This window comes from Anolis carolinensis, chromosome 3 (genome assembly GCF_035594765.1).
Source record: "Anolis carolinensis isolate JA03-04 chromosome 3, rAnoCar3.1.pri, whole genome shotgun sequence".
Lineage (NCBI taxonomy): Eukaryota > Metazoa > Chordata > Lepidosauria > Squamata > Dactyloidae > Anolis > Anolis carolinensis.
The window spans coordinates 54,733,907-55,022,264 of record NC_085843.1 but is presented as its reverse complement, the minus strand read 5'-3'; the positions used below and the strand labels follow the sequence as shown (position 1 = coordinate 55,022,264).

At 40.9% G+C, this 288,358-nt stretch overlaps 2 protein-coding genes and 1 pseudogene across 3 annotated transcripts; all 3 read right to left on the bottom strand.

Moving 5' to 3' along the window:
* Positions 1-26,926: 26,926 nt before the first annotated feature.
* LOC100566359 (large ribosomal subunit protein uL10-like) lies at positions 26,927-28,456 on the bottom strand (annotated as a pseudogene).
* On the bottom strand, positions 28,256-57,599 carry cd101 (CD101 molecule). The gene is made up of 8 exons (XM_003219111.4): positions 56,838-57,599; positions 55,545-55,922; positions 54,015-54,431; positions 47,576-47,983; positions 45,567-45,986; positions 35,758-36,171; positions 30,903-31,256; positions 28,256-30,005 (listed from the first exon to the last, which is right to left on the bottom strand). The coding sequence occupies exons 1-8, from the start codon at positions 56,881-56,883 to the stop codon at positions 29,773-29,775; spliced, it is 2,670 nt and encodes an 889-aa protein (XP_003219159.3). The 5' UTR covers positions 56,884-57,599; the 3' UTR covers positions 28,256-29,772.
* Positions 57,600-79,766: 22,167 nt separating this feature from the next.
* Positions 79,767-200,519, bottom strand: ptgfrn (prostaglandin F2 receptor inhibitor). Of its 2 annotated transcripts, XM_062974947.1 has the most exons (9): positions 200,105-200,517; positions 160,845-161,222; positions 159,165-159,584; positions 157,471-157,854; positions 148,754-149,179; positions 107,307-107,726; positions 94,197-94,304; positions 83,954-84,259; positions 79,767-83,181 (listed from the first exon to the last, which is right to left on the bottom strand). In XM_062974947.1, exons 1-9 carry the CDS (start codon positions 200,157-200,159, stop codon positions 83,015-83,017), a joined length of 2,664 nt encoding a protein of 887 aa, XP_062831017.1. In that variant the 5' UTR covers positions 200,160-200,517; the 3' UTR covers positions 79,767-83,014. The 2 variants fall into 2 exon arrangements, with proteins under 2 accessions (XP_062831017.1, XP_062831018.1); XM_062974948.1 differs by lacking the exon at positions 107,307-107,726 and having other exon boundaries at positions 200,105-200,519.
* Positions 200,520-288,358: the final 87,839 nt, after the last annotated feature.

The following is a 288,358-nucleotide window of genomic DNA, read 5'->3' as shown; positions in this document are numbered from 1 at the left end:
AAATTGTCCTGTTTTGCCCCAGAAACAACCTTACAACAAGGGTTAAAACAACCAAAGAAAGCTTTACTTCAGCAAAATGATATTAATGTAACAAACAGCATCAAGGGAACAGAAGGTTAATCCCAAAAACAAGGGAAAATGTCTTATATCAGACGTGAAACAAGAGTCTTTAGCAAAATGTCTTTGCGAAGCACTTCGCAGACGCTGAAGCTGCAAGCAAGGAAACCAGAGCACAGAAGCATGAAGTAGAATGGTTGCTGCCAGCATTGACCACTTGCTTTACTGCTGAACTTTTACAGCATCCTTGCAACCGTTCTAGCTGAACTTTTCCTTTCTTCTTTTGCCCTTCGGCATTCCTGAAACGTAAGAACTGACAGTATGTTTTCCTTGGCCTCTTCTTCCTCCTCAACACTTGGCCCCAAATTCCCAACTTCTACATCTTCAGCTTCCTATTCTACATCCTCCTCCGCAGAAGAGGAGTACACAACAGAAATGGTTTAACTCCTTCAACTCCCCCCTCCCCCACAAAATGGACTATCCTTCTCTGTCTAGGCCCCTTTTTGGCCTCCATCCAGATAATGGAACAGGAGCCAACCATTTTACACTACAGCATAAGATGAACAATTGACTAGTCCCTATCCCCACCCATATCCTAGCCTCTGCACTTTATTACTGGCTGTGATGACCCATGGGCCTTGTAGTCCTGCTCAGGACATTGTAATTCCTGATGACGATGAAAACTTGGGTTTTTTACCTTCCCAGTCTGAACTGGATTCCTCTCAGCCAGATCTTTCCCAGGCAGATCTGGGAACCTTGCACCTGCAAGAAAGTTGTCTCCCAGAAGTATGTCAAACAAGCCCAGAGCCTACTTCTCCCGTGTTCTTGCGCCGGGAGTTTTGTAAACAACAGAGAAGTTTGGAATCAGCTTCGCGCAGGAGTGCGAGGATTGCAGCTAAGAATGTAGCCAATTAAGACTGCTTCTCGTGAGAATCTTTAAGGAGTTTAACATCTGGTCTCAGAGTTTAGCTTTCGTTTCTGATTCCCAGAGAACTGCTTCGGTGGGAAAGTTAGACTCTATATAGGTGTTTTACCCGCGTAGTAACTTCGCGGAGTCAATTCGTCAGCCTACGGAGCGAGTTGTGTCTGGACAGCGCGCTCCGATTCAAGCCTCGCTCCTGCTCAAGCCTTGCCTTGCTATCCAGCCTTCGCCTTGCTTCCCAGCCTTTGTTTATCTACGGACTTTGCCTTGTTTCCCAGGACCAATCCTTGCCTTGTTCCACGGATTTTACCAAGTTATTCCACGGACCTTGTTCTTGTTCCTAGTTACCTTGTTCCACGTTTTAAGCCTTGTTTCAAGTATCAAGTTATTTCCTAGCCTTGCTCAAGTTTATGGACTAAAGGACCTTGTCATCTCCCCTCACTTTGCCTGGCAAAGTGAGTGTTTCGGTTATTGGATTACAACTTTGGACCTTAATATTTCATATTGGACATTGTTTCTTTGGACTAATTTTGACCTTTCCTGAAAGGTCTGCTTCTGGACTAACTTTTACATTTGCTTTTACTAACTTTATATATTTCCTTAATAAAGATATTAGATAGAATCTGGCCTCTGCGTATGGTTATTGGTGCTCTGTAGCCTGGGTCGTGACAGTTTGACTCCGCCACCCTAAGCACCAATTAACCTCGGCCAGAATGTCTACCGGAACCGTGCCCGGTGGGCAGCCACTGAGCTACACCATCAGCAAGGACGAAGTGGATCGCATCCGCGACAGACTCAACGCCCAGGATGGAGAAATAAAGGGCTTGCGGGAGCGCGGAATCCGCCTCCCGGCCATGGCGTTGCCTACCAAGTTTACTGGAGAAGCTTCTAAGGTTCATGTCTTCCGTCGCCAATGTCAAGCTTATCTAGAGGCCCGTGATGCCGAGTTTCCCCAAGAAGACATCAAAGTGGCGTGGGTTTACAGTCTTCTAGACGGGCCAGCGGCCAATTGGGCGACGGCACTGTTCGACCAAGCCTCTCCACACCTAAGATCAGCGCAACACTTCTTGGACCACCTCAAGGAGACTTGGGGAATCGAGGACAATTTGGAGGCAGCCGGTCACAAACTCCGTCGCCTTTTCCAAGGAGACAGACCTATGTCTCAGTATATAGCCGAGTTCCGAGTGCTGGCCCACAACACCGGCTGGAACGATGTAGCCCTCAGAGGACAATTCCGGGAGGGTCTCAACATTGAAATGCTGGAAGAAATCTCCAAGGTGGATCCTCCCCAGACCCTCGAGGCACTCATTGATCAATGTTTACGGGCTGAAGTCATGATTGCCAACAGGAAACAGTGGGTTCGAGGCCAGGGCAGTAGAGCCGGGGCAAAACCCCCCGCTCCCGCCAGCGTTCAGCCACGTCCAGTGTGGAGACCCCCACCGCCAACCCCATACCCCAGAGGAGGCGAGGAGGTGCCGATGCAGTTGGGCAATGTGCGTCCCAGACTAGATGCCGCCGAGAAGGCCCGTCGTCAACGCTTAAACCTCTGTTGGTACTGCGGGAACGGGGGCCACTTCGCCAGAGAGTGCCCAGCCAAAGGGAAGCCTGCCGCCCGTCTTGCGGCGGCGTCCTCCACGGAGACGAAGGCGTCTGAGCCGACTGGCACACAGCCGGCGGGGGAAGCCAACGACCGGGTGTAGAGAGGCTCGCCAACCCGGTCAAAAAATCCATTCAAGAGCCGCCAACCGGGGTCCTGTTCCTTCTCGTGGTCACATTATGGTCAGCAAAAAGGGGACCCGTCATGATCCACGCCATGATAGACTCTGGAGCTACCAACAATTTCATTGATAGAGAGTATGCCGACTCTCTGGGATTACAATATCATGATTTCAAGAATGCCCGTGTGGTGCAAGCCATAGACGGCCGCCCCCTCAAGACGGGCCCCGTAAGTCAGTGGTCGGAACCCACCAGGATGTGGATAAGGGAACATATGGAAGAGATTTCCTTCTTTGTTACCGAGGTTCCCCATTTCCCTGTGATTTTGGGAATTCCATGGCTGACTCTCCACGACCCTAACATCTCCTGGTCCAACAGAGAACTGCAGTTTGCTTCACCGTACTGCCAAAACCATTGCCTCGTAGCCAAGGTCTGCCATGCCACAGACACCGAGCCCATCATCACCTTGCCAAAGAAGTACTCCGAGTATTGGGATGTATTCAATGAGAAAGAAGCCGAAAAATTACCCCCACATAGACCTTATGACTGTGCCATTGACTTGGTGGAGGGGGCCCCGATCCCGCGAGGGCATCTCTACTCCCTGACTGAACCAGAGCAAGAAGCTCTCAGGGAATTCATAGAGACAAACCTTCGCAAGGGATTCATCAGACCCTCTCAATCCCCAGCCGCCTCCCCAGTGATGTTTGTGAAGAAGAAGTCAGGGGAACTACGCTTGGTGGTGGACTACAGAGCATTGAACAATATCACCAAGCGGAACAGCTATCCCCTGCCCTTAATCTCGGATCTACTGGATCGGCTTCGAGGAGCCAAGGTTTACACCAAGCTGGATCTTCGGGGGGCTTACAACTTAGTTCGCATCAGGGAAGGGGACGAGTGGAAGACCGCCTTCCAGACCAAATTCGGATTATTCGAGTCCCGAGTTATGAATTTCGGTTTATGCGGAGCTCCCGCAACGTTCCAGCATTTTGTCAATGACATTTTTCAGGACTATCTAGACAGGTTCTTGATAATCTACCTGGACGATTTTTTGGTGTTTTCTAGATCACAATCAGAACATGAGAACCACGTCAAAATGGTGTTACAACGACTGCGGGATCATGGACTTTATGCCAAGCTGGAAAAATGCGCCTTTGATCTACAAGAGGTAGATTTCCTTGGTTACCGCATCTCGCCTCTAGGGCTTTCCATGGATCCAGCCAAGGTTTCAGCAGTATTGGAATGGCGGGCGCCAACTAACAAGAAAGAGGTGCAGCGTTTCTTGGGGTTCGCGAACTATTACCGCAAGTTCATTCCAGATTTTGCCCGCTGGTCCGACCCCATCACTAGCTGCATCCGTGGAAAGCAGCCTTTCCGCTGGACTGATCAAGCAGAGAAAGGGTTCCAGCAACTAAAGAAACTATTCACCTCCCAGCCAATTCTACAGCACCCAAATCCTGGAACCCCTTTTGTTGTGCAAGCGGACGCCTCTGATGTGGCAATTGGGGCTGTACTCTTACAACCGGTGGGAGATCACCTCCATCCCTGTGCCTTTTACTCTCGTCAACTAACCACACCAGAGAGGAATTACACCATTTGGGAAAAAGAACTACTGGCCATAAAGGCAGCCTTTGAAACTTGGAGACATTGGCTAGAAGGGGCCAAATTTCCCATTGAAGTCCACACTGATCATCGTAATCTAGAACATCTAAGAACTGCCCGCAAACTAAATCAGAGGCAGCAACGTTGGGCTTTATTCTTCGAACGTTTCGACTTCCAGATTCATTATGTGACCCCAGCCCAGACCAAGCAAGCAGACGCCCTGTCACGTAAACCGGAATACGCTGCAGGACGCAAGGAGACCTTTGAATCCCAACTATTACAACCCGGGAACTTTGCCACGCTCACAGTGGGGAACACCAAATCCATTCCCATTGGTTCAACTTCCTCTACTCCAGGACCCCTCTGTGCTCAAGAAATCAGGGCTAGTCAGCAAGCAGATGCCTGGGCGCAGGACCAACTTCGCCAAGGTCTGCATTTTCCCTTTTCGCTTAAGGATGGGCTGCTTTGCTATAGAAATCATGTTTATATCCCACCCGGACCGGGCAGGGAAAAAGCGCTTCGTCTGTGTCATGATTGCAAACCAGCAGGACACTTCGGACTATTTAAAACCATGCATCTGATCCTAAGGGATTTTTGGTGGCCCAAGATCCGCAAGGATGTGGAAAAATATGTCAACACCTGCCCAGTATGCCAGCGCTCCAAGATAAGAAGGGAGAAGCCCTCAGGGCTTTTACACCCCCTTCCTACCCCATCTCGCCCATGGGAAATAATTTCTGCGGATTTCATCACTGACCTACCACCTTCCTGTGGATTCACCACGATCTTAGTGGTGGTGGACCTTTTCACCAAGTTAGCCCATTTCATTCCCTGCGAAGGCCTCCCCACGGCCAAAGAGACTGCGGATCTATTCCTTCAACATGTTTTCAGACTACATGGATTGCCCAAGAGTTTAGTCACAGACCGTGGATCTCAATTCACCTCTCGTTTTTGGAAGGCGCTACAAAAACTATTGGGCATAGACTCTCGCTTATCTTCAGCTCATCATCCCCAAACAGATGGGCAAACGGAGCGCACCAATGCCACTTTGGAGCAGTATCTTCGCTGTTATGTAAACTACCAACAGGACAATTGGGCTTCTCTGTTACCACTGTCTGAGTTTGCCTACAACAATGGAGTTCAAGCTTCTACAAAAGAAACGCCGTTCTTTGCAAACTACGGCTTCCATCCACGTTTCTTTCCCCCTGTCATTGAAACTTCAGAAGTTCCCGCAGCAGAGGATTGGCTGCAGGAACTCACAGCGGTGCAACAACTTTTGCTCCAGCAACTGGACCAAGCCAAGGAGGACTATAAACACCACGCTGACAAACACCGCCAGCCGGGCCCCGAAATCAAGGTAGGAGATCGGGTTTTTCTGTCCACTCGCTTCCTGCCCTCCCACCGCCCTTGCCGGAAGTTAGATGCCCGTTTCATTGGCCCCTATCCAGTGGTGGCGCAATTAAACCCCGTGACTTTCAAACTCCAACTTCCGCGTTCAATGCGCATTCACCCAGTGTTTCACCGTTCCCTGCTCCTTCCGGCGGATGGTGTGCGTCCTGATACAGACCAACCGGCCCCCCCTCCTGTTTTGATGAATGGGGAGGAGGAGTTCGAGGTTGAGGACATTTTGGATTCTCGCTTTCACCGCCGCCGCCTACAATATCTCATTGACTGGGTGGGTTTTGGCCCTGAGGAACGCTCTTGGGAAGACGCCTCCACAGTCCATGCTCCTGAGCTAACCCGTCGCTTTCATCAGACCTATCCCGCCAAGCCACGACCTCGCGCCTCGGGGAGAGGGCCCCAGTTTGGGAGGGGCCTTGAGGAGGGGGATAGTGTGATGACCCATGGGCCTTGTAGTCCTGCTCAGGACATTGTAATTCCTGATGACGATGAAAACTTGGGTTTTTTACCTTCCCAGTCTGAACTGGATTCCTCTCAGCCAGATCTTTCCCAGGCAGATCTGGGAACCTTGCACCTGCAAGAAAGTTGTCTCCCAGAAGTATGTCAAACAAGCCCAGAGCCTACTTCTCCCGTGTTCTTGCGCCGGGAGTTTTGTAAACAACAGAGAAGTTTGGAATCAGCTTCGCGCAGGAGTGCGAGGATTGCAGCTAAGAATGTAGCCAATTAAGACTGCTTCTCGTGAGAATCTTTAAGGAGTTTAACATCTGGTCTCAGAGTTTAGCTTTCGTTTCTGATTCCCAGAGAACTGCTTCGGTGGGAAAGTTAGACTCTATATAGGTGTTTTACCCGCGTAGTAACTTCGCGGAGTCAATTCGTCAGCCTACGGAGCGAGTTGTGTCTGGACAGCGCGCTCCGATTCAAGCCTCGCTCCTGCTCAAGCCTTGCCTTGCTATCCAGCCTTCGCCTTGCTTCCCAGCCTTTGTTTATCTACGGACTTTGCCTTGTTTCCCAGGACCAATCCTTGCCTTGTTCCACGGATTTTACCAAGTTATTCCACGGACCTTGTTCTTGTTCCTAGTTACCTTGTTCCACGTTTTAAGCCTTGTTTCAAGTATCAAGTTATTTCCTAGCCTTGCTCAAGTTTATGGACTAAAGGACCTTGTCATCTCCCCTCACTTTGCCTGGCAAAGTGAGTGTTTCGGTTATTGGATTACAACTTTGGACCTTAATATTTCATATTGGACATTGTTTCTTTGGACTAATTTTGACCTTTCCTGAAAGGTCTGCTTCTGGACTAACTTTTACATTTGCTTTTACTAACTTTATATATTTCCTTAATAAAGATATTAGATAGAATCTGGCCTCTGCGTATGGTTATTGGTGCTCTGTAGCCTGGGTCGTGACACTGGCCCATGTTATTAGTACTCCTAATATATTGCACAACCATAATTTTATTCCCCTTGCCCCAAGATTGAATCGCCATTGTGTCGCCCTTGGTTACTGGCTAGGCTTTTACTGTGTGATGTTGTGATTTTTTAGTTCTGATGTATTAATTTGTTCTAATTAGAATGTATTCTATTTTATTGTATATTGCTGGGCTTGGTCCCCATGTAAGCCGCCCTGAGTCCCCTCAGGGAGATGGGGCAGATACAAGAATAAAGTTGTTATTATTATGATTATGATTATGATTATTATTATTAACCCAACAGTTCATGCCTCACAGCACTGCAATAAATATAATGTTTAAAAAGGGGCAAATAGGATTTTTCTAAACAGTTAAGCCCATTCTTTTACACACCACCTGCATCAGAAAGTGAGAAAAATTGTATGTGCCAGTAATAATTGGTCAAGAGGGGGGGGAGAGAAAAAAGCCCCAACCACCATGGTAAGGAATTATGGGTGTTGTGGTCAAAAGTATTTGGAGGAGCAATGGTTCCCTATCCCTGCTATACACGAAAAAGGGTTTTTGCTTAACCAAGCCCTGAATCAGCTTTCTGTCAGAGGTATAGTTATCCAGGGAGGGAAATGGTGCAATTGCCCCCCAAATAAGAATTTTGACCTCCCCAGTGAAATGTTCCTTCAGTCTCCAAATTTCTAGAATTGCAGTAAAGTTCAGTCAAGCACTTAGAAATGCAGATTAGGCAGAGAGGAGGCAGGCATAGTTATCAAGGAAATGGGAAAACTGCATATATAAACACTATAGCTGTGGACAGTTTTCAATTTCTTTCTCTGTTTAATGTAAGAAATTTTAGGACTAAAGGACATGTTCATGTACAGGAGTGGAATGCTTATTGCAGGAGGCAATATCGTCATTTTACACTCACTCTTATAGCTTCCAAGTTATAGGTCTACATTTCCCTCTCATTTTTCCTGTAGTTGTCTACATTTCACAACTCGTTTTAGCTTTATTTGACAGCATTTATATTTGAAGAAACTCATTTGTACAGAAATAGATGTCACAGTTTAAGGTTGAAGACAATGTCTAAAAATATGATATCATTGACTATTTTCTTCTAAAGGGGTAAATGCCAGGTCTTTTGCATTCAAGGATGTCCTTTTTCCTAGGGAGGAAAAAAATCTCAGTTACTGGCAAAGGATTTCATGGCCAGAATCACTGGGTTTCTGTGAGGGTTTTTTTTTCAGGCTGTATGGCCATGTTCCAGTATCATTCTCTTCTGACATTTCGCCTGCATTTGTAACTGGCATCTTCAGAGGTTCTATTGACAGTGAGGCAAGTGGAGTGTATATATACCTGTGAGACTAGGTTGCTGTGAGAACCTCTGACAATGGCCTTACAGCCCGAAAAACTCACAGAAACCCAATCTCAGTAACATTCCATTAAGTAGTAATATGATCTATAGACTGAACATTGGAGAGGACTTCTGTTGTATGGTTGTATAGTATAGAGAATTTCAGGACGTGTTCCTTCTTAAACAACCTGATAAAATTGAGACCTGCTTACATTCCCACTTCTATGTTTGTTCATTTATTTACAATATTTATACCCCGCCCTTATCACCCTGAAGGGGACTCAGAGTGGCTTACAGAACACACACATGACAAACGTTCAATTCACAAGGCCAGACAACACAAACAGAGGTAAAGGCAGTTTTTCCCATCTTATTTCCGGCATCTTGGAGGCTGTGCTCGACTCTGGCCACCGAGGCGGGGGGGGGGGGGGGGAGAGGTGCTGTCACTACATCATCCATTCTGAGGCCGCCTTTATTATTTCTGCACTAAAAGCAGTACCTATTTATCTACTCACATTTCTGCTTTCGATCTGCTAGGTAAGCAGGTGAGCTGGGGCTAATGGCAGGTGCTCCCCCTGACCTGAACTCGAACTTTGAATTGGAAGGATTTTTCTGCAGCACAGAATTTTAGCCTAAAATCCTAAATTAGTTTTTTTCATAGTACATCTAGAAGTCACCTTATAATGTCAGCAAATCAAAGAGCTGTTAAATTTCACAAGCCGAGGAGCAATAAAAGAAGTAAAATTGGCATCCTGAATCTCAAGACATCCATCCCAATGCTCTCTGACAACTAAAAGTTCCAACATGTGCTCTCTTTTTTAACAACAGAGGAGCTAACATGTTAAGTCTTCATAATGACAGATGGAATGAATAAGGATTTCCATAAACAGGGGCTGTCCAAATCATTCTGCTGATATGATTATAAAAAAAATAACCTGTATTGAATGAAATATCATAGAATTGATGCTTCACTTCAAATGGGTAATAAGACAAGAGAAATTTTGATTTATTTCAAATAAGGGGTTCTTGAGGTAAGGGTTTAGTGATGCTTTATTATAATTGATTTATAAATGTTAATAGAAGGATTAAAATTATATGATTATGTTATTAAGATGGTTTGGTTTGTAAAGAGAGAAAAATTCAACAGCATTTAATGGATGGTGTAATGATCTAAAGCAGTGGTTCTCAATCTGTGGATCCCCAAATGTTTTGATCTTCAATTCCCAGAAATCCTAACAGCTGGTATACTGGTTGGGATTTCTGGGAATTGTAGGACAAAACACCTGGGGATCCACAGGTTGAGAACCACTGCTTTAGTAGAAGGTACGTGTGTCTTACAAGGCAAGGACCAAGATATTTTGGTTCCCACCTCCAGCAGATAATATTTTTGGTTGTAAACATTCCACAACAATAATAAAAAATAAATAACCATTTAATGCTTCAGCTGCCGTATGCTGGCTAATGATAGCCAGTTTTCTCATTTATGTGCTCTCTTATCCATTACTTTTTTCATACAAACTGCTTTCATAGTTACTGACTGAAACATGTAGTTGCTTGAAAAACTAGGCTTTGTGCCTTAAATATATGAAGAATTAATCTCATTAAAAACAATTTCTTCAAACAATGGGGAGCAGAGATGTGAAGGAAGAGTATCTTTTCCCTGCCCTCCTTCATTTCTCAGTTCAGTTCCTGCCTACCCATAGCTAGTTTTTCCTCAAACTTCTTTTCATTCAAGAACCTTTTGGAAAGAAGCAAGATTGGATCCTGTTACACTGCCTAGCCTGACCTTACACTCATGGTCAGCCAAGAAATTTTTCCATGCCCTTCCTAACAGAGTATGGAAAAGAAATAAGAAATTTTAAGATAAGGAACCAAAGAAAGCAATCCTTTGGGACAGAACTGATAACTTGACTAAAGAAACCATGCAAAATGTTTCTCTCCTTATTAATTTGTTCAGCTTTCGGAAGTTGTCAATCATTTGTTGAATTCTATCCTTTTGGGGATTAGAAAATAAAAGTAGTTTGACAAACCTCTTTTTTCCTTCTCTACAAATGGTGGAGAGGTGTAGGTTTCCTTGTTTGAGCATCATTTGCTGCATTTAAAAGGGTGGAGGAAAATGGAGAGAAAGAAAAAGGAAAAGCCAGAAGGGCAAAGACTTTATAGATTATCCACTCTTAGGAGCAGTAGCTCATTCAAGGTTTGTTAGAGGAAAATGGCAGCACTTAAATTACATTTGAAGGTGTAACTGACCTAGGTCTATAAACACAGTATGATTCCTCATATCTGTGGGGAACACTTTCCAAGACTCCTCATGAATCCCTGAAACTGCACGATCCCAGATGTTTTCAAGCTAAAGGTAAAGGTAAAAGTCTAGTCGTGTCTGACTCGGGGGGGGGGGGGGGGCTCATCTCTATTTTTAAGCCGAAGAGCTGGCATTGTCAATAGACACCTTCAAGGTCATGAGGCCGGCATGACTATCCTTAATGGTGAAGTAAAACTGGAGAAATACTTGTTTCGAGAAATGTATTACTGCTTGTTTATATTCATGTATGAAAAAATAGAGAACAACAGAACATCTAGTATAATGCAAAGTGTAAAATACAGTAGTTTCTTTCATCACATTACTCCATACAAAATCCAACAGATTAATGGATCTGGAAATCTGATAAGTCAGAAAGGCAAGAAAGTCAGTTAAGATGAAAAGTGTGACCGTATTTTTCTCTGTGGCCTGGAACACAAGTAGAACAATCACATAACAAAGCATCCAGTATTCGACAGATAAGACATCAGATGTATATGTTACACCAAGCAAATTATTTTAGTGCAGCCGTGAGTAAATTTGTTCTTTCAGGGGTGTCTAGCAGCGTGAACAGAAATATTTATTTTGAAGCATGACATTTTTGCGAAAGCACAAACTATTTTTTCATTTTTCGATACTTGGAAACTTCTTACTTGGAATTTGGAAAAAAGGAAGTAATCAGATAAGCCTTAGAAGAGATTGTACCCATTATTCTAATTTAGAGGTGCTTACCTAAACTAGAGGACTAAAACTAATGGTTAGTCACAGCTGAAGTTAACATGCTGAATCCCTGAGATTAGTTTTAAATCAAATATTGATTCAGTGGGCTTCTAAAGAGTTCGTGTGGCTTATGATTTCCATATCAGTGGAATTAATCCGAATTTCCATCAGAACTTTAAAGAATCTAAGCTGCTATGCGCTGTGGCCAATATAGGTTCAGCACCTCTGACAGCTCCACATTTTGCTGGGTTATGTGATTGATTGATTTATAGTATTTGTGTCCTGCTTTCTCTCAAGGAGACTCGAAGTGGCATTTAACTGATAGGATTTAACTGGATCTAAAGAAGAAGGAAGACAAAACTTATGATTTTTAGTAAATACTTAAATACAGGTTTTTCTTGAGAACAGTGTGTTCAGTTGCCCTTTTCACCTTTTATTAATATTGTAAAGCAATGTGTTTCTATTTTGGATTCAGCTTGCTATTAAGTAGTCTGCTAGGAATACAAAGCTTGTTTTATTTAAGGAAGGTGAAAGCCAAAATATCTGAGTTTTTTTTAAAAAAATTATCTGACTGAGATCTTGTATCATCATGTACAGGTGATGACGAAGCTTCATAGTTAAGTCTTCATAGTTAAGTGTGTCACTGACCCCTCTGCAAACCCGTATTTACAGCTTGGTAGAGTCCCGATCAGGTATAGTGGGGTGCAGAGGATCAGGATGCCAAAAAAATAACATCTTCAGTTCTCTCCCACTTGGAATCAAGTTATATCACAACTGATTCTCCCAAAGCACACTTCAACCAGGAATGCAAAGCATTCTGGCCAATACTAGAAAATGCTGCTATGGGTTTCGGTAAGGCCTTTGACAATGTCCAGCTATATGCACAGATGTCTATTATATACAGCAAAAAGGGAAAAAAGGAAAAGTATGGTATATATTGTACTTTAAAGTAAGTTATAGTTCTATATTTCCTCAAGTGATATAATCACATATATTATGACTGTAATATCAATTTATATATTCCAACTGTACAGATAAGTACATATTTCAATGTCCAATTTTAACAAATATAATCTTGATAGTGTTCTCAAGGTTTGTAGTACTCTTCTTCAAATTCGATTATTCAAAATAAATCAAAGTTCCATGTCAATAGTAACTCATTTAAAGTAAGTCAAAGTTCCATGTCAATAGCAACAAAGTTCCATGTCAGTAGTAACGACTGGTCTCCCGGGTATGCATCCAGTTTCGGTGACCTTCTTCAGGTAGACCTTCTTCAGGTAATCCTGGAGTTCCCTCTGTTTGCTGCTCTGCTGTCTTATTTCTTTTCATAGAATTAAATGTAAATTGAGTCAAAATAATACAAACCATACTAGAAATAATACAAACCATACTAAAAATAGACATGAATAATACACCCCAATAATATCTAATATAGTATATAAATATCAGGATTCACAACAAAAAGAAGGTCACCGAAACTGGATGCATACCCGGTTTTTAAAACCCCTCCAGAATTTTTTTTTTTCTGGCTACAGCCCTGACCAACACAGACATTCTTTCCTCCACAGGGCCACATGGAGGATTGAGAGCATATGAAATGAATGAGCACCACAAAAGAATTAGGTCAATGCCAGCTTTGACTGCATTAAAAACAAGCTCTATATCCAATATTTATGAAGCCACGTTTGTGCTTGGTACATTGATAACACCTTGTCTAGTGTTATGTATTTGGTCCTGGATACAAAGAAGGATGTTGACAAGCAAAAAGAGAGTGGGGACTGGTATGCTATGAAGATGATAAAGGGTCTTAATGACAACACACCAGGAAAAGAACAGGAAGATTTAGCTTTAAGGCGGGGATGATGGAAGTGAGGAATATGTGGACAAATATCAAAAATGTCAAAAACCACAGAAGGAAACAGATGGTAGCAATATCTACTGGGGAGGAGGAACAACAGGTTTAAAAGCTAAGGAACATATATATATTTGAGTTAAATTTGAACTGAGCACCAAAACATGCCCCCACCTTTTTAAGTATGAGAGGTCTCTCAGAACAGAAAAAAAACATAGATGATGATTTTGTGGAGGCTGTTAGGCATTGTGGGAGTTGAAATCCAAAACACCTGGAGGAGCAAAGTTTGCCCATGCCTGATTTGGATTCAGATCATTATTAATAATTTAAAAGGAATGAAAGAAACCTCCACAATCTTTCCTAGCTAGTAGGTAAAAAGAGACAATTATTTGCCAATTGTAGTTTACTACAGGTAGCACCAAACCACATTTTTCTCACCAAAAAAGGGAGGGAATGGATTGCTTCTTCTTGAAAACCTCAGGAGGAGCAGTTCATCTTTCAAACAGATCGAAGGACCATCCTGCACTCTTTAAGACAACATTCTTTTTTCATAATCAAGAAGTGTAGTTCCCATGCAGCCCTAGGAGTCATAAAATCACCACTGAACCAACTGCAGTTGCTCATTGCTGCTCTAGAATCTGTCTCTACTACACAATTGGATCCCATTTTAAATATTATGACCCCATCCTGTGGAAATCTGGGATTTGTGGTTTGGTAAAGTACTAAGAATTCTGGGTTGCTGTGAGTTTTTTGGGCTGTATGGCCATGTTCCAGTAGCATTCTCTCCTGATGTTTTGCCTGCATCTATGGCAGGCATCCTCAGAGGTTTATTCAAAGGTCTGTGGGAATGAGGCAAGTAGAGTGTATAAATATCTGTGGAATGTCCAGGGTGGGAGAAAGAACTCTTGTCTGTCATGTTTCCCCTCTATTCTGCCTTGGTCAGACCACACCTGGAATACTGTGTCCAATTCTGGGCACCGCAGTTGAAGGGAGATGTTGACAAGCTGGAAAGCGTCCAGAGGAGGGCAACTAAAATGATCAAAGGTCTGGAGAACAAGCCCTATGAGGAGAGGCTTAAAGAACTGGGCATGTTTAGCCTGCAGAAGAGAAGGCTGAGAGGAGACATGATAGCCATATACAAATACGTGAAGAGAAGTCATAGGGAGGAGGGAGCAAGTTTGTTTTCTGCTGCCCTGCAGACTAGGACACGGAACAATGGCTTCAAACTACAGGAAAGGAGATTCCACCTGAACATTAGGAAGAACTTCCTCACAGTGAGAGCTGTTCCACAGTGGAACTCTCTCCCCGGGGCCGTGGTGGAGGCTCCTCCTTGGAGGCTTTTAAGCAGAGGCTGGATGGCCATCTGTCGGGAGTGCTTTGAATGCGATTTCCTGCTTCTTAGCAGGGGGTTGGACTGGATGGCCCATGAGGTCTCTTCCAACTCTACTATTCTATGATTCTATGATTCTATGATTCTATGTTTAGCCTGCAGAAGAGAAGGCTGAGAGGAGATATGATGTGGGGGGAAGTCATGGGGAGGAGGCTTGTTTTCTGCTACCCTGGACACAGGACATGGAACACTGGCTTCAAACTTCAGGAAAGTAGATTCCTTTCAGTTCTTAGCCCTCCAGTTCTTAGGAAGAACTGCCTAACTGTGAGAGCTGTTCAGCAGTGGAATTCTCTGCCCTAGACTGTGGTGGAGGCTGCTTCTTTGGAAGCTATCAAACAGAGGCTGGATGGCCATCTGTTGGGGGTGCTTTGAATGTAATTGTCCTGCTTCTTGGCAGGGGGTTGGACTGGATGGCCCATGGGGTCTCTTCCAACTCTATGATTCTATGATGCAAGTGTGAATGTTGCAATTAGCCAGCTTGATTAGCACTGAGTAGCCTTGCAGCTGCAAATCCTAGTGGTTGCAGCCTGGACAAGTCCTTTGTTTGAGAGGTGTTAACTCGTACTTGATTGTTTGCTGTCTGGAATTCCCCTGGAATCCCCCTGTTTCTGAGACATATTTTTTATTTATTGTCTTGATTCCGGTGTTTTTTAATACTGGTAACCAGTAATACTGGTAACCAGATTTTGTTCATTTTCATGGTTTCCTCCTTTCTGTAGAAATTGTCCACGTGCTTGTGGATTTCAATGGCTTCTCTGTAGTCTGACATGATGGTTATCAGAGTGGTCCAGCATTTCTGTGCTCTCAAATTGTATTCTATGTCCAGGTTGGTTTATCAAGCACTCTGCTATAGCTGACTTCTCTGGTTGAGTTAGTCTGCAGTGCCTTTCATGCTGTTTGATTCGTGTTTGGGCAATGCTGTATTTGGTGGTTGCTAGGTAGACTTGTCCACAGCTGTATGGTATATGGTGACTCCTGCAGAGGTGAGAGGATCCTTCTTGTCCTTCCCCGAACATAGCATTTGTTGAATATTCTTGGTGGGTCTGTAGATTGTTTGGAGGTTGTATTTCTTCATCAGTTTTCCTATTCAGTCAGTGATTCCCTTGATGTCTGGTAAGAATACTTTTCCTCTGGGTGGATCTTTGCCTTTACTCTAGTGGCTTGTTCTTGGTCTTGTGACTCTTCCAATGTCTATAGTGGAGTATTCATTGGCCTTCAGTTCACCTTGAAGGAGATGAGGTTTGCAGGGTTCTGTTTGCACAATCTGTTCAGGCTTTAATTGTGCTTCTTCTTTGACCTGGGTGCTAGTTGGAGTTTTTATGTAGGTATCTGTCAGTGTGCATAGGTTTTCTATTGACTGTGTGACCCAATTGTTAATTTGGTTTGTGGATGACTAGCACCTCTAGAAATTGTAGTTTTCCCATTTTCTTTTTCCATGGTAAATTAGATGTTTGAATGGATGTTATTGATGTGGTCCAGGAATCTGTTTAGTTCTTCTCCATGGCTCCAAATAGTGAAGGTGTCATCCACATATCTGAACCATGTGGTGGGCTTTTTTGGTACTGTTTCCAGGGCTTGTTTCTCAAAGTGTCCCATGTAGAAATTTGCTGTGATTGGGCTGAGAGGGCTCCCCATGACTACTCCATCTTTCTGTTCATATAATTCATAGTTCCACTGGAAGTAGCTTGTAGTGAGGCAATGTTGAAACAGGGATGTAACGTCTTCTGGGAAATCCGGTTGATGAATGCAGTGGTGTCTGCTATAGGGTATTTGGTGAATAGCAATACCACATTGAAGCTGATCAGTTTGTCATTGGTATTGAGTTAGATCTTGCTGATTATTTTTTCTATGAAGTGGACTGAATACTTAATGCAGTACGTAGTGAGTCCAATATGGGTTTGTAGTTGTGTGGCCATAAACGTCAGGAGAGAATGCTACTGGAAAATGGCCATATAGTCTGAAAAACTCACAGCAACCCAATGTTTCAGGCCATGAAAAACAGAACTGGTGCAGTGTTTAATATGTTTATGTTTTATGCTATGATGTTTAGACATACAATGTTTTAATTATTTTAAATTCATATTTATATGTTTTGTATTTTAGTTAATGTTTTGTGTTGCTTTGTATGTGTATAGTGACATTGAATTTTGCCAAATTGCAAGCTCCTTTGAGTCCCCTTCAGGGTGAGAGAGGGCAGGATAGAAATGTAGTAAATAAATGCGTAAATAAATGAAAGCCTTCAACAACATACTGATAATTTCCTAGATTCAGCCTTAAACTATAGCATTGGAGCTCTCTAGCAGACAATTCTTGGAATTACAAAAAACCAAAAAAACCCAGATTCTATGGATGTGTCTCCCTCCATTCCCTTTCCATCTCCATTTGTGGAGATGAAATTAAGCTTTTTCTATCATTCTCATTTATTTACTTACTTACTTACTTACTTACATGCAGTTGTTTTCAAGTAGCAAGGTGACCTGTCCCATTCCTTTTGGTAATCATACGTCATAGTGTAAAAAGAATAGGGTTCTGTTTGAAGGGTTATGTGAAGAATGTTCTATGTTTGAAACTTCAAATCCAGTTTACAATTTTTAAAAACCTAAGAAGTTAAAGAAAGGTTTTTGATAATCTCTACCAAAAGTCAGAAACTAGGCAGCAGATTGATAATCACAATTTAAATTAAAGATGGGGCTCCTATAACTTTAATCCTCAAGAGATCCTGGAAGTGAATGATGTAGTGTAAAGTTCCATTAAGAGGGACAAAGGTGTCTGAACTCTCTCGCCTACCAAACCCAGATTTCAGTCACAGCTTTCTCTGCCCATCACACCTATGGATTCACCCATCACCCAGTGGCAAAAACCAAACTGAGTGGCAATAGCTATGTTGGGAGGGATGGCTGTACCTGAATGCTGGGGTTTGGAAGGTGAGGACAGGTACAATCATCCCTCCTGACGGACCTTTTTATAGTAACTCTTCTTGCTCCAAGATGCATTAAAGATCTACAGCAGTAGTTCTCAACCTGTGGGTCCCCAGGTGTTTTGGCCTACAACTCCCAGACATCCCAGCCAGTTTACCAGCTGTTAGGGTTTCTGGGAGTTGACGGCCAAAACATCTGGGGACTCACAGGTTGAGAACCACTGATCTAGAGGAATCCCAGTCTGGATCCAATCTGGCAACTCTACCAAACACCCATAGTTGAGGTTCATATATTTTTCGACTGTTGTCACGTATTTCTACTGAAATTGTAACGTGTCCCCAAACCATCTCTAGAGTATAGCACAATGGTTATAGCATTTTATTGGCAAGACTTAGGCCCCATCTGCACTTAATGCTGTTCAAAGCTAGCTTCAAACTGCGGTGGCTAGACAAAAAAAATCCCACAAAAGTGCATGAAAGAAAGCCCTTAATGTGTATCAGTGATCTGTGGTTTGTGTCATTGTTGCTGAATGACAATACCCACTCACCCTTGGAATATTTCTAATCCACCAAGGGCGTCGCAATAAATATATGATTTTTCCTTTTTAAAAAATGTTTTAAATTTTTGAATGTTCACAAGTTCAAACATTGGAGATTGGGAGTGGACCAGCGGCAGCTTCACCCCCTCCCCCCAAAGAATTTATTGTTTCTAACACTTTACAAATTGTATCTATTTTCTCTGACTTTCTGTGTAACTTGTATCTTTCTGTGTACTGTATCATTTCTTATATATAAAATGTATAAACTCCTTTATAAAATGTAACAAGATGCAGCCCAGAGACAGTCGCCACTCCATAAACCTGCTGAGATAATCCATTGAGAACAGGAAGGTTGAGCAAATCCCTCTGGCTGTTTCTCAGGCCAGATAATTACCAAAATCCATTGTTGATGTATATGCAGAGATAAATGATTTCCTGTGTCAGCCCAGATAAACCCAGAATTGTTTGTCTAGTTAAACGGTTCACTTGAGGCTGAGAGATGTTGAGCTTGTAAACAGAAGTTCAACTTATATACATTTGTTAAACCTTTATATTGACAGCCCCAGACCTTGATTGTCCATGATCATTTTTTTTTCCAGGAGCCTCACACCTTTGTCTTCAGAAGCTCCTATCTTTGCCAATACAGAACTAAACGGTTGAGCTAATCAAAATCTCATTACCATTTCTTTGACATTGTCTTTGCGGATGATACCTCCTCCCAGGGGGCCATCCCATCAGCTGATTGGTCTCTCAGCCCCCCAATCCTTAACTGTCATTTCCCCACCAAAGGGAATCCCTGCCTGAAGGTAGTGACATCAGCAGAACTCCCAGCCAATCAGGATGCAGATCCAGACCAGCCCCCTCTTTGGACCAATCAGGGGAGAGAGCAGGAATGTTGAATAGCTGTGAAACTGTGTAAGACATCGTGCTTTCTCTGTATGTTTATGTTTGTACATTTTCAAGCAAACTGCTGTACTCACATCCTTTTTGGCCAAATCATAATATACCTCTATGGCTTCTCTTCATATGGTGAGTTGGTTTTCTGTCCTGGCCTATCTGGTTTAGCATACACTTGCCAGGCATGGATTCTTTAACCGTGGTCCTAGCTTAATCGCTACATCTTAACCATCTGAACCTCAAACTGGTTCCAGGATCCGCACAGTAAAACCACTTTCTTCAATGCCAATTTGAAACTGCATTAAATGGTCAGTGTAGATGGGGCCTTAGTTCAATTCATTCATTCAACACTGTAGAATTAATGGAGTTTGACACCACTATAACAGCCATGACTCAGTGCTACGGAATCCTGGGAGTTGTAATTTGGTGAGGCATCAGCCCACTTTGGCTTACAAGACTAAGATCTTGTAAAACTGCAACTGCCATGATTCCAAAGTATTGTGTGATGGCAGTTAAAATGGTGTCAGACTCCATTAATTCGGCAGTGTAGATGCTTTCTGATTTGGAGAAGGTTTGCCATCATCCTGCTTTTAGGCTGAAAGAGAATGATTTGCTCAAGGCCTCCCGGGGCCAAGTGGGGATTCAGACCCTGGCATTCTAGTGTCTTAGTCTAATCTTCACAACATGCCATCATCCTGGCTTTAAAATTATAACCCTATTTTTCAAAATGTCCATCTCTACATATCAATTAATCTATGTGAATGTATGCTCTCTCTCCTCTTTTTTATGCAGCATTTTTTTCTTTTCAACAATGTGTAATTGGCTACCCTACTTAGCTCTGATGCAAAATTCAGCAGCTGAAGAAGGTTGAAATAAACCCCTGCTTCAAACTTAATAATCTGTCCAAATATTTCAGCTGAATATAAACAATCCAAAAGTGACTAATAAAAAAGAGCAACATAAAACAGCCATAAGCTGCTCCAGTGAAAGCAATTACTTGGAAGCACAGAGATATAGAAAAACAAATAAGAATCATGATATTTTTAAAAACGGACTTGATCCTTAAGTGTTGGTGGGCCGTAAAAAGCTGAAATCACAAGGAGGCCTTTAGGAACCAACCTTACATCCTCTTACTCTATCAGTTTTCTAGTTAATTATCTGATAATCACTACTGCATTCATCTGCGAAATAAAATACCCCATGTAAATTTAAATCTGCATGTAAATAGAGTAAGAGTTAATTAACACAACAATAAAGTACCCAGCCATCTGAGTATTCTAGTGAATATACTTACCAGACTATGCTCACTATTAATGAGAAGAGGCTATTAGTGTCTGATGTTCTCGGATCGAAATATCCAAGGCTAATGCATTTGTAGAGCAGCAAAGGAGAAATTATCACTGTTATGATCCAAGAAGCAAATTGGTCAGCAATCAGAGAATTCAAGCAAATGTAGGCCTTTCTTTTAACAAAGTGTCTGGCAAGCACCTACCACTTGGTAAATTTAAACCTGAAGCTAAAACTGCATTTATTTCACAGCAGATAAAGGCTATTCTTAAATACTTTGATATAATTCTCTCTCTCTTAAGCAAGAAGGTAGATGGGATTTTTCTTTTCTGTTGCTTTTTTAGATGGTTACCATAGAAATGTAGGGTAAAGGTTTCCCCCTGAAATTAAGTCTAGTTGTGTCCAACTCTGGGGGGGGGGGGGGGGGGTGCTCATCTTCATTTCTAAGCTGAAGAGCCAGCGTCGTCCGTAGACACCTCCAAAGTCATGTGGCCAACATGACTGCATGGAGTTCTGTTATCATAGAATCAGAAGTTCTAAATAAAAGATTATTGGAGGTCTTCTAACCAAATATGGGGTGCTCTACCTGGCTCCTGGCTGTCTATCCAAGTAATCAATCCAAAGCATGTGTGTATAAGAAAGAGTTGGCAACTCTGGAAAGAGAATTGAGAGCCAATTTCATCCCTGGAATTAGTAAGCTGCTCTATTACCCTCCATCTTATTTACAAAATGGTAGTCCCATATAATGCATTGCTGGACAGCAGTTTAAAATTTCTGTTGAACAGTCTAGAAAGATGTGAGGACACAAGGAATCCCTCTTTTTTCTTTTAGCAGAAAAAATATTTTAATAGCATTCATAAATCACCATAGTTTATTTCCTCCCTTAAGAAATTATTTCCTTAATACCACCCTCTTCCCAGTTAAGACCATGAGTTAAGTACCTTCCACACAAACCCAACATCTTAGTTATAGCAGATAATTTTGCATCACTCCGCTCATTTCAGGAGTTTTTTTCCAAAGGACATTCTTCCAGGAAAACACATCTTGTTGTTGAGCCCCAGAAATCTAGGCACTTACCTTGCTTAAAACTGACAACAGAGGATATTTTTGGACACCTTTCTAAAGAAATGAGGATACAAAGTGGAAACCGGTCTTTTTATGTTCTTTTTTTGCTGCAAACCACAAACCATGATGTGACTTGGCGGGTTTTCTTGTTTACCATGAATGCTGTCAAATACAAGAAAGAGTGTGGAGAATCCATTTGGCAAATTGTTACAGAGACCTGAAATTCTGAGAACTATTCTTAACATAAATCTTAAAGTTGTTGTCTCTTCCTATTGATCACATTGTGTGATACATATTTTTTTCTCATGTTAGCAATACTTTGTGTCTCATAAGTAGCATGTGCATATGTCACTCACTATCTAATCTAATGAATTTTAATAAAATAATCTATTATCTTTATGCAAATCCTGTGGTTTGATTTAAACTTGTTATGATATGCCAAGAAAAGGCCAATAAATTATTAGACCCACTACTAGTTTGCTAACGTCCATGAGAAATAGCCTGCAAGGCTTCCCCTGTGTCTAGAACACCTCCCTTACCCCTTTAGACCTTCAGTAATTCTGCCTCTGAATTCCAGCCTCTCGACACATTATCTGACTCAAGCGTATGCCCCACTTCATTAAGCCCATAAGCCAGTGGCTAGATGCTATCTTACTTGTATCCGTTTGCAATTTAAAATAGGCCCTTGCTCTAGATCAAAGCTGTGGCAGCAACAGCGCAAAGAGAAATTAGAATCTCATGGCATTTCCCTTCTATTTCGTTGCCACTCTGCGTCTCACTCATTACCAAGAGAATGAAATCTGCTACAGTTCAGGCGGGCGCTCTCTTTTATCCTGTGGCCTCCGCCTGACACATTATTGCCACATTTAACACCGATTGGTCATGGCCCTTCTCCTCCAAATTGGACAATGCTCCATACACTGGTTTAAAAACCTCCCTCCATCAGAGGGACACAAAAGCAGCAACACCACCTCCCCCCAAAACCCCTTTGGGGCTCTTTCCATCCTGCTCTTGTTATTATCTGTGCATTCCCCTGTGCTTTTAAACAAAATAACGGAAATGCTCTCCCCCGAATGTGAATTTTCATGCTGGATTGACAGCCCCAGAGACTGCGGCTCGTCTTGTTTTTCCCTTTCTTCTTCTTTATCTGCTCCAATACAGTGCCAGTCTTGTCAGCCTGGTTGGCAGCTTTTGCTACTGACCTGCTGGAATCCCCTTTGACTGGAGGCATTTTGAATTTCTGTTCCAGTGATCCTTTCAGCTCTTGTCTTCCACATAACCCAGAGCTGTCAGGCAAAATTGTCCCAATTTTTACAGAGGCCAACTCCATTGATAGGCGGAATGAGATGTCTTGATAAGGCAGCTTGCCTTTTTGGACCACAACTCCAAGAAGCTCTCAGCCAGCCGTGTAGTTTAAAAAGAAAAAGAAAAAACGTTTCCAACCTCTGCTGGTGCATGTTGTTAAAGGGAAGCAATTGTGAGCCATTGAATATCTTGCAGAGGCAGCTGTATTGGCCATAAACCAACAACAAACACAGTGTGATCTAAAACCTATCCTGTGGGAATACCTCTGCCATGCTTACCAAAAGATATAAAATACATCACACTATCTTCAGGGGAAACGAAGTGAGAATATTGTAGTGCTAGCACCTACATTCTGGGTTGAATGTTATAGGAAGTGTCAGTGGATTCTGCCTCTCCCATCATTGTAAGTGTGGGAACAAAGACAATTAAACAAAGGCAATAGAGTTTGGTTTCTCCATTTGAAGTTTCAAAGGACAGCTATCTCAAAAGGTATGCCAGTTATGTTTTTGTAAGTGCACTTATGTATGCAGGAATTAGAATTGGACAGTTTCATAACATCCATATCTCATAGAGGACTTCCAATACATTATTATATTGCAGAGCTGGCAAAGTAATAATGGCTCAAAGGGACTGATGCTTAATGGAAAGCAAGGCAAATTCTTATCAACCATGGAAAGGCAGAAACAAAAAGAGCTGTAGAAAAAGGTCAAATGGCACAGAGGCTTTATAGTAAGAGAGAACATAAATATTTTTATCTTTTTGTGTGTTTTGTTTTGTTTTGTTTTGTTTTTAGTTAGGCCACACAAACTATTTGTTTCAATATTTTTGATTTTTCAATTGAGGTTTTAAAGCTCTTTTAGCACCCCACATAATTATTTTAGAACCCCAAATACTTTTTCTCAATTCTTCAACATTTTGTCTAATATTGGATTTCTAGGTCAGAGAAAATGGAGACATGCTATTTCCTGTAGAAGCAGTGGCGATAGAGAGGAAGCTGTCTAGTACAGTGGTTCTCAACCTATGTGGTCCCCAGACATTTTGGCCTTCAACTCACAGAAATTCTAACAACTGCTAAACTGGCTGGGATTTCTGGGAGTTGCAGGCAAAACACCTGGGGACCCATAGGTTGAGAAACACTGGTCTAGCAAAACATGAGTGCAACTGTATCCTCCATCTTATGTTCTCCAGTAACAGATACATATGTTCGTTGATATCAGAAGTTGCTTGGGTCCCATCTCTAAGATATATTGTTAAATATATCCAAAAGATTTCTGGCCCCATCACTTTCAGAGAAGGGCTACTCAAGCTGTCTAGTCATGCTCTCTAATAGTGGACACTGATAGATCTATCATCTTTTAATTTATCTAGTCCCCTTTCAAAGTCCTTCAAAATGATTTTGTTGTTGTTGTTGTTTATTTGTTCAGTCACTTCCAACTCTTCATGCCCTTCTGGACCGTCCTACACCAGAGCTCCCATTGACATATCTTTGGTTGTACTGATCCATTTGGTTTTCATTGTAAGAATACTGGAGTGGGTTGCCATTACCTTCCCCAGGGATAGTATTTAGTCTGACCTCTCTGCCATGACCTTCCCATCTTGGGTGTCCCTCCACGGTTTTGCTCATGGCATCAGTGAGGTGCCTAAGCTCCAGCACTGTGGCAAGGTAACGATCCTTTGCAGGAGTCCAAATTGGTACCCAACGCTATATACGGTAGCAGTGACTCTCATGCCTTAATTCTTCTCTATTTAATTCTCCTCTATACATATATCTGTCCTGAATACCTTACCATTTAGTTCCAGTAGCCTTGAATTTTTGGATTATGACAGATACATAATTTTACACATCTCTAATGAGTCCCTTTGCATGCCTTTTCACTAAATTAAACAGCATTAAGCATTGCTATCTGTCCCCATTGTGTTGTTCCAGTTCTTTGGTCATTTTGATTGTCGTTTTCTGCACATTTTCCATGTCCACAAAATTATTTTAATTGCAGTAACCAGAACTCTACATAGTACTCCAATTCTGGTTGCACCACAGACTTGCACCAGGGCAGTGTGATGTTGGCAGTGTTATTTCTGATTCCTTTTGACATCAGCTTTAACACTTTAACCAAAAATCACATATGGAGTATTTTGGAGAAGTCTGAAAGCTCAACTATTAGTTTGATGTTACAGCATGTTATATTTGACTTCATGACGTTTCAGGCAGATTCAGGTATTTGATGATTTATGCCTGGTGACTGAATTATGCAGTCTTTCATCTTGTTTTCAATGCCTGGTCCCAAACAATGATTGAATCAAGGGTGGGGATGAATTTTGCAAGTGACAACACCCTTTTCCAGGGATGACAGTCATAATACTTTTTAATTGCAAGTTCCAAAAGGCATAGCCAAGATAAACAGTCATGCTGATTAATTTTGTGAGTTGTAGTCCAACATCATCTGGAAGGCCACACAATATATACTCCTAATCTATTCAAATGCTTTATCCATGCGCTGTGAGAGGACAAGGGCCCCTTCCACCCAGCAGTTCTTCTAAACTGTATCAAGCACCATTAAGGCAATTTTACAGAGGTTTTTATAGACATAAACTCTTGCACACCATATTATTCATATAATATTTATTGCAAATACAGTAGAGTCTCACTTATCCAACACTCGCTTATCCAACGCATTTTTGTAGTCAATGTTTTCAATATAACGTGATATTTTGGTGCTAATTTTGTAAATACAGTAATTACAACATAACATTACTGTGTATTGAACTACTTTTTCTGTCAAATTTGTTGTATAACATGATGTTTTGGTGCTTAATTTGTAAAATCATAACCTATTTTGATGTTTAATAGGCTTTTTCTTAATCTCTTCTTATTATCCAACATATTTGCTTATCCAACGTTCTGCTGGCCCGTTTATGTTGGATAAGTGAGACTCTACTGTATATGAGGAATGGGGAAGGGTACAAGAGTGGATATAGAACAAGGGCCTTTTAACATCTTAGATCTTCACCTTCTTCCATTGTTATCTAATACAAAAAGATTTGTATGATGTTAAAAAAGAAAAGAGAAAAATATATTTCTTTTCTAATCTAAAACAGAAGGATAGAAAGGTGGGTGTACTGTGTTATGAAACAAAGGAGATAGAAAAGTTGAAAAGCCCTAACTAATGCTTCCTAGTCTATCTCTGCGGTCTTTTTCATAATAACAAAAAGTGGTCATAAAACATCTTATCTCTGGTAGATTAACTTTCCAGAATCCCTTGGATATCATTGGGGATCCTGTTATTCTTGTCACTAACTTAACTATTTTTTCTTTTCTTGTTATTCCTACATACCTGTACTACTAATTTTCCTTTGATGCTTTATTGTGTAAAGCCCAATGATTTTTCTTCTCTTCTTTTAAAAAGTCAATAAAATACTGTCACTCTTCTTCAATTAGTAGTGACACAATGCCGTTATTTGTAACCAAAACCAGATTATTAAAGTATTAGATTTCTTCTTCAAATTTAGGATGGCCTGGCAATAGTATAAACCTGTTCAATTTGTCCATTTCTGCCAGATCTTGAGTGGGAATTTCTTCTTGTTTCCAGTAATCACAAATAATGAAAAGCTCTTCTCCTCTTGTTTGGCCGATTTAGTCAATTTATATTTAAATAAAGTATATTTAGCATTCTCACTATATTGTGATAGTAGATGATCATTACATTCTTCTTCATCATGTGGAGTGGCCTGCTGCTGTTGTTGAACATCTTCCTTATCCAGGGTCTATTGAGGGTGCAATCTCTTCTTGCCTTTTTGAATGTTCTCTTTCTCTTTGGTCTTCTAATCTTTCTTTTGAATCTAGGTCTTTTTTAAATTTTTCATAAAAATCCTGGGCCTTCATGATTGATGTTAATCAATACCTTTGTAAGATACCATAACTCCTTCTGAGTTTTCCCATCTGAATCTGTAGTCTTTCTTCTTAGATTTATCTGTGAGGAAAAATAATATATTCTTTTCCTATTTCATTCAGTCTTTGGCGAGAGCCTGCAAAACTTGGTGTTGTACTTTCTTTCTTGTAAACAACACAATCACATCTCTTAGAAGTTTGTTCCTTGTTGCATGTTGGGATTGAATCCTGTCAATTTGAGTCTTGACCACTTGTTCTGGTTTACCAAGGGTTCTAGCCACAACTTCTTCTCTTTTTGTTGGGTAAAAGTAGTACTTTATATTGTTCCTTTCCTTTTTTAGTCCAACTGGAAGATGACAAATAAACAACAGTAACCAGCTGTTAGTCAAAGAGACCACATCCCATATCTTTGTCTGATTCTTCCTTGGCTTCCACCTTGGCTGGGGCTACTGCAGCTGGGGCAGCCAACTCCACAGTTGCCAGGGCAGCAGCCACAAAAACTGAAGGGCCAGCCAGGAACACCTTATCAGCCAATTGGAAAGAATAGTCAGTTTCCACAGCCACAATCAACACATTGTGTCCATTGATAATGGAGTAGGGCACAGAGGGAATGGCTGGGTAGCTAATTTGCAGGCAGACACTGGCAACATTGTGGACACCCTCCAGGAAATATCCTTGCAGGGTCTCCTCAATGATGTCCAGAACCTCAAGATTATAAATGCTGTCTTTATTGAAAACCTGCTGGATGGTGAGCTCAAAGGATAAGGGGGAAATATTTAGCATATTCAGCAAGTTGGCTTTGCTGGCACCCATTTTGATGCCAGTCTTGATCAACTGCACACCACTCAGGATTTCAAAAGTCCTCCGCAGATCTTGGTGATAATGCCCAAAGCCTGGGAAAGGGAGGTTTTCTCATGGCTCAGGCCAGTGTTTTAGGCTGGCACCTTCATGTCACAAGAGGGCAATGACAAGTGGCAGCTGGCACTTTGTTAGCCAACAGCATGTCTCTAATTTTGGTCAGATTTTCCTTGGTGAGCACAAAGCCCATGTTCACATGGATATGAGGCAAAAAGCTTATCCAGAGCAGGGTTGTTCTCCAGATGCCCCTGGATGGCCTTGGGCATCATGGTGTTTTTCCCTATGAGGACCACAACTTTCCCATGCAAGGACATGTGTATCTGCTGCATCTGCTTGGATCCCACATTGTCTGATCCCACAATGAAGCATTTTGGATAATCATCCAAAATGCTATTATCTATAAGGGAAGATTATAGGTTTTCTAATACAGTGTTCCCTCACTACTTTGCTGTTCACTTTTCGTGGATTTCCTGTTTCACGGTTTTTCAATAAACTCTAAAAGAATATTATAAATCATAAAAAATTACAATTTACAGCCTAAGGAAGGGAGGAAGGAGAAGCCGAAGGGAGAGAAAGGGAGCCCAAGCAGCAACAGGAGGAAAAGGAAGCGATTTATCAACACACGATTGATTAAGACTTAAAATATTGTAGAACTACTAAAATAATGTATAAGTATTGAAATAAATATAGTGTCCCTACTTCGCGGATTTCCACTTATTGCGGGTGGTCCTGGAACATAACCATCGCAATAAGTGAGAGAACACTGTACCTGAAGGGTGAAAAAGAAAGACATGTGGCTTGTAAAGTCACTTCTGTTCTTAGTTTTATTTCTAGACCAGCACATCTTTATTTGCTATTGAGTTCCCTGAGTGCTAGTTTTGCTTCATATTTGTATTGTTTTTAATGTTCTAGGCAAATTCCAAGACACTAGGATGGATGACCTTGGATGATCTTGAGAAAATAGTTGGATTTCCACATGGCTCAGTCTTCTCTGGGCATCACGGTGACCAAGGATTGCACAATGGTAGCAATTTAAATACTTACAAGGCCTCCATGGAACAAAAAAAGAGCCCAGCCACAACTTCTGTTGCCAAGTTCCTGTATAGATTCCGGTATTCTTCTCAACTTCTTGCACGCCATATTGATAATGCCTGCTGTCTGATGAAAATGTGCTTCTTATGAATGGCGCCTAAACAAACAAATAATGCCTATTCTGATAACAGATCATTTTTTTCCTTATGATTGGGGGTGGGTTTTAATGGGAGCTTGGTACAAGTTCTTCCCTATAACATTAGACCGTATCACATATGTGGTGATGGTACACATAGTCAAGTGTCAAAGTTTTATAAGTTTAACGGCAGTGAAAGACAAAACCATCAGTTGCAGAGACTTAGAGAAATAAGCTAAGAAAGCTAGCATAACAGACTATGAAGGTTGCATAATAGACAATTAGAATGGGAAAACCTAATCCTCTTTGTTCAAACTTCTTCCATTCCCCCACTTCTCAGTGCACCAACTATTACCACTTTCTGGTATTTGCCTTCAAGGTGGATGTCTTCAGGGACATTCATTCTCATGAATGCATATACTTGTGAACATACGAAAGGAATATCCCAGAATACATTAAGAGTTTTGAGGTAACACGTTACTTGTAATTAAGCCCCTTTGCCACATACACACACACACACAGGGCATTTGGATATAACCATAAATAACACTGGACTGTAATATAAGTTACCAACTAATATAAAAATTAGGAAAAATAAATTTTAAGGCTTTTAAAAAGCATGCTTCTGACTTAAGATTTAGGCTATAAAGTCATGCATGTACTCATGTGAGAATTGGCGTCTTACTACTCAATTGCATTGAGCTCTGAGTAAATGTGCATAGGATTGCTATGTTAAACACCAGTCTTTAAAAGGAAATAGTAGCATTCAAATTGTTGGTAATTTGTTGAATTTAGGGGGGTGGAACAGAACAGAGGTGGCAACCTCAAAGGCCTGAAATGGCTTCCACAGATTTAGAGACAAAAAAAAACTATTGTTAACTGGAGCTACTTTTCACTCTTGTTGGAGGCAGACCAAGAGAATTAAATAGCTCTATGCACTCTGTACAGCAGAAGTGGGAACTGTGTGACCCTCAAATGTTTAGACTATAAGTCCCTGCAGTACTAGTTGTTACGAGTCAATGGAGTCTGGAGTCCAATCAAGAGGACTGCAAAACTACTGCCATACAGCTCCAGGTGGCATTATCTCTTCAAGAGTCAGTCCATTTCATTGTTCTTCAGTTGACTAGTTTCATTCTCTGCTATGCTGTTATTTATCATTCTTGCCACTGGGTTCAAAGTGGCTTTGTGCCAGCCAGACAGTAAGCTCTTCTCCAGAAATCATGTTTTGCTCCAAAGCCACTTTTTCCTTTGGAACATGTTTTCTTCTGAAGTACAACATGAGGAAGACACCCACCAAGATAAGAAACAGGACTGGAGGGTAGAATAAAAGGAAGCGGTACAGAGAGTGAGGAGAACAAATCTGGGAAGAATTGGTTGGTACTGCAAAAAAACAAAGAAAAGACATTTATGGCAACTGAATCTTCTCATACAGTTTACAAAAGTAAGTGAGTAAGTCCAGTTTGCAAGACACAGATGTGACACAAAGCTATCTGTAAGTGTTTACCATTTAGATATGCATTCCCTTTGGCTATATGTTAAAGGGACTGCATAGTCTTTATTAATATATTTTCTGCATGTAAATAGAGTAAAAGTTAATTAACATCAGAAACTCATGATTGCATTCTGATGACCACTTTCAGTGCAATGCACACTAAATGCAAAATGTGCAGTTGAGAAAAGGCATCACTTTGAGAATCACACTTTCTAAATGTTTATTATTATTATTATTATTATTATTATTATTATTATTATTATTATTATTATTATTATTATTTACCCTGCTTTATCTCTTCCAAAGGGGACTCAAAGTGGATATACTAAGTATAATCCCCTAGGGGAGAGAGGGCAGTCTATAAAAATCATCATCATCATCATCATCATCATCATCATTATATGATTGATCCTCAATTGGACTTCTTAAAATGTAAGCTTGGCTCTAACAGATATTTCACCAAAATATTCTTCTACAATGTTTACCAGGTGGTTGGTTTATATTCCACCAGGTCCACTTTCACCCCCAAGGAGTAGCATGCACAGGAGGAGGAGTCTTTCATGGAGAAGCCAAGAATCAATAGCTGCATATCAAGGAGCCCCAATTTAAACTTGGCCTACTGTGCAGAACTCATTGTGGGCAAAAGTTTTTAGATGTGCATTGTCAGGGTCAATTTTAAATCAGGTGTAAATTTGGATAGTTCCCCACCAAAGGCAATAAACCTTAAAGAATGGGGTGAATACTACCTGAAAGAAGCACAACAGGGTTGCTGTATCATAACTGACCTGATTCATGCTGGATGGGAGCAGTACTGTTGGGTGCCTGCCATTCTTCCACCTGGCAAAAGAACAGCCCAGCACTGGCCATCTCCACATCCTGCAGTTTCAGGCAAAAGTTGCCAACTGAAGGGCTGTGAGGTTGCGATCTCCTTGCCGTATTCACATTACTATACCAAACACTACCATTACTCATAATTTCCCCCAGAGTTGCAGCAGCAAAGTGTTCTGACTTTTTAAACCAGCTGACCAAGAAGCGGTAGGTGGGCTGTATTGGGCTCTTTAGAATACATTTCAGGGTCCCATCCTCATTTTCCGTGGTGGTAATGCTGTGGTTTGTTCTTTCAATGTGTGGTTTATTTTCTGGTGGCAGACAAGAAAAGAGGTTATAGGGAATAATATGTCACAACTGAAAGACTGCTCACTCCAGTAAAGTTATTTGTCAAGTGTCTTCAACTTCAAGATATGATCTATAGCACCCCATACTATTGACAGGGTCACTGATATGGTAATTGTTCCTGTTTGCATGTTATTTTAAGGAAGTCATTGCCTAAAAAACTATGGTAACTTCCTTACAGTGTCTAGACAAACACAGTGAGAAAACTTTAAGTTCCTGTTTGCAATAGCCTGGGACTTACTCATGACAAACTGCTACTTTGAAAAAGAAGTTAGGCCACGGGTCCGTTTTGATGGGCCCTCAGGAAACCTGGTTTAAAATGAGAAACCGGTTTGTCATTGTCTCAGGTTATCCGGAATTTTTAAAGTAGACCTACTTGCAAAAGGGACCCCAAGTTACTGCCTCCCTCTTATCTGAATATAAGGCATCTAAATTTTTATAGGAAATAGATATGAGAGCCAGGATGGTGTAGTCGTTTGAGTATTGGACTATGACTCTCGAGGCCAATACTCAAACCACTATACTACTCAGCCATGGAAACCTACTGGGTTTCCCATATTCTCAGCTCCAGAAAGTCTTGTGATAAGTTTTTCATAGAGTAGCAACAACAACAAATTGATAGATTACACACACTCACACGGACACCTTTCGTTTTAGGCAAAAACTCCAGGACAGTTGTGAAAACATATCACATTTGTTTCATTTAGAACAGGAAACACAGTTTTGATTAAATGTATTCTTCTCCAAAGTAATTAATAATACTGCTTCAAGAAAGGTAATACATTTGGCTGATTTATTAGAATATCCTTGGCATTGTTTTAAAAAAATACTTTTTAAAAAGCCCTCCTAGTTTAGAACTATTTATTGCTATCCAGCTAAGTTGGCTGTGAATGCCATCCTGAAAAGACCTCCACTATGAAATATGCCCTACCAATTAAATAATTCATTTTTAAATTGGCATGGCTGGAACCACACCCTTCTTTAGCCTTTGACTATGAGCTTGTTCTCAAAATTCATCTTAATTGATAATAGTTAATAAATCAATGATAAAACTGCAACAAAAGACTGAGGAAGAGCTACGTCCCTGATTGAAGAAGAGCCACATCCCTAACTGGAGTACAACTGTCCAGAGACAACAATATCCTCCTCCAAAATACTATAAAAAGTTGTAATGGGGGCAGCCAATTCTTTCTCCCCTACCGTTCCAGCATTTTTTCAAGCAAATACTCAGCATCCTTTGACTTCTGCCACTGAACAAGTTCAGTCCATACTGGAACTAGAATAAGTAGTTTTGTTTTATTTTTATTTTCTCCAAATATGCAGGGGAATTATCTGAAAATCTGGGTTTTCTGTGTGCATACTCATGTTTCTGAATGGACCCATTTTGTGTAAATTTCTCCAAGCATGGGGACACTGAGTTTATTACAAGAGATAGATGGCCAATAATACTGCACAGTAAACAAGTTGGCATTTCTTTTATCTCTTGAGCTGCATATGAACAAACTGACACCTAAGGAATCAACTATACATTATGCAAGTCTTCTATGAATAGAGTCTGTAAAGTTATTTTTAAGAAAAATGAATGTAATGACATGCTGAAGATATCTGCCATTGAGGCAGGATGATGTCATTGAGACAGGGACTCCCAAGTGGCATAAAAACTCAAATACAATTGATGGGGAGAATTCATTTGAAGATAATAATGGTATTGTGGTGCTTGTGTTATATAATGCATTTGTCCTACTTATCTGACATTTAGGTTCAAAGCATGAAACTTCAGCTCCATCTACACTGACATATAAAATCCAGATTATCTGCTTGGATAATCTGGATTATATGGCAGTGTAGATCTAGCCTTATACCTCTGAAACACCCAAACGAATGGATCATAGCAGCCCACAATTTAACTGTCTCTTTTCAAAAGCCTGCAATACCTTAGTCATTACATAGCAGTTTCCCTAACCAGTACATAATTGTGCAGTATGTGTATATATAATGTAATGTCTATCTATATATAAGTGAAAGTATGTATGTATGTTTGTATGCATATATGTTCCAGGAAGGTTCCTATATGGCTTGATAAATCTGAAAAAGGTTTGCATTTTAAAAAAAAACAAAAAAACACTCCATTTGGTGCCAGGGCCCCAAAATATGTAGGTATGTATGTAGCACCATATTTCAAATGTACCAATTGCAGGAGTTAATGCAGCTCAGCAGCCGGTTCTCTCTCCCTGCCTACATGGCCCAGCTGAAGGCCTTGGTAGTCCATCTCTAAAAGCATCAATTCAGCCTGGAAGAAGGTGAGGCCATTCAACCCAACCTTCTGCCATACAAGAATATACAATCAATTCACTCCTGACAGGTGGCCATCCAGCCTCTGTTTTTTTTAAAAAAAACCAAAGAAGAAAACTTCACCATATAGCATATTCCTCTCTCTCTCTCTCGAAAGCTCTTACCATCAGGAAAGGATGTATGACTAGCATCTGTGTTATCTTTGATTAGCTGATGTTTATTATAGGCTTTGGCCTATAAAGCCCTAAATGGTTCTGGTCCAGTTTACTTGTTCGAATGTATCTTCCCCTATGAGTCAGCTTGAAGATTAAGATAATCTGGGGAGGCTGACGGGAATGAAAGACAGGGCCTTGTCAGTGGTGGCCCCTCTGCTGTGGAGCTCGCTCCCCAGCGACATCAGATCTGCCCCCTCCCTGCTAGCCTTCAGAAGGAAAGTAGAAACATGGCTCTGGGATCAGGCTTTCAGTAATTAGTACAGTGCAATAATAGACCTGGAATTATGTACAATTCGAAGACAGAATGGCCTTGGACTATGATTTTCGGATGCTGCGATTTTAATAATGAATGTAACTGGTTTTAAATGTTTAATATGTATTAATTTTAAATTTTAATTGATTTTAAGTCATTGTATGTTTTTCAAAGCATCTAATGGTTGCCATATGTAAGCCACCTTGAGACCCCTTAGGGGTAGAGAAAGGTGGGGTAGAAATAAGGTAAATAAATAAATAAATAAATATTTAGAGAGATGCTGTTTTTGAAAGAGGTATTTTGAGACAGAAAACAGTGCAAGAGGAAATGTGTCTTCACAGATTTCTCTAATTAATTTCCTTCTTATTCTCAGTCAGTCTGTCTCTTCTTTCACCTTCACAAAGTTTAGTAAAGAGAGTAGGCCTGGTGAAGTGACAACTGAGGGGTGACATGATTGCTCTCTTTAAAGATCAAAAGGGCTGTCACAGGGAGGAGGGTGCAGGTTTGTTCTCTGCTGCCCCAGAGGGAAGGATCGGTTCTCATGGTTTTAAGTTACAGGAAAGTAGCTTTCAATTGAACATGAGAAAGAACTTGACAGTAAGAGCGGTTTGACAATAGAACCAATTACCTAGAGACATGAAGGAGTCTCTTTCTCTGAATATCTTCCAATAAAAGGCTACGGAGCTACATGCACTAGCTGGATTCCCTTCATTTAATGGGGAGTTGGCCTCATGGCCCATGAGCCCACTTCCAACTCTATAATTCTAATCTTATTTGATTTGGGAGTCATCCAGATTGGCCTAATGTGCCCCATGTGTCTCCCAAAATAGCACTCAGAGTGGCTGGCTTTCTGTTGGCTAGAGTAAATCTATTGAACTGTTGAATGGTGAGCAACACATAGATAAATCCTATTGATAGATTAGCTCTACACAGTCAGGAGTAACAACAATGATTGCCAAATGTAACTGTTAAATTTTAAAAGGTAATTGTATAATTACTGATGTGTGTGTGTCCTCGCTAAATATTATACAGTCCAAGCACATGTTCATGTTTGTCCTCATGCTTTGAAGTGGATGCAACACCTATTAAAATATTCTTTTAAATACATTAATTTAAAATAATACACACATATAAAACATACATTAAAAACATCATATCCATTGCAAATGAAAAAAGGTTTTTTCTTTGTCCAGATTTTCATTTTTAATTTGACTGTAGGCAAGGGCATTTTTTATAGTTGAAGTAACTCCATGTTCTCCATTGTCAGTAAATCCTTTGCACTTAGACATGACTTAGGCATTATGTATGTTAAAAGTGGACTATGGAATGACTTAATGACATATACAGTAGAGTCTCTCTTATCTAACATAAATGGGCCGGCAGAACATTAGATAAGCAAAAATGTTGGATAATAAGGAGGGATTAAGGAAAAGGCTATTAAACATCAAATTATGTTATTGATTTTACAAATTAAGCACCAAAACATGTTTTACAACAAGTCTGCCACTTGCTTGGGAGTATGGCTGCACTTGTGTTGTTGTTGGCCATGTTGGCCCACTGTGCATTGCTGCCTAGAGAAACAACTGTGGATCTGGGTGGGAGGCAGATTGCGTTGGATAATACAGGATGTTGGATAATACAGGACGTTGGATAAGCAAAGGTTGGATAAGCGAGACTCAACTGTATATAATAAAATAATTTGCTTACCTGAAAGCTTGAAATACACTGTGGTTTGACCAGATCCCATTTTCCCGAGGCTATGCCAGCCAGCATCTATTACCCAGATCCATTCATTTACTTCACAATAATATTTACCCGGGACATCATTATCTGCTGACAGAATGAGCAGTTGATACAAATGGTTGGAAATCTTTTTGCTATGAAATTTGGATTTCTGTCGAGGAGAATTGAACGCTTCACCATATTCTGATATGTGATTGTAACTGGTCCTCAAAATCATCAGTGGAGCTGCATTCTTGGGATACAATGGCAGAAAATACCATGTAATTTCTAATGTAGAATTCTTCTTCGTCAATGATATGATTTTGCAATCAATTGTTATATCTTCATTGCTAAAGACGTCCAGAGATTTTTCACTGGTGTAGGTGATTAACTTGCTTTCTAGATTAAGAAGCAAAGAGAGAAATGAATAGCTAATATTCTTGGTGTCGTTATTAAAACAGGAAGGGGGAAATGTAGAGATGGGAACCAAAAGTAGAACATCATTTTTGAAGTGCATATATTCACGAAATAAAAAGAGCAGCACATTTTGGAAATGTCTGTTATTCCTTCCTTGGGGAAAATACTGATAAAGTGATTGTGCACTCTGGAAAAACACTATTATGTCCTTGATAATGAAAATATTAGACTGTTATGGTGTTGAGAGATTATTATTTGAGAGAAAGACCTGTGTTTTGTCCAGTGACAAGTGAAGGTGCTCATCTTGGGATGATGAGTTTGAAATACCTAAATTGTATGCAGAAAAATAATTTTAGAATTCTCAACAGAAGGAACATTTGTTGAAGAAATACATTATTGAACCTAAAAGAGAAAAGGATGGAAGAGATTCACATCGCAGGAGGTCCTTCCTCTTCAAGAGCAGATGGGAAGACAGTGGACAGTTCAGTCCTGGCCAGTTCCTTTCTCTGTTAGAAAATACAGAAGTTACTTAAACAACCAACAGTATCTGCACATAATGCTTTTGTTTTGGTGGCTGACAAAGGAACAAGTAGGAAAGGAAGACAAAAGATTATAATCCAGCACTTTTCAATCTGGGGGTCGGGACCCCGGGGGGGGGGGGGTTGTGAGGGGGGTGCTAGAGGGGTTCCCAAAGACCATCAGAAAACACATAGGTATTTGTGCCAAATTTGGTCCAGATCCATTGTTGTTTGGGTTCACAGTGCTCTCCAGAGGTAGGTGAATTACATCTCCACTAAATCACTGTCAATTCCTCCCAAGTTCCTCCAGTATTTTCTGTTGGTCATAGGGGTTGTGTGTGAGAAGCTTGGCCCAATCCTATCATTGGTGGGGTTCAAGGGGCTCTTTGATTGTAGGTGAACCATAATTCCAAGCAACTACAATTCCCAAATGTCAAGGTCTATTTCCCCCAAACTCCACCAGTGTTCACATTTGGGCATATTGAGTATTAGTGCCAAGTTTGGTCCAGATCCATAATTGTTTGAGTCGACAGTGCTCTCTGAATGTAAGTTAACTACAACTCCAAAACTCTAGATCTATAAGTCTGTCCACCAAAATGGAGATCATAAGAAAAGTTGAGGCTATAACCTCTGGGTGCATTTTGGAAGATACTTTAAAGGTTCAAAATATGCAGAGGCTTTTTGTCCAGTTTATTTTGATTATGCAAAGCTGACCCAAACCTACATTCCCTAAAGGTATCGGATCCTATCTGATGTTGAAAGCTAAGCAGGGTCAGCCCTGGTTAATACTTGGATGGAAGACCACCAGCAAATACCAGATGCTGTATGTTATATTACAGAGGCAGAAACTGGCAAACCATCTCTGAGTATCCCTTGCCTAAGAAAATCCTATGAAATTAATGTGGTTACCTTTAGTTGACAGGCAATTTGGAGATTTGTGTGCACACAGAGAGAGCTAATCTTATTTCACATGTGTTTGTTGTTAGCTCCGAATAAAAAGTCTACTGAAATACATTGAATGACTCTTCTTTTTTTGAGTTGCGCTCGTCTAGCCCAATTATTTCTATGTCATTCTGCTTTCCTAGACTGAATTTTCTGTTAAAGAGGTAATCCCAAGAACATATCTATTTCGTTAACTGAATTATACTTGTATAGCCTACAGCACCTGGAATTTGACAGTTCCCTTTTCAAATACTAATCATACCTTACTCTGCTTAGCTTTAGCAGTAACAATATAACAACCTCAAATCACAAAATTACATGTACATAAAATGTTACTCCTGCCAAACATACTCAAAGCAAAGCTAGTAATTTGCCATGTTAAGATACAAAACCATCAGATGTCTACATATACAAAGGCTTATGCAAAATAAAATTATTATTTAAGGTGTCCCAAAACTTTATGCCCCTGCAGTGAAGCAGATAAGCTTAGTGACTGGATGAAAAGGAAGAAGTCCCAAGATCTGAAATTAGGACCTTATTCCATGAGGGAGGGAGGGCATCACAATACTGTGGTGTTATGTCCCATTGGCTTAGAAAGCAAATCGTATCATTTCTCAGTTCTCATCACACATTGCGGGGGACACGGAAAGAGCCTCCCCGAAGATTGAGTGAATTCAGTCGGGCGTCCCCTGGGCAACGTTTCTTGTAAGCGGCCGATCTTTCCACCCCAAAAGCATTGGATGAATGGATGAATACCAAAGGTCTTTATCAAGACCATTGCTAACGATTATGTCTATTAATATAGAAGGTTTGTCACTTGCTAAGGAAGAACTATTAGCCAAAATGTCTGAGGACATCTCGTGTGACATCCTATGTATACAGGAAACACACAGACATTACAATGAAAAGACCAAAAATTCTTGGAATGCAGCTGGCAGTGGAACGACCTCACAGACAATATGGCAGTGCCATTTTTGTACGATCTGGTGTAGCAATCTCTGCAACTTCCCTCACAGAAGTGAACAACATTGAAATCTTATCTGTGGAACTTGATAGTTGCACCGTATCATCACTCTATAAACCACCTGGGGCTGATTTCTATTTTACGCCCCCAACCAATTGCCACAATCATGAAGCCCATTTTGTTGTGGGAGATTTCAATAGCCACAGCTGTGTCTGGGGCTATGACGAAGATGATAGAAATGGCGAAGCAGTTCTAACGTGGGCCGACAATAGTAGAATGAGCCTCCTTCATGACAGTAAATTACCACCATCATTTAATAGCGGCCGATGGAAGCGTGGTTATAACCCTGATCTGATTTTTGTAAAGGAAAGCATAAGCCACCAATGCACCAAAAGGATATTAAACCCAATACCTAACACACAACACAGACCAATATGCTGCGTAGCATATGCATCTGTAAGACCGAAAAGTGTCCCATTCCGCAGAAGATATAACTTCAATAAAGCTAACTGGACAAAGTTTACAGAGACCTTGGAAGCTGCTATTTCTGACATAGAACCTTCTATAGAAAATTATGACCTGTTCGTAGAAGCTGTGAAAAGATCCTCGAGGCTCTCAATCCCTAGAGGCTGTCGCACAAGCTACCTACCAGGCCTAAACGAAGAATCACTAAATCAGCTACAAGAATATCTCAGATTATTTCAAGAGAACCCATACAGTGATGGGACTGTAAAAGCAGGCCAAAAACTATCTACAGCCTTAGCTAATGCTAAGAAAGACCGTTGGATAGAGCTGCTTGAGAACCTGGACTTGTCCAAGAGTAGCCGAAAAGCCTGGCAATTGCTGAGACGCCTGGATAGTGACCCTCTGGTCAACCCTGGACACGCGAACGTGACACCAGATCAGATAGCTCACCAGCTAATTCAGAATGGGAAAACCAACTGCAGCAGAATAAAGATGAAAATCAACAGGGTGCCAGAACTTGAAACCCACCAGTTGTCTTCTCCTCTAAACCTGAAAGAACTCAGAGAAGCCATCAAGCGATGTAAGACTGGTAAAGCACCTGGCCTAGATGACCTGATGATGGAGCAAATCAAACACTTGGGGCCCAAAGCTGAAAACTGGCTTTTGAAATTCTACAATCAATGCCTGGCACACAAACAGATTCCCAGAGCATGGAGGAAAACTAAGATAATTGCCATCTTAAAACCTGGTAAAGATGCCTCCAATGCCAGGAACTATCGACCAATCTCCCTCTTATGTCATCTATATAAAGTCTATGAGAGGATGCTATTAAATCGACTAGGACCTGTTATCGAACCCAAGCTTATTGCACAATAAGCAGGTTTCAGACCAGGGAAAAACTGTACAGGTCAAATTCTTCATCTGACTGAACATATCGAGGAAGGCTATGAGAAAGGCTGCATTACGAGAACAGTCTTTGTGGACCTTACGGCAGTGCAACTTTGAAAGGTCAGAATCAAGAGAAAGCAAAGGACCGATCTCCTGAAGTAGGGGGATGGATTATGGAAGACCGCTAGGGTGAATCTGCTTCACCGACTGTGGGTGAATCTGACAGATCCCATCTCATGTGTTTTTCATCTTTCTTAGCTCAGAAGATTATTATTCCTTTTCTCTCCCCCCCCCCTCTCCCTTGTTTCATTAGGGGGGAGACTGTGTGGGATAATGTCCTTAGTGTTATCTGCAGTTTTTTCTCCCTCTGTGTATCCTCATGCATGTTTCCCCTTCCTCACAAGTCCTGATTCTAGGCCCTCATCCTTCCCTTTACATTTCTACTGGAGGGTTTAGGAGACATTGCCAAAAACATAAACAAGGAAAGTGATATTTGGCTGTTGGTCTTTTCAATAGATGACAACGGAAAATTTCTGGTTTTCATGGATTGCTCCTTTCCCAATATGCCCCAGGTCCAGGCAGTTGGAAGGACTGTATCACCTGGGCTCTAAGATCGTCAGATCTTTGAGCCCAGATTTCCTCATATAGATAGTGCAGATTTTTCTTTAGCAAATACCAAAATACCATCTGAATGGCTTCTTTCTATTCCTATCTGATGCTCTGCGAGTTTTCCGAAGGGATTCAGAGAAACAACTGCAATGATATATCTTCTTGGAGAACTTTCATGTTCTCTGCCATGACTCTTATTAGACTCCAAACCAGACATCCCTCCATATTTGCGGTTTTGACTTTTATGGATTATATTACTCACAAATTTTATTTAAAATGCTCTTTCTAGTCATCTCCACTATAAATCTCGGGTCAACTTCCTCCAGTCATACTGAGAGGCCTGAAGATTTTTAGAGAGAGCACCTCTCTAGGAATCTCTAGTCTTCCAATGTGATTTTCTGGTCAGCTTCCAGTGAAAGTTGTCCATAGGGTCATTCTGGAAGACATAGAAATTCCTAAAGAGATCATCTCTTGGGTTAAAAAAATAGCAGTTCCTTTATTTACAGTTTTTCACTTTCATGAGGGTACTGAGCCTCTATCCGCAGTGAATGTGGAGGGCTGGCGGTACTTGATTTCCATTGGGAAATGTCCATTATAAAAGCAGTGACAGTCTTCCCAAAGCTAATCTCACTAAATAAACCAATGTTATTGCTTTTAAGTTTTCTGTCACCCACAGTGGCCTTGCTAAAGAGAGATGACATGAAAGGAGAAATCAAACCCCACTTCAATTTAATTAACTGAGCACAATCTCCAAGTTGCCTCTCTTGCTTTGAACCAGGCTGCTGACAGTGCAGTCTCTTCTCTCGGTGGCAGCAATTGAAGTATGCAAAAGAACCCAGCAGCTGCTTCAAATTATATCCGCAGACTGCCAATGTGCATCTCTGCAAAAACCATTGTCTAACCACCATGGGTGAAAACCTTCCAGTATTAGTCATTTCAAAAATACCCAGAACACGTCTTCCTTTGCAGAGCATTGGTCAGATACTTTGCAAACTGCTTTCAGTTTCCCCCATTGGGTTTGGTTATTGCATATTCTTGGCAAGCAAGTTTTCTAAAGAAAGTTGAGGTGGGAATAATGCATCTGTTTTATCTCTGTCCCTTTTGTCATGCATTGCTGCAGGTTTTCATTGGGATCAAATAACCATACATACAGTCAGATTAATCTAATGGTCCTAATGCACTTGCAAGTGCTTTCTGTATTTGGGGCAGGAGGGATGTGAATTGTAGCTTAAATGAAAATGCATGCAAATGTCTGAGACAGAGAATGTAGTATGACTAATTTTAAAACTAGGCTGTTGATGCAGCTTGCATAGCTTTCCTTCTTTTGGACTTTTGGACCCTAACCCCAATAATCTTGAGTATATATGGTAATAATAATAATAATAGTAATAATAATAATAATAAGAAGAAGAAGAAGTCCATTTTCAATATGCTATTCTTTCAAATATTTAAATATGGCTACCATGTCCCCTCTTAACTATCTCTTCTCCAAACTAAATACAGGCAGTCCCCAAGTTACAAACACTCAACTTACAAATGACTCGTAGTTAAGAATGGGGGTGAGACAACAGGAAGTGAGTAAAATCTATCCCTAGGAAGAATTCCTGAAAGAGTTCTGACCTCATCAGAAGGGGCTTTTTCCAGCAGCATATACTGGTTGAGCCCCAGATTATCCACGGAGCCTGCCGGCTCCCATGAAACAACACACAGTAACTTCTGTCAGGGGTCTGTGGGTCATCTAGAGCTGAGTCGGGAGGCTTCCTGTGTTGCACAAGAGGCAATGGCGGGGGGGGAACCTAACTATCAATGCTCCCCCATGAGATCAGCTTCCTCTTGAGCCAAGTTATGTGGGGCGGGAGGCGATGGGTTCCCCATGCTCCCCGATCAAGGTTTCTGGATTTGCCATGATGCATGCCAATTCTGGCAGCCCATGTGATGAGGTCCTTAATATGGAGAAAAGATGTCTTGACTGAAGCTTTATCACCAATCCTTGTTTCCACAACAAGCCAAATTTTTCAAAATCCAGTTATCACAGGGACAGAAAGTGAGGCGAAATCTTCTGAACAGGGACACAGACAGCAAAAAACAAACAAACAAACAAACCACCACATCCAAAGCTAAAGTATATTTGGCTGTAGTTACACTTGAAAAATGCATCCGTTTCAACTTACATACAAATTCAATTTAAGAAAAACCTACAGAACCAAACTTGTGTATAGCTTGGAGACTGCCTGTATGCTTATCTTTCCTAAGCCATTTCCTATAGACCATGGATTCAATCATTTCATTATATTAGTCACTCTTCCCTGGATATATTTCTGCATGTCAATATCCTTATTAAATTATGATGTCCAGAACTGGATACAGTATTCCAGGTGAGGTCTGACAGAGCAGAATAGTGTGGTACTATTTCTTACTCAATCTTGATACTATATTCTACTGTGAGGGAGAAAAGAGACAAGGAAAAACAGGGCAAGGCTTGGGATATATCTCTACCACAGAAGATGGGCAGCAAAGGATCCATGGTGAGGATATGTAATGTATGTGTGAAAACATTACGATCTTTCTAGATACTGTGCTGGAGTTTGCAGATAGCCTATAAGGCCCTCCTCTAATGTAATTATTCTACTCTGCCTCTCTATGCAAAGTACTAGGGGATCAGTGGGGTTCTGTGAGCCCTGTAGAATATGTGGCCTGCTAAACAAATTGGAGGAAAAAAAACAGTAAAAGTCATATCTCAGTTATGCTTCTGAACAACAGGTCTTTTGATCTAAAGTTTGGTAGCTGATTTTCTACGTTAGTGCTGTACGTTTAGTTTTCATCCCCTCATTCCCAGATGCATTATTTATACCTATCTATCTCTTAAAATTCTTCAGATGTCTACAGGATTATATATGAAATTATACATGAAATGCTCATCCCAGGACTGCATCTCACCATGCTGTCTTTCGGATTTTAGCAACAAATAGTCTACAAGCATCTATCTGGAGCATTTTGAATGGCATTCAAAGCAGGGATTTGGATTTATAGTCTCTAATGGCAAGGAGTAGGGCTCAGGTACTGTCTGATCTTGAACACAAAGCAGGGCCAGCTCTGGTTAGTATTTGGATGGGAAAGTGCTGGTGCTGTGGGTTGTATTATAGCAGGAACTGGCAAAGCCACTTCTGAGTATTCCTTGCCAAAGAAAACCTTATGAAAAATTAATGGGGTCATTGTAAATAGACAAATAATTTGAAAGCGCATTCACACAAGAAAGAACCATCTGAATATGATTTTTAAAATGAACAGCACAATGGGTTAAACCCTTGTGCTGATGAACTGCTGACCTAAAGGTTGGCAGTTTGAATCCATGAGATGGGGTGAGCTCCTGTCTGTCAGCTCCAGCTCCTGCCAATCTAGCAGTTCAAAAACACACAAATGTGAGTAGATAAATAGGTACCACTTCGGCAGGAAAAGGCAATGAGATGCGGCAAGCAATCTTGCCGGCCACACAACCAGGAGGTGACAACTCAAGCTTCTCAGCTTAAAAATGGAGAAAAGCACCTCCCCAGAGCCAGAGGTGAGCATGATAAGCCAGAAATAAAAGGAGAAGCCATTGCCTCTGTTTGTGTGTCCTCATTGCATATGACTGTAAAGGCATTGAATGTTTGCCTATGTATGTAAATGCTGTAATCCGCTTTGAGTCCCCTAAGAGAGAAGGGTGGTATATAAATAAAGTATTAAAAATCATCTTCTGTGAGAATTCTGATTTACAGATCCATTGCTTAAACTTCTGTGGGAGATCTTCATTGATTATATCTCAGCAAATGCACATATAGATCACAATTACACAGTTTCATAGGCACTATAGTAATACGGCTACATAAATTACCTTCTCTGGGTGCTTCTAGATAAAGCTTTTATTGTGGGAATTCTCTGCTTCATTCATATTTTTTAAAAAGGAATTTTTGAAAGGGAAAATAGATGACACCTTTCTTTTATAACCTTCTCAAGTTGTCTCAAAGTGGCTTACTTTTTTCATACTCAGGCAATCATCTGAGAAGATAAAAATTGAAAGCTTGGACATATTACTTTTTTGGACTAACTCCCAGTGGCCATGTTGTATAAATATAAATAAATAAATAAATAAATAAATAAATAAAATAGGGGTCAGCCAAAAAGGCATGTTTCCAAGCTATGGAAAGGTAAAACAGTCACTCCGTGCTTTAAAGATTTAGGAACCATTTACCTGTGACACATAGTGAATCATATGCAGTATGGATACCATTGATGTGGATCTCCTCTTTCTGAAGATTTGCCCAGTCATTTATAAGGTTCTGCAGATGTTGTTTGGTGCAACTTTTTAAATTGGAGGGCTGGTCATAATTATTTCATTTAAATTGGCTTTCTACCAATAAATTAATCCACATTCTCAGCAACTTTACACCTGAGATCCTAGTACACATACTTCCATCAGAGTCAGTGGTCTTGAGCCTAGGGGTGCTTATTTCTTAGAAAATTGTCTTAGGACACAAACTCAGTAAGAAATGGTAAATTTCCCTAAAATAGAAGAGGGAAACAAATCTGAGTATTCCATGACCCAACCTGTTCTTTCATCCAGTGCAGTTTGGAATGAGATTGGTTAGACATTTAAACAGACAATTGAAAAAGAAATGTCATGTAGCAGATGAAAGATTCAAAAGTCTTTCAAAAAATACACAACACTTTTAGTCCTGAGGGCTACCTGTTTGTGTCAGTGGCGGTGTTTGGGGCTTTAACACATGTCTCTCTATGAATGCCTGCACATAGCAGTAGGGAGAGAAAGGCTTTGCTTTCATAATTATCTGAACAATTCTATGCCTGCCCAACCAAGCAATCCTGCACACATTTGCCAGAGTGAAGGAAAAGCTGCTTGGGATCACTGGGAGAGGAAAGAAATAAAGTTTCCATTTGCCACGACATCTCTCAAGTTGTGAACCTGTAGACTAAGGAAGTGGTTTGTAAACACCTACCTGGAGGAATAACTTTTATCTCAATAGGATTCGAGGGTATCACAGCATGCGGTGCCATAGCTGAACTTCTGGCTGGTCCTGAGTTTTCCCAGATTTCTATTTCACACCTATACATCCCTGCGTCCTGCCATGTTGCACTGTGGATTAAGAGCTGGGATACAGAGGAGGATTTGGTAATCTTTGCTTTCTTCTGGAGGCTCAAATGAGGGGCAAATGAACCCCACTCAACGTTGCCTCCTGCAGTGACTTTGACCACTTGCTGATAGCCAGTCATACCAGAGCTGTCTTTGAATTGCCACGTGATGGACACCGGCACTTGGCTGGTGATGCTGTTTCCAGACACTATGCAGAACAGTTCAAAATCTTCATAAAGCTTTACATTTGGTTTTCTGCTGCTCAGCTCAGCATTTAAATTCAACCCTGTTAAGGTGAATAAAATGATGAGCACTGTGCATTAACATGAGAAAATCTCTGAAGGCATCACCACATTTTTCCACCCATGAAAAATCTTGATTACCTTACTGAAACATTTAAAAACCATATTTATTTAAATTGATACATGCAATGAACTAAATGTAATGTGTATTTCAAATAAATATTATTTACCTAAAACAGGGATATAGAACTTTCCCCACAACCACCTCAAACAAGACCCTTCTTCCCTGATGGCCCACACCCTTCAAAGATCAGGAGAGGTTGGAAGAACCATTATGCTATGAGCATGAGCAATAGCCTCAAGGAGTCCTGTCAGCTTTGCTTCTTTCACTACTTGAGCCCTTCACCTGCCTATCGTCATCCCAGTTGAGATGGCAGATGTTGTGCAAATTCAGCATGCAACTCAATGCTTCTCCCGTTACTCACTGTGTGTCTTTATATAGAAAGAGATTGCTCCATGTGTCTCTCAGTTCACAGAAAGGGCAAATGATAAATGAAGTCTGGACATGGATCTGGGTTAGTTCTGGTAGATGTTCTAACCACTAATCAATTCAGTTCCTAACCACTGATTTATTATTCCTCAAATAAAAAGCCTACCATTAACAGTATAGTAATTTGCTTTACACCCATGTGTTTGAGCATTGGACTACAACTCTGGAGACAGGGTTCAGTTTTTCATGGGGCCATGAAAACCCACTGGGTGAGTAACACACTCTCTGTCCAGAAACCCCTGTGTTTAGTTTGCCATAATTCTGAAATGACTTGAAGCCAGACAGTAATCTGCTGTAACCCTGAAGTAATTTACCAGAGTGTAGTTGCTATCAGAATCTATATTAATGAAAAATGCTCTGTATCCTTTGAAGCTATTGTTGATTTTTCTTTGCCTGAAAACTCAATCCCCACAGCACAGACAGGGACAGATATCATAAAGACCACATATTATCCTGTCACATTATTCTCATTCTGTTGAATAGATGCTTGCTGACCTGAATTGTTTCTGAGTCAGCTGAGTCAGACATCACAAAAGCGTTGCCTTTGGCCCATCCAAAAATATCTCATCTTAGGCAGAGCTCATTCAAGAAGGCAAGGATGATGTACAAAGAGTCGTTTATATAAATCTGCAACACACTATCTGTCTTGTGACTGTGGTTGTCTGCTCCTACATAACACCTGGAATGAGCATGCAAGAACCTTGAAGGTAACTTTACAGTCAAAGCTTGGAAAAGGGTTTTTTTGTTGTTGTAAATTTGTGATTCTGGGAGTTACCAGATAAAAAAGTAAAAATTCCAAGTCTGTTACCCAATGCTGTGACAGACCATTCGTTCATCTAGCCTAACACTGCCTACCTTGAATGGTAATAGTCCCTCACAGGTTGTGAAGCAGAAGTTTTTCATATCATTTAACCTTTTTAATGACACAAACTGAGCTGAAAAGCAAGTGCTCTACTAATGAACCATATCCCTTTCCCAAAATGTTGTACCTTAGGGGAAGAACTAAAAGGTGCAATGCTGGGAAAAATAAATTAGCCAGAACCACTAGGCATGATAATATGGAAAAGAAATAGGTTCATTTACCTAGTGGCTCAACTTTTGTTGCGATCTCTTGACTCCAGCTCTTTCCCTTAGACAACTCTGCCACTTCACAACGATAAAGCCCTGTGTCCTGGGTAGCTGAAGACTTATAGATGGTCAAGGTAAATATGGAAGGCCCCAGCTTCTCTAATCTGAGTTCACCATTAACACTGCGTTCAAAGTAGGAATGGCCTATCTTTAGCGTGCCATCCTGATCCAAGCTGGCTATGAACAATGGAGGATCTCCATTTTTCTCAATACGCCACCAGGTCACAGACAGTGATTTCTCAGTTGTGGTCCCATTACAGTGGAAGACTAATGCTGAACCTTCTGTGGTTTGTTCATGATTGGTTGACAGAAACAATTGCATATGGCTTTCTGTAAACAAGGGTGGTATGTAGGTAGGTTGATCTAAATTAAAAGAAAAGAAGAGAAAACATAGATAATATATTAGCATTTAAACACAATCTATTATCTAGGTCTTGGAGTTTTCACTGACATGCAGTGGTTGTACAGTTCCTAATGAAAAATTAAGAAGATATGATGTACATGCAATACCATAATGGTTTGATATGCTGGACAGCGAGGACCAGTATGGAGTCGTCATTTAAGTATTCAATTACTATAAGAAAAAGCAGAGTTCAGATTCTCATTCAGAGGTAAAGCTCACTGGGTTACCTTGGGTTAATTGCTCTCTCTCAGTTCTTTCCAGGATTTCTTTGATAAGGATCATTAGAGGAAAATGAAATGATAAATAAATAAGAACAATAAGCTGAATTGAAATAGGTAATTCATCCAAAATTCTTCTATTTGATAAACAGAAATGTTACTTACCAAACTCAAAACATCACAGCATAAAAATCTGTCCTACTGCCACAGCATCATGATGACATGAACATTTACAAGTGTATATCAGGTGCTCTTCCACGGCAAAGTACATAGTTTACAGTTAGATATACCTTAGTCACAATCAGACTGGACTGCCACAACACATTCTGTGGGGAGTGGCCTTGAAAAAAAAATTGGGAGCTATACTTTGAAATATTGCAAGAAGAATAATTTCTAGTATTTATATTTTCTATTAGGCCAAGAAAGTGAGACTTGCCAAAAGTCACCTTGTGGAATTTCATAACTGGATTTGGTCTTCTAGAGTCCTAATCCATGACCCAAGCAACTATACCACAATTTCCAGAATACAAGACACACACACAAAACCTTACAGATGAGAAGATGTTTAGAAAGACACACAAATATAGAATCATAGAATAGTAGAGTTGGAAGAGACCTCATGGGCCATCCAGTCCAACCCCCTGCCAAGAAGCAGGAAATCGCATTCAAAGCACCCCCGACAGATGGCCATCCAGCCTCTGTTTAAAGGCCTCCAAAGAAGGAGCCTCCACCACAGTCCAGGGGAGAGAGTTCCACTGCCGAACAGCCCTCACAATGAGGAAGTTCTTCCTGATGTTTGGGCACATCCTGCCGGCACATTTCTATTGGGCTAGAAATTATAGAACAAAGATGTATAGATGGAAAATAATTTAAGAAGTCATTGGAATGAAATCCTTAACTAAGAGCCAATAAAGATGAAGAATGAAGCCTCTCCCAGTGACTATATGGAGTAGTGGTGACCTCAGCCTATTCCCACTGTGTAACTAACACTGGAGAAGGGGACAGATGGTAATTTTTCAGATCTGAAACAGGGAGTGCATATATTTTCCTAGCAACCACTGATAAACAGGAACTTGGATTACTTAAAAAATTGTGACACCAACAACAGGAAATATGTTCTTACTATCGGAAGTGAGGCTTCCCTCAAACAATTTCTTCGTTTTTCCAGAGACAGCACAGAAGAAGGAAGTACAGAAAGAGGTAAAGAACTTGACATTTGGGAGTGAGTTCACAGATCTCACAGCCTGACATCTCATGATTTGACCCATCTTTTCTAGTTCTCAATTTTTTTTCGTGTCAGGAGAGACTTAAGAAACTGCAAGTTGCTTCTGGTGTGAGAGAATTGGCCATCTGCAAGGACATTGCCCAGGGGATGCCCGGATGTTGAAAGCTTTACCATCCAGTGGGAGGCTTCTCTCATGTCCCTGCATGGGGAGCTAGAGCTAACAGACAGGAGCTCACCCTGCTCCCCAGATTTGAACTGCCAACCTTTCGGTCAGCAGTCCTGCCAGCACAAGGGTTTAATCCATTGTGCCAACAGGGGCTTCAGTTCTCAAACTAAACAGGAAAAAAATCTTAGGACAAGGGTGCTACCATATATACATACGATGGTCCGTTTCCTATAACGTCAAAAGAGGCCTTCTCCAGGTCTTCGGGGGGTGGGGGGTTGGCTTCATTATTTCAGGAGTCTTGGACACTATTGCCTGAATTAATATTTCTAATATTTTTTTCTTTTTGTTCCAGTAATTTTGGTGTCTGCAATACACCATAAAATGAAGATCTTCTTAACTGGAGTTCCTTCCCAACATTGCACTACATATCTCATGCAAAATAGATTGGGCGGGCAGGGAAGTGAGTATATATGGCTATCTTGCAGAATAGAAACAGCTTGGCAGTTTTACTTCCTTTCTTATCAGAGCCCCTGGCTATGCTGGCTGGAGATTCTGAAAAGTGTAGTCCTAAAAGTAACTTTTACAGGCTCTGCACCCTAACTGCCAAGCCCACAATCTTTCTTGCATAGATTCAGCATAGATTCTCCCCCATGTCTTAAAACTGTCTTTTTTTTTTGTTCTTTTCTACCATATTAATCTAAAATGTGTTTCATTTGCACGTCTTTCTCACATAGTCTTTTTGGGGGGTGAGGGTATGTGGGTGGAGATGATAGTTATAAAGATGTTTAGGTTAAAAAACTGAATTTCTGTCAGTTTAAATCTAACACTTTTGCTTTTTTATTAACACACACTAAAAAAAGCTTCAGTCCACCTGTTTGAGCTACTGTTGAGTTTGGGTTTTCCATTTAGAATCATAGAATTATAAAGTTGGAAGAGACCACATGGGCCATCTAGTCCAACCCCCTGCCATGCAGGAAAAGCACCAAGTACCCCTGACAGATGACAAAGGTAACAGATCTCTAGCTTAAGTATCCCGTTTCCCCATGTTATGTCATGACTGACCTCTTGGTTTCACATTTATACTGATGCTGGTGTTCTGTAACTCCCTGTGGGAGTCTTCCCTGTTTCAGAAACCCCATCAGCTCACTTTGCCAGTATGTGGGCTCTAGAATGCATGTTGGAATGCTCTCTCAAAAAAATCTGCTTCAACACTTGTTCACCAAGCCTTATTACCCACTGGTTGCCTTCCTAGGAAAATCAACTCCTAGCCAACCAAATTTGTCTACTGGAACTTTGAGGGCATTAATATATTCTGAATGAGAAAGGACTACATTTTATTCTCTAGAAAAGAACTGTCTGGGGCCCTTTCACATTGCACTGTTATTCCGCTTTAACAGGGCAGCATCCTTTGCAATCCTGGGGAATGTAAGAGGATGCATTGATTCCCAATCATTGATCCTCCAGGTGTTTTCGGAATTCAGTCCCCAAAATTCCTGACAGTCAAGCTGTCCCAAAGATCCCAAAGATCTGGAGGACCAAGATTGGGAACCACTGCTCTATAACTTTCTGGCTGATGATTCCAGATGTCCCTCCTAAACTGCCAATCTCAGGACTCCATAGGATACCATCACAGCAATTAAAGTGCAATTATAGATCTGTGATTGTATAGTTTGAAAGTTTTGCTGGTTAAGCACATTGATTAAACACGTGACTTACATTGTGTGCAGCTTGTAAATATAACATTAATATCAACTTATTGTAAATGTGGTAAATAAATTTCTACCATGTAGTCATATCCTGGTGATTGGTGGTTCAAATCCGAGGAGCGGGGTGAGCTCCCGCTGTTAGCCCCAGCTTCTGCCTACCTAGCATGCAAATGTGAGTAGATCAATTGGCAGAGCTCTGGCGGGAAGGTAACAGTGCTCCATGCAGTCATGCTGGCCACATGATCTTGGAGGTGTCTACGGACAATGCCAGCTCTTTGCCTTAGAGATGGAGATGAGCACCAACCCCTAGAGTCGGACACAACTAGACGTAATGTCAAGGGAAAACCTTTACCTTAACCTAAGTGAATGGGGTAGGTAAGTGAAAATAAAGAATGAACATATTCTGTTAACTGGCTAAAAACAAATAAGTACAGGAATGATGAATGAATTGATCCTATCTACAGTTTCTACACTGGCTCTTATGAGTTTGAGAGCTTAAACAGTATTTCTTTAAAGAGTTTTCTGCATCAACAATATCAAATAATATCTCTTTCCACAGTCAAAAGGGGAAGAGAAGGAGGAAGAATGGTCAACATGTAGACTGCTGAAACAGTTCCCCATTGAAAACGTGACTCTCCAACATCTTGAAAGGGAAAGTAGATTTCTTTCCCCAATATCTATGAAATTCAGAGGTTTCTCTTTGTGCATCAAAAGTCCTAGATGATGCAGCTAATCATCACTAGAGCCAACCTAATTGCTTACTGCACATAAATTATCCAGGGCCCTGGATGTTGGTTCATCAATAATTCAGAGCAGAAATCCTGAACAAACGTTTACCATTCACAAATATTTGCTGAATCTCTTATATCTGAACAATATGGAACTGTGCCATTCGGATCCAAAAGTGAGGTTAAAAAGCATTGCTCTTGTACAGATCATGTGCATTGCATTTATAAAATACACTGTTTAATTTAGAATGGAACTCTCTTGTGGAAAGCCACCACATTATTGAGCTGCTGAGTGAGCTGAGCGAGCAGGAGCAAGCCAGGCAGCTAGCCAGCACCAGCAAAGGACGCGCCCACAATGGGCGCCGTGGGGGCGGTGGCTCCATTAAATACCCTGGCAACATCATAGTTTCCTTGGCTTCTGATTGGTCAAAAGCCCCAAATATCCTCTCCTCCTTCTCTGACGTGTGGAAGAACTCACTGGGCCGTGTGAAGAAACCATGCAGCCCAAAAACCAAACAAAAAAACAGAAACCGTGCAACTTTCTCTTTCGTTTCACCTTTTGTTTCACCTTTTGTTTCATCTGAAAATAGGCTCTTTCATTTCGTGCCATCCGAATGGATGGTACGAAACAAATACCCAAATGAAACAAATGGAACAAATATCACACACACCTCTATCTCCGGGGTAATACAGATCAGTGAGCTGGAGAATCATGGTTGTAGCACTCTCCCACTCAAGGGGCACACTGAGATAGATAGGCAGTTGGAGATATCCCTCACACAACAGCTTCTCTCAATATTCCCCCTTACAATGATTGATCTGCGCTCATCATTTTCCAGCTCCTTCATCTAGTATTTCAGCAATCCTTTGAATGGGGTGACTCCTTTTCAAGGGTATAAGTTTTGGGGTCACATTCAGCTGTTAACAATCATAAATACAAATTCCCAAAGTTACAAGAGTGTAAGTCCAGCTAATGATCATATAAATATTGAATATGATACCAGCCATTTTAAAAACATGTATTAAATCCATTCAAAATCTTTAATTTGTGTAAACAGTAGTGCGGGATATTTGGCTTTAAAAAGGAGCAAACCCTCAAGGTTAAGCCAGAATATGCAGAATAAGCAGAATAAGGGAGCACTTCAGGTAGCATATCTGGAGTACCAAGAAAATACAGCAAATGTATGAATTATTCTCTTTGTTACTATTGCATTTTTAGGTTCCTGGAACTGAGGCAATTTTTGACATCATGGTCTTAAATAATTTGGTTGGCTTTAGTGCTATAAATCTTGAATTGGGGTGGAGAGGAATTTCCTGCTCTGCTTTAGGCACCAAAATAATGTGAGCCAGCTTTTTTGCACACATACACACACCTCAATCCCAGGGCTCAGGGTCAAATATTTTGCCTCAAATTACTCTCAAATGCCCTCTGTGGGACATGGATCATACTTTTGCATAATTTTGATCTCCTTAGGACCATAGTAGGCCCAGGAGATACTTTAAAAAAACAAAAAAAGTGGGCAGAAAATTACTGTTGCTAAAAAGGTCTCTCTTGGCCCCAGAACATGGCAAAAATGCCCCATACATTACCTAGGTGGTATTTAGGGAATTATGGATTTCTGAAAAATGGAGAGGGGTGTACCCTTTCAAGGACTCCTGGGGACACTATTGAAGCTCCCTAGTCTCTTAGGTTGCTCAGCCTTGATGTAAAGGCTACTACTTCTTACCACTACATCTAGGGACAAAATGGTCTTTAGCTGTGAATTAACTTAACTTAACTTGCATTTTAAATCCTCTTGAGCTTTTCAGAGCTGTTTAGAAGGCTTGGAGAATCCAGTTAATTTATATTTGTGAGAAGCGTGTGCAGTGGCTTTCCCAGATCCCCAAGCAACACTAGCTTCTTTTAAAACGGATGGCACCTTTAACTATTGAAACCTAGAGATCTTACCTAGGCTTCTGACAGTCAGGGATATTCGGTCTGTCTGTTTCCGGGCAATATCTTTCCATGTTTCATCAGGATCTTGAACCCACTCTACCCCTTCACAGTACACCTCTCCCTGGTCTGAGGGTTGTATGTTTGCAATCGATAGTTTATATTCCTTGCTCCCAGTTTTGTCTAGCCTGACATCTCCAGAAGAAAACCTCTGCTGATAGGATGGTCCTGGAAGCAAGACAAAATCCCTGGACAGAGAAATGATCTTCTGGGCTGTTCCATCTCCTTCTTTTTTAAAGATGTACCAGGCAACAGAGAGGTGGGTGTGTATAGTTGTTGCTGTGGATACTTCACAAGTGAGCTCTAATGAATCTCCTTGATCTCTGCTGAGAGACCGCATCTTCATGGTGGCAGAAAGTGTGTCTGGAATGACTGAAAGAAAAGAACAGACAAAGGCTAGCATCCTGTTAGTGACTTGTTGTTTATTCATTCGGTCGCTTCTGACTCTTCATAACCTCATGGATTAGCCCATGCCAGAGCTCCCTGTCGGCCATCACCACCCCCAGCTCCTTCAAGGTTGTTGTTTTATTGTTGTTTTATTGTTGTTTTTGTTTTTATTGTTATTTTCAAGCTAATTGTATTGTTTTAATCTATTTCTGTAAACTGCTCTGAGCCAAACTGGGAGTGGCGGTATACCAGTCTAATAAATAAATAAATAAATAAATAAATAAATAAATAAATAAATAAGGTCAAGCCAATCACTTCAAGGATAACATCCATCCATCTTGCCCTTGGTCAGCCCCTCTTCTTTTTCCTTCCATTTTCCACAGTTAGTGACTTATGCATACCTAAATTGTTTTTTTTTTTTGGTGGTATTAGGGGCAGAGGGCTAGTCACTACCAGGAAGCGGTCAGGTCTCTGGCATTGTTGATGACCAGTGTGAGAGGAGAGAGTGAGGAGGCAACTCAGACCATGAAGATCTGGTTGCACTGAACTCCTATAGGAAGAAAAAGGCAGGTTCATTCCATTAGGAAGTACATTCCTTCCCAACTAAGCTGAGACCATAGTCTGAATCATCTTCTCTCCTCTTCCTCTTCAAACTAGCAAGCAACAGCAGAAGGGAATCCTCCTGACACAGTTATTGGGAGGACAGGGAACCACATGCACACAGCTATACATTGGCTATTGGCCAATTTGGAGAGGAAATGGTTACTTGGGCTCAACTGCAGTGGATGGGAATGGATGAAGGAAAATACTAGAGCCTGAAAATATTGGATGTGGTGCCTCCAGTGTCCAGGTTTCCTGAAAGGAGGTTGGGAAAATTTGGTCCTCACTTGAATGGGAATGGGAATACTAAGACGTTTAGAGAAACACATCTAGAGAGCACTGAATTGGAAAAGACTCACTAGGAAATTGATGGGAAAGGTAACATGTATATCAGTGTAACTGCATCAATTGCCACTTGTAAGCCGCCCTGAGTCTCCTCAGGTGAGAAGGGCGGGGTATAAATGATTGAAATAAATAAATAAATAAATTCTATCATACCTGAGAGGTTCATTTTAGCACTGTAAGTCCCCCAGTATTTACTGTCTGTGTTAGGTGTGTAGCATTGGTATTCGCCAGCATCCTGATCCTTGAGGTCTGTGAGGTGTAACAGAATGGAGTCTCCTTGGAGCCTTTCAATGTAAATTTCCCTACTTATGACACGCTGATCATAGACAGCATATGGGGAAAACTGGTCATGAGTGCCGATAATCTTCAGTTCCAGCTCTGGAGCAGATGGCTTATAAATGGACCATTGGAAATCCTGCTGAAGTTGTCCTTGATACCCACTAACATTACACCAGATGGTGATATGGTAGCCCTTTGCTCGATAGAGACGGCCCTTCTGAATGGACACCATCCTTTGTCCTGTGCAGAAATCTATGAACAAACCATAAAATATCAGCAGTTAGTCAACCTAACTATAATAAAGCAGAAATTTGTCCTATGGTGTGAACAAATTCCAAAAATACAATGGTAATAGATGACTATTTAACATTCAGAAATCACAGAACAGAATTTACACATCAGTTCAGTTTAATGGTTGTTTAAAAATTTACACTTTTTCATTATATTATTATTTGTTGACTTTGTGTGTAGTTTATAACCAAAGCAATACAGATAACAAAATTCTGCAGAACTTGAAACCTGCAAATCCCAATGCAATTTATTTTGTACCAGTTTGCATTTATATCCTTCTAAAGTTAACGTGGACAGGGGGAATCTGAATATTAAAAAGCAATTTTAAGGGGGGAGTCATCCATTCATTTGAATTATTGAAGCTTTTTAAAGAATACAGACAAAATTTGAAGCAATTTCAGAGGAAAAGAAGAAAAGATTCAAAGACAACCTTCATCACAGAACAGAATACTTTAAATATGAAAAGAATTACATCTTGATGTTCACTGTGGGAACAAATGGCCAGCCAACAAACAAATGGTCAGCCAACAAACATGACAATACCCGATTTTCTGATGCATGACTGAACATAAATGGAAAGAATATCAATCAGATATTATCAGAGCTTTTATGGGTTACTCTTTTGGATTACAAATTTCAGAATCCCCCAGTGACTCTTGTCACTGGCCATGTTGTCTGCAGGATTCAAGGATATGTAATGAAAAGACAAAACTTTCCAAAGCTGTTCGTCTATCATATTTACTAAATGGAACCTCAGTGGAGAGAAGTACTATACATTAATTCCTGGGGAAAACCCTCATATTCATGCAGGCTACATTTTGTCTCATTCAGCATGTCACATTCCTCTAAAGGCTAAATGAATTCTATGAAACTTACCAAGAAGCAGGAAGAATCCAACAGCCAGCCACTGAATGGGTCTCATTATGAAGACGAATAGACTTCCTTTCGTTGCAAGGAGCAAGTGTCTCTACTGAGCTCCTGCAACTGGCCTTCAAATAGCAGTGAGGAAGTTTTGTGGTTTCTTAGTTTCAGAGCTGACAGATTGGAGAAATACTGTTTCTCAGAAATACACACAAGAAGCCACAGGTGTAAGAGTCTGTGAAATCCTACATAGACAGATTGAGACACTGAGTTCTTAATCCAGTGATTTCAGTGGACCTCACCACTAAATCACATCCTAGGTATTCAAGCTTGATAATAAGCAAGCTGTCCTTGGGGTTGTTTCATTTCCCCACAAGTCTCCATCTCACCTCTGCTAAATACTATGCACTATAAAGAAGTGAGTTTTAATTTCTTGTTTTCCTCTTAATCAGATGCCTCCTCGTATAACTTCTATCCTTTTCTTTGTATTGAAAGCTAAACAAGGTCAGCTTGGTTAGTTCTTGGATGAGAGACTGCTCAAAATACCAGGTGCAATACATTGGCCTTTAAACTGTATTAAAAAGAACTGGCTTTACTATGCATCATGGCTGAAGACCTACACGAATTTCAGGTTTGTATGTGTGGCCATCCCAATAGGTGCCTTTGCATTGGAACATCTCTCCACTCTACCTGCTCCTGCAGTCAACATCATCATTATCATTGTTATCATCATCATCAACAACAACAACAACAAATTTTTTTGCCCTCAGGGGGCAAAGGGTGTATGAGGCCATTTTCTCTATGTTTTCGGGCCAGAACAATCGTTTTATAATAACAGGAAGTGACTAGAAATCATTTCCTGTTTCAATAAAGGCTCTTCCTGGACCTAAATTGGACTGAGGGGATACAAAATGTGATGGAAATGCACCCCTCACTCTAGTAGAATCATAGAATCATAGGCTCATAGAATAATAGAGTTGGAAGAGACCTCACAGGCCATCCAGTCCAACCCCCTGCCAAGAAGCAGGAAATCACATTCAAAGCACCCCCGACAGATGACCATCCAGCCTCTGCTTGAAGGCCATGGGGGGGGGGGCGTTTGGAGAAATTTAAAAAAATTGTTTTTGACTCCTGGGTGACCCAAAGAGCTTCCACATGTGGTGGAAATGCACTCCAAACTCTCATCTCCATTTAGCTGCATTTGAGGAAATTCTGGAGCAAATTTGAAAGGAAGAATTCATTTCCTGCTCACTTCCATTTCCTGTCCAATTTGACCCCTTGGGGCCCTAATGATCACAAAAAAAGCCATGGCCCTCAGTTTGCATACTCTTGTTGTAGAGAAAACAATTGCAAATTACTTTAACAATGCATGGATTCTTAATGGAAAATAGAAGAGCTCACCCTGCAGAATCTATTACCTCATTAGAGTCCATGCTGCCGAAATAGGATTTTGATTCAATTAACTTTTATAGCCATGCCTGATAAGTTCCTCAACTGCCGCTCCACTTGATAAAGCTTTGGAGACTCCTTTGCTGAAGGAACATGGTATTGTCAAACAAGAAAGCTCCATTAGTATTTTGTACCAACCCCCAAAATGTGATTTTTTTTGATGAAACAATAACTATTTATTTATTTGACTCTTTTGGGGCACATAAGCTTGATGGTTTCCAGGAACATAAATATGGTACCCGATGCTTGATGGATTACCGATGGTTTTTGAATACTTTCTTAAGATGCTTTTACTTCAAAACGTCTCTGTGAGGCTTTACTTTATGAAATTCCTTGGCCTTTCTTTCCCAAAAGGCTTTAATACAATTACTTCCAAAAACGGACTTTTAAAACTTATACTGGACTCTGAAATCCTGGCTAAATTGCCCTTTAAAACCTAAACTAGGACATTCTGTCCTTCCTGTTCATTCTTTATGTTCATTGGAAATTTGCAAGAAAGAAAGCTAGGCTGTTATGGGTATAGCAACACCTGGGTTTTTGAATTGTGGTGGCAGGATTGGAACCGCAATTATGGAAAGTCATGTTATGGTTCCCTAGGATGGATGCTGCTTTCTCATTAGTTTAATGGGCAGATACACAATGCTACAAACTGCACCCCTTTCTCTGTAGCAATTTCCTGTCACCCTTAATTGCATTTGGTTCCTAGTTGCACTTACTGGCTCTGAAATGAATATACTAAAAGGCATGGAAAGGGATGAGTGGATTTAAGAGCTATTATACCTCCTTCTCCCGTTATCCCACCCTCAGATAAATTGCACAAGAGGGTTTGGATTGTCTTAGAGGAAGGTGAATATCATTATGACAGACTGGTGCTGGATAATTCCACACTGCATTTTGTTATTTAAATGACATTAAACTAGAGCACAGCTTGTAAACCAAGCCCAATTTCTGGACTGTGTTAAAATTAAAAAGAAAATATTTCATCCAATGAACAAAAGCAAATACTAGTGATTTTATAAATTGAGCTAGTTAGATGTTTAAAGCTCCTTGAAAACTAAAATTCAGGTTCAATTGGATACCTTGTTTTTTAATCATGACATTTTATCACTCTTCTTTGAAGAAGTTTGATAACCTCCTGAATCGTCTTCCATCTTAACTTTTACTGCTGTCAGGTAAAATAGATTAAGGTTCAAGATCACCAAATGAGTTTCAAAGCTAGATAAAGTTCAAATTCTGGTGCCCCATGTCTTACTGTTAGCATCCAAACATGGGGATGGTAGTCAAGTGATTCTTCCAGTTGCTCCTGAACTGCAACTCTCATCAGACGTTGCCAGCATTACGAATGTTGTGAGTTACATCCAACAATACCTGCATGATTGCCATCTTGCTCTAGCACAACACCATACCAGCTGCCTTTACAAGCAAGATGAAATATTTCAGAAAGAAACCTCCATGATGGTCTTGTCATGCCCCATGAAGACCCTCATTGTTCACCCCTAGTTAAGCCCTTTTAAGTTAGAGGACTTAGTTATTTTATGTACAGTTTCTGGGAGGTCAGTCTAAACAGCCTCTTTGCATTTGAAGCCTCCATTCGCTGCCCATTTAGAAATCCCTTCAGGGACGGAGCCTCAGGCAAGGCACTTCTGGTTCTTGGAAGAGTCAGCTTTTTTGTTACAGGAAGGAGGTTTTTTGTGTCAGGAGTGATTTGAGAAACTGTAAGTCACTTCTGGCATGAGAGAATTGGCTGTCTGCAAGGACGTTACTCAGGGGACGCCCAGATGTTTGATGCTTTACCATCCTGTGGGAGGCTTCTCCCAGGTTCCTGCAAGGGGAGCTAGAGCTGACAGATGGGAACTCACCCCGCTCCTCAGATTCCAACCACCAACCTTTTGGTCAAAAGTCCTGCCGGCACAATAATTTAATCCATCGCGCCACTGGGGAATGGAAGATGAAGAGAGAGGAAAGCCAGAAAGACCACAGAATAGCATGTCCAGTCAGACCTGTATTAAAGTCCAGTCAGAGTTAAATATTGAGATCATCTTAGAGACAGTTGAACGCCATACAAGAAAGAGACAATAAGAAGAAATAAAGATTCAAAAGCCTCAGTTTGGCCAGAACTATGTCTGTCTCTCAAAGACTTTACCTCTCCTCATGAAGACTTTGTAGTGAGACTCAAGAGGAGAGAAAGTCTAAAATTCTTGTCAGCTAATAAATTATTGTTTGATTCAACTATATAGTCTCCAATCTGTTCGCTGCACAGCCAGTTAAGCTAGCATGGGGGCAGAAAAGTCATAAGCACAGCCCCTCCAATTGAAACTACATGTTCTATATGGAACCTTTTGCTGAGCTCATTAGTTTTCAGATTAGCTGGAATCCTTCAATGAAACATCAGAGAAGACTTGGTGACCAAAGAGGCCATGCAGGTCATTTGCATTGTTTATAAATGACCATAATTAGTATGATGTGAGATTACTGTGGATGCTTGTGAAGTGCAGGATTTTCTCTTCTCTCCTGGCTTTGGTTCTTAAATATGTGGCACATTCATTGTATTATATCAGCACTACTGAATGATCTTCAAATAAATAAAGTTGCTGGAGAACTTGTGTATACATGTGAAGGAGATGCCCACAATTTCACATGCTTTATCTGAGAATGTAATGTTATCAGAGATAGGATCTCATTAGCCAATGCACCATGTTAAAAATGTTTTTGGAAAGCCATGCCAATAACCAACGAGCCTTTGAAAATTAATCTACGGTCTCATTGGTATAGATGACTTTTAATCATTCCATCCACAATAAATGTATATCTCCTAAGTTTGATAACTTTCATATGTATGCAGTTTACATCTGCAGTATGCATGACAACAAGGAGATTTCTTATCAGATACTCCTTAGCTTTTTCATTAAGAGATGTGATCCTGAGTAGGATGTACCTATTTATTCCATGTTTGGCCTCAAAGCCAAAAATATTTGCAACGACCAAAGCTTCTATGCCCCAGTTATGGGTTCTGACCTAGTCGCCTTTCATCAGTCTTAATAGTTGGCTGAGCTTTGAATCCAACTCTTCAAACATATAATGAAATTCTGTACTTTCAGTGGAAAAACTATAACAAATAATCTTGCATGACAGAATCAAGTGTTTGTACAGTGCCTCGGGTACAAAAACAAATGACATTTTTCTTTGCACATGACTGTACAAAACCAAAATCGCATTTATATCATCCATATTCTTGAGATACCATAATACTAGTTATGTTCATGTATAAAGCCTCCTTTTCAAAATCTCTATTATTGTTTTTTTCTCATATGTCTTTGTAGGACTGCTACAAATTTTGTTATTATGGGAGGTACAGGAAGAGGAAGGTAGCTTTACCTATTTTTAAAAACTTTCTGGCCTCAAGTATCTCTCTGGAGAAGCTGAGTGCTGCTGTGGAGGGTTAGAAGCCATTAAAAATGGTGGCAAATGGAGGCTGATCTTACTTAATCAGCTGAGATATAACGTATGTGTATTTTTAAACCCACATTGGAAATTGATAATCTTTAAATGGTTTGGCAATAGGGTACTGCCCTATACTAAAGTCAGAAAAAACTGGAAACCTACCTGACATTATAGAATACTAAAAGAAGAGTAAGTACAGCAGACAGCTCCCACCAGCAGACTGAGAGAAAAAGGGAGACTGAGTGGAAAATGGGTTGCTTGGGGTTTTTTTGTTTTTGATGAGTTTTGTGTGTCTTCTGGTGAAAACAGAATGTTTGTGTGCCCATGTGAATGGGATTCTGCCTGGGGTGAATAGATTCCCCTCAGCTATTTGGCATTCCTCACTTGATTCAAATTCCTTCACTATGCAATGTTGCATGTTGATGGAACAAAAGGGGAACCTCAAAGCAATATTTATGTGAGACTTTGTGGGCCCTTGTCATGATCAATATATGCAATGTAAAGGTGTAAATTGTGGATGCTGTCTGAACAGCCCATGCTTTATCATTAAAATCTAGTACTTATTGTTGAATAAATATACATAATTTGAAGTTTTTGAGCCCCCAGTGGAACAGTGGGTTAAACCGCTGAGCTGCTGAACTTGCTGATCGAAAGGTCAGCAGTTTGAATCCAGGGAGTGGGGCAAGCTCCTGCTGTTAGCCCCAGCTTCTGCCAACCTAGCAGTTTGAAAACATGCAAATGTGATTAGCTAAATAGGTACCGTTCCAGTGAGAAGATAACAGCGCTCCATGCAGTCATGGTGGCCATTTGACAACGCCGGCTCACGGCTTAGAAGAGTTTGACACAACTAGACTTAATGTCAAGGGAAAACCTTTACCTTTACCTTACTATATTGTTTCTCACTTTTCTGAGTAGATGTGCAGGTGGGTGTTTTGGGGGAGTCTACAATTACTAAACTTGCGGCTATATTGTAAAAATTGCTTTTTGTTGTGGCTGTGAGGATACTGATATCATCATTAACACTAATGGAGCCCCTGGTGGTACAGTGGGTAAAACTTTTGTGCTGGCAGGTCTGATGATTTGAAGGTTGAGTTGCTGACCTGAAGGTTGCCAGTTCGAATCCAGCTTGGGGAGAGCATGGATGAGCTCCCTCTATCAACTCCAACTCCATGCAGGGTCATGAGAGAAGCCTCCCACAAGAATGGTAAAAACATCAAAACATCTGGGCATCTCCTGAGCAACGTCCTTGCAGATGGCCAATTCTCTCACACCAAAAGCGACTTGCAGTTTCTCAAGTCACTCCTGATACGGAAAAAAAAGATAACACTAATACTATCAACCCCTTCTTCCTCCCACACACTTTTCAGGTCCTCTGTACTGTTTTTCTTGCAATTAGTTGCAATTAATTGTTGAATTTGTTATGAGTTTTGGATCTGCCTTCACACAAATAGTATGATGTATGATATTGGTATGGAGAAACTCTCCATAATGCTGTAGTTGCAGGTTCATCAAAGTTTAGATTCATTGGAACTTGGATGGTTCATCTCAGAAAGCTAATGAATCCAGGTGGTTTTCTGGGGGTTCTTCGGAAATGTCCTTTGCCTCTACAAGAATGCTTTTGAAGCTCTTATTGATCTCTGGGGTGAGAAAATGACCAGTATAGCAACACAGCTGCTTTAAGACCTCTCTTCACATGGAATAGAGCTAAACTTTGCCCTGGTTTAACTAGAGAGCTGCGAGTGATCTCATTTTTGGAACGACTCGAAGGTCCCAACCACCTTAACACAACATGAGTATGGGTTTGTGTGTGGTCCTTTAGATATTGGACTGCAATTCCGATTAGCCCAAGGCAACATAGCCAATGGTGAGGGATAATGGGAATTGTTATTTAGCTTCATTTGGATTGCCAGAATTCCCCCTGCTCTTTGTTCTGTATATCAAATTATATTATGTTACTAAATTAATGCAATGGGAAGAAATTGGGAGACTGGACAAGAAAGAAAGGACACCCATGTATTTAAATCACTTCTTAGAAGAGATGCTGGCAGATGTTATTTGTCCTGGAGGGGTATGAAAAGCTACAGTGGCAATATTTCATCTATACAACTATTAAGGGATAGGAGCCCTGCTCTTTTTCTTTTTCCTGCTCATCTGGAATCACAGGAGGAAATAGGAGAACAAATGAGAAATGCAGAACAGAAATTAAACAGCCATACAAAGAGCATAGCATTAAATCAAAACAGCCTCCCAGGGGTCATTTTTATGTGCCCCAGTATTGCTTATTTGAGCTTTGGTTTCTTATGTTTCTCCCCATAGTACAACTAACTAGTGATAAATTACAAGTACTACTCTAGCGCCCTCTAGGGGTAAAAGAGCTTAGTCTATATTTCCTGGAGGGCAGCCTTCATCAGTGTCACAGCCATGAACAATGAGCACTTAACATTTAAGCTCTGGGAAGTTTGTAATAGAGCAGATTGACTGTTGAAAGGTTTCTTAGACCTTTCAGTAAAAACAACCAGCTTGTCATTCTGAATTGCAAGCTGTATGAGAATATCGCTCAACTGGGACTGGTAGATTCCCTATCAGTTTCTTCCACCTGAGAAGCCAGATTACGAATTCAAGGGAGATGAATCCAAGAACCTACGGGAGGTCAGCGCAGCTCTGCCCTCACTTAAAACTATCTCTGATCATTTCCAGTTAATGCAGAGCCTTTTTGGATGGTCTCTTTACACTTTGCCCTTTTTAAAAGTGTGACATTTATTTATAGTGAGGTTTTAAAAAATAATCGGTGTATTTAAAACCTGCTTTATGATTGAAGTATACTTAAAACAGCAAGGATCCACATCTAATTACCTGAAAAGGGTTTATGGGGCTTCGTTTTTCCTGACTCTCCCTCTCCGGAAATTCAGAAATTTTACTAGTAGTACTTCATAGAGCCATTTCCACTTTTACACCCCTTTTAAATCTTGGGGATCTAACAGCAGTTCCTTAGCTGTCCATTCTTTTCCTGTTTCAGGAATGTTAGCACCGTGTCCTGGAAAACCCTCCCTGGATTGCTAGGCCTTTAAGCGTGTGTATGTGTATCCCAATAGATATTGACAGTTTCCATTTTTGTTTCTAAAAAGTGACCCCTAACACATTTTTCCTATTTTGATTCTTTCATAATGATGTTCTGATGAGTTATGACAACCTTCCATTTTGCTTCCAAACTTCCTGTTTGGAAGTGATTTAAAAACAACAACACTTGGAACTGAGCATTGCAACTTGGATGACAACCAAAAACACTTTTTGTCACACTTTGAGGCATATAGCATGATAAGTTATGGCAGCCACAGACATTTCCTTTTATTATAACAGATATAGGCAAAAATCCAATGCTCCATATCCATGGATTCTTCATCCACAGATTTTATCATCCAAGGCATATGTGTGTGTGTGTGTGTGTGTGTGTGTGTATACATACAGTATACACACACGCGCGCGTACACACACATACACACACTATTATGAACATGGCCAATTTGCTCTAATGACTGGCCTTCCTCCATATTACCCAAAGTTGAGGGATGCTCTGAAGCACCCCAGAAGTTTCAGAGCTCACCCACACTTTGGAGCCCCCAATGGCGCAGCAGGTTACACTGCTGAGCTGCTGAACTTGCTGACCGAAAGGTCAGCAGTTCGAATCTGGGGAGTGGGTTGAGCTCCCGCTGTTAGCCCCAGCTTCTGCCAACCTAGAAGTTCAAAAAATGCAAATGTGAGAAGATCAGTAGGTACTGCTCCAGCGGGAAGGTAACAGCGTTCCATGCAGTCATGACCTTGGAGGCATCTATGGACAACACTGGCTTTTCAGCTTAGAAATGGAGATGAGCACCAACCCCCAGAGTCAGACATAGTTGCACTTAATATCAGGGGAATACTTTTACCTGAAACAATAGGGTTAGTTCTGATTTAGAACCAGTGCTGCTTTTTACACAACCATCCCACTTTCCTCGGGTTCAGGAGAATGTCACTTATTGACACTGATTTCAGGGGAATGGCACTTATTGATGCTGTCATATCCTCACCTTAGTGATGACAACCGAGTGTGAAATTGCTGGTGGTGGTCATCTCACATCACAAGTATTGATGCTGGCCAGACTGCCAGAGTGATTGGAGAAGGGAAGGGGGAAAGAGGAATCATTTTCTCCTTTCCTTCCTCCTTTCTCTCAAGTCACTTCGGTTCATTGGCCAGGGTCAGTACATGTGATGAGCAATGATCACCAGAAATTTTGCACCTAGCAGTCAATGCTAAATCAAGGACACGAGAGTGATGGTAAGGTGGGTGTCCTGCAGCACCATACTAGGTTTAGTGCCACTGAGCAATGTTGGACTCCTTTACCACTACCAGACTAGTTTGGTGCCATATAATGCAGTCACCCTCTTGGGTATATTCCAACATATTCTGGGCTTAGTATTATTTTACTCACCTTCGAAACCTACAACAACTCAGAGAATCCTAGGCAGTATTTCTGTCTGCCCAAGCAGATCTATGTGAACATGAGAATTAGGTTTTGCCCCAATAATTTTAACAATGACACTTTATGTAAGTCAGACATTCATGACAGCAAATTGCTTTTTGGTTAAAATAGCTTTGCTTGTCTGTGAGAAGCGCACAAAATTCTTTCACATTACTCAGTTGAAGGAATGTCTCTGGAGTGTACAGTGTACTGGATTCGGGATCACTTCCCAGCCCAGACCAGTATTCTCGTCATTACTTTTAAAATCCTAAAATCCTTGAGATCAAGTTGACTTCCACCTGTTCCTTCTCACCTCCTTAGGTTATTGGCTTTCTCTCTATCTCCTACTCCTCCCAGAGTGACTACAGAAAGAAACTCCTCCAGGGTCTGTGCAAGGTACACATGCTCTGTAGCATGAACCTACTTTTCACTATCACTGGTTGCAGATACATACCAGGATGAGTATCTTCGATACTGCACCTCTCTTCAATTTGCCATTGCATTGATTTGCCATGTTGTAGTCCTGCAATCATACTTCTGCATATCTTCATAACTCCGTCTTCCAGTCCAGTCCGCTTTTCCTCAATTTTTTTAATTTCAAAATTCCAGTTTTTAGAAACAAACAAACAAAGACAAATGTCACTATAAAATATAAAGCCAAAGGAGCAGCTTGAGAATAGCAAAGGGGAGGGGAAGACAGGAAAATCCCACAGCCTGACATCAATTTACTGCCCGTTGGCTGGCTCTAGAAGGCTGCATGCTGTTGGTTTCCATGTTGCAATATTGTCACAACAGGAAAGGGCTGGTGTGGATCTCCAAGGTCTTTCATGACCCACTCTTTGGAGCTCATTTGGCCTGCTCTTGCTATGGTTTTTTTAAAGTTGGAGATGAGTTGGTAAGATTCTCAGATTAGTTGTGGTGGAAGCATGGCTCCCCAGTCCACCCAGTTATTTCCCTATTGAGATTTAAGGATGGGCTTAGAGTTAACCTAAAGAAATGTGGAATAAACTCTGAGAATTGGGAATCCCTGGCACTCAAGTATTGTAACTGGAAATTAGCTGTCACCAACAGTGCTATGGATTTTGAGGAGGCCTGATTAGAGGGCAAAAGCCAAGAGGAAGGCAAGTCAAACAAAGCCTTGTTGTGACTGCCTTCCATCTGGAAATCTATGTCCTCATTGTGAAAGACCATGTGGACCCAGAATAGGTCTCCACAGTCACTTGCAGACCCACCGCCAAGACTCTCATCTTGGAAGACAATTATATTTGGCCATGAGTCTACAGTAGTGACATGATATGCAGCTGGAGAGCAGCCACTGAATCTTTGCAGAACAGGATTTACCACTCCTTGCTCTCTACCATATAAAGTGAGTGCTTCATTCTGCTTCACAGGACTGGCCACATTATCCACTGGGGTTTCTAAGTTATGAAAATCTAATAGTCCTGCAACCCCTGGTTCAAACATATGCATTTTATGTATTAAATGTGTTACTTAGTTGGCTCTTAAATGATGTTTGCTGCTGAATTTGGTCATCTCTGTTAAAATGATTTTGTTTGGTTGTATTGTGGTTATGGTAAAGCTATGTTTATTGACTTTGCTTTTCACTACCTCACATTTTATTTATATTGAATAAAATTCATTTAGGTTGTTGATTTGTTCTTATAAATTTGGAAAATAGTACAGGTATGAATCACCAATTTTTCATCTTTGTAAAATGTTCTTTCTCCTTTCCCTCTTCCCATGTTAAGTTACTTACTTACTTAGGCAATCCCTCATTGTCTTGGCGGTGGGTACCTAGGTGATTGTGGAGTCCTATTCTTGACCCGCATGTTCTTCTATAGTGAGGGGATCTGTTTCTAGGTGGAAAGAGGTCCCGGTCAGGGTTGACTTGATATGCCTTCCTCTTGGCATGCTTCTCGCTTTCACCCTCCCTTCGTGCCTCTTCGAATTCCACTGCTCTGATGGTCACAGCTGACCTCCAGTTTGAGTGCTCAAGGGCCAGGGCTTCCCAGTTCTCTGTGTCTATGCCACAGTTTTTGAGGTTAGCTTTAAGCCCATCTTTAAATCTCTTTTCCTGTCCATCAACATTCCATTTTCCGTTCTTGAGTTGGGAGTATAGCAACTGCTTTGGGAGATGGTGACTAGGCATTCGGACAATGTGGTGAGTCCAGTGGAGTTGATGGCGTAGGATCATCGCTTCAATGCTGGTAGTCTTTGCTTCTTCCAGCACGCCTGTCTTCCCAAGAGATTTGCAGGATTTTTCGGAGGCAACACTGATGGAATTGTTCCAGGAGTTGTGTGTGACGTAGACAATCCATGTTTCGCAGGTGTATAACAGGGTTGGGAAGACAACAGCTTTATAAACAAGCACCTTGGTATTCCTACGGATGTTCCAATCTTCAAACATTCTCTGCTTCATTCGTTAAGTGTTCAGGATAATTTAAAAAAAGGAACTTGTAAACAAAATGTTCACCAAAACCCATGCCATCATTAGGGAAAGTGATGCAGCATATTTAGTAAGGCTGATGCGTTTCATCTTGGAACAGCTGCAATTTTATTTTTATTTTTAACCAGTTATTTCATGCCTATTAAGGTAGAAGATCAGCTTAAAGAGAGTAATGGTTGAGACATCTGCAGCTACAAGAAACATCTCTGATCTCATGTGGATTTAGATTCCCTACACCCCAAAACTGACAACTAAATCATGGCCCATTTCATTTTGGATTTAAGAGCTTCTCTTGCTCTTTTATTTTCAACCTGAACATCTGCCAGTTTTCTTACTTCTTTAATATCAGACTGTCTCCCATCCTTCTGGTGTCTAACATGTGTGATAATCAAGAAGTGTTTATGACAGGGACTTTTAAGGTCATATTTGATTCTAGAGTCAATAGAACACATGTTCATTAATGTATAAATATGAAAGAAAAATGGTGGATAAAGCTTATTTTAAAAAGGAAATTATCTCATTTACAATTTCTTACAAATAATTAGCATCAGATTTATGTTCAATATCTAGGTTTTTTTAAAAACAAAATTCTCCAGAAGTGCTGTTCCTTCTTATGGTAGTATGTTGCATTTTCTTCTCTCTCTCTCTCTTTCTCTCTCTCTTAAATGACTGCTTTACTTTTATCCATTGCTGGACTCGCTTCACTAAGCATTAGCATGGTATTAGAAAATGTTGCATAACACAGTTAATTCTTTTCAGTGTTGGGATTTGGAAGTGCATTAGCATCTTATTAAGACTCATCTTTAATATGCTTGACTGCCAGATGGTCAAAGCTGAAGGGGAGTCACAGGTAACTGCTCACCTTTCCTTCTGACCTCCTGACTTAGCATTATAGCTATTTTGCTCTGTCAGTTGTCATTAAGGGAGGGGGAATTAAAACTCTTGGTTGAATACTGTTTAACAATAATTCCAGTTTTGCTATAAAAAGTATTAAAGGCTGGGAAAAGAAGCTGGCTTTTAATATTAAGCTGCTTATTTCGGTCTCTACGTTCTGGAGATACAGCATTTCAAAACTAATTAGATTGACAGAAGCTTAGATCCTGTAAAGGATTTCTAGAAGAAGATTTTAGGTGGGAGGGGAAGTTCAATAGTTATTTAACAGGCAATGTTTAAGAGCCTGGTGCAGCCATCAGTTTTTACACATCTAGGGAAGAGCATGAAAATACCCCAAGTTGACCAGACACAGCTATGGCAATCCCCAAAATGAGCACCAACACAGATTAGGATTATAGATAACAAAGGATGTTTCCATATTTATTGAGGTGTTTATTTACTCCGATCAGCCAAGATATCAATGCTCCATTAACCCTGGAAATCTATTTTTCTAATTCATAAGTTTACAACAGAAATGCTAGATAAATGCTTGAAGCTTCAAGGGCATGTAAAGCAAATTCACATACAACAAACTTGTGTCACCAGTTGTTCCTTGAGTTTAGATTGCAAACTCATTATATTGAATTTTTTCAGGAACACTACTTACTTTTTCAACATCCAGCTGATACACTTGAAGGGATTGCACACAAGAAGTCTTGTTTCCCCTTCTGTTGCAGAATTGTGTTCTAAAGTCTGGCAATAATTTCTTAAAATCTCCACAGAACTGAGTCTCTTTTCAATTTAAGTACAGTGTAAGTGGTGCTGTAGATGTGAAAATAACTGTTCAAGTAAGCCCAGACAGAACATGACATGTTCTAATGGATACAAACCACCCTACAAGAGCCTATAGGGATATTACCAGTTAGGATAAGTGCTGGTATGTGCTGAAGCATTAACCGCTGAAAATCCTATAGAGTTATGTGGTGACTTAAAGACTAAGGGAATTTATTTGACATAAATGTTTGATAATTGTATCTCATTTCATCAGATGTGCTTGAATCCATAGAAGCTTATCTGTATAAATTAAATTAAATTTCTGTCCATTTCACATTATGCAAAAATGAACCTGCCCTCCGGAGTTTTACAATCTGTTGAAATAGCATACTTTCCAAGCTGAAATGTGTCCAAGGAAGGGCAACCAAGATGTTCAAAGATCTCAAAACCAAGCCTTATGAGGAATGACTGAGGGAGGTGGGTATGTTCAGCTTAGAGAAAAGAAGTATGAGGGGCAATGTGATACTGATAGCTATCTTTAAACATCTGAAGGGATGTTAAATTGAAGATGAAGCAAGCTTGTTTTCTGCTGCTCTAGAGTCTGGAACATAAATGGATTCAAATTACATGAAATGAGATTCCACCGAAACATTAAGAACTTATTTACTGTAACATAGCCTGAAGTACTTTGGTTAATATGACTGGTTAGAATGATGCCCCACATCACAGAGCAGAATGAAAGCAAGGGGGAGTGGGGTAGACCTCCAAGCCCTGGAAATGTAAGTATCAGAAGGTTTCGATAGTCACCTGTTATAATCATATGTATCTCAAGATCCAGAAGACACAAGGTCTTAAGGATTCAGAGGTTCTTTGGGAGCAAATAATTCCTTTACATAAAAAAAACCCTGAAGCCTGGCCTGACCGGTTTAAGCTTGGCCTGGGTAGGATATGAGATAATAGGCTACAGAAGTTCCCAATTGCAATGTTAGTTGTGGGAAAAATACAAGTCAAAAGCCACCAAGCTTCCTATTCATGATTCCACTCTGACTGACGCACTTGCTTTGGTCCCTTGGCCCTAACTAACATCCTGCCCCAGCAATTCCCTGTTCTTTTACTGTATTTGGCCTCAGCTTTGCCTTACTCCCATGCTATTGGGGTTGTCTATTTTCAGATGACTTTGTACCATGGCTTATCTCACATTGGTTCCTCACTAACAAGATATTCAACTGAGACTGTATCAAAACTTACATTGCATTTTCTATTCAAGGACCAAGTTATATCTAGAAAGAAGCATTGCTGTTATTATTGCTGCTGCTGTGTGCCTTCAAGTAATTTCCAAACTATGGCAGCCCTAAGGCAATCCTATCCTAGGGTTTTAACAAGATTTGTTCAGATTTGTCATTGTCCTACAACTCCCAGAAATCGCAGCCAGTTTACCAACTATTAGGATTTCTGGGAGTTGAAGGCCAAAACATCTGGGGACGCGCAGGTTGAGAACCACTGCATTAAACAGAGCCCCCACATTCTACCAAAAATCTGACTTCTCTCTTCTTCCCCCTGCTGTAAGTGCTGCTTCAAAATTCAATGTGTATTTTTCTTGGAAAAGTCTATTCACAAAATATTTCCATTTTGCAAGGTCCATTAGATTTAGAGCAGCTTTGTCTGGAAACCTGGCAAAATGTTACCTCCTATGATGAGGACACTGCTTTTTCATATCCATTCATGGGGACTGGGTGGATAGGCAAATAGCAAAAAAGAAAAAGAAAAAAGGAAGAAAGCTTTCAGCTGCATACGCTGACCTGTAAAAGTACAGAGGCTTAAAGCGTCCTCTGAAATAAAGCAAGGTTCACAGTTATGGCGTAATCAGATAATGCACCACAGCTGACTGGAAATGATTTGCTTCTCTATTTAGCTAAACTTCATTCAAAAAGAATCATCCAGCCCCTTCTGACAAGCTGTGAATGATTTTGAAAGGATGGATTCTATTGGAACAAAATCTCCATTGTTCTTTGCCTGATCCTTATCCCCACCAAGATTTGGCATAAATTACACTTCACAAATTATCAATCAACATTAGAATCATAGAATCATATGATACATATATATTCAATAGGAAATCATAGCACCTGGGAGGCTCTCAAGGACCCCCAGGATAAAACTGTCTTGGAGCTTTTAATCAGGATAGTTCAGGGACCACAGAAGGTCCCCACGCCACCAATTTGAACAGCACTGATTGAGAAAATGAACAAATTTGTTTTTTTGCTGCTACAAAAATTATAACACCAAACAATGGTTCCAAATTGCAAGAAGAAAGATTCCATCTAAACATTAGGAAGAATATCCTGGTGGTAAGAGATGTCTAACAGTGGAAGTGAGTGAGTAGTTTCCTTAAACAGATGCCCTGTGTGGTCCCTTACAAGTTATTCCCAAATCTAGGATTTATATGGCCCAGCCTTCCCAAATAATGTGGTGTAGAGGTTTGAACATTTGACAGTGTCTATGGAGACCAGGCATCAATTTCCAACTCAGCCATCAAACACCAGCAGATGACCTTGGGAAATGGCTCACCACCATTGTGAGAAATCTTAGTATAAGGTCATTCCCCAAATGCCCCAAATTAGCCCATTTGCCCCAAACAGATTGCCACTGCCTTCATAGGTAATATAACTAAAAATTGAAGTTCAACAGGGACAAATGCAAGATATTCCATTTAGGCAGAAAAATGAAATGCAGAGATACAGAATGGGGGACGTCTGGCTCGACAGCAGTATGTGTGAAAAGGATCTTGGAGTCCTCATGGACAACAAGTTAAACATGAGCCAACAATGTGATCCAGCAGTTTAAAAAGCCAATGGGATTTTGGCCTGCATAAATAGGAGTAATAATAATAATAGTAATAAAACTTTATTTATATACCACCCTATCTCCCGGATGGGACTCAGGGTGGTTTACAGTCATAAAAACAACACAAACATTACATAACAACATAAAAACACATTATTAAACAAAGTAAAATAATACAATTATAACAATAAATAACACTTACATGACCAGATCAAGGGGACGGGAACCATAATCCCAATATATTAAAATGTATCATTTTAGGCTAGGGAAATCTTGTGCAATATATTCAGGCTCAGAAATCGGCAGTATTCCAATGTAATTACTCAAAAACCTGCCGACACCACCAGGTCTTCAGTTCCTTGCAGAAATTGGATAATGTAGGGGATTGCCTGATCTCTTTTGGCAGTGCATTCCAGAGCCTGGGGGCCACTGCCGAGAAGGCTCATTCCCTCGTCCCCTCGTCCCCACCAGCCGCACTTGAGACGGTGGTGGGAGCGCGAGAAGAGCCTCCCTGGATGATCTCAAGGTCCACACTGGCTCATAGGAGGAGATGTTGTGTCTAGATCCAGAGAAGTCATGCTACCTCTCTATTCTGCCTTGGTCAGGCCACACCTGGAATACTGTGTCCGATTCTGGGCACCGCAATTGAAAGGAGATGTTGACAAACTGGAAGCTGTCCAGAGGAGCGTGACTAAAATGGTCAAGCCCTATGAGGAGCAGCTGAAAGAGCTGGGTATGTTTAGCCTGCAGAAGAGAAGGCTGAGAGGAGACATGATAGCCAGGTATAAATATGTGAGGTGAAGTCATAGGGAGGAGGGGCGAGCTTGTTTTCTGCTGCCCTTCAGACTAGGACACAGAGCACTGGCTTCAAACTACAGGAAAGGAGATTCCACCTGAACTTTAGGAAGAACTTCCTAACTGTGAGAGCTGTTCGGCACTGGAACTCTCTGCCACGGAGTGTGGTGGAGGCTCCTTCTTTGGAGGCTTTTAAGCAGAGGCTGTATAGCCATCTGTCAAGGGTGTTTTGAATGTGATTTCCTGCTTCTTAGCAGGGAGTTGGACTTGATGGCCCATGAGGTCTATGATTTGTGATATATTCTGGCTGTTAGGTACACAAAAAGCAGGATAAATCAGCAATTTGTTGGATTATAATGCAGTCAGCCAACTGTGTCCATAGATTCAACTATCTATGGCTTGAAAATACCACCACCTTCTCAAAAAAAAATCCCAAAAGGAAACCTTGATTTTGCCATTTTCTATAAGACACTATTTTAATACACCATTGTATAGAATGGGACTTAAGCGTTCGCAAATTTTGTGGCATCCTGTAACCAACCAACCAGATACCAGATTTTACAAGTGGAAATATGAGTGACAATTAAAAACTATATTGTAAGTGATTGTAATGCCATACAATAAAACTTTAATGTAAAATATACAGAAAAAAATTCTTACCAATTGTCTTTTAGATCACTTGGACACTTCACTGACATGAAGAACATACCTCTGACAGCATCTGCAGAAAATCGCTTTCTGGTCTGAATACGAATACTCAAAAGGATATTCTTCTGAATACTTATAATGATACGAAGTCCTGGCTTCAAAGCAGAATGCAATTAGCAGCTTGCTGTATAAAATCCCCTATGGTCAACTGCATGATGGTCGTTCTGTTTTTAAAAAAAATAGTGATTAATATGAAAGCAAAATTGAACAATCAGTTAGAATTCACCAGATGCTTATGTGAGGTGTGTGTTTGTGGAGTATGTGTGCAAGAATGCCCTACAGAACAGTATTCCTGATTTGGTTCTCTCTGGCAGCAGCATGGAAGCTACTTGGCAGCTGGCCCTAGAAATCTTCAAAAGCTGGCTTCACACCGTGAGGGATGTGGTTGCATTGTCCTGTTGTATTGGCATATTGTTACTGTTTGTTCCATATGATACTGTATTTAAAGCGTAAAGGCATGCCTCAATTAATAAAGTAGATGAAAAGCAAATTAACATAAAATTTGGTTCCAGAGGCAGAACTAACATGGAAAGAATGGAATAGGTTTCCACATCACAATATATTTCAGCACTACTTCCAATATGCACATGTGATATAAGACTGGGAAAGGTAAATGAAACATTTTGAACATTCTAGAAACTATTTTAAATTTCTGTTAAAATACATTCAAGGATCATTTCCTTTTCTTTCACTGGCCTTGACTTCTCTTATGATTTCCGTTTTGGTGTCCAAACTGAGAGAGGTACAAATGTAATATGCTGGGATAGCCAGTGAGATAGGCTTACCTGCTTCCTCATTTTTCTCTTTTTTTTCCTGCTTGTTCTAAGGAATTCAGGAAGCAGGTTCTATTAATCTTACTTAATATAGACAGGTACACATAGCTACAGCAGGATGGTTATTGTAGAATCCCATTCTTTCCCAGCTCAAACTTTGCTTATTGCAGTGTTCACTGCATCCACACTTCTGCAGTCTGACACCTAAAACCTCATATTCTCCAGCCCCTCATCAGAAAAAATTTAGATGCTGCTAAAAGCCTTCCACCTAACAGAGGACAAAGAGGAAAATCGGGTTGTGTGAAATGAAAAAAAGCTTATTTCTCAGAGGTCTCAGAGATATGTCTGGATAAATCAGGTGAGGGTGGGGAGGAATGATCTTTTTTGGTGTGATAGTGAGCAGAGAAAGGTGGGTGGGAATTGAGGGATTAAAATTCATATGGCCATTTATTATTTGTGGACATTTTCCAATCATTTTCTTAGAATAGTTGCTGTAAAAGAGAGTTGGGACCATATGGTAGGTAAAGTCTGGGAAGGAAAGACACTTAATTTTTCCCATGTTCAGTCCTCCCATAAAATCTAAGTTCTTCTTTTAGATCACCCTTCAGTATAAAACCCATGACCTGATTGTTGATGTCGGGGCTAATCTAGTACAAATTAATGAGACTCGGAAGGATGAGCTGGGCAGAGTGGACCTGCCAATTTGTCCACCTGAGTGCCACATACCAACCTAAGTTGGAGTATTGGAGGGAGAAGTTGCTGTCATCCATAAAGATTCCATCTCCTTCATGAGAAAAGATATCCATCCACATTTGTGAGGATTTGTATCTTGTGCTAAGCCTAAAAGATATATTATGGAAGCTGCTAGTATACTGCCCACCTGCTACGCAGATATCCATCTGCCTGGGTTGACCAAGTTGATCTCAGAGGTTGTGTTGTGGAAGCCAGGAACAGTTGTTTTGGACATTCAGCTAAGTGTGTCTTGACATGATTGACTCAAGATTCTGTATGTTCCATGGGGATACCTCAATACATTGTTGGTCTAATACAGAGCTGTCAAAACTGTGATTCATGATATTAGTGTGTTGGCTGCAATATGTAGATGTGTCGCATGAACATAACAGAAACTTCTATCTGAAATAATAACACTGAAATGTAGAAGCTTTAAAATGCTTGATGATGAAATATGAGTGTTTTATTTAATATTCCACTAAATATTAAAAACCTGCATTCATCCCATCAACATCATGCATCTCAATCAAATAAGTAGTTATAGTATTATAAAAGTAATAATTCCTGAACATATTTACATATTATTACTCATAAATGACAAAAAACTTGGAAATGTATATTATTATCTTGCAAATCATATATTTTAAAATATACAAATGAAAGGTTTTAATGATATATATTGTGTCCCCATACATTTCTTCATTAGAAATTACAGTATGTATATGTCCGTATCTCTTAAAAGAGGTTGGTTTAACCTCCAGTTTGCTAATAAAACTGTCACAAAATGATGCATGTCGAAAAAGTGTGCCACCAACATGAAATGTTTGGAAAGTTCTGGTGTAATACATCTGGTAGGCAGTACACTAAACATGTTTCTGTGGTGAGGCAGTTTGGAGGGAGGGCATGAAATTTCAATAGCCACATATGTACATGACAAACGCTCTCTTCAGTGGGGTCAATTAAAATAGTCTATTCTAGAAACCTAATTTTGCTAGATGCAGTTTGTCACACAGAGATAAGAGAAAGATGTATTGGTTTAGGTTCCCTTTTCTACACAACAATTAATTCAGGAACACTGTCCTCCTCTTCATCAAGCTCTTTACTTAATTCATTCTATCAGAAAAAGGAAAATGAAAAGGCAAAAAAGGATATGAGCAAAAATAAATGAGTAGTCTCCAAGGCTCCTAAGAGATCTGGATACGCAAGTTCAACTAATAGGACCGTTGGGCATATCTTCAGTTGTCCCACTTTGCAGATATGTTATGGTTAGGAAAGGGAACATGTTGTGATTGGAGTTACAGGAACGCATTCCCACTTAACTGTTGTATGGTGAGTATACTGTCAAAAGGCACATGGCACCTGTTATCAGCTTATCCTACATGCCAAGATTTCTAAACTATAGTTTAGACATAATAGTAAATCCTGTTAAATCCTGTTGTGACAGACACCTCTCAGAAATGACTCCCTCCAAAATATGGATGTAATGAATTCAGATTTGGAATAGAAAGATTGTGAGTTTGTATAAAGGCAAAGCAGAGGTATATTAGCAATATTTCAGGGCAATTCTTTATCTTGGGTAAATTATATACATAGTGTGATTGTGGAACAAAATATCATACTAAAATGAAAGACTGCAAAAATAGCTCATAGTCTACAGTTCTAAGCAGAAAGGATGGCTGAATATATTCTATCTAGCATATAATCATCTTGCGCATTTGAAGACACCTGCCCAATGACACTGCGAGCTAGCAGCTGCAAGTGAAGGGAAGGGGTTTCCAATTCTATGAGGCATTTTAAGATATTATTGGATGGCAACTCCCACCAATTCCCTAATCAACACTGTCAGTAAGTGAAGAACGGTAGAGGTTACAGCTCAGTCTTGAACTACTATTTATTTTTTTGTTTTGTATCCATTGGACCAGCCAAATAAATCCAAGCTTGCAGGATTGCTCCTGTATAAGGCCCAGTCCAGGAGCTCGGGTCTCAAACCTCCCTTGAAATACTCCAACTTGGTGGTCTCTGATGGATCTGTAATCTTTCTTGCAATCATTTAAATTTCAGGGCATATTCTGACACTTTATAGACCCCTGGCCCAGCCTACGTGAATTGCGTTTTCACTCTCAATTTTGCCAGTAGGTCTTGAAACCTTACTTTCAGTGCTTCTAACAAATTAGGCTGTTAAGCTCAGGTGCCTCCACCTCAATGCTGAACTAGCTGCTGCCCCTACAGTGTGGGCTTTCACAGCTTCTGAGGGGAAATTATCTCGATAGTCTTGCACGTAATTTTGCATGTTGGTAGGAAAGTATGACAACTGCTGTGGGTGCCCCTTGAACTTCATTCAGTTATTCTCACTATCTCCCCTGGTCCAGCACACTGGCCATATTTTCTTCTAGTAGTGTCCAGGATACTGACTGCCTGGTTCCTCTTCTTAACCTCCCAGTTGGGGAAATGGTCCTGCTGCGTTGCCTCAGTTCTGGGGATGCACCTTTGGGGGATGCCTCTTACGGTTCTTCCCACCCTGGGGACTTAAGCCCCAATGCTAGGGAAATATTTTGGGGCATTGTTTCAATCAACTCTACCTTAACTTCCATGGTACAGAGTCGTTGAAGGGTTTCTTCGGGTCTCCACAGAACCTCCCCTCCTTCTTGTTCTTCCTCTCCCCCCCCCCCCCCCCAATACTTCAGGGATCAAAAGAAGCCTCGTCTTCCACAACCTGTTGCTGCGCTTTTGGCTCTTTGGGCTCAGTCCATTCGCCTTCTACAACAGACTCCCAGGCTGCTCTCAACTGTGTATAATCCCATTTTATTAATTCTGTTACTTCCTCCCCATTATCTGGTTGCTGCTCTGGGGATTCTGTCTGTTCTTCAATCTCCATCTGACCTACCGCCTCTCAAAGGATAAGTGGCTCACACTCGCCTTCACTGTGATCTCTCCTCTGACATTTCTGCCAAATAGTTGACTCTCACCGACTGAGGTCAGAAAAAGGAGGCAAGGATTCATAACTTTATGGTTTGGCAGAACCTCATTAACAAGTACATTCAACTAACAAGGAAATCTTGGAAACTTCTTTTTATGCTTGGTTACTACTACATAGCGAAGTTATGAATAAAAGAAAATGTGGGCAATGCCTCAGTTTCAGTCCCAAAACTCCCAGAAGTTTCTCTGTCCAGCCTCCAGTCCGAGCCGGTTTGTGTTATCAGGCTCCCTCCGTTAATGGGCCCTCCTGGTGTTTTCACTGCTTGACCTTGGAACTCATAGCATGGAGGTGCTCTGGTGTCTTGAACACACCAGACCTGGATCCATGACATATTTCCCCTCCTAACAACTTCTTGGGAAATTTCAGGTTTTAAAAAAAGGTTTCTATTGGCAGTGTTTCCACCTTTGCAAGTGTCCTGCACCCCTAATCCCTGTGAAGGTGGCAGACCTATTCTGTAACATCAGTCAAGAGCCAAAATTAGAATTTGTAGGTGTGACTTTGCAAAATCACTACAGATATCAGCAGCAGCATCCCCACACACCCCATATAAAACAGAGACATCAAAAATCATCTGGTGCACTGAATATCACATTGAATGAAATATCTACAGTTCAACATAATGACCACACAATATGATTTTATTAAAAAAGACAATTTATTTTCAATGTAAAAAACACATTACACAGCTTCATTGTAACTGTCCAACTCCCATCTTCCAAAGCTGTGCTTAACACAATTTTAAAAGCTTCCAGAGCTGTGCCTAAAACCTTTCTTCAGAAGCAAACAAATAGATTTCTTGTCTTTTACACAGCACACTGTTGAAACAATGTCAGATTCATGTTCCAAGTGTCCTGAATTCTCAACAGTGAGCTGGAAGCATGGACAGAGACCAATCAGGATTGACACAAGCCCTTAGAATACTTGACTGTTGATTCCATGACTGCAACTCTGACAAACACTGCTGAACATCTAACTGAATTCCATGCAACTCGTTCTCTAACAAAAACACCAGAGAGAGTTAACACAAAACAGAGTAACCAATGTTTTCTGAAGACAGAAATCCTATTTTAAAAGAGGAATAATATAAAATTGGCACAATTGGAAGGAGAGCACTGGAGTGGTACTACTTCAACATTTAATTAAGTACAGGGCATGAAGCATCACCATAATCAAAAGAGAGCAGTTATAACATACGGTCCAAATTTTGTTTAAAGGAAAATAACTTCAGAATCTAGGAAGAGTGGGCAATGACTTGTGGAACAGGAAACTTGCTAGGAAAAGCAAGGAACCCCTGAACCAAAATGACCCTGAGTTTCTTTCCACAGAGAGACAATGCCAGTGTGCAACAAGTGCTAAAGGAAAACTTTCCTGCTCTCCACATTCCATAATTATTGCATTTAAATATTTATGTTTTGCTTAATCTTCCCAATGTGAAAACAGAATGACACCAAATGTAAGCATGAATGAAAGAAAAAAAATTGTGCTTTAGTTAGTTGTTTATTTTCCCTATATTTTGTTTTTTATAAAACATGGCTTCCAATGTGGAAAAACAACTGGAAGCTTACATAATTTATAATGTGAAATGATAATACATATGACTAGATAGGTTGTATGTCAGAGAAAGTGAAGTAAACCAACTATGAGAATGGTCTAAAGGACAAGTGCAAGACATCTCCCCAGAGGGCAGATTGTTGTGGTCAACCACACAAAATGCTCATATTTACTAAGCCTTCTGGAAGATTTCAACCACATTTAATTCTACACACTTTACAACTGGGGTGGGCAACTGTGTCCTTCCAGATGTTTGGGGACTACAATTTCTTTGCAATCACTCAGTATTGCTAATTAGGCCTGACTAAAGTTGTAACCGTAAGACATCTTTAGGGGCATTACTGTCAACCCCTACTTTACAAGTCTGTAGTTTTAAAGGGTATTCCTACCTCTGTCAAAATCAAAATTCATCTAGAGTCCTCAGATATTCCCCAAATTAAAGCTATATTCACAGTCTTATGTCCATTTGATAATGATGGCATGGGGTAGCACCAGAGCACACCAGGACCACAATAAATGAAATTTAACAGAAAATACATAGCTAAAGAAAAGACAATTCTTTAGCGTGGTTACTGTTTGAAGTTACCCAAAAGTTATATAAACTACTAGAATTAATGTAAAACTCTAGTCCATGTACTTATGTCAGGATATATTAAAAAAAAAACTCATAAATATACACTGGAGTCAATGTAAGCTCAATGGAAAACCATTTACCAATTTGTGCACATTCTGCACATCTTCCAGTGAATATGCAAAATGGACAGCATAAAAAAGAATTTTCATATACTTGCACAGTTGATATGAGTACCATTCTACATGCCTCTATGTATATTTGCAGTTATCTCTTCAGCTGACATCAACAAATATACCTGGCAGCTCAACTGACATTTGCTCTTCAACATTAAGCATAGTACAGAAGAAAGGTTACTTGCTCTTTACTTCAATTTTCACTTTTAGTTTGCTTCAAGTCATGCATGTTTAATGCATAATGTTTTCCATAAAAAGCCTGTGTTCTGACTTCTTATTGCTTAGAAATACCAACTATGTTGGAGCTGCCTGACATCATGGGAGCAGATCTTTGGATCCAGGACAAGGGTATGTGGAAGACAAGATCTAGAACTCTCTACTACAGCACCAAAGAGACCCATGATGAGAATTTATCACCACCCCACTGAATGGGCAAAGGATTAACTGCAGTATGTAGCCTTTGGCGTTGTAGCATTTGCAAAGAAACATCCAGAAAGGGGTACTCTTTTCTAAAGAAATCCATCCGATTTTACCCCTCCTCACCCTGAGAGTTACAGTTGCATAAACTGACTCATGACTGCTATGTCAAAATCCAACTGTTAGCCCAGAACCCCAATATAAGTTCCCCAATAGCAAGCATGTTTGCTGGTTAATGCAGGTAACCTTATGGCTCACAACACAATGGCGGCTACAAATAAATCACTTTAGGGATGAAGAGGATTTCTGCCTATATTCTAGTCATTGAGTTAGATGACCCAGTGATTTGCACAAGAATATCTAGCAGCCTCTGTCCAGTTGCTAGAGATGACATGCTGATTAAACAGAATCCACCAGCACAGTGGGCAGAAGTGGCAAATCTAGCAGCATTTTGATGAGATAGCTCAGAAAACCCACAACCCTTTGATGAGACTGTTGATAACAGCCATGCTAGAGAGATCCACCTCTTACCAGAATGATGATGATGATGATGATACAAAATGGAAAGGGTGGGACACTGTAAATGATGGCTTGTATTGCTGTCCATTTTCTAAGAAACTGGTTTTCAAGAATGCTAAACCAGCAGTTTCTAAAGTTAGGGGTCCTGAGACTACAATCCAAGTTTCAGTTTAGAATGAATACTCATAAGATTTCCGACTAGATACATCTAGAATAGACCATGGGAATGTTTCTTTTCTTCTCTAGAAATATCAACAAGAGGCCAACTAGTTATAAGGGATGGTGTTTTTTTTCCCAGCAGTCTTCCAATTCTATATTTCTATTAAATGACAAGGGGGAAATATTTTAATACACACACCTTGATAGTGAGCCTTGTCTAAAGGTCTGCTGGAAGGACACTGTGGAACACTTTGCCTGTGAAAGAATTATCCCCATAAAATGTGCAATTGGAAGAAGAGCTAAAGGTTAAAAAATATAACAAGTGCCCTCAGTGTGAAACATAGGTAGAAAAAGATGCAGCTCTAGATCCAGGATAAGATCAAAGGGTTTTGATGTCAGGGCATTTTGGTTCAATACACTCAAAACTGAGTAGCCTCAGGCCTTCCAAAATCCCTTCCCTCTTGAAAAGTGTGTATCCACCTCCCACTTGTTTAGTCCATCTCCATAGACATAAGTCGGCGTCTCTCTCGCCTGGTTTCTTGAACCTCCTTCTTGCAACACCAACGGGAAGTGCAGTAGCCAATCAGACAGGATAGAAGTCCAATTACTGTAGACAGGCCAACACCAATCAACAGTGGAAATTTGAAGGCATTCAGCACTGGGTGAGAGAGAAAAGAAAAAGAAAGCTGTTACATGCAGTCACCAGAGGCAGAGTAAACCCTTCTTTGATGTACGAATGAAAGGGGAATATTTTCCTTAGTATCTGTTGAAAACATTGCCTCTTCATTCCTCAATTTCTTGTGATTTGAAATTGATTAGGAAAGACTGAGACAGAAAGAAAGCAAGAGTTCACAAAAGTATTAATGTATTTCCTCAGTTCAGAAAGACCTGAAATTTTGAATCTGCCAGCTATTGCTATCAATTGCTATTGCTATTAAAGTAGGAAGCATGCAAGAAAGCTTCTGAGCGAAGAGTTGTCTGGACTGCCATCAAATTCCCATTTCAATCTCTTTTGAAAAGACAAATAAAGAAGCCACTGAATTGCCCAAAAGACCAAGACTCAAACTGCCATCCATAAAAGTTTGGAGAACACAGTAGCCTGGAACAATGAGGTCTCTGGAGAATGAAAAGTACACCGCTCTATATGATGAAACAGGCTAGTTGTGAAACTGAAATGTTATTTCTTGCCAGCTAAAAAAATTCAACAAACACGTTCTTATAATGCCTCACACCAAGTTGCATTATAAGAATGCATGCTATATATCATCATGCACGTGCATTCTAGCAAATGCAGCTGCTTTCCTGTGGAACCTGATTTTTGTAATACAAGATAAATCAGCAGAAAATTAGTACACTAAAAATGAAATGTGTAAATTAGTTCTCAATGACAATTGAGGATACCATGAGAAAGACTGTGGAGGCATTCTTACCATCCATTTTCACAGTTACAAGGATTGGTTTGGACTTGATCTCCATCTCTTGTTGCCAGACACCTGCAGCTGACTGCACCCAAGGTGTCACCAAACAGTAGTGGTTGCCAAAGTCTTGGTCTTCGCAGCCATGAAGTCTAAGCCGAAACTCCAGGGGAGCAATTCTTTCCAAGCTGACATCACTACTTCCATTTCTTCTGGCCTGGGTCACTATTCCTTTCCTATCCAACGAAGCTAGAAAGACAGGATCTCTATCCATTGTGATGGAACGCATGGCAAACCAGGAGACATCAAAGGACATGTCATCTGAAATTGAGAATATTAAACAAATAAAATAAAATAAAGGTATGAATATCATTAAAGTCAACATTTAAAATGTGTTCTATAGAGTCAGAGAAACAGAGATTGCTCTTGATGTTTATGATGCAATGTTACTAAACAACACAGGCTCAATCATATTGAACAATGCAAAACTTCCAATTTGCTGGAACATTTTTCAATAACTTTAGTTCTAGAGTGTCAAAGTACAGAGAAAATGAATGATTAAAGTAAACAGCTCTATTTTCTGTAGCAGTAATTTTGTAACTCTAGTTACAACATGCTTAAATCCAAAAAACTCACTGTGATCAAAATATGCCCTAAACAATGTTTTGATATTATCATACCAACTTCTCCTTACCTGCTCTGATCTTTTTAACTTGAGCTATATGTTTCTCATTCCAAACTACTCTACCTATACTGCATCTCTTATAGGAAAACCCTCATTCTCTGTCTCTTAAACACACACTCCTTGGAGAAACACATAATTCTGCTCTTCCTACCTAAACCTGTCATATATTTCTATTAGCATTCCCAAACCCATGCCATCACTTCTTATTTTCTTGCCCCATAAAGAACAGCTCAAATGCATCATACCCACTACCCAGTAACTAAGACGAGAGGGTTTCGGAAGCAAAACCAGAAATCTGAGACAGAAGAGCAGTCCGCACTAAGAAAATAGTTACCCCATCTCTGTTGATCAGAACTTAATTGCACTGAACTGAAGATTGCAATCTTACAGCAACTTAAAGTTTGTATAGTCAAGTGCTCCAAGTGCCCAAAACACATAATCTAGCTGTAATCCATACAGTGATCCCAAAAGCCAAGTATTATTATCCCATATATTACAGGCGGAAAGGATGGAAGGCTAAGATTAGGCTGTATGTGTCTTTTACCTGAGACTAGCTGTTGAGTTTATGACTACTGAGCCTTTGAGTCATATACATATTCTTTGAGATTTCTACTCTATTCTCTTCCTCTGGGCACAGAGGAAAGAGGAAGGTGAATATAATGCAGCCCTGTGTGTGCTACAATCCACCCAAAAAACAAATGATTATAGGACCATTTCAGGTTTTGAAGTAGGGTGTGAGAGACATCATTTTTAAATTGATTTTAAAATATACACCGTCAGTGTATTCAGGATCTGTTGCTGTGGGCCTTCAAGTAGTTTCTGGCTTATGTCAATCTACTATTTGAATTGCCCAAGCTCATCCAGTGGGTTTCAATGGCTGAGCGGAGATTCAAATCCTGTTCTCCTGAGTTGTAGTCCAACACTTAACCCACCATACCATGGTAACTCTTTTATATTCAAGATAAAGTGCACATTTTTTTCTACTTTTTTAAAAAAAACACTTTAAACTGTCATGTGTTAAATTATCTTTTGAAGCCCCATTGCAGGCAACCCCATAGAATGAAATTATATATGTGGGAAGGGAGTTTTTCATCAGTACTGGCACCATAGGTAGGAAATAACATCCCCAGACTTTTGGCCAGAAATTATAATTGGTTGCCAGGCAAGTTCATTTATGCTCCACCAGGCTTTTAAAATAACTCATGCAGCATGGTTGGTTTTTTTTTTTTTTTTTTTTTGCTTTGTATTTCTCAGGTTCCTATGAGTTTTGTTCCTTATTTGCTTTCATGTGGCTTTTGATGTTTGGCTTATTTTGCATTTAAATTACTTTTATGTTTGTTTATTGTAAGCCATCTACAGAAATTTATGTTATGAGGAGCACACAAATGCCATGCAAGAAAGAACTGCATTTGTTGTGTTGCTGGGATATCACATGTGTGACCTGCGAGATGGTATGTACACACAATGCCCTCCATTCATCCTTAAATGGCACTCCTGAAAGTTATGGAACATTGGCTTCTGCTGGTTTATAAAAAGCAAACAGTAGCACTCCCCTAATATAAAGGCAATTTAAAAATTAGCACATCCCCTTGAAGGCACTGAGGCAGTCATCTTCCTTTGTCATTGCAAGACTCGCTCCCCTGCCTAATGCAGACCACCTTTTACCTATATATGTTCTTTAGATGTGTGTTATCAGCAACAAATGCCTTACACCAATTTCACTAAGGCGTTAATCTTTTGAGTGCCTTTGCACTGACTTCCACCTCTAACACTAGATGACAGACAGTCAGAGTCCATCAGTATATTCTGTGCCATTCCGTGCAATGTGCAAGATTATAATAAATCCATTAGCAGGTCTGCACTTTTAACCTCATTAGGCTTGTAGCTGAGGATGCAATTTAATTATTCTAGTCATCTTCTAGTGAAGGTCTGTGTGCACCCTACTGCAAACTAAAAAACAAACATGAAACTTAGCCCCCAAAATTTCTATCACATTAATACATAAGACATCTACTGGACTCCAAACATTGCAACAACCATATGCAAATGTGGACAGGATGGGATCTGATAAAGGGCTGTAAAAGCAATTGCTCCATCTCTGAAGATCAGAAGCTTGCTATTAACACACTGAAATAACATGAGATTATTTTTCAAATTACCTAGACTTGCAAAAAGCGCTCATACATAAGACATAAACATGGAAAAAGAATCCCAAGCAGATGTATTTCTGTTTTTGTGACTTTTCCTGCTATTATAAGTCAGTATGGCAGCTAACAATAACATACAAAGCAAATGCTTAAAAATAAAACATAGTATCAAGGAACTATAGAATAGTTAAATTTATATTTTTAAAAAAGTAGAGGAAGATCAATTTTATCAGCCACATAATTTGTCCTCTATGGTAGAAGAGAATTTAACATAAAGCTGCTAAACCCACATCTATACAGTATGCGTACCTTAGTTAACAAAGTGCTGTAGATGTGTTCTTGGGCATCACCATAAAATTTAGTGACTGAGGCAGAAGTAACATAGAAAGAATAGAGATAGGTTCCTCTACCACAGTGGTTCTCAACCTGGGGTCCCCAGATGTTTTTGGCCTACAACTCCCAGAAATCCCAACCAGTTTACCAGCTGTTAGGATTTCTGTAAGTTGAAGGCCAAAAACATCTGGTGACCCGAGGTTGAGAACCACTGCTCTACCACAAAAAGGAAAGCAGTTCAACATATTTCAGCAAATATTTTAACAATAGGCACAAGTGAAATGAAACAAACAGGTAAGATAAACAAAGGTAAACAAAAACATTTTGAACCTTCTAGATATTTATTTATTTTATTTACGGTACTTCTATCCCACATTTCTCAACCTTGGAGGGGACTCACGGCTTTGAAGGTTTTTCCAACATACATAGAACTTTTTGCTTTCACCAATATCCAGCTTTCTTAGGATTTCTATCTTCATCCTAAAGCTGTGGATGGTATGTTTTAATGATATGGCATAGCAAAGCTTATCTGCTTTCTCCGCTTCCCTCCATTTAGTTGTTCATACACATTCAGTAAGTGATTCTGTAGGTGGCTGTTCTTTGTCTTGCCTGTTATAGGTAGGCATACATGATTTTAGCTGAAGTGACTATAGCAAAATCCCATTGTTCCCAGTGCAAGCTAAGCTTTACTGCATTGTTTATTGCAAACATGCAGTAAAGAGATTCCGGCTAAACGTTATGGAAAACTTCCTGATAGTAAAGAACTGTTCAATATGAAATATGCTGTCTTGAAGTGTGAAGGAGTCTCCTTCTCTGGAAGTTTTTAAGGAGAGGCTGGATGGCCATCTATTCAGAGTGCTTTGACTGTGTGCTCCTGCATAACAAAGGGTTAGTCTGGCTGATCCTTATAGGTTCTTCCAACTCTAGGATTCTAATCTGCTACAACCCAGCACTGAATGTGTTTGTGTTTCTCCAGACTTACTATGCCATCCTCTGAATGCTGATACTCCTTAAAAATCTGCAGCTAAAGAGTACACTATGTGGGAATAAAAAGGCTTTATATATATATAAAGAGTTCTTTGTCAAAGGGCTTGCTAATGGATGCTTAAAAGAGTCTCTAAACAGATTTAGAAGGGACTGCAATAGGGCAAGATGCTAAGATTACCACATTTTTCAGGGTATGTGCAGTATGCAATTCATTAACTTGCCAAGGGCACAAAGACTATAGAAGTAGTGTGCCAAAAGAGAGAATCAGGGGAAGAGACATAGATTTCTGTTACAATGCAGAGAACTATATAGAGTCTTGTATTGGTTTTCTTATTTAGCCCAAATTGTTAGGCTTGAATGTTATTTCAAGGCACGAGTTACGGTAATTTGTCTTAAGCCATTTATTGATTGCCCTTCTACACTTGCGTTATCTTGCTTTTGGTTGCACATCAAAAAAGTACCATAAGCAAGCATTCTTCCAAAGCCTTAGGCCCTAATAGGATTATTTTTATTGGATAGCCTGCATCATCTGTACAATCCCTGAATCCACTGTAGCTGAAGGGAAGCCAATTAAAGTAAGTATGCAAGTTTTTTAAGTCATGTGAACAGCCAATCAGAGGAACCGCCCAAGTCCCATTAATAGGATATCCAACAGATGGGAGCCATCCATCTTCACCCAGATGAGTTATCATTGTCGGTAACCAGAGGGAGGGAAGCATCCCAGATATTTTACTCTCAATCCCTGAAGGCATTCATTACCCACATTTCTATCTACCTCATTTCTAGGCTCTGTATTTCTGACTTGATCCAATTACAACAGAACACTCCAAGAGACTTAGCTCATATGGAAGATGAGCATGTCTTAACCTACAATATCATCTGTCTACAATATAGGTTTCCCCATTCCACACACTACTCCCACTTGCTTACAAAAATGGGATTTACATTTTGGAAAACAAAGCCTTTCTCATCATTTTTATGCGAAAGTTTAACATTTCCCAACATAGCCTACATTTATGAATATAACCTAAATTTATGAAACCTTGCTTTCATTTTGCATGAAAGGATATTGCAGTAAGTTAATAAATCAGTACAGCTGTGATTATGCGAGTACCCCAAAGCCCTCATTTTCCAATGTTTAGTGAGCTACATCCAGTTGTACTTTTCACTCAAGTCTGAGATCCAGCCTCTCAATTAATAGTCTCTTCTTAAACTGTTTTTTTGGGGGTCAAAATATGTTAATAAAGTTCAGAATTTGTGTTATTCATGTGTATTGTTCCAGGAAACCCTTCAATTTATAATATAAGCAACCTAATGTATGCAACCATTTTATGTTACTTTAATCCCACATTGTGCTGATCTTAACCTTCATACAATTCTTGTAGATATGGATAACCTTTATGGCGTCGTTTCCATATATTTGGTAGATATATCTTGCTAGCTTGGAAACTGGAAAAGTGGCACAAAAATAGAAGCAACAATAAAAAAAAACAGACACAAGTAAGATGCAGTGAAATCTAATAGAAGCACTGGTTGGATTTGATATAATTCTTATACTAATGGACTCTAAAGAGAGATGGCTGGAGGCATTTGCTATTCTAAGACATGCTACAGTATCTGTCACACTTTGGAGCAGCTCTTACTAATGTGCTATTGTAGGGCAGGAGAAGTGCCATGTGGAACCATGATAAATTAAGCCTTAAAATCATATACATTGGGCAAACTGTGGTAGTAGGACACCTCCCTCCTTGAGGGAAACTGGAAGTAATCAACATTTAAAGCACATATTTATGCACGTTTTGATTTGACATGCCAGCCTAAGCTGCTGAGCTACTTCCCCTGGTCAATCAGCCTTCACAATTCTTAGTCCCATTCCCAGCCCATCTGTTTCACACCATGTACTTCTACTTGACAGAAAAAAGCTCCTTTAGCATGGCTGATTCACAGTGTTGAGGCCATTTGTCTTTAACATAATTTAAGCAAGGATATGCAGAACTTTCACAGACTGTAAATCAAGTAAAAACAAAACAAAACAACCATCTGATTTGTTAAGTCCCAGAATGCTGGTGCAAAGGTGTAATGAGCTCTTAGCTCTTGAGTATACAGTCCTACACAAAAGGTCACTTGAAGGTGTATCTTCTCTGTCAAATTTATAGGGATTTTACCAAATGAATACTGAGTCAAAGTCACCACTTAAGCCAAAAATGCAAGTAAGAACAGTGCCAATTCAATCCCCAATTAGCAATATCTATTTATTACAAAGTAAGCTCATATGATTTTTGTGCCTTTACTGGAAAATAAAGACATGCATTACAAAACCTTCTGGAAATTTTCTTATGGCCAATATAATGCTTCCTATTTATATGAAAAAATCTATAATGCAATCAATCCTTTTTAATTGTTATTGTTAATTTTATTCATATCCTGCCTTTTCCCCAAGATAGGACTCAAGGTATCTCATAAATAAATATAATTACAATATAGTTAAAATATATAACATTACCGTAGAATTAAACCAGTAATAATATTAAAACAGTGATAAAAAGATAAAAAGCAGTTAAACTTGCACAATTTAAAACAAGAAACCATCCTCCTGCAAGTCCTTTCCTTTAAACCTCCACTTCTAAAAGCCTGCCTGAATAAAAAACATCTTCCTGCTGTCAAAATATGGTGTTCCAAAGGTTTAGGGGGAACTAGCAGAACAGTCCTTCCCTATATTTCCACCAACCAAATCAGAGAAGGTGGTGGGATGGAGAGAAGGACCTTTCCTGTAGATTGCAGGACCCCAATAAATATGGCTTGTCAGGTAATCTCAACCTAAATTGTAAGTTGGTTTATAGTTCATAAGCAGCAGAGCAGAACTTGATCCCTGCACCCAGCCCTAGTAAACACTGTGACTTGAGCTCATTGTACCAATTAAGGAAATTATTTAGAGTCCAGCTGACACTATGATGAAAGAGCAAGAAAATTTGTATTTCAAGACTGCAGGAACTAGAGTCTAAGCATGATAAAATAGCCCATCTGAAAGAAGTTTATTGTAATCACATTGACTAGGGACAAAGCAAGACCTGAAAGCAAGGGGCAGGTAAAAAGAAGACAGGGCAGTGCAGGGGCCACTTTTCTAGTAAAAACAGATGGCAGTTGTTTTTTCTTGTTCTCTTCTGGGTTTCCTAAGCCAGAGACCTGAGCAGAAATTTGTAGCCACTGAACTTATGTGATCAACGATAAACATGTTTCAATACTCATTACTACATTGGGGGGGGGGGGGGCAGGAGGCGGGGGTGAATTGCTTCTAAAGTGTTTCTAAAATATCATTAGGGGTCTGTATTATACCTATAATGAAGGAACAAATTTTTGTTACTTTTTTTGTTATGTAATTGCACAAGAAGGGGCTTCTGGGATTCATTTCTTTCTCATTTTTATAGCTATTGGGATGAAATTTGCTAAATGGTAGAACACATTTACCACAGTTACTCCCCAAGTTTCAGAACTTTTCACTCATTCACTGATATTTGGGAATGTTACAAAAGTATTTATGAACAACATTTTTTAAAAAAATTACAAGAGCTATCTCCTTGAATACTGCAAGTCGTGTTCAAGGATATAGCTCTAGTAGTTTTTTTTAAATGTTGTTCACAACATAAAAAGTGAGTCCACAATATGCGAATATGGAGAAGAGCAAACCACAGACCACTTACTACAATGCAGTCTGAGCCCGACCACATGCACAATGGAAGACCTCTTACAGCAACACCAGAGGCAAGTTTTTAACTTTGTGGTTTTTATACATTATAGCCATAGTCTCAATTTGCTTCTGACATGATAAATAAACTTCTATGTGCAAAACCTTCACTCTTAAGGATACAGTTAATAGTATTCTCAATTTGCTTCTGACATGATAAATAAGTAAATCTCCTCGAATTTCTATTTTCAATGATACAATATAATCAGGGCATCATTTCTCCCCAAGTTTCATAAAGATTTGCCTTCTTCCAGGCTAGAAAAGCACAGCCAACTCCCAACAATCCCTTATTATTTTGAAATCCCTCTAGAGTAGTGGTTCTCAACCTGTGGGTCCACAGATGTTTTGGCCTTCAACTCTCAGAAATCCTAACAGCTGATAAACTGGCTAAGATTTCTGGGAGTTGTAGGTCAAAACACCTGGGACCCACAGGTTGAGAACCACTGCTTTAGAGAATGAACATGGGTTTTCCCCCACTAAAACTTATAGGAGGAGGAAGCAGCACAAGGCAGTAAGCAGAAATGTAGTTTGGGAAGGCGAGGATGCCTGTGGCAGAGAAACTACATTTCTCAGAATTCTGCTCACTTCCAATGTTAAAGCCTCAATGTGAGCGTGACCACTTCCTCTCTCTCTGGGCTAGCCATGTGTGGAGGGGCTTCTTCCTTGCCCGGAAATCCAGCCAGGCATCTCCCCTCCCCCTCACCACCCACTTCCTCTACTCCGGCCTTGCCATCCTCCTTGGGGCCCTTTCAGGGAACCAAACCCAACCTTCGTGGGGAAGAAGCAGCACCCGCGATGGAGACCTGGGGCCATTTACGAGATTTATGTCAGTGTTTTGAATCTTAAGTTTCTTTGCGTGGCCGCCCTGACCATTTCTTAATATCGCTTCATATGTATGAATCAAATGACCCTGAAAATTAATTATAATGTTTGAAAATTAAATACTGATCTTTGATTAACACTAACAACAGTGAGCAAACCAATTTTATGTTTTAAGGGGACAATATGCTAACGAGCATAGGAGCCCCAGTGGCGAAGTGTGTTAAAGCACTGAGCTGCTGAACTTGCAGACCGAAAGGTCCCAAGTTCAAACCCCAGGAGCGGTGTGAGCGACCGCTATTAGCTCCAGCTTCTGCCAACCTAGCAGTTCGAAAACATGCCAATGTGAGTAGATCAATAGGTATCACTCTGGCGGGAAGGTAACGGCGCTCCATGTAGTCATGCCGGCCACATGACCTTGGAGGTGTCTACGGACAATGCCGGCTCTTTGGCTTAGAAATGGAGATGAGCACCAACCCCCAGAGTCGGGCATGACTGGACTTAACGTCAGGGGAAAGCTTTACCTTTACCTATGCTAACAGGCAAAGAGCCCCTTGGCTTCTCTTAGAACAGCCAGTTTTAAAAAATATTTTCTGCAATCATTTCAAATGCAAATACTAGGGATTAAGGAAGAACTCAAGTGTATCCTCAACAGATTGCATATACAACACTTTTCAAAATTAATTTATATAAGTGACCTACAAAGCTCATTGAAAATGGCCAAATCCTAATTTATATGCTGAACATTCACAACAATCAAGCAGCTTCCTCATCTAAGAATTCTCTGAAAAGTATTGATTAATCATAAAACTCTTCCATCAGATACTAATAGCATATTTTGGAAGTCCAAAACAGAAATATTTTATATTGGCACATGGAAAATCCATATTACTTATTACATGGGCAGGTGTATGGTTTTGCCTAGACTAGATTTTAAAGGCCTAAAATTCACCATAGTTCCATTCCATCTTCAATCTCTGCTAATCTACCTAAAGTCCTGTGTCTTCTTTGAACCATCTTGAATTCGGAAGCATAAAACTTCTGTCTGCAGCTTTCACTCTGTTTTGACAACTGATTGAGATGAGTTTAACTTATAGGGATGACATGCATAACTGGGGATTACTAAGTGTTGAATTGTAATCAAGTGCTGAAGTGTGTGTGTGTTTAATTATTTTCATATAGGTCTACTTTGGGTTCACAAGCTGACTTCAGAACAACAAGGGTTCCAGATATTCAAGGCATCCTTTTGCAGAAAAGTCAGATCCTGAGCTCCTTGGTTTGTCAATCACTGTTGAGGCTTGTACAAGCAGCTGCTAAGGATTATCCAGTTCAATGTATAAGAAATTTGATTGGGGTGAAGCTAGCAAGTCACACACAATGAGAGATTAAAAAGACTGGTCTTCACAGTTTTCCACTGAAGTGTAGAATGCCTTTATTCTAAGAAATGTATGAAGACATATGGCTTTCTGAACTGCTAGCAAGATAAAACAGGGGGAAAGAGAGAAAAGGAAAGCAATTATCCTCCAATACATAGTCAATCCATACCTAGATCAAGTACTGGCCCTTCAACAGTGATGATGCAAAACAAATTCACCAGCTCGCCTCGATAAATGGTTGTCCTATCTGAATGCACCGACACGTTAAAAACAGGACCTAGGAAACAAAAAAAGAAACAGTTTTATCCTATTTCCTCTGAGATTTTAGAAAGCTGCTATTAAATATAGACTTGCCAGTAGACTATGCAAAGCTCTTTGGATTTTAGCACATATTCATAATTTATATCAGACCAAATACTTATAGAAATAGATCCTCATGCTTATCAACAAAATGCATTTCATGCTGGCTGTATGCAACAGACTGCTCAGAAGATTTCTGAGGATTCAAAGTGATGCACCAGGATGGCTGCAGTATTATAGGTTTTTTCAGGCATGTCTACAATGCGCTCCAGAATTGTATTGCATCTTATACCCATAGGTTATTCAACCAATTACCATTAACTGATGCACTGTATAAACCAGATATTACTATCTGCCCTAAATTAGTCACAAAATGTGTTGGCAATCTGTAAACTGCCTTTGCTAATCAGGAGTTCTCTATTGCTGTTTAATTATAACACCCACCCCTTCCCCAATCAGGCTGAGGAATGATTTCTTGCATATATCATTTTAGGCTTTATAATAAATACTCATGCCCTGTTGTGAGTTTTTGTTTCATTTTAACTTTTTTTGTCTGTTGGTTATGCAGAGTAAATGGAATTCCACAGCAATTTTTGGTCAGACTTTCAGAAGGCCGATAAGAGATAGGAGGACAGGGGGGGAAATTGGAGAAAGCAAATGGTTAAACTTATCAAGAAAAACTCCCCCATATGTCATTCTTCTGTTAGAAATTCATAGCCTCCTAGATGGGTGTTGATTTTTCTAAAAATATAGAAAAAATACAAGAACCTAGAAAAATACATTTCTATTTAGCCTTTGTCCATCTCACTATACTGCTCTTCTCCAACTGGATGTCATCCAGCAACCTCTTTTGTCATCGGCCACCATTATAAGTCTATGAATGTTGGGAGTTGTAGCGCAACAGCTTGAGCGCACTCATAGGGAACAATTGTCATTTGCCATCTCATGTTGCATTTGTACTTTCATAAATGCATTTCCTCTTGTGGTTGGGTCAAGTTGATATTCTCGAGATACTTTTGAAAGCAAATCAAGATTTCTGTTGAATGTTAGTGGTTTGGAAACTCCATTTTTTCATGATCAATATTGAGTCAGCCACAGAAACTGAAACTCTGTATTGCCAAGGAAAGTGCATTCAACATTTACTGTTAGGAATTAAAAGAGCAAGAAAATCTCATTTTTTTTTCACCCTCAATCATATTATTGAATATCTGGTGTGAAGTATAACAAGGACGCATAACAAAAATAGCCCATGTTCATATATATATATATATATATATATATATATATATATACACACACACACACACACACACACACACACATTAACAAGTCATACAAGTCATTTAATTTTAATCACAGACATAAATGTAGATGTACTTTTTTTCCGTCTGATGCTGTTCATTTCCTCAACTAACACATTCCTGCAGAGCCAGTGTCATAGGAAAGATCAGTTCCACATGTTTTCCAGTTCAGACAAAAATAGCTGCATTAAATTAATCCTGTATAAAGTTAAGAGGGAATTATTGCATTTTCTAGAGCCTTATCAGCCTATAAATGAGGAGAGAAAAATCATATTCATATGCCTGATGACAGCACTCCCCTAGAGGTTACTGCCTATAGTTAAAGCCAGGGGTCCCCAAACTTTTTAAACAGGGGGCCAGTTCACGATCCTTCGGACTGTTGGAGGGCCGGACTATAGTTGGCCACCGAGCAATAATAATAATTAACAACAACAACAATAATAAAAAAGAGGGTTGGAAGAGATCCTTTGGGCCATTGACTCCAATGCCCTTCTGCCTTTGTGCACCAAAAGCACAAGCAAAGCACCCCTGACAGATGGCCACCCAGACTCAATCTTAATAATAATAATAATAATAAAGAGGGTTGGAAGAGACCCCTTGGGCCATTTAGTCCAACCCCCTTCTGCCTCTGTGCACCAAAAGCACAAGCAAAGCATCCCTGACAGATGGCCACCCAGCCTCAATGTTAATAATAATAATAATAATAATAATAATAATAATAATAATAATAATAATAATAATAATAATACATGGTTTTGGAACACAATACTCCTGACCTCACAATCATGTTAAAAAACAAAGTATGGATTGCTGATGTTGCAATACCAGGTGACAGCAAGATTGAGGAGAAACAACTGAAAAAGCTGATATGAGGATTTAAAGATCGAATTACAAAGACTCTGGCACAAGGCAGTCAAGATGGTCCCAGTGGTGATCGGCACACTGGGTGCAGTGCCTCAAGACCTTGGCCTGCACTTAAACACAATCAGCGCTGACAAAATCCCCACCTGCCAGCTGCAGAAGGCCACCTTACTGGGACCTGCACGTATTATTCGCCGATACATCACTCAGTCCTAGACACTTGGGAAGTGTCCAGAATATGATCCAGTACAACAGCCAGCAGAGTGTCTGCTGTGGACTCATCTTGTTGTGTTTCAAATAATAATAATAATAATAATAATAATAATAATAATAATAATAATAATAATAATAATGGTTGTAAGAGAAGAAGAGACCCCTTGGGTCATTTAGCCCAACCCCCTTCTGCCCTTGTGCCATGGGGGCCGGATAAATGGCTTCAATGGGCCGCATCCGGCCCCCGGGCCTTAGTTTGGGGACCCCTGGTTAAAGCAATGGAAGAAATGATCCCTTCATTTGATGTCACTAGGGTGTTTTATGCACCATGTGAATTTGAAGGAGGAAGAGATGGAAGGTACCCCAGATGCTAAATATAGTAACCCAGACTTTGTGAAAAGGGGAGAGGAAGAGCAATTCTATCCCAATCAACTTAACTGGCATTAGCCAATGACCTCTGCCCCTCCCCAAAGCAATCTGTTGTTATCTAGGCCAACAGGGTAATGAACTGAAATCTTTTGGAATGCCTTTTACAGATACTGCACAGGTCTGCTTTAGAGAAAATGCCAAGAAATTTTGTTGACAAATATCAATTAACTAAGTATGAGCACCTGGAGACCTTTTTACTTAGGACCTTGTTCTGCCCCCATGATATCTTAACTACTTGGAAGGTGGACTGGCTGCACAGGGAACACATTGGAGACTATATAGTTGAATCAAACAAGAAATTATTAACTGACAAGAATTTTAGATTTTCTCTCCTCCTGAGTCTCACTACAAAGTCTTTATGAGGAGAGGTAAAGTCTTTGAGAGATAGACACAGTTCTGACTGAACTGAAGCTCTTGAATCTTTATTTCTTCTTACTGTCTCTTTTTTGCATGGTGTTCAACTGTCTCTAAGATGGTGTCAATATTTATCTCTAACGGGACGTACTATTTTGTAGACCTTCTGATCTTTCTCTCTCTTCACCTTCCAGTCATGAAAAGACTGGCTCTTCCAAGAACCAGAAGTGCCTTGCCTTAGGCTCCGCCCCTGAGGGCTTTCTTAAAGAGGCAGGGCAACTGAGGCTTTAAATGCAGAGGCCATCTAGACTCACCCTCCAGAAACTGTACATAAAATATTAATCCCTCTAACTAAAAAGGGCTTAACAAGGTATAAACAGTGAGGGTCTTCATGGGGCATGACAGACCTTTTCTGAAAAATTGATATATTCTACTTGGATGGCAAACAACAAAAAATTGTAATACTAATTCCACAGGATTTAAAAGATTTCTTACTAGTGATATTTTAGTCACTCTGAAGGCAAGTATGACATTACTATGAATTTGTATGTGCTGAGTGTTTTTTTGTGCTACTCACTATCAAATAAAAAATCATAATCAGGAATAATATACGTTAGCAGACACAGGTAGATTATCCACCTCACGGTATGTTTGGGACCAAAAGTGTTGTGGATTTCAGATTTATTTATTTATTCTGGATTTTGGAATATTTGTGTGTGTGTGTGTGTGTGTGTGTATCCATAATGAGATATCTTGGAGATAGGACTGAAGTCTACACACAAAGTTCGTTGATGTTTCACATATACTTTATATGTGTCCAGCATTACCCAGTGTCTAGCCTGGCTCAACAGCAGTACGTGTGAAAATGATCTTGGAGTCCTCATGGACAACAAGTTAAACATGAGCCAACAATGTGATGCAGCAGCCAAAAAAGACAACGGGATTTTGGTCTGAATAGTGTCCAGATCCAGGCAAGTCATGCTCCCCCTCTATTCTGCTTTGGTCAGACCACACCTGGAATACTGTGTCCAATTCTGGGCACCGCAATTGAAAGAAGATGTTGACAAGCTGGAATGTGTCCAGAGGAGGGCGACTAAAATGATCAAGTGTCTGGAGAACAAGTCCTATGAGGAACAGCTTAAAGAGTTGGTCATGTTTAGCCTGCAGAAGAGAAGGCTGAGAGAAGATATGATGGCCATGTATAAATATGTGAAGGGAAGTCATAGGGAGGCGGGAGCAAGCTTGTTTTCTGCTGCCTTGGAGACTAGGATGCAGAACAATGGATTCAAATTAGAGGAAAGGAGATTCCACCTGAACATTAGGAGGAACTTTCTGTGAGAGCTGTTCAAGCAGTGGAACTCTTTGCCCTGGAGTGTGGTGGAGGCTCCTTCTTTGGAGGCCTTTAAACAGAGGCTGGATGGCCATCTGTCAGGGGTGCTTTGAATGCTATTTTTCTGCTTCTTGGAAGAGGGTTGGACTGGATGGCCCACAAGGTCTCTTCCAACTCTATGATTCTATGATTCTGTAACCATGGCCTGAAGAAAATTTTATATTACACTGTAAATAAATTTGTGCATGAAAAAAGTTTGTGTGCACTGAACCATCGGAAAGAAAAGTTGCTACCATCTCAGCCACCCATGTTGACAATTTGGCAAGATTTTGGAATCTGGATGAGGGATGCTCAACTTCCATAACCCATGTTTTAAAAGTATAATTGAACTCTTGTAGGTTGTTTATTTTTGCTTTTTTTTTTACATACATAATAACCTAATGAAGTTTCAGAAATAACTGATTTTGTCTTTATAAACTAGGAGTCTTTAAATGAAATATTTACTTGTATGAAAATAGAAGCAATTTTTTTCTAATACAGGATGAAGCAAGTTGTTTATTATTATCATTACAATAAAAACTGAAGTCTACTTCACTCCTGGATTGTATCTGTTTTAAAAACGAAATAAAGAAATCAGGCAGCTTCAGTTGGCATTCTGATAGTATTAAAGATTGCAAAAATCTTACTCAATAATAAAGAAAATATAAATCTGTCCTAGCAAACAGTGCGCTCTTTTGGTTGTGAGTGCATTTTTGCCAGAAATTAAGCTAGTTCTCCATCTGAGATTAGGAACAATGCAAACCTTCACAATATGCTTTTTCATAAGAAGCTCTTCATTCTAATGACTTATAACATAACGTTAAATTGAAGACAGAGACAATCTCTCACTTTTCTTTTTATTTCCAAATGTGAAAATAAAAGTTTTTGGCAGGGTTTTTTTTTAAAAAAAATTTATTCAAATAGATATACATTTATAAGTGTTTGTTGCATACAGTGCAATACTTCTCAGCTATTAGTGTTCCATAATAATTTCTCAGATAATATATTTTAAGGGGTCACAATCTTCAATTGTTTTTTGACAGCTTTGAATGTATTGCCTTACAGTAAGGCACTTTGGGAATAAGAAAAGATTGCAGTAGAAAGGATCTCTCTGCACAAACGGCAAATCTAATAGCCAACACAAAGTAACTCCAACCTCTCCCCCTTTCCAGACACAGAATCGATCCTACTATCTTCACCTGGAAAATAGAACACAAAAACAGAGCAGATAACAGAAGACTAGGTTCATATTATAGAATATATGACTCCATAATGATGAAAGGTAAAGACTGTGTGTTTGTGGCAAACATACTTCATAAAGACCTCGTGCTGTCATCACTCGATAGAAAATGTTTAGCTGTTGTCTTAGTTGCAGTGCAATTTCATGCCAAAATTCCGAAGGGGAGAAAGGGGGAGGAAGACGTAATTCATTAGGTAATTGTGGCAAACACCTTAAAATAAGGTGTTTTTGTTGTCATTCAAATTTTAGCCTCCACTTTCAAGTTGAAAAGTTAAACGTCCAAATGGGAAGTTTTAGATAAACAAAAGGGGGGCATTCCATAATACATTTGGAAACTATAGTACGAACACACATTCAATTTGAAAGGCAATTTTCCCAAAGTGGTTTTGTGACTATCAGCTCATGAGACACATTTATCTGAACACAAAAAGATGGCAATTTTTCTCTCTTTACATGAAAAAAAATCCAGCTTTTCCATACAAGATGTGGGCTTCCAGCCACTTCCATTTTTGTTTATTGTTATTTATTTTGGGTAGTCCATGAAACCCATGGAGGTTCTCAGGGGAATAGAATTGTCTCTGCTCTCCTACAGTTTCCCCAGTAAGTTATTTATGCAGGTGATGGGATTCAGGTGATTCTTATATTCCAATTTCTCTTTATGTCAGCTGAAGCAGGCGGTAAGATTTATACCGAGTTCTCTGCATCACGTTTCAATCACAAATCAGGCAAGAAAAAGGAGGGAAAAATCGAACTACATTCTCAGTCACATCTTCAAAACACTGGCTGACAGGTTTAGTAGTCAAATTTGTACCACTGTTAAGGAACCATATAGAATCATTAATGGAAAATCGTTGATTGAAATCAGGAATAGTACAACTCTCTGGATGGTGCTAGACTACAATCCCAATCAGCTCCAGTTAGAGCAGTTAATGGTGAGCAATGCTGAAATTTGCAATTCAATTCCATCTGAAGGCCCACACAATTCCAATCCTGATTTAAATCAATGAATCAAATCAAGTCTTTTTGTTCTGCAATTTTAAAGTTATTTAAATCCATCCACCCTGCTTAAAGAAATAAATCAAAAGTCAGTTTTTGTACTTATCGTACCTAATAGCAAAGATGACTAATGTGTAGCTTACTGAGATGATATTGGACTATATTTTCCATCGGCCTTCACCACTGGATGTCTAGACAAAAACTGATGGGAGTTGCAGTTCAGCACCATTTGGAGGCCCATACAATTCCCATCTGGTTTAAGACGACTACACATAACTAGACTGAAACAACTTGGCTTTTGTTTGAGATTAATTCATGTTGTCTTGAATTGTAGTACCCAAATATATTACAATTTTAAAACATTAAAAAATTGAGATATAGCGTTCATTGAAGATTATAGAAAAGACCCACATGTTCTCACTATATGTTGCAGATAAAGTTGTGCATATGTGTTGTTGTGTGTCTCCAAGTCATTTGGCTTATGGCAACTCCAAGCTAAACCTATAATAGGATTTTCTTGGCATTATTTATGCAAATAGGGTTTGCCTTTGCCTTACCTTCCCTCTGAGATTGAGAGTGAGCTATGTATTCCAAGTCAACCAATGGGTTTCAGTGACTGAAGATTCAGATCCTAGTCTCAAGAATCTCAGTCCATTGCTCAAACCATTAGACCACGGGTTCTCAAGCTTGTAAGCCAATTAATAGTACTTCAGACTTTTGGGAGCTGGACTATAACTTGGAAAAAATGAACAAATTCCTATACACACTGCATATATCTTATTTGTAGTGCAAAAAACATGAAATAACAATACAATATTTAAAATGAAGAACAATTCTAACCAACATAAACTTACCAGTATTTCATAGGGAAATGTGGACCTACTTTTTGGATAGTCAAGTTAATTAGGATTGCTGTTGTTGCCTTCAAGTCATTTCAGACTTAGAGCGACCCTAAGGCAACTCCCTCACAGAGTTTTCTGGTCAAGATTGAGGATCCCTACACTACACCATGCTAGTTCTTGCCTAGAAATAGCAGGTTTATAAATATGTGACTTAGAACGCTACGCTGAGAGGAGTATAATGTATTATGAGCTACAAGGGACAACTAATGTAATCTACAATCCTCTCCTAATCCAAAATATTACTCATATCCAGCCTAGCATCAGATTTGGCAACATTAAAGTGAAATTACTATCACCTTGTCATGCTCATTTTCCCCACATATTACCAGTCATAGCCGGTAGCTGTTTTCTCTGTTTATAACTAATATTAACAAAACAGAAAATATAAAAAGTGTTTTGTGTTTTAGCTGTGAGATATGCTTGTACCACCAACAGAAAAGAAGGCATACAGGCAATTATTAACATAGTTTTTATCTAAAGGGAAGGAATCAGGGATAAGCAGAGGGGGATGGGTGTTTTCTGTTTTGTGCCTCAGAGAACTCAGAAAAAGAATAAACTTGAGGAACACAAAAAGATCTGGCATTGCATTTCCACAGAAGCCTATAGACAGGAGCAGTGGCACCCCCTCACTCATTGTTCCTTCAACAAACAATAAAGATATATACTTCTTATGAACCCAAGGAAAATGCATGTAAGTAGGAACCACTACTAAAAAGTTTCCTTTTGAAATTTGTCTAATCTCCTTGCGAAACCAACTTAAGCATGGGTGAAAAGACATCATGCTATTTCATTTAATGGGCACTCCTGCAGCTAAAGCCAAATAATATAAACTCAAAACATGGTGTTTCTGTACAGATGCTAAGCAAAGAAATTTTCAATACTAGAAATGACTAAACCTACCATCATTCCACATCAATCCTTCCTAACCAGTCCACACTTTCTTTATTCAAACAATCTAAACAAGGGTGGGTGGGTTGCCATTTTGCTTGTTGCTATCTTTAGAAAGGTTTAGAATCCTTGTTAACTGCTGCAAAATTCTCTTTGTCACAAGATATAGAAGAACCTACTGACCAAAGCTGGTGGCCAAGTACAAAACTTGCAGAACCAACTCTATATGTTATGTATAGAGTTCTGTATACAGAAATGTCCTTTGTCCTAAATTTCCTGCCAATTATGGCACATCTACACTGTAGAACTGATGCAATTCAACACTATATTAACTGCCATAACTCAATGCTATGGGATTATGGGATCTGTGGTTTTACAAGGACTTTATCCTTCTTTGGCAAAGAGTGCTGGAATCTCACCAAACTCCCAGGATTCCACAACGTTGAACCATGGTAGTTAGTTCTACAGGGTAGAGGCATCCTTTGTTTGCTGGCTGACAGACAGGTTGCAAAAAGGGCACCTGTTGGGGACAGTTCAATTGAGAAGACTTCTCACATAATGAATGGGATAGAGATCTTAAAACAATCTGCCCATAAATGGCTAGTAAATGTTGCAGAATTAAAAAATATTGCTTTCACTGAATGCCAATCCTAATCAAAAGCAAAAGGATTGGCATAAAAAAGCTACCACATGCAAAATTTCCCAAATTCTGCTCTACACTGAAGCCCCTCTCACCCAGCCATGGAGTTTCTTAAGAGTCCCTCAATGCCCAAAAGAATCTTTTGGAGGGAAGCTCAGGGGACTATAGTGGGGACTATGATGCATTCAATACAATCTTTGCTTTTCTGACTACTTTCGTTTTATGGATGATTTCACTTAGCCTGAGCTGTCATGGGAATTCTGCAGCAAAACTGAAAGACAAGATATAAATGTTTTAATAAATACTTTGCTATTCTGATTTGTTATGCTGTATGAATCTCATGTCTGTTCCTAAACATAAGGCCTGGCAGGGCTGGGATGAAAAATGGGATGGAGCACTACAACAGATCATAAAGAGAATTATTTAAAAGTTGTTTTTTTTTGTTTTTTTTTAAAAAAAAGCTTTTATTGTTGCCACATTGAATCCAGGTCCTGTACATTTCAGGATATGACCTATGTGTGCCATTCTAGCAATATGGTATTGAACATGTTATTCTTTTCTGTTAAAAACTGTAATAAAATGTTATAGATCATGTTCACCCATTATTTCTAAGCAGATACCAATCTGTGATGGCATTTTTAGAGCACTATTTCAAATCATGAAATGGCACACATTGCTTGGTTAGTGGAAAGCTAAAACCTTTTATTAAAAGTTATAAAGAACACTAGACAGTAAGTGTTTGGAGCTTTGACCTCACATTTGTTTTCTAAACTCATCTATTTGCCTCTGGTTGATTTGCAAAAGGTTGTTTTGCTTAATGCTTGACCTTCAAGGGATTCAGAATTCAATATGCTACATTGTATAGCCTTCCCCACATATATGCTCTTTTGATCTTAAGGCCATCTCTCACAACAGCATTGCTTCAGCAAATATGCCCTCCAAGGAGAGGCACATTATCATCCTTCATCGCAACTTTGAAGATACAGAAGAGGGCAGGTTCATCTGAGCTCACCCAGATCCAAACTGAGAGAAAAACCTATGGCTTGTATGACAGGTGTAGTGAATAGGTCCAAAGACCCTTACCCACCAGGAATCTTTCCTCCCAACTCCTACTGGAAAAAGTGATGTAGGCGTTGGATGCAGTTGCCTGAAAAGATCCATTCTGACAGCAATCTGGTATAAACCAGCTGTTTTGAGCATACAGATCTTTGAAATTTCTGAGCCTTTTCAAGAAACACACTACTCCAAAGTTGTCTTAACGACCAACACAAAGTTCCAGATACAGCTGTGGTCCTACAATCACTCCAAGGCCATAGATTTAAATTTGGAGAGAATTTTGGTATGCTGTCCTTCTCCCAGATTGCTCACAAATGTCAAAAAGCCCTTATTTTATTAAAAGATTTCATAGACCAGTGGTTCTCAACCTGAGGTCCAGATGTTTTTGGGGACCCCAGGCTGACAACCACTGTCATAGACTAAATGAAGCTACCTGTACCATATGTGACTTGAATGGAATTTTGTTACCTTGGGTCATTTTTAAACTAATTTATTCTGTATCAATTTATTTATTTTATTTCATATCAAAAGCATTGCATAAATAATTATAAAAATGATAAATTCGAGGGAACACAAGTGACTAAATAATTTTTGACAAAAACGGGCAACAGAGACCGCATTGTCTGTAGCTTTCAACAATTCGTCCTCTGTACATGAGGCAGGGCATTGTGGGCAAGTATACAGATGCTGAGTTGTTTGTTCTGCTCTACAGTCGCAATATAATTATGCCATAGTAAATTTGCTAATCTTTTAAAATTCCACAAGACTTTCTCTTTGGGGGGGGGGGGGGGCAAGGGAGTTGGTACCACCTAAAAGATTAATAAACTTGGAGTTATCTATATATAGAATTAATGCAGTTTGACATCATTTTAACTGCCATAACTCAATGCTATGGAAGCATAAGAGTTGTCGTTTTATAAGGTTTTTAATCATCTTTGATAAAGAGTGCTAGTGTCAGATGAACTACAACTCCTATGATTCCATAGCATCAAGCCATGTCAGAGGGTGGTATTAATTCTACCTCTAGTAAAAGAAATGCATTGAGAATTTGATGTCCACAAGATTCTTCCCTGGTTCCTGTCTTTCTGTAAATATTCTGAAAAAATCTTTCCAAAAAAGTTAAGAGAAATGCTTTAAGTCATGGTTCCTCTGGAAGAATATTTTAAAAACAAAATCTATTCTGCAATAAAAGTATAGCCACCAATTTAAAGAGAAGACAGAGAGAAAGACTAAGAGTGTCTGGCAGTTCCTCAAGATAGTACATTCTAAGAGCTTTTCTTGAAACATGAAACCATTCAGATAAAGTGATGCTCCGAAACAGCTCTGGCAGAATGCCATGCTTGTGGTAAGAAAGCCTTCCAGTCCAAATACGGTCTTCTAGCTTCGAACAAAAAAAGATCAATAAGACTGAAGAAGTCTATTGCAACAACCATTAAGGGCTTTTATTATGTGGAAATTGTTGCGACTTCCTTTAACAGCTTGTCCATTTCTTATTAGCTTCTACAGTTTACAGTACATGGCTTATTGGGCTGGGCACAATTCAGAATGAAAGAGGGTAATAAGATTTAGTAGAGTATTTTAGATTTTATTTGGTATAAAACCACAGCTGGTTGCAAAAAGCTTAACCTAATTCCATGAAATAATGTTTCATTGGTAACATGTTAGAACTGATGCACACTACAATCAGTATTAATTAGGTGAATAAGAAAAACAGTAAGGGATAACCACCATTTCCAGACATGGAGAGCTTCAGTGGTTCATATCTTAAGCCCATCACAAGTAAGTTATAGTTGTCATTTTGCTACTGCCTGGGAAAGACTGAGTCTTTTGTCTCTTCTTTCTAACAAAACACGATCCACCAAGCAGAAACAGTTTGTGGAAGGTATGATCAAACACATCTCTTCCCATATACAGCACAGATACGCTCAGCTGGGTCTCGCTACTGTGTGGGTAATGGTGCTTTCAAAAGACAGCATTATCAGCTCTTCAGACAATAGTGGCTCTCTCAGTCAAACATGGGCAGTGCTACAGGGAAAAAGCAGAATAATTCAAGAGCAGCAATGTTCAGTCTTTCAAAGATGGATGAGATGAATGGCTATATGCGCACATTGACAGGGAAGAGCTCTGAGATCAAAGCTACGCTTAACCGAATGGTCACTTCCATAGTTTAGAGCAGGGGTTCTCAAACTTCTTCAGCTGCAGAGTCCTTTTTGAAGCAAATGTTTTTTGTGGAGCCCCAAGAAATGTTAATATATTAAATTATATCATGCTGGAAAAGCACAATCTAAGTACCTCCAACAGATGGCCATCCAGCCTTTGTAATAATAATAGTAATAATGATAATGATAGCAGAAAATCCAGGGGCCATCCAATTCAACTCCCTTTTGCCATGCAGGAAAAGCATGTAGAATGTAGAATAATATTTTGCAACAGCATTTGCTTCAAAGTTTCTAAAGCACTACGGTTCTCCTAGTACATGAAGATAGGTATAATAAATATTAATTTGCAATGTAACACCATAGAGTAACCGAGAGACCAACTCTAAGGTTCCAGAATATCTTTTTGAAAACTTACATTTGAGACTAATATGGCTGCTTTTGAGTAAAATAAATTGTTGGAGAAATTCTGGCCAATTCTACAAATGCTTTACAACTGATTTAATCACCATCAGATGCACCACGAACATCATATTATCCCCCAGCTGCTGATCATACAGAGATTTGTACTGACCTGACACCTGGAAGTCTATCTGGATGGGATTGGATAAGCCATTGACTGCCTCTCGCCACATGCCTCCACCCCCTGGCGACCATGCAGTCACCACACAGCGATACAGCCCAGCGTCTGAAATCTGTGTCTGGTACATCCTGTAGCGGAACTCATTTTCCTGGACCTTCTCCAAAACCACACCATCCACTCGGTCCTGGTCTGTCCAGTCTTCCCGTCTGACCACTGAATCTTGATTGAGGGAAATTATGCGAGTGGTCCCGTTAGGATGAGTCTGATCATTCAGCGTTTTCTCAGCTGTAATGAGGACTGAATATCGAGGAGACCTGATGTTCTGAGAAGACACCTTGCATGTCATTTCAAAAGTGTGCCCTGCCATGAAGAATGGCTTCAGCTTCACAGCCTCTACGGTGAGCGCATAATCTGAGAAGAGCAAAGGAAGGACAGGCATAAGCAACAAGCCAAGAATGGACAAACATATGCAGTAAGCACAGTTTTGGGGGAAATTGCTTTTTTGGCCCCTGATCATGATGGCTGGAGGATTCTGGGAGTTGCAGCCCAAAAAAGGAATTTCCCCAAGCTCCGAGTAAGCAAGCTATTATGCTATGAACATTCTGCAGTGCATTGCAAGAATAAGATTGGGGAATGCATCGAAGTCTATGGATGCAAAAACACAAAATCACAGTACAGTATGTGTCTCTAACAGCACAATTCCCACTGAGTTCAATGGAGCTTACTCCCACATAAATGTGCATAGGACTGCAGCTCAAGTGAGATAGCTTCCAGCAACTATTTAGCAGCATGTTTTGACAATGCATGAAAAACAGAAACAGCAGGGAAAGGTAGGCATGCAGAATAATTACATACTGAGAATTTCATCTCCATGCTTGAGTGAAATCCTAACTGAGCTTTGATAAGAAGTCAGGGGTTCATTTTGGATTATGGAAAAACTGTATGAATGAACACAGACACAATGAATCAGAAAGAATTAACTTTCCAAGACTAACAGTAGCAGCTTTTGATATGGATTATTTAAGGGACATTTGGTTAAACTGTTGAGAAATTTAAAAGCAGACATCCATTCAGCTGCCACATTTGCAAACAAGTTCCTCATTTTTTTCTATTCTTATTTATTTAAATGTTGGTTTATGAAATGTATATCCCTCCTTTCTCCCAAGATGGAATTCAAGAAGGCTTATTCCTTTAAAAAATAAACCAAGTAACTTCTACATTGCCATAAGATATATAGTTTCATCTGTTGTAAAGCATGAGCCATTTTAGTCTTTTTATCATTTGTCTCAGAAGTTACCAGCTTGCACTCAATTAACTGTTCAGCATAACATCACCTTGGAGCATGGTCACCCTTCTATCTGAAAGGCTATTGTGCCTGTAATGCACAATGGAGGATCCTGAATGTGGTAGTACAATGCCCCTTCTCTGAATACAAAGGGTTTGGGGTCTAAAGAAAAAGACTTTGAAGATTTGAGTCTTGTGCATTTTCTACCTTTCTACCTCCTCAACCCTGTCCTCTATGAAGACTTAACATTATATAGAGGACAGGGCTGAGGAGGTAGGAAGGTAAAAAACACACACTTAATAAAGCTTCCATTTGAACTAATGTCAGGACCACTGCTAGAATGGCAAGTGCCACCAGAAACAGCCAAGAAGGCAATTGTTGCATCTGTAGCAAAAAGGAAGTAATAATAAAGATATAATAACTTTATTCTTATAATCCGCCTCCATCTCTCCAAAAGGACTCAGGCAGCTTACATGGGGACCAAGCCCACATAAACAAGAAATTCAACGTTACATAATTAAAACGTATAACAAATAAGCAATAGAATTAAAACAATTAAAACCAGAAAAGTAAAAACATAAAAAAGACATCCATCAACATCACAATGCAGAACAATAGAGCCGGGGCTGGGAATAAAGTGCAGGAAGACCAAAACAATAAATTAGGGCTGGGCAGCCATGCTCAGGAGCTAAACCATTATTCATAGGCACATTGGAACATCCAAGTTTTCAAGTCTTTATGGAAAGTGGACAGAGGGCTAATTTAATCTCCCTGGGAAGAGAGTTCCAGAACCGTGGGCCCTCTCCCTCGTCCCCATCAACCGTGCTTGTGACAGAGGCGGGACTGAGAGGAGGAGCTCCCTGGAAGAGCTCGTGCCAGTTCACAGAGAGAGATACGGTCACAAAGATAAGCAGGGCACGAACTGTTTAGGGCTTTATAGGTAATAACCTGCACTTTGAATTGGGACTGGAAACTTATTGGAAGCCAGTGGAGCTGCTTCAGGAGAGGTGTCGTCCGCTCCCTGTAACTAGCTCCAGTTAATAACCTGGATGCTGACCTTTGCACTAGTTGCAGTTTCTGGACCATCTTCAAAGGCAGCCCCACATAGAGTGTGTTACAATAATCCAATCTAGATGTAACCAAGGCATCTAGGTCAAGTCAGGCTTCTCAAGGTGGCCAAGTCAGGCTTCTCAAGGTACAGTTGCAGCTGGCACACAAGTTTTGACTGTGCAAAGGTCCTCCCAGCCACTGCCGACACCTGAGCTTCAAACATCAGCACTGAGTCCAGGAGGACCCTCAGATGGTGGACCTGTGTCCTCAGGGGGAGTGTAACCCCATCGAGCACAGGTAGTGACGCTATACCCTGATTGGCCCCAAGGCTGACCAAGAGGACTTCTGTCTTGTCAGGATTAAGCTTCAGCTTGTTAGCCCTCATCCAGTCCATCACAATGGCCAGGAACTGGTCCAGGATCCAGGGGGCTTCCTTGGAATTAGGTAGAAATTGGTAATAGAGTTGAGTGTCATCTGCGTAGAGATGTAACACTAGGGTGATCAGGAGCCTTGACTCCCTGCATGGAATGCGCTCATGACACCAAAGAAAGAATACAAGGGTATTGATGGGATTTATCAACATGTGGGGATCTGGATAGGACTGCTCAAATTCACACATGAAAACTAACTTTCTGCTCCCAGAATTATTTTGGGTCCAAGAAGAACTGGGAGGCAGATGGAACCGGTGAGACAGGAGAGAGAACAGATCAAATCAGATCACCCCTTCAATAATTTCTTGTCTGGTTGTTTTTGAAAAACAAGGCACTCTCATTCTGCGTCTCAGTAGCCCTTTTTAAGTGCTGCACACATAAAAGATTACAATCAAGTGCTACATGGAACATAAATAGCTGTGATGTTAAGCAGAAAACTAAACAGGAAAATGATCCTAGAGTTGAAAAAGATCACAAAGATATGACAACAATTCATTGCAGAACTTCTGTAAATAACCTGGAATGATGTTCTTTCATTCTAACTAACTAAATAAATAAGTAAGTAAATAAAACTGTCTGAGTAAATAATCCTGATTACAGGCAGTCCCCGAGTTACGAACAACTGACTTACAAACTCATAGTTAAAAACTGGGGTGAGACAACAGGAAATGCAATAAATCTTCCCCTTGGAAGGGAAATTCATTCCTGGAAAAGTTATCATGGGGAAAAGGTGTCTCAACTGAAGCTTTATCATCAATCCTTGTATCCACAAATAGCCAAATTTTTCAAAATCCAATGATCATGGGGACAGAAAGTGAGGTTAAACGTTCTGAACAAGGGCAGAGACAGCAAAACGAACACCACAGGGGGGTTAGCCCTTCCCCATGCTATATAATATAATATATAATATAATATAATATAATGACATAAATGGCTGAAATTCGACTTTTAAAATGTATATGTTCTGACTTACAATGAAGTTCAACTTAAGAACAAACCTAAAGAATCTGGCTTGTTCATAACTTGGAGACTGCCTATATATACTCATGGTGTTATATGATTCCTCCTGGAAACGTTGAACTACCTGTATTCTCATGTAACACTGAGCTAGAATAAATATTTTTCAGTGAAAGAAAGATAATGTGATTTAGAATTGAGGCATACTCTGAAAGCGCATAATTCTGGTTAAAAGCAGTTTTGCTGTGTGAGTTCAAGTTGTTTCCAATTTATAGCAACCCTAAGACAAACTTATCAGGAGTTTTTTGGGGCTGAGAATATGAGATCTATCCAAGGTCACCCAGTGGGTTTCTATAGCCAAGTGAAGAATCTAACCCTGCTTTCCTGAGTGTTGATTATAATTCAGTGCTCAAACCACTAGTTCTCCCATTATACAGACCAGGGGTCCCCAAACTTTTTAAACAGGGGGCCAGTTCATGATCCTTCGGACCGTTGGAGGGCCGGACTATAGTTGGCCACCAAGCAATAATAATAAATAACACCAACAACAACAATAAAAAAGTGGATTGAAAGAGACCCTTTGGGACATTGAGTCCAACCCCCTTCTGCCTTTGTGCACCAAAAGCACAAGCAAAGCACCCCTGACAGATGGCCACCCAGCCTCAATGTTAATAATAATAATAATGAAGAGGGTTGGAAGAGGCCCCTTGGGCCATTGAGTCCAACCCCCTTCTGCCTTTGTGCACCAAAAGCACAAGCAAAGCATCCCTGACAGATGGCCACCCAGCCTCAATGTTAATAATAATAATAATAATAATAATAATAATAATAATAATAATGGTTGTAAGAGAAGAAGAGACCCCTTGGGTCATTTAGCCCAACCCCCTTCTGCCTTTGTGTCGTGGGGGCCGGATAAGTAGCTTCGATGGGCCGCATCCGGCCCCCGGACCTTAGTTTGGGGACCCCTGATATAGACTAATGAAAGGTTTCCCAAAACTGGGAGCGGCACTCAGTAAGAAGCTTTCTCAATGTATAAAGGTACTAAATACACATGTTACATATTTCCTATCTATAAATGAGATTTTTTTAAAGCTATTATTTAGCATGTAGGTTTATAAGAATTTTATAAAGGTTTTCTTGTCTGAATTTCCAAAAGGATTAATATAAATTTAGTTACAAAATGGTAGTGTTCAGTTCAAAGAAGACATTTTGCCAACACTGGGGTTATGGAAAAACACAATAGAAATTACAACTATACACTGTAAATGATCAGAACTGCACCAACATTTCTTTCATAAAGAAGTCAAATTGACTGCCTCTATCAGCACCATTCTACATCAGGGGACAGAAGGTGATTCATGCAATATGGTATTTCCATCTCCACAGTCGTGTGACTGGCCATCAATCTATGAATTTATGTCCTGATGCTGCTACCTCCAAAGGGCTTGGAATTAAACTAGCATATAGGCAGCTCCAGTCCCTGCCCCTTGTTTTCCTCTTTCATTTGGTGTCGGCTTCTACAGGCGCATCACATACATTTTAGCTTTGCAGTACAAAGGAGGCAGGTCACGTTCCATGAAAGCAGAGTTCTCATTATTTATGTATTTGAACTAGCTTGGCATTTAGAACTATTTGTACAACAACCCATTTTCTTCCAATAAAAACAGCTGAATATTAAACACAAGGTGAATCTTTTACAAGGCAACAGGGAAATAAGATATACTGAGTTCACACCACTCTTCACAAAATTAAAACTACATATAATAATACTTGTGTTTTCCCCCCAAGAGACTCACAAGATAGTTGTCGTGATTATATTTGGCCATGTTTTGTCTTCAAGCAGCAGTTTTCATGATGAGAAAACACTACCTAGGAGATGGGAAAACTGAGTATGACAACTATATCACTACTGTACAAAGGAGATCATGGGCAATGCAACATAAAAGGCAACCTCACAAGAGAATGAACAATGTGCTGTCTGCGGATTAGCTAAGCAGTAAGCACCAAGTTGTGCAATCTCTCACAGTGAGATTTGTTCTCAGAACTAATTTTTTTTTTTAAGTTACATTTCCTCCCCACTCTCCAAAAGTGTTAAAACAGTCTCTCCTAACTAAAATTAATTGGCACAGCTACATACCCAGTAAATGGCTGGGAAAGGAGTGTTGCATTTTGGAAGGGATGTGGCAAACTATTATAGCACACTTTTATAGGGTCTTCCCTGCTGAGTGATGGCATTGTGCAAAATCTGGGAAAGTTGGAATGGTAAAGCTCTCAAATGCTAGAACAGGGGGAGAAAATTAGAAAAAGAACTCATTGAGTGTGTAAAAGAGTGTATAGATGGCGGCATGTAAGGACCATAACAAATGTGATTTATGAGACATATAAATGGAGCAGTACACACCCACTAAGATATATAGCTAGGGATGGACAGTTCAGTGCGATTTACAGTTTGTGACAATTTTATATGGGCTCATTCATAAACCTGTTTCAATCCATTCTTACATTAATCTGCCTTTTTAAACCTTGTAAAATCTATATATATAAAAGGGTAATGAAATTTCGGCCTAGGACAAAACAACAAAACTACACATCCCAGAAACACTAAACTTGGCAGCACAACCCCTCATCCATGCCTCTACGTTCATACAACAAAAAGAAAAGGAAAATAAAGTCCTAATTAGAGGGAGAGGAATAATTGTTTTTATCCTATTGCTGCCAGTTAGAAGGCTAAGCTCCGCCCACTTGCTCTCCTAGCAACCCACTCAGCCCAGGGGACAGGCAGAGTTAGGCCTCACTTAGGCCTCTTCCACACTGCCTATAAAATACAGATTATCTGATTTTAACTGGATTATATGGCAGTGTAGACTCAAGGCCCTTCCACACAGCTATATAACCCATTTATAATGGACTTAATGTCAAGGGAAAACCTTTACCCTTTACCTTAACTACTACCAACTCCTCAGTACTTTATTTCCCATACCACCATACTTCACCACAGCAACGCGTGGCCGGGCACAGCTAGTCACATATATATTTTGAACAAGACACTCATTTTAGTATACATTTTATTCTGAAATATACATTTTATAATTATCTGAACATAAAATATGCATTTAGGTTCAAATAATAATTCTCTGGGAAGTGTGAATTGGGTTAGATGAACTGGAGTGGCAAGGACTCCTGGAAAAGACCCAGTCCAATCCCTTACTTAATGAAGGAATGTGCAACTACACCAACCCTACAGAAGGGCACTGCTTAACATTTCTCCAACAAAAGAGAGGGCATCACTTCTCAAGGTAATCTGTTCCACTGTCAAGCAATCTTTAATGTTAGGAAGTTTATCTTAATGTTTAGCTAAATCTGCTTTTCTGTCCGTTGGTTTGTATTGACCTCTGGAACAACACAAAACAATTCTGCTCCATCTTCTGTATAACACCCTTACAGATATTAGAATTCCACTATTATGTTTCCCCTTAATCTTCTAAGTGAGTAAAGATGAAAACCAGACACAGACACAAAATGCACCTGACCAAAATGTTCTTAGCCAAAGCCTCTCACAAACAACTCTTAATTTTCAAATCAGCCAGCAAATGATTATGTTCTTATTTATCTGTGTCAACAAGATTAGGTCACTGGTTTTTAAAGAACTGAAGAAAAAATAAAATCTGAAAGGTGCAACAATACTGCTGTATTATGAGACAGCATGGTTGAAATTGTAAGGTTAGCAACTCCCAAAAGAAGTACTAAAGCAATCTTACATATTTTGTGATTGAGGGCTTCAGCTGTCCCTTGAAGGTACTGAATTGTCATAACTGAAGAATTAATATGTTACATGTTCCAATCACAGAATTGGAAAGGCCATCTAGTCTAATCCCTGCTATGCAAGATCACACAATTTAAGCACCTTTGAGAGATGGTAATCCAGCCTCTGTTCAAGTATCTCCAAAGAAAGAGAGAACACCCCCCTCCCAAGAAATTCAACTTCACTACTAAATAGCTGTTTTTATTCCCAATGTTTAGGGGGAGGTCTCTTTTTTACCATTTGAATCCATTGGTTTATGCCATAGTTTCTGGAGCAACAGAGGGAAAACGTTTCCCTTTGAATATTTTAAAATGGCTGTAAAGTCACCTCACAAATTCCCCAAACAAAACATAAAGATCTCTGAAAGCCTCATGATTCTTGTTTTCTGTATGTTTTCTAATTTATGCTATTCTACTCTTATGTAAGTCCTACCTGTCAATATCCTTCTTGAACTGTAGTGCCCAGAGTTGGAAATGGTAAAATAGAGCAATGCTGTTTGGACACTATATGCCTGCTAATTCAGCTTAAAACTGCACTGGCCTTTTTAGTTTCTCAATCTGTATCTGGCTTGTCCTCTTCTGATGATGGTTCACCCCACTAGCAAGTTAAGTTGCGGACCTTCAAACTTTTTAAACAGAGGGCCAGTTCACAGTCCCTCTGACTGTTGGGGGTGGACGGACTATAGTTTAGCATAAACAAATTCCTATGCACACTGCACATATCTTATTTGCAGTACAAAAGAAACAAAATCATAGCTTTGGAAGAGACTGCATAGATTATTAGTCCAAGCCCCTGCCATGCAGGAAAAGCACACTCACAGCACCAATAACTGACGGCCATTCAGCCTCTGTTTAAAAGCCTCCAAAGAAGGAGACTTCAACACCCTCCAAGCTCTCAAAGTCAAGAAGTCCTTCCTTGTGATGAGTCATGGGCCATGTAGTCCCGTTCCTGGCACTGTGGTGCTAGATGAAGAGGAAAACTTGGGTTTTTCACCGTTTCAGTCAGAACTGGAACTTTCCCAGCCAGATTTGGAAACCTTGCACCTGCAAGAGATTTGTCTTCCAGAAGTCTGTCAAACAAGCCCTGAGCCTAAATCTCCTACGTTTTCTCGCCATGAGTTTTGTAAACAACAGAGGGGAGTTCAAGCGGCCTCTCGCAGGAGTGCTAGGATAGCTGCTAAGCATTCAGCTGATTAAGTCTGCTTTCCATGGGAAACTTTAAGGAGTCATGCATCTGGACTCAGAGAATAGCTTTCGTTTCTGGTTCTCCAGAGAACTGCTCTTTGGCGGGAAAAACGGGACCCTATTTAGGTGTTCTACCCACAAAGGGATCTTGCGGAGTCAATTCGTCAGCTACCGGAGTAGTGTGTGTGGACAGCTACTCCGTTTCCAAGCCTCGTTCCTGTTTCAAGCCTTGTTCCCTATTCCAAGCCTTCGCTCCTGTTTCCAAGCCTTCATTCCGTTTCCAGCCTTGTTTACCTCCACGGATCTAGCCTTGTTTTCCAGGACTCAGCCTTGCCTTGTTTTCCGGATTTTGCCAAGTAATTCCACGGATCTTGTCCTTGCTCCTCGTTCCTTGTTGCCTTATACCAAGCCTTGTTTCAAGTTACTCCTTAGCCTCGCTCAAGTTTCATGGACTAAAAGACCTTGTCATCTCCCCTCACTTTGCCTGGCAAAGTGAGTGTTTCGGTTATTGGATTACAACTTTGGACCTTAATATTTCATATTGGACATTGTTTCTTTGGACTAACTTTGACCTTTCCTGAAAGGTCTATTTCTGGACTATTTCATACACTTGCTTTTATTAACTTTATATATTCCTTCAATAAAGATATTAGATAGATTCTGGCCTCTGTGTATGGTTATTGGTGCTCTGCAGCCTGGGTCGTGACAGTTTGACTCCGCCACCCTAAGCACCAATTAACCTAGGCCAGTATGTCTACCGGAACCGTGCCGGGTGGCCAGCCACTCAGCTACACCATCGACAAGGAAGAAGTGGACCGCATCCGTGACAAGCTCAATACGCAGGATGGGGAAATAAGGGGTTTGAAGGAGCGCGGAATCCGTCTCCCGGCCATGGCGTTGCCAACCAAGTTTTCTGGAGAAGCTTCTAAGGTTCATGTTTTCCGTCGCCAATGCCAGGCTTATCTAGAGGCCCGTGCTGCCGAGTTTCCCCAAGAAGACATCAAGGTGGCGTGGATTTACAGTCTCCTTGACGGGCCAGCGGCCAACTGGGCGACGGCACTGTTCGACCAAGTCTCCCCACATCTAAGGTCAGCGCAACATTTCTTGGACCACCTTAAGGCGACCTGGGGAATCGAGGACAATTTGGAGGCAGCCGGCCACAAACTCCGGCGCCTCTCCCAGGGGGACAGACCCTTGTCCCAGTACATAGCCGAGTTCCGAGTGCTGGCCCACAACACCGGCTGGAACGATGTAGCCCTTAGAGGACAATTTCGGGAGGGTCTCAACATTGAGATGCTGGAGGAAATCTCCAAGGTGGATCCTCCCCACTCTCTTGAAGCACTCATTGATCAATGTTTACGAGCTGAAGTCATGCTTGCCAACAGAAAGCAATGGGTCCGAGGCCAGGGCGGTAGAGCTGGGGTGAAACCTCCCGCTCCCACCGGCATCCAGCCGCGTCCAGTATGGAGACCCCCGCCACCAGCCCCATACCCCAGAGGGAGCGAGGAGGTGCCGATGCAGTTGGGCAATGTGCGTCCCAGATTAGATGCCGCCGAGAAGGCCCGCCGCCAACGCCTAAATCTCTGTTGGTACTGCGGGAACGGCGGCCACTTCGCCAGAGAGTGCCCAGCCAAAGGGAAGCCCGCCGCCCGTCTGGCGGCGGCGTCCTCCACGGAGACGAAGACGTCTGAGGCGGCTGGCGCGCAAGCCGGCGGGGGAAGCCAGCGACCGGGCGTAGAGAGGCTCGCCAACCCGGTCAAAAAACCCGCTCAAGAGCCGCCAACCGGGGTCCTGATTCTTCTAGTGGTCACCTTGTGGTCAGCAAAAAAAGGACCCGTCATGGTCCATGCCATGATAGACTCAGGAGCCACCAACAATTTCATTGATAGAGAGTATGCCGACTCTCTGGGATTACAATATCATGACTTCAAGAATGACCGTGTGGTGCAAGCCATCGATGGCCGCCCCCTCAAGACGGGCCCCGTAAGCCAGTGGTCGGAACCCACCAGAATGTGGATAAGGGAACATATGGAAGAGATTTCCTTCTTTGTTACCGAGGTTCCCCATTTCCCTGTGATTTTGGGAATTCCATGGCTGACACTCCACGACCCAAGCATCTCCTGGTCCAACAGAGAACTACAGTTTGCTTCAAAATATTGCCAAAACCATTGCCTTGTAGCCAAGGTCTGCCATGCCACAGACACTGAACCCATTATCACCTTGCCCAAGAAGTACTCAGAGTTTTGGGATGTATTCAATGAAAAAGAAGCCGAGAGATTACCCCCACATAGACCTTATGACTGTGCCATTGACTTGGTGGAGGGGGCCCCGATCCCGCGAGGACATCTCTACTCCCTGACTGAACCGGAGCAAGAAGCTCTCAGGGAGTTCATAGAGACAAACCTTCGCAAGGGATTCATCAGACCCTCTCAATCCCCAGCCGCCTCCCCAGTGATGTTTGTGAAAAAGAAGTCAGGGGACTTACGCTTGGTGGTGGACTATAGAGCATTGAACAATATCACTAAGCGGAACAGCTATCCCCTGCCCTTAATCTCGGACCTACTAGACCGACTTCGAGGAGCCAAGGTCTACACCAAGCTGGATCTTCGGGGGGCTTATAATCTAGTTCGCATCAGAGAAGGGGACGAGTGGAAGACCGCCTTCCAGACTAAATTCGGATTATTCGAGTCCCGAGTTATGAATTATGGATTATGTGGAGCTCCCGCAACGTTCCAGCATTTTGTCAATGACATCTTTCAGGATTATCCAGATCGGTTCTTGATCATCTACCTGGACGATTTTTTGGTGTTTTCTAGATCACAATCAGAACATGAGAACCACGTCAGAATGGTGTTACAATGATTGTGGGATCATGGACTTTATGCCAAGCTGGAAAAATGCGCTTTTGATCTACAAGAGGTAGATTTCCTGGGGTACCGCGTCTCGCCACTAGGGCTCTCCATGGACCCGGCAAAGGTTTCAGCAGTATTGGAATGGCGGGCGCCAACCAACAAAAAAGAGGTACAACGATTCTTGGGGTTCGCGAACTATTACCGCAAGTTCATTCCAGATTTTGCCCGCTGGTCTGACCCAATCACCAGCTGCATCCGTGGAAAACAGCCCTTCCGCTGGACAGATCAAGCAGAGAAAGGGTTCCAGCAACTAAAGAAATTATTCACGTCTCAGCCAATCCTTCAGCATCCAGATCCTGAAACCCCATTTGTCGTGCAGGCGGACGCCTCCGATGTGGCAATTGGGGCTGTACTCCTACAACCAGTGGGAGATCATCTTCATCCTTGTGCCTTTTACTCCCGTCAATTGACAGCACCAGAGAGAAATTACACCATTTGGGAAAAGGAACTATTGGCCATAAAGGCAGCCTTTGAAACTTGGAGGCATTGGTTAGAAGGGGCCAAATTTCCCATTGAAGTCCATACTGATCACCGGAATCTAGAGCACCTAAGAACTGCCCGCAAGCTTAATCAGAGGCAACAACGCTGGGCTTTATTCTTTGAACGTTTTAACTTCCAAATTCATTATGTAACCCCAGCCCAGACCAAGCAAGCAGATGCTCTGTCACGGAAACAGAGCTCTGATACGCTGCAGGGCGCAAAGAGACCTTTGAGTCCCAACTGCTACAACCCGAGAACTTTGCCACGCTCACAGTGGGAAACACCAAATCCACTCCCATTGAATCAACTCCCTCTACTCCAGGGCCCCTTTGTGCTCAGGAAATCAGGGCTAGTCAGCAAGCAGATGCCTGGGCACAGGACCAACTTCGCCAAGGACTACATTTTCCCTTTTCGCTTAAGGATGGGCTACTTTGCTATAGAAATCATGTTTACATCCCCCCAGGGCCGGGCAGGGAAAAAGCACTTCGTCTGTGTCATGACTGCAAGCCAGCAGGGCATTTCGGACTATTCAAAACCATGCATTTGATCCTAAGAGATTTCTGGTGGCCCAAGATCCGCAAGGATGTGGAAAAATATGTCAACACCTGCCCAGTATGCCAGCGCTCCAAGACAAGAAGGGAAAGACCCTCAGGGCTTCTGCATCCCCTTCCTACCCCATCCCACCCATGGGAAATAATCTCTGCGGATTTTATCACTGATCTACCACCTTCCTGCGGATTCACCACGATCCTAGTGGTGGTGGACCTTTTCACCAAGTTAGCCCATTTCATTCCCTGTGATGGCCTTCCCACGGCCAAAGAGACTGCAGATCTATTCCTCCAACATGTTTTCAGATTGCATGGATTGCCCAAGAGTTTGGTCACAGACCGTGGGTCCCAATTCACCTCTCGTTTCTGGAAAGCACTACAAAAACTATTGGGCATAGACTCTCGTTTATCTTCGGCTCACCATCCCCAAACGGATGGGCAAACTGAGCGCACCAATGCCACTTTGGAACAATACCTTCGCTGTTATGTGAACTACCAACAGGACAATTGGGCTTCCCTGTTACCGCTGTCAGAGTTTGCCTACAATAACGGGGTCCAGGCTTCAACTAAAGAAACCCCGTTCTTTGCAAACTACGGCTTCCATCCACGTTTCTTCCCCCCAGTCATTGAAACCTCAGAAGTTCCCGCAGCAGAGGACTGGCTGCAGGAACTCACAGCGGTGCAACAACTTTTGCTCCAGCAACTGGACCAAGCCAAGGAGAACTATAAACGCCACGCTGACAAACATCGCCAGCCGGGCCCCGAAATCAAGGTAGGAGACCGGGTTCTTCTGTCCACTCGTTTTTTGCCCTCCCATCGCCCTTGCCGGAAGTTAGATGCCCGTTTCATTGGCCCCTATCCAGTGGTGGCGCAACTTAACCCCGTGACTTTCAAACTCCAACTTCCGCGCTCTATGCGCATTCATCCAGTGTTTCATCGCTCCCTGCTCCTTCCGGCGGATGGTGTGCGCCCTGATGCAGACCGGCCGGCTCCCACTCCTGTTTTGATAGATGGAGAGGAGGAGTTCGAGGTTCAGGACATTTTGGATTCTCGCTTTCACCGTCGCCGCCTACAATATCTCATTGACTGGGTGGGTTTTGGCCCCGAGGAACGCTCTTGGGAAGACGCTTCCACAGTCCACGCTCCCGATTTAACCCGCCGCTTCCATCAGACCTATCCCGCCAAGCCGCGGCCTCGCGCCTCGGGGAGAGAGTCCCAGTTTGAGAGGGGGCTTGAGGAGGGGGATAGTGTGATGAGTCATGGGCCATGTAGTCCCGTTCCTGGCACTGTGGTGCTAGATGAAGAGGAAAACTTGGGTTTTTCACCGTTTCAGTCAGAACTGGAACTTTCCCAGCCAGATTTGGAAACCTTGCACCTGCAAGAGATTTGTCTTCCAGAAGTCTGTCAAACAAGCCCTGAGCCTAAATCTCCTACGTTTTCTCGCCATGAGTTTTGTAAACAACAGAGGGGAGTTCAAGCGGCCTCTCGCAGGAGTGCTAGGATAGCTGCTAAGCATTCAGCTGATTAAGTCTGCTTTCCATGGGAAACTTTAAGGAGTCATGCATCTGGACTCAGAGAATAGCTTTCGTTTCTGGTTCTCCAGAGAACTGCTCTTTGGCGGGAAAAACGGGACCCTATTTAGGTGTTCTACCCACAAAGGGATCTTGCGGAGTCAATTCGTCAGCTACCGGAGTAGTGTGTGTGGACAGCTACTCCGTTTCCAAGCCTCGTTCCTGTTTCAAGCCTTGTTCCCTATTCCAAGCCTTCGCTCCTGTTTCCAAGCCTTCGTTCCGTTTCCAGCCTTGTTTACCTCCACGGATCTAGCCTTGTTTTCCAGGACTCAGCCTTGCCTTGTTTTCCGGATTTTGCCAAGTAATTCCACGGATCTTGTCCTTGCTCCTCGTTCCTTGTTGCCTTATACCAAGCCTTGTTTCAAGTTACTCCTTAGCCTCGCTCAAGTTTCATGGACTAAAAGACCTTGTCATCTCCCCTCACTTTGCCTGGCAAAGTGAGTGTTTCGGTTATTGGATTACAACTTTGGACCTTAATATTTCATATTGGACATTGTTTCTTTGGACTAACTTTGACCTTTCCTGAAAGGTCTATTTCTGGACTATTTCATACACTTGCTTTTATTAACTTTATATATTCCTTCAATAAAGATATTAGATAGATTCTGGCCTCTGTGTATGGTTATTGGTGCTCTGCAGCCTGGGTCGTGACATTCCTAATGTTCAGGGATTTCCTTTCCTGTAATTTGAACCCATTGCTCTGAACAATATAATATTTAAAATTAACAATTTTCACCAACATAAACTCACCAGGATTTCAATGGGAAGAATGGGCCTGCTTTTGGCTGGTGAGATAGTCCAGTTAATTAGGATTATTGTTGTTGTGTGCTCAAGTCAAGTTTAGGGGAGGGAAATGACTATGGAGGGATACATGGGCCATAGGCTGGGGACCCTGAGTTAAATTCTACCTAACAGTAATATTGTCTAGCTCAGTGTGGTCCAACCTTTAGTTACCCGAGGGCCAATCAAACTGTACAGACTTATTGTTATGTTCATTGTCATCATCATCATTACTAAGATTATTATGTCTTTATACCCCACTTTTTTCTACAAAGGAGACTCAAAGCAGCTAATACTAAAAACTAAAAAATTATAACCACGTGTGAATTGAAACCTAACATATATAAACATTAAAATAGATTAAAATAGCAATATTTAAAAATACATAGTTAAAAGTAATTAAACCATTAAACAAATCTATTAAATTACATAAAACACACCCCCCTGGCTTGGTTTTAAAAACTCTCTTTTTCAAAAGGCTTCCTGTTTAAAAGGTTTCAGCCAGCTGCCAGAAGGACAGCAAAGGCATGACTCTGTGCAGAATCAGGCTTTATGAGGACCACTTAGAGCAGTGGCTCTCAACCTGTAGGTCGCCAGATGTTGGCCTTCAACTTCCAGAAATCCTAACAGCTGGTAAACTGGCTGGGATTTCTGGGAGTTGTAGGCCAAAACACCTTGGGATCCACAGATTAAGAACCACTGATTTAGAGAATCACTGCAGCTAGAATAATAAGATATTGTTTAGTTGCATTTCAGGTTGGTAGAACCAATCTGCTTCTTCACTGAACTGAATCTTTAGGCATGGCATATTGGCTTCTCCTTCTACAAAAGAAGACCCTCCCACAACTCTTTCGAACTGCAGTGGAAGTGAATGAGCTAGACAAACTCGGGCTCATGAAGTTAGAAGGCAAACTTCTTCAAACTCTATCCTGACTCAGCTAGCATACACTGGCAGACAAAGCAAGAGAAGAAACAATTAGAGTTTAAAGACAGCTCAGGCAAGGACAAAATATAAGCAGGGCTCAAAAAGTGTCCTTGTCTTTGGGAGTTTGTTTGGCAAAAGCATAGTCAAACTTAGTTCAAGGAAAAAGTAGCATCATGAGGTAGTCCATGGTCTAGCAATCATCTCTTTGGTTATTTTCTCTCTTCTACCATTTCTTTTATTTCAGGCCAAAATATGTATATTATTCCCATTGTAGTTCTGGTGTCTCCCATATCTTTTATCCCTATTCTCATATCATGTATTTTCCACTTTCTTTTATCGATTGCGAAAAAGCCATAAGTATCTGCTATTACAAGTGCCTTTTTGTCACAACATTTTGACTAAATCACTTAAGTAGAAATTTATTCTTTTCCATATGTGTTTTCCATATGAACTCTCCTTGACTATTTTTGTTTTATAATTAAAAAAAAACCTTTAAAAACTGGAGGCAGTTCAAGTTATTAAACTTTCCAACAGCTCCAAGCTGTTTACACAGCTTTTACTTGCTCAGTGTTGATTTTATATTTCCAATTATACACCGGCAAGGCAGAAAGTTGGAAAACATTCCATAAGCTAACATTGTGTTCATTATTAAATGAAAAGTATTTTATTGTGCCTAGCACTAAGTGTAGATTTACAATGATGTATAATAATGAGAAAACTATTAAGAGTAGTTCCTAGAAATCATTATCATTATAATTACATTCTGCAAGAAAGAAACATTATGTAAGTTGGTTGTAAAGGCTGTAAATGAACTTGCTTTCATGTTACATCTCAAATTTACACTACCATTCAAGATAACAGATACTACATGGACTGTTACTTCTACAGCTTCCTTCTTTTAAATTTCACTGAGAAATGATCCATCAGTTTTATTGAAGAAGACTTAAGATCAAACCAAATACCATAAATATATATATTATAAAAGGAAAAACGCACACATCTTAAAACACAAAACCTAGGAAAAAGCAGAATGGCATTTTATGAACCCATTAAAACTTCATTTGAAATTACCACATGGCTGATTAAATCAGAATTGTCTCTCCTCCCTCCTAAAAAACTGACTACTATAACTGCAAAGAGAACAAACCTCAAAAATCACAAATTCGTTAGAACATCAGAGAAAAAGAATTAGTTTGCTGTTAATTCAAATATTCTCTGCAACTGGAATAAAATCGACATTCCAGTAAATACTGAGCTAGACCTTCCTCTTTGTTGCACCTCCTATACAGAATCTATCTCGCAACAGAATTAACTCCAGACATCCTTGTGTGTCACTGTGTTTATTTGCTTGAATCAAAGACACAATCCTTTTTAACTGGGAAGAACACGTACTTTTCTTTCTGAAACTGGGTGCTGTCCTCGATAACGACCTTGTGTTTGATAGAACACCTACATCTATCTGCATTCTGGTACCTAGTATTTTTGTTTGTTTGTTTAAAAACATTGTGCACATTAGAACTAGAAACATTTAAAAGCTTCATGCTAAAGCCATAGTTTCATAACCTACTACTCACCAAAAATCTTTTCAAAGGAAGTAGTTGCCTGCTCATTTTGATATTTCTAAGGGTGCTTTGGCTTCACTCATTTGACCTAACTCACTCCATTAGCTGAATAACCTAAGGTAAATCAGATCTCAAATTGCCTCTGTTCCAAGTTTTGCTTTAATATTGTGAACTTCAGAGACTCTTCACTGAGAACTAAAGAATGAAGAATATCCCTACAGCACAGGTGGTCAAATTTTAGGCTTATGGAATTTATTTTTATCTGAACCCTGTGATCTGCTAACCCAAGGAAGAAGAAAAGCATCCACTTTGAATTAAAGAAGTCCAAGACCGAGAATATGAGTACCACAAAAATCTATAGAGCCAGCATGGTATAGTGGTTTATATGTTGGATTAGGATGCTGGAGACCAAGTTTTGAGGTCTTGTTTTGCCACAGAATTTTACAGGGTGACCTTGGGCAAGATACATATTCCTAGTCTCAGAGGAAGGCAGTGGCAAGCCCTTTCTGAACAACAACAAAGCACAAAAATCCTCAGGTTAACCCCCCCCCCTAAAAACACACACACACACACACACACTTCTTCATTTCAAGTGTAATTTACATAATTTTTTTTTCGTGTCAGGAGAAACTGGAGTTGCTTCTGGAGTGAGAGAATTGGCCATCTGCAAGGACGTTTAATCTACATGTAATCAGAAGGTTCAATAAAATTCCATAGACATTAGGATAAAATAACACAAATTGGTTCTGAATATTTCAATTTCCACAGTATGTAAATTGGGAAATGTGGTTCACGCCATACCTTTGGCCTGTCACTCAAAGGCTAAGTAAGACCTTATCTCATTGGGTTATACTCCATTTCGGAGCCCCTTTGCATGCAATCCCCATCATATGACATTTTTCCCCTTCCGTCATTAACTCTCATTGGAATCCATTGGCAAAAGGTCTCAGAAACAGGATATTGGAATCGTGGCTTTTATTATTGAAAATGGTTTCTGAGGTGCTGTTTTTTTGTCTGATAGTAAAATCAGTATGCATTTTATCAGCTGTGCTGTGATGTCTCCTTTGGAGCTTGTCTGGGGGCATATTCTGCTGACCCTGGGACTTTTGTGACAGAAGCAGTCACCATTTCTCTTTCGATGGTTTTAGCAAATCAGTAATTGATGGTTAACCTATTATTCTATTTTTGTTATTTTGACTGAAATCTGTAGGGTAGCGATCATGGAGACCTACTACTGCACAGAAGCAAGATCTTCTAAAATCTCGTGAGAATGATAGTTTGAGACCTTCTGCTATGTCACTGAACAATATCAGAAAAAAATTAAAAAGTGACATTTGAACCAGCCTTCAGTGGTGTGATGAGTCAAAGTACTGCATTTTCAAAAGGTAGAAACTGGGTGTGATGGGGTTTGTATGCATCTTGTCTCAATATAGTATGCATTCAGGCCTTAAAAAATGGGATACATATGGCATGGTGTCCTGAGTAGGCTTAAACAGCTGATTTTAAAGTAGATGTAACTAATTTTAATGTTTAATGTTTTAATGTTTAATGTTTTTAATATTTTAATGTTTGTGTATATTTATAATTTTTTATGTCCCAGCATGGAATGCTTGCCGTATATATGTTCTGCTCTGCCCTGAGTCCCCTTCAGGGTGAAAAGGGCGGAATATAAATATTTTAAATAATTTTTTAAATAAATAATTAACATGAGGTCCCAAGCAAGTCTTGCTTAACCAGGGCTATAGCCTTCTAGGAATCTCCTATTAAATTATCATTTATTATTTATCATTTCTATCCAGCTTTTTCCCATGGTTGGGATTCAATCTTTCCCATGCTTCTTTGTGTAAATCTACTGAGGAAATAAGAGGTAGATTTATGGAAGCCAAAACCATAAGAAACATTTAAGAACAGAGAAAAGGAAAACAAAACTCAATTTGATTTATTTAAGTGCCTTTTGCCTTTCTAAGTAAGCTTCATCTACTTGTCTGGAAGAAAAAATAAAAAAGCCAAATAACATATATATGCAAAACAGAACCAGAAAAAATGATCTAAAGATGGTACTGATGTGTTTTATCTGTTTAATTTTGTTTTGTAACTGGTTTTGAATATGCAATTGGGAGTCATTGACTTGAGTAGTATGTGAGGTGCAAATATTGCTGTTATTCCGTTACTATTGTGGAAAGAAACCATCACGACTAATTCTTCCAATGTCCTCATTATAAGAAACATTTCAAGTGTGATATCTCACACTTCAGGCCTGCACTACCAAGTTGAAGCTGGTGTTAATGCTTTAATTATGACCCTGAGACTAGAGAATGAAGTCTAGGATTACCTTTCTTTCTGCTTTATGCCCACATTCCTGAATGATAACATATATCCAATATAACTGGTGTCTGCTTTTAAGTCTTATCGCCTCAGCTAAGCTATTGTGTAGAATAACTACAGCACATTTTTGATGGTTTACATAAGCCACTGAATATTGACTCAAAGAGGGACTAATTGCAAGTATCTGATTACAATATTGTGGATTTTGGACAAAGCTTCCACGGCTCTCACCCCCAGAAATCTTCATTTGTTTCAAGTGAGTGCTGCACAGCACGGAGTCTGAGGGTAGCAACCTCTATCGTAATTGCTTTCTTTTCATATAAATTACTTCCATGATCTTCAAAATGAGTTCTTCATTTAATTTCAGATGAAAACACAAGAAGATGGAGTCAGTTAAGTGATCACCACTCTTCTCTTATTTCTTTGCCTTTATTTTGTACTCAAAGCCAGCGGCTCCAGGAATATTTAGGCTGATGCTTTTTTCCCAAAGAGTATCCCTAATATACTGCTGCTTTCTTCCTTCCCAGAATAGAAAGAGAAGAACAGGGTTTGCAAAATTCATGAGGAAAGTGAATTCTCTGCTCAAGGGCTACCTGTGCAAGAGAAAGCATATAAAGATGGGGCAGAATTGTCATTACATGATTTCTTTTTTAAAAGTAATCCTTAATATGAACTTGAATAGCCCATGGGATATGATGTGACAGCAGCTGAATACATGGCAATTACCTGTGTTTTCAGCAAGTGCATTAACTAGATGCTTCTCACCAGAATGACTGCTCCATAATGAGAAATTGGAAAATATGGTGCTCAGTTCGCAAATGCAGGATCAGACAAAATTATTTATGTGTTATATACTACAAAAAACCCTGTTTCAGAAATCCTTTTATCATAATAGTAGTAGTAATAATAATAATAATAATAATAATCCCCCCCCCCCCGCAGGTGCCACCTTGACGTGGTGGGGGGGCTTAGCCATTCCGAGGATGCTGAGGGCTGTGCTGGCGGTAGTGTAACTACCGGCAGGTCCAACCAAGCCAGAGAGGCCTCAGCGGAGGAATGCAACCAAGTGCACCTAACCCATTAGCATATGGAGAATCAAACCAAAACGAAGTCTATACTGGCTCGGTCGTCGCCCAGGATAAAAAGGACCGCGGTGGATGCTGCTGATTCTGGACATCCATCGGCAAGTGGGCTACGGAATCATCAAAACCCAATTGAACAGTCACAGAAGCGGCAGAAATATACAATGCCAGAAAACCGCACAGTCATGAAATGCTATTACAACTCTGAACCTGAAAAGCGCGGCTACCAAAAAAAGGATGCATCAGCTATGGAAACAAGAGTACCCTGACTCACAGATAACAGAACCCCGATTGGCTGACCAACGAAGATTCATAATCAGAAACAAAGTGTTCAGTGAAGTTGAACTCGAAGAAATCCAGAAAATCTGCAAAGCAAATTACCATCAGACCACAGCACAGACAGCAGCAGAGACTCCAGCAACACTTGGAATGGTGGAACAGATTGAACCAGAAGAAAGTGTGGAGCTTTTGCAAGAATTTGATGAACCAGCACTTGAAACACCTGTTAAACCACCAGGAACCTTGACAGCAAGACAACAAGAGCTCAAGGATAAGATCATGGCTCATGCTGCAGCAAATGCAATAAGACAGCGGCTCTCAACTCTAAAAACAGTGCCCAAGAGACACCTGGCGCCTCTCATGAAAGATGTGAATGCAGCACTCTCCACTGTCCAAATAACATCAATTGAACAAACAAACCAGTATGCCTACAGTGCAGCAGTGATAGTAACAGAAGAGCTTGGGCTCCTACAACCAAGGCAGCCCCAAAGAAAATCGACTGGAAAACCAAAGTGGAAGGTCAGGCTAGAGTTGAAAATCAAAAAGCTTAGATCAGATGCAAGTAACCTGAAAAATATGAAAGAGAAGAAACTGAAGAATGACAAAATCAAGCAATACCTGATCCAAAAGTACTGGCTGAACACTAGAAAAATTGAAGAAGCTTTGGAAATTGTGAAAGAACAAATTACAGCAACAGCCAGAAAAATTGAAAGATATGAAGCCAGAATCATCCAGTACAGACAAAATCAACTGTTCCAATCAGACCAAAGACGGTTCTACCAGAGTCTGAACCAAACAACAGACACAGTAACCATAAAGCCAGAGAAAACTGCAACAACGAAGTTCTGGAAAGAGCTTTGGGAAAATAATAAGAACTACAACAAAAACGCTGGGTGGATAAAGGAGTTTGAAGGAAAATTCTCACAGAACAAAATGGAACAGATGGAAATAACAACTGAAATGATCAGCAAACGAGTGCAAAAAGTCAAGAACTGGACATCGCCTGATAGTGATCAACTTCATGGATTTTGGCTCAAATATCTGATTAGTTTACATGGAAAAATGGCCCAACAATTCAATGAGATGCTGCAGAAAGGAAGTATCAGTGAATGGCTAACAACTGGAAGAACATACCTGATACAAAAGGATCCAGCAAAAGGAGCAGCACCAGGAAACTACAAGCCAATAACGTGTCTGCCCACTATGTTTAAACTACTGACTGGCATCATAGCTGACAGAATTCAAGACTATCTTGAAGAAAAAAACATCTTGCCAGATGAACAGAAAGGCAACAAACGGAAAAGCAGGGGCACAAAAGACCAGTTATTGATTGACAAAATGATTCTGGAGAACTGTAAAAGCCGAAAAGCTAATCTTCACATGACGTGGATTGACTACAAAAAGGCCTTTGACTCACTCCCACACAGCTGGATCATCAAGTGCCTGGACGCCATCGGGATTAGTAAAAACGTTGGCACCTTCATTGAAAACACGATGGAGCACTGGAAAACTGAACTGTTTGTTGGAAATGAAAGCTATGGACTTGTCAACATCAGGAGAGGAATTTTCCAGGGAGACTCATTGTCCCCTCTGCTTTTCATTATTGCCATGATCCCTCTGTCAACAATCTTACAAAAAACAAATCTCGGCTACCAAACATCTAAGAATTCTCACAAAATTTCGCATCTGATGTACATGGATGACCTGAAGCTGTATGGAAAAACGAAAACTGAAATCCAGTCTCTGACTAACACTGTCCGAATTTTTAGCACTGATATCAACATGGAGTTTGGTTTGGACAAATGTTCGACAGTAGCATTGAAGAAGGGGAAAATCATTGAAAGTGAGGGCATAAATATGCCTAATGGCCAAACAATAAAGTGTCACCAGCCATATTATTACAGCTGGACAACATCAAGCATGAACATGTGAAAACTGTGGTCAGCAAAGAATACACACAAAGGGTCAGAAAAATTCTCAAAAGCAAGCTCAATGGAGGCAACACCATCAAGGCCATAAACACCTGGGCCATGCCTGTCATAAGATATACTGCTGGCATTATAAACTGGACACAGATGGAACTGGACAATTTGGACAGAAAAACAAGAAAACTCATGACCATTCATCATTCCCTGCACCCTCGCAGTGATGTTGACCGGCTATATCTGCCTAGAAGATCAGGGGGCAGAGGACTCTTACAAGTAAAACAAGCAGTCAAAGAAGAAGAACATGCCCTAGCAGAATATGTAAAGCAAAGTGAAGAACCTGCTTTGATTGAAGTCAAAAATCAGAAACTCTTCAAAGCACAGCAGACAAAAAACCAGTACAAGAAAGCCACACTACAAACTAGAGCTGACAGCTGGCACAACAAAACATTGCATTGAAAGTTCCTTGACAAAATTGAAGGAAAAGCTGATAAGGAGAAGACCTGGCTCTGGCTCACGAATGGGACCCTGAAGAAGGAGACAGAAGGCCTGATCCTTGCAGCCCAGGAGCAAGCCATCAGAACAAATGCAATTAAGGCCAAGATTGAAAAATCAGCTGATGACCCAAAATGCAGACTGTGCAAGGAAGCTGACGAAACCATTGATCATCTCCTCAGCTGCTGTAAGAAAATTGCACAGACAGACTACAAACAGAGGCATAACTGTGTGGCCCAAATGATCCATTGGAACTTATGCATCAAGTACCACCTGCCAGCAGCAAAGAACTGGTGGGATCACAAACCAGCAAAGGTCGTGGAAAATGAACACGCAAAGATACTGTGGGACTTCCGAATCCAGACTGACAAAGTTCTGGAACACAACACACCAGATATCACAGTTGTGGAAAAGAACAAGGTTTGGATAATTGATGTCGCCATCCCAGGTGACAGTCGCATTGATGAAAACAACAGGAAAAACTCAGCCGCTATCAGGACCTCAAGATTGAACTTCAAAGACTCTGGCAGAAACCAGTGCAGGTGGTCCCGGTGGTGATGGGCACATTGGGTGCCGTGCCAAAAGATCTCAGCCGGCATTTGGAAACAATAGACATTTACAAAATTACGATCTGCCAACTGCAAAAGGCCACCCTGCTGGGATCTGCACGCATCATCCGAAAATACATCACACAGTCCTAGACACTTGGGAAGTGTTCGACTTGTGGTTTTGTGAAACGAAATCCAGCATGTCTATCTTGTTTGCTGTGTCATACAACATCATTGTGTCAATAATAATAATAATAATAATAATGATGATGATGATGATGATGATGTTATTTCTACCCCGCCACTATCTCCCAAAAGGGACTTGGGGTGTCTTACAAAGTACTCGCAATGTAACAATACATACGGTGCAATAAATACAGATACATCAATATCAAAGGAAAACATAATTCATATCAACACATCATCAATACATAAAAACACCACAGTAAAATCAATTAACACTAAAATACACATCAATAAAATATTATGGTAATTATAGACATAAAATGAATAATAACCAACTAGGGTTGTTGTATGTTTTCCGGGCTGTATGGCCATGTTCTAGAAGTATTCTCTCCTGACGTTTCGCCTACATCTATGGCAGGCATCTTCAGAGGTCGTGAGGTATGGAGAAACTCAGCAAGGAAGGTTTATATATACAGTAGAGTCTCACTTATCCAACACTCACTTATCCAACATTCTGGATTATCCAACGCATTTTTGTAGTCAATGTTTTCAATACATCGTGATATTTTGGTGCTAAATTCATAAATACAGTAATTATTACATAGCATTACTGTGTATTGAACTACTTTTTCTGTCAAATTTGTTGTATAACATGATGTTTTGGTGCTTAATTTGTAAAATCATAACCTAATTTGATGTTTAATAGGCTTTTCCTTAATCTCTCCTTATTATCCAACATATTCGCTTATCCAACGTTCTGCTGGCCCGTTTACGTTGGATAAGCGAGACTCTACTGTATATATCTGTGGGAAGTCCCTCACCCTGGACTGTTTGGGGGATTTCAGCATAGACAGCCTGCACCCCAACATGTGAATCCTCCCTACTATCCCCTCTATGGGGCAGCAAGTGAGGTGCAGGTAGATGTATTGACTATACAGTATTTTCAGCTTTCAGTGGCATTCCAGCAAAACCCAAACAGCAAAATCTTTCGCTGGAAAAAGGATTCTAGTTTTTACGCAAAGGATCCCAGAACAGATCCTTCGCATAATAAGTAGGCCTAATGTATAGCACTCATATGGAAAAACCTGTGCTTTGTGTAATGTGTGAGTTATTACTTTGCTATCTCCAAGTCAGGCTATGGTGCAGGCTGGTTAGCAGCCAGCAGCAACAAATCACTCTAACCAAGAGGTCATGAGTTCGAGGCCAGCCCAGTGCCTGTGTCTGTTTCTGTGCTATGTTATGGCATTGAATGTTTGCCTTATATGTGTAATGTGATCTGCCCTGAGTCCCCTTCGGGGTGAGAAGGACGGAATATAAATACTGCAAATAAATAAATAAATAAATAAATAAATAATAAGTCCTACATCACCCAAACTCCAAAATGCTGGCATGCCATAATAGTAAGCTTGGCAGCAACAGTAATATTAATTTCCTACTGTATTATTACTAATTTACTGGGGAGGTGGGGGTTTACACTTATTTCCATATTGGATCAGCAGTTTCCAGTGATATACTTCAAACGTCTAGGAGGGCAACAGATCATCATAAGACATGGTTTCAGAGCTACTGATGTTCATGAAACAACCAGAAGTATCAGATTAATATTTTTAAGTCCGAACATTTTATGATGCTTTCAGTTCTTATTTTGTTTGTAAAGTTAAATTACCGTAGTTTATGTTATACTGTCAAATGTCTTTATTTTGATATATTTTCTGTATGGTTTTCTTTCCAGCAATTGAATGTTTGCCTTATATGTTGGAAACTGCCTTGAGTCCCTTTGGGGAGAAAAGGCGGTGTACAAATAAATAAATAAATAAATATTATTAAAATTAAAAAGTATGTATTTCCAATGTTGACATGTTGAAATGTTGTATCTTCTTTTGCCAGTATACATACCACCATAGACCTAATCTGAATGTATTTCACCCATGTATGTTTAACCTTTTGATCAGTTCATCTTTTCAGAATGGAGCAATGAACTCAGTTTATGACTGTAACACCAGTCCCTAATGTAATTGGAAAACGGAGATAAAAATAATGGCAAAATAGAGTCACTATGAAACATGTCTGAAGTTGACAAGTGAGCATATGACTGACTCCTATTTTACTCCCATTGTTTGAAAGTACAGTGTTTCAAAAAGATGAACCTGATTTGAAATCACTGTATCTCTGCAACCACAAACTATCCATGCACGAAACCCTTACCCCTTGAAAGGGTGGAGCATAGAGTTTCAAATTATTACTGCAAGATGCTGAGAGGCATCTACAAATAGCCTCTAGCCTCAGTCATTTGCAAGATGGCAGTCAGTTATTGTCAAAATGGAGATTAGTAGGCTAGCTAAAACAGATCAGTATACAGCTGAATATTCGTACAATATTAGCAGAGTGGCTAGTATACAACTTGATATCTCATTAAAATGCTTTTGTGTAATTGTAGCATGCTGCAATCATGGAATATACCGCTTTGAAACTGGGTCTATGTATTTGAAATACCCTGTAGATTTTTCCTTTAAATTGCTATATAGATAGGGTCCAAGTCATCTGTGTATCATAACCTCCCATATCAGCTTGCATCTTTGATGGAGACACTTCTCTTAGTCCCACCAGCTTCAAAGATGCTTGAGTGGGACTACAAGTGAGAGTTTTCTCTAAGATGGTTTTTGGACTCTATAAATCCTTTCCTAGAGAAGCTTTGTTGGTTCCGTCCTTACTGTGCTTTTATCAGGGACTGAAAGCTTTTTAGAAAAAAATTAAATAGGTCTTCAGGAATTAATTATTTTACACAAAAGTATATTTTAAAATCTTCTGAAATTTTTAATTCTTCTAATTCTATAGATAGTTTAACACTATTATAATCTTAATTTTCTATGGTTTTAGTTTCCATGCAATGACACTTGTTTTTCTTTTTATCTCATAAGCTGCCATGATTTCCAGTTTTGGCAGAAGCAGCAGCAAACATCAAATTGTTTCAGAAAGAAACCATACCAGTATGGTTCTGCAAAAGAATAGTTTTATTTAGCTATAGGTTTCTCTACATGGACTAAAATCATACTCACTTCATAGGTGCTATGATCCTATATTATTTTAATAATAATAATAATAATAATAATAATAATAATAATAATAATAATAATAATAATCCTCCAAATGTATTTGTTTGTAATGCATTTCTTTGGGTTTTAATAATCCAAAGAAATGCATACCTTCTACCTCGAAGCTTTATATAAATTCTGGACTCTTCGGTGTGTGGTCAACCCTCCAGGTAACACTTCTATACTGCATTGGAGGGAGAGGAGTTGGTAGTGGGTGGAACAGGTGAGCATTTCTGCCAAGACGTAGGTGCTTCCCAGATTGAAAATTATGTTGTTGTTTTTTAAAGAAGGATCATTTGTGTGTGGATACTTGAATATCAGTATATCAGTGTTATCACATTTAATACAGTGGAACTCTGAATAGGAAAACCTTGTTGGGGAGAGAAGCGTAAAACTACAATGTTTTGTTCCACAACCCATCTCTTTGTTGCGTTGCTTTTATTTATAAATTTTCCTTGACACTGTACAAAGACTAACAAACCAGAATCCCTATCTTCAGGCTTACAATTTAATAGACATAATACAAAAGGAGAATAAATAGGGGAAAGAATAGGGAGACAGATTCCCAGCAAACCCAGCTACAAGTTCTTTAAGTTATATAATAGTTCTTATGGTGACCAATGTTTGGGAGAGGAGGAACCAGATTGCAACTAGTCTCTCACCAAATCAAATGGACTGGGTAATGCTGTCCATCTCTTCCTCAGCTGCAGTCAGGTGGAATGGAAGTAATTAACAGAAAACACAAAGGCATTCTGCTAGACTGGCATGAAGTGCATCAAGCAAAATGAAGGCTTTCATTTAATTCAGGAAGCCATGATGGGCTGAACTCTAACTATTTAAAAATATACCAGCAAGCAAGGACACTTCATCTGACAATTTGAGTTTTAAAAGCTCATGAGAAGACAACATGGTTTTCAGTTCATCACAATTTTCTTCCTTAAAATACTTCAATTTTACAATACTGAGTTCTAATCTGGAAAGTGTTCATTGTAACCTCAGAAATGACTGGGTTTCCATGGCTGAACAGGGAAGTGAAACTTGTGCTGTAGAGTCATAGTCCAATGCGCAAACCATTACACCAGAAGTGTCAAACTTATTTTCACCAAGGGCCACATTGATCTTATGGTTGTGTTCAAAGAGTCATTTGTATAAGACTGTATAAATGTAACTATTTTGCCCTATCATTGAAAGCCTCAGGGGCCACATAAAATGACCATGTCTACTAAGAAAGCATTTTGCAATGCCAAAAGCCTAGTGGCATTAAACATGTAATTAATTACTAGTACATTCTTCTACGCTGACTTGAATTTGACATTGTTCCAAACTTTGTCTTTTTTCCCTTGAACATCCATTTGTGTTAAGTAATTTAATAAAGGTTCAGGCAGCTTTGCCTCTTGCCCTTGATTGCCTAGACAATGTTGATTTTCTCATAATCACCAGGTGACAATCCATTTTGTCATTCATATATTCTCTCTGCTTTTATTGTAAGATGGCTTTTTACAGGAAGGTGGCTGTGTATCTTCACTATTTCTGGATTTATCAAAGTATTCCAATTGTGGAGAGAAACAGAAATATTTCTTATTTTATTCATTTATTGATTTACCATATTTATACCCACTATTTTCAATCCCTAGGGGGACTCAGAGCGGCTTCAACAATTCAATGCCATTAAAGCATACAATTGGTAAAAACATCTACATTATAACAGAGAATTAAAAGAAATAAAAACAGTTACATCAATTATTAAAATTACGTAATCCAATGTTGTAGTACAGGGCCGTTCCAAATGTCAATTGCACAGATTCTTTGTTCATTTATTGCACCGCAGTTATTCTCCAAAAGCTTGGTCCCATAGCCATGTTTTAACTTTCTTCCTGAAGGCTAAAGGGGAAGGAGCTGATTGAATATTTCTTGTACTTCCACTGTTATTTTGTTTGTTTTCCAAAGCAACAGAGTGTTCCAAAAACTTTTAAAAATAGTCTAGGATTTTGGATAATGATATGCATATTTCAATATTTAAGTTAAGTAGTATAGTATGGTCTGCCTGGTCAAGCAAATTTTACATATTTTAAACAAAAAGACTATGCAATTCTATATGCCAATCATAGCCAGTCTGTGCTTAATCAGCACAACTAATGGTTTGTGGGTTTCCTAAGTGTCATTAGTTTTTAAATACTGAAACTAGTTGTATAAGATTTCCAAGTACAAACAAGGGATTGCAATAATCTAATACTTAATAAATATTAGATTAAAATAATCTGTATCAATAGGATTTTTAACTCAGAGATAAATTGTGCTGGACTTCATATTTTATGTACTGCCAGCACTAGGAAATAATGTGTTTCAAGAACCAACACTACTTATAACACACTGGGCTGTGCCATGGGAGTGTAACAATGCTACTGTTAAGAAATGACACAATAGCTAACAATGTTATTTTTTAAGCACAATTAGTCATATTTATTCATTTTAGTCTTCAATATATCACATTTCTAGCTACTGGAAATCAAATCAACCTCTTTCTACTCATGCTTACAGAATAGAATTTCAACTTAAAAATAACAGAGATCAGCAATGAGGATAATTGTTTGTAGTAGCTTTGCTGGTTGAATGAACTCCTTCCGAACTCAGCCTCCAATTCACATTCCTCCTCCCTCTACCCCTTTAAAAATTGCCTTTGATGATCAAGAGACATTAAATATGAATACGAGATAGCAGAAGCTTGTCAGTAAGAAGCAACCAATTCTTGTTTCTGAATGCCATGCCTGTTCTTAAGAATTACTCCTTGATTTGGCACTTAGCTTTCTGTTTCCATTTGTGATCGATCCTTTTATAAGAACTACATTATCTGTCTTCAGCTGTCCGTCGAGCTCATTACTCTGCATTTAATGTAATCCACAGTGCTCCAGAGAGCTACACTTCAGAAAAATGCAAGTCCTAACATTCTACCAAATGCATCGTAGTAAACTGAAAAGAAGAACTATTTAGAGGCTGGATGCTTTATTAGCTTGGAACAGCAGTTCATAACATTTCACATGTGAAAAAAGACTAACACAGCTAAGTCCACTATGATGCTGACCAAGGTAATATTTTTTAAAATATTATTATCAAAATAGCTATTTATTTCCATATCAGCTCCAGGCTTGTTCTTTAGAAGTCAACACTGACTTTTTAAGGGATAATCTATTTTTAGAAGTGCAACTCTATACATTTATTGATAAGTAAAGTCACAGCATTGAGTATAGACTACACTCAGGTAAATATAATTACTATTACATCCCAAATGTTAAAGTGTTATTAAAAAAGAATTCCTGCTGTTCTGACATTCTCCAAGGAGGTTAAGGTGACTGATGAATACAATTAATGATGATGATGATGATGATGATATATTTATAGTAATACTTTAAAAATAAGATTACTGTATATTGATCTCATATGTAAGTTGAGGGCTGATTTTGGGGTCAAAATTCTGGATTTTAGTATTATCCATGGGTAAGTCGAGGGTTACTCCACTGAGATGGAAAGGGGGGCAGCAATTCTTGATCAACTCTGCCATTTCCCTGACCAGGCATTCAAAACAGCTAGAAGACCAGTCACCGTAGAGGTTCTCTTTTAGGTTATCCCAGAATGGTTTATGCTAGGCTCGCACAACATACGGTCCACAGGTCAGATGCACCCTGCAAAGAGCATCCCTGCGGCCTGTGAAGTCTTTAAGAGGGAGGTCGCTACAGAGGGAATATGGTCACCTTGGGTTTGCCTATGCAGCATCATCAAAAGCAAAGCTCTCTTTTGCAAGTGATCACCTCCCTTACCCAGCCCTCAACTCTGTATCCTCCTATATTTGCCATCTGCATGTGCTTCCTTGAAATAAATGAGTTAAAATAGGTCCTCTATCCCTGGAAAGAAGTGAGACAAAATGGGTGTTCTCTCCCTGGAAAGAAGTGTGTTAAGCGCGTGTTCTCTCCCTGGAAAGAAGTAGTTTTTAAAAGGGCTGAAAAGGGTTAAAAGATTATGTGGTAAATAGGGTACTTTTCTTGGATATGCGGAAGGCCAGTCAGATTAAGCCTGTGCCTTACAGGCTTGCACTTTAGATTGGGTGGTAAAGAAGCAATGGCTGATTGAACTATGTATAAAAGACAATTAAATTGAAATTGTTATATTGCTCAGTGTCAGTCAATATGCCAACAGAAGAAAAGTTTGTCTGCACCTTTCTCTGAGGAAAAGACTGTGATTCAAGGCTGAGAGAGTGTGATTCACTGATGACAACCATTTATTAATAACTAGCTTATGTACCTAGCATTGTTCGGGTATACATTTTCTAATACTAATTGGAAATATTCATAATTAGCATTATAATTTTATGATTGCTGAGAGGTGCAAGCTTGAATGCATTTTTCATGTTTTCCTGCTGTTTACATTTAGTTAATTAGCAAAGAGGTTTTTTCATATTAATGTGACTTCATAATAAATAAAATCTTATCTAATATGTTTAATTAATTGATATTAATTGGTTTATTTGCACAATAGTTTATTCTTTAATTATACTTTTACTTGAAAAGTGAGATACAAAAAAATCTATCTAAGGCCCAAATTATTATTATTATTATTATTATTATTATTATTATTATTATTATTATTATTATTATTATTATATTTATACCCTGCTTTATCTCTGCCGAAGGGGACTCAAAGCAGCTTAGGAATTATTAGGAATTGTGGGAGTTGAAGTCCAAAACACCTGGAGGGCTGAAGTTTGCCCTTGCCTGCTATATAGGGTAGCTATTACAAACTTTCTTTCAATTAACATTTTCAAACCATAGTTTACAAACAATTTATCAGTGAAGGTTAACCAACTTCCAAACCAAAGCTTCCGAAAGGCTAATAATTAGGCCTATCATCTGATCACTGACCCACAGAACTAAGGCAGGAACCAATTTCTCCATTTTTCGTTTCTGATTTATGGCAACTTTAAAGCAATCCTATCATAGAGTATTTTGGGGCTAACACTGTGACTTGCCCAGGATTACCCAGTGGGTTTTCATGGCTGAGCAAGGAATTGAACCTTCATCTCCAGTGTTGTAGTCCAATGCTCAAACCACTTTGCCATGCTGGCTCTTACTTATTGCTTTCCTGGAAGGTGAATCCAATCACCATTCGCCATTATGGCTGTGGATGATAGAAACAATGGCTCAATCTATCTGGAAAAAATAGATTAGGAAATACATGTTTAATGGCATGACTAAACTAAGCCAAAGATTAATCATTTCAATGGGTATATGTATCTATGTTGAAACATAGATAACTAGCCTGCCTGCACACTAAGTTATAGCCAGTCTTCTCAATGCTCACAAACAGGCAATTATGTAATGTGTCCAAAATTTAACAACCATTGCAAACACATTTAAAAGAAAATACAATTGCCACATTTATGCACTGAGAGCATAAAATCAGATAAATGCCAAATTCAGTATTCTATTTTAGATTAAAATCACCAGATTAATAAGGGAAGTGTTTGGTCAAGATTAATATTCTAATTAGCTGCCTGTTAAGTGTTTTTTTCCCCTTCATATTAGATACTATTGTTTCTGACTCTCCAGTATCTTTCATGTACTGCCCCAAAGCATAGGAAGTGTTGCAGTTATAAATTTATAACTGGGTGACCAAATCTATATCAGTATGACACATTACAGGATTACTATTTAAGCACTGGAAGTTGGAAAAGCATGTGTGTTATAAGATTTATGAGCCAAGTAGATCACAGATACACTACATAAAAGCTGATGGATTTTATTAAATTGAGTCTTGCAGAATATCCATGGAGGATTTCAGTCTGAATATTCCTTTTCTCCCATTGCCTTATTTGTTTGTTTTGTACCATTCTCATCTTTTAAGGATTTTGGCTCATGCACAATGGTTCTTTACTTAATGGCCTGGTCACACTTTTCAATCCTTTCCCGCAACCCCTTCAACCACATAGATGCAGTGAAATTTTATACATTTCTTAGAGCCCTCTGCAAACTGTGGAATATTAATTACGTACCACAAACCTCTTAGAAAGAAGCCATCTCCTTACTCTGCAAAGAAAAGTAACCAAAACCAAGCTGCTTCTTTTCTCAGATGAAGAAGTCCACCTGCTTTCTCTGGGGAGAGAAGTGACCACAGTCTGGCTGCGTTTCTCTCCTGGGTGGAGAAATCTGTCTCATTTCTCAGTGGACACTTGCTCAGCAAGACACCCATCACTTTTCTCATCACAGATGGACTCCTTTCTTGGTGGATAGAAGTGAAAACAGACTTTCATCACTTCTCTCCACAGAGAGATGTAAGTAAGTAAGTAAGTAAAAGTTTATTTGTATACCGCCCTCTCTCCCGAAAGGGACTCAGGGCGGTTTCCAATATAAAATCAGCATAAAACATTGTACAATAAAACACTGAAAACACTATAAAACGCTGTAAAAATTAAAAACAAAAACAAAACATAACAATTGACTAAAACAATCACATAAACAGAAGGAATATAATCACTCAAATAACATATGAATCTGAAAAAAAAAGAAAAAAGGCCACTGGGATGGAGGAGAGGATGGCCTGGAGGGACCACTAGAACTAAAATACAATGTTATATTCTAATATGCTTTGGGACAGAGGAATAAAGTGCAGTGTTTCAAGTCAAAGAGATGGCCTGTGCAACTACTATAGCTATGGGCTCGGTTATCCAAAGGCGCAGCAGAAGAGCCAGGTTTCAAGCAGCTTTTTGAAGGAAGCCAGGGTGGGTGCTTGCCGGATCTCCTCCGGAAGGGAATTCCAGATCCGGGGAGCAACAATAGAAAAGGCCCTCGTCTTTGGGAGCTCATTGTGGGCAGCCTTGTCTACAATGGGGGTCTTTGTTTATAACTGAAACTGTGTAACACAATTTTGTGTAATATGTGGGCCTACTTTATTACTTTAATTACTGTACATAACTGTGTTGTTATAGTATAGGAGCACTGCTGGCAGTATATTTCCTCTTATCTATTGCTTTGATTGGAATCTGGTTTAATAGGCAAGCCTTGGTAACCTTTTCTGAGTATAAAAGATCTTAGTACCTGTCAGTCATTTTATTAACAGTGCTCATAGTTGCCAGATACTATGGACTTCATCACACTGATTATTTTCAGCATCCTAGGACACTTTCAGGACACTGGGAGGATGAAGCCGGACAGAGTTCATTGCATGACACAGGGTTACTTCTAGCAAGGCTCCATCTTCCCAGTATCCTGAAAACATCCTAGGATGCTGACAAGAACAGGGCTAGCACGGAAGTAAGCCAGGTGGCAACACTTTCTGCCATGGGATGGGGGAAGTGCCAATGCGGGCATGGAGCAACTGTTTCACCTGCTGCCCACTTGTCACGACCCAGGCTGCAGAGCACCAATAACCATACACAGAGGCCAGAATCTATCTAATATCTTTATTAAGGAAATAAGTAAAGGCAATAAAAATAAGTGTAGAATATAGTTCAGAAGATGACCTTCCAGGAAAGGTCAAATATAGTCCAGGAAAACAATGTCCAATATGAAATAGTAAGGTCCAAAGTTGTAATCCAGTAACCGAAACACTCACTTTGCCAAGCAAAGTGAGGGGAGATGACAAGGTCCTTTAGTCCTTGAAACTTAGGCAAGGCGAGGAAATTGCTTGATTCTTGGTACACAAAGTTTGATTCAAGGCAACAAGGAACGAGGAACAGGGACAAAATCCATGGTAAATACTTGGCAAGGTCCTGGAAAGCAAGGCTGAGTCCTAGGAAGCAAGGCAAGGTCCGTGGAGCAAAACAAGGCTGGAAACGGGAACGAAGGCTTGGAAACTGGAACGAAGGCTTGGAAGCGGAAGTAGCGCTGTCCACAACAACCTACTCCAGTTGCTGACGAATTGACTCCGCAAGATTCCTACGGGGCAAGGAACCTAAATAGGGTCTCGTTTTCCCACCAAAGAACACTTCTCTGGGGAACCAGAACCGAAAGTCAATCTCTGTGTCCAGATGCATGACTCCCTAAAGGTTCTCATGAAAGCAGTCTTAATCAGCTGAATGCCTGGCTGCGATTCTCAGGCTTCTGCGATTAGCCTGTTGAACTCCTTTTTGTTGTTGATAATAACTACGGCGAGAAAATGGGGGAGATTCTGACTCAGGGCTTGTTTGGCAGATTTCTGGAAGGCAAACCTCCTGCAGGTGCAAGGGCTCCAATTCTGGCTGGGAAAGTTTCAATTCTGGCTGAAACGGTGGAAAAACTAAGTTTTCCTCTTCATCTGTCTCAACAGCGCTAGGAACGGGACTACATGGCCCATGAGTCATCACACCACTGGATCTCATCGCAATCACCCACTGTTTGGACCTCAATGTTGTGAGGTCTTAAGACCACTCCAAGTCATTCCACTAAAGATCATAATTAACAAGCCTAAATCAAATGCTTACAACTTAGAAAGTCTAGTAAAAATGTCTGTGTGGACCAATGTATGTCAGTTAAAATGTTCGGTTTAATGTACTTTTGTTTATATAGTACTACTCAAAATGAAACACCAAAGTAGCACCAATGTCATCTTCTCCTTTGAAAAAAATGTTTGAAATGGAACATTAAAAATAAAGGTGAGCTGTCAAAATGCAGTTCCCTCACTATTTTACACGCAAGGAAAAATTTAACTTCTAAAATATATTACAGAAACTGAGCTTATTAAAACACCGGATAGTGCAAAATACCAAACATAGCCGTCATTGCATTTTCTTTCAGATCATGCAAATCCAAAGAAAAGAAGTATAAACAGCTTTTTATAGCATAAGAAATATGAAATGAATACACCTTTCACAAAAAGACTACATTTTAAGTCTGAGGAGCTATTACACTGTTTATGCTACATTTCTCTCAAGAGACTCAACAGTGCAAAAGCCTCATGTGAGTGACAAGCAATCTGACTGTATTCTGCACACACACACACACACACACACACACCCAATCCAGAAAGGAAAACAGGGAATGTAAAAAGACACACTGCAATAAATGGTTGGAGGCACCCCTATATTTGTATATATACATAAACAAGCATGTAAACTTTTCTCACACAATATCATTTCAGATCATGCCTGCATAATGTGAAGAAGTGCAAACATTTGGCAACTTCCCCCATCATCATCCCAGGAGTCTGCATGGATTCCCAGGTTTCTGGGAATGGAGGAAAAGCCAACCACTCAAGGGAGAGACTCGACTACCTCTCAGTTGGGCATCAGGGAGCCAGAGTCTCTGTCTAGTCCTAGTGAAGAGTATAAAATTATCCTCCCTGGCACACCACTTAATTTGGGAGTTGATTGTTCTCAGAACAGCATCTGGAGTTGCAATATCAGCAAGAACAACAGAACATGGCAGCAGAGAGATGACAAAGCACAGACCTAGGGCATTGGAGTGTTGTTAGCAAGCCAAAGCAAGGGAATGAGGATACTTGAGCGGCAACACATTTGGAATTGGGCTATTACAAGAGCCATATAGCTGAACACCCATGAGCTTTAATCCAGCCACTTAAAAGCAGCCATGATTTAGGTATCAGGAATATGCTGCAGACTCACATGCTCTTTCCTTCCAATCTTCTGAAACTGCCTTTAATTAAGAGTTTGCTCTGCCAACGGAATTGGGTCTAGACACAGTCACAGCTAATTAAATCTGTCCAGAAAGTATGGCTTGCAATCTTAGCAAACTCTGTGAAGATTCTGTAGTTGAACCAGCAGGAAAAGAGGAAAAATGTATTATAAGAGGACATACTCAATGAAGGAAGCTACAGCTCTTAATTTGTAAGGTCTGAGCAGGGCTGTTAACAGAGTGTCTTCAAGGTTTCTCATTCACAGGGTCAACAGAAGTCAAAGCTGACTTGATGGCAATCAACAACAATGAAACTTATGGCTCTATGTTGAAAGATGGTACATATGAACCCAATTAACTTCATTGATACTATGCTTCATTCTTTCATGGATTTAGGAATCCTAAGTATTCTTAGAAAAGAAAACCCTATGGGGTAGCTATTCGTTCAGCTGTTGCAGCTATGAATACCTTTGAATTATTGACATACACTGCAAATGTTGGATTTTAAACTAAATATCTAGCTACCTGCCAGGTTAGCCACACATTTTATTGTCTTATCCACTAATTAATTCAATTTAGGCTCAACTAGAAATCACACAGAAGCCTCTGAAAATCAACACTCCCACTTTTAGAGACAGTGCTGCTTAGAATATAGTATGACCCTCTTATTCACAGATTCAATATCCATGATTTCCCTTATCCACTGTCCAAAAATATTGCATCTGGGATGTGGAATATTTGTGGTCCTCTCTAGGTTCTCCAGTGCAATTCCATGGTATCCACCTACCCAATATGGTCAAAATATAGGGTTCGGTATTATTCATGTTTTCAAGTATTTTCAGGGGTTACTGGAACATATTCCCTATGATATCAGCATCAGTGTTTTATATTCAGTAAACATTACTAAAAAAGGAAAGAGAGAATGAGATTGTTCTCTGCTGCTGACCTGTGCTGCAAACACACAGAACTACGTCCAGAGAGATATAGGATGGAAGAAGTAGCAGAATAGAAGTTGAATGAGGACTAGCAAACAAAACTTCTTTGTCAGGGCTTTGTTTGCTGAAGTATGCTTGGAATTTAACTAAGGGATCTCACACTAACCATAAATATAGTAGATATGTAAATTATTCTGTAAAAGTTACTAGCCTGCAGGTGGAAGAAATAATTGACTTGCAATCTCTCCCTCTTTTGCTGGACCTTCCATTTCATGAGAAGCATACCAAAAGAACAATTTCTAGATCTTCCACCATCCTACTTCTTGAGGATGTAGGAAACGGCTTCTACAATTTCCAGGCAGAGACACAGTGAGTTAAGCATTCTGTATTCTTTTTCACATGGTATAATTATTGATTGAAAGGAGACATGGTAGCCATGTATTAATATGTGAAAAGATGCCATAAGTAAGAGGAAGCAGGCTTGTTTTCTGCTGCCCTGAAAATTAGGACTCAGAGCAATGGAGTCAAATTAGAGGAGAGGAGATTCCACCCGAACAATAATAAGAACTTCCTCACTGTGAGAGCTGTTCAGCAATGGAACTCTCTGCCTCAGAATGTGGTGGAAGCTCCTTCCTTGGAAGCTTTTAAATAGAGGCTGGGTGACCATCTGTCAGAGGTACTTTGTGCTTTTCCTGCATAGCAGAGGGTTGGACTAGATGGCCCACATGGTCTCTTCCAACTGTATTATTCTATTATTCTATAATTCTACTACTCTATACCACTAGCTATGGAAGAAAGACATTTGATTTCCTCTGTAAGTCAGTGAAAAAACCAAGCAGTCTGCTAGAGTAGAGAACTTCTGAAATATAGGTATTGCTAATTTCATTTGGTATGCTGAATCTGTAGGTTTTAAATTGATATGTGATATGCAATATCTGCTAAGGTTCTCAAGTTATGCCTGTCTGCATTGCAATATTATCAGACATACCACCGAGATACAGAAACTCAGATCTACTTCTGGGCACCTAGTCAAGACTTTACCACACAAGTGCTATTAGGAATTCTACAGCTTTATGGGGAAACAGCAAGAGAACCTCACAGCACAGAAAAGGTTTCAAAGACTGTCTAGTAGACACTGGATGTGTGCAGAATGGATAAACACTTTAAAACATCTTCATTTGATTGGTTGTTTGTTATCTTAAAACATGTGAATATTGATGTGCAGCTAGCTGCCTTATAGCCTTATACCAAGATAGACCATTGGTTCACTTAGTCTCATACTGTTAAAATACCTAGCAGCAATTCTCCAAGAACATGCCTACAGCACTAAATACTTAAATTGGATGTCCAATTACTTCTGAAAAGTAATTTTTCAAAAACCTGAAAGGCGGTTGCTCTGTCTTTGAGCTATTAACCTTCCCCCTGCAGTACAAACTTTTCTGTAGAAAAACTGGATTACCATATTATATGTGTGTGAAATCACTATGCATAAAAGTTGCAAGGAGGGTAGTGAGCTGTACATTTGTGTTTGACACTTTTTAGACACATAGCCAGGATTTTGCAGCTTCTTTTGGCCTTTCCCCCCTCAAACTAACATGTAATCAAAGTAATTAAAGAAAGACAATAACTGCATTTCAGTCAGCTTACACAGTAGAGTCAATGCTAAAATTTTGATGCCAGGCAAAAGAAGATTTATTAATCAGATATGTGCATACTGAAATCCAGAAAAGCAAAACTCGCAAATGTGGTGGTGATTGTACAGTTCACAGATTTCAACTTTGCTTAGGCTGCCCAACTATTCTGACATCTAGTCTGAACTGTTTCTAATGAATACCCATTTAGAGCATGTATTGGATACCTTGTAGAGAAGATATGTCAACAACATGTTTATCATGTAAATCAAGTGGTGAAGGGTTTTTTAAGCATTTCTAATGCCTAAATTGTAACATTTCCCAGTCTAAGGAAATATAATTTAATGTTGATGTCAAGATTATCCATGCCATATATTTCCAATTTCTATGTTGCCTCAGGTCCCATGACAACACAGAAAACAACTCCTTTGAAATGTAACGCCATGAGAATTTGGCTGAAGTCTGAACTGTCAAAAAGACAAATACCTGTGTCCAACCCAAATCAAGCCTCAATTCTTGATAGAACCTAAATACTAAACTGAGACTCCCATATTTGGATATATAATGAGAAGACATGATTACATAAATTGAAGGCAGTGAAAAAATAGAAAAACCACATTACAAATGGATTTAGTCAAAAAAGAAAGCCATTAACACTGAGTTTGCAAGGCTTATGTAAGGATGTTAAGAGGAGGACTTCTAGAATGTCTCTCATTCATAATATCAAAGCACAGAAAAACAGCAAATTCCTAAGTGTCTGGGGCTTTTCCGCACGTCTTTTGTTTTTATTTTTTACATTGACAATTGCTCTATTTGGTAAATCTATAACAAACTGTAACAATAAGTAAACTATGATTCATACACAATAACTTGTTCATGGCAACCACTGAGTAGGAATAGAACTCTAAGGGTGCAGATTAAGAAATATTTGCTTCAGTTCTATCATTTCTCATAACCCAGACTTGGAGGTATCCCAACACTAGAGCACATGAAATACAATGGCCACAAGGGTTACAAGGAATAGAGACCTAGTTCTCGCAAAGTCTACTTTCTACATTTCAGTTTGTGTACTAGACAGACTAGTCAAGAACATCTTTATGTAAGTTAAAAGGATCCAAATGAATTATATTTCATATCCCTTAGCGGATAGAATTAGATTACCAAAGTTTCTACCATCCCCCATAACTCCAGTAACAAACTATAATTTAATTTTTAAAAGTACTAGACTGTTAAATATTCACAAACCTTAATTGATATATAGGCTGTGTCTGAGAGAAGTCTCAGCCACACATACTTCTTCTGTAGGAAATGGGATTACTCTGTGCAGGCAATCCCGATTAGACCATAATCCCAATTTGACACCCCATTCCTCAAAAAGGCCACCCACAAAGCACAGGCTTTTCGAAAGTCCCATACCTCACCCTTTCTCAATTAAGATGAACCCTCTGGAGAATTCCATGACCTCACCCCTCCCAACAAAGTCTCCCTTATCTCTGATCAAAGACAGTGCCTTGAAAACTGCTTACAGTTTCTCCAAGAGTATTGTTTCATCTTGGGTTTCCACCAGGGTTAGGTCCTGTCATGACGTCTATGTTCCCATAAATTATTTCTGATCCATGTAGCCTCATCAACTTAGTATTGTCCCTTCTATTGCTCTTACTGCATATGCCTGAATTGTGCTGCAACATTTATTTTCATCATTAGCTACTTCTATTTCTTCTTTCCAAAGATGCCTAGGGCAGATGCATATATATCTACTGAGACCCTTTAAAATTGTTCCACCCATGAGCGTCTATTAAGGCAAGTCACTGAATCACCAACAAGTTGCACCACAGTGAAGCAGTTCAAAATTCCTACCTTGCGTAGACCATAAAATGCTCACAGGCATGGAAGCCACATCCTTGATCTTTATCCAGCTGTTATTGCGCTGTCTACTCCATGATGAAATCACACAGTAGTAATCTCCCCTGTCTGCTTCAGAGGTCCACTGAATTCGTAAACGAAAAGTGTCCACAGTCGGCTTAGAGAAAATAATTTCCCCATTCTGAGCCCGTTGTTTGCTTCTGTCTCCAACTACCAGGGTCCAGTCTGCATCCATGGTGGCAAGAAGTAGATCTTTTACGACTTCGTCACTGCGCAAGGGTAATCTGTAGTACCAGGATACAGTGAAACGTATGTTTGCTTCAGTATTCTGTGCCTCTGTGATTCTACACTCCAGTTCAGTGGGATCTTCAGCAAACTTGGGTGTTTTAGAAGCACTTAGGAACACATTATAATTTGGTTCTGTATAGGATTTGGAAAAGCAGAAAGTAAGCCAGTTAAAAGCATGAAAGAAATGGCAATCTAGAATACAGATCAAATTTCCACATCTCTCACTCAATCTTTCTCATTTTAAAACTGCAACACTATCTCTGTCTTTACCAAACAACAATGGACCTCACTATTTCCATAGCATTATCTACTAATGCTTAAAGTTAAACCAAAGGCAAATTCTCTAGCCAGAATTTCATCATCCAGAATGGTGCTTTTCTTTGAGCGATTTCATAATACACAGAACATTCCTGTCACAGAATACTGCACTTGACATTGCTAAATCTACCTTTCAGGAAACAGTTGATTACAATGGTATGAGATCAAAATCTCAAAAGAACATGCCCAGACTGTTAGGTTTGTATGCACTGTTTCACTATTTGAATTTACCATCCATTTTCAGTAACACATTAGCAGAAACTGCCAACAGAGTAAACAACTGTAAGAGCAGCCCAGTTACACTTGTTCAAAATACTGAACATGTCTCAGAAGAACTGAAGATATATTTCAAATCGACAAGCTAATATAGTTAACACCCCAGTATTTTTTAATGAATTTAAGTAGATACAGTTCTGGGCACCACAATTCAAGAAGGATATTGACAAACTGGAACGTGTCCAGAAAAAGGCAATCAAAATGATGTGAAATCCAAGCCCTATGAGGAAAGGCTTAGGGCAGTGGTTCTCAACCTGTGGGTTCCCAGATGATTTGGCCTTCAACTCCCAGAAATCCTAATAGCTGGCAAACTGGCTGGGATTTCTGGGAGTTGTAGGCCAAAACACCTGGGAATCCACAGGTTGAGAACCACTGGTTAAGGGAGCTGGGTATGTAGCTTAGAGAAGGCTGAGAGAGAACATACAGTAGAGTCTCACTTATCCAAGCTATACGGGCCAGCAGAAGCTTGGACAAGCGAATATCTTGGATAATAAGGAGGGATTAAGGAAAAGCCTATTAAACATCAAATTAGGTTATGATTTTACAAATTAAGCACCAAAACATCATGTTATACAACACATTTGACAGAAAAAGTAGTTCAATGCGCAGTAATGTTATGTTGTAATTACTAGGGTTGTCCAAAAATTCGTTATGATTCTTATTTCGGAATTGTTTCGGAATGTTCTCGCTTTTTGAACCGAGTATTGAAACGTTGTCCCTGGGCGCAACTGGCAATGTAATTCGAAGCATCGTTGGCCCATTCTCTAATTGTGTCTTAATGTTTCGTTAATTTTTTTCCTCCAAAATTTTTTTTAAAATATTTTTTAAAAATATTTTTTTAATTTTTTTTTGTTTCTGCAACCTAACTTGAATGGGAGCCTAGCGCAGTCTAAAATGGCCGCCGCTCCCTGGTCAATCAGAGACTTCCACGATGGCTGGAAAAGGTGGGGGCTAGCATCCTCTGCGTCCACCTGTATGATCTCTATAAAAAACCCCTCCCCAACCCAGGCAAGCCATTCGGGGCTGGGTTACTGAGCAGAGAGGGTGGTTCGTGCTGCACTGGGAATCAAGCCGCCTGCATTGAGGGGAGAGAGGGCTAAGTGTTCTGGGGGTTGGGTCTGTTAAGGGCTGGCTGTTGTTGCTGACTGGATATTGTGTGTGGTTTTTTTTTTTTGGGAAATTGGCTTGGGGCTTGTGGGATCTGGCAGAGTCCTTGCTGTGGCTTTAGGCAATTTTTATTTTTAAAAGGACGTGGGCGCCAAGGCATTGCTTTCCTGATGCTCCATTTCTAAAGACCTCTGCCTTTTTTGTTTGAATTTAGCAATCACTAGATCAGCCCTTCTTAGCAATCCTAAAAGGGGAGGACATTGGAAGTTAGAGTTTCCAAAGGACGTGTGCTTTCCTGCAAGGGCATTGCTTCCCTCACGCTCCGTTTGTAATCCCAAGCCCCCGGGCTGAGTGTTATTGCATCAATCACAAAGACACACATTGTTTTCAAACCTAAAAGGGTACATTGGAAGAAATAGTTTCCAAAGGACATTGCCAATCCTGTCAAGGCATTGCTTGGCGTGTGCTGCGTTTCTAATCCAAAGTCCTCGGCCAGAGTTTCATTTTGGCAATCACAAGGTCAGCCAGTGGCACCACAGATCAAAAAGTTCAAAGGCAATTTATAGTTTTCAAAGGACAGTGGCACTCCTGTCAAGGCATTGCTTGGCGTGTGCTGCGTTTCTAATCCAAAGTCTACACAAGTAGAAGAGGGACTTTCACAGTAATAAGAACCCAATTGAACAGGAAATAAGACTTTCAAACCAGGAACAGGTTTCTTCAAATATTGAAAAATAGTGTATTATAAAAAGTTATGAAAATTCACCAAAAATCATAGGAGACAGGAAACTTTCTGCAATTTGTTGAGCAAAGAGTGTTGAATGTGATCTCCCACTGTACCAAATTTGATGAGGATAGCTCAAGAAATGAGGGCGGGAGAGCCCTGTAAACGTCCCCCCCCCCAGTTTCCTTTTTTTTTTGTGATTGCGCACGCGCGTCCGCCATTTTAGAAACATTAAGAATCATTACAATATCCGAAATATACGAAATTTTTGGGTGAAAAATTCGGAAATACTTTCTATATCAAAGCGCCGGCAACCCCTACTTTAGAAACGAGAATTGAAACATTTTTTCCATCGATCGGACAAGCCTAGTAATTACTGTATTTATGACTTTAGCACCAAAATATCATGATATATTGAAAACATTGACTACAAAAATGGCTTGGATTATCCAGAGGCTTGGATAAGCGAGGCTTGGATAAATGAGACTCTACTGTAATAGCAACGTTTAAATATTTGAAAAGATGTTACACTGGGAAAGAGGCAAACTTGTTTTCTGTTGCTCTGAAAACTAGAAAACGGAGCAATAGCTTCAAATCGCAGAAAAAGAAACTCTACCTAAACATTACCATGAACGTCCTGACTGTAAGAGCTGTTCGGCTGTGGAATATGCTGCCTTGGAGCATAGTGAAGTCTCATTCTCTGGAGGTTTATAAGCAGAGGCTGGATGGCCATCTATCAGGAGTGTTTTGATTATATTTATCTGCATGGCAGGGGGTTAGGCTGAATAGTCCTTGTGGTCTCTTCCGACTCTGATGCTATGATGTATGTGTGTGTGAAGGACCCCTCTACCTGTTCTTAGGAGCCATGTCAACATTCCAGAAAAGCGGGAAGGGTAAACAATAACTAGAAATGTTATAAATCACAGTTTCTGGGGTTACTGGATGCACCCACGCAGAGTTTACAGAAGCAGATAATTTCAACAGTGAATGAAGTTTTCCTGCTCTGATAAGAAATGAAGAGAAATGGTGTTTCGCTTAACCACTGGGGTGACCCACAGTGGTGGATTGCTACAGAAAGCTTTGGTTTTGACACTCGTGCTCCACCTAGGCTCTTTACGCTGACTCCAGACAGAGGATTTAGAAGGAAGGAATAAAAGGCTTGCTGGATAAACCCCATTCCTGCACTCTGTCAGCTGTCAAAGAACAGCCTTGCTGACAGTTCAATGACTTAATACCCTGCCAAGCTCTCAAACTTCAATCAAGTAGGAGGAGGCTGGTGATGAATCTGGATGCCGTTTATGTACCTCAGATGATGAGAACCCTTCACCCACCCTCAGGCAACATAAGTTCAACTAAAGAATACTTTTATCTTCCCTCTATACCTGCACCCAAATAATTACTAATTGGGAACAGATAAAGGGGAAAAGGTTCCTACTAAATTTCCCATGGAATATTTTAAATCCAGAAGAGATATATACTCAAACAGTTTTTGGAGGCAGAGGTACTACCATATAATACTTGAAAAAGGAATACTTCAACCTTCTAAGTCAAATTTGTATTTATGCACTCACCTGGCTAACATAAAATTATACAGAGGTGAATAAGTGAGCTGGAGGGGAAGGAAGGAATAGAGCATCTTTCTACCTTCCATCCACTGCTCAAACCAATACACTACACTGACTCTTATCAAAGTCTGCTAGATGAGGGGAAGCTCTGCTGCTCCCCTGATCCCTACACACAGAAATGTGATGAAGGACTGGAAAAGAGCCAAAGGTCCCGGTTCCTCTTCTGCCAAGCTAATATTTTATTTTGTGCTGATTAGTAACTTCAGCATTTAGGAATCTAGCGATTCAGTGTATTAAAAATGATCAAGGCTTATCATATCTGTTTATACAGTAAAACAGCTCTATGTATGAACATGGTTGAGATTTAAGATCCTCTGTGGAAGGCTCTTCCTTGGTCCAACTCCCATCAAAGAGAGCCTTCTCAGTGACTGCACCCAAGAACGCCTTCCCACAAAAGGAAAGAATGCACCCCCATCTCTGCTCTTTCTCCTCCAAAAGACTTTTACTTAAACTTTTAGTTTGTAGTCTTTTAATGGTAGGGTGTGATGTGGTTATTGTTTCTATGGTTGTGTTCTGAAATGATTTTGTACTACTTTAAGTCAGTGATTGTTTTAATATGATTGTTCATTTTATTGTTTTAAACTTTGGTACTACCCGTTTTTCTGGCCGTACAAGGGGATTATCCCTCATCTGAAATTCCAAAATCCTTCAAAATCCAAAATTGTCCACATGGGTGGCTGAGATAAGGATACTTTTTCTTCCTGATGGTTCAATGTACACAAACCTTGTATCTTTCACAAAATTATTCAAATATTGTTTATAAATTTACCTTCAGATTATGTGTATAAGGTATGTATGTATGTATGTATGTATGTGTATATATATGTGTGTGTGTGTGTGTGTGTGTGTGTGTGTATGATGTCAGAAGCAAATTGAGGCAAGTTCACTTCTGATGTGAGAGAATCAGCCATCTTCAAAAACGTTGCCCAAGGGATGCCCGGATATGTTACCATCCTGCAGGGAGCTTCTCTCATGTCCCCGCATGAGCTAGGCTGACAGACAGGAACTCACCCTGTCTTGCAGATTCGAACTGCCAACCTTCAAGTCAGCAGTTCAGGATTTAACCCATTGTGCTTAGCCTTGGGACACATCCTAAAATTTAGGATGTATGTTAGGAATGTATATACAGATACAGATTTTTTTTAAAGAATCCAAAACAAATCTGGTTCTAGGAATTTTCAATAGGGAATATTCAATGTGTATTTTGTTTTAAATTGGTTGAAAGCTACCTTGGATGTTACCTTAAGAAAACTGTGAAACATTATTCACATGTATATGTTTCTGTGTGTATAGACAAGCACACACACACACACACACAATTATGATCAACTCAATTCCATCTTTTGATTTCTCCTCCACATCCTAAAATTTAGAATTTGTCCACCCCTGTACTACTTCTCTCTCCCAGTAGTTTCTGTCCGCTTCAGTGTGCTGCTATTCAAGATTTTAAGAAATGTCTTAATTTAAAACGGCTTGCAATGCAGTCCTGATCAGCCTACTACCATCAAAGCTATTTTTCTGCGAATGCTGGAAGGCAGCAGTTTAGCCAGTGAAGAAAGAAAGGGTTGCTCCTGTCTGCCAATCACTTCCCCACAAGGTTTTAAACACACACAGAGAGAGACATCCTCTCTGTATGGGACCCCTGAGTCCTGATGACATTTCTAGGCACTTTGACTTTGCCAAAGCAGGGGTCACCATAGGTCTGGCTTCTGTTTATGCGTCAGAAACATGTACACAACAGTACTTTAATTTCAGCACACTGTAAGTAGAAATGCTTGCTTCCACTTTTTGAAAGGCTGTCAAGAATCATCTGGCTCCTAATTGCAAAGTCAAAAGCCAGAAACTTGATTTTTCTAATTATTCTCTAAGAGATGCTGACACGTTAAGGCAAACACTACAGAACAACATGGTTCTTTAGAAATTTCTGCTTGGGTTTCACTTTTCTGTATCTCTCCTGCCTGGATGTTCATTTCTCAGAATATTTGCATGAAAAGCAGGATCTCAGTAGCTTAAGAGTTCAGCTAGGGAAACAGCACGTTATGAAAACACAGTCATAGCAACATACTATGAAAAGAACAATGGAAATATAATTATTTTTGTCTAGACAAACCTGTGGTTCATCCCATTCCTTTTTCCACATTACAGATACTGTTTTGCGCTTCTGGGTATCTGACAGTAATCTCCAGAGAAAAACTGGCTTGCCCAAGAAAACTGGGCAGACTTAATTCCAGTATTAGAAGCACACTAAGGGAAACACTACTTGCCATATCTTGATTATCATCCCATAAACCCAAAATAGCAGTAAATCAAAACACCAGAAAGTATTTAGATGGGCCATTCAGCTTCTTGAAAGAGGTCCTACTAAGTGGCATCACCACCTTATTTTTACTGATATATTCAAGACAATTTATGCCATAAAATAAACTTGCTTTACATATCTAGCAAGTGAGCCTCCCTCTTCCTCTTACCACCTTCTTCCTTTCCTTGGACCATTTAAGAACAATCATAATATTTAAGAACTAAATAAATATTGTGGATAGTTTCTGGCTTTAAAAAGAACACTAATTGCAAAGCATATTGGGGCAAATTTAATTAAATTCATAAACAGTTTTAGCATAATGATTCAGTTGTCCAGTGGTAAGGAAAATAGATTGCTACAGAGAAATCTATAGATTATCCACTAAGGTAGACTGTTAAAGCAGGGATTCTTAAACCTTTCCACTTGGGAACCCTTTCCATCCAAGAAATGTTTATGTATTCAGATATATAATACAGGTATAAAATCAAACATTTACTGATAACAAATCACCATTTGCAAGGCTAAGCAGGCTTATTTTCCTTTTTATGAAGTACAGCTGAAGCATCTTCTGCAGTGTCCACTGTACATGCTTGTAAAGGTGTATGACAGGGAGGGAATCTTTTATTTCCCACCACACACAGTTACCACCAATTGTAAAGATGTCTTGATGATGATGTTAATTATATTATTATATATTTAATTATCTTCGCTGCCACCAATGGAGGAGATGTCAGGCAGAGGATACTTATTCTTTTTATGCTTTCTTTATTTATTTTACTTCAGATGGTGATGTTGCTTAGCTTAGGATATGATTATGACAGAGACTTAGATGGATTTAAAAATCAAAACAAGTTTATTGCATGTACAGAGCTTAGTGGTTTCTATAACTTCTTAAAGGCACTTAGAATAACAGTTACAAATAGATGTGAGGTGTTCCAACTTTCAAAATACTTCTTTCTCCAAAACTAACTAAAACTGATCCTCTTGGATCCACTGGGATTAATTTCCCTTCTCCACAGCCTCTACAAACAACCCTAAACAAGTCACCCAACTTGCTTAGTCTGGCCTATGAGAGGTCTGCCTCCCTGGTTTCCTTAACTTGGAACCAGTCTGTTCCCTGTGACTAAAAATCACAGACTAAGACCCAAACTTCCCTGGTTTCCTTAAACTTGGAACCAGTCTGTTCCCTGTGACTAGAAATCACAGACTAAAACTGGGTTTTTAAACATTCCCTCTTTTCTTCTTCAAACGGCGGTTGGCTCCGCCCCCGTTGTCATGACAACCTGTCTCATAATGCTGAGCTGGTCACCCTCTGGCATTATCAGCTCCAATACTTACCATTTTAAACCCAACTAAACCTGTTTAAACAAAATCAAATAAACATGTCATCTACAAACAAAACAAAATCACACACTTCTTTACAATGCTATACAACAGATTTGTGTAAATGTCTAAAACAGCCACCAGGTGACCTTCAGAAATCTTTCACTTTTCCCAATTTTTTAAAGACTCCAACATTGAGATAAGGGGACTTGGTTTGGGGTTGGGAAGTGTGTTAAATAAGTTAGGGCCTTATGACAGGCAGATGGGCCAGCTTCTATAGGAGAACAATGCAGTTTTTGAATCAGTTTTTAATCTAAAATCAAACTTGTAATCAAATTTGAACATAATTTTTGAATGCCCCCATCTTGACACAAAGATAGAACTTATTTTTACTTGTTTCTCTCTACCACGGCTGATGAATTTATGCTTAATATTAACATCTCAGAAATGGCAGACTGGCCCTAAAAGACACTTTCAGAATTATTCATAGATATGCCAAAGTTGGCTGAGATAGTCAAGAACACAGATCAGAGAATACTTCCAACAAGAAAAAGTGGGCAAGCTCCTAGCATGTATCATTTTTAGCCTTAATCATTCTATAATGTGCCATAATTTTCTCCTCACACACATTTTAGGTGAAAGGAGATTCATCCCCAATATATGATACTTTCTATTTCACTTTTGTTTTACAGTGCCAAAAAATTTAGGAAAAGTGATTAATCAACTGAAGAAATGCTGCCATCCAGCTACTCACCTACTGCCAGGACATCCACAGTGACCGGTAAAGAGGTTCTCTCGGCTACTTTGTGCCAGCTACCATTGTGCTGTGGCACCCAAAGAGCTGCTTGGCAAAAGTAATAGCCAGAATCTTCAAGGCTCACATCACGTATTAGCAAGTGGTAAGAGCTTCGATCCACATGGCTGAGACTGATTAGGGTCGAGTCACTAATTACAGAATCACGATCTGCGCTCAGCAAAACCTGAGCCTCTGCCAGCGTATCTTCAGGTGAGTTACTGAAATACCATGTGACTTCTGCTTGGAAAATGCCACTTCTGTCTGTTGTGAAGTTGCAGGTAAGGTCCAGGGATTCTCTCTCTGTTACAGTCACATTGCTTCTGGTAATGAATACACCTAAAGCTGGAGCAGGGAAAATGCAATAAACCAAGAGTCACTTGCAAACTCCTATTTAAACAAATAGATTATAAAATCAGGATCTACTGGCTGCTTATAACTTAGTAATCTACACACACTTGGCCATCCACATTTGCAAGTTCAGCTTTTATCGATGTGGTTATTTCTGGATTTGATTAGTATGGTCTCTAAAAATATCTAGGTCCTACGGTGTGACCTTATGGCTAATCTCTGTCAAACGTTGATCACAGAGTTGTGCTGGAGGACCTAGAGGTTCCTAAAGGAACATCTCAGCAGACGTTGGACTTCTTGGATTGTGTCTGCCTATGAAGGGAAAGGGATCTGGGTTGCCACTTGCAACTCTGTAGAGTTGTGCTGGTGGACCTAGAGATTCCTAGGCTTCATCACACTAGAGTTTTGATCCACTTTAAATCCATTTTAAATTCACTTTAGGGAGGGGTCTTTAAACAGCTCAACTAGACAGGTCCTGGGCCTCAACAAACTACAAACTCCAGAATTCTGCAGGAGGCAGAAACTGGATTTAAAGTGGATAAATGCTCAAGTGTGATGAGGCCCCTAGACAGATGTCTTTTCTGATTCAAAAATTAGTGTTTTTATTGGCGATTTTTTCACTTTTTTAGCAGTCCTGCACCCCTAACCCAAGTAAATGTGGGGATTGACTGGATTTGTATGGGTATCAGAAGCCTACAATTTGAGTTGCAAACCAATATATAATAGCCTTTAACTTGTAAGTTCCTCTACAACTAGTTCTAGCCGGACTAGAGTTTATATTTATGACCTGAGCCAGAGATATTATATGATTTCAGTTCTCTTGGAAGTAAGGCCAACCACTTTTAATTTGCTCCTTACTGTGGAATGCTCACACATATTATCCTGAAATGAACATCGAAGGTTATTTTGAAAGACTTCTGCACCAATATCCTTCATGGTTTACTGAAAAAAGCATAATCTATGGCCGGAACTTATATTAGACCAACAACAAGTGAGAGTTAAAATAAGAACACTGTCATTGTAATGTCCAAAATAACAATACAGTATTTCATAGAATATGTCAGTATCTGACAGTTCTGTCTGTTATGTGTTTTCCATTACTATTCATTAATAAGTTTAGATTGCAATTTCAAACAACATGTAACACAGAAAGTTGAAAACAAATGTTATTAGCATGTTATACTCTGCTAAACTACAACAGGAAGCATCCACCACAGTTTTCACTGTGTGCTAAGTCCTCCCCACCAACTTATTATAGCACAGATACCATTGCAGGCAAGACTTCCATGGTCTTGCATACACACCTGTTGGCTGTACCACAACATTTGCTACATCAGCGGTCTTCTCTTGGATCTTCTGCCATGAACCATCTGCACCTTTAACCCACTCACTCACTCGACACCTGTAGGCACCTTCATCTGTTGGAAGAGCCTGGGACACAGACAAACGGTAAATGTCATTGGCCATGGCATCTAAGCGCACATCCCCACTGATATAGCGCTCACTGTACTCCAGACCAGACTGGAACTTGCCGTCATGCGTCAAGGAGAGGATTTCTTGCCAGGCAAGGCCATTCTTGAATTCCCAAGACACATACAGATGGGTGTGTTCTGAAGAATTGGTGGAAGCTGAGCAGCGCAACTGAAATGCATCTCCTTCCGATAAGTTCAATGTGGATGTGGCACGGGCTTTTGATCCACTAACAGTTAAGCCGTCTGCAATCACTAGTTAGAGAAGAGAAAGTTATCAAGCATGTAGATTATAATGAATAGTTTTACATAAAAAGTGATGATGAAACCAAAGCAAGATTGTGATAGATTCTCTTGAAAGGGATAACTTATCATACTAATGAATAAACTGAGCCAAAACAAATAATTCATATCAGAAAAAAATAGCAAGGACACTTCTTAAACAGCATTTCTTCATTCCAACTCAAGTAATTGTTCCAACACTAGAAAGTTTCACATTCCCTTTCAAGGAAAAATTATGAGCAGAAAAACTTCTATTTTCACTTCATTGTATTTGGGAACATAAGTCACTGTAAAAAGGACTGAAATGCACACACGCACACACAAAAAGACTTGTTCCAACTCCTGTTACAGTTCCAACATTCAATTGTTGACTGAATGTTGAAATGCATCTGAATACCCTATTTTTCATGTGGTTCCTTGGACAACAACCAACCAAAACCCTGTTCTGTTTAGGGAAACTAGTCAAATACTAGTCAGATTTGGACCATGAATAGACAGGGAAACTGCTATTTACTTCAAATGAGTCTTGCTAAGAGAATCGAACCAAAAATGTTGTTGATGCAGCTGTTGTTATATTTATTTATACCCCGCTTTATCTCTCCATAGGTAGCAGAGCGGTTTGACATTGGTATACAATTTAAAATATACAAAGATACAAACATTAAAACAGAATTAAACACAAACAGTACTAAAAATTTCACAGTTAAAATACATTAAAATGAATGCTAAATGCAATGTAAAAGTTATGCTAGAAATCAATTTGCTAGTATATATAAAAAGAGAACAATGGTCCAAATTCAACATATTTAATTGGTATATTAAATTTGCACTTCACCATTCCCCACTACAATGATTGCATTCTAAGTTATTAATAAAATGTAAAATCAATTCAGTTAACACAGTCAAAGAGAAAGAAACAGTATCCACCAGTTAAAAATTACTTTTATCAAAAGATTAAAAATCATAACACTATCTGGATCATGTCTGGTCTCTCTTGGTAGAAAACTCTAAAAACAGGAGTTACTAAGAAGGCCTTCTTCTGTTTTCCTACTATAATGAATGCCTAAACATTAATTTAAAAAGATCCTTTTTACTTTAAAACTTTAGATTGCATGAAAAGACAAGAAAATACACATGAAAGATTATTTCTGTTCAAAGCATTCTACAAAATGTTTACAAAATTATGCAAAGACCCAATGCCAATTGTAAATACCCCTCACCCTGTAGAAGTACCTTTGACTTCGACTACAGCATTGTAATTTCCCTGGACGACAGCATCTGTGCTAGGCGTGGTGCATCTGTACATCCCTTGGTCAGAAGGATAGATGTTGCCAATCACAAGTTCGACAGCATCATTGCTATTTCTTCTCAGTGTGATCTCCATACTATTAACCCGATCTTGATATTTCGTAGATGTGAACCATGGGTCCCAAGTACTCACAACATGTACAAAGTTAGAGTTCTGAGTAGTGTCTGTAGAAAACTCCCAGTCAAAGTTTTGCTCACTGGGTCCATCATATTGGCTAACGTTGCATGGAATCACTACCTCTGTGCCTTCAACTCGTACAAGGGGACCCTCAGGCACCTTCACAATACGCCCATGGCAACAAGCTGGGGAAAAAGAAAAAAACAAACTTTTAAAAAATGCAGTTACAGTAAAGGAATCAGGAAGGATTGGGGTAGAGAGGAGAAAAGGAAAGAAAGATAACACTGCTGAATTTAACAAATTCAATATAGGATAAGACCTGATTTTCTAATGGAAGGAGTTTTTCAGTGTATTAGGAGAAAGAGTGTGTTGGGTTGAAATGGGAAAATACCCAAGACATCCTTGTTCAATGGGTGGTCTTTGGTAGGTTACTTTTCTTCATAGTATTATCTGAAAAACTCTTTTATGCTTTCCAGAAATACGATCTCCTTGATCTTCATTTTCATGTGTCATGAAAGACAATTACAGTTCATAAAACTTAATCAAATATAAAGAGCCCAAATTACCACTGTGTTTACCTTGTTTCATGAGTGTTTATCTTGTTTCCAAAGCAGGAAAATGGGAAATAAGTGGTCTGTCTAGACACTGATAGAACCAATTTTGGTAACATTTGGTGCTTGCACACTCTACCCTTCAGTATTCAAGTAATAAGAACATCAGCCCTGGCCTTGTCTTTCTCAACTGCTGAGTACGCCTGTCCTGTCTGGCAAAAGTCTGCCCATGCAAAGCAAGTGGACATAGCACTAAACAAAACATGCAGAATAATCACAGGATGCCTTAAACCTACACCTGTTGATAAACTCTATAAGTTAGCTGGCATTGCCCCTCCTGACGTGCGACGGGAAGTTGCTGCTAACGGTGAGAGAAATAAGGCTGAACATTGTGAAAGCCACTCACTGCATGACTATCTGCCTCCTCCCAGTAGACTCAAATCAAGGAAGGGCTTCATGAGAACCACCACTCCTCTTGATGTTCCTCCAGCAGCAGCAAGGGTGTCCCTCTGGGCAGCTAAACCTGGCAATTCTAACTGGATGGCCCCCCATGAGGGTCTTCCTCCAGGGGCAAACCAAGAATGGGCAACTTGGAAGTCCCTGAACAGACTCAGAAGTGGAGTGGGCAGATCTAAAGACAACTTGGCAAGGTGGCACTACCTGGAGGAATCCTCCACCTTGTGTGACTGTGGAGCAGAACAAACAACTCCGCATATGTATGCTTGCCCACAATGAGGCAGGCCTCATGCTGGAGGAGGAGTTGTTTAAAGCTACGGACAATGCGGTTGCTGTTGCCCGTTTCTGGTCTAAAACTATTTAGTTGTTTGTGATTTCCTCTATTTTTTTTTCTTCATCATTTTAAAATGTATTTGTTATGCAAGGCTTTTGACACGAAATAAATAAATAAGTATTCAATCACCCCTATCTGTGCAGAAGCTCAAAGCCAAGAGTTTGTTTCCTTTGTAATATATTTAAATAAAATGCCTATTACATTTTTAACATTTATTTCATATGTATGCTAAAAATGTTTTTCAAATTGTGGGGGTTTTTGCAAGCACAGACTGAGGTTCAATAAAGCCATTATTTGAATTATGAATTTTTTTTCTTCTACTCCACTGAAAATACCAGCTGAAATCATTTTCTTTCTTCTCTTGCATTCACATGAAACACAATATTTTGGGTTTGTAATCGTGGAAGTGTTATAATCTATAAATTATAAGCAGTGTTTTAATTTGGGGATGTTTCCATAAACATGCATTTTTTATGCAACAACATAGAAACATGATAAAGGATGAAAGCACACCATAGAAAAGGTCTCTATTGTCTGCAGCTAAGGATGTGGGAAAAATCAGTTTTGTTGTATTTCTCTGAACTCTACTTTCATTCTTGTTCCATCCTTTGTGTATATTGTCTTGGAAATGGCATCTTTACATTTTATAAATATATATTGTACAAGGGTAGGTCAAAATGTTTTGCCTCCTGTGTCATAAAAACATTATGATTGAACATATAACAAATAAGTTGCTACAGATCATAGCCTGAACTCTATGCAAAACTACCATTCAACATAGTCACCATCAATTTATACACGTTTGTGCCATCATTTAACCCAGGCATCAAAACCATTTTGAAGAAATTCAGGGTTTTGCTTTGTGACCCATGACATTAAAGCTGTTTTAACAGCGCTCCATGCAGTCATGCCGGCCACATGAACTTGGAGGTGTCTACTGACAACGTCGGCTCTTCAGCTTAGAAATGGAGATGAGCACCAATCCCCAGAGTCGGTCATGACTGGACTTAACGTCAGGGGAAAACCTTTACCTTTTACTAACGTCATTCAAGTCATTGCGTCTGAAACCATGTAGGTTCTCTTTTTGAACCTCTGAAAGACAACCTACACTGACTTTTTCTTACCATGTGAAAATTTGTATGGATTTCTCAGACATATTTTTTCAGTGTACAATTTTTCCAATGATTGCATATTGTACACATTTTCTCCATTCACTAAAGCATGTTTGTCAATTCCTTTTGGATTTATTTCTTTTTGGTCATTTGAATGGGTTCATAAGTGTTTTATTTCTCTAAAATACATCACAAGACTCAGAAATATGTGAATTTTTGAATCAAGGGAATTCTTGTATCACAATGAATCTTAGGTGGTATGAATGGGCAGTTTTGTTAGGATCCTCAATTCAAGCAAAATTATTGTTTATCCCTGCCCACTGCACATGAAAGCCAAGAATTTTCATTACAGAACTGAAATCATTCACCATTCCATTCTCTCAAGTGTTTAAATTCCAAGTCCAACAAATAGAATATTAAGAAATGCAGTTATTCCTGGTTCATCCTGGTGCTTAATGCTACAGTGAAATTATAAAGACGGGGAGGAAGAAAGCACAGCCAGATAAATTACTTAACTTTCTCATAATGCACATATCCAGTTCAATGCAATTACAACCAATCTGAACTGGTAAAAAAGGAAAACCAAAATTACATGGGCATGTATGGCTAAAATCTAGAGCACTATATATCAAACCAAATGTGCGCTAACATAATATATGCCCAATGCCTTAACTTTAATGCGGGCTTTGCTGGATACCTACGGTATGTATAAATAGTAGGAGAACATAAAGCCTCATTAAATATACCAGCTGCTTCTTATGAACACAAATGTGCTTGAAGCAGCATGTCTGATCAGGAGAGCCAAGATCTCTTCTGCCAGAATAACTGGGCTTGTACAGAAGTCCAGATTTCTTCAGGAGCTACAAATTGGCTTTGGCAGGTTTTCTCATTTCCTAAGAATGCTAACCAAGCACTGTCCTTATTTACAGCTCAAGACTTTCCATAAAAGGGAAACTGTTTCGGCTGCAGTGGCACTATTCATTTTCAGCTTCCAAACAAAATCCTTTAAACAACATGTAATCCCCACTCCATCATAAATCCATTCCTACACACACACTTGCAAAACTGCAAGAAAAGATTCTCAAATGCTAACACACTGTTTTGACCCAGATTTTCATTATGACAAAGTATCCAGTCTTCATTATTCTCTTTCTACAACAGTGTTTCAACACTGTTTCCCTCCCCTTAGAAATAGGCGGTCAACTAATATCATGCCTCCCTGTTTCAACCTGCATTAGTTGACTAGTTGAATGTGACTTGATTACACTCTAAAAGCAATATCAAATATGCTGGGAACTCTCATTATTGCAACACAGTTGCACTGTGATATTTTTCAGCAAAAGCCAAAGCAAAGGCTGGGTGAACTATCACTGAAAACGACTATCTCACAAAAATAGTTAACGATCTTACTATGCCATCACACGTGTATGGCCAAAGCACATTTGTACCGAATGTCACTTACATTTTACACTTTGTTCTCATCCAGCTATTGGTCTGGCTCTTAAGATAAGATGAAGACACCCCTCTTCCTACTTCAGTGCTTCTTGCTCCCTCATATAAACAGCAGACAACATGAAGTTGCCTTGGCTCGAATCAGATCATTGCTCAATCTAGTTCAGTAGCAGCGATTCAAGGTCTTGGGGACTAGAGGCTTGGTGCAATGAGCCACTGAAACTGTGCAACTGAAACTGTTGCAACATATACCGAAATAAATTAGTATCCCCAGATCTTGGACCAACCTTGCCTACCCTTAGACCAGAAAAGTACAAGAGGGATTCCAGTGTTAAACATTAACTGAGCAACAACATATTCCCAACTGGATCTGCCTGAAAATTAGCAAGGACTCTCCATCTGTTGTCTTATCCTTGAAATACTGCCCATTCTACTGGGATAAGGCTCAAAGAGGTTACGAGTAGAACCCCCGCTTGCTTGCAATGGTAAATTCGTAAGACACTTGGGAGAAAAAAGTCATGTTTGCTCACACCCTGATGCTACAGATCGCAGAATCTGGTTAACCTATGTGAACTGACCTGAAGATCAGTTTCAGTTTGTACAATTTGATGCCATGGACTAAATATTTGAATCATCTTTCCTACCAAATGCAAGTTTGCCCCTTGCCCTTGGATTGACTAAGGCCCCTTCTATATTGCTCTATCTCCCAGGATCTGATTCCAGATTATCTGTTTATCCCAGATTATATGGTACATCCTTCCCTAAAAAGACTGTTCCTGACCCAGATGTATGTGAGAACCTATTGCCCTATTACTATTATCCCTTATGAAGCAAAGTGCTTTAATATGTAGTAATTGAGCAATTGCAAACATTACTGACAGAAAAAGATTATCTGGGCCCATTTTAGTAGGTCTGGAGTTAAGGTATGATAATAAAACGATTTGGGCTGCCTTGACTGACAACCCACCCTGGGTAAAAAAAATAGAGAGTCTACTAGATGTCTCAGCAAGTTTCCATACCATTGAACACCGTGTCCTACTTTGAGTTCTTTTAGGTTGGAGTTGTAAATACTATGTTACAGTGGTTACACTCCTAAATGTGAATTCCAGTTCCAGAGATTAGCAATGTGGAGCTCCTGTTCAAATCCCATGCCACCTCCCATGATGAAACAATGGAAAGCACCATCTTGTCATTTGCTTGGGCCAGTCCCTATCTGAACTATTGATTTATTCTGTTGGTTCCTGATTCCTGCCCCCCTCCACCTATAAACTATGGCATGAAAGCAGTGTTTTTCCTCTCATAGCTCTTCTACACACGATCCTTTGGAGTAGAGATGGCAGAGAACGCAATGACCTTCAACAAATATAGCATATGCTTTGCCACTGAGCTGTATCTTCACTCTGCGAATAAAAACTTGACAATGACAACAATTATTTGTCTCCATCCTGTGAAACATATGTTGCATAATTCATGCCTGTCAATAAAGCCCGCAGCTTCACATGCTGATGTTCTGACAACTATGATGAAAGTCACATATGATCAGGACTCTGATTCTGCTTGTCATCAGCAACTGAAGCCTATATTTTAAACACACATGAACCATTTTCTGTTAACAGGCCAGCTAGAGAATAAAATATACTGTTACATCATCTTCACTACAGTGTATCTCATAATGTGTTTTCCTGAGGGCATATCCAGGCAGACACCAAAACATATTTTATACAAGGGCATTTATTTCACTGTGCATTTGCATAATGCCACAGAGTTAATGCTTTAGGAAATAGAGATCACAGTTCACATGCCACAACATTTTAAACCTCGGTGGTGTAATAAGCCATGTACTTTCCATTTGACACAAAGTTATGTAAAAGGAATAAAGGCAAGAAAGGATAATGTTCTAAATCTGCTAATAAAGATTTTCAAAGTACTGTACTGAAACATCAAGAGGTAGCTACAGGATCTCAAAATCAATACTTATCACTTAGGCACCCCACTTAAACCCAATATAACCCCATCCCTCTTTTCCAACCTCACCAAAATACAGAAGAGAATCAGAAGCATGGGACCTTTTCTGGTAAGTACCTTCCCGCAAGAGTCCGGTAAAAAGTTTAGCTGCTCGCTGTCCATTTGAACAAAACATAGTGCAGAAATGTGCAATATACAGGATGGATGGTGAATCTTTGACCTTCCAAAGATTTCCTACAACAATGTCCAGAAGCCTTTACCATGCTAACTGAGCCTTCTGGGACTTGAAATCCAAGCAATCTGGAGACTGGAAATATTCCCCTCCATCCCAAAATTAAATAGGCATATTCCTAGTGGTATGGGGTTAACATTTTACATAAAATAAATTTTATTATTTCAGATGAAATATATAGCTCTCCAAATTTTTCTAAGAAAACTGTCACAACAGGACCAGGAAGTGAAAATTCTCTGTCTGCTACAGCGTGCAGTTACTCATACCCAATAATGCATTACTCCAAAACAGACTTCAAAAGGAATGATCTCTGGCAAGATCTGAATATTTGTACAAGGATTAGCAAGTTCTATTCAACCCTTCATCCATGCAAAGGTCAGTGAGGCTCTTATTGATGCCAAAGCTCTGATTTTTTAAGATGGGCAGAGTGAGTGGGGAAATGACTCTGCTTTTAAGAAGAGAAACTGGGGAAATAAAACAGATTATAAGAATTTTCAGAGGGATTTTAAGTACATTGAAGCTGACATATTTTTTAAAAATTAGTCAACGTTCATAAAATAATCCAGATTTTCAGAGTTCTGTCCACCTAAACTCAATTTATCCTGAAGACTAAAAATAACTATTACTCCTCCTGTCAGTATCACTATTACTGTTAATACAAGTATATCATCAGCACACATTATATTGACAAAGTGATATGGAATCAAAGTAAACATCAAGCTAAAACACATATTTTCTCTTCCCTCCCTCCTGCCTTGGACAAAACTGGTATAGAATCAGGACAACTGTTCTAAAGTTTCTCAAAGAGGATACAGAGACAGATACACATCATCCCTCTCTTGTTCCTCTTCTCTCACACACTCAAAATTTTAAAGGTTATTTGTTCACAGTAAAGGCTCGATTAAAAGAAAATTGGCAAACAGAGGAGCACAAACATACACAAGTATCTAAGAATATTTTAACAATATGAGATAAATACTAAAACACAGTATAATTTAATCATTTATTTATATATGCAATCTAACATTGCCCTGGATTTCCAGATATTAAGTTAATTCCCCAGTATGACTGTATCATAATATTTACAGGTCAGAACCAGAACACTATGGTCATAGCTTAAAGATGACTACTTCCTTCCCTTCAAAAAACTATCTTCTTAGCTTTATCAACTGCAGAGCTTTGCATTTTAGCTTCCACAGCAGCCTATATTCCATATCAAGGAATCCTAGAGTGCCTCCAGATTGGTGGGTTTATTTGTCTAATAACACTGGCTTCTTTTATACCCTCTCCCAAATTGCATGTTTTTGCTATTATCTGCCTTTAAGTCAGCATACAACCCTATCCTTGTGTTTTCTTGCGAAGATTTATTCAGATGAGGTTTCCCATTGTATTCTTCTAAGGCTGAGAAAGTATGACTTACCCACAAAACCCACTAAGTGCCACGGCAGAATAGAGATTTGAACAGACTTCTAGGCTAACATTCAAACCATTTCACGATATTGACTCTCCGTAACTGTGTGGCTCTTGCAGCCAATTTTAAAGGAACAGAGGTATTCAAGAAGAAGGTAAAAGCAGCAGTGACCTTCAGTAAATCTGAAGAAACAGCATGGCTCTCCTTCAGTTTCACTACTACTTTTACCTACTTGGAAAACAACTCTATTATTTTATGACTAGCCATAACTCTTTTTTTAGTCTGACATGTGAATAAATAAGCAAGACAGCAGCAGACTGAGCAGTCATTAATGGATCAATAATTCTATAGATCAGATTTTATTCCAGTTTCCACTATAAAGCAAGTCCATCATACTAATTTGAACTGGGCTACAGCCCAAGTTAATTCTGATGTGAAATCCAAATCCATCAGAAAGTCTACCACAAATTCAATGTTCTATTGATGATTAAATGTGATGAATTAAACATTACCCTTTTCATACATGTATCTTTTAGTTTCAGTTAAAATTACACAGCTTTCACTGAGCCTTTCTTGGTAACACAGAGGCAACACATCTGGAAATGTTGAATCCTATTTGGGGTGTGGGGACAAAGGTTTGGGGAAAACCTGAAAAACATGTAATGCATATTTTTATAACAACAAAAATCAGTTCATTACTTTAGGGGTATAAAAGGTATTACTCATAATTTCGATTCAACCGTCATATTTAAATATATAAAATGTAAAGGTATATTTATTGCAAATTTAATACAATTGATAAATAATTAAATTTTACTAAACTAATTGGATGCTCAATTTTTGTAGCAAATGGTGCAACAAGGTTCTGAATTTTATGAGGCTATAAGGCTGGCCCTATCATTAAGCAGAGAAAGAGTCCAGCCTCAGGCAGATGCTAGGGAGGGGGCAGTCAGAGTATAGAAGCAAGGAAAAAGGAAGTTTGGTGCCATGTCACATCCCTGTATAACTTAAAACAAGTCTACAGCTTTCAGGACAACCCGCTCATTACAAAGTAAGATATGACTGCCAATCTGGTCTACTCTTGAAATGGAAGGCATGCCATCTTATATTCTGCTTCAAAGGAGAAGGAATGAAGGAAGCTACCATCATATCTGATTTTGACACAAGTCTTGAAACATTTACTTCTTACAGAAGATATTTACTTCTTGAGAGGAGAGCAATGACCAATCTCGATAAAATAGTGAAGAGTAGAAATATCACACTGGCAATGAAGGTCCGTATAGTTAAAGCAATGGTATTCCCCATAGTAACCTATGGATGCGAGAGTTGGACCATAAGGAAGACTGAGCAAAGGAAGATAGACGCTTTTGAACTGTGGTGTTGGAGGAAAATCCTGAGAGTGCCTTGGACCACAAAAAGATCAAACCAGTCCATACTCCAGGAAATAATGCCTGGCTGCTCATTAGAGTGAAGGATATTAGAGACAAAGATGAAATACTTTGGCTAAACAATGAAAAGACAGAAAAGCTTGGAGAAGATAATGATGCTGGGGAAAATGGAAGGAAAAAGGAATAGGGGCCGACCAAGGACAAGGCGGGTGGATGGTATCCTTGAAGGGACTGGCTTGATCTTGAAGGAGCTGGGGTGGCGACGGCCGACAGGGAGCTCTGGCGTGGGCTGGTCCATGAGATCATGAAGAGTCGGAAGTGACTGAACGAATAAACAACAAATTTGAAACATTTTATTTCATATTCTAAAATAAAATATTTGCTCATCAACTGTTTTTTAATTGATAGAAAGTGGAATAAAAACATCCTTAGGGGGTAAAAAAAACCACTTCCCCAAGCCTTTTCATCTTTATTCCATACTGATGATCTTCAAAATTCATCAGCTGATCCTCGTAAATTTATCTGAATACTGACAAACAAATGTTCACTTTTTTACAAATCAAGTGTTTATACATTTTGAACAAGTCTCACCTATGTTTTAGTTTCTTGTCCCAAGTTTTTAAAATATACTTTATATCAAGGATTTCTAGCAGTACAGTCTTAGGCTACATTCACATGACTACAGAGCATGTGAATTCTCCTGCTACTGAATGAGCAACACTTATCTCACCTTTGGTTTTCAATGGAGACCTATAGCCTCTAGATTAAATGCTATCCTATTTTCCACCCACACCCTTCTCTCAGGTAGATTTTCTGCTATGTGATTCATTTTCAAATACCTTTCAAATACCTTTCAAATGCTCAAATATTTGTTTAGCAGGGTTTTGTTTTGTATTTTAAACATGTTTTTGCACTTTTGAAGAACTGGCACTAGGCCAAGCCACCAACAACCAATGATGTAGCAATTGTGCTTCAGGAATAGGAGGCCTTGTTAAATGAGAAGCATACAAACTGGAACAGGCAGGGACCTACCATGAAGATACAAGGTAAACAGGTTTTGATTCTTTGTCCTTACACACAGTCACAGACATATTGGAATGCCATACAATCTTACCAAAGTTCGGTAAGACTTGCTGCTCAGTAGATACGTTGCTTCTAAATTGGACCCTACCCCAAAGGGGAAAAGGGAAGCAGAAATTCAGTCAATCAATCCATGTGTAGAATTACCCTTGAAGAGGATTCCTTAGATCCACAAACACAAATGTTTACTTGGTTATGTAGCTCTTATCACTTGCCATGTTATATGTCAGGATAGCAAAAGGCTCCTCTTGCACTAGCCCTTGATCAAATATTGTGTTCTTGGGATAATTTGAAAGTACATGGTCAAGATGTGGATATTATGAACTTGACCTTTAATATATATTTCCCACCCACTATCTCCCATAAAGAAAAAAAAACTTAGAAAGATTACTATATAAGATTTTTTAGAGTTGTTGAAAATGGCATATTTTCCCCTAGAGTGTCATCTATCGAGAGAATCTATCACATTACAGACTTTACTTCACCTTGTGTTTGTAGGCAAAAATGAAGTAGATTCCACATTCAGAGTTCCAGGTTATAAAAAGAAATCTATCTTGACTCAAGACCATATCTTTGTCTGACTTTGCCATACCTAGGATTTTGTTATTATTATTTTACTGTCTAGTAGGCCACTATAGTATGTGACACACTTTTATGGTATCCCATAAAAATGGCAGACTTTTTCCACTCCTTCAGACAGTGGAAAAGCAATTTCCTATATTGCAAACACTGAGAAGAAGCACACAAAAGCACAAGCTTCATTAGAAGAGCCCAAATTGTAATCTTTATGGCTAAGCTATCATCAGCCTAGAGGCAGTGAAGTGTCTTCAAATCAAAACAAGCTCAAAACGATACTCATCTCCAGTAGTGTTCTGCCTTCAGATTCTGGAAGTTTCTGGCAGTTTTGAGTTCCAGAAGATCTTGAAAATTACAATGTCAAAGGACCATCCCTTTATGGTAATAAAAGGTGAACAGGACAAGCCACTTAATATGCACAAACACTGTTTATCGCTTGGTGACTCGAGTCTTATTTTTTTTAATGGATAATGCAAAGTGCTTTTCAAGAAGAATTAGCCTTAGTGTAATTACTTAAACTATTATCTCTATCAGGCTGGAATAACATTTTGCATCTTAAGCAAAGCATCAGAAATGTGATTGGAAGCCAAAAGTGCTACACTGCAATAATCCAAGTGAAACTTCAATCACTTAAAAGCAGGTTAGAAAATCTCAACTTCTACATGGCCATCGCTTGCCAGCAAATATTCTGGTTATTCAAATATGTTCAGAGCAATGCCAATATGCAAGGTTAAGTTGTCCTTCATTCAGTCAGGGACTTGCCGAGTCATGGATATTATACTCTGATCTACCATAATTGCCATATGGAGATAACATTGGGTTACATGATAAAACTGTGTTATGAAGGACTGATACATGACGCACTACGGCAAACATCAGCTAAGCTGACATTGAATTCCAGTTCCATGGTTCTCCATTCTGGGTCTTAAGAACATCCTCTCTTCCATGGGACTGGGGGAGTTAAGAGAGGCAAGTGGGTGCTGCTTCTGTCCAAAGGACTTGTTTCCTCGAGGTTTTAGGGAGGGAAAGATCTTTAAAACAGCCAATTCCCTATCAAGTTGTGAGGAGCTTGCTCCACTGACCACTGGTTACTGATAGCAAATCTGCCAACATAAGAAAGGAATGGGGGAAGAGTACACAGAAGAGCAGAACCTTTTCCTCACCTAATTATCTGTACATGATAACTTCTGCAAATCAAAGAGTAAACTAAATAAGTTATCACATTCCTGGTCCTTTTACCGCTTTCTTAACAAGGAGAAATGTGCTTAAGTTGGACAAGGTCCCTGCTCTAGTTGATGCCAGAGAAGCTCAAGTAATTGGTGTTTAAAGAAACCAGAATGGATGTCTAAAGAAATCTCAACGGAACAAAGAGTTAAAAGGAACATGAACAAGACATGGAGAAAAAGAGGAATTGAAATGAATAATCAGTACATGAATAGAGAAAGCCAGAAAACTAAAGCACAAAAGAAGTTCATGCTTGCTAGAGAGGTCAAAAACAATAAAAAGGGCTTTTTCCTGTCATGTCCACAGCAAAAGAAAGAACAAGGAATTGGTGGGGCCACTGTGCAGAGAAGATGGCAAACTGCTAAAATGGAATAAAACCAGACAGAACTACTAAACACCTTCTTTATCCCAGTCTTCTCCCCAAGGAAAAGTGTTCAACCTGGGGAAAATAAAGCAGATTATGCAGTAGGGGAAATGCAGCACAGAATAGGTAAAGAGGCAGTACAGCAATTCATATTCTATATCAATTTAAGTTTCCAGAGCAAGATGAACAACATCCAAAGAATTAAAAAAAAAAACTAGCAGAGGTAATCTCAGCACCACTAGCAATACTTTTTGAAGAACAGGAGAAGTTCCAGCAGACCGGAGGGAGGCAAATGTTGACCCTATCTTCAAAAACAGGGTACGGAGGTGACATGATAGCTATGTTTAAATATTTGGAAAGATGTTATATGGAATATTCTTGACTGAGGCTGGATGGCCATCTGTTGAGTATGCTTTGATTGTATATTCCTGCATAGCAGAGGATTAGACAGATGCCCTTATGATCCCCTCCAACTCTATGATTCTGTGATTAGAAACCTACTGCTTTTGGCAAGAAGTGATAGCAAGCAACACAGAACAGCAATGCTTCTTCTAATAATCTTTCATGAGAGCCAGCACATGATATAATGGTTTGAGTGTTGGGGCTATGGCTGTAGAAATAAGGGCTCATATTCCCACACTTTAATATTCTTCCTATCATTATTTTTCTTCATGGGTCCATAGTTACATCTCCTGAAAGCTGAGTAGTTTCATCCTTATATGCTACTACCAAAAACTGAGATAATTGATATGTTTATTAGAGAACAAATGGTAAAATCAGGTCTACTCTGCCATGCATTCCATGGTGCTAACTTATAGGGCTCTAGGGGTTACTGTTGAGCTACAAGAGTTTGACACAGTAGCATATATTGATGTCGAGCCAAGACCCCCCCCCCCCCCCCCCCAGCAAAAGTCTTCATTTGGACCATGGCGGGAGACCGAAACCTCGCCAACTGTAGCCCTGAGTCCCAATGGCTTGCCAGAGGAAGACTTGCAGCAGCCGCCAACTACAGAGGATATTGTCTCCAGATCCTCTTTATGAATTATTAACCCCTTTAATAAACAGGCACCCGGTGTCCTTTTGCCTGCATACTTATTGCACTGTAGCCTTCATGGTCTCCTTTTTGCTTTCCTTTTTTACTTTCATGGCCTGCCCTGGTTACCGTGCGGCCTCCAGTCTCAAGCAGAGCTTCTCTCCCCTCTCTTTTCCACATCTCCACTGCCCCTTTACATGTCCTAACCCTGGGTCAACTTCCATACCCCAAAGACCCTGGCATCCGAGACCAGATGCCAATGGCATCTGCTGATCAGGTGATGCCGGATCCTTTATGTGTGTATGTTATAATATTTTATGTTTTATAATTTTATAAAATATCTTTGGGGCCATGAAGCCACCGCCAGGACCTTGGTGACCTTTCACCGGCATTCCTTGACCTGGAATTCTCCTTATCTCCCTGGTCTTCACCTCAACAAAGGAGTCAACTACAAATCATCTTCTGTCAGGATCCAGGCTGCAGAGCACCAATAACCTTACACAGAGACCAGAATCTATCTAATATCTTTATTAAAGAAATATATAAAGTCAATAAAAACAAGTGAAGAATATAGTTCAGAAGCAGACCTTTCAGATGAGGTCAAATATAGTCCAGAAATGTATTGTCCAATATAAGATATTAGAGTCCAAAGTTATAATCCACTTGACCGAAACACACACCTTGCCAAGCAATAGTGTGGGGAATGACAGGGTCTTTAAAGTCCAAGGTAGCTTGACAACAAGGCTGGAAAATAGACTTGATTCTTGGCTAGATCAAAGCTTGAAACGAGGCAAACATGAAACAAGAACTGAGTCCAGAGAAGTCCATGAAACAAGGCAAGGCTGAAAACTTGATCCGTGAAACAAGGAACTGGGGTACAAAGTCCACACACGATCTCTCTCCTCAAGCTGAACAATTGACTCTGCAAGGTTCCCCTGGCGGCAAAACCCCTAGGGTCTTGTTTTCCCGCCAACAGAACACTTTCCCTGGAGAACAAGAAGCGAAACCCAACTCTGTCCAGATGCATGACTCCTTAGAATTTCCCAAGGGAAGCAGACCTAATCAGCTAGTTGTTCGGCCGCGATTCTGAGACTCCGGCGATTTGCCTCCCTGACTCCTCTATCTCTATTATAATTGTCCTTTCGGGAAAACGGGGGAGAATTCTGCCCAAGGCTTGTTTGGTTAACTTCCTGAGGACAAACATCCTCCAGGTGGCGAGGCTCCGATTCAAGCTGAACCGGTGGAAATCCCATGTTTTCCTCCTCATCTGCCACAATAGCACTAGGAACGGGACTACAAGGCCCATGAGACATCACACTATCCCCCTCCTCAAGGCCCCTCTCCAACATGGCCCCTCTCCTCGAGTCGCCGGGCCGCGGCTTGGCAGGGAAGGCCTGATGGAAGCGGCGAACTAAGTCGGGGGCATGGACCATGGAAGCGTCTTCCCAAGAGCGTTCTTCGGGGCCAAAACCCACCCAGTCAATGAGATACTGAAGGCGGCGGCGATGAAAGCGAGAATCCAAAATGTCCTGAACCTCGAATTCCTCCTCCCCGTCCACCAAAACAGGGGCGGGGGCCGGCCGGTCCACATCGGGGCGTACCCCATCCGCCCGAAGGAGCAGGGAACGATGAAACACCGGATGAATGCGCATGGAGCGCGGAAGTTGGAGTTTGAAAGTCACGGGGTTAAGTTGCGCCACCACTGGGTAGGGACCAATGAAGCGGGCATCTAACTTTCGGCAAGGACGGTGGGAGGGCAAAAAGCGAGTGGACAACAGAACCCGATCTCCTACCTTGATTTCAGGGCCCGGCTGGCGATGGCCGTCAGCGTGGCGTTTATAGTCCTCCTTGGCTTGATCCAGTTGTTGGTGCAAGAGTTGTTGCACCGCTGTGAGTTCTTGCAGCCAGTCCTCCGCTGCAGGGACTTCTGAAGTTTCAATGACAGAAGGGAAGAAATGCGGATGGAAGCCGTAGTTTGCAAAGAACGGGGTTTCTTTAGTTGAAGCCTGGACACCATTGTTGTAAGCAAACTCCGATAGAGGTAATAGGGAAGCCCAATTGTCCTGTTGATAGTTTACATAACAGCGAAGGTATTGTTCCAAAGTGGCATTGGTGCGCTCAGTTTGCCCATCCGTTTGGGGATGGTGCGCTGAAGATAAATGAGAGTCTATGCCCAATAGTTTCTGTAGTGCTTTCCAGAAACGAGAGGTGAATTGAGATCCACGGTCAGTGACTAAACTCTTGGGCAATCCATGTAGCCGGAAAACATGCTGAAGGAATAAATCTGCAGTCTCTTTGGCCGTGGGGAGACCATCGCAGGGAATGAAATGGGCTAACTTGGTAAAAAGGTCCACCACCACTAGTATCGTGGTAAATCCAAGGGAGGGTGGTAGGTCAGTGATAAAATCCGCGGAAATTATCTCCCATGGGCGAGATGGAGTAGGAAGGGGATGCAGTAGCCCTGACGGCTTCTCCCTTCTTGTCTTGGAACGCTGACATACCGGGCAGGTATTGACATATTTCTTCACATCCTTGCGGATCTTGGGCCACCAGAAATCTCGTAGGATCAAGTGCATGGTTTTGAAAAGTCCAAAATGCCCTGCTGGCTTGCAGTCATGACACAGATGAAGTGCCTTTTCCCTGCCTGGACCTGGAGGGATGTAAACATGATTCCTGTAGCATAGTAGCCCATCCTTAAGTGAGAAAGGGAAACGTAGTCCTTGGCGAATCTGTTCTTGAGCCCAGGCATCTGTCTACTGACTGGCTCTAATTTCTTGAGCGCAAAGGGGTTCTGGGTTAGAAGGAGTTGGTTCAATTGAAGTGGATTTGGTGTTTCCCACTGTGAGCGTGGCAAAGTTTTCGGGCTGCAGCAATCGAGATTCGGAGGTCTCTCTGCGTCCTGCAGCATACTCTGGTTTCCGTGATAGAGCATCTGCCTGCTTGGTCTGAGCCGGGGTTACATAATGGATCTGGAAGTCAAAACGTTCAAAGAATAAAGCCCAGCGCTGCTGCCTTTGATTTAGCTTTCATGCGGTCCTTAGGTGTTCCAAATTTCGATGATCAGTATGAACCTCAATGGGAAATTTGGCCCCTTCTAACCAATGTCTCCAATTTTCAAAGGCTGCCTTTATGGCCAAAAGTTCTTTCTCCCAAATAGTGTAATTTCTCTCTGGGGCTGTTAGTTGACGGGAGTAATAGGCACAAGGATGAAGATGTTCTCCCACTGGTTGCATGAGTATAGCCCCAATTGCCACATCAGAGGCGTCAGCCTGCACAACAAAAGGGGTTTTAGGATCAGGGTGCTGTAGAATTGGCTGGGTCGTGAATAACTTCTTTAGTTGCTGGAACCCTTTCTCTGCTTGCTCCGTCCAGCGGAAAGGCTGTTTCCCACGGATGCAGCTGGTGATTGGGTCAGACCAGCGGGCGAAGTCTGGGATGAATTTGCGGTAGTAGTTTGCGAACCCCAAGAAGCGTTGCACTTCCTTCTTGTTGGTTGGCACCCGCCATTCCAATACTGCTGAAACCTTTGCCGGGTCCATGGAGAGCCCTAGTGGCGAGACGCGGTATCCCAGGAAGTCTACCTCTTGTAGATCAAAGGCGCATTTTTCTAACTTGGCATATAGTCCATGATCCCGCAATCGTTGTAGCACCATTCTGACGTGTTGCTCGTGTTCCGATTGTGATCTAGAAAACACCAAAAAATCGTCCAAATATATGATCAAGAACCGATCTAGATAATCCTGGAAGATATCGTTGACAAAATGCTGGAACGTTGCGGGAGCTCCGGATAATCCGTAATTCATGACTAGGGACTCAAATAATCCGAATTTGGTCTGGAAGGTGGTTTTCCATTCGTCCCCTTCTCTGATGCGAACTAGATTGTAAGCCCCCCGGAGATCCAGCTTGGTGTAAACCTTGGCCCCTCGGAGCCGGTCTAATAGGTCTGAGATCAAAGGCAGGGGGTAGCGATTCCGCTTCGTGATATTGTTCAATGCTCTATAGTCCACAACCAAGCGTAGGTCCCCTGACTTCTTTTTCACAAACATCACTGGGGAAGCATCTGGGGATTGAGAGGGTCTGATGAACCCCTTGCGAAGGTTTGACTCTATAAACTCCCTGAGAGCTTCTTGCTCTGGTTCAGTCAGGGAGTAGAGGTGTCCTCGCGGAATCGGGGGCCCCTCCACCAAGTCAATGGCACAGTCGTAGGGTCTATGTGGGGGTAGTTTCTCGGCTTCCTTTTCATTGCAAACATCCCAAAAGTCCGAATATTTCTTGGGCAAGGTGATGATGGGCTCAGCGTCCGTGGCATGACAGACCTTGGCTACTAGACAATGGTTTTGGCAATATCTTGAGGCAAACTGTAGTTCTCTGTTGGACCAGGAGATGTTTGGGTCGTGGAGTGTCAGCCATGGAATTCCCAAAATCACAGGGAAGTGGGGAACCTCGGTAACGAAGAAGGAAATTTCTTCCATGTGTTCCCTTATCCACATCCTGGTGGGTTCAGTCCATTGGCTTACTGGACCTGTCTTTAGGGGACGGCCATCTATGGCCTGCACCACCCGGGCATTCTTGAAATCATGATATTGTAATCCCAGAGAGTCGGCATACTCTCTATCGATGAAGTTGTTTGTTGCCCCTGAGTCTATCATGGCATGGATCATGACGGGTCCTTTTTTCACTGACCACAGCGTGACCACCAGGAGAAATAGGACCCCGGTTTGCGGCTCTTGAGTGGGGTTTTTGACCGGGTTGGCGAGCCTCTCTACGCCCGGTCGCTGGCTTCCCCCGCCGGCTTTGCCCCAGCCGCCTCGGCCGTCTCCGTCTCCACGGAGGACGCCACCGCCAGGCGGGCGGCGGGCTTCCTTTTGGCTGGACATTCTCTGGCGAAGTGGCCCCCATTCCCGCAGTACCAACACAGATTCAAACGTTGGCGGCGGGCCTTTTCGGCAACATCTAGTCTGGGGCGCACATTGCCCAACTGCATCGGTTCCTCCTCGCTTCCCATGGGGTTTGGGGCTGGCGGTGGGGATCTCCATACTGGACGTGGTTGAACACTGGCAGAAGCGGGGGGTTTCACTCCGGCTCTTCCACTCTGGCCTCGGAGCCACTGTTTTTTGTTGGCTATTAGGGCTTCGGCTCGTAAACACTGGTTGATGAGTCTCTCAAGAGTCCCTGGAGGATCCACCTTAGAGATCCCTTCCGGCATCTCGAAGTTGAGGCCCTCGCGAAACTGTCCTCTAAGGGCTATATCGTTCCAGCCGGTGCTCTGAGCCAGCACCCGGAACTCGGCTATGTACCGGGACAACGGCCTGTCCCCTTGGAAGAGACGCCGGAGTTTATGGCCGGCTGCCTCCTCGTCGTCTTTGATCCCCCAGGTCTTTCTAAGGTGATTCAAGAAATTTTGCGCAGAGCTTAGGTGCGTGGAACCATCAAACAGCGCCGTCGCCCCATTGGCCGCAGGCCCATCTAGGAGGCTGTAGATCCACGCCACTTTGACATCTTCTTGAGGAAATTCAGCTTGGCGGGCTTCTAAGTACGCCTGGCATTGGCGACGGAAAACCTGAACCTTGGAGGCTTCTCCAGAAAACTTGGTTGGTAGCGCTAGGGCAGGGAGACGCACTCCGTGTTCCTACAAGCCCAGTATTTCTCCCTCCTGCGTTCGGAAAGTATCACGGATGCTATTGAATTCTTCTTGGGAAATGGTGTAGCTGGCCGGTTGAGCCTCCGCTCCAGTTCCTGTAGACATTCTGGCCTTAGGTTGTTTGGTGCTTAAGGTGGCGGAGTCAAACTGTCAGGATCCAGGCTGCAGAGCACCAATAACCTTACACAGAGACCAGAATCTATCTAATATCTTTATTAAAGAAATATATAAAGTCAATAAAAACAAGTGAAGAATATAGTTCAGAAGCAGACCTTTCAGATGAGGTCAAATATAGTCCAGAAATGTATTGTCCAATATAAGATATTAGAGTCCAAAGTTATAATCCACTTGACCGAAACACACACCTTGCCAAGCAATAGTGTGGGGAATGACAGGGTCTTTAAAGTCCAAGGTAGCTTGACAACAAGGCTGGAAAATAGACTTGATTCTTGGCTAGATCAAAGCTTGAAACGAGGCAAACATGAAACAAGAACTGAGTCCAGAGAAGTCCATGAAACAAGGCAAGGCTGAAAACTTGATCCGTGAAACAAGGCAAGGCTTGGAAAACAAGGAACAAGGAACTGGGGTACAAAGTCCACACACGATCTCTCTCCTCAAGCTGAACAATTGACTCCGCAAGGTTCCCCTGGCGGCAAAACCCCTATATAGGGTCTTGTTTTCCCGCCAACAGAACACTTTCCCTGGAGAACAAGAAGCGAAACCCAACTCTGTCCAGATGCATGACTCCTTAGAATTTCCCAAGGGAAGCAGACCTAATCAGCTAGTTGTTTGGCCGCGATTCTGAGACTCCGGCGATTTGCCTCCCTGACTCCTCTATCTCTATTATAATTGTCCTTTCGGGAAAATGGGGGAGAATTCTGCCCAAGGCTTGTTTGGTTAACTTCCTGAGGACAAACATCCTCCAGGTGGCGAGGCTCCGATTCAAGCTGAACCGGTGGAAATCCCATGTTTTCCTCCTCATCTGCCACAATAGCACTATGAACGGGACAACAAGGCCCATGAGACATCACATCTTCATAATTTATCTATCTCTATTGATACCAGATTGGACTGACTACAAAAAGTATGACCAGACTCTGAATTGGGCTAACCTTCTTTTGTATGGCCATATGGACATTCTCATAATCACCTAGCACCCTTCCTGGAGTTTGGAAGGTCCTGCCACTGTTTTCCTGAATATCATTTCCCCTTTCCCAGGAACTGATTCCTTAATCCCATCACTCTGGACAGCATGTTTATAAGGTCAATAATGGACACATGCACCACAGGCACCAGAGTCACCTGATGGGTCATTCACTGGACAATCACCAAAACAATAATTCTCAGGGACCTGATGGCCTGCTTTGTTAGTCGTGAGGTTGAGACACTGTAACCCATTCATAAAACTATATTCTACTTCGATTTCTTGATCATCCCACTCCCTGCCTGCCATTGGAGAGCCAAAATCTGCATTGGGAGCAAGGAAAGCTCTCTGATTGGCTGCTGGGTGGCGCAGCCCCTCCACGTGGAGGGAATCCTCCCAGCTGCTTGTGATGGCAGAGCTGACTCTGCCAATCAGTGCAAAGCTGGCCCCAGCTGGGCATGCACACAAAAAACAAAAGACTGAACTGTATAAATTGTGTGTTTTATCTATACAATGGCATGTTAGCTTCTTTTAGTGGCTTACTGCTGGCTTTATCCTTTCTGCCCTGATCAAATAAATTATCTCGGTGGCTTCTGCTTCAACTTGTGACATTTCTTTGATTGGGGAACATTGGGTTTTAGCTTTGGGTCTCACCAGGCACAGACTCTACAACCTAGTGCTGGATCTCATTATCTGCACATTGGGTTTTGATATCTGTGGTCTGGATCTCACTGTGAAATTTTTAAAGCACAGCCAACCATTCTAAACACATATCTAATTATTAAGCCCTTTGGGGAAAGCAGTTTATTCAAATAAAAGATGAACAAAACATAAGACAGCAAACAAGATGCTCATCCATCATATGAGCAAGTTTAGACAGGATCAAATTAAAGCTTGATTAATTAAAAATTAAAAGCAGATCTAAACTGCTGCTCTAAATTAAATTGTCTCCAGAAGATTCTGACCTTTCCATTTTCAGTATAATATTTATCAAAATAGAAACACAGCATAATTGCAAGACACTTTTGAACATGAACTACTTCTCTTGTTATTCCTCCAGTAACAGATCTCTGAGGCTCTATATAAATTTTATTCATCAGAGAACAGATGGGTGCTCTTTATGTTTTGTTTCAAGGTGAACCATGACACTTTCCACTAAGAGAACCTTAATATATTTACATGTCTGCTTATAACAGTTTTCTCATACAGAAAAAACTGCTGTAGTGTGAGTTAAATTGTATCAAAAGAAAAGAAACAGAAGCAAAATTGAATCAGAACAAAGCACATTAGAAAGCTAACAGAAGTCAGTGGGATTGCATATACAAAGAACACATGTTTCTTTCCTCACCTTCCTTTTGCTGTTGTTCATTTTGTCGCACAATAGTTATCTCAAGACAAACAGAAATACTTTTAAATTAAGAATAGGCAGCATTATGTCCTGCAGGCCCATCTCATACACTGACACTTCTTTCCTGGCCCATACAACCTTGTGCTTTGGTTACGTTTGCCAGGTGTGCTGCATCCCCACTGAGCTGTTATAGGATGCTCTGAAGTGCTATTATAAGGAAGGCTTGGAACATCCTCTTGAGAAAGAAGCTGTAATATTATAAATACAACCTTCATCCGGCTGAGACACTGACTTGGAAGTCGAAAAGACCCTAATTAAGCATAACAGCAAGTTCCCTGGTTCCTTTCTTCCATCATGCATTCAGGTACAAAAAGACAGAGCCCTGGTTCTATTTAAAAGATGTTTCTGAATTAATCCTGAGAATACAAGTGCCTTTAATGCCTCCAGTACCCACAATTTGGCTTCAAAAACCCATGCCATTTAAAAAAAATGCAAAGCTGCAAATTTGCAAGTGGTCTAGGAAGGCCAGATATACAATGCAGCTCCAACAGTAGCTTTTTCTCTTACGCAGTGGGGGACGGCTATGCAGAGACATACATTGTTTTCACATCAGAAAAAGCATAAAAGCTCCCATTTTCCTTAGCACTAAGGGGCTAACAAAACATTAGATGTAAATGTGTGTTAAAAGTCTTGATGCTGGGTTTTAAAAAGAAAAATAGTTTCTGAGAAAGTGGATGCTATGTTAAGTCTTTAACTGTCACGTGCTTGCTGAAAGTCACCCACCCACTTCCACACTTTAAAACCCATGGGGTAAAAAACTTGAATTTCAAATTTCATGGGGTCCAAATTGTATGAAGGGGTAATCTGATCTGGAGCATGAACACTACAGATAGCTCTCTTCACGAGCTTCACCCACAAAGCTGTAATAATTTCCATGTTGTTGTTTTTTTCAGCAAGAAATAGCAGAGTCATGTGGCATCTTAAAGAGTAATACATTTATTACTGAATGGGCACCTCTAGACTGCAAGCCATTTCAACCAAAATGGCAGGTGTAATATCCAAAATGGCAGGTATGCATGCACATAATTGAAGATGAAACAAGAGAGACATCAGGGATAAATTAAATGTAGGAAGTACACACAGTGACAATCATGTTATTAATACATTTCAACTTCCCAGAACACTAGATCACAAAAGTAAATGAAGTGGAGCAAAGAAACTCCATAAGCATAGCACACAGACAGATTACTGAGTGGCAATCCATTATGCACCTGTAATCTATCATCAGCTGTTTGAATCAGGATAACAGACTTGGCACATGACAATCAGCATCATTTAAGTTGAATATGCAAATATAACTCTGTACACCTGAGTAGACCTTTTCCGTGTGTTGCTGCAGAGTTAGATTGTAAGTAATTCTGGTTGTGACTAGTAGGAATTTAACATAAACATTCCATAGATGTTACAACTCTCATGTAGAATCATAGCTGATACGTGTTTTCTTAGTAATCTGGTGCCAGGATATTTGTAGAGTCTGAATCACAGAGTTGGAAAGATCCCACAAGGGCCATCCAGTCCAACCCCTTGACATTCAGAAATACACAATCAAAGCACTCCTGACAGATGGCCATTCAACCCTCTGCTTTAAAACCTCCAGAGATGGAGATTCTACCATCTCCAAGGCAACATAGTCCACTGCCAAACTACTCCTATCATCAAGAAGTTCTTCCTAGTATTTAGGTGGAATCTTTCCCCCCAAAATTTCAATCCATTGCTTGGTGTCCCAGTCTCCAGAGCAGCAGAAAACAAGCTTGCCTCCTCCTCAATGTGACATTCTTTCAAATATTAAACATGGTTATCATGTCCCTTCTCAGTCTTCTTTTCTGAAAGCTAAACATACCCAGATCCCTAAGATGCTCCTCATATGGCTTGGATTCTAAACCTTTGTTCATCTTGGTTGCTCTTATCTAGACACATTCCAGCTTGTCAATATCTTTACTATCATCATCAATACCTTCTACATTTAATTTCCCGCTAACCTCACTGGCTGTAATGATACCACCATGTTTTTACTTACTTAAAATCCTGGCTCATATTCCATTTGTTTAATCACATGGACTATATTCCAAAAAAAAAAACACATGAAATTATATAACTAGTCAGTTTTTTAAGGAAAAGAAAAAAAGAAATCATAACCAGAGCTGGCTAATCCTTTTACTGTTCAGTGCATTCGAAACTGCAAAATTGGCTTCGCAGCTTAATGCTAGCATCACACCTCCACTGCCTCTGTCAATTGTGACTCCCAAGAACAAGAAATCTCTTGTACAAAATCCACCAAAAGTGATAAAAGCCACTTGTTTAACACTTCTGCCAGCACTATCTAGGGAAGTGCTCTATTTAGTAAAGACAGATTGAGTTCAACTTGAAATTCAAACCATATCCAGGAAAAAGTAGGGTTTATCAAGAGCTCCACCTTTAATCCATGAAAGACCACTTCACTTCTCAAGCATAACATGAGTTTCTTTCAAAGTGTGCCATATAGGGAGCTGTATGTCTATGTGACACGTTCTTTATTTATAAAAACCATATTTTAACATATTGTCATCATATGGTTCACAAAAACAAAAGTTCTTTCTCTCTTGCTACATAACATTGACAGCTACATAAAAAAGGTAAAAACACAACATTTGCATGCAATACAAGCCAACAGTGGAGAATAAAACCAAAGTGACATGATTAATAGCACTAGTGGAGAAAATCCCTACAGAAATATCACATGATCTATAATCACAAAAACATATTAAGATTCAAAAGTCTAGGGAAATTTTAAATGCTATACTCATCAGTCACCAAAAATGAAATTAGTAAGCCCCGGGAATGCTTCTCTGGGGAAGGCATTTGATAACTGTGGTTTACAAGGCAGCTACACACCAAACATAACTTTGCAGCAACATCCACAGATATGCCTCCACAGATATTAGTTCAAGTAGGTTATGTGGAAGGAAGTGATAATTTCAGGTCATCTTCCCTAGCTTGGTACATTTGTATTTCTTACAAATGCTGGAGAATTTTACTACCCAGGAAGAGGCATCTGTAGAGGGTTGTCTGTTTCCTCCTATTCCCTCCACACACTTTTCTTGAAAGGAAAACAAAAAAAGCTTTTAGGTGTTTAGTGAATAAATGTGATCATTGGGGGAGATGTTGAATTTTGCATTCAATTTATACTGGCCTTGTGAGCACTGTAGAAGGTTATGTGACAGATTCAGCCCCTTTTATTGCTGCAAATATTCTAATAGCAAAGGAAGAAACCCTTCTCCCATTAAAGAGGGGAAGAAAGCAACAGACCTCCCTTATGTCCTTCACTAAATTATTTATAACGATGTACCAGAAAAACAATATCCTGGACACACATGGAACAACTGCACCAATAGGGCACTACTGATGCTCTCTTTTTCTGTACACATTTCTATAAGCTGTCACAGTCCTATCAGTAGGTGCTCTGCCAGCTGAAATCTCACTGAGCTTAGTGGGATTTATGCCAGCCACATGCTTTAGCATCAGCCAGTGGATAATAAATTCTTGAAGTATCCAAAATAGAAGATGTCTGCACTTGCCCCACAGGAGTTTGCATGATGTCTCTGCCATTGTAGAGGTCTGCCAACTGAGATATCATGAGCAAAAGTGGAGTGAGAGCAGACAACACTTGTCAACACTTGCTGCAATCATTAATTAAGTCAGATTTCTGGAATACCAGCTTCCTTTTTGTTAAACATAAATAAAAAGCATTACACTTTCTTTAAAACCACACGCAGAGAAAACTTTTAGTATTGGCTATGGGCTAAGGTTTACGTTCCAATTCAGAAATATGCTAGATTTTGACATTTAATATTGGAAGTTTAAAATGACCCTAAAATCTGAGTACTATACAGCATTTTTTTTTATTTTTCTTAAGAAATCTTTTTCAAGTACAGGCAGTCCTCAAGTTATGAACAAGATAGGTTCTGTAGGTTTGTTCTTAAGTTTAGCTTGTATGTAAGTTAGAACAGGTACATTTTAAGTGTTACTCCATATATGTGTGTGTGTGTATGTATGTGTGTGTGTGTGTGTGTATATATATATATACACACACACACACACACACATACATCATGCTTTGGATAGCATAGGGAAGAGTGAACACTCCTGTGGTGTTTGTTTTGCTGTCTGTGCCCCTGTTCAGAAGGTTTCGCCTTACTCTCTTGTCCCTGTGATAATTGGATTTTGAAAAATTTGGCTTGTTGTGGAAACACGGATTGGTGAGAAAGCTTCAGTGGAGACACCTTTCCCCGTGATAAATGTTTCAGAAGTGAATTTCTCTTTCTAGGGGTAGATTTCTCGCACTTTCTGTTGTCTCACCCCCATTCTTAACAATGAGTTGTTTGTAAGTCGGATGTTTGTAACTCAGGGACTGCCTGTACTGTGTTTTGAACTTCCTTTTTAGGTTTCTATTTAGACCCTAAATCTGCAAGCAAAGCTTTATCAGTAGATTCAGTTAAGTGCTTAAGAAATAAAAAAGTTTAGAAATTGTCAAAAGAAAAGTTGTAAGCCAACTACGTTTTAGTAAACAAATCGAACAACAATCTCAGAAAAAATAGCATGTCTAAACTGAGATATTGCAGCATCAAACAATAACATCAAATATTTCAAGATTTGGAAAATACTCAACATTAATAGTCAGATGAAAATTCTGAAGAGCATCTTTGTAGACAATAATTTCAGCTCTATGATGTGCAGAATAAGAGTAAAGGTAAAGGTTTCCTCTGATGTTAAGTCCAGTCATGTCCGACTCTGGGGGTTGGTGCTCATCTCCATTTCTAAGCCAAAGAGCCAGCGTTGTCTGTAGACACCTCCAAGGTCATGTGGCCAGCATGACTCCATGGAGCACCGTTACCTTCCCACCAGTGGTACCTATTGGTCTACTGACATTTGCATGTTTTTGAACTGCTAGGTTGGCAGAAGCTGGGGCTAACAGCGGGCTCTCATTCCACTCCCCGGATTCGAACCTGCAACCTTTTGGTCTGCAAGTTCAGCAGCTCAGCGCTTTAACACACTGTGCCACCAGGGGTCCTGATGTGTAGCATACTCAAGACAAAAATAGATTGTGGATCACTGACTAATCACTATATGATTTCCAACAAATATTCAAAGTTTTCAGGTTCCCAAAATGTTAGCAAAAGCCAGTAAAACAGCAACAAATAACCTTTTGCTAATAGCTGCTCTCATAGTCTGAGTGTTCTTCATCTGTAAATCAAAAGTAATGAATTACTAAGAAATTTTTGTTTGGCTATAGATGCTTTTGACCAAGTGTTTATCCACTTCTACCATCCAATTTTAGAATGCTGAATTAACACACACACACACACACACAGAGAGAGAGAGAGAGAGAGAGAGAGAGAGAGAGAGAACCATAATATGTAGATTTGTATATATATCCATGGATAATTGGACCGTTCATGAGGTATAGCCACCCAACATCTTATTCTATATCTCTGTTTATTAGACCTCAGAAAAGTAATAAAAACAGAACAGATCCTCCAAGCCTATCCATCTTAGAGTTTGCTTTTGTTATCCAGCCAACACTCATTTCAAGACTTCCTTTCACCCAGATGCAACAAGTTTACTTGTTCTTTCTCTCTCATGCACACAAACACATTTCTTTGTAACAAAGGAAACAACGCTGGTAGTGAAAAATAGTGTGAACTGAGACCAAAGCATAATAAAGACTGAGAAATGACTGGCCACATGGGACAATTAGCACTATATAGAAAAGTGACTTGAGTTGTTCGTTTGTGTTATTCCTATCCTAATGTCATTACTGAAAACAAAGGCTTTAGGTTTTTATACTAATGGCTAGACTGAAAAGCTAGACATTTTGGGATTTGGGTTATTTTCTACACTTTTCCATAAATGTGTTACACAATTTTGATGGAACTGCATAGAGGTGAAGTTTTAGATAATTGTCTTCTGGTTACCATAGAATGAAATAACCATATTTCAAAAATAACTTTTCAAAAAAATTCAAGCAACTTTTAAAAATACGTAGGCACATAATAGCTGTAAAAAAAAGCAATACAAGAAAGGTCAAAGCCCTGTGTTATCACTAAATACCCACAAGTCTGTATTAGAAAAACCAAACCAGTTGTTATACTTCAAAAGTAACACTGTAAGATCTAGAAGTTTGATATTCCATCTCTCTTACAATGAATAGGAATTATACCGGGCTACACATGTTTCCTGCCAAAAACGTACAACATACTAGGTTTTCTAGTTAAAATATCTACATCTGCAAAATTATTATTACAAATAATAAGCACAAAGAAATAAAGAGGCATTCTATAAATATGTACACTTCAGTGCCCACAATACTCTTCATAACATGGGTTTATTTTTGCACACTCAAAAAATGTGTGCACTGATGCATGCACACAAACTGGGCAGCTGTTTTATAATGCCATGTACCTTCAGTAATAGCAGCCTATGACTTACTATCAATTAGTTCACATAATGTGGTTCAAAATTAATACAGTAGAGTCTCACTTATCCAACATCAACAGGCTGGCAGAACGTTGGATAAGCAAATATGTTGGATAATAAGGAGGGATTAAGGAAAAGCCTATTAAACATCAAATTAGGTTATGATTTTACAAATTAAGCACTAAAACATCATGTTATACAACAAATTTGACAGAAAAAGTAGTTCAATATAAAATAATGTTATGTACTAATTACTGTATTTATTAATTTAGCACCAAAATAACACGATTTATTGAAAACATTGACTACAAAAATGCGTTGGATAATCCAGAATGTTGGATAAGTGAGACTCTACTGTACTACAAAACTTTGCATTCAATAATTCCTTCTTACTTTTTCCAGACACATATACAACTTCTGATGGGGAAAAGGTGCTTCAAAGAGGTAATTTTAAATACCTGTTAACTTGATAAGATAGTTGAAGAGTTCTTACTAAAGGTTATACCTCTTTTCCAAAGTATAAGTGCTCATAAACACATATATGCAAATATTGATTTTGCTTCACTCAACAGTATTTCTCAAAAGTACTGGAGTAGGGTGAAAGGAAATAATCTTTCACACTATTCCTTCAGCCAGAATTCCAAAGATCTTCATCTTAAAATTTAAAAAGTGTTCATTTTATTGCAAAGATTTCTGCCCTATCTTTCTACATCACATTTACTCCAGGTGGCTATGCAGAGAGAGATTGGCATAACTATAAATCGAGTATAGACAGCCAATTTTTCAATATGTACATAGGAGTCCCATTTGATTGTAATTCAGAGGGAACTTCAGCTCCTTTGGGATCAATTCACAACACAGCTTTGCTCTACATGAGCAGCATCAACCATCTTCAACAAGCACTCATGTAGGGAGTTTTAAAGTGAGTATGCACAGATATAGCCAACAGCAAGTCCACCTACTGAGATAATAGGAATTGCTGCAACCTACCTGTCAGCTCTCATATTACGCTTATGCTTACATGGAGATGGTCAGAAGTAGGGATTACTCACATGTAGAAGAAAAGGGTTTAATTGAGCTGGCCCTCAGGAGTCTAGTCCTCAAACCATGTACTTGACCTTTATATTGGTACCTGGACAAGTACTTGGGAGAATTATAGAAATCAGGGGAGAAGAACACAATATAGGAAGGTTCAGGAGATAACAGAAAGAATACAGGAAAAATAAATCCTCTCTTAAGGCACAAAATTGTCACTTCTTGTTTTTAGACTGTCTTGATGTTAAGATCTACCTGCAAGCTCATCAGGTCTGACAGGCAGGTGAAGGATAGAAATTTCCAGTCAATCAATCTATACCACTTCTCTGTTTTTCCTATTTTCTCAGGAAAAGCATGACTATGAGGACAACCTGTCCTCCCAAAAGTAGCCATACCGTTGTTTCCAAAACCAAGCACTTTCCCTCATCATTCTGAAATAAAGTGTTGCACAAGAAACACACATTTCTGGAATGTGACTATAGATGCAGAAGAGATAGCCCAACAGGAGATAAAAGAATAGTTAAAAAGTTTCCTCCTTTGTAACACAATGACAGAATGACAATTTTCTTCTTCCTGGGTAGAGAGAGGGGAACAAATTTGAAGGTATCTGTGAAGGAGGAGAAAGGCATAATGGCTTGAAGAAAGTCAGCCATGGTTCAGGGAGACTGTAAAGGGGTGCTGCAGGGGAACAGAATGTATTGAAAGGCAGTGGTTTGCCTCTCAGATTCAGACAAGTTTAGAACTGGAACTGACAGGATTTGAAGTTGAAACTGGCAGGGCTTTGAGTTGTTAGAAATTGGAGCTGAAGTTGAGAGAGATTTAGATTTGAGAAAGAATGGAGAACTGTCCATGGTTTGGGAAAGCTTTAAAAAAAAGATTGTTAGAAGTTGTTATATTTTTCTACTGTGTTTAATCAACTATCTCTATCAGACCTGAATTGGAGTCAGGCCAGATATCAAAACTAAAGAACTCCCACAACAGATCAGCCTCAAGTCCACATTTAAGGGGTCAACTTGACTGAGGCCCAGTAACCCACTCCAGAAAGGGGATTATTGGGGGTAACAAGGGCAACCTGAGTAGCAGGATTCCTGGGGGTTGGTATTTGGGACTAGATTGGGTAACGGGATCTGTCACTAAAGTAGCAGTACAACTTAATTTGTTGTTATTGTGTGCTTTCAAAAACATAAAGTAAAGGTTTCCCCTGACGTTAAGTCCAGTCGTGTCCAACTCTGGGGGTTGGTGCTCATCTCAATTTCTAAGCCTAAGAGCCAGCGTTGTCCATAGACTCCTCCAAGGTCGTGTGGCTGGCATGACTGCATGGAGTGCCATTACCTTCCCGCTGGAACGGTACCTATTGATCTACTCACATTTGCATGTTTCTGAACTGCTAGGTTGGCAGGAGCTGGGGCTAACAGCGAGTGCTCATTCCGCTCCTGGGATTTGAACCTGGGACCTTTTTGTCCGCATGTTCAGCAGTTCAGTGCTTTAACACACTGTGCCACCAGAGGCCCCTTCAAAAACATACTAAGGTCTTTAAATATGACTTTGGCAGATTTAAGGTTTATAGGAAAGGAGATCACTGTGGAGGTTTCCAACCCCTATCTTACCACACTACTACCAACTGTGGACATTCAAGACATCCTCCTGCCCTCCTTGCGTGGCAGCGGTTGTGGGAACTATCATGATTCCTATGATGATTGAGATAACATCTGTCCACAGATCCCTTTTTGATCAATGCTGCCACCACAAGCATCTTGTCTGAATCCAGCCTTTCATACAGAAAATGTTCTCAAAGGCCAAAAAGTGCATCAAAACAAAAAAAAAACAATTGTTTATTTACAAAAGTTAAATGTAACAAAGCAGAATATTTATTACTTTTAAACCACTACACGCAGACACACACACACCTTTACAGCTAATGCAAATATTTAAATAACCGTCATTTATTCCTAAAGATGTCTGATTCTTTGTCAGAAATAAACTCTTCCACACAGATCAACCACATCAACACACAAAACCCAACTAACTCCCGACCGTCTCCTATACAAATCTCCTCAAATACTCTGTCATGCACTACTCATTCCCATCAATTTCTTATTTTATAGTCTATTATACAACTAAAGGATTAAACAATGTTTATGAACCCACATCTATGACATTAGATTCACAACTGAACACACTGCAAACCCCAGCCTACCTTGCCTATATTGGTCATTTGTTGCATTTCAACTCATACGTTCTTGATAGCATTCCCTGCTCAAACAAACAGCTCTCAATTATTTCCTCATTCTCAGGTACAAAGAACTAGCACAATCTTTTAAGATTCCCTTTCACAATAACTTTTTCATTTAATTTTTAAAAGACTCTGTCCTACAGACCAAATCAAAGCTACAATGACTTGCAGACTTTGCTTGCCTGATACAAATGAAGTATACCACCACCTTATATCAGACAAAGTGCTGCCCATGACTTGCATGTATCCCCCAGGAACATTTTTGTGCTTCTCAGAGCCACACAGTTATTTTTTTCAAAGAAAAATTGTGTCCCCAAATATCCTATAAGAACATGCCACCCTGTTTCAAGAGCAAAAAGTTTGCAAAAAAATTCTCCATGCTCCCAGACAATTTACAGAAGCCAAAAATAATGTGAGGTTGCAACCTTCCAACCATTTCAGAAAGCCAATACAGAATCCCATATGCTGTCAAAATGTCTACATGTATATGCACTATGTTGTGTCATAAGTCCATGTAAGATTTTCACATTTATGGGTTATTTCAAAATCCATAATTTTGGCCCAAAAATCCTGCCCCCAACTTAAACAGGACATTGCATTATACACAAGTATATGCTGTTTTTAATGGAACATGGGAAAATACACCTCCTACCTTTTAAAATACTTAATCCTTTTAGTTATATAGTCCCTTTACAGATGAAAGTTTTAAATGGTAGCATCTATAGAAGCCTAGGTGGATAAAGAAGATGTTTTTGGAAGAGAGGAGCAGCACATATAACAAAAGTGGCACTTATAACAAAAGGGGAAGATGACCAAAGATGGGCACAAACGAGAAGCAAATATCAGCAGAGCGAGATTAAGGAGGGGCAAAGTTCAAAATGAACTCAGGCTTGCAAAAAAAGATTTTAAATAAGAAATGGAGGGTGGCTATGATCAGCGAAAGAACGAGGAAGCAGTAGGCCTATCTCCTTTAATCTTCTTCCAAAAAAGAAAATGGCATTCAACTAGCTGAAAATAAAGAAAACAATGCAGTGTAGAGGGTGTAGCCTGAAATTAAATGCATCAAATCTTAACATTCTCTTCTCCAGGTTAAACATACTCAGCTCCCTAAGCATGCTCATAGAGCATGGTTTCCAGACCTTTATTTATTTATTTCCACTATTTATATCCTGCCCTTCTCACCCATTAGATGCCTATATAAAATCAATCAGCAATACATAAAATCAATTAAAAACAATTAAATACAATATAAAATTACAGTATATAAATTTTAAAAATATATATGCTCAGATCCGTTCATCCAAAAACCTTGTGCCTTTACAATGGTGATTGCCCTCCTCTGGACTTGTTTCAGCTAATCAATATCCTTCTTGAATTGTGGTACCCAGAACTCAACACAGTATTCCAAGTAAGGACTGACCAAAGCAGAATAGAATGGACTATTATTCCCCTCGATCTCTAGACACTATACTATTAATGCAGCCTAGTATCACATTTTTAGCTGCCATATCACACTGTTGATTCATGTTCTGCTTATGGCCACCTAAGATTCCTGGATCCCTTTCACACACACTGCATTCCATTTTTCTCCCTTAATTTTGTTGTTGTTGTTACGTTTGGGCCCAGCACTGTAATCTGCTAAGACCACATCTGAATTTGGATCCTGCATTTGTGGTATTAGCTACTCCTCCTAATGTGGTGTCATCTGCAAATTTGATAAGCATGCCCTCTATTCCATCATCCAAGTAATTGATAAAGATGTTGAACAGCACTGACCTTGTGCACCCACTAGTAATTTCACACCAGGATGAAGAGGAGCCATTGATAGACTTGGGTTCAGTCGGTCAACTAATTACAAATGCACCTCACAGTAGCATTGTTTAATCCACATTTTACTTCTGTGTTTTCAATATTATGGGGAGTTGTATCAAAGGCCTTACTGAATCAAGAATTGCTATATCCACAGTATTGCCTTTATATACCAAGCATTTAAAAGTAGCTCCCAGGATTCCATGGCACTAAGCCATGGCAGTTACAGTGGTTTTAAACTGATGAATTCTACATTGCAGATGCACCCTAGGCCTTGGAAGGGCAGCTATGAATGAACTATAGACAAGATCCCAAAGTGTAAATATATATAATGAATATTATGTCAAATGACAAGAGTAGAAAATATGTTTTTCTTTATACACTAAAGAAGAAAAAAGGATATCCCTTTCCTGGCAACTACAGAACAGGTAACCCAATACTTGTTTATTCCATTACATCAGTAACCAGGATTGCCCTCATATTCTTGCTCGGCAAATCTATTTCTCTTATTGATCTGGCAAATAGCATACCTAATGGGCAAAGTCCTTTATGTTCTCTCTTGTTTAGTCTTTACTATAATTGCATTGTAAAGAACACTGTTTCATGAGGTTTGTGATTATGAGCAGACAAGCAACTAATTACTGGAAGCCTTTAACTGCGGGGTTTGAATTAAACCTTGATTCAAATTACTAACTGTTTACAGCATCAAAGAAATCAAACAGCTGGAAATGCAAGCCATGGCAAACAACAATGGACATGAATGAAGCTCTCTGAAAGATTCCTAATGCTAGTCAGAAGCTGGAGATTAGACAGAAAAGGCAATGGAAGGCCCTCTGAAGCATGGAAGACAAATATTGATTACCCGGGGATTTTGCAGGTTGATTGGGAATGTTCTTACAGAGATATAAAATGAGTCACCTGCTCCCCTCAAGCTTTTTCCCATTGAAAGAAAGAAGCAGGTTTTTTAATTAAACTGAGCTACTTATGTCAATTAGAACAGGAAGATTTGACATTTGCTTGGGCTACAGATTAAATGCACACAACCTGAACCACCACAGCAACTTGCAAGATGGTTTTCCTTACATGTTTACATACCTTATTCATGTTGTAGGTATTTAACTGAGCCACTGACATGCTATTTAAAGAAGTAGTAATGAGACAAACATATTACTGAATGTTCATGTTATAAGTGTTTAACATCACATGCTCAACAGAACAGTTTGGAAAAGTTTGCTTTAACTTCCAGCATCTGCTAGACTGCATAGTTCCTGATGGTGGAAAACTGAAGTATCTGGGAAAAGACTGTAGACAAACTTTTTTCCACCTTTTCCTCTAGACTTAATGAGAAACAAATGACATTTCATAAGAAATTTGATACTAACTTCTTTATATGTGTGTGGGTTTGTTGGGGATTCTGCAAACTGTTGTCCAAAAACAACTAATCCAAGGTCTTCCACACAGCAGACTAAGTTAATAGGCTAAACTCTTCCTGGCCTCAGTTGCTTTAATGGGAAATCAGTTATAAGACACACTATTCTGAAATTAGCCAATCAAACACCTCTTTATATACTTACCTGACTGGGTAAATCTATAACTAGAGAATAGCTTTTGATGTAGCAGGCGTGACCTTTGATTCCCAAGTCACATGACAAAGTGCCCTAAACATCTCTACACAATATAAATCAGCAACCCATGTCCTGAAAGTCAAGGAGTGTTTTTCCTCCCCCTAGGCACAAATCCTAACCAACTGTACAGAACTCTACTTGACACAGTCAAGGCTGTAACCCTGTAACGCACACATAAGGGACCATGTTTTAGACTCACTGTACTGAAATGCAAGAACAAGAGAAAATGTATTCATTTATTTCCTCTTCCTGATCCTTTCTTTTTCCACATGCAGGAAAATATTGACATAAGGAAACTTTTAAACAAGAGCTTCTCCTGTAAGTATTATGGGAAGGGTCACTGAAAGCCTGTACCTGAACTGGATTTTAAGGCTCAAATTGTGTCATGCCACTAACAGTGTCTCCACTAGGATTTGTCCAAACTGTGTAAATGTCAAAGGGGTGTGCTAGTTTTTAGGAAAATGGGGGCATTCAGGTGAAAACAACTGAACTATTTGTGCCTGCTAGTTACCTAACCACTCAACATCCGCCCACTTAATGATTCTCGATCTCTGTTCATGTCCCGTATTCAAAGCCACCTGAATCAATTGAGGGAACAGGTTTCAGGAAAGTAGAGTTAGCATGTACAAACACACAATTTATTTACTTCTTAATCCTGTCAGAAACAAACTGAAGGTACAGTTATAATGTATTTTTAAAAATGAACAAAGGTAAAATTGGCATTATAATAAATGTCCTTTGACCAGAAGCTGGCCACTTGGAGTGCCTCTGGTGTCGCTGTGAGAAGGTCCACCATTGTGCATGTGGCAGGGTTCAGACTGCATTGTAGTAAGTGGTCTGTGGTTTGCTACAAACAAACTCATCCATATGAATCCTTTGGTTTATAAATTAAAGACTCGTCTGCCCAATATGCTCATATATGGGGCAAATCTATGGGTGTGAGCACATCTTGCTGAAGGAAAGGCCATGCTTGTTGAAGGAAAGATTACATTGGTGAATAGGGAATTAGTTCAATTACACAAAAATATGACCTAGCCAGCTAATATTCACCCCAATACCTTGTGTATGAAAACACCTACTACTTAAGAATTGATAAAGATCAAAGTACTCCAGAATTGGTTTTAGAGCACTATGAAAACACAGGGTGTTTCAAAAAGGTGCACCCAATTTGAAATCTCTATCTCTCTGCAACCACAAAACTTACCCAGGAATGAAACCTTTACCACTTGAAGGGATAGGCCACAAACAGACCCAGGCTTCAGTCATTCATAAGGTAGCAACCCTACAATATAAGGCCAAATGAGATATTCTCCATTTGAAAGGTTATTTTTTTAGATTTGTTTGTAGCTCAAAACAGTTGGTAAAGCTGGTAACTTGAAAATTCATTAAACTGTTTGTAACTTTTTGTGTAATTGCAACATGTTGCCACATCATTTTGAAACACCCTGTATATTGGAGTGATAGTCTTTCTATTATATGCCCCAAAACATGAATTCTCATTATCCTTCCCTTAAGACAACAGCATTATTGCACATTATGTTGTGTTTGGAAGCTGAAATCTCTTCTAGAATCTAGCTATATTTCATGATTGATATCATACAGCGTAATTACAGGAGTTCTGGAATGCCATATGTTATGAGGCACTAGTAATGACTGCTCAAAATCCTTCCTGCATATTACATTTCCCTAGTTTTCACTCTCTTGCACATTCATCTTATTTTAAGTTGCAAAAGTTCTCCTAGAGCTGCAGGCCAGAATGCAAGTATGGCGCACACCTCTTCTTGTCTAATCCAGAATCCACACCAGAGCAGCTGTTCCAACAGAGTTGACAAACTTCAACAGTGATAAAAGCGCCATTCATTAATTAACAAGAGAACACAAAGTAAGAGAGCTAAAATTAGTGCCACATCACCTCCGCCTGCCGGAATGCCACCAAGATACATACAAAGCTAAAAATCAGCTGGCATTTTTTAAAAATGCTACATTGGTGGATTCTAGAAGAAGCTTATGTTCCCATTAATCTAGACATCACAGAAAGAACGATGAAGTGAAAACAACTTCTGGAGACAATGACAGAGCAGCTTCCCAGAGCAAAGGATAAAATAAAACGCACTGGCAGAAACCAGGGGAGGCTTTAGTCAAAGCACTGAGCATGAACAATGAAAGGAGACGCTTTTCCAAAGCATTACAGCACTCACACTTTAGGCTGCAAAGTTCGCAATCATTAAATAGCTTCACACCTCAACCAGGGAGAGAGCTATCAAAGGCAGCATTCTGACAAGAAGTCAGGCTAAGGATTCCTGATCCAGTGCTGCCAAGTGAGCTGGAAAGACAGATCTTGTGTGGTTCCAAGACTGAAAAAAACCAACACAGCTTCACTTCCTCTTCAATGGCAAGGAGATAAGCTGGACGCCACCCTCAACGTGAGGTTAAAGGGAAGCTGGACGCCACCCTCAACATGAGGTTAAAAGGTGTCAATTTATCTCATAGTACAGGACAACAACCTCTATTTAGAAACACATGCAAGATATGTTGTTGAAGGCTTTCATGGCCGGAATCACTGGGTTGCTGTGGTTTTTTGGGCTGTATGGCCATGTTTCAGAAGCATTCTCTCCTGATGTTTCACCCACACCTATGGCAGGCATCCTCAGATGTTATCGAGGCCAGTTGGAAACTAGGCAAGTGGGGTTTATGTATCTGTGGAAGGTCCGGGGTGGGAGAAATAACTCTTTGTCTGTTAGAGGCAAGTGTGAATGGTGAAACTGCCCAGCTTGATTAGCATTAAATGGCCTTCTGGTTTCAAAGTCTGGTTGCTTCCTGTCTGGGGGAATCCTTTGTTGGGAGGTGTTAGCTGGCCCTTATTGTTTCCTGTCTGGAATTCCCAGGTTTTCAGAATATTGTTCTTTATTTACTGTCCAGATTTTAGAGATTTTTAAGATAGGTAGCCAATATGCTGTATTATTTGAAAAACACAGAAATGCTGGACCACTCTAACAACCACCATGCCAGACTACACAGAGAAGCCATTTAAATCCACAAGCACATGGACAATTTCAACAGAAAGGAGGAAACAATGAAAACGAACAAAATCTGACTACCAGTATTAAAAAAAACTCTAAAATCAGGACAGTAAATAAAGAACAACACCCAGAATATAGGGGAAATCCAGACAAGAAACAATCAGAGCCAGTTAACACATCCCAACAAAGGATTTTCACAGGCAGGAAGCAACCAGGGTTTGAAGCAGCAAGGCTAATCAAGGTAGCCAATAGCAACATTCTCACTTGCCTCAAACAGACAAGAGTTCTTTCTCCCACCCTGGACTTTCCACAGATACATAAACTCCACTGCCTAGTTTCCAACAGACCTCACAACCCCTGAGGATTCCTGCCATAGATGTGAGTGAAATGTCAGGAGAGAATGTGGTGTGGAGTGTGGTGGAGGCTCCTTCTTTGGAGGCTTTTAAGCAGAGGCTGGATGGCCATCTGTCTGGGGTGCTTTGAATGTGATTTCCTGCTTCTTGGCAGTGGATTGGACTGGATGGCCCATGAGGCCTCTTCCAACTCTAAGATTCTATTAATGCTTCTGGAACATAACCATACAGTCCGGAAAACCCACAGCAACCCAGTGATTCCGGCATGAAAGCCTTTGACAACACATGCAAGATACCTGGGACTAAAGGTGTGTGTGGGGAATCTCCCCTAACCCTTGACAGAGGATGGATTTACACTGTAAAATTAATGCAGGTTGAAATCAAAACACTCCGACCCTGAATGGTAGCATTCTTCGCTTTTGGAAATAGGGCAGCGTGCATTAAAAAAGGCATAAAGTGAAGAACTTGGACAGAGTCCCCTTAGTCCCTATGAGTGTGTGTTATTTCAGGGTGCATCTACATCAAAAATGGGCCAACTTGGGCCCTCCAGGTGTTTTGGGCTTCAACTCCCACCATTCCTAACAGCCTCAGGCTGAGGGGGCAAAGGAAAGGGCCTGAGGCTGTTAGGAATGGTGGGAGTTGAAGCCCAAAACACCTGGAGGACCCAAGTTGGCCCAGACCTGATCTACATTGTAGAATGAATGCAGTTTGACACCACTTTAGAGTAGTGAATGCTATGGAGTCATGGGGGTTGTGGTTTCCCAAGATCTTTAAGAGCGCTGGTGCCTTACCAAACTAGGGAGCGTTCAGTGATGTCAAAGTGCATTCCCTTCTACAATGTGGAGATGCAGCCTTGAATGGCCAGAAGCAAGCCTGAGAAAAGAGCCCCAAGTAACTCCTCCTGTCCTTCGAAGCACTTAAGTTGGGAACGGATTGGGGAAAGAGGCTTCGGGAAAGGGGGGTGAGCGATATATATATATATATATGAGCGAGGCTTCCCGAGGAGAACGTGGCTCGCCAGTAAGAAAGCAAGAAAAGCCGCTCTTCACAACTCCGCGGGTTTCTCCTTCGCCTCGGTGTCCAAAGTGGGGTCAGAGCGCAAAGCCCTGAAATGGCGCCAAGCCCTAAAAAAACACCCACCCACAGACGTCTCCAGGCAAAGACTCACCGAAGAGTAAGAGGAAGAGCAGCAGAAGGGGCGCGCTCTCCCCTCGGAGCCCCATCCCGCCGACGAAGACGCCTCCAGACTGAGCGACGGGGGGAAGCTGCTGAGACGGAGGGTCGGCTGGGCAGCGGCGCTGCCTGGCTCCGAGCGAAGGCTCCCACTAAGGTTCCCAGCGAAGGCGGGGCCGCCACGCCAAACCCAGCGCCAGGAAGACGAGCAAAGCCTGCCTCCCTCCTGCCTGCTGCCTGGTCCTGGGCGCCGGGAGGAGGGGAGAGGTGGAGGAGACGCCCCCTCCTCAACAGGCAGCCAACCACCGAGGCCAACTTCCCCTTTGCCCCGCCCTTGGCCCCCTCCCGCAGGTGCCCAGGGAGGGCGGGACGGAGGGGAAGACTCGCAAGGAGGGCAACTCAAGCCTGGGAGGGAAAGGGAGACCTCCTCCCCTCAGTCCTCGCTCTCTCTCTCTCCTTCTCCCCTTCCCCGCCCCCGTCAGTCATAAAGGACCGTTCTGTCGGGCGGGGAAGGAAAGCGCGGGAAGCGGAGTCCCGCTCGCCCTGAAAAGGCGCGTGCCTCTCCTCCCGTGTTCGCGCGCCTCAGGCGCCCGAGGTTTCTAAGCGGGGCGTCCACACTGCAAAATCCATACAATGTGTTGTCCAACCCCAGTTCGGTTATCAGCCGGCAGGCCAACGCCTTAAACTCCCTCCCTAGGGAAATTAGGTTGGCTCCCTCTCTATCCTTAAAGAAACAACTTAAGACTTGGATGTTTAGACTTGGCCTTTGGTGAGACAGTCACTGGATGACTGACCAGCCTCAGTCGACATTATAATTATATCCTGAATTTTATTAGGTCCCTTTTATTTGGGTATTTTAATCTGATGATGCTATTTTTATATTGCTGCTGCAATATAAATTCCCCCATCTACCCAGTTTCCCTGAAAATAAGACATCCCCGGAAAATAAGACCTAGTAGAGGTTTTGCTGAATTGCTAAATATAAGGTATCCCCTGAAAGTAAGACCTAGCAAAGTTTTTATTTGGAAGCATGCTCGCCAAACAGAACACCAGAGTATGTGGGTTTGGTAAATGTACACACCATAGAGTGTTGTACATGGAAATAATGGTAATAACAATAAATTCTTGATAGGATTCACAGTTTGTCTGGTTATGCTGGTTTGTGATGACAACTACTGTACATTATATAATGTTCATTTTTTGTTCAACAATAAATGTGAATTCTTCTTCATGGAAAAATAAGACATCCCCTGAAAATAAGACCTAGCGCATCTTTGGGAGCAAAAATTAATATAAGACACTGTCTTATTTTTGGGAAAACACGGTATGAAGTCAACTGAATTGTACTTGGTGGTTGATTTTTTTCATGTCAGGAGCAACTTGAGTCGCTTCTGGAGTGAGAGAATTGCCCAGGGGATGCCCGGATATTTTGATGATTTTACCATCCTTGTGGGAAGCTTCTCTCATGTCCCCGCATGGAGCTGGAGCTGATAGAGGGAGCTCATCCACGCTCTCCCCAGGTGGGATTCAAACCTGGCAGCTTTCAGGTCAGCAACCCAACCTTCAAGTCACGAGGCTTTAGTCCACTACACCATTGATATTACCATAGAGTCTCACTTATCCAAGCCTCACTTATCCAAGTTTCTGTATTATCCAAGCCATTTTTGTAGTCAATGTTTTCAATATATCGTGATATTTTGGTGCTAAATTCGTAAATTACAGTAATTACAACATAACATTACTGCGTATTGAACTACTTCTTCTGTCAAATTTGTTGTATAACATGATGTTTTGGTGCTCAATTTGTAAAACCATAACCTAATTTGATGTTTAATAGGCTTTTCCTTAATCCCTCCTTATTATCCAAGATATTCACTTATCCAAGCTTCTGCCGGCTCATTTAGCTTGGATAAGTGGGACTCTACTGTATTTTAATCTGATGATGCTATTTTTATATTGTTGCTGCAATATACATTCCCCCATCTATGAAGTCGACTGAATTGTACTTGGTGGTTGATTGATATTACAGTATCACTTATCCAAGCCTCGCTTATCCAAGTTTCTGGATTATCCAAACCATTTTTGTAGTCAATGTTTTCAATATATCATGATATTTTGGTGCTAAATTCGTAAATACAGTAATTACAACATAACATTACTGCGTATCGAACTACTTTTTCTGTCAAATTTGTTGTATAACATGATGTTTTGGTGGTCAATTTGTAAAATCATAACCTAATTTGATGTTTAATAGGTTTTTCCTTAATCCCTCCTTATTATCCAAGATATTCGCTTATCCAAGCTTTTGCCGGCCCGTTTAGCTTGGATAAGTGAGACTCTACTGTATTACTGTTGTATTAACTCTTGTTTTATTGCCTTATTGTGCTTTATCTTTTGTATATTGTGTAATGTATTTATGCTGTTGTTTTTGTAAACTATGCTGATCAGGCTTTGCCCCACGTGAGCCACCCCGAGTCCCCGGGTGGCGGGGTATAAATAAGTTTTATTATTATTATTAAATCAAGAAATAGTTTTTATTACAAGCTCTTGTCTGTTTGAGGCAAGTGTGAATGTTGCAATTGGTCACCCTGATTAGCACTGAATAGCCTTTAAGCTTTAAGGTCCCTGGGCCCGGGCTGTGGTGCAGGCGGGGAGAGCAAGCCAGCTGCAATTAGCTGCAATGAATCACTCTGACCAGGAGGTCATGAGTTCAAGGCCTGCTCGGAGCCTATGTTTGTCTTGTCTTTGTTCTATGTTAAAAGGCATTGAATGTTTGCCTATATGTGTAATGTGACCCACCCTGAGTCCCCTTCAGAGTGAGAAGGGCAGAATATAAATGCTGTAAATAAATAAATAAATAAATAAATAAGGTCTGGCTGCTTTCTACGGGGGGGGGGGGGGTCCTTTGTTGGGAGATGTCAGCCGCCCTGAGTTTTTTCATATCTGGAATTCCCCTTTTTTCAGAGTGTTCTTTATTTACTGTCCTGATTTTAGAGGTTTTTTAATTTCATGTTTTCCTCCCAAATAAAATCTGGCTACCAGTATTTAAAAAACTCTAAAATCAGGACAGTAAATAAAGAACACTCAGAAAACAGGGGAATTTCAAACAGGAAACAATTAGGGCCAGCTAAGACCTCCTAACAAAGGGGTCCCACAGGCAGGAAGCAGCCAGGTTTTGAAGTTGCAAGGCTATTCAATGCTAATCAAGGTGGCCAATTGCAACATTCACACTTGCCTCAAACAGACAAGAGTTCTTTCTCCCACCCTGGACATTCCACAGATATATAAACCTCACTTGCCTATTTTCCAACCGACCTCACAACCTCTGAGGATGCCTGCCATAGATGTGGGTGAAACGTCAGGAGAGAATGCTTCTGGAACATGGCCATGCAGCCTGGAAAACTTACAACAACCCAAAGTATTGGTTTAGTTGCAAAATGTGCAGGCATGCCAGGAAGTGAATCACAAAACAAAACTTTTTAACATTTTTGATTTTAGGAGGAGGAGAGCTTTTTCTTCCTATTGCAAACTATTTCACAGCATGTGGGATTCTATCAAAGTATTGTTCTGAACAGTTTTACTCGACTGGATGACACCATTTTGCCATGGGTTTAATGCAGAGGCATGCTTGGAGTAGACCTGTTGGGATCTATGTGATATAAACCTTTGATTAATGCACACTGATGATTTCAGTTGCTCTCCTCCAGGCATGGTTAAGTATGGATCTGTATCTATGACCCCAGTATTCTCTAAGGCACCATCTACACTGCCATATGATCCAGTTTCTGATTCCAGATTATCTGCTTTGAACTTAATTATATGGCAGTGTAGATCCATCCTAAGAGGTTGCTCATGAGATGGCACGAAATGTCTTGTTTGGAGTTATGGCCATTGTCAACTAGGTCCATCTTGTCTCCCTTGTAGGGATATGTAAATGACAGCCTTCCAAATGATGGATTGCAACACTCAACATTATTTGTCACCACAGACTGTGTTGACTAGAACTAATCAGAATTCCAGATCTTCTGCTTTTACATTTCCATGGAACCAAAGGAACGTTGTGCTCCAAAATAATTTTGTTGTCCTACAACAAACAGAATAATCGCTACTGTATTAAAAAGTTATGGTTAAAAAGGTGCATCAAAGCAGCTCACTCCTTCCAAATGGCCTCACATTTTAGGAGTCATACTTCAAACTTTTGAAAACACACCTCACTCATCCTTGGAAAGGAGCAGGAAGGAAGGAAGAGAAGAAGGAAGGATAAAAGTATGTCAAAGGAAAAGTGTGGCTTAGCACTGCTCTACTGCCATCCAGTGTTAGTCCTGGTTCTGCTAACCACTGGATATAGGCTAACTACTCTGGATATACAGCCCTTGAAAGATTTCTCTGGAGTTAAAGCAACCCTTGTCAACGCCCCCCCCCCCCCTCCAAAAAAAGCTCCCTTTCCCCACTAATTGTGTGTGCATAGCTATCGTGCATAGCTATAGCTATCCTTCATTCAGTAGGTGGCACTGGATTTAGCAATAGTTATGGCTGGATAAATAAAGCATTTCTTACTGTCATTGTGTTCTCATTAGAGTAAAACAATACAGTTCCCGTATAATTTCTTAACTGAAGTATTCCATAGATCTTTCATGACACAATGTAATGTGGATTTTTTAAAAAACGAAACTGCACTTTTCAAGCATTATCAGTGTACCAGATAACCTTTTCACTGCTTAGAAATGTCAATCTTATTATCCTTGTATCTCAGGAAAAACCTTCCAATCATTTTCTGTCTGATCCATAAATACATTGGGAATGGTCAGCCAAATTTTTGAATTCAATAGTAAAAACTATCCCTTATGCTTGACAAAATAGTAAATCCATGCTTCTAAAATAATTTGTAAGAGCCCCTGGTGGCACTATGGGTTAAACCCTTGTGTCACCAGTACTGCTGACCGAAAGGTTGGCGGTTCGAATCCTTGGAGCGGAGTGAGCTCCCGTCTGTCAGCTCTAGCTCCCCATGTGGGGACATGAGAGAAGCCTCCCACAGGATGGTAAAACATCCAGGCATCCCCTGGGCAACGTCCCTGCAGACAGCCAATTCTCTCACGCCAGAAGTGACTTGCATTTTCTCAAGTCACTCCTGACATAAAATAAATAGTAAAAAGAGAACAAAGGCCAAAAGAAGTTAAGAATATATCCTCTGTTGTGGGATAATGTCTGCATCTCCCTATGTTCTGCAATAAAATTGAATAAGGGTGTATGCAGGGATCTTTAGCTACCTTGATATTGATCTCTTCCTTTTACCAGTACAATGCATTACTTTAGACTTTTTGGCCTGGCGCCACAAACATTACTTAATTCTAGGTGAGGCTATTTGCTCTGCAGATCAGGAAATGGTCTTGTTGATTTAAATAACGAGGTGGAGAAAAAGTTGATTGGATTTCATTTTTAATTCTCAAGTTTGTTGAAAGAAAATATTTTATGTTGGTTTAGCTGTCTCTCGGATCATTAGGAAAATAGTTCTCATTTTTCCAGTTGCCTTGTTTTTCCCCAGCAGAGTCAGGTGTGCTCCACTCCAGCAATACAAATGGGCTATTTGCATTGAGCTCCACTGGACTGTGGCCGGTGAGCTGAACGTATTTATGACTTGCTTGTGCATGTTTATGAGCCAACTAAGTTGTAGAAAGAATGCGAACTAGTTTTTGGAAGAGAAAGAAGAAAGTTGTATATAGAGATCAATATAGACAGTCCCTGAGCTACAAACATCAGATTTACAAATGGCTCATAGTTAAGAATGAGGTTGAGACAACAGAAGGGAGAGAAATCTACCCCTAGGAAGGGAAATTCACTCATGAAAGAGTTATCATGGGGGAAAGGTGTCTCCACTAAAACCGTATCAGCAATCCTTGTTTTCACAACAAGCCAAAAATGATGTGAGATAGTCTGAACAGGGGCACAGGCAGCAAAACAAACACCACAGGTGTGTTAACCCTTCCCTATGCTATACAGTATATTGCTCAAGCTACACTTTAAAACATACCTGTTCCAACTTACAAATTCAACTTAACAAACCTACAGAACTTATCTTGTTCATAACTTGGCGACTGCCTGTATTATGAATTTGTGTGTGAGAGAGAGGAAGTGCTACAATACAATTTTTGTCTTAATTACGTTATCTACGTCAATACTGTCTTGATGCTTTGGAGTACAGTTGCCATTACCCCATTCCACATGATCTGGAAATGATAGCAATTGGGTCCAATACATCTGGACAAATATTTCCTGGTAAAAGGAATCTCAATTGAAATTTATTAGATTTACTTCCAAAAGAGTAATGTGTAATCCCCTTCACCAAGCCATTGTGGTTTTACCGTTTTGCCTGAGAAATCTTTTCCATTTCCATTTCAAATAATACTTTGGGGAAATTAAGAATGATCGTTCCACCCTCTCATACCCAGGGACCCCAGAAGTCTTTTTAACATTTGGGGGGGGGGGGGGAACGGACAAATATTACATTTAAAATTACATACATCAGAGATTTTAGCTGTGTTATAGAACAACAGAAAAACCAGAAGCATATTGGTTTAAGATTCAGCTTTTTTCTTTACTGACATGTTTCTGCCTTCTCTCTACATATTAGCTCTCAAGTCAGCTCCTTTCTCCAAAGCAAAGCTCTGTTCCCAAGGTATAGCAAGCAAGACCAACTGCTGAGTTCTGTCAATTATACATTCTTTATCAATTATCTTATGCTATAACGGGTTTACGTTTTCTTTTGTTTCACCTATCCATCTCATGTGTAAGAATGTGTGGAAAGGAGTGCCTTCAGCTAGTTTTGGGAGAAGCTGTTTCCTTCCCTCTCTCCCATATCTTCCTGCTCAACTCCTTGATAATGTTACTATTTTAAACAGAACCCTCTTTATTCCCCTTCTAGCCATGTATCCCTGTGCTAAATCCAAGTTTAATTTAAAAATGGTAAGAGTGGGGATGAGGATCCCTGAAATTTCCCATTCACCATTAGAACTTGGCAATCAGGTGAGCTATATTGTAAATATATATATTTAAAAATATTTTATTCAAATTTAAATTATACTAATTATAATTTAATAATAATATAACAATTTGCATATGCATCTTAACCAGATTTCTTTTCTTCCACTTTCATCTACCTTTTTTGTGATCCATTTTCTCTTCCTTCGGCATCTTACGCGGCCAGTATACTTCCCACCTGCAAATTCCTGACATATTTCACCAAAGGGCAAGTAACCCATTTTTGCTTCCAGTTTTATTTTAAATGAAATTTCAGTATCAAATAATTTCCAAGGAATGTCCATGGTGTGTGGGAAAGTTATGCTTCAGCTTTTCATAAGAAAAGTGAACTTCTAGGCTAAATAATACAGGCACATCTCTGTTAATAAAGCTTCTGACTAAGCCTTTTTGCCATGTCTTTTCACACTTGATCATTCCCTTTTTCCTACTCATCCTCTGCATAACTGGAAATTTTTTGGCAGCATCAACACCAGGGGACTGGTGAAGGGGGGTTGGAGAAACATAGGCTTTCAGTGTCAGGTTGCAGCAGCATATCTGCAACAAAACAGTCAGTAAAACTTGAGCTGAGAAGGAATGAGATTCTATCATAGCCAATCCTACTGTAGCAATGTATATATCTGCCTACAGTCAAGGTAAACAGCAGCTGCCTCTGGAATTTCTTCCTGAGCATGAGTGAAGAAAAAGTGAAAGACATATCATAAGGAAACAGGGCATTGGTAAAAGAGAAAAAAAATCATCCTTGGGTGTATTTTGGAAGATGCTATCATGTGGTCTCCAGTAGGTTCAGAATCTTTCTGTTTGCTTGTGCAAGGTTTATCTGACCTTCCAGATATACATATTGTTAGTTTTGAACAAAATGTGTTGAACAAAACATGTTGAACAACTCCCCCCCCTTGACCTCCTTCCCCCTTTCCTCCTCCTCCTATATCTTCCTCTTAGAATCATAGAGTTGGAAGACACCTCATGGGCCATCCAGTCCAACCCCCTGCCAAGAAGCAGGAAAATCACATTCAAAGCACCCACGATAGATGGCCATCCAGCTCTGCTTAAAAGCCTCCAAAAAAGGAACCTCCATCACACTCCGGGGCAGAGAGTTCCTTCTTCTTCTCATTTCCCCCCTCCTCTGGTGCAGAAATATATACCTGCTCTTTCCATTTTATTTCTCCCTCTGGTTCCGAAGTTTCTTTAAAGATGTCATGCCCAGGAACACATCTACTTTGTTAACTTTTGATGTATTCACATTTAGTCTTTGCGCCATTGATTAAAAATAAATAAGTCAAAAGTTCAGAGAATGTGAGCAGGATCAAGACTTGGTGCCAAGGTAAAGGGGCTTATTCAGGAAAGCTGTTACATGAAATGGAAGGACATTTCTTGTAAATGCTAATAAATAAAGTCACTTCTTCCTTACCTTTAGATCCAAAGAGCTCTGCTTTGTCTATCAATACAACAATGTGCTTAATTACTTGTAAAATGCTAGCATGAGAAATGCGATAGAATAGGTGGGAAGAACCTCTGGTCCAGGGGTCAACCATGTGGAACTCTCTGCCCTGGAGTGTAGTGGAGGCTCCTTCTTTGGAGGCTTTTAAGCAGAGGCTGGATGGCCATCTATTGGGGATGCTTTAAATGTGATTTTCCTGCTTCTTTGCAGGGGATTGGACCTGATGGCTCACAAGTTCTCTTCCACTCTATGATTCTATGTTGCCTCTAGGTTCACAATCCAGCCCTCTGGGCTTCCCAAGATAGCCATGCCTCCTTTCTTATAACATGATTATTTGGTGGTTTCCTTAGATTTTGTTTAGGTTTTTCCCTGATGCTAAAATTTGAAATGCTTCTCTTAAGGCTTAGTTGCCAGTATGTCACTATCCCTCACTGGAAAATATTGTTTGCAGTAAATCTTGTGTATCGCACCACTGTGTGAACTTTTGCAAAAAAAACTTTGCAAAAAAAATCTGGAGTACAGGGCTAGCAGTTGTAGTTCCTTTCTTTATGGGAACTAATTACAGGCACTTTAAAATCAAAATAGCTCTGTGTTTCATGCTGCACTCCAGAAGAATATAAACATCCAGTTTTGTTAGAAGCATCTGGAAAACACACAAGCCATCTGCAGGTAACTATTGCTGTCTCTCTGCCTAGCACTTTGTCATTGACTTGTTACATGCTACTGATGATTACTATTCTGGTGTGAATAATCTGAGAAAGATCCTAAAAAGGAAATCCTAACTACTAAACATATACATAGATCATAAGCTTTTGCTATAAAATAGATTTATCACAATAGCATTATGCTAGGTCTACACAAGAGTTAATGGGTTTTCCAGGCGCTGAGCAGTGAAAAATCAAGTTTATCCCCCCTCCCCACCCCTGCAACCCCTTTATTTAAATGAAAGCAGAACACATAAGATTGAGGCTGTTTCACAGATCATGCAGATATCTCTAGTGAGGGTGCCAATTTTCTTTGCAATTTTGCTCCTTTTTTGCATGCTTCAAGTCCTCATTTGCATGTTGCTTATTCTTACCTTATCTTTGATGGACTGATACACAGATTGATTTAGGCCATTCACCCCCACAATTTCCATTTCGTAGCAATTTAAGCTTTCATCCAAGGTGTCAAGATTGAGTCAAAGGCTTTTTAAAAGACCATAAAGCAGTCAAATACTTTTCTTTTCTTAAAAATACATATTTATTTATGAGGTGCAGAGTAAATATGTGATCAATGCTTTGTTTCAGTGGGAAGAATCCTATTTGACTTTCATGTATGATAGTTAGATACTGTTTCATTGTTTAGTTGCTGCTGCAGCAGATTTGTTTATTTACATTTCTTCTGACATGGGTGCTTTTGTAATTGCTGGCCCAAAGAAATCTCTCATTTTCTGCAATGGGATAATTAGCCACTTCATGCATGTCTCAGGGGATTGTCCGACATAAAGTCTTAGCAGAAGGAACATATTTATATATGCCATTGCTAATACGAGCCTGAAGCTCTAGATCAGAGATGAGAATTGTGCAGCCTTTGAATTTGGACTATTTTCATGCTGGACACTTAACAGTCTCTTTTGTACTACACAATTATAGTACTGATACTATTTTAACTGCCATGACCCCATGAGATTTATAATTACTCAAGGGATTTACAATTCTCAGATAAAGAGCTTTAGTAGTTTGTCTCATCAAACTTCAAACCCCAGGATTCCATAGAAAGTAGTCATGGCAGTTAAAGTGAGATCAGTGTGCCATAATTGTTGTGGTGTGAAAATGACCTTATCACTTACCCTCTGAGTCCACCCATTGGATAACCTCCACAATTTCCAGTTGGCAAAAATACTTTAAGCAGAATGGTTGTGATGCAAAAAAAAGCTGGCTTTGTCACTCCTTGAAACATTCAGATTGAATAGATTTTATTCAAAATGCTTGAATCAAGAAGTATTTTGGAATACCTGTATTTGCATAGATGTACATAACGAGATATCTTGGACATGAGACTGACAGGAAATTATATATATATATATATATATATATATATATATATATATATATATATAATCACATACACATAGCATGAATGTAATTTTAATAATTTTGTACATGAAACAAAGTTGTTGTACATTGAACCACTAGAGAGCAAAGGTGTCACATACACCCAGTGGACAAATTTGGATTTTGCAGTTTTTTGAAATTTTGAATAAGTGATGCTGTAGTTTCCTGATACCAACTGAAAATGACAGTAATGCTTCTTCCAGTACTAAAAAAATGGCAATGGTATAACCTGCACAATGTTGGTCCTCAAAGCCTGTTTGACCATTGCTGCCCTAGTACCTCATGAACAAGATACCCAAAAACATAGCCAAGGAAACATGCCAGCCAAGTCAATACGTTTTCTTTAAATGCTTTAGATCTCTATTAACACCAGAAAGAGACTGTCTGCCCTTGCAAAAGAACATACAATGAATCTCAATATCCATTCCTCCACAGTATCCATTCTGCAAGTACATTTTTCTCATATTACCAGGAAATATTCTGTTCAGGAAGATTTGGCAGATGCAGCTCCTTTGACATTCACTGGGTGACAGGTGTATATCTGAAGAAGTGCAGCTTTCTCTGATATCAGTTGTTCGTTTTCTTAATAATTTTGAGGATAGAAGTCTTTGCCACTGAAACTATTGCAAGAACTATTCCCAACTCTCGCCTGCCTTCATATTTCAGTATTGCACTTATGTCAGGCCTTCAGGCTTCTTCAAATCGAATCGACTGTCAAAAAACCCTATTTTGAATGAACTATCTAATCAAGAATCAGCTATTTTAAATTGGAGCTGAGACGCTGTGTTGACTTGTGACATACTGATTCATATACTTTTAGAACGAATTTTAAACTAGTTCTTTTCAAACTATATTTACAAGAATTAATTCATAATATCATAATGTTGGAAGGCACCACAAGGACCATCTAGACCAGTGATTCCCAAAGTGGGCGCTACCGCCCCCTGGTGGGCTCTGCAGCAATCCAGGGGGGCGGTGATGGCTTTAGGATTAATATATATATATATATATATCTTTCTGTTTAATTGCTATTAAAATTTAAAAAAAATAATTTCCAGCGGGCACTGAGTAATATTTTTTCTTGAAAGGGGGCAGTAAGCCAAATAAGTTTGGGAACCACTGATCTAGACCAGCTCTCAGTCACATAGGAATACACAACTAAAGCACTCCTAAAAGATGCCCATTCAACTTCTGTTTAAAGATCTCTGAAAATGTAGAGTCTACTACCCTCAAAGGTAATGTACTCTACTGTTGCACAGCTCTTACAGGGGGGAAGTTCTTCCTGATATTAAGGTTGCTCCATCTTCTACATGACTTCCCTTCAGCTATTCTTTTACTTCTCAGTTTTCTTTTCTCTGAGCTAAACATACTCAGCTCAGTCTTTCCATATGAAGCTTTCCAGACCTTTTATCATCTTGGTTGCCCTTCTCTGGATACATTCCAGCTTATCGGTATCCTTCTTGAACTTTGGTTATCAGAACTGGACATAGTATTCTATGTGGTGTCTGCACTTTCAAGCCACGTATCATTTTTCATGCCTAGATGCAGAACCCTACATTTATCCCTCTTGATATTTTGTTTTGTTTTGGCCCAGGTTTTCAATTTGTCCATCATTTTGAATTTTGGCCATGCCCTTTGTGGGCATAACTACCAGAGTAATGCACTCCCAGAAGGGGCTTCAGAGGAGGATCCAGATGAAAAAGAATTTGAAGACCCAAAGACCTCGATGGCGGGGCAGGCAGGAGATAACATGGTACATGTTACAATAGCTGTGAAGGCAGAAGAAGGCTGCAACAAATTGAGAAGCCACAATCATTGTGTTAACCATGCCACTGAATGTGCAACTCACTCTGTGAAAACTGCGTTGATCAGCTGTGCACTGACCTCCACACATTAAAAAAACTCACACCCAGGCGTCTTCCCAAGAAAAATAAAACCAAACCAAAAAGTCCCACAGTGACCAGTGAGTGGTAACAGGGGCAGGACTGTGAAATCTGGAAACTCCTAGTCACAGACTGGCACAATGGATGAAAGATATGGATTCAGTTGTTCTACCTCAAGGTCCAAGGTAGTTGAGTAATCCGGCAGCTGTATCAATGACTGAGCAACCCTTTTTATGATCCACTCTGCTCACCCCACATGGGGAAGGTTCTAGAAAAGGTGGCCTAAACATTGTCTACCTCTCTTATCCCTGACTGGAGTGCCGTGTCCGCATCCAGAGGGGTCACCACCCTGCGGCCAAAAAAGAAAAATGAACTTTGGAACAGGGAACATACAGACACTGTTGGACAACTCAGATAATGAACACACACATTGAGGGTGAAAGGGAGAAACATGCCAAGAGGAAGGTGCTTCAAGCCAACCCTGATCAGGACTGCCTTCCACCTGTAAAGCAATGTTGTCACTGAGGAAGAATATGCGCATCAAGAATAGGGCTCCACAGTCACCTACGTATCCACCGCCAGGATACTACACCCAGAAGACAATCAGACAATCAGACAATGAGGGATTGCCTAAGTCTTTGTGGTATTTAGCTGTCCCCTCCCATTCTTTCCTTGACTTGTTCTTTGTACTTTTAAAACATCATGTATAGGTATACTATAGTGCTAAGAAGCTTTAACCTGGGTGGCACGTGCTGCAGGCTGAAGGCTCCATTTAGCCCTCAGAAAAGCTTGGAGGGTTGCACGAACTGTGCATTTTTACATGCCCTCTGTGGTGTTGGAGTATTTTTGTCATATCTCTCCCCTCCCGCCCCACCCCCCCAACACACACACACACACACACACACACACAGTTTTGGCCTCTGTTACACTTTTTTAAAATAAAAGGGCTTGACCCAAGACTTAACATCTGGTCCATTTTGGGATCTATTTTATTTTTACCCTGTGGGGCCTTAGGGATCACACAAATTGCCCTGGGGGTGCACGTGACAGAGAAGGAGCATGCTTCCCACTCCTGTATTAACTCATGAAGAAAGCAAACAATGGGCTACTTCCTTCCATTTGTGCTTCATGATATAGGTGAATAAAATGTATATTTAAAATACCTAGCAAATTACACGTATAAGGAAATTGTGTTTTCTTGGCAAGGTGTTGCTGAGCAGTATAATTGCAATGGAAATAAAATGATCAAAGCAACTCCTTACTTTTGGGGGGAAAAGATCAGAAGGAAAGGTCACAAGGAAAGACTGGGGATTAGATCCACTTGTATATGTGTCTGGTGGCTTTTCAGTACTATCACAAGACCTAGTGAGCATATGCTGCCTCTGTTGTGAACATCCCTTTCACCTCCTCTGATCCACTTGCAAATGAGGAGTGAAACATAAAACTCAAACTTGTCTTCAATAGACAGATACTTGAGAAGGTAAATGTCTTCTGGAGACCTGGAAAGTGTGAAATGAAAAAAGACAAGTCACCTGGAAAGAAGAAGCTGGAAGAAATAGTGCACAGTATAGAAAAGCAGCTGGTGGGAAAAAGTTGATAAAGCTATAAGAGAAGGAAAAGGTAGAGTAAAAGGAGGAAACAAAGGAATAGGGTGAGAAAGGGGCAGAAAGAAACCACACCCGATGCATAATGATAAAAGGGACTGACAGAGAAGTGAATACAGAGTCAGTTCTAAGAAAATACACTAACCATCTAGTCCAACTCCCTTGTAATATAGGATTACACAATTAAGCACTTGTGAAAGATGGCCACCCAACATCTGTTTAAAGACCTCAAATGAAGAAGGATTTACCATAATCCCACTGCCAAATATTCATAGCTTTTACAGTCAGATATTCCTAAAGTTTACATGGAATATTTTTCTTGTAATTTGTACTTATTGGTTCATGTCTTAGGGTACATCTACACTGTAGAATTAATGCAGTTTGACCCCACTTTAACTGCCATGGCTCAATGCTATAGAATCCTGGTGAAGCACCAGCACAGAGAAGTCTAAAGACTTTATCTGCCAAAGAGAAGAGAAAATACAACTCCAATGATTCCATAGCGTTGAGCCATAGCAGTTAAAGTGGGGTCAAACTGCATTAATTCTACAGTGTATGTGCAGGGTTGTTGTATGTTTTCCGGGCTGTATGGTCATGTTCCAGAAGTATTATCTCCTGATGTTTCTCCCACATCTGTGGCAAGCATCCTCAGAGGTTGTGAGGTATATATACAGCCTGGAAAACACACAACAACCCTGTGATTCCGGCCATGAAAGCCTTCGACAACACAGTGTATATGCTTCCATAGTCCCTGAAGCAGCAGAAAAATGCTTGCTTATTTTCTACTCCAATATTTAATGACACATCTCAAATTTCCCTTTTTCAACTTAAAAGCATACATTTCCGGAAGCTCCTCTGCATACAGCTTGGTTTATAGACCTTTTATCCTCTTGATTACCCTCATTGGAATTTGTACTGCTCACATTCCCATAGGATCATTACACAAAAGTAGATATCTAAGAAAGCCAGTCTACACTTAATGGGTTGAAGTTACAGGATGGATTTTAGTGGAAACTTCCTGTTAATAGAATTCAAGGAGACAAGAGAAATAATATGTCCATTGTTGGAGTTTTGAAATAAATAAGAGTTTTGCCCATTTTCTGGAAGTCTGCAAGCCTCTTGCTTCTTTTGGAGGGGTTTAAATCTAGGCAACTGTCCCTTGGGAATACTCTAGCTTTGGATTTCTTGGCTCAAGCTGAGCTGGACTGGATGATTTATTGTGTACCTCCATTTATTTTTCTTCTCTCTTATCTCTTGCTTCACATCACATTTTTTTCTGTTGCATTCTGCATTACTTACTAAATCAACTTCTAAGCTCCAATTAAGAGGACATTGCATAGTGAGGGACAGGGGAAAATTGTTGCACTTCATTCTGTTTATACTGCATGTTCTGTAAATCTGATGTTTTGTCAGTGTTAACTTCCTTTGCCTTCTGATCTAAACAGGACAGAAGCAGGCAGAACAGATGGCACACAAGGAACTAACTGCTTGTCGTCACTACTCAGTTTGTCATCATTATGTATATTGCGCATTCAAACATATCTCTACTGAGCTATCCATGATAAAACTGTCGTGGCATTTCATGAAAGCAGCGAAGGAGTCCTGCAATTTTTCTTGCCTAGAACTGGACAGTTAGTGAGGAGAAATCATTTGGTGGATTTGCTGATCAGTGAGCTCAAACAATGATATACTGAAGTGGCCAGATTGTGGAATAAACATACATGTATGTGAAAATATCCATTGAAAATCCATGAGTATATTGTTTAATCTGAGATTCAGCATGGCCAACATTCACTAAAACATTGTTCTGTTTAAAGTGTGTGTGCATGTTGGACATATATAATATATTACACACACACACACACACACATATACATATGCACATGTGAATAATGGAAAAATATAGTGAGAGAAATAAATTACAAACTTAGAGGGGCTATTATTTTAAACAGCACAGTGCCAGGTTTCAGAGTAAATCTGAGATAAATTTGAACTAGAACATGTGTACTAAATGGAACCTTTCAGTAATTTTATTTTATAGCTTTTAAAATATATTTTCATTTTATACAATGACTGTCATAATGGAGTTTCAAAGCTATTTAAATTACTGTTTAACTTTTGCATTATTCTTTCAACAGTGATTTGTTTTGATTTACATTGTGACCAACCTTTGAACCGATATTGTGAGAAAAGTGGAATTCTATGAGTAAATAAAAATACCTATTGGAAACTTAAAAAAAAACCTCTTTTAAGTTATGTGTTCCATGTTTAGATAGGCAGGGTAGGCAGAGAAAAAATACAAATACAAAGATAGGCAATTAGGCCAGCTCCACCTAACTACTTCCCGCAAAATTCTCCCACAAATAGAAAAATGCTGAAAACTGAGTAAATACAGAGTTCCTTTTTTAAGTTTAAAGACTGAGAGTTCACCTGAGAAAAGCCCTAGAGATATCTCATAAGATTAAGCATACTAGGTGGCAACGTTTCTCCCCTCAGCTGAAAATTATGGAGACATTTCTTCTCCATGACATAATATTTCATTTTGCCACCCACCTAACCAGTGAGGCTGGTTGAAAAATTTGGCTATAATAAAAATAGACACATAAAGATTGATAGATATAGAAATAATCACATTCCTTTTTTCTAATTACCATGCTTTGTTTGCAGATGGGAACCATCTAATAAAAATAATTCATACCGATCTGGAAATCTTTCATTCTGTAAACAAGTTGTTTTGTCTGAGATTGAAGCATTTTATGCTAATTTAGCTGAATTATTTTTTCATCTTGAATTTTCTGAGCAGGCTTAACAAACATAGGGCTGTTAACTTTTAGAGTTAACCAAAGAAACACTTTGTCAGTTTCATGGAACAAATGTCAACTATCTATATGAAGCATAATTCATCTATACGTCCATCTCTTTTTGCACACATAAGATGAGCGAGTGGTAATGATGAGTCTGATTTTTGCAATAGAGAGGGAAATTTGAACATCACATTCTGCACATTTTTGCCCCCTGTGGCCATGTTTAATCAAACCCAGGCTTCACAGAATTTGAAGGTATTACATGACCTTGATTTGGTTTGAGTCATGAGCCAAAAGCATTTTCCCAAACTTACCTTGATTGTTATGCTTGTCACTCCATGCTCCATATGTTCGCCATCTGTTGCAAAGTGGATAGGCATATGATATGACTCTTTGAAAGGGAGCGAGCAGAGCAAGTGGACTGCACTGTGAAGAGGACACTATGTGGACATTTGGCCCTCATTTATATGCTGTGCTGTTTACATTAATAGCAACAGCAGAAGGTAAGAGCAGCCTTCAGGGAGAGGAGGGGGGACATCTGATGATCTGCCAGGTTATGCTTCCCAGAACATGAGTTACAGAAAAACCAAAACATTATTTGTCTACCAGCATTTTTATTTAAAAATGCATTTCTTTATTTGAGCGAATGTAAAAGTGCACTTTTTTTGTATCTGATCCCAAAACTCTAGAACCAATGCCTCCCTTATTACTCTTTCCCCTCATGACTCATTTCAGGGCCTTCCATTAACAGAAGCCCCAGTACAGGACAGAAGTACAGCAACTGAAGTTTGACAATAACATGTGTTTCCAAGACCGTGGCATTGCTTTGAGAACTCATGTGGCGCTAAACCATGCAAGCACCATCTTGGTTGACATGGAACATAGCTTCCTTAGCACATGCACCCAGAAATCTCTTCTCTATCTACAATATCTTGTTTGCATCTTTATTATCTAGACTAGTGGTTCTCAACCTAGGGTCTCCAGATGTTTTTGGCCTACATCTCCCAGAAATCCCACCCAGTTTATCAGCTGTTGCGATTTCTGGGAGTTGAAAGCCAAAAACATCTGGAGACCCCCAGCTGAGAACGACTGATTTGGACACATGGAAGGCAATCACTTGGAGAGTTTCACCAGGATTTCAGCAATTTCCACCCTGCCATTAACCTGAACCTGGTACAATCCACATAACAAAACCACTATATTGACACTACTATGCAACTGCATGATGAACGTCTAAGCATCACACTCTATGAAAATCCATACTTACATACCTCTAGTTTCCACCCATAACACAGTACCAAACATATTGTTTACAACCAAGCCCATTGATATAACCACATCTCCTAAGACTCAGAAGACAGAGATTCAAAACTCTTGGATTTGTAACAGGCACATCTCAAACTGCAATGTCCAACAAAGGAGGCAAGGAAACAAATTTACAAGGCAGAATTAGTTCCCTGGAACAATTTACTAAAGGACAGACCAATAACACAAAATGACAGAATACCTTTAGTCATTACCTGCAGTTTCCAGCTGAGACCACTCAAACATATTGTCATCAAGCTACAATCAGTTCTGGAGAACTCAGCCCTCTCTCTGGGAGGCAGCTCTTTATTGGCCTACAGACAGTCTTAGCCAACCACACGCATACAACATGAAGCAGAACATGGAAGTTAGTACAGGGACAAGACCTTGCAACAAATCTAGATGCCACATCTACTCAGGGGCCAAAAAAATACCTACAAGATCAAAGGTGCATTTCCTTATTCTTCTTCCATCCTATACCAGTAAAGCCCCTCTATACTGGCCAAACAAGAAAGTAGATACACAAAAGGACAGATGGATACAAACTGGACATATAGCAATACTCAAAAACTAACTGCAGAACATTTCAACTTCTATGGACATACATTACAGTATTTAAAGGTTACAGTTCCCAAACAAGAAAATTACAAAGACTAGAAAGAGAAACAACTGAACTGAATTATTTTTACAAATGCCAATCCATCAGCAGAGGCATAAAAAAGACAATGGCTTCTTGGCACATTTCATGTATTTATATAAAAGTCCTTCTTACTCTACATGTAAGAAAATGAAACTTCTCAGAGAAAGTTTTGAACCCAAGGAAACTGACTTTTGGTAAAAAAATTTATTGCTTTCACACATCAACACTAACTGACCACTGTAAAGATGTAAAAGATTTGTATCATCTTACATAGCCCTTTGAAAATGTAGGGCACGTGCGTCATGATATACATCTTTCTAGATCTTATTACATTGCATCCCACTCCCACAACTGTGTACTATAAATATGCTTCATATATTGAGGCTTAGATATCATGCTGTACTGTGTCTGAAAAACTGGTTTTATATCCACAAAGGTTTGTGCTAAAATAAAAACCAATTAGTCCTACATTTACATGTTACATTCCCTTTCCCTTCCCTTCCCTTAGTCCTTTTTATTTGGTTGGGAAGTGGAGCTACCTTCAGCTCCCTCCTAATTCTCTCCAGTTAACAGATTTGAGTGGCGGGGGGGGGGGGGGGGGGGGTAAAATCATTAACTTGTTGACATAAGAAACATATTTTAACTGTTTGGTTTATACCCAGACATTCAAAAAGGTCAGAATCAGCACCACAGCAGAGAAAGTAGGGATCTGTCCTTCTTTTAGGTTGTACTTTTTTGATAAAAGTTAAGTTATAGTACTCACATTGACCCATGAAAGAGTCAGTCCAAGGTTTTGGAGTTGATTATTTGACTACAATTCAAAAATATATAGAGGAAAATGACTTTCAGACTTCTGTTTAGGAAGGTTTAAAAAACATGTCTTTCCCTGAAGTATGATCCAGCTATATTGGTTATATTTGACTTGTTTCCCTAAAATCTACATGTTTTAATGTACAGCAGTATAGAAAGGAATATATAGAAATGAAAATCTTTCTTCTGAGACTAAATGTATGCCACTAGGAGTTCCCTATTGCATGGCAGAGCAATCCTTCTGGGAGATTGTCACATTTTGTGTCACCACCGAGGAACCAGCGCCAAGCTTTTTCACCACAGAATATTCAGTGGGAATCTACAGCCAAGAAAGATGTGCTACATATATTATTTTGTCTTTCTCTTTGCCTTTATGCTGATGGACACTTTACATAGTTAGCAGAGCCGGTCCAACAATGAAGTGAATTAAGCGGTCGCTTTGGGCGCCAAACATATGGGGGCGCAGTCGAGACTGCTTTTTCTGTTGATTTGTTGTAAAACATGATGTTTTGGTGCTTAATTTGTAAAATCTTAATGTAATTTGATGTTTAATAGGCTTTTCCTTAATTCCTCCTTTTTATCCAACATTTTCGCTTATCCAACGCTGTCAGGACCCTGGCTGCAGAGCACCAATAACCATGCGCAGAGACCAGAATCTATCTAATATCTTTATTAAGAAAATATATAAAGTCAATAAAAACAAGTGTAGAATATAGTTCAGAAGTAGACCTTTCAGGAAAGGTCAAATATAGTCCAGGAAAATAATGTCCAATATGTGATATTAAAGTCCAAAGTTATAATCCAATAACCGAAACACACACTTTGCCAAGCAAAGTGTGGGGAGAAGACAAGGTCCTTAAGTCCATAGAAACTTGGCAAATAGGCTGGAAGCAAACTTGATACTTGGCTAGAACAAGACTTGAAACAAGGCAACAAGAGTAAACAAGATCCGTGGCAAACGCGGGACAAGGCAAGGCTGGAAACTTGATCCGTGGGCAAACGCGGGACAAGGCAAGGCTGGAAACTTGGTCCGTGGAACAGGAAACTGGAGTACGAAGTCTACACACGATCTCACTCCTCCAGCTGACGAATTGACTCCGCAAGGATTTCTTTGCGGGCAAACACCTATATAGGATCTTGTTTTCCCGCCAAGGAACACTTTCCCTGGGGAACAAGAAACGAAACCCATACTGTGTCCAGATGCATGACTCCTTAAAGTTTCCCAAGGGAAACAGACTTAATCAGCTAATTGTCTGGCAGCTATCCTGGCGCTCCTGCGAGTCGCCTCCCGAGCGCTTCTATCTTGATTATAATAATCCCGGCGAGAAAATGGGGGAGATTTCTGCTCAAGGCTTGTTTGGCTGACTTCTCGTGGCCAAACATCTTGCAGGTGCAAGGGCTCCAATTCTGGCTGAAACGGTGGAAAACCCAAGTTTTCCTCTTCATCTGCCACAATAGTACTAGGAACGGGACTACATGGCCCATGAGTCATCACAAACGCTTTTATTTTTCAGTGATTGGTTTGGGGGGGGGGGCAAAATTCTGTTCGCCTACACTTGAAAAATATCTAGGGCCAGCTCTGATAGTTAGCCAGCAGGGAAATGGACCAGGAGGAGTTACCAGATGTCTCCATGTGCCTTGCTAAAGGGTGCTCCCTTACAAGGATAACAAGCTGTTGCAGGCTGGTGTGTAGCTCTACTGGTTGGCCTGTACCCTTTGGGTATCTGCATAAGTGTTTGTGCTAAAGTGTCATCACAGTCCCTGCAGCTGGCCTCTGTGGCATATCAGAATTATAGCAGCACTTCCCAAAATGTTTTTACTCAATATCCTAAGGAACTTTAAGGAGGACAGTCTGTGTGATAATGTCTGACTCAAGCAAGGGAAGAGACTGATTTATAGTTCCAGCCTAGCTTTCCGCTAAAGGATTCCTCTAGCCTATCTGATTCTGCCCAGTACATCTGTGCTTTTGTAAATCATTAATTCTTGGCAATTATCATTTCAACAAGAAGTTTCTCTAATGACCTTCAAAGACGCCAGCTGGCAAATTCTGAAGTGTAGCTGATGACCATTCTCAGTTTCAAAGAGTCCAGAAGATCATTTCCCCCCTCCCACTCCAGCTGTGAAGAATGCAGCCAGGAAAGACATGCTTTCTCTTGCTCAGTCTCTCCTTCTCATAGCCATGCATGCTCACATGCATAAACACATCTGAGGATCATGCACATGAAAGTGTTAGCTTAAGAGAGAAACAAAATCAGCTGCTATGCGGGAAAAGGCAGTTGCCTAAATACAGTTGTCAATCCCGGCTGGAGTTGACCCTTTGAATCAATGCAGCCTACAAAGACACCATTTATGTAAGTCCCCTTAATCCTGTGAGTTTATATGAGCTGAGACCCACAACTGGATTTAGTAAAAGTATGACTTTCAGATTGATGGGAATGAGAAGCCAGCCATTTTTAATATCATGCCTGCAAAATGAAGCAGAATACTCATAACTCAGACCCTTCTCAATGTTCTTCACTTTTGGAAACTCTGTAGCATGCAAAATGGCATGAAGTGAAGAACTCAGACAGAGTTCCCTTTGGCCCCATGACTGCTCCCAGCAACATAATCTGAGACTAATGGTACATTTACACTGTAGAATGAATGCAAAAATCTACAGAATCTTGGGAGCTTTGTCTCTCTCTTGAAAGGACACAGGTCTACACCTTGCTCCTAGGAAATCTCTAGTAGCCCAATTGCCAAAGGCTATGGCACAGATGCCTAGGTGGATGTGACTGAATGTCTCATCTTTCTCCTTAAAACAAGAAGGGTCTCCCTTTGCTTGCTGAAATGTTTATGAATAGACTTTGCCTTGGAAGAGTTACTGCTCTGAGGCATGTTCACTGATTGATCTATTTCATACTGCAAAGCCGAAAACAAAGAGGAGGGAACATCTGCAATTACACATATGAATTTGTAAGTAAGGAAATACAGATTATCTTGGTTGCCATGGCAATAATACTCATATTAAACCACTTAGATTGGCAGTTAGAAGAATAGTTCCTAATACTTAAACAAAAGTCTTATAATGACATCAGTTGAACAATAAGTAAATAGTAGGTCATACAGCCTTCCAAATGCACTGGGACTGCAGCTCCCAGCATTCCTCAACATTGACTATGCTCACTCAGGACGATGGAAGTTGCATTTCAACAACATTTTGCCTGTCCTTGCGATCACTATTTCCTGATTTCACCTAGGTCGCTGTTGCTTATATTTTTGCTTGGTTTTAACATATGTTTTATCTGATACATCTTCCTGTGTTATCTATTTTCAGAAAGAGAAATTCCTAGGCCCAGGACCACATCCAATCCCCAGCCTAATCTCCAAAACACTTTGCAAGTTCAGACATCCTCTCTCATCAGCTTGCTGTTCAGAAGGGAGGGAGCTGAAAAAAGAGCAACCATCCTACTCATTTTTAGCTTTGGTTATGATTACCATTGCTTCCATCAAAAGATGATCTCCAAAGTAAAGAAGTTTTCACAAGAAAATGGTCTGGTACTCTTTATAGAATGTATACATTGCCTGGTAGGTACGAAGGCCCTGATAATTTCAGGATGGTTGGTGAAGCCGTTTCAGCTAGAATGGCAAGATCTTTCAACAATCTGCTTCAGTCAGTAAGGCAGGGGAAGGAATTTCAGGGCTAGAGCACAGTCTTGAAAAGTATACATTGACTAGACTTGGAATTTCATTTTTCTATTTGAATGCTATTTTGTGATTGGTTCTTAATATATCATGTTTAATGACATCATCAAGGACAGCCCTTTGTAATATCACCAGAGCTCACCTCTTGTGGCATCACAAAGCTTGTCCCTAGGTCTCAGGTTTTGGCACTCCTGTCCTAGCAAGCCTAAGCTTCACCCCACAGTGACTCAATGTGCAGATGAGAATGTCATCGCAGCATGCATAGACCATCTCACAGCACAGGATTAATTTGTGTCACATCATCTCTCCTTTACAGGCAGTGTCTTCTTTCGACTCCTTCACTCCCCAGCTGCATCTAACCTGATTTCGATATAAGATGGTATTTACTCTCTTCCCCATATGTAGCTTTCCCCAAGTATGATTGTTGTAATACTCTGACAATGTAGCCATTAGTCGTCTGATGTTCGGGAGCTACCCTGCTTCCCCGAAAATAAGACATCTCCTGAAAGACCTAGTTTTGCTGAATTGCTAAATATAAGGCTTCCCCTGAAAGTAAAACCTAGCAAAGTTTTTGTTTGGAAGCATGCCCGCTGAACAGAACATCAGAGCATGCAGGATTGGTAAATGTACATACCATAGATTGTTTTACATAGAAATAATGGTAGTAACAAGAAAGTCTTGATAAGATTCACAGTTTGTCTGGTTATGCTGGCTTGTGATGACAACTACTGTACAGTAAATAATAAATGTTCATTTTTGTTCAACAATAAATATGAATTCTTCTACATGGAAAAATAAGACCTCCCCTGAAAATAAGACCTAGTGCATCCTTGAGAGCAAAAATTAATATAAGACACTGTCTTATTTTTTGGGGAAACACGGTATTGTTTCCCATATCTTATGAGGTCTGCTTATAGCACAAGGTCCCATCCTTCACATGCCCTATATTTGCTTCATCTTATTTCCAGATGATTCTTGTGCTCAGATGTCCATCCCAAACAGTTCTACAACTAGGGACTTCTTACAATGATTTTGGATGAATGTGCCAATATTTCCACTTCAAAAAGTGATTGCTAAAGGCCACCTACAGTTCTTTCTTCATTGCTGCATTTTCCTTGTGTGTACTATACCACCACATATCTAACCCACAGGACTTAACATTTGAGTTTCCACCTCTCTCTAGAAGTAAAAACTCAAACTTTCGTTGCTGGCATCTGAATTTTGGTCCTATGGGAAATACCAGGCTGAATTGTTTTCTCTCTCTTAAAGACTGCTACTGCTATTATCATTGACCACCTCTCAAGAAACAGTACAGGGACCACAAATACACAGTACAGTAGAGTCTCACTTATCCATGACTTGCTTATCCAAGGTTCTGGATTATCCAAGGCATTTTTGTAGTCAGTGTTTTCAATATATCATGATATTTTGGTGCTAAATTCGTAAATACAGTAGTTACAACATAGCATTACTGCGTATTGAACTACTTTTTCTGTCAAATTTGTTGTATAACATGATGTTTTGGTGCTTAATTTGTAAAATCATAACCTAATTTGATGTTTAATAGACTTTTCCTTAATCCCTCCTTATTATCCAAGATATTTGCTTACCCAAGGTTCTGCTGAGCCGTTTAGCTTGGATAATTGAGACTCTACTGTAGTTAGGGCATCTGAAGTTCTTTTTTATTGGTATTTGGGTGGATATCAGTTCTCACTATCTGATGAGCATTCCTGCCTCATATACTCTGTATTAAGTTTATCATCTGACCTTATAGCTTGACTGATGTCATCATACATGGCTAGATTCGGCTGATCTAGCCTCAATTATCCATGGAGACGGCTGGCTCCCATCAATCCATGTTGTGCCAGCTCCCTGGGTGCAGAGGGGTGGAACCAGTGTTCCGCCACTGCCCTAGCAACACAGGAGGCTTCATGTGTTTCCCAATCTATGGGGGGAAGCTGCATGCACCATGTGTGCTCCACGCTTCCCCCCATGTGTTGCCTTCCTGGGTGATGCAAAGCATGAGGTGCCAGATTCCTCATGGTGAAGCAGACAGCCATCTCCTTCTACATCCGGCAGTCTGATAAGGTGGTAACTAACTCTTACCTATACTCTTGATTGGCAATTATACTCTGTCTCAGCAATGGATCTTCTGACCTGAGCTTGAGACCATTCTGCTGTGTTCTATCTCTATCTCCATGTCTGCACCAGACAACAGATGGCTTTCAACTCTTGCCAAGTCTTGCATGGCAAACTCCAAAATAAACATCTCTCTTTCAAATAAGTATTTGATCCTTAGGGCCAGATAGAACATCACATTCCAATTCTTGAAACAATGATTTGAATAATAGACATGTGCTGAAGGCTCATATATATTCTATGCTTCTTGTGTCCTGATTTGGCTTCCTCAAATCATAATTCAACATTGTATGGAAAACTAACCACAGATCCCAAAGCTAATCTTCTCCATTCTAAGGTATTTTGTAAATCAGGGTCTCCATCTACAGCCCATGTATATGGGGCCCTGAATTGTATAGTTCATCCCATAATTACATGAATTGTATTTCCAGATGATCCCTGTGCTCAGATGTCCATCCCAAACAGTTCTACAATGAGGGACTTTGGATGCATTTCTGTAGGGCTAGCCCAAAGTTTAGAACTGCCCTAAGTTTAAATCCCATCCATGCGAGAAATGTGGGATGATGATGATGATGATGATGATGATAAATAATAAGTAAAGCGTGTATCTTTGTGCACCTAAATCCACATAGAATTGGTCTATTACCACAGACAACCCTGCACCCAATTCACAGAAATCCCAGGTATGTTTTAGAAGGTTTGCTAAAGTCTAATGCTATTTTCTGATACTAATGTTATCTTCTGATAATATAGTGGAAAGGAGGACAGATGTTTCCCACAAAGCAGTAGCTTTGTTTCCCAGCATGACACAGAGCAAGCATTCAACATTCAGATAAATACACGCAGCCTGAGAGAAGAGAGGCAGGGTTCACTGCTAATGGTTGCAACCTTAGCATCTGTGAAAAGATTTGACTTGCCAGGTTATTCATTTTCACTGGCATCATGTCCAACTGAGTAATGTCGAACTACAGTTTTGGCTTACTTCTTGGAAGGACTTGTTGTTGTTATTGTTGTGTGCTTTTGATTCATTGCTGATTTATAGTGACCCTAAGACCATATCATTGGATTTTCTTGGCAAGATTTGTTCAGGGACTGTTTGCCTTTGCTTTCCTCAGAGACTGAGGGATTATAACTTGCCCAGGTTCATCCAGGGATTTTCCATCACTGAGAGGGGATTCAAACTTTGGTCTCCATATTCATGGTATAATACCAACTGGCTCTCTCCTAGAAGCATGCAAATATTTACATGATTGCACAATTGCTACTGAGTTTATAAATATTGTTTTCATGCAGGCAACTAGTTTGTTTGTGGGAGCAGTACACAGTTAGTTTCCCATGGATTCACTTGACATTCACTTTTGATGTTAAAGGTTACCAGTACTTTTAAAGGTCATGGTCATTTATTATGCTGAAGTACTTTCCCACTTCCATTCCCTCCACAATCTATTGTAATGAATTTCTTTATCAATTGTTCGGCACGCCCATTTCTTTTCAAGGAAAGCAAGTGAACTCGGTTCTATTCAGAATAACCCTTGAGTTCAGAGTTTTTGAAGGTGAAAATAATTCCTTTTATGAATGACTGAAACAGCAATGTATCATCAGAGCCAGCCTTCATATGTTAAACATCTAAAATTGGGGAATAATGGCATATATTTAAAATCATTACTTTAAAAGTATTATATGTATATCTTATAAAACATCTCTCTGTACACAAATATTAGATAAATAGAAACCCCTTCTATTTGAGTGTAGGTTGCAGACTGCAAGGTTGGCTGAACCCACTACCTAATGCTGTTCAGCTGACTTGGCAAATCAGTAGAGAACTGCTACTAAGACTTTAAATTCCATCTTTGTAAACTGGGTGGAAAATATGAGTAATTTATCCCATTTGGTCTAACATAATCTCTTTCACTCCTCATACCGGTTTCCTATGAAATCCATTATGATTTGCCAATCATCATAATCTCTGCTTTTTAGAAATCAGAAAGTCCAGAAAGATATTTTTCTGTGTAAAAAAACCCCCAAACATTAAATGTTCAAGTTTGAATTCTTCATCTGGCCATCACCCAAATTGCACAGCTGGGCAGATAAATAAAAGTCAATCTTGGTTCCTCAAAAATAGTTCCCAGATATAGTAATGAGGAATACTGAATGACGGCATCAGAAAACTGGGCATGAAGCCAGATTTGGCAGTTTTGGTTTTCCAAAAATATTTTGTTTGAGACCCAAGCTTCTTAAGTTATAAATGGTTGAGAAACAGATAAACAAATGTTGGTTACGAAAGCTGTCAAATTGCTGCAGTTAAGGATCAGTCACCTGCAAGGTATCTTCTTTGATGTTATCTGATCCTAGAAAATACAGGGTAAGAGAACATGTCAAATTTCCAATATTCTGACTGAAATGTTGGTTTCACTGAATTAGAAATACTCTCTCAAACAATTATAATAGCTATTTTGAATTAATAAAATACATTGGAAATGCTACCAAATTATTGTTGTCATGTGCTTTCAAGTTGTTTTCAATTTATGGTGACCTACAATCCCAGTTTAGCCATGAAATCCTCCTCAGTGACTTTGGCCAAGTCACTCTTTTTCAGCCTCAGAGGTAAGCAATAGCAACCATCTTCTGAACCAATCTTGCCAATAAAACTCTTAGGGATACCATAATCAGAAATTACTTGAAGGTATGCAACAACAAAGGTAAATTATCATGCCTTTTCCTTAGCAAGATTGGTTCCAGAGATGGTTGCTTTTGCCTACCTCTGAGGATGAAAAAGAGTGCCTTGCCTAAAATCAGCCAATGGGTTTCCATAGCCAAGTTTGAAGCTTAGGCCCCAATATCCCAGGATCTGACCCCAGATTATTTGCTTTACACTGGATTATATGAGTCTCCACTGCCAGGTAATCTGGGATCAGATCATAGGATATAGGGGCAATGTGGAAGGAGCCATAGCCATAGTCCAACACTCACTACAATGTGTCACTACTCCACATTGGTTCTGCTACCAAATATTGAAATACATCTAAATAATTGGTATAAGAAGGGGAACTCATCAGACAAAATATGAAAGATCAGATGCTTCATGTATGACAAATATTGTGTAAGATTCCTCATATATTACAAATATTCTTTACTACTACAATGCATTACAAGTAGTATGTACCTTATAAATATGGAAAATATTCCTTGAAGGAAGAGAATGTGTCTAGACAATGCAATCTGATGATACCTGATACCTGCACAAAGAGTGTATAACTAATAAGGTAATTGTTTCAATAATAAATAAATGAAATACTGTAAATACATATACATATTCTCATATAATATAAATGTCTTGAAATCCTAAGGCTACTATGTACACTTTTGCTGGGCACCTTAGGTGGCCAGAATAATCCACTCTAAACAACTCTAGCTAGACTGAGAAGCATCATACAAATAACCTTCAGTCACTCTAAAAAAATAAGAGTTGGTGGAACTATGTCTGTTCACTAACCCTGCCCTTTTCACATTGGCTATAAAAACTGATCTTCAAACTCTCCATAATGATTATTTCATCTTTTCTCTGCAGCTAAGGAATCTGATTCCACTTTCACTGCCAGATCTCCATCCTATGAGATCCTAGTAGAGCACTAGCCTATCCTCTTGTACTTAGGCCATAGATCTCTCCCAAAGAATTCTAGGTGCCTCATCGAACTATAAAGCCCAGGATTCTGTAGGATGGAGCCATGGCACTTAAAGTGGTACCAAACTGCCTTATTTGCAAAGCATAGATCTACTTTATGTTGCCTACCTTTGACTCTCATCCAGCATCTGACCCGCATATCAGTTATGACAGACCTTATCTAAACTTCATGGCAACCTGTTGCAAGCTAAGCCTCAGGCAAAGCATTCCCTAGTTGCACATCAAGAAAGATAAAAACCGAGGTCCTCTGCTGCCTCTCAGACAATTTGACCATCTTCTTATCTTCCTTCAGGATTTTAAATGTGTTCAGTAGGCTTGCTCAAATAATTCGTTTTCCCCGTTTACCGTTATTAATTCGTTATTTTCGTTAGTTTTGAAGCAATATTGAACCTTGGTTGTCCACACGCCTGGATATCGCGGTTTCGAACCGCGATTGGCCGTTTTCCGTTATGGCGCCTTTTTTTCGTTTTTAAAAAATGCTTTTGCAAATCACCCAAACTTGTTTAATGGCACTGGGGCAACCTAGCGTGTTGTTGGCACCTTGTGGCCAATCAGAGAGCACGTTAAACCAGGGGGAGGGGCTGGTAGGACGTCCTGAATGAAAAGAGGCTGCACTCAGCCTCGTGGCTCATTCGCACCGGGCTTCTGAAGAGGGTGGAAGGGAGTTTGGGTAGGCAGGCAGGCAGTAAACTTTGCTCCGTCACAGCCTCCTTGGCTGTTTTCTAGTGCTGAGCTAGGCTGAAGACCGGGAGAAAATTTTGGGTGGGTGAGTTTTGGAGGTGTGGGTAAACTGTTGGGTGTTGGGTGTTGGTTTTATAATTTTTTGCAAAGGGCCTGTGGGTGTTTTTTTCCTCACAAAATTGGCGTTTGCAATTTTCCCACACGGCCAGCAATGGTGATTTGGCCCTTGCCTCATGCAGGGCTGTTTTTCTCCGTGCCAGGGTCTCTGAATAAAAAGCCAACTTTGCCAAAAACAACTGCAGCTCCCATTAGTGCTTGGTAGAACTCAAAAACTCCTTTTTGGGAAAAAAGGGACCCACTTTTGGCCTCTCATTGCTCAAATAGGGCGGTCTCTCCGTGAAAAGGTCGCTTTCTGTGTGTTTCAAAAGCCAACTTTGCCAAAAACAACTGCAGCTCCCATTATTCCTTGGCAGAACTCCAAAAATCCTTTTTGGGGAAAAAGGGACCCACTTTTGGCCTCTCATTGCTCAAATAGGGCGGTCTCTCCGTGAAAGGGTCGCTTTCTGTGTGTTTCAAAAGCCAACTTTGCCAAAAACAACTGCAGCTCCCATTATTCCTTGGTAGAACTCCAAAAATCCTTTTTGGGGAAAAAGGGACCCACTTTTGGCCTCTCATTGCTCAAATAGGGCGGTCTCTCCGTGAAAGGGTCGCTTTCTGTGTGTTTCAAAAGCCAACTTTGCCAAAAACAACTGCAGCTCCCATTATTCCTTGGTAGAACTCCAAAAATCCTTTTTGGGGAAAAAGGGACCCACTTTTGGCCTCTCATTGCTCAAATAGGGCGGTCTCTCCGTGAAAGGGTCGCTTTCTGTGTGTTTCAAAAGCCAACTTTGCCAAAAACAACTGCAGCTCCCATTATTCCTTGGTAGAACTCCAAAAATCCTTTTTGGGGAAAAAGGGACCCACTTTTGGCCTCTCATTGCTCAAATAGGGCGGTCTCTCCGTGAAAGGGTCGCTTTCTGTGTGTTTCAAAAGCCAACTTTGCCAAAAACAACTGCAGCTCCCATTATTCCTTGGCAGAACTCAAAAAAACCATTTTGGGGAAAAAGGGACCCAATTTTGGCCTCTCATTGCTCAAATAGGGCGGTCTCTCTGTGAAAGGGTCGCTTTCTGTGTGTTTCAAAAGCCAACTTTGCCAAAAACAACTGCAGCTCCCATTATTCCTTGGCAGAACTCCAAAAATCCTTTTTGGGGAAAAAGGGACCCAATTTTGGCCTCTCATTGCTCAAATAGGGCAGTCTCTCCGTGAAAGGGTCGCTTTCTGTGTGTTTCAAAAGCCAACTTTGCCAAAAACAACTGCAGCTCCCATTATTCCTTGGCAGAACTCCAAAAATCCTTTTTGGGGAAAAAGGGACCCACTTTTGGCCTCTCATTGCTCAAATAGGGCGGTCTCTCTGTGAAAGGGTCGCTTTCTGTGTGTTTCAAAAGCCAACTTTGCCAAAAACAACTGCAGCTCCCATTATTCCTTGGCAGAACTCCAAAAATCCTTTTTGGGGAAAAAGGGACCCAATTTTGGCCTCTCATTGCTCAAATAGGGCGGTCTCTCCGTGAAAGGGTCGCTTTCTGTGTGTTTCAAAAGCCAACTTTGCCAAAAACAACTGCAGCTCCCATTATTCCTTGGCAGAACTCCAAAAATCCTTTTTGGGGAAAAAGGGACCCAATTTTGGCCTCTCATTGCTCAAATAGGGCAGTCTCTCCGTGAAAGGGTCGCTTTCTGTGTGTTTCAAAAGCTAACTTTGCCAAAAACAACTGCAGCTCCCATTATTCCTTGGCAGAACTCCAAAAATCCTTTTTGGGGAAAAAGGGACCCACTTTTGGCCTCTTATTGCTCAAATAGGGCGGTCTCTCTGTGAAAGGGTCGCTTTCTGTGTGTTTCAAAAGCCAACTTTGCCAAAAACAACTGCAGCTCCCTTTACTCCTTGGCAGAACTAGAAAGTACAGGTATCCCCTTGTAAAAAAATAAAAATTAGCTAAAAAATACATAGACGGTTTTGCGGCAGTTAAGATACCCTTAATAACATAACACGTTGCCAATCAAGAAACAAGAAATATTTTTCAACACTTCCACGACACCTTTCCATCCCCCCATCTGTCTCCTGAAAACACTCCTGCTGTCATGAAACGTTCAGCTGTACGCGGGTCTGGGGGAGCAAGTCCTGATAGTGGTAAAGGCACAGCCAGGACACTGTGGGGGGCCAAAAAAGTAAGGGTGGGTCCCATCCGTCTGGAACGCCGAACTATGGGAGTGGGTGGACTTGATGAAGAAGCCGGCTGTTCGCATGCAGAAAGTACACAGCCCTCCACACCGAGCCAGTTGTCTTATAGAGCTGAGACCACAGGACGATCAATGGAACATACAGGTTTAGCCGTCCTGGAACTACAGGTGGTGGATAGTGAGGATATAGATAACCCCACCCCTCCACCCGCTACTGACAGTGAGGAGGAGGTAGAGGAGGTTGTACTATCCAAACAAAAAATTTCTCAAGCTGACGAAAGGGTGCCCACGACTCCTATCTCAGTGGGCGTCCCCACAGTGGCTGTGGGGAGGCCTAGGTCTTATATTTGGGACCATTTCCATGTGCACTCTCAGAGTGCTACCTTGGCTGTTTGTAGGCACTGTGGGACAAATATCAGCAGAGGCAGAGACCTGAGACATCTTTCGACCTCGGGGTTGAGTTCTCACTTGAAGCGACACCATCCCTCCGTATCGGTACGAGGGGGAACTGCAAGCCCTTCCAGTGGCAGCATTAGCACACATAGTTCTCCTGGTGAAGATGGTGGAAGGCAGACACAGTCCACCTTGGAGGATTGGGCCATTCCATTACCCAGAAAGAAAACGGGGGAAACATTACTCACACCCCAGCAGATAACCCAAACTGTGGGAGAGATGATTGCCCTTGATCACCATCCCTTCCGCCTGGTAGAACAAGAAGGCTTCGTACGCCTTATGAAACGACTGTGCCCCCGATACAAAATCCCCTCCCGTCACACCTTTTCCAGAAAAGTAATTCCCGGCTTGTACGAGGGCTGTAAGGAACGCATTTCACAGATGTTGCGTAGCGCCATGGGAGGACACATCCATTTTACCTCTGACATTTGGTCAAGCTTGGGAGGAGGGCATTCCTACCTCTCTCTCACAGCACATTGGTGGGAGAAGGAAGGCAGTATGGATACATCCCATCGTTGGGCACTCCTCGCGTTGGAGGTTGTTGATCGAGATCACAAGGCAGAGACCATCTGCAGCTCTCTGGAAAACATTATGGGGGAGTGGATGCAGTATAGGCCAGAAGAAATGAGGAGGGGCTTTATGGTGACTGGCGCTGGGAAAAATATGATCAAAGCGGTTGAAAGTGCCGGGTTTCAGAATGTGTCCTGCATGGCCCACATGCTTCACAATACCGTCAAGGAAGGTTTAAAGAGCCCAGAAGAGCAGCCAGCCAGCAACGCAAACATCTCCCTGCTGATCGAGCGCTGTAGAAAGATTGCGGGCTACTTCCACAGAAGCATCAAGGCAGCCCGGCAGCTGAGAGAGAGGCAGAGCCTTGAAGGCCTCCCGCAGCACAAGCTGCTCCAGGACGTCTCAACTCGGTGGAATTCAACCTTTAAAATGCTTGAACGCATGGTCGAGCAGCAGAAAGCGGTACACGGCATCTCGCTCACTTTGGTTGCGCCAGTTAGCAAACTTGTTCCAAATAAGCAAGAGTGGGACACCATCTCCCAGCTAGTAGACATACTAAAGCCATTCAAACATGCCACTGACACCCTTTCGGACTCTAAAGCCCTTCTTAGCCAGGCAGTGCCCATGGTCTTGAGGCTAAGGAGGCACCTAGAAAGGCTTGGGGCCGGTCGAACAATGGACTCCCTGGCTGGACCGCTGACACCGCCGGCCCAGGAGGTGGTGAGGAGGTTGTCCTTTGCTGTACGGAAACGCCTAGAGCCACTTCTTTCCAGCAAAGTCCATATGCTGGCGGCCTTGTGTGATCCCCGGCTAAAGTACAACGTCTGCCCAAAAGACTTTACCGTGTGGAAGGCCCAACTAGTTAACCTTGTAAGGGAGGTCTTTGCTGCCAGGGTGGAGGAAACGGCCACAGCGGCCCCTCTTCCGGAAATGCCTGTAACCCCCAGCACTAGCGCTAGTGGCGAGACAGAAAGTCCCGCGGAGCCGGGAGGTGTTTGCCGAAGGGATACGGATCTCCAGCAGCGACCAGGAAACGTATTTTTTGCAGAGACGGTGGCCATACTAGCCTGCTCTGAAGAATCCTCTTTGCTGGCTTCTGCTCAAAAGGTAGACTCGGCCGAATGCTCGGTCAACAGGTACTTTGAGGAGCCTCCTGAGATAATCTCTTGTGATCCATTGGCCTATTGGGCTTCACGCGAACACATGTGGCCGGACCTGTCACACGTAGCCCGCCAGTTCCTCAGCTGTCCTCCCACGAGCGTGCAGAGCGAAAGGGTCTTTAGCCTAGCGGGAGATGTAGTCACGCCCCACCGCAGGTTGCTGGACCCGCAAACAGTTGAGAAACTGGTTTTCCTGAAGGCCAACCTTCCCGTGTTGAATTTCCCAGATTTGGATTTTGACACCGGCGGCTCTTAGAACAATAGTTCTCCTTTAATCAGCTCTGCTTCAGAGTAACTTTGGCTAATTTGGTGGGTGGCCAGGGGTGGGGTTGCCCCTTTGGACTCTGTCAAACAACTCTCTCCTCTAACCTACAATGCTTTCCTCTCTCTTTTTCCTTCCTTTCTCGTCTTTATCATCACTCACCGTTGCCCACTGTTGTTTTCGGGTTCATCAATCACAAGGCGTCGTTTCCCGAATCATTGAATCATGGAACCATAGAAAAGTAGAGTTGGAATAGAACTCATGGGCCATCGAGTTCTCCCCCAACAGACACGCAGGAAGTTTCATTCAAAGCATTCCCGACAGATGGCCATCGAGCCTATGCTAAAAAGCTTCAAAAGAAGGAGGCCCCAACACAGTCCGGGGGAGACAGTTCCACTCCAGAACACTCTTCACAGTCAGGAAGTTCTTCCTGATGTTCCGGTGGAATCACCATTCCACTTGTTTGAACACACTGCTCCGTCCTGTTGTCTTCTGGTCAGCAGAAAATAAGCTTGCTTCCTCCTCCCTATGACTACCCCTCACATATTTGTACATTGCTAACATTTCTCCTCTCAGCCTTCTCTTCTGCAGGCCAAACAATGATTACCTGCTAATAAAGCCTGTACTCATACTGCTTGATCAGACCCTTTTTCATTGTAGTCGGAATCCTCTATACACTTTCAAGCTTGAACGCATCTCCATTTATCTGCGTTGCGCAAAGTTGGACATATTATTCCAGGTGCGGTCTGACCACGGCAGAGTAGAGTGGGAACAGGACTGCCTTGGATCTAGACGACGATATTCCCCAGTTTATGCATGCCTAAAGCCCATTGGATATTTGATCTGCCACAAACCATAGTAGGCTCATTGTTACGTTGTTGTCCACGAGGACTCACAGACAGTTTTCTCACACACTGCTGTGAAGGTAGGCGTCCAAAGAAATGTCGCTTGGATTTACATTATGTTTAACAAAGTGAAGTTTCTTTCATATGTCCCTGTAGAACTTAATAAAGTTACTTTTGGTCCATCTCTGTAGTCGGAAGTCACAAAGTTTTTTCTCTCCCTCAATACTGACGCTCTAGAGGTAGAAGGATTTTTGGTAAGAAATTACTCCATGAAATCCTAGGTAGGATATGCATCCTCTTTGGGTTCATTACGGATTTCGTTCAATTCAATTTTTTAATTTTTTTGGGTTCAAACATTACTTCCCTCATGAGCCATGAATTTTTGGACTTCTCCAGATCCTAAGAGTTCCTGTACAGAAAGAGCAGTGATATATTTGATGAGGATACTTCGGATATTCATTTGAGGTGAAGGAATACGCCAGAGTCATTTTTTTTTTATATATCTGTCCATCTGAACGTTTGAGGACGCGTTTTGCCACGGGGATTAATACAACACCTAGACTTTGGCCACTGGCCAGCACTTCTCTAAAGTTTCATCTTTCACTGTCCCATCGGCTTGAGCAGTTAGGGTCGACGCTGTTGCTGCGGAACGGCCGCCTTTGGTCCCCCTTTCCCTCCTGCCGCGCACGCGGGCGGTGGCGTTTGCCCGTCAGGGCGTGTGCCTTTGCGGCTGATAGTGACCTCTGGGCGCAGGTTCCGTCGAGTGCGAACCACATTTTGCTGGCTTGTTGGTATAACTCAGAGGGTCGAATCGTCAAAGTCAGAGAAACACCATCAAATTTGGACTAATTTCTGAAAATGTAAACCTTGGGTCCCATCACCTTGAAAGGCTGTGATTGACGCTGTTGCTGCGGAACGGCCGCCTTTGGTCCCCCTTTCCCTCCTGCCGCGCACGCGGGCGGTGGCGTTTGCCCGTCAGGGCGTGTGCCTTTGCGGCTGATAGTGACCTCTGGGCGCAGGTTCCGTCGAGTGCGAACCACATTTTGCTGGCTTGTTGGTATAACTCAGAGGGTCGAATCGTCAAAGACAGTGGAACACCATTAAATTTGGACTATTTTCTCAGAATGTAAACCTTGGGTCCCATCACCCTGAAAGGCTGTGATTGACGCTGTTACTGCGGAACGGCCGCCTTTGGTCCCCCTTTCCCTCCTGCCGCGCACGCGGGCGGTGGCGTTTGCCCGTCAGGGCGTGTGCCTTTGCGGCTGATAGTGACCTCTGGGCGCAGGTTCCGTCGAGTGCGAACCACATTTTGCTGGCTTGTTGGTATAACTCAGAGGGTCGAATCGTCAAAGACAGTGGAACACCATTAAATTTGGACTATTTTCTCAGAATGTAAACCTTGGGTCCCATCACCCTGAAAGGCTGTGATTGACGCTGTTACTGCGGAACGGCCGCCTTTGGTCCCCCTTTCCCTCCTGCCGCGCACGCGGGCGGTGGCGTTTGCCCGTCAGGGCGTGTGCCTTTGCGGCTGATAGTGACCTCTGGGCGCAGGTTCTGTGGCATGGGAACTTCAATTTGCTGGCTTGTTGGCAGGGACAATAGAAGAGGGTGTAATCACCGCACCGCAGCAGGACACCTCGGCCTTGTCCACCTCTTTTTAACATTTTCTTCTTCCACTTTCCAAACGCCTTTAAAGGCAGTGGTACTCGACGCTGTGGCCGCGGGACGGCCGCCTTTGGTCCCCCTTTCCCTCCTGCCGCGCACGCGGGCGGTGGCGTTTGCCCGTCAGGGCGTGTGCCTTTGCGGCTGATAGTGACCTCTGGGCGCATGTCCTCTGGCTACGGAAGTGCTTCTTGCTGCCTTGTTGGCAGCGACGATAGAAGAGGGTGGAATCACCGCACCGCTGAAAGCGGGACACCTCGGCCTTGTCCACCACTTTTCTAAATTTTCTTCTTCCACTGTCCCATCACCTTGTGAGGCGGTTGTCGACGCTGTTGCCGAGGGACAGACGCCTAAGGTTCCCCTCGCCCTCTGTCCGCGCCCGAGGACGGTGGCGTTTGCCCGTCAGGGCGTGTGCCTTTGCGGCTGATAGTGACCTCTGGGCGCATGTCCTCTGGCTACGGAAGTGCTTCTTGCTGCCTTGTTGGCAGCGACGATAGAAGAGGGTGGAATCACCGCACCGCTGAAAGCGGGACACCTCGGACTTGTCCACCACTTTTCTAAATTTTCTTCTTCCACTGTCCCATCACCTTGTGAGGCGGTTGTCGACGCTGTTGCCGAGGGACAGACGCCTAAGGTTCCCCTCGCCCTCTGTCCGCGCCCGAGGACGGTGCCCTTTGCCTGTCAGGGCGTGTGCCTTTGCGGCTGCTAGTGACCCTTGGGCGCTGGTTCTGTTTATTGGTAGGACGATAGAAGAGGGTGGAATCTCACCGCAGAAAGTCTTACACTCTGAAGTAAGACTTGTAGTCTTCAACTATCTATGGAGAACTCTCGGACAGATTCAGAAAAGAAATTCCTGTAGGACATCAACGGCGTCACTTCCTTCAAGTCCATGCCATCCTGATGCTATGCCTGTAAGATCACTACCTCCTTGAATCGGACGGGCAATAAAACATGGAGGATGGACCAGTTGGATCTTCTAACACTCCCAGGCACTGTCTTGTTTTTCAAAAAGGAATTCTTTTTAAAAGTGCCGTTTTTTCCCACGCTCTGCCTTCCTAATGGTCAAGCTCTGACATCTGCAGGTTTCTGGACTACGGCATTGCGATGACAATGCCAGTATGCGGTCCTCCAATTTTTGCATGAAGTCTCTTTTCTTTTTTTGTGTAGTGTGGACACAGCTCTGCAAAACCTCTACTAACTTGCAGACCACAGTCCACACCTACAGTGAGATGTTGCAAGAATAAAGTAAAGGTCTGTCAAACCCTCCTCATCCAATCCATGCTGTTGACAGTTATACATCTCTGTGGTTTTCTTTGGCTTCCTTCTCAACCCTGCTTTGGTCATTTACCTGTAATAACACCAGACACACACACAAGTCTTCCCTCTAGTTCAACGCCATAGAAACATTAACCTTACATCAGAGCCGTAAAACATTCCAGTTCCGAAAAGCCTTCGAGGACTACGGGGTGGATCGCTGGCAGATGAAGAATTGGTTTCCAGGCAAAGAGTATTTTGCACTTTATTGATTTTTAACTCTCAAACTACCTCATCTATGTGGAATTATTCAGCCCTCGGCCACAGAGCCGTGTTTTTACACCTCTGTTTTTTAAGCAGGTAATGCTGTGACAGCTTTTTTATTTTATGTGTTATTGATGCAACATTTCCTTTGACAAATATAAAATTTTGGGGTTTAATTGTTCACATTGTATTGCTGACGGCCACGCCCCATGGAAGCTGCTCAGAGTCCCTCCGGGAAGATGTCCCGGGTAATAACAATTAAGATCTTACTGTGGTATTAGAACAATCATTATTGATGTCATGATGTCCACGATTTCCCTGTGGAATGCCAGCTAGCTTGTGTCCTCCCGGGAAGGGTGCGGCCAGGGCCGCTGACGGTTTGCTGTCATGGAGTGTGCCTTTGTGTCGGCTACAGACTGTGTTGCTATGGTCTGGTTGACACATTAGTCAGTGGGGCTTGGGCCCACAGTTCACTATCAGACGTGAAGAATACACGCCCTTCCCCATGTGGGTTCAGTGGTGGGCGTGGGGCCGGCCAACGGTGGCCGGCCCCCCTGGTCAGTGGGGCTTGGGCCCACAGTTCACTATCAGACGTGAAGAATACACGCCCTTCCCCATGTGGGTTCAGTGGTGGGCGTGGGGCCGGCCAACGGTGGCCGGCCCCCCTGGTCAGTGGGGCTTGGGCCCACAGTTCACTATCAGACGTGAAGAATACACGCCCTTCCCCATGTGGGTTCAGTGGTGGGCGTGGGGCCGGCCAACGGTGGCCGGCCCCCCTGGTCAGTGGGGCTTGGGCCCACAGTTCACTAGCAGACGTTCAGAAGACACGTCTGAGGGGCTTGCGCCCACATTTCCAGGTATTTTACTTCTCTCTCTGTCTCTGGGAAGCGTGCCGGCCAACGGTGGCCAGCCCCCCTGGGCAGTATTTCAAGGTGCGGGCCTTGCCGCCTGTGGGTGTATCTTTCTTTTGTTTTGTTTTTGCTGCCTCACGGCCTACGTGGTCGTGTTTCCCGCGGTGCACCGCATCTCTCTTCTCTCTCGGCTGTCGTTCTTACCCCTTTGTGCGATTTGGCACGGAAGCCTCCTTGGGGGCGGCCTCTCTTTCTTCCTTTTCGGGAAGCGTGCCGGCCAACGGTGGCCGGCCCCCCTGGGCAGTATTTCAAGGTGCGGGCCTTGCCGCCTGTGGGTGTATCTTTCTTTTGTTTTGTTTTTGCTGCCTCACGGCCTACGTGGTCGTGTTTCCCGCGGTGCACCGCATCTCTCTTCTCTCTCGGCTGTCGTTCTTACCCCTTTGTGCGATTTGGCACAGAAGCCTCCTTGGGGGCGGCCTCTCTTTCTTCCTTTTCGGGAAGCGTGCCGGCCAACGGTGGCCGGCCCCCCTGGGCAATATTTCAAGGTGCGGGCGTCGTCGCCTGTGGGTGTATCTTTCTTTTGTTTTGTTTTTGCTGCCTCACGGCCTACGTGGTCGTGTTTCCCGCGGTGCACCGCATCTCTCTTCTCTCTCGGCTGTCGTTCTTACCCCTTTGTGTGATTTGGCACGGAAGCCTCCTTGGGGGCGGCCTCTCTTTCTTCCTTTTCGGGAAGCGTGCCGGCCAACGGTGGCCGGCCCCCCTGGGCAGTATTTCAAGGTGCGGGCCTTGCCGCCTGTGGGTGTATCTTTCTTTTGTTTTGTTTTTGCTGCCTCACGGCCTACGTGGTCGTGTTTCCCGCGGTGCACCGCATCTCTCTTCTCTCTCGGCTGTCGTTCTTTAACCCTTTGTGCGATTTGGCACGGAAGCCTCCTTGGGGGCGGCCTCTCTTTCTTCCTTTTCGGGAAGCGTGCCGGCCAACGGTGGCCGGCCCCCCTGGGCAATATTTCAAGGTGCGGGCGTCGTCGCCTGTGGGTGTATCTTTCTTTTGTTTTGTTTTTGCTGCCTCACGGCCTACGTGGTCGTGTTTCCCGCGGTGCACCGCATCTCTCTTCTCTCTCGGCTGTCGTTCTTACCCCTTTGTGCGATTTGGCACGGAAGCCTCCTTGGGGGCAGCCTCTCTTTCTTCCTTTTCGGGAAGCGTGCCGGCCAACGGTGGCCGGCCCCCCTGGGCAGTATTTCAAGGTGCGGGCCTTGCCGCCTGTGGGTGTATCTTTCTTTTGTTTTGTTTTTGCTGCCTCACGGCCTACGTGGTCGTGTTTCCCGCGGTGCACCGCATCTCTCTTCTCTCTCGGCTGTCGTTCTTACCCCTTTGTGCGATTTGGCACGGAAGCCTCCTTGGGGGCGGCCACTCTTTCTTCCTTTTCGGGAAGCGTGCCGGCCAACGGTGGCCGGCCCCCCTGGGCAATATTTCAACGTGCGGGCCTTGCCGGTTGTGGCTTTTTCTTTCTTTTCTTTTCTTGCCTCCAGTATGTTACAACACAATCACACATCACAACACCAAAAAAAGGCCAAAACCAACAACAGGCAATGTGCCGTGCTTTCTATATTTAGTAGTAATATATATAATACAAAATAATAAATACAGCCAGACTTTTGAGCTGCAAGGATATTCAGTGCAATTCAACCAGACCAATAAAAGACTAACCTTCGAAAAAGGCGACCAGGCTTTGAAACAGTGATACTACTCTGAATCTGACCAACCAAAGATTTCCCCTAGATAGCAAGCACCCAGGCTTTGAACCACCGAGGCTGTTCATTACAATTCTACCCCCCTAAAAGGCAACTACCTAACCTTCCAAGCAGCAAGCCTATTCCTTTCTATTCCACCTCACCAAACAAGGATTCCCATAAGAAAATGGCCAGGCTTTCAGGCTACAAAGCTATTATTCACTGTTATTCCACCTACCTAACAAAGAATTCCCATACACCACAGCAACGCGTGGCCGGGCACAGTAAACTATAAAATTGTGCAATAAATCTTAGGAAAGGGCAAACGCTCTGCAATTTAGCAAACAAGCAGGGTGGATTTTGTTCTCCCACTGTACCAAATTTGATCAGTATAGCTGAAAAAATGAGAGCAGGAGAGCCCCCGACCCCCCCCCCCCCGGGGCTGTTTTGGGGCGACCGCGCATGCGCGTCCGCCGTTAACGAATTAATTTCGAAAATAACGAATTTTCGTTAATTTCGAAAAATTTTGGGGGCCAAATTCGTAAATAGCAACAAAAACGAAAAACTGCACCCTCTAGTTTTGAAACGAGTTTAGAATCAAATTTTTCATGGATCGATCAAGCCTAGTGTTCAGCTATTCCTGTTTTGTTTTGTTTGGAGCCAGAAAGGATTGCCTATTCTAAAGGGGCCGATTTTACCCAGTGAGTTTCTGAAAAGAAACAGGAGGTGTCTCATGTTTAAATTATTTTGTAAGCAGCTGTCATTCTTCTACAATAATAAGAGAAAAGAATTTAGGAGACGGAATTGCAGCTGTTGCCAATGCAGTTTAGGCTTTAAATGAGATACTGATCTTTTTCTGCCATTCTTCAACCTTTGTTTGTTTGTTTGTTTGTTTTATTTTGTTTGATGGGTAGATTTCTAAGCTGGGGATAAAATGGCTGAATTTTTCATTAATTTAGTAATAATTTCCTCAGTGCTACGGAGAAAGTTATTTGCAAAGTACAGCATTAAGCTGAAATCTGAATGAACAAGGACCATTTCCTAAAACCTTTTCAACAATTTTTCAGAAGCCATATGATTCAGCATCCCTTTGATACATCAACAGACACTAATTTCTCCAAGCATTAATTAGGAAAACCCTTTTGCTTTGTGTCACAGGATGGTTGTTATAAAGTCACTTGAACTGGACAAGAGGACTACTAGACTATTACCGAAGACTGGTGTGGAAGGTGTTTTCTCACAATTTAGATTTGTATCTTTGTATCAAAATCATAATGTGGAGATGAGAAAAACAATGAAAACATGTTTTCTCATGTTGAAGTATTACTATTAGAAGCAAAAGCTAGATGATTTTGGTGAAGTTGAAAACAAGGCTACTTAGAGTAAGGATAAATTGGCCTCACATTTCCTTACTGAATATTTCATTGTGAATTACTCATATGTCGGAAATGACTTGAAGGCATGCAACAAAAAGCAATACACTTAACTTGCCAAAAAGAAAATTATTTCATTTGTGCAAACCAAATAGGAAACACTAATTAAAACATCAGATTAAAGTTAGTGTACAGGAATAACATGCACAACATTCAGAAATATAGGTCCATCATGAATTTTCTGGATGTCTGCTGTAGCTTCAGTAACAAGAAAATAATGGTAATAAAATTAATGACACTATTAGGGAGAAAATAAAATGAGTCTCAACAGATACAAAACACATACCTTTAATAATGTTGGATACACATCCATGCTAGGCATAAGCAGTCTTTTTTGCAGTGCAAACACATAGACAATTGTCACTGAGTTTTTAAGCATAATAGCTCTATGGCTCAGTTCTGAATCCAATAGTAATATAACCACACCCACCCCATCCACATCAGCCTGTCAATACTAGAAAATCCATATGAACACAAAAGGTTATATTTGTAACATAAGGACAATAGAGATCAATCTAGATTCCCTTGGAATGAACTTGCACAGTTTGGAAACAACCACTGAAAGGGGCCTTCCTCATATATTCTCCAATGTGTTTTGGAAAGCAGTGCAACTGAGAGAGAGGCCTCCTGCACAAATCTCAATGCCTAGTCAATCTCATTTGGCAAAATATCAACTTTTTAAATTGCATTATAGCAGCAGTTGATAACAGAAAATTAGAAAATACTATTAAATATTGTAAACATGCAAACTGATGACCGATCTCAAAGCCAGGCACCTGGTCTCCAGTTTTCATGAGTCATTTGTAAGCGGGAGACAAGGATGCAAATTCTCCAGTTTTTGTGGTTTCTGCTCCAGAGAAAGAGGAAAAGGCTAGGTGCAAATTGCAAGTTCGTTTAGTAGAACAGCAGCTGCCTACAATTTGCAGGGCTTAATTGTTTGCTTGCTGCAATATGCAAAGACTCTCCAGGAAGTCTTTGCATTTCTTTTCACTTTCTCTCTCAGTCACTGTGCTGCCATTCTCACTCTCCACTCACCTTTCCATCTAGTTTCTAGCTAGAAGCACATAGGTTAGATAAATATTCCTTATCCTGCTTCCTGAAACAAGTGAGCAACTGAGGTTGACACTAAATATATAATGCTTAATGATATGTCTCAGGACTATTTCTAAATCTCAGATTTTGGCTCTAAAAACCAGGGCCTGGGTCAATCCCAGGCAACACTATGGCACACTAACAATGTCAATTAGCACCACAGCAGACTCTCAGTTAACCAGAACTCAAGAAACCAGAACTCTCAAGCAACCAAAGAATTGAAGGAATAATACTTTGACTAAAAAGAGCTGTTTTTAGAATACAGTAAAACAGTAAAAGTATTACATTAAGTTTGTCTTTATTGCCTTTATTTGGTTTTAATAAAACACAAGGTTTATGATATGCTATAGTATGGGGTTTCGGATGTTATCCCATGCAGCCCCCCTTTCTAAACACTTGCAATACAGAAAGGAAACAATGGGTTATTTCCATTTCTCATCAGACAATGCAGGAGGACCTCCTCTCTGCATCCGTCATGCCTCATTATGGAATTGTTTGGGGGGGAGGGTTCATCTTTTGAGCTCAGAAATCGCTATACAACTGGAGAAAATGGGGGAAAGCATGTGGGATGGGATTTGTCACATTTGCCCATGTTGAATCGCTTCAGTGACATGTGGAAGAGGCATCCCTCTGGGTGGTCTCCTACTGTTGTCGACCGCGCTTTAGGGGATCGGGCCCTTAAGGAGAGTCCCGATCCGGTCCTGAGAGAACGGACCTTGGCGGAGCCAATAGGAAAATATGAGCCGCAATACAACCTGAAGCCGAAATGAAGAAGGTCCGCCAAAGTTGAAGGAAAATTCCGCCAAGGAGTCTTTATTGAGCAATTCAGCTGAAGAGGACTCTAGTAGCGATCATTCAGTCTACTAGGGTACCATATAATCAAAATAAAGCCATATTTATACAAAATTTCAGTCTGACAGCCCTTTGAATTTCCCGCCCCGCTCCCCCGCCCTCCTGATCGTTGATAGGCTAGAAGGTTGAACGAGGCGGGCTTTCGTTTCCCGCCTTGCTCTGTTGGCCCAATAGGGAGCTGCTTTTTGTCTCTACTCGGGCCAATCAGGAAGGAGAAGGCGGGAGTTGTTGAAACAATGAAGTGACAGGGCAGGAAATATCGGATTAATTCCTGCTAGACCGATTTCTAAAGGGATTAATGGCAGCAATCAAGGATGTCTGGGTTTCTGTCACATATACAGATTTTAGATATGCCTTGGGGTGTCAGAGGTCGAAGTAAAGATGGGTGGTGATGAGCCATATTTAAAGGCTCCGCAGGGCGCCTTCCTGAGGTGTCCTGGATTTTCCTTTGGGTGAGATATGACAATGTTTGCCTTGGGGCAAATCACCTTTAGGACAACACTCCGAATTCGGCGACTCAAGCCCTATATTGTCCATGCAATCTGAATTTGATTGGGTTAAGCGGTGGCAGATTATCCTTTTGTTTTTGGGAAGGGAAGCCTGGGTCATAGGAACTGGGATGGGTTCTGGGGTTCAGGTTGAGTTCAAAATATTTCCTATTTGATTTCATGACTTGGCAATTATATGAAATAAAATGAAAAATAAAATAAAGTTGGAATATAAACCCTGCTGGGAGAAATACATATTTTCCAGGGATCCCAAAGAGTACAAATACATATAGGCAGACAGATAGATTTCATGGAAATAAGGGAGAATCCATAAAAGTGAGTTACATTGCATAAAGGGGAATCATGAATGATATAAACAATTGAAAATATTTGATAAGAACGAAGTTCATAACATCTGGAGAACCCAGCATGGAAATTCATAAAAGTGGAGTTTTAGCAGCATGATTTTACAATTTATGAAGTTGTTATCTCTTGCCTCAGAGTGCAGGGATAATCCACAGTAAACTCCAGTAAAAAGTCTCAATCACCTTCTACTATAAATATATGGAATATAGAACATAAAGTCTTGATTTTTGAACTATCTTTTACAAAGTCCTGGGGGGGGGTGGTCACCTCGATCACATTTTCCCCCCTTCGGGGCTTGGAAATGGCTATGAACATTTCCCAAAGCCCCGACATTTCACTGCATGCAGGGCCTCTGCCTTGGTAGATCAGATTGTGACTTTTGTTGGAGGGCAGGAGCTTGAAGAGGTGAAAGCTGAGGTTCAGTCAGTGGTGGGTGATCCCATGGTGTTGAAGCAGATGTCCCTTGGTCTGGAGTCATGGGAAATGGAGCATGAAGGTGGAGGTGGTGAGGGCTGGGGATGATGGAGGCTGTGATGCAGTACTCCCATTTGGCTGCCTTTTCTTGGCTGCAGCTTGGGCCCCCCTTTGTAGTTGGCAGCTGGGGGCAACTGGGCACAGCTTCTGCGCCTCACAGCACGGCGCCTCCTGGTGACTGCAGGCAGGTCCAGCACTCCAACAGAGGAGACGGAAAGGAGAGAGTGCCTAGGGAAACTAAGGACAGATTATAAGCCCCCCCTCCCTCCCGTGGTGGGGTTAGTCAGGGAAGTCACTCATACCTTGTGAGGGCTCCAGCAGTCCTGGGGTTCTTCTTTGGCACAGCTCGGGTGAGGGCGGAACATCCTTCCCTCATGGTGGTCACTGGTAGAATCCTGTTCACTTCTTCTGGGACATCTTCTGCCATGGCGGCCAATTCTGTCCCCTGGTGATGTCATGAGGGCCTCCTTGGCAGCGTCAAAGGCAGACCTGCACTCAGTAGCCCTTTGCCAGGGCAGAACCAGGCCAGCTGGAGGGCACCATACGGTGGTCTGGCCATAAAGGCCCTCACAGGACCATCTCCAATGGCCTCCGGGTTCTAGCTGCTGCATGAAATCCACAGCGCACTCCGAGAGCCCCTACCCAGGTCTTAGAACTGTTCATGGTGGCAGGTATGGATTATGGGTCTTGCAGTCTGGTCTGATGTCCTCAGTCAGGTGGTTGGGTCCGGTCCTCTGGATCTCTTCAGCTGTGCCTGGAAGGTCCCCTGGACTCTAATGCCCTCCTCATATTTAAAGGCAGTTAGAGGGATTTTTAAAACATTCACACGCATGCACTCAGGGAAAGGGAGGGAGAAGGACCCGAAAGGAAGAAAGGAGATTGTTGGGGAACTGTGGAGAGTGAAAGAGTGCCTTTACTATAAAAGTAAACCAGGATTTTGACTGTATGTTTATAAAGAGAAATGGGGATGCTGGGAGTCCCTTTCACAGGGGAAGGAAGGGGGGGGGGAGAAAGCTTTGAAAAAGGAGAATGTTGAAGTGCATTTTGGCCTAGGAAAACATGAAGTGGAAGAGAGAGAGAGAGAAAAAAAAACTCACATATAGGAAAATACATCCATTCTTCCACCCCCCCTTTGTCCCTAAGATAAGGGAGGTTTGAGAAGAGAGAGACAAGAAAAAGTTAAAACCACAGAAGCAGCAGGATTTCTCTGGGGGGGGGGGGGGGTCACAAAATATTAGGGCTTGAACCTTTGAAAATAGGGAGGTGAGATGGCACAGAAGAAAAGGGAGAGAGAGAGAGAGCATAGCACTAAGCTAGTCCATTCCAGCCCTCCTTCCCAGAAAACTATATATCACTGGTGGCTTTTAAGGCAAAGGGGTGAGTAGAGAAGAGTTTACAGCCCACACATTACATAAACACACAAAATTTAATCAACACTTTTCTGGGAGTCCCCCTCCCCCACCCAAATCCTTTGCCATGCTTCCCAGATGGGAGAGAAAGAAAAGGGGAAATTAAGAAACAGAAGCGGCTAAAGGAATGCCCCCCTCCCCCCATTTGTAAGGACCAAAGGAAATATAAGACAACACTGAGGTAAAATCTTAGGGATAGTGTCTAGAAAATGGGAACAAAGGGAAATAAGGGATTTTAAAAGGTGAGAAGAGAGGAAGGAGAGGAGAAATGGATTTGAGATTTGAGAGAGAGAGATTTTCACTCAGGCCGGGGAAGAGAGAGAGAGAGGAAAAGAAAAAAAGGGTACAATTTGAGGGTAGGCAAGGCAGAATATCAAGTTGGAGAAGGTTTGATTTGAAAGAAGGAAGGGATCCTTGGAGAACTATAGATCTTGGTGGGAGGCTTCAGGACTGAATCTTCTCCCCCCTTTGCCCCTCCAAAAACAGGAAGAGAAAAAAAGTGTCCTCTTTGCACAATCTCCCCGTGGCCCCTCCTTATCCTCTCTCTCCAAGAGAGGAATGAGCGCAGAGAGAGAGAGAGAGAGAGAGCCTGGTGGGGGCAAGAGAAGGAGGGGGGATGGTGGGGTGATTCTTCCCATCTGAGGAAAACTCTGAATGTGGCAGGAGTTGAGTGGCAGGGGCAGATACAATTTTGGGGGGGGGGGCATCAGGCTTCAAAGGAACGGCTGGGATGGGGGCTGAGAGAGAATAGAAGGTTGGGGAGTGGAGGGGGATGAGGCTGAGAGAGAGTAGAAGGTTGGGGAGTGGAGGGGTTGGGAGGAGGAGAGAGAAGGGATGGTTGGGGGGCTGAGAGAGAATAGAAGGCTGGAGAGTGGAGGGGGGATGAGGCTGAGAGAGTGTAGAAGGTTGGGGAGTGGAGGGGGGATGAGGCAGAGAGAGAAAAATTCAAAAAGGGGAGGGGTTTTGCAGGGTTGCCCAAAGGGATTGGGTGGGAAAAAAAGAAAAAAAGGGAAAGGAGTCTTTGGGGACACAGGATCCTTTAGTTTGAGCTAATTTCAAGATGTGACCTGACGATTTTGAAAGAATGCCAGATCAAAGGTCCCACTTGCAAATTGTAACCAACAAAAATGCAAATTGACAGTCCAAAAATTTATGTTCCTCTGGGGTCTTTGGGGAGTTTCTGGAGCTATGGGTAATGTTTTGAAAACAAACAGAAAAGAAGAGGGGAAAAAAAGGGGATTGAACTGTGACTCAAAAATTCAAAAACAGATAGCTTTTAAAAGGAGGGAGAGAGGGGAAAATAATTCTTTGGAAAACTATTGACCCAATATTCAGGCTTCAGATAAAACAGAGGATGGCAATGGATGTTTTATGGTCTCTGAACAGTCAGTTCCCCCTTTTCCACCGTTCCCCCCTCCTTCCCCTGATGGTCCTCATCTCCCCACGGCCCCTCCTTTCCCCCTGTTCCTCTTGACAAAAGGACGAGCAAGAGGAAGAGAGAGATTAAGGGAGGGGTGCCGCAAGGGGGAAGGAGTTTTGGGGTGGAAAGGGAAAAGGCTTAGAGGGATTCGGTTGGGGGGGGGGGGTGGAGAGGTGAAGAATGGCTGAGAGAGTGTATCTTGAGAAGAGGAACAGTGTTTTGGATCGAGTGTGTTTTTGGGATGAGAGGGGAGGAGGCTGGGAGCCCTCCTCCACGTTAGACTGGGCTGAACTCTATGGAGGGAGGGGAATTTCTTGGAGGGGGGATCCCTGAAGTAAGGGTTCCCTTGGAAGGCCAATTTGGGAGTCCTAGATCAGTGTAGGACTCAGGGTGAGGAGAAAAAGTAGGGATAGGGATGGGGCAGAGGGCCTGGGCTGATGGGGTGGGGGAGAAGGCAAGCAAATGTGTCCAGAAAATCCTCTGGAGGAGGGGGTAAGGGGAAAGGGTCTAGAGAGGAATCTTTGGGGGGATTGTTTTTGGAGCCCAAATCTCTGCATGGGAAGACGTGGACCCCCTCCCCCCTCCAATTCTCTCCCTGGCTTAGGGCCATGAACATCGCGGCATAAGCAAGCTGGAACCACCTGCCTTCCCCATGGCGAGTCACCTTTAGGTCAACACTCCGAATTCGGCGACTCAAGGAGGGGGCAAGCTGTTCCCCCTTCAAGGGCCACAAGGGGCCACTTATGCGCGCTGAGTTAGCCCAACCTGGCCTGCACCATGTTTTTCGATGCAAGCCCACCCCAATTGGCCAGGATCTTACCCAATGGAGAATCCCTGGGGATGTCTGCTGGGGTGGGACACCCTAGACATGCTGAACAAACACCCATCCTTAGCTCAGCCCCTGCCTACACCGACAGTTAATGGAGTAACGACTCACCCAACCGGTAGGATGCAGCTCGTCCTTTCAATAGTCCCCTCCACTAAGGCTGGATGGCTAGCATCCATAGAATCCATAGGTGACCCGGGAGCACAACCGTTCCCCTACCCTACGATCCTTGAACCTGCAATCTGCAAGCTAGACTGCTCTCACATGCTTTCAGGTGCCAGATGTTCCCGCGTTTCAGCAGGATTTGTTACCGAGCCCTGATCCGAAGTGCAATACCTCCAGAGCTCCTCCCACCTGGGTCTTAAAACGGAACCGGTTCCTTTTCAGGGCGTCCCCTGTTTCACGTTGGCGCCTTTCCTTCGAGGAGCTAAAAATCTGCTTCCTCCTATCTGGCTCCTTTGTTCAGTACCCTGAATCAGATCTAGAGAGAGAAAGGGACTGCCAGAGAAATTTGGATGTGAAATGAGGTCAAATTGTTGGTCGGAGGGCCCTCCTTGCAGCCGTTTCTCTCCCCAACCTGTTCCAGAATATCTGGACCAAGGTTGCTGCTTGGAATTTTAGCCTAAAAATTGATTTTTGGAACTTCCAAGCAAGTCCCTTCGTGGTAAAGCCAAATTATGTTGTCGACCGCGCTTTAGGGGATCGGGCCCTTAAGGAGAGTCCCGATCCGGTCCTGAGAGAACGGACCTTGGCGGAGCCAATAGGAAAATATGAGCCGCAATACAACCTGAAGCCGAAATGAAGAAAGTCCGCCAAAGTTGAAGGAAAATTCCGCCAAGGAGCCTTTATTGAGCAATTCAGCTGAAGAGGACTCTAGTAGCGATCATTCAGTCTACTAGGGTACCATATAATCAAAATAAAGCCATATTTATACAAAATTTCAGTCTGACAGCCCTTTGAATTTCCCGCCCCGCTCCCCCGCCCTCCTGATCGTTGATAGGCTAGAAGGTTGAACGAGGCGGGCTTTCGTTTCCCGCCTTGCTCTGTTGGCCCAATAGGGAGCTGCTTTTTGTCTCTACTCGGGCCAATCAGGAAGGAGAAGGCGGGAGTTGTTGAAACAATGAAGTGACAGGGCAGGAAATATCGGATTAATTCCTGCTAGACCGATTTCTAAAGGGATTAATGGCAGCAATCAAGGATGTCCGGGTTTCTGTCACATATACAGATTTTAGATATGCCTTGGGGTGTCAGAGGTCGAAGTAAAGATGGGTGGTGATGAGCCATATTTAAAGGCTCCGCAGGGCGCCTTCCTGAGGTGTCCTGGATTTTCCTTTGGGTGAGATATGACAATGTTTGCCTTGGGGCAAATCACCTTTAGGACAACACTCCGAATTCGGCGACTCAAGCCCTATATTGTCCATGCAATCTGAATTTGATTGGGTTAAGCGGTGGCAGATTATCCTTTTGTTTTTGGGAAGGGAAGCCTGGGTCATAGGAACTGGGATGGGTTCTGGGGTTCAGGTTGAGTTCAAAATATTTCCTATTTGATTTCATGACTTGGCAATTATATGAAATAAAATGAAAAATAAAATAAAGTTGGAATATAAACCCTGCTGGGAGAAATACATATTTTCCAGGGATCCCAAAGAGTACAAATACATATAGGCAGACAGATAGATTTCATGGAAATAAGGGAGAATCCATAAAAGTGAGTTACATTGCATAAAGGGGAATCATGAATGATATAAACAATTGAAAATATTTGATAAGAACGAAGTTCATAACATCTGGAGAACCCAGCATGGAAATTCATAAAAGTGGAGTTTTAGCAGCATGATTTTACAATTTATGAAGTTGTTATCTCTTGCCTCAGAGTGCAGGGATAATCCACAGTAAACTCCAGTAAAAAGTCTCAATCACCTTCTACTATAAATATATGGAATATAGAACATAAAGTCTTGATTTTTGAACTATCTTTTACAAAGTCCTGGGGGGGGGGGGGGTCACCTCGATCACACTACCAAGCATTGACATTGCTCTCCCAAAATCCTGCTTCATGAGTAATTTTTTAAAAAATAATTTAATCATTAAAAATACTGAAATTTCAAAATGTCACCACTTTGTTTTTCCTGTCATTTCTCCTTCTTAGGCTTTCAAAATTGTGCTACAGCTATCTTGTGAGATAAAGAGGAAGGAGAACAGCCCAGGGAAGCGGAGCAAGGGGCAAGGGAGATGCAGATCAATGCTTTCTGTCTCCTCAGTTGGAAGGGAAAGTCCAAATCCCCAAAGTTGTGTCTCTCTTCCCAGATCAGTGCTTCCTATCTACTCAAGAGTCCCAGAATTGGAAGGGAAAGTCTAACTCCACAAAGTTGTGTCTCTCTTCCAAGATCAGTGCTCCTGTCTAATTGGGGAGTCACAGGATTAGAAGGGAAAGTCTAGTATCCCCAAGGGTTTTTTTCCTCCCAAGGTTCCTTTTTTAAAAAAATGAGTGGGCGGGAACTGCATTAGCTCTTGTGATAAATCTGAAAATTGATGCTTTTGGGAGTAAAGGCAAGAAAGAACAACACGTGATAGGACTTGAGAAACAATACTATTTACTTTATAATGCAAAATGACATAATGCCACATATATGACGCTTTCCTCCACATGGGATAATGTCCATAGTATTAGTTAGTCCTATTTTAATTGAAAACTCTCAAACAACCCAGAAACTACACTTATCCTGTGTGTACCAGTCCCCATGGGTGCTGGTTAACTGAGAATTTATTGTACTACTAGAATAATTTAATACTGTAGTAGTAGAATAAGACCCCTTTATCCATGGATTCAATACCTACAGTTTCACTTACCTGCATTCCAAAAAGTATCCTCAAGGTGTTTGTGAACCTTTCTAGATACTCTAGTGACAGTATATTTTTCATGACTTGAGAAACTGCAGATCACTTCTGGTGTGAGAGAACTGGACATCTGCAAGGATGTTGCCCAGGGGATGGATGTTTTTGATGTTTTTTTACTATTCTTGTGGGAGGCTTCTCTCATGTCCCTGCATTGAGCTAGCTCATCCGCGCTCTCCCCAGGTTGGATTCAAACCGCCAATCTTCAGGTCAGCAACCCAACCTTCTAGTCAGCATTCCTGCCGACACAAGGGTTTAACCCACTGCAGCATCGAGGGCTCCGTGACAGTAAATGATGCATATTCAGTCCATGTATAATCAAATATAGGGTTCACTATTATATGTGCTTTCGGGTATCATTGGGAGGTCTTGGAACATATCCCCCATGGATACAGGGGATCATACTGTACTTGATTTAATTTATTTACTGGGTTTGCAGACGGTGTCAATGTCAATAAAGTATCCGGTTTTAACAAACATTTTTCTTTTCTTTTATAATTCACTTAAGCTTAATTCAAGTTTGATTCAAGTTTTTAAGTGACAGGTTTAACTCAGGGTAAGAAAGACTGAAAATAAATGTGTGGTTTTTAGGAAAATACGGATGGGGTCAATCATGCATCTGTCCCAGGCCCTGTGCCAACTCTCAGCAGCCCTGGATTACCTGCCAGGCCACTTTGTTACAATTCCCATCAGGATTAGCAGCCTAGCTTGATTCCCAGCAATGTCCTCTTAATAAATACCCTAAGGACATGCTGCCTCATTTGATAATATATTAAAGTTTGTACTTTGCCTTTTTCATAATACAGCACAGTGCAAAATGGAAAGACAATGGGAAGCTGACAGATCAGATGCAATGCAATTGATTTTACAGGAGTGCTACCCTGTTTCCCCGAAAATAAGAGATCTCCTGAAAATAAGACCTAGTAAAGGTTTTGTTGAATTGCTAGCAAAGTTTTTGTTTGGAAGCATGCCCGCTGAACAGAACACCAGAGCATGCAGGATCGGTAAATGTACGTACCATGGATTGTTTTACATAGAAATAATGGTAGTAACAAGAATGTCTTGATAGGATTCACAGTTTGTCCGGTTATGCTGGATTGTGATGACAACTACTGTACAGTATATAATAAATGTTCATTTTTTTGTTCAACAATAAATATGAATTCTTCTTCATGGAAAAATAAGACATCCCCTGAAAATAAGACCTAGTGCATCTTTGAGAGCAAAAATTAACATAAGACACTGTCTTATTTTGGAGGGAACACGGTATTTGTATGCTCTCCCTACACAGAGAGAGACACACGCTATTGCATGCCTGTGTCTTCAGTTGCCTGCCAGTTTATAGCGATCCTATGAAATTCATAGGGGTTTCCGGGCAAGGAATATTCAGAGGTGGTTTTGCTGGTTCCTTCGTCTGAAATATAGCTTACTGCATCTGTTATTTGTTGGCAGTGCTCTGTCCAAGTACTAACCAGGGGTGACTCTGGTTTCCAAGATCACTTTTTACTATATGTTGTTAATCTGACGTTATGTCAAAATGATTAAACATCTGATGGGGTTTACATTTTGTAAAATGTTGCCTATCTATTTGATGATTCAAAAAGGAGGCTGATGAATTCTATTTGGCACAAAAATATATGCCAAATGGATTTTTAACAGGTTCTGATGCTGTTTTCAGTCACTTGAAAATGCATTGTCTTATACTAAAGATGCCCCTAGTTTTTAATGCACTCCTGTTCAGTAGCAAGCCACAAAACATGCTCAAGGGGAAAAAATACCTTTTTGTTTTCTGCACTAAGTATAGCTAAATCACAAAACAACTACCAGTACAAATGTCATGTACAGATGCCCTTAGCACGTATTTCAGAACCATATAGCTTAATACACTTTCCATTATTTAAAAGTTCCCCCAAGTGGTGAAAGATGTCTGTTTGTCACAACACATAAATCCTCTTTGATTATGTACAGTAGAGTTCCGGTTAACTGAGTTCCGGTTAACCGACACCCCGCATTATTCGAGGCACCTCAAGGGGCGCCCCTCCCTCTCCCTCTCCTTCTCTCGAGTTCCTTCCTGGGGCAACCCAAGGAAAGGAGTGAAGGGAGCTCGAGAGAAGGAGAGAGAGAGGGAGGAGGAGGCGCCCCATGAGTGTTGCTAGGCAGCAGCGCTCGTGGGGTGCTTCCCAAGCGTCAAGGGCTTGCCGAAGGACATCCCTCGGCAAGCCCTTGGCCCAGGGAAGCCCCCCGCGATCACTACTGCCTAGCAACACTCGTGGGGTGCTTCCCAAGGGGTGAGGGCTCACCGAGGGACATCCCTCGGCAAGTCCTCGCCCCTTGGGAAGCACCCCACGAGCGTTGCTAGGCAGCAGTGATTGTGGGGCGCTTTCCTAAACCGGATTGCTGGGAGGGATAATAGGGCCTCCCTATTATCTGAGCAGTTCTGGTTATCTGAGATTGGGCCCTGCCCTTTATCTCTGATAACCGGAACTCTACTGTATTTTGCATTTCTTGTCTTCGTTTCAGTCATACAATCTTACAATCTCACATTTCAGCTTGTTAATAACAATCTACCAAGAGACCATCCAGTCAACACCAACCTTTGCTTTTTCATTGATTTGGTACTTTGTTTTCAGTCTGATGCATGATGTGATATAATAGGTGGAAGATTAGTGGGGTTTTTTGTAGATTTGTATCTGAAAATTACGCAGAGAACAGATGGGACACACTGGAAGGTTACAGAACAAGGACAAGGCTTGGTTTCCGTGCCAGCCTATGTCCAAAGTAGTTGCCTTTCTGGCAGAAGCAAGCATTTCTCTAGATAGCATCAGCAGTGTAAAATTTATAGCCTCATATTGTCCTTTGAACTTGTGTTTATCTCAGAAGAGGGAGGAGGAAATAGGTGGATCTTGATTCTCCTTTCCTCTACATTCCCTAGCAGATGATTTCATGACAAGCCTACTTCCTTTGTCTGTCCTATAACCTTTTGATTACAGTCAACGCTTTGCAACAACAACAACAACAAAACTTTATTTATATACCACTCTATCTCCGATAAGGATTCAGTGCGGTTTACATCGATTTTGCATCCACAGATGTTACCATCCACTGCTTGAAAATATTTTCACACAAAAAAATCCAGAAAGCAAAAATTGATTTTGCCATTTTATAAAAAGACACAATTTTAATACACTATTGTATATCATTGGGCTTGGGCACTCACAAATTTTGGTTCCTGGAACTAAACCCCTGCTGTTACCAAAGGCATACTCTACATTATTGTTTTACTGGAACTGGAATGAGCCCTGAAACTAAATAGGAAGGCAAACACACAACAAACAATAACTTTGGTCAAAGAATCTACCAAGCCCCAGCACAGCTTTCAGTCCAATTTATTCACATTAGTTATCAAGGTATATAAAGTTTATTCTAAACATCAGTATTTTATAACAAAAACAGTGACAAAGTGCACATGAGCAATATCTAAGGCATACATGGTAATCCTTATCTGAGGTCAGTGTGACCAGTACAGAATATAATCAGAGCTAGTTTGTTATTTAAAAGGATGCTCTCTGAATCTGATGCTATAGATACACTTTTTGGTTGTTGCTCCTGAGTACATATTATTATAGTTACAAGATTTCTAGCAAAGCAAAAATAACAGAACAGGAAACAATACAGGTCATGGGAAAATATCAGTTATTGTCAAAATGCAGTTGATCGTGCTCACTAAAATGAATTAGCATTCAGTTGAATTTTTCATTCTTATTTTTTGCTAACAATATGGTATGAAAGGTTTCCTCAGACCGGCTTTAGTTGCCCATATCAGTTTGAGACCCATCTTCGCCAGAAGCATTGGGCTGCATCCCCCACTTTCCATGTCATACTGCAACTAAGCAAATAAGCTCCAAGCTGTGTAATATTGAAATAAGTACATATCCTTACCATGAATATTGACCTATTTATGTCAGTTATATATCATGACTCAACCGACCACAAGGTCCTAGTGGGTTGAGTGGTAATTATATAATGTCTCAGTGGATGAAAATTTTAAAATGATAAATAGATAAGTACTAAAAGTGTACTTTATTTTAAAGACCAGACAGCATTTAAAAGAAAATTGTTCTAAAAGACCATATTAAATAACTCCACTGTCACTGAAAACTCAGAAAACATAGAGCCTTCCTAACGTCCATTGACACGAAGTTCCACAATCAATATGCTGCTACAAAGAAAACTATACAGAGGGAGATTCAGAGAGAAAGCCTCACCATATGTACCCACCACCCATACCTCACACAACAGGACCTTCACTGTGGATCTCAGATTTCAGGCAGGCTTGTATGGGAGCAGGAACTATACTAGATATCCTGACCTCAAGAAACTTGCCGATTTTTATATCGTAACTAGCACTCTGAATTGATCTGAAGCAAACCAAAAGCCAGTGCAGTTCTTATACTGGATTATATAATCTCTAAGATGCTCAGCCAACAATTGTCTGGCTCATGCATTTTGCACTAGCTGCAGCTTCTAAACACTTTTCAAGGTGCCCCCATGTAAAATTAATTCTAATCTCCAGTAATTAAAGCATTAGCCACTATGGCCACAACTGTCCAGGGCAGCTGGCATATAAAGTGGCCAGCACAGCCACCTGGCCTTTCAGGAACAGTGCTGTGTCAAAGAGAGACCCAAGATGCAAATCTAATAATTCGGTGCTCAGTGCTATACAAAACTGGCTATGATCCTAACACCATGTTAGCTTTTCTACAACACTTCTATCTTGACTGGTTTGAGGCACAGTTTACTCACCTTCAGTCCTTCACTGCATCCAAACAATGGTTCAGGGATTCAGCAGCTCCTTTGGGGACCATTGTAAAAGGGAGAAAGAGCAAGGGATTGTCAGCAAACGGATAGTATCCAGCTCTCAAACTCTAGCTGACCTCCCCCAGTGACTTCATGTAGATGTCTAAAAGTATATAAAAAAACTTTGCTGAGCCTGTTGGACTGTACTTATCACTGCTTTCATTCCATTTTCCACCTCCTGTACCTTAAATTGTACATGTAAATTCTCTTGGGCAGGCTGTGGAGCTTTGTAAAGTTTTGTGCCTACTGATGGCATAAATGCTCAAGGCTTTATTCTTAGAGACAGTGGCATCAAGATGGGTAAACTCAACTTTTCAGCTGAGGAAAAAAAAGAGCCTGCATGAAACAAGGTTCGGCAAAACGTATGGGAAAGCCTGAAATGAACTTCCAGCCCCTTAGATAGTCTTATGACAGGCCCAGTTTCAGTACAGAATGTAACTTGCCTGAGTATTCTTGGATATCAAAAATACAGTCACTTTTTACTTATTTATCCAATAATTAATGAGCTGTTTAATAAGACAAATCTATCAATTTTCTCAAAGAGGGATTGCCCAAGATCACTCCAGTGGGTTTCTACAGCTGAGTGGGGATCAAATCTTGGTCTCTAGATTGTAATCTAATGTAAAACAATTGGGTCCAATGGGGCTTATTCCAAGATAGGGAGGATAGGACCTAACTCTTCCTGATGAAATGTCTCCTCAGTTAAGAATACTCTCTTAATAACATTTTTGGCTGTTTTGCTCTTTTGCTAAGGCAAGGCACACTTATAAGCTTGCTGGGGATAGCCGATGCAGAGAATAATCTTGTCCCAGAAAACTGCACGTCATCTTCACTAGATTAAAAGAAAGAAGTGAGCATGGAGAGAAATGTATCTGGTCCTTCATGGATATTAGTTAAGGGTATTTCTAAGCTCTCACCAGTGATAACATGGTTCCAAATCATGAAATTGCAGGCAGTGCTTTAAAGCTGCCCTCTTTCACTCAGAAAAAATGAAAAAGGTGCATGTAGTCTTCTTTTAAACAACAAACAAAAGGCTGATATATTTCACCCCACTATCATTTGTATTCAGTGCTGGGTGAAACATTTTTTAAATGTACAGGCAATAAAATATATCTTGGATACTTCAGGCTGAAAAGAAAATATATGTTATTTGTTCTTGTTGCTGCTGCTGAGATTAAGAGGAATTAGAAACCATCACTCAGGACTCATGAAAGGCTCTGAAATAACTTTTGTTCAAATACAGAAATTAACATTTAAACGTTTTTGCTTGTTTAGGTAACACAGTTAGTTATATAACCTTTGGAGATTTCAATGTCTGTGTGCCCATGTGTGTATATGTGCTCACATGCACCCTTATATTTTCAGTGCTATGACTACTTGTCATAAACACCCATTGATTTATCTTTTATGTCATCTTTATTTATCAAATACTTGCAGCCTTTGCAAATGGCTTGCGAGTCCAGTCATAGTTTCCATGGAGTCACATACTCAGAGTCTCTCAACACAGACAAAAACATTAGTCTGTTCTGTATACATTTAAAGAGAGCAGTGCAAAGAGGGTAATACATTTTGCAGTGTCAAGCAGTTTCTTCATGAAATTCCATTTCTGGAGGTACGCACAGTATTACTGTAGCCTTCTGCAATCTGGTGGCTTTCAGGTGTGTTGGACTATAATTGCCATGACATAATGTGAGCTGTAGTTCAGCACTTCTGAAGTTTACCATGTTTCATATGCTTGCATTTAATAGAAAACTGCAATATAAGCAAATGTAGTAGCTACCTCATCAGTGAATCCGGCGCCCCACACCTCACAACACCCACATCTCCTGCCTCGGCAGGAAGGCAATTACATTTGGGGGGGGGGGAGGGGAGCATGGAGCGCACATGATGCACATAGCTTTCACCCAAGTTGACAGGGTAGTGGTGGCACACCAATTCTGCACCCACAGAGCTGGCACAACATTGTTTGATGGGACCTGGACGGCTCCGTGGGTGACTGGGGCTAGATTGGCATTCACCACCAAATCTCGCTCTCTATAATGGAAGTCACTAGAGATCTCCAGATGTATCCAATGAAAAGCAAGGGACAATTACCAGTAGAGTACAATGATGCCTGGACTTTCGCCCTACTCTACCCAGCCCTCAATTCCTATAAATATCTCAGAGCAGTAGCACACTGAAGAAATTCTCTGGAAGCACCATTTGGCCTCCTTAGAAAGAACACTGATTAGTTACAATTGGCTTAAGCCAATTGATTTCAATAGGGTTTACTTAATCCAGCTCATGAATTGATCAAATAAATGCTCTAGTTATTATGAAATAAAAATGGTAGTACGTGCTCTTTTTTCAGTTGTTTCTAACTTCTGTACAGATTTATCCCCATTATAAAAAGCTGGAATGTCTTGCTTTACTTTCTAGCAGTATAAACATTAAGCTAAAATATGCTGTGGTGTTGTTGTTGGACTTTAACATATGTGCTTTTCTTTTGTCATATGCTCCAATGGTCTTGAATTGGCAAGGATAGTCTTGATTAAGAAGGCTTAGTATCCTGAAGATATTTATTTACAACATTTTTACCCCGCCTTTCTCACCCAAGGGGACTCAAGGCGGCTTACAACACCAGGCAAGATTCAATGCCAAACAATCAATAAAATTAACAACATGTTTAAAACCATTAACAATAATCAATAAAAATACATTATACAAACATTAAAAAGCATTAAAAACATATAAATTACTTAAATTCAATTCTTCCAAGAACCTTGTACATAGACCTTAATTCAGACCGTGTCAATATTTGCTTACTCATTAAATGCTTGCGCACAAAGCCATGTCTTTATGTTCTTCCTGAAGCCCAGAAGGGTTGGGACCTGCCGGATGTTACTGGGGAGGGCGTTCCACAGCCAAGGAGCCACCACTGAGAAGGCCCTGTCTCTCGTTCCCATCAGCCGCGCTTGAGAGGCAGGTGGGACTGAGAGCAGGGCCTCCCCGGATGATCTTAAGGTTCTCGTGGGCTCATAGGAGGAGATGCGTTTGGACAGGTAAGTTGGATCAGAACCATTTAGGGCTTTGTAGGTCAAAACCAGCACTTTGAATTGGGCTCAGTAGCATATCGGAAGCCAGTGGAGCTTGCATAACAGTGGAGTAGTATGCTCCCTGTATGTCGCCCCAGTTAACAAGCTGGCTACCGCCTGTTGTACTAATTGGAGCTTCCGGGCTGTCTTCAAAGGCAGCCCCATGTAGAGTGCGTTGCAGCAATCCAAACGGGATGTAACCAGAGCATGGACCACAGTGACCAAGTCAGAACTCTCAAGGAACGGGCGCAGCTGGCGCACAAGTCTTAGTTGTGCAACTGCTCCCCTGGCCATCACCAAGACCTGTGGCTCCAGGCTCAGCGATGAGTCCAGGAGAACACCCAGACTGCGAACCTGTGTCTTCAGGGGGAGTGTGACCCCGTCCAACACAGGCTGTAACCCTTACGACTGACCAGGAGGACCTCTGTCTTGTCTGGATTCAATTTCAATTTGTTCGCCCTCAGATCCTGTCTATCTTAGAAACTGAGCAGGATCATTCTTGGTTTTTACTTAGCTGGGGGACCATTAATAAATACCTGGTGCTGTAGGTTATACTTCAGAGGAAGGAATGTCCAAAATTACCTTTGAGTAAACACTACCCTGTTTCCCCAAAAAATAAGACAGGGTCTTACATTAATTTTTGCTCCAAAATATGTGTTAGGGCTTGTTTTCAGGGGCAGTCTTATTTTTCCAAATTGACTTTTTAAATGATCTATATTTAGGGCTTATTTTTGAAATAGGTTTTTTATTTCTAGCATCCTCAGAAATGCTGTGAAATCATGATAGGTCTTATTTTCAGGGTAGGTCATATTTTGGGGGAAACGGTATGAAATTCATGAAGTTGTCGTTTATCAACAGGTGACTTGAAGGCACACACTCACACAGTACTGATTAATCCTCAGTTGTCCCACTTTTCGAGTTGTTTTAAAATATTCCACTTTTTCACTTCCCCATTTTGTCCTCAATTTATTTCATTTCTTGCATACTGACTTCAAAATGAAAGAGGAGTTTGCTCTCAGTCAACTCAACAGGGAGGAGTGGAGGTGTTGGAATCGTGCCTATCCTGGTAGGCTCAGACAAATATAACCTGCCTCAGCTTTTTCTAGCGGGTGTGTTCTTCATTATCAATAACTTTTGCTATTTGGCCATACTCTTGTACTGCTTGACCACATTTGTTCTTGTTTTCATTTGTGAGATGTTGAAGGGCATGCTCCACTCACAGTAAAATGTGCCCTTATCTAAAATTGCATCATAGCTTCAAGCTGAAAGAGGTTATCCAGCCTTGTTCTAGAATGGGGATTTGTAGTTTTCAGCAACAAAAAGTGTTGAGACAAATACATTATTTTTGCTAAAGATATTACAGTCTATATAGCCACCAATTTGAGCACATGTGTTGAACTCAAGGCCCACGGGCGGAATCCAGCTCGACACGTCCTTTTATGTGGCCCATGAGTTCTGGATGCCTTTCAGAGCTTGTAGCATTTTTAATGGTTGTGCTTGAATTTTGTTTTGTGTTTGTTGTTGTTTTCAGAACATGATCAATGGATGAGAATGGTATGTGGCATGGTGTCTTAGGCTGTTTAATAATATATTAAGAAGTAGTTACATTTATACAGTCTTAAGTCAAGCCACCTGGAAACCGATGTCCTCACTGTGTCAAGAATAGGGCTACCCAGTCACCTGCGTATCCACCACCGGGACACTACACCTGGAAGACATATTCAGACAACAAAAGATCGCCTAAGTAGTAAGTACAATCTTAAATTACAACTAGCCCTTTGAAGGCAACAATAAGGCTGGTGTGGCTCTTGGTTAAAATGAGTTTGATATCCCTGCTCTAGAGGTACTTTAATATCAGAATTCCTGGGTTATCAGGAGATTTTGCAAGATTACCAATGAAATCCCTTCAAAATCTATGATTCTTTCAAGACTGAATTCCTAAATAATGCCAAATGCATATAAAACTCCAGTGGTGTTTTCTTTAACTGCTTCCTCCTTGCCTGTTATTGCAAAAGCTTCAGTCTTTAAAGCTGTTCTTTGTTGTTCTGCAAGCCATTTGGTCTCTCTGCTACACTTTTCCTAACCAGAGATGCTGTGCGTTTGCCATTTCTCTCTCTAGTTGTCCTGTGGGGCTTCTATCCAAAGCCTCAGTAAAGACAGCTCATACTGGTGCCCAGGAGCTTTACATAAGCAGTGCCCATTAGTGTTAATGGAAGATGCTTGCATAAGTCTCTCAGGCGGAGATGGGAGAATAGACCCGAGGGTATACACACATGCCTCGGTGCCAGAGTTCTTATCAGAAAAATAGAGGATGGTGCATTTGCACCTGCTTGTCTTCTGCTTCTTGGCCCTCCCAGAAGAAGCTTTCTGTCCACATGGCCAGTCAACAGGAAGCAAAAGCCATTGTAGTACATGTAGTAAAGTCAATTCGATAACTTCAGAATCCAGGGCAAGGTTTAAGAACAATCAGCACTGAGGACTTAAGGCAGTGCAGCATGTGAATATTTAACAGGAGCTGCAAATCTCTCAGCGCTGTCTGTCTGCCTCTGTTCTTTCCTTTCCTAATTCAGCACAGTAGCTTGCTTCTTTTAACATGCAAGGTAGATGATGCTAACCAAAGTCTCTTTGCACACTCCTGGCTCTGTACTTCTGTGGGAAATATTCTACATCTGTGTGTGTGCGCGCGCATGCCTTCAAGGACATTATAGCACATAAGTTCTAAAAATGAGTTATGATGATGCAAACCCATCTTGCTTGAGACTGGAACATGCCAGATAGCCACTGTTGTTATCGCACCAATTCATTTTACAAGGATTTTAGAACGATGGAAGCATTTATAGCTCACTGCAGCTGCTGGGACATAACTCCTTCCAACCCATACATTGCCCCTTTTTGTGCATGATTCCCCTTAAACCCCTTTTCAGGAAGAATTGCATAACTGCAATCATTCAGAATCTCACAAGACTTTGCAGTCAATTACTTCCACCTTTTCTAAGTTCACAAGCAGTGTGCCTACAGACACTTAAAATATTAATTTAAAATAAAATTGCATTTGGCATTTACAAGCTTTTTTCTATTTTGTGTATTCTGAAAGGGGGGTGTTATTGGAAAACCTTGTCTAGCGATGTACAAGAACGTACTAGTTTTGCAAAATGGAAGCACTTGTTTATGAAGGGAAATCCCTACCAGTGCCTCAAATTACCTGCAAAGTTCTGCTGGTAAGTTTTCTTAAAACAGCGCTTCTCAATCTGGAGATCAGGACCCCTGGGGGGGGGGGTCACGGGGGGGGTCAGAGGGGTCACTAAAGACCATCAGAAAACATATATTTCGGATGGTCTTAGGAACCCTTTTGGCAGAGAAGGCTGAAGATCTCTCAGTTTGTCCTTCTCTTCTTTTGGAAACAGACAACGAATCCTGCCACCGAAAGTATTCAAATTTGGGCGTATCTGCATATCAGATAAGTTATATTCATAACAGTAGCAAAATAACAGTTATGAAGTGGCAATGAAAATAATTTTATGGTTGGGGGTTACCACAACATGAGGAACTGTATTAAGGGGTCGCGGCATTAGGAAGGTTGGGAACCACTGTCTTAAAAGGAAGTGAACAGGGTGAAAGTGGGAAGTTATGATCTTCTCTGACTGCCTATGAAGTTGAAATGGCAGAAGTTTGGGAACAAGGAAATGCAGAAGACAGAAGGAACATCCAAAGCACACCCATAATGAGATGTCACTGCCCCAGAGTAGCTTCAGGAACACTTTGAGATTATCGCTTGACTGAAAACACTGGAGTTTAGGGGGCTTTTGGGGAGGGGTTGTTGTCCTCATGGTTTTCTGGGATAATTAGCCTGGAAAATCGTGGGACTGCTGTTTGGACTAGAAATAGTGGGTTTATCCCACGCCTTCTAAGAAGGTACAGAATAACCCACTATCAAATTAATTCACCACAAACCAGGGTTTTCCTGGTTTGTGGTGAATTAATTTGTGTTTTTCATGGACATCATATAGACAGCCCTCTTTTTATTGCGGGAAGTCCCACATTAAAGGGGCTGTCTGGATGTGCCCTCATTTCTGTGACTTTCATTTCCATATTAAGAGCCATCAGGAATAAAAATGGCTTGTATGCTTACTTTTTTTTCTGGCATCTCCCATCATGTTCTGTCTGTATTAAACAGCATTAAAAGTTGGAGGAATGGCTTAATGGAGATCAGGCTTTTAAGCAGAGGCTGGATGGCCATTTGTCGGGGGTGCTTTGAATGCGATTTCCTGCTTCTTAGCAGGGGGTTGGACTGGATGGCCCATGTGGTCTCTTCCAACTCTACTATTCTATGATTCTATGATTCTATGAACAGTACCCCCCTATTTACAGCATTTGCTAAAATAAAAAAGCACACAAAACTCAAACATAAGATGGTTTTACAAAGGAGCAAACGATATCTATGGGGTCTTCTTTTATTCTCTTAACATATAAAACATTCCAACGAGTATATTACAAAGGATGAATCACTGCTTAATAACTAGAACAGCCCCCCTCCTGTCCTCAGTTTTACAGACTACATATTTAAATGTTAACTAGCAGATCAAGCACTTTATTTCAAAGCATTATAAAGAGGACATTTCAGCACAGAACAGATGAAATCTCATTTTGCATTGAATTCGTATTGATATCTATCTCAAAAAGAAATACTGCTCTAAATTTACAGCAAATTTCATCAGACTAAAATATGAGCAATTAATGCTTCCCTTAGTTTAAAATTTAAAATAGCTGTTAACTAATGTATCCAATGTAAAGGGATACTTAAATAATTATAGACAGGAGGCAGAACATGGCAAATTAACTGCTGATGTACAATACTTGGTGGTAAGTATTTTGTTCCTCCCTTGCTCCTGCTCACTTTCACCATCATGAATTAACAGCAACAAGATTAACTGAGAGCATCTGTCGAGGCACTGTGCTTTTGACACATAAAGGGCAGAAATTCAACTGGTTTTATTTTTCCTGAAATGGATGGATTTGCAATGTGACAGCAAAGGCAATGCCAATAGAATTTCTGCCCCTCAGGCTGCTGTTAAGAGCAGAGAAGCTGTTAAGATCAGAGATATTGGGCGAGGGCGGGGGCGGGGGCAGGGGCAAACCTGCAGCTGTGGGTCATGCTGAGCAAACATTATCCTTTAGCCCCATTTAAAGTCCTCACTCCAATGATATCACTAGAGAAAAACAGACAATGAACTAATGCGGCAACGTACCACTCAGTGCCACCACTTCCTTGTGGCAAAATCAGGAGACGATTGCTGTCTTCCTGCAGAGTTTATGGGCTTACTGGAAACATCTGGTAGGTCAAAATGGGAAACATGCTGGATTAGATGGGTCTAGTCATATAACATGGACCTTTCTCTGTTCTCATCGCTTCTTGGATTTATTTGTCCCTGCCGGACGATGTTGAAACGTAGAGACATTTCAGTTGTGTCTCATGCTGGAAACCTAGGGAATGCTCTCCTCAGTGAGGTCTGCCTGACCCAGAAGTTATTATCTCTGCAATACCATGTTAAGGCATGCCTCGATTCCTAAGCATTTGTGAGAATAAAGAAACAGACAAACTTTAAAATCAGTCTGAGATCAATTAATCATTGTTGTATTTTGTCTCAGAGGGTTGAGCATGGGAGTAATAGCTATTGTATATCATATATTACTTTTTATTCTGAATTTTTGCATATTTAACTGTAAATCGTTTAGATTCCTTCCTAAGGTTTCTTAAAATATTCCAATTACTATAAAACATAACTATAATTCTAAAAGTGAAGTCTGGAGACATCTGAAAAGAATAAGATGGCAACTTCTGCCAGGAAGGCTGGTTTACTCAGGGTCCTTCCACAGAGCCATATAACCCCGAATATCAAGGCAGAAAATCCCGCAATATCTGGTTTGAACTGGGTTATCTAAATCCACACTGCCATATATTCCAGTTCAGAGCAGAAAATGTTGGATTTTATTCAGCTGTGTGTAAGGTGCCTCAGTCTCTATTTGCTGTAATCTTTTTGCAGTAAGTTGGTTTTGGAACATAACACTATGTAAGAAAGTTTGAAAAAAATGTTCCTGGTTTTAAAGTGTTATTTCCTGTTTAATCGTGCTGTACTCACTTTGAACGTAGTTGTTATACTCCAGAAATTTCATTTTTGTGCCTGCCACAAACTATGTTGAATTGGTTGAGAATCAATGAGATATTCACTGAAAAAATATAGTGAAATTGCTGCAGGATGTCCCGCAAAAACAATTTTTTTGTAGTTTAATAAACCTTTTCCATGTTTTTTTAATGAAAGAATCAATTAGGAAATGACATTTATAACCCAGGAACAAAAATTGTGTTATATGGTATAATCATTTTCATGCAGAATAGGAATCTATGTAAATCTCATAACCAGTGGTGTTTATAGTTGATAAACTGGTGTGGCCTTAATAGACAAGAGGAATGGGTAGATGGGCCAGACCCACAGCCTGCTTGCTTGATTTCAGTATCAAGTAATTCCAGATTTTGAAGATCTTTTGGAAGCTACTTTCAAAGTGGCCTTCTCCAGGTTGTAACAAGTACCTCCTAGCATACTGTTTCATTAATTGTGTAACCCCATGACAGAGTAATGATGTTTTTTCTGGAAAATGCAGTGTGCTGGTATCAGACTTGCTTGAATACCTGGAAAAGTATTCAAATGTATTTGTTTTGCATTACCTCTTCAAAAAGACCTCAATTTAACAGCCCCTGTAGGATGCATAGAAAGGAGTGTCTTCTGTTAGGAGAAGAAGCTAAGATAAGCACTGGTACAAGGCCAGAACAATTCTGGATCTATTAATTTAAGCTTTCTGTTTCCTTAAAATCAGTAATTGCTCAGCATTACACAAAATCTTCATAAATGGACATCAGTGGTGGCCTCTGTGTGCAGTGCCGCTCCCCATATCTAAAACATACACAGCAATGAATTTGTCATCCTTCAGAAGAAAGGGGGACTATTTCTATGAATGCCCATGTTTTGGTTGATTTGGTGTCTTGGAATGTTTTGGAGTCTCCTTCTCTGGAAGTTTTTAAACAGAAACCATCTATTGTGAGTGCTTTGATTCTTGCATGGCAGGGAGTTGGGCTGAATGTCTCTTATGGTCTCCTTCAACTCCATGTTTCTATGATTCTGTGTTAGAAACAGGCCGGGCCAGCCCAAGATAATTTTCAAGTGTAGGTGAACAGAATTTTGGTGCCCCCCCCCCCCACAAACCAATCACTGAAAAATAAAAATGTTGGATATTAAACATCAAATTACATTATGATTTTACAAATTAAGCATCAAAACATCATGTTTTACAACAAATTGACAGAAAAAGCAGTTCAATATACAGTAAGTTACATAGTAATAGCTGTATTTACGAATTTAGCACCAAAACTTCACAATGTATTGAAAAACTGACTACAAAAACACTGAACTACTAAAAGGCAAACTGCATTGGATAATACAGAACATTGGATAAGTGAAGGTTGGATAAGTGAGACTCTACTGTATATCTTATATATACATACACATACACACAATGTGGAGAATATGTGGCAGGGTAGATAGGTAGGTAGGGAACCATCGCATAGGAACCTTCCTGAGAGCAAGGCCTAATAATAATAATAATAATTTGTTCTGATATAATAATCTATATATATAAAAGAGTGATGGCATCACGGCGACGCACAAAACAACAAAACTACAGGCCCCCCAACCTCGAAATTTGACAACACAACCCATCATCCATGCCTCTAGGTTGATACAACAAAAAGAAAAGAAAAATAAAGTCCTAATTAGAGAGAGAGGAATAATTGCTTTTATCCAATTGCTGCCAGTTAGAAGGCTAAGCTCCTCCAACTTGGTCTCCTAGCAACCCAATAAAAAAATAATAAAAAACACTAAAAAATAATTTAAAACACTAAAAAATTAATACAATAAAATAGTATAATAACAGAAAATAACTAAAAATAATACAAGAAAATGATAAAATATAATAAATAAAAAGATAAATTACAATAAAATTAATTTTAAAAAAAACAAATAAAAATGACACAACAATTTTTAACCAATACCACCACCACTTTGCCACAGCAACGCGTGGCCGGGCACAGCTAGTAATTATATAATAATAATAATTTGTTCTGATGGCTTGCCCAGGAGCAAGCCATCAGAACAAATGCAATTAAGGCCAAGATCGAAAAATCAGCTGATGACCCAAAATGCAGACTGTGCAAGGAAACCGACGAAACCATTGATCATATCCTCAGCTGCTGTAAGAAAATTGCACAGACAGACTACAAACAGAGGCACAACTATGTGGCCCAAATGATTCATTGGAACTTATGCCTCAAGTACCACCTGCCAGCAGCAAAGAACTGGTGGGATCACAAACCTGCAAAAGTATTGGAAAATGAGCACGCAAAGATACTGTGGGACTTCCGAATCCAGACTGACAAAGTTCTGGAACACAACACACCAGACATCACAGTTGTGGAAAAGAACAAGGTTTGGATCATTGATGTCGCCATCCCAGGTGACAGTCGCATTGACGAAAAACAACAGGAAAAACTCAGCCGCTATCAGGACCTCAAGATTGAACTTCAAAGACTCTGGCAGAAACCAGTGCAGGTGGTCCCGGTGGTGATGGGCACACTGGGTGCCGTGCCAAAAGATCTCAGCCGGCATTTGGAAACAATAGACATTGACAAAATTACGATCTGCCAGCTGCAAAAGGCCACCCTGCTGGGATCTGCGCGCATCATCCGAAAATACATCACACAGTCCTAGACACTTGGGAAGTGTTCGACTTGTGATTTTGTGATATGAAATCCAGCATATCTACCTTGTTTGCTGTGTCATAAAATAATAATAAATTATCCCAACAAAGGATTACCCCAGGCAGAAAGCAGCCAGGCTTTGAAGCTGAAAGGCTATTCAATACAAATCAAGGTGGCCAATTTAAGCATTCACACCTGCCTCCAACAGACAAGAGTTCTTTCTTTCTCCCACCCTGGACATCATTCCACAGATATATAAACCCTACTTGCCTAGTTTCCAAGAGACCTCACAACCTCTGAGGATGCCTGCCATAGATGCACGCAAAAGAAAGAAGGGATGAAGGAAAGAAGGAAGGAAAGAGTGAAGGAAGGGGAAGAGGAAGAAGGAAGGGCAGAAAGAGAGAGGAGGGAGAAGAGGGAGGGTGCCAGGAGATCCTTAGCCTGCTTCCTCCTTCCTGGCAGGCCACTCGCTCAGCACGGAAGGTTCCAAGGAAGGAAGGGAAGGAAGGAAGGAGTCGCCGCTCGCCCTCTCTCCCTCCTTGGAGGTCGCTCCTCTGCCTGCGTGCCTCTTTTCTCCCGGCTTGTCAGGACCCAGGCTGCAGAGCACCAATAACCATGCGCAGAGACCAGAATCTATCTAATATCTTTATTAAAGGAATATATAAAGTCAATAAAAACAAGTGAAGAATATAGTTCAGAAGTAGACCTTTCAGGAAAGGTCAAATATAGTCCAGGAAAACAATGTCCAATATGAGATATTAAAGTCCAAAGTTATAATCCACTTCACCGAAACACACACTATTCGACAAGCAATAGTGTGGGGAACTGTCCATAGTCTTTGAGGCTTAAGGTAAATCCGAAGGAAACTGGAAAACAAGGCTTGAATCAGAGAAGCAAGGTCCGTGGTTTAAAACGCAAGGCAAGGCAAGACTTGAAACTTGGCAAGATCAAACTTGAAACAAGGCAAACATGAATCAAAAACTGAGTCCATAGAAGTCCATGGTACAAGGCTGGGCTGGAAACTTGATCCGGGATCTGGGAACTGGAGTACGAAGTCTACACACGATCTCACTCCTCAAGCCGACGAATTGACTCCGCAAGGATTCCTTTGCGGGCAAGCACCTATATAGGATCTTGTTTTCCCGCCAAGGAACACTTTCTCTCGGGAACAAGAAACGAAACCTATACTGTGTCCAGATGCATGACTCCTTAAAGTTTCCCAAGGGAAGCAGACTTAATCAGCTAATTGTCTGGCAGCTATCCTGGCGCTCCGGCGAGTCGCCTCTCGAGCGCCCCTATCTTGATTATAATAATCCCGGCGAGAAAATGGGGGAGATTTCTGCTCAAGGCTTGTTTGGCTGACTTCTTGCGGGCAAACATCTTGCAGGTGCAAGGGCTCCAATTCTGGCTGAAACGGTGGGAAACCCAAGTTTTCCTCTTCATCTGCCTCAATAGTACCAGGAACGGGACTACATGGCCCATGAGTCATCACACGGCTCTACCCTCAGGACCCTTGGTTGAGCCCCCGGTGTGCCGCTCACCGTCCTGTGAGAGGCAGCGCCTGGGCGGAGGGCGCTGTGGGTGGAGGACCAGGAGATGACGGTGGGAAACAAAAGGCAGAGCCCACTGCTGGTGCTGCTGGTGATGACGTGGGCATTGGAGGGTGGAAAGGAGATAGAGTCACCCCGGGGACACAGTTAAAGGGGCAAGGCGCAAAGAGGGTGGCTGAGCCAGGGAGGGAGGGAGGGAGGCGGGTACTGCACCCTTCCAGGTTCCGCCGACTCATTGCGCCTTCTGCAATTGCATAGTTTGCATATGGCTTGAGCCGCCCCTGACAGGTAGATTTCCTCCTTCGATAACTGATTAACCGTGAAACAAAAATAAAATATATCATAGCTAGGTTCAACAAGACTTTTCTTACCTCTCCCTATTAAAACATGCTAAGTGCAGACTGGAAGGAAAGTGGATGCACGTTTAGGTGAAACACATGAGGTGAAGTTAATGGCAGATAGCATCCAAAGAGTGCCAAGGATCCATACAAATGTGAAGATATCCATCTATGTGTTTATTATTTACTTAGAAGGAGAGGTGTTTAGTACCCTTGTGAAATTTATGGAACACATAAAATGGGGAGGGCTTACAAACCTAAATAACAAGTCAAAATGAACTCTATAAACTCGAAAGCTGGGATGATTACAATACTATGAAACTTGGCAACAACACATGTAAAATGCCTGGCTAAGCAATAACATTGTCAGGAACAATTTAAGTGTTATAATGGATAGGTAAGCATGAAACAACAATATGACACTCTGATTCTTTTAGTGGATTGTGTATAAGAAGAATTTTCAATCAAATATCAATCACTGTGGTATTTTATTGAGCAAAGTTTTGAAATAATGTATTACAAAGAAAGGTGTTCGGTGCAACAGAATATTTTATTTTACTGGCAAAGCTCTGCTTTGGATGTACATTGTGTGGAGGACACTGGATGGTTTGTGGGAATCATACATCGCTCCACAACTTGTTGAAATACATGAACTCCAGTAGCAATAGCCAGCATAGCAAGTGTATAAGAATACTAGGCATTGAAATTCAATAATGCCTGGTGGGCCTCACAATTTCTATCCCTGCGTAGACTGTCTCTATGCAATATATGAAACAGCTATGTTAAATATTTCAGAAAATTGTCAGCCAAGGAGTCTTTGTGTGTCTGTTACGTAAACCCTGCATGATTCAGTGAATTTGGAGGTGTTTCCTATGGCAAGGATAGGCAGCTCAGCACTCTTCAGGGAACTCCATTAAACTCCAGCTGTCATCAGGGACTATGAGTGACAGTTCACGCAGAACAGCTTCACTATTAGCCGTTGTGAACTTTAAGTGTATTCTAGGATACCACATTCCTATGGTTTCTCTTATGAAGGAATATCTGGTGTGGTGGGCAGTCTGCCCATATCTATTTCACTCACTGAACAACTCAAATGATAATTATTTTCAAATCACTGAGGTATGATAGCTGATAGCTAACCTTAATTGTAGCATTTGTATTCTACAGTATTTGAAAATACACAGCAGCATTCATGTCTGATAGCATTTTAGAGATAATATGCAACTATAATTTAACAGCTAACAGCTTATGAGGTTTCATATAAAAATGAATCAACAAAACTAATGCATCAAGTTCTAAGCTTTAAAATCATGTGGAATATGTGGATTTTGATACAAAAAGTTCATAAACATTTGACTGGCTGTTGGAAATAGAAACCTTCCAGCCATTCACTATTTATTTGTTAATGTATATATTTGCTAACCTGTATTCTATGTGTGTGCTGATTTGCCCGTTTGACTCTTTGGTGTGGGAGGAGTTATAGACATGTGATTGTACTGAGCATTTGGAGACCCAGGACTCCATTTTGTATTCAGTATCTGTTTAGACTTCAGTGAGAGCAGTCTTGCATCAGACCTCAATGGAGGTGGATGCATGTATGTGCTTGGACTTCAGTGAAAGCAGGTTCCTGTTTGGATTTTAATAGAGAAGTATATGACTTTTAGACTTCAGTTAGTATAACTACCGGTATACTTAAAGACTATGTACTATTTATATAGAATGATATCCTGTGTACTCAACTCAGAAGCAATATCCTAAGAAATGTGCCTGTATGGTGAATTGATACAAGTTGTTTATGAGTTAAGAAGATACGTTATTTTCAAAGAAGACTTTGGGTTTTTTTTTATCTCTGAGTACATATTTTAAACTAAGAGGTTTTAAAGGGAGTGTATATCTTTTGGGCAACTTCAGCTGCAAAGAAACAACCATCGTCTGCTAACCAAATATATTTTTCTAGTGGCATGTCTTTAGCCTTGATAGTTTAAAGACATGGTTCTTCAGTTTAACAGCTGAGTTACCTGTGTGCCATTTCATTAATGCTTGTGAATATCACTTGCTCAAAGAGTTGTCTTTTAACAAGGACATGCTTTTCTTGACTAGTGGTTTTCAGAAGGTGTTCTCCACATATTCATGGAGATTCACATTTGCCAAAAGTATTATGTGTCCCTAGACTGGGTGCAGTTATTTTCCAATAGCTTATGCAATAGGTTATGGAATTTGCAATACTGGCAGAGCATAAAACTATCAAATAGACATGCCTTGTAATTTGGATTTGAAATGTAGTCTTAAAACTCTGACTTGGTTATTCACTATCTTGGCAGCTGATTGTATGGCCAGCATTTTTGGAAGTGTCTATGAGATTGGGATTTGCCCATATGTCATTCTAGAGAACTCCTTCACATATTTGATACCAATAACCACCGAATGCTTGAATATGACTAGCTTTATCTAACAAACCATTCTCACATTACAGAGCCATTAATCCTTGTATTCAATTGGGAAGGCATTCCAGTTGGTCCCACAATTTCATGCAATCTGCTCCGCAGGGCATTTATCAGAGTGGCACCAACTCTACGAAAAACTTTTCCCTCCGATGGCAGTTTATGTATCCAGTTGGCAGCTCGCACCTCAAACCAAAATATTGGAATCCTTCTGATATCAGATACTCTCCTGCGAGTCTTATTTGTAGGCAGATTTTTAGACTTATGTTTTCCAAAGTATGATTGGGGAAAGTTGTTGAGTTAAAAAAGGGATAAAGCTCATTTGCCACTGTCAGCAAAGTCTGAAGAGAAGGTTTTTTTCTCTCCATGCACAGGCATTTCCTAGTTTCTGGCAGTGGCTCCAACAGTCATTTCACCCTTTAATTTGATTTCTTGGAGCCGCGTAAAGAGAGGTGGGGCGCAGGGAGAAGACCAGGGGGGTAAGGGACAGGACATTTGACATTTTCCTGCAAAATGCAATGCTTCTCTTGATCAGTGAGGGATGGGATAAGTGGTTGCCATGGCAATATATTCCCAAATACACACACACAGCACACAGAAGCAGGACAGAGAAGGAATGCAATGGCCTGTACGAGGTGTCAAATTTCAGCAAAACCCCACAAGTCACTTCCATTTCATCAAAGAAAGGAGAGAAAAATGCTTGCTTTAACTAGGTCATGTTTTCTTATCAAAGCAGAAGCAAATGTAGTCTTGCGTGGAATAGCTTAACCACCCAAGAAGAATTTTGTTAAGAGGTGTCTTCTAGATCAGAATTGGTGGAAACTTCTCTTCTTCCTCGGCTTGGAGAGCAATAAAGACACAAGTGGAGGGGGTTGGGGCAATGGAGTGGGAGCAGTTCCATTCAATGGTGATATCAGAGCAGCAGTTTAAGACTACGATGTTGCCCCCGAGGCAGGCACAGCTGTACACACATTGAGCACATTTGCAAGGGAGAACCAAGAAAAGGGGAGACAGAAAATGAAGGGGGTGATTGAGGAAGGGGAAATCATAACTTTGTTTTCTGAAAAGCAATATCTGATTCAGAAAGCAGGAAAACTATGTAACACATAATGCCATTGATGTCTCAACTCATGAGCGATCACTTGTGACAGAACATGATTGTCTTCCAGAGAAGAGTCCTGGCGGTTCGTAAATGACTATGCAGACCTATTCTGGATCCACATGGTCTTTCACACTGAGGACATAGATTTCTAAATGGAAGGATTTGCTTGATGTGCCTTCCTCTTGGCATATTTCTTAATTAATGAATGTAGAGTCAAACAAGAGGAATGCTCTGAAGTCAGAAGCAATGTACTAATACCAATTGCTCCAATCATGTTATAGGGTAAAGCATCTTTTCTCCTAAGGAATTTTTTGTATAGTTATCATGGGATTTCCTAAGGAACTCTGTCAGTGATAGCATTACTATGTTGTTCCCTAGCTCATCTCCTGACTTTCCTTTCTCACCAGACTTTTTCCATTCTCTGGTAATGAGTAAAAATCGTCATAGGAAACAAAGGACAAGAAGGAGGGAGGAGCAGGAAGAGGAAGCCTGCGGCAACGTGGCTAGTACCAGGGAAGTACAAACAGAGTAGAAAGCCCATCCTTTGTATGATGTGAGAAGAGTGAAGACTGGACATGAGGCAAGCGAAAGAGAGTGGAAGAAGAAAGACATGCAGAGAACATGAATTGAGAGGGAACTATATGAAACTAGAGACACACAGAATAGTGGAGAAGGCATACAGAAGAAAGAAATCATGGAACAGAATGATTGGATAAAAAGCCCAAGCAGACTATAGCTTGAGAGATAGCTTGAGAGCAAAGCAAAGTGAAAAACAAGAGGAACAGGCCACCACATAGTAAACTAGAGGAGGACACCAGAGAGAAAGAGGCACTGCAAACAGCAGAAGGACCTGTGGAGATGAAAGGAAAAAAGAGGTCTGGAAGAAATTGGGAGAAAGGAGATGGAACATCCAGGGAGAAAGGGAGAGGGAAAGGGATCTATAAGATCAAGAATCTTTTTCTATGTGATATTATATAAGTAATTTCCAACATTTTTGGCTCAAATAGAAACGTTTTATTTTAAAAAGAAAAACCAATTGCAAACAGATAGGTCCAACTTAGGAGTTCTAAAAAGAAATATATTCTTTTCCTAGGGAACAGATAGATTTTTATTATAATAACTGAAGTTATTGTGAAGTTTAAGGAGGCTTCAGTGCAGTGTTAATTATTCCAAACATAGCTCATTCTCTCCAAATGGAGATTAAACATTTATAGAACCACTTAAGAAATCGTATATGAAAGTACATGACCGAGCCCATGCAACTTAGTAGTGTATTATTGATTACCAATCATTATGGACCTACAACCAGGTGGACTGAGGCAACATATCAGGTGACATTAAAGAAAAAAAAATTGGGGAACAGATAGATTTTTATTACAATAAGTTAGGGCTTGTGAAATTTAAGGAGGTTTCACAAGCCCTAACTTATTGTAATAAAAATCTATCTTCCGGTGGCGCGAGCATGGCGACAGGTCGGGTTCGCTAAGGGCTCTTGGCGATCCAACCGCGAGGGGAGGATCTGGTAGAGTGTCAGCTCCCTCTCACCCCCACTGATCGAGTTGGGGGGAGACGCCAACACCGCTTGACTTTCGAAGGCCCCAAAGAGCTTCGCCCCTCAAGGGCGAGGATCGAGTGGGTCCGAAAGCGGCGGCCGGCGGATCGCCCCGCGGGAAGCGAGCTAGACTCGCATCTACTGCCAGCCACTCGCACCAGCCAAGACGGACAGAATTAAGAAGAGGGAGGTAGGTGACCACCCCCCGCTGGAATAGTAATCCGGGATCGAGATCGCTTCTCTTCCATGCCAGTAGAGGACCAAGTAGTCTAAGTACTTGTAGTCTAAGATAAATCTCCGCTAGCGACACCTAGAAGGTGCGGCAAAGACGCAGGTCACACGGAAGAAGCGGAGCAAGGATTAAGCTGAATAACGATACCCAACATACAAATAAGCAGAGAGCATAATAAGGATTGTGATTTGCTGACCTTGGCCGCCATGCTGGTGGGGATTGTTATGTCTACGAGCCGCTTCTTGTAAACAATCTGTGAAGGAAGAGCCCCGGCAGGCGGAGCTAACAGAGACCGGAAGAGGGAGAAAGGTTCGCGCTGGGAATGCCAGGGAAGGGCGCTGCTTTGTGGAGGGAAGTAATTCAGTAACACACAACCTGGCAGCAGCTGCCGGAGGACAGTCTAAGGAGGAGCCAGCGAAAGGAAAGGAAAGAGTGCTGTCATCCTAATAGAACATCGTATCAGCCTAAAAGAACACCGCGGGCGGCAACACCAAGCAAGGGGTAAGGAAACAAACAAACTAGACGGTTGCGGAGAAGGCAAAGCGTAACCCCTAGAGTATTGTTAATCTGAATTGAACCCGAAGAGTCCCACCCCGGCGGTATTAGGCCAAGGCAGGCTAGGGTATTAACTGAATTAAATTAAATGAACTCAAAGGCGGTGATTCGACGGGATGTGTGCAATGTACTAAATGAACTTAATTGGAACTAATCTCATGGGAATCACTGGATAGCCCTGGTATCAATTGCTAAGGATTTGTATGAATGATTTTCTGCTGTAACCCATAGGAGCCACGGACAGAGAAGGTTACGCAGTGTCCGGACTCAAGACTCCTTTTACATTGTGTCCAAAGGAGCATAGGGAATATTAATTTCATATCAAATCCAAAAAGGAAATAAAACGCCAGTCGACATCCCTCTAACCCCCAGCATCTCCCAAAGGGAACCGAGGGGCTGGTGGGGGGATTGAAGGAGATATAAGGTTGAGGCTCATTCAAACCCACCTGTCACAACTACTACACTTAGGCAGAACAGCAGCTAAGACTAAAACTAACAACCACAGCCAACACACCAACTCAGACAGGAGATCTTGACTGCTCACTGGACTTCGCTGACTTCGCTGACAAACTGATAAGATGGCGATGCCAAAATGGAAATCGGAGAAAGAAGTCAAGGATATGAAAATCATCCCGAACACTCGTAGAGGATCTTTACCGGACGAAGGATATATGAAGGATATTTTACGGGAGGTACAGAAAATTTCTGAAAAGCAGGATTTACTTCAAAGAGAAGTACAAGCCATGGCCAGGAAACAAGAACAGCAAAACAGGACACTTCAAGAGGAAATGTCTGAAATGAAAAGAGAATTGAGAGAGGAGATTGGATCAATGAAAAAAGTATCCTTGAAAAATTCAAATGATATAAATGATTTGAGATTGGAAAATAGGAAAATTGACAAAATCCAAACAAAATTACAAAACAAAATTGACAATCTAGAGGAGAAAAACAAGAAGTTAGAGAAAATTCAAGAAAAAATGGAGTTTCGGGAGCTAGAATACCAACTGAAATACAGGAACGTCCAGGAGGAGGTGAATGAAAATACTGGGTGGGTGATAACCCAGCTAACGGCAAAGCTGCTGAATTGCACTGAACAGGAAGCATGTGGACAAATAGACCGGGTCTACAGAATCCAAACTAACTATACAAAAAAAAATAGAGCAATTAAAGATGTGGTAGTACACTTCTTAAAGAAAAGTACAAGGGACGAAGTCCTGAGGAGAAGTGTCACTAACCCAGTGACATATAAGGATAGGAGACTAGTGGTTTTGAAAGAAATCCCAAAATCTATTATGAATAGAAGGAAAAAATATTACTTCCTGACGGATGTGTTAAAGTCGATGCAAATAAGGTATAGATGGGATAAATTCGAGGGTTTGATGGCAACATACAAAGAGGAAAAGATATGGATATCTACAGAAGAAGAGGCGAAGGAATTTTATAAAACTCTGAAGGGAGACATGATCCCTGGTAAACAAACCCCGCAAACAGAGTCGGGGAAATACCCCACCTCATCAAAGAAAAGAAGATTCTTTTCTCCGAGAAGCGAGGAATCAGTAATAGCTCAGCTGGAAATGGCTACGGATCAAGACAATGAAGACTTGGAGGTTGGAAGGGCCCTGGAAGACGTCGCAGACAACCCCAATGATGAGTAAAGTTAGTCTTTCTTGTTATTCCAGTAATGTGAACGGGCTGAACTCACCCAGTAAACGAAAAAGTTTATTTAACAAATTACGGAAAGGGAAATACAGTGTCATAGCCCTGCAGGAGACGCATATTGACCAAAATCATACAAAATATTTGGAAAATACTCAGTTGGGGAAGGTCTTTGTATCAGCGGATGTACAGAAAAAAAGAGGGGTAGCGTTATATATAGATTGTAATATTAAAGCAGAAGAACAGTTTAAAGATAAAGAGGGCAGGGTAATTGCAGCCAGGTTAGATACAGAGGGGGAAAAAACCCTAGTGGTTAATATTTATGCCCCCAACGGGCCGAAATTCAAATTCATCAAAGGTTTAAAAGACAACATTAACAAAACGGAGTTTGATCACTTAATATTATTTGGTGACTTTAATGGGGTGGTGGACAAGATGATGGATAAAACTTTTAAGACAAAGAACAGCAAAGCAGCTAGTTCCCTACCAAAAAATCTTTCTGGCGCTGATGGAGGAGTATGATCTGGTAGACTCGTGGAGAGAATACAATCGTGATGTAAAAGATTACACGTATTATTCTAGTAGACACCAGGCGTGGTCTAGAATAGACATGATCTGGTGTTCTAGATCAATTTTAGTAAAGATAAATAAGATCCAAATTCTCGCCAGAGACTTATCTGACCACTGCCCTCTAATCTTAGAAATTAATAGGAGATATACGACTAGGAAGTGGAGACTAGATGGAAACCTCATAAAGCAAGAAGAGGATATTATCAAAATTAAGGCCATGACCAAGGAATACTTTAAACTTAACAATACCGTTGGGATGAAACCACAAATAGTTTGGGATGCTTATAAAGCGGTGGCAAGAGGTTTTTTGATAAAACTAAAAGCAGAAAAGAGGAAACAGAAGGAAGCACTCTGGAATAAGTTAATTAAAGATATAGAGACAAAAGAAAAAGAATTAAAAGCCAACCCTAAAAATCTAAAAACTAAAAGAGGCTTAGAATTGCTAGTGAGACAAAAAAAAAGCTGGGAGTTGGATAAGCTGGCTAGGCAGATGAGATGGATTAAACAAAACAATTTTGAGAACGCAAACAAACCGGGGAAGTGGTTAGCAAGATTAGTGAGGAAAAAGAAATATAGCCAGCAGATCACTAAAATTAAAGCACATGATAGGGTTATCCTGTCAGACGAACAAATTAGAGAAGAGTTCAAAATTTTCTATGGGAAATTATATACCAAAGACTCAATAGAAGTAGGGAATATAACGGAATATCTAGGGAACCAAAAATTAGACAAAATCACAGACGAACAAAGATTATATTTGAACAGAGACATCACAGAGTCGGAAATAATTGAGGTTATTAAGAAATTGGTTAACAACAAAGCTCCAGGGCCAGACGGCTTTATATCAGAATTTTACAAGTTACAACAAGAGGAAGTGATCCATTCGTTGAAAATAATAATGAACCAAGCCCTCCACAACAAGATTATCCCTGACTCTTGGAAGGAAGCAACAATTATAATGATCCCAAAAGAAGGATCAGATCAAACGGAGGTGAAAAATTTCAGACCCATCTCTTTATTGAATAATGATTACAAAATTTTTGCGAAAATCATGGCCAACAGATTAAAAGACTTTTTAGAAGGATGGGTAGGAGAAGAACAAACTGGTTTTCTTCCCTGTAGGAATATAAAGGACAATGTTAGGGTCATTATCGATTCAATTGAATATTACGAACAAAACAGCCAGAAAGAGGTGGGCCTTCTCTCATTGGACGCGGAGAAGGCCTTCGACAATCTTAATTGGGATTTTTTTAAATTGGTAATTCGGGAATTAGATATGGGATATTATTTTCAAAATGGAATTGAAAGCATTTATAATGATCAATGGGCTAAAATTCAAATTAATGGGCAAGAGACGGGGAGAATTACAATTAGCAAGGGTACTAGACAGGGTTGCCCCCTGTCACCCTTAATTTTCATCATGGCTCTGGAAATTTTGCTAAAAGCAATTAAAAAAGACGACAATCTCCAAGGGATTAGGATCGACAGGCAGAATTATAAATATCGAGCCTTCGCGGATGACCTAATATGTATTGTAGATAGTCCGAGGCAAAATATTAAAAATTGGCTTAGGAAAATTGAGGAGTTTGGGGCAGTGGCGGGTTTCAGAATAAACAAAAATAAAACGGTGATTCTTACGAAAAACATATCAAAAGGAAATCAAGATGTGCTAAGAGCCATTTCAGGTCTTGAAACGCCGTCAAAGATCAAATATCTGGGAATTTGGCTCTCCGCAAAGAATAATCAATTATTGCATTTAAATTATATAACAAAATGGAAGGAAATCATGCAAAACTTAGGGAAATGGGGAAATCTAAAAAAACTCTCGCTGATGGGCAGAATAGCGATTATAAAAATGAATATCCTCCCCAAATAAATATATCTGTTCCAAAATATTCCGATTATTAGGAAGGCAACAATTTTTAAGGACTGGCAAAAGGAGATTACAAAATTCATATGGGGGAAAAAGAGGCCGAGGATAAATTATTCGACTATGATATTACCTAATTCGCAAGGGGGTTTTGGCCTTCCAGATTTAAAATTATACCATGAAGCCTGTGCGCTTCATTGGGTAAAAGATTGGATCAAATTAGAGAAAATCAAAATTTTGACTCTGGAAGGACATGACCTGAGAAGGGGCTGGCACAGTTATCTATGGTATGACAAAATAAAAGTTGAAAAAAATTTTGGGAATCATTTTATAAGATCTACACTATTTAGAACCTGGGATAAATACAAAAACCGCTTCCACACAAAAACACCTCTCTGGCTTTCTCCAGTAGAAGCACATCATAGAAGGCTTTTGGGATGGACCAACTGGCCCACCTATAAAGAAATCTTAAGTAGCATACCAAATGCCAAAGACAACCCCCAATTGAGGGATTTAACAGAGATCCAATCTACATATAAAAATGTCTCGTGGTACCAATTTTTGCAAATCAAAGAGGCATTTAAAGTAGATAGAACGACAGGTTTTGATACAGACCCGAACTTTTGGGACAAGTTTCTTCAAATAGACAAGAAGAATATCTCAATACTATATAAGAAATTATTAACGTGGGCCACTGAAACAGAAGAAATAACCAGCTCTATGACCCAGTGGGCTCAAAACATAGGCAGACCAATATACCAGCACGAATGGGAATCGATTTGGAGAAGAAAAATGAAATTTACTTATTCAACAGACATGAAAGAAAATTGGTTAAAAGTTATTCACAAGTGGTATTTGACCCCAAAAAAATTAGGCTTCATGTATAGGAACGTCAGTAATAAGTGTTGGAGATGTAAAGATCAAACAGGCTCCTACCACCATATGTGGTGGAGCTGCAGAAAAATACAAAAATTCTGGGCGAACATTTTAGGGGAATGTAATATAATTTTAAAAACTAGTTTTGAATTTAAGGCAGAGCTTCTCCTGTTAGGGCTTTATGACCCTCAGACTAAAATCAATAATAACACAGACAAATTGTTTACCTTTTTTATTACGGCAGCCAGAATGGTGCTAGCAAAAGAATGGAAATCCGATAAAGCCCCTTCTAAAGAATCTTGGATAGACAAAGTGTTGGACATAAAGGATATGGACTACTTAACTCTGGTGATCAGAAGAAGCAATGGGAAGTTAACAAAGGCAACAGACTGGTCATGCTTCGAGGATTACTTGAAGTCAAGAAAATGAATATGATGTGGTATAAGAAGAATAATGTTTGAAGTCAGCTGGAAGTCAATCCCCCCCTTGCACCCCAATGTACTTTTCCCTTTACGTCCCCGTCTACCCTTCCCCTCACTTTCTACCACCCCCCTCCCTACCCCCCATTCTTTCCTCCCCCCCCCCACACTTTCCTATCCCATTTTATGGTTATTTTCAAAATTTAATAAAAATTATTTAAAAAAAAAAAAAGAAATTTAAGGAGGTTTCAGTGCAGTGTTAATTATTCCAAATGTAGCTTAGGTCCTGTTATGATTGAGCCTCATGGCTCTGTTACTGGCAGACGTGGGCGTAAGACTCCTCGAGAGTCAGATACTCTCGAGGAGCGAGAAAGAAAAAGACTGCGAGACATTTTTGCAGCACCATCTGACGAAGAGTCTTTTGAGGGGTTTACGGAGAGAATGGAGGAGGGGCTGGTTAGCTCGGAGGAGGATGAGATGGATTGGACTCGGGTGAGGGAGGAATTGGGTGCCACTGGCAATGATGGGATGGAAGATGAATGGGGACCTTCAGGATTAGACCCATGGTCAAGCTGGAGGGATGGGACGGGATCCACAGCTGGAGATGCTGTGGGGCGTAGTCAGAGGTGTTCCAGCTCTGATGAGGAAAGTGATGAGGAAACGCCCGGGTTAAGGAGGACAGCTGACAGTGATGAGGATTTGTAACTGGCATAAAATGGGGCTTGGGAGCAATTGCAAATTGCGTTGGGCAAGGTAATCTGGACGAACGCTTGGGATCTGTGTGGGACGCTTTCCTGAAGACTGGTGTGTTTTCGTGTGCTGATACGTAAGTTGTTTTGGAATTGAGGGTCAGACGGCGGGAGGAATTGTGTGGGCATTTGTTTGTGCAAACCTGTGCTTACTCTTATTAGCTTGACCTTCCGTCGTCTTCTTGACGGACGCCATCTCCTGCTTTGAAATTCGGACTGAACTGACCACGGCTTGACTTCCCCCTTCTCGGACTTGGAAACTACAAACGTCTGCTTCTGGCTTTGATCTACGGAAAGGAACTGGGTCTACTCTACTGCTACAATCCTTGGCTGATCTGTTCGTGTTGGAAATCCTGTCTGCTGTGTGTGGGAGCGACGCAAGTTACTCAAAGCACAGTGCTGGCAGCAGAGAGGAATCTGCTGCCAATTAGTTGCATTCTTTTGTATCTTTTGTTCCTCGGCTTTTGTTTTGTTTATCCCCAGGCTGAAGCAAGCAGTTTGTTTTTACCCGGATTAAACTCCGGTTTAATCCGGTTTATCTTTTGAACGTTTTTCCTTGTCCCTTTTTGCTCCTAAAGGCTAATACTGCCTGGCCCTTGTATTTTACGGGCATTTTTGAGTTCTGTAATCCAATAAACTCTGTTATCTTTGATCTTGTGGCGTTCTGTCCTTGACAGATTGCCCAACGCCCATAAAAAGTTTATTGCAGTAATAAACCCGTCAGGAAGACGATGGAGGAGTTAAGGGCCAAATTTGAGCAATTACAAACGGCTTTTACCGTCAGTCAAACAGCTTATGCTGTTAAAGGACATGTTTTGACTCCTGAACGCTTTGACGGAACCAGGTGCAAGTTGCCAACCTTTTTGGCACAAGTGGAGCTTTATTTTTCCCAGCTCAGTGCTCATGCTTTCCCTACAGACACTAGCAAGGTGGCATTTATTTTGAGTTTGCTGACCGGTCCCGCAGGACAATGGGCCACTAATTTAATTTTGGGAAATGACCCAGTCAAAGACAATTTGAATAATTTCAAAAAGTTATTAACTGATACTTTTGGGGATCCTCTCCGCACGGAGAATGCTGGGTGGGCTCTGTATCGGTTGAAACAGGGAAATGGGACTGTTTTGGATTACTTAAATAAGTTTAACTTGTATCGCCACCAGCTGGACTGGGGGGAAAATGCATTCATGCTTTTATTTACTGCTGGGTTAAGTGATATGCTCCAGGATGAATTAGCACGCTTGGAGCCGGCTGAAAATTGGGACGCCTTAGTATCTAAGGTGCTGCGTTTGGACGCCAGGTTCGAGGCTCGTAAACACTCGAAAGCAATGTGTGCGCCACCCATGCATGTAACCAGGGCACCTGTGGTGATGGGGGAAGAACCTATGGAGCTTGGGGTCTTTAAAAAGCTGTCTACAGAGGAAAAGAGCCGTAGGAGGCAGCTGGGGTTGTGTCTGTACTGTGGAAATGCTGGGCATTTTGCCAAAAACTGTAATGTGAAACCTTCTCAGCTTTCGGGAAAAGGCCAGCCCTAGTGCGACGTGAGTCCAACGCACTAGGGCTCCTAAAGCAGTCAACTGAGGGGAGGAAGCATGTTTTCGTACCCATTACATTATCTGTTGGGGGAAGGGAACTTGTTTCTACTTTGGCACTGCTGGACTCAGGGGCTACGGTCTCTTATGTAGATATTGAGTTTGCTAAGAAGCATGGCATTCCTAGAGTGCGCAAGGCATGCGACGTGTGGGTGGAAGGAGCAGATGGGAGACTGCTGGAGACTGGGGTGGTTAACCATGAAACCTCAGCAGTAATGTGGGAAGTGCAGGGAGTAACGGGAACGTTTGTGTGGGATATTACGAGCTTGCCTAGATACGATGTGATCCTGGGGATGGATTGGCTAGCTGTAGTAAATCCACAAGTAGATTGGGCGACACGTAAATTGACCTTAAAGAGGCAGGACTGTTGCACTCTGAATGTTACTCACTCTGATATGGAGGGAGTGCCTGCTGAGTATGGGGAGTTCTCTGATGTATTTTGTAAAAAAGAAGCGGACAAGTTACCGCCGCACAGGCCATATGATTGCGCCATTAAGCTAGCAGAAGGTGCGAAATTGCCAGCAGGAAGGCTGTATGCCTTGACTGTATCGGAAAGGCAAGCTTTGCGAGAGTTTCTAGATGAAAATTTAGCCAAGGGGTTTATTCGCCCATCTAGCTCTCCAACTGCGGCGCCAGTATTCTTTGTAGCCAAAAAGACTGGGGAACTTAGGTTGGTCTGCGACTATCGGATCCTAAACAAATACACCATTCGGGATAGGTACCCGCTACCTTTAATCTCGGAACTGTTATCAAGGGTGCAAGGGGCCAAGGTCTTTACCAAGCTTGACCTGCGGGGGGCATATAACTTAATCCGTATACGGGAAGGTGATGAATGGAAGACGGCATTTAACACGTGTTTCGGATGCCACGAGTTCCGAGTCATGCCTTTCGGACTTTGCAATGCTCCCGCGGTCTTCCAGAGGTTCATGAACGATGTGTTCAGGGACCTAATTGACCAATTTTAGTGATTTATTTGGATGATATCTTGATTTTTTCTAAGGACGAGAAAGAACATCGTCAACATGTCAAGCAGGTTTTGCACCGTCTGCGGGCTAATGGGCTTTTCGCCAAGGCTTCCAAGTGCGTCTTTCATGTGCCTGAAGTGGAGTTCCTAGGTCATGTAGTGTCAGGTAGGGAACTTAAAATGGACCCACATAAGGTTGACGCCGTCAACTCATGGCAGGAGCTAAAGACTAAGAAGGATGTGCAAAGGTTCTTAGGATTCGCTAATTACTACCGGGAGTTTATTCCGAATTTTGCAAAGCTCACGGTACCTTTGACGCAGCTCCTGCGTAAGAAACAGCCATTTGTGTGGGGGCGGGAAGCTCACGATGCGTTTTTACAACTTAAGTCTAGTTTTCAATCGGACAACATACTAACACATCCTGATGTTGACAAACCGTTCGTGGTAGAAGCGGACGCTTCTAGCTACGCGTTGGGGGCTGTATTGTCTCAGAAAGATTCCTCAGGGACCTTGCGTCCCTGTGGATTTTACTCGCGGCAACTAACACCCTTCGAGCAGAACTATACCATATGGGAGAAGGAGTTGTTGGCGATTAAGGTGGCGTTTGAGGTGTGGCGGCACTGGCTAGAAGGGGCGCGGCACCAAATCGTGGTCAGATCTGATCACAAGAATTTAGAGCACTTGCAAACAGCAAAGAAGTTAAACCAGCGTCAAATCCGATGGGCTTTGTTTTTCTCCAGGTTTAACTTCAAGGTGCAGTTCGTGGAGGGGAAGGCAAACTTGCGGGCCGATGCTTTATCCCGCAAGCCGGAGTTTAAGACCAATGAGCAGGTAGTATGTCAGACCATCTTGCCTACTGCCTCTCTATGTGTTGTAGATAATGAGCTCGGGTTACATGACCAGATCCTTGAGGCTCAGAGGGATGATGTGTGGACTCAGGAGCAACTTATGCTGTTATCAGCAGGTAACCGTACCATACTGCCTCATCTACAAGATCAAGACGGAGTATTGGTACGCAGGGGGCAGGTCTACGTACCAGTGGGGGCCCTCAGGTTGGAGGTGATTAGAGCCCACCATGACGAACCCATGGCTGGGCACTTTGGCAGGTTCAAGACCGTGCAGCTTATCACCAGGAGCTACTGGTGGCCAAAGATGCGGCAAGACATTCTGCGCTTTTGTGACAGCTGCGCTGTTTGCCAGCAGAGTAAGACGCCTGTTGGGCGCCCTAGAGGGTTGTTGTCGTCTCTACCTGTTCCTGAGAGGCCATGGCAAATCATTTCCATGGATTTCATTTCGGATTTGCCTAAGTCTGGGGGTTATACTTGTATTTGGGTGGTGGTGGATTTATTTAGCAAACTGGCTCATTTTATTCCTTGTTCAACCATTCCGGCGGCCCCTACGTTGGCCTTATTATTTACTAAGCACATCTATCGTTTGCACGGAGCACCCGAGGTGATTATTTCGGATAGGGCTCCGCAATTTGTGTCACGCTTTTGGAAACACTTCCATGAGTGCTTAGGGACTAAGTTAAACGTTTCTTCAGCCTTTCATCCGCAAACGGATGGACAGTCGGAACGGGTTAATGGGCTCTTAGAGCAGTATTTACGTTGTTTTTGTTTAGATCAACCCACGGCTTGGGTGAAGTGGTTACCGGTGGCGGAGTTCGCTTACAACAATGTGGTGCACACGTCTAGTCAGCATACGCCATTTGAGCTAACTTATGGTTTTCACCCACGGGGAGGTGTGGCGCCGTCGACCAATGTGGTCTCTTCGGACCCTGTGTACCGCTCTTCGGAAATGGCTGCATTGCATGATGTTGCCCGTCGCTTACTGTTGGAAGCTAAGGCAACGCAAAAAACTCAGGCTGACCGCCACAGGCAGGCAGGGGAGGAGTTGGAAGAAGGGGATTTGGTGTGGTTGTCTTCCAAACATATTAAACAGGCTGGGGGAAAGTTTGCGCCTCGGTATTTGGGTCCCTTTCCTATCGTTAAAAAGATTTCTTCCGTTGCGTTTCGTTTGCGTTTACCGTCTAGTTTAAAGGTCCATCCAGTTTTCCATCGTTCACTGTTGAAGTTAGATACCTCCAGTCGTCGTGGTGCTATAGCAGATGGTATCACTGCCACTTCTCCGCCTTCGGGGGAGGAGGCCTTTGTGAGAGGGGATAGTGTTATGATTGAGCCTCATGGCTCTGTTACTGGCAGACGTTGTCACGACCCAGGCGGCAGAGGCACCAATAACCATACACAGAGGCCAGAATCTAACTAATATCTTTATTGAAGGAATATATGAAGTTAATAAAACAAGTATAGAAAATAGTCCAGAATTAGACCCTTCAGGAAAGGTCAGAATTAGTCCAAAAAAGCAATGTCCAATAAGAAATATTAAGGTCCAAAGTTGTAATCCAATAACCGAAACACTCACTTTGCCAAGCAAAGTGAGGGGAGATGACAAGGTCCTTAGTCCATAAAACTTGAGCGTGGCTAGGAAATAACTTGATACTTGAAACAAGGCTTGAACGTGGAACAAGGAACTAAGAACAAGAACAAGGTCCGTGGAATAACTTGGTAAAATCCGTGAAACAAGGCAAGGATTAGTCCTGGGAAACAAGGCAAAGTCCGTAGGTAAACAAAGGCTGGGAAGCAAGGCGAAGGCTGGATAGCAAGGCAAGGCTTGAGCTGAAGCGAGGCTTGAATCGGAGCGCGCTGTCCAGACACAACTCGCTCCGTAGGCTG

Coding starts and splice junctions, on each gene's coding strand:
- cd101 (XM_003219111.4), bottom strand. CDS start 56,883: ATGAGACCCATTCAGTGGCTGGCTGTTGGATTCTTCCTGCTTCTTG. Junction 54,432..55,544: donor TGCTAAAATGAACCTCTCAG/GTATGATAGAAT, acceptor CTTTTCTTTCAG/TCATTCCAGACACACTTTCT. Junction 45,987..47,575: donor AACAAAAGTTGAGCCACTAG/GTAAATGAACCT, acceptor TCACCTTAACAG/GGTTGAATTTAAATGCTGAG.
- ptgfrn (XM_062974947.1), bottom strand. CDS start 200,159: ATGGGGCTCCGAGGGGAGAGCGCGCCCCTTCTGCTGCTCTTCCTCTTA. Junction 159,585..160,844: donor TGCTGTAGTCGAAGTCAAAG/GTACTTCTACAG, acceptor TTCTCTAACTAG/TGATTGCAGACGGCTTAACT. Junction 84,260..94,196: donor AGGGCCAGTACTTGATCTAG/GTATGGATTGAC, acceptor TCTCAATTTCAG/ATGACATGTCCTTTGATGTC.